The sequence below is a fragment of the Leptidea sinapis genome, chromosome 22, assembly GCF_905404315.1.
Source record: "Leptidea sinapis chromosome 22, ilLepSina1.1, whole genome shotgun sequence".
In the NCBI taxonomy this organism is placed as follows: Eukaryota; Metazoa; Arthropoda; class Insecta; order Lepidoptera; family Pieridae; genus Leptidea; species Leptidea sinapis.
The window spans coordinates 3,234,717-3,497,886 of NC_066286.1; the positions used below are offsets into that span (position 1 = coordinate 3,234,717).

The following is a 263,170-nucleotide window of genomic DNA, read 5'->3' on the forward strand; positions in this document are numbered from 1 at the left end:
TATTTTTTATGTGCTTGTACGCGCGTTCGTTGTGTCGTTCATACCACATTTGTTTGTAAGAAAGTTCCTCAAAAAACCGCAGTTTGAAGCAACATCACACATGCAGATGATGAGGATGATACCTATTTAATAATTTAATATACGTTCACAAAAATCGTCACCTTTTTGCTCTTAATAGTGAATTTCATTATTATCTTTATTACACTAGAAATAAGGGATTGCTTGTAACTAATTCTAGTAGGCTTCATAAGATACATAATGGCTTTAAGGGTAAATGTATACACTTCTATAATAAAGTCCCAGCCACTGTTCAGGCATTATCTATAAATAAATATAAATGTTTTATAAAAAAATGGCTCTGTTCTATTACTCCACTGCTGAATATCTAAATGATCGGACAGCCTGGGACTAGATTGTGATTATTTTATAGCGATAGAAATTACTGCACAATATTGTATATTTTTATTGAAAAGAGCGCAAAAAAAATGCTGGGAGAGTTTCTTGCGCCGCTTCTTCTCTCTCAGAGCGCCATTTGTTTCCGAAGCGGTAGTAGTATCTAGTAGTTATTAGAAATGACAACAAAAAGAATTCTAAAGGAATCAATTTTGAGAAAATAAATGCCTTTTAAGTGTGATTTGGTTTGATAGTGGAATTCGGCGGTTGGGATCAGGTCAAACTATAGACTAACAATATGCTAGCGAACAATACAATAAACGGACAAGACGAGAGAGAAGAACATCTCTAACGGAGATACAGCAGGATGAAAACGGAAAGCTAATTTGTTGTGTCTGTAACCGATTTCGAATGACAAGTCAGCTACGCTTTGAATATTACTTGAAAATTAGTCACGCATTATCTGTGAGGTCGTCTATACTTAGAGCTACTATTCTTAGAGCTCAGTGGTTAGTCAGCCTGGCTACAGAGCTAGAGCTCCCGGGTTCGAATCTCGGTTGGTGCAAACATTTATATGATGACTATGGATGTTTGTTTCTCAGTCATAGATGTTTATATGTATTTATCTATGTTTGAGTAAGTATATTGTATTAAATGCATCGTTGCAAGTTAGTTGGGCAAGATAATTTGTGTAAAAATGTGTCAATATTTTTATTATATTATTCAAGCCTTGCTGTAAATTCTCTAAAATCAAATTATTTTGCAGACATTCATAATACAGACGGCAGGTCTTGTCATATTGTCGTTGTTAATAAATGCGACGACATACACGAAAGTGTTACGGATTCTGGGTCTCTCAGAGATTTCACTTGCTAAGAAGGCGAACATGACGAACTGTGTGAAAAGAATTATGAGCACAAGAGACCGATGTATCTCTATGTTGAAGATGGACAAATTCCTCGCTGATGCTAACTGGGATCTAGTGCAATCAAGTAACTGTTGCATAGTATTAATATTTTAAAAGTAAAGTAAAAGACTACCTTTAGTTGCTGACATCGATTCCGAAGTGTCCTACATTCGGGCGCTGCCAAACAACAAAATCGCCCTTGCCTATAAGGGTGCATTTGTATGAATGATTATTTTTAATGGAAACAAAAACAACGTTTTTCTTCGTGCACTGATTTTGATCAAATTCAGTCTGAATGTTACTCCACTCTACACTGAAGGCAAATATTAATTATCACTTACAATTGGTTTATAGAAAAAAATATCCAATGTACAAACATTTCGACTCAGTTTTATTAAAGTACCTATAGGTAGACTTTTGAAGTGGGAATTATTTTTTACATATTTGCATTATATTTCTATTTAGATATGTAATTTTACTGATATTGAATCAGGTTGAAATTAAAATCATAACTTTAAATACAACTGCGCTCGCTCAAAGCTGTTAAAAATTAAAGTTTTGCATTTAGCCATTTTGATAAACTCCATCAAAGCTGCCATACCTACTGGCGAAGAGAATTCTGAGATTTTAGACATCCTTTTAAATAAAATACTTTAAGATTAAAACGCATGTAACTGTGTTTGTACATTAGATTTTGCGTAAAAGTTACATTTTTATTATTATTTTAGTTAGGTAACCCGACGTTTCGAGACAGTTTTCAGGGGGATTGGATTATGATCTGACCTCCTTTTCTAAAAATACTATTTAACCATTCTTCTTCCTGCTTATGATATTGAAGTGAAGTTGAACTGCAAGAGTATTGGCGACCTTTTAGTGGGTCGAATAAATGTAAAATATGAATTCAACGCTTATCTAGTCCGTGGTATAGTAATTTCTGGGTGCGCTCTTCGTCGGTGCTTTTTATATCATCTTCTATCGATGCTTAAAATTATGTTGTGATTTCAAGATACGTCGATAAAGCATCCGTACCAGATCCAGATGTCAGGTCGGGACCTGGACTCTGATGACGACACCTACATGGGCTATCGGTACACCACCTGCCCCGATTGTGAGCGAGAGATCCCGAACGAACCCACCAAGAAAGAGTTTGCTGAAATGATGAGGTGAGACTTGTTTCGGATTTAAGACGGTTTATTAGGTCTGATTTACCCATTTATTTGTATGCTGCCGAAACGTGGACATTGCGAGAGGCTAAAAAGAAGAAGATAGACTGAAAATATGGTGCTAGAAAAGGATGCTTCCTGTATCGTGAATCATATTTTGTGTGAACGTTTCGATACTCCAGGAACCATAATAAAACAGCGTGTATCTGTCATAGTGGAATTCCGTATACTCAAGACGAGACAGCCAGTCCACAGAAAGGCTTATCGTCCAGGGTAAAGTGGAGAGCATTAGAACACGTGGAAGGTCACCGTTGCGATGGACCGATCAAATCAATTCTGCTGTCGTACTCATGCCTGAGTGCACTCGGATAACCTCTAACAGAGAGAGATGGCGAGAAATTGTGAGATGCATTACATCTGCCCCTATTGTAAGTAGGTAATCACGACTGCTTTGTCAAGAGCGTATCGACCAAGAAGAAGAGGTCTGTATTCCAAGTGCCTCAATGCATAATCTGTGAACAAACCTTTTGCTTTTCAGAGAAGCAAACCAACGCGTACTGAAAGCTTTAAAGATATCATATTGGCGTCAGTACGAACATGGGAAAATAAGTAAAGATGGGGTACGTACTCTAGTACAGGCAGTCGAAGTTGCCGCCGACTTGGATGATGGGAAGATTAATATTGAACAGTTGGGGACTCTGTGGAAACCTAAGGTATTTGTTCTGTTCTGACATACTCAATGTCAAATTCCCCTTTTAGCAATCGAGCTTTTAAAAATATTTTTTATTGACTGCCTAAGACAGGGATCCCGTATTCGAATTCAACATGGTGCAAACATATGTATGTAGTAGTATCAAATAAAAGCAATTAAAAAATTTCTAACAAAAATCAACCGACTTCAAAAACACTTTTCCAAAACAATAGATATATGTATAATATGCATTAAAAAGTATAAAATAATTGCGTTTTTTTTTACAATATAATTAATTAATGTAATTCTAGTTACAATTATTGTTATTTTTGGAATCGGTGTCCTTCCGCCGCGACCCGCTCTCGCGTCACGACTCAGCACATCTCACCTATACCTATCTATGTAGGTACAAACCTATCATGGCTGACACTGACTAAAAACATACCGACGAATTGGGTAATTGCGTAATTTTGAGCTCAAAGGTGATCTAGTCTAGCGTATCGACATTAAGGTCCACAAAGTAACAAGTCAAGGGCACTTGACAGTAATCATCGTAAATATTTATTGGGAAATGAAAGCCTTTGGTATGGCTGGACCTTCTCCAGTCAAAATGAAAATACATATTGCTCGTGGTGGATTACATCACAAAATGGCAGTGGGAGTGTTTGCAATCCCTAATCAGATGGCAATAAAGTGATTTGCAGGTTTGGTGTCCCTTTTGGAAATAGAACATTGTTATTACTTTGATTAAGACCAAAACAATTCCATACCATTCACAGTCAGATGGAATGGTCGGACGTTTTAATTAGACAATTGTAATATCATTTGGCCAATTTAGTGAAGGTTTACCTAAAAGGAAGGTTCATCAAGGAAGGTAAAAGGTGGAAGTATTTTGTGGCTTTACTAAAAATATAATATGAATAGAACGCGAGAGCGGGACAGTTATCAATGGAAGGATTTTTATTATTCGCAGGCCCATGCAATATGGCTGCGTCGTAAACTAGTTGACATGCTGACGACGGATGCAGCAAACGCTCAGGTTCCCAGGGATCCACACCGGCAACTCTGGTACCGTGTCGTCACCAACAGCTGGTTCGACGCGTTTATATACTTCGCTATCCTGTGCAACACACCTGTCATCCTGTGCGAGGTCGTGCTAAGAGGACCGGTCTCTACGACTGTTACGTATTCTATCAAAATGCTGAATTTGTAAGTAAAGTCAAACAAATAGCACAAGTCCAGAGGGTTCAATCCACAAACACTGCAAACACAGTTTATTATTTCAGATTTTTCTACCTGATCTATTTTTTCGAGATGGTAATAAAAATGTACGCGCTAACAGCACGCGGGTACTTCAAGTCTCATTGGAATAGATTGGACTTTGTCATACTTCTTATGGCTACAGTTGGTGCGTATTGACATCATATAAGAGTTATATATTTTAAGTAGCCAGAAGTCTGCACTTTCTCCAAAAATTCGTTGTCCAATAAATATTGAGAAATGCATTTCTTATTAGACATGGCTAGCTGACTGAGATTTTGTTTTTTTACGCGTGCCTTTATAGCTAATATACAATGAAATCTTTTCCGAGGTTGACTTGTATTGAGATTGACTAGCATTCCGCCCAGATGTAGGTATAAATTTCCAGGGAACCGTTGAGTTATGTTATTGTTCTATTTTATTGTGTTGTAGATCTTATTCTGGACGTGATCGACGCGGCGACGACCTGGGACAAATGGAACAACTTGAACACCAGCGTGTTAACAGCAACCAAACTGTTACGAATGTTGCGATTCATTAGACTCTGCAAACTTGCCAGGTTTATATTTTTACTTAGTAAGTTAATGCCGTTTTTATTACATGAACTGTATATTTCAGCATGGAATAAATTGCCCATAATGTAGATAGATGGCTTTTTAGTTTTAGCAATCACATTAACATACGCCAAAATACTGTTTCGGAGAAAATGATCACATTTTTCTCGTTTTTCCAACTCATAAAATTTTCATATACTTTCATGTATTCTTCTTTTAACTTCGCTGGTAGGTTTTCCATTGCCAATTTGGCTTCTGATCTTAAATCTGGTGGAGTATAATCAATCTCCATTTCACTCTCTGAACCGTTGAAACACATTTTAATTATTATTGAATTTATTTTTACTAAGTATGCATGTAAATGACAAATCAAGACGATATTTAGGTTTGCCGCCATTTTTTTTTATCATTTGTTTCGACAGACAAACGCATTTATGGCTATACAGCCACATAAACGCAATTTGTATCTACTAAGCAAGGAGACTATGGTATGCCAAGAATGACAAAAGAGATCTGATCAAAGAGTATTTAATAACCCTAGCGGCTACCGGCGCCGTTTCATACAACATTGCAGGAGCGTTGTAATGTTCCAAATTCAAAAAACGCTCCTGCAATGGATTTTATTTTGATTGTCCGAAAATTCGATACTTCGCGTGATCTTTTTTCGAAAATAATGACAATATTTCCATTCATTTTTAAGAAAAAATCTTTAGAGCGTTTAACGCGAGTGTTTTTTACGCGACACTTTATAGTTTTAAGTACCAACAACCACGACATGGCCCTTATCCATAATTTATAGATTGACTGAAACCGCGCAAGACGTGTCTTAATTATTAGGGTAGTAAGTAGTTAGTGTATGTTTTCATCAGCCGAACATGCATTAACATATCTAGAGATGGATCTTGCGGTATCCAGCGCTGTATCTCAAATCAAACTTATAATACCACCCACGCGTGCTCGTCCACTTCATATTAGATTTTCAACGTGATTGACATAGTATTGTTAATAAGGTTCCATATCTTGCTAAGCAATTTGAGGCAGGGTAAGCTCATGGTGTGCTCTCATCTCCTACACTGTTTCTTCTTCATATCAATAATTTGTTGGATACCTGATGATGACTTGCAACACCACTCATGCAGGTCAAGGAAACATCTGTCAGGAACTTTTTTAAAAATTAATGAATTTTATTCAATGGAACCCCCTCCACAAGTTTTTTGTTATATAAGAGGGCGCAAACGGGCAACAGGTTCACATGTGTGAGTGGTAAGGCGGTCGCCTGGTGTTGTTGATGAGGGTGGTTCACCCATGGACATCAACAACACCAGGTGTCAACTGTCAAGAGATGCGTTGCCGGCCTTCAAGGTGGGGAGTATGCTCTTCTCTTGAAAGTCGGTAAGTCGTATCGGTTGGGGAAAACTGCAGGCGGTAATTGATTCCACAAAGTGGCTGAAATTTCTTGCAAAACGCGCGGTTGTGGAATGCAAGTCGTCAACGTGATGCGGGTAGTAGCCACTCCCCGTGATAAATGCGGTAGAAGATGCAGAGGCAACCTACATCACTACGCACAAACTTATGTCGAAAAGCATAGTCTCGATTTAAAATAGTTTTTAAATTTAAATTGCAGGGTGTCTGTGCCGAAAGTGATGTCATACATTGACAGAATGATTGATGTGCAGCTGGCTTTCGGATATGACGTTGGAAAGGTAGATATTATCATTACTAAAAAATAAATCAGCATGACCATTGATCAACGAAGATTTTTTTTCCGTTTACATGTTTTCTAGATGATATTTAGGTAATTGAAATTATTAAAACTTTTCTAAGACATTATTGACTTTATAATTATTTAAATCTGCTTTTCTCAAGATTAATCGGTATTGGTACCGATTAGTTTCGAACTAGACAGGGCAGGGGTGCTTGTCATGACACCGCACCCCCCGCTCTGTATAGCCGCGCCATACGAGCGTAAATTCGTAGTACTAGACGAGGCGCAACCGGTTACTCACTACACTCACCTAATTAAGGACCTTAGATTTGTCAGAGTCCAGACTAGTCGCTACAAACACCGATGAATTTTTAATAAAGCGCCAAAAATATAAGCTATGGCTCCTTCGATCCGGAATGATTTGTAGAAAAATGTATCGAAAGTATGTTTTAGCGCACAAATAATTGTTATTAACAAATAAAGATGAAAAAATTATAGCATTTAGATTTGCATTAAATCAAAGTAAATGAGCTATGTAAAATAAATTGTTTAATATTGAAACAATATCGCGTTGGTATTCCAGGGTTTTGTAACCGGGGAGACAGAGGTCTGCAACCTTCTTCCTCAGCTGGTCGACAACATTCAGATACAAGAAAAACTGTATACCAAACTGGAAGCTGACAGGTCCATCTTTAAATATGACATTTTGTCCAACAACGACAACTCATTGACGTACAATAAACAACTAGACTCACAATCATGCTGAAAAATCTGAAGCAAAACTCTGCCTACGCGTCTATTAGGCAGAGTTTTACTTCAGTTGTGTTTCAACTGCGATACAGAAAATTTCAGGACAGTTATTTAAATATTAAGATGGAAAGATTGAGACAGGTCGTCATTCCACGACTAACGAACACGACACTTGTATGCGATACAACAAGGAGTGCTATGAGTAGAAGGAGGCAATGTTATTGTCAAGTGCAACGCTATTGGAGGTCCTTTTTGCATGACCCTCTAGAAGACAGCTGTGATTATAATGATAGTCAAATACGCAAGAGTGAGGCACAATTGTGGTTCTTAATGAATATTTTTTTATGGAAGAAGTGGACAAACGAGCGGTTGTGTCACCTCATGTTAAGTGATCACCGCCGTCCACATCTCTTGCAACACCAAAGGAGCATTGCCGGAGTTTTAGAACTGTGTGCGTACGCGCTTTTTTTTTGTAGATTTCGTATCGTCCTGGAAACACCGCACAAGGAAGCTCATTCCGGGCGAGAAGAAAGTTCCTTGAAAACCGCACTGTGGAGGAACGCCACACATCCAGATGGTGGGGATGATATCCTGATTTACGGCGTGTCGTGTTAAGATGGAATTCGGCAACATGAACGAGGTCATACAGGTATATGACCTGTTAATCTTAATATGATTCTTTCAGGTTAGCAGTGACGCGTCAACTTGGGTTGCTCCAACGCGACAGACCCTGGACTGCCATTACAGTGAAGACCAGACAAGCGACGACTTCCACTCTTAATATCATGATGTTAGATGCTGTACAGCTTAAAGAAGAAGGTATGTTTATAAAATGGTACAAGTGATGATAATATTAGTGAACAATAATAAACGTACCTATGTTTTTTGCCTTCTAATAGATGAGCTTACCTGCTTTTTTAGGGTTCCGTATCCAAAGGGTAAAAGGGGTCCCTATGACTAAGATTCCGCTGTCCATCTGTCTGTCACCAGGCTGTATCTTATGAACTGTAATAGTAAGAAATTTTCACAGATGATGTATTTATATTGCCCCTATTACAAAAAAGCAACTAATAACAAACGTGATCTTTATAGATAATGATTTTATATAGATGATATTTTTAAAGGTACGCAACTCTTCGAAACCCATGTCATATTTTCCTGAGTTATTTTTATAAATGGCAATACGAAAATAAATAACACATAAAATAAATACACATGTTCTTGTATACATATAAATGTTCTTATTGTTTCTGCTAATTGTTCTGTATACGATACGCCAGACTCTGAGGTACCAATGCGTAGCCCTATCTTTGATAATAGTCTTGATTTATGTTTCGGATTGGTCTAGCACGAACTGGAATAGAAATTCTATGAACTCATTCGTTTTATTCGAAAAACGGAGAATATAAGAAGAAGAATATAAATGAGAATATGTGCACCATCAGTTTATTAATTTAATATGTTTGCTCCCTTTTTCTTTTGTTCTTCGTGTTTTTCTAGAGACCAAACACGTGGGCTGACTTTAGTGATTCTTAAGTCATTCGACTTGTCTTGTGATTGTTATGTAAAATCAAATATTTTAATAGATACATTTTTGCTTCTAGGATTCTTGGATGAAATGGAATATCGTTTGCTCGTGAACGCTATTCAAGAGAAGATTCAGTTCTGTAGACACAAGGGCAGTCTGGTAGCGCCATGTGCGCCAGAGGTACATGATATTTAAGCTGTGTGCTGTCATAGTAACAGGCAACTATAACCATTATTTAATAACTTTTCTCTATTAGGAATGTTGCGCATAAAGTGACGCTGTGTAATCCATCCATATTAGTTCAAGTTAGTGCAAGGATTAACGCCTAGTGATCTGAATTTGAAATAAATGCTGAACCAATGTTGGAACCCTTTCGTTACTTCGACAATCTTGTTTTCCGTTTCCACCTCAACGGGCATGTAAACAAACAGAACTGCAGATAAGAGAGCAGCAAAAATCCCAATGCGAAACATCCCATGCGAATCATCATCAACTAAGGAATGGGCAACAATTTCAGCAAAAGGAATAAATGAACCCTATTTTTTAAGGATTTGCACGGCCGTATGGTCACTGTCAATTCTACTGTGTATTTAAGATAGTTACGGTAGTTTTGGATATCACAACTACAGGAATTTGCTTTGTAATCGGAACACGTGGTTACAGCAAGGTCAGATTGCCATACTTCTACCAAGGCCCTGCCAGTTGTTAAAGAGGTATTCCCAGAAAAAACCCATTTACCGTAGGGGCAACATTCCGTGGCCACCAAGGAGTCCTGATTTGTCCCGATTTCTTTTTATGAAGTTAGCTTAATTCTCGATAATTGCGAATTAATTGTATCGTTCCAAAAGTTGGTTTGAGAAGACATCGGTTTATTAAGTCTCGGATTTGAGTAGATAAACGGCAGCTCAAAATATTATGCTTGTCAAATATAAGCAGCTTAATTTTAGCAAATATCTTATCATTTTCAGACACAACTCCGTGCCATATCTTGGCTTCAGGGTAACGAGCGAGTCGCCGACTTCCTTATTGAGAATTCTGAAATACAAAACTACAATATCAACGATATTTTAATATCTAGAGGTATGTAACTCTGTACTAAACATTAAGCTTGGACGAATTGAACTTCACTGATTTATATCTGACAAAGACTTAGGTACTTACCATCTAGATGTTCAAATTAAAATATTTTTATTATAAGGATATGAAATAACTTATTGAAATTCAAATACTACCACCTGACCTGACGGAACGGGCGCAACAAACTCAGAGGGCTTCTTTTTTTCATAAAAATATTGTTGCAATATAATATCGTACAATAAAATATATTATTTAATAGCCTGAGGGCAATCGCTCCATTCCCAATCCGTGGTATAATTAAGAAAGTCATTTATGTCATAGTAACTTTACCAAGATGGACCGACGATCTGGTCAAGATCACCGGAAGACGTTGGATGACGGCAGCGCAGGATCGATCTTCGTGGAAATCTTTCGGGGAGGCTTTTGCCAGCAGTGGACGTCTTCCGGCTGATGATGAACTTTACACAAACGTTTTTTTATATCAATTTCTAATTATTTTGAATTTCTTATTAACTTATCGCCCCACAAAAGACTTACTAACTGGATTCAGCCGAGTAGTAGGCATTATTAGTTTATATCTGTTCCTGGTGTTAACATTATGGTTATGGCAGTTTCTAGCAAATTAACTTATGTGCTTATGTTCAAAGATATTATATTGAGAGGCAAGGCAGGAGTTTATCTCAAGTATCGTTGTTACTTCTCAAAGCTTTTCTTCTACGTAAAAGCTATGGAACGAAATAATCTGTGGTGGAGTCAGCTCGACATAATAAAAATAAAAATGTACAAAATCGCTTAAGTGTGTTAACATGGATTATGGCGATTGTAAAAGACACTATTGCGTATTCTATTGCCGATTTAGTAGTTCTTCAGCATGATTATTCGAGAAACAGCTAACAGAAACTATAGCTGTACGCTACAAACAACAAACTATGCAGTGCATAAACAATATACTATGCAGTGTAGCGCAAAACTTCGATTTTTAACAACTTTTATCAACGAATCGATCTATTCGATTAGATTTTGTTTCCGGGACAATACGACATGGGTACCTTCAAAAAAAGCGCGTACACCTTCCTTAAAGGCCGGCAACGCTCTTGTGATTCCTCTGGTGTTGCAAGAGAATGTGGGCGGCGGTGATCACTTAACACCAGGTGACCCGTATGCTCGTTTGTCCTCCTATTCCATAAAATAAATAATAAAATAAACACTCATCGCAATCTTCTATCGATGTGTCTTGCTTAGGTACCTATTTGATCTTGTTATATTATTATGAGGTACATATAAGAGGGGGTCAAAAACCATATGTGACGTAATTTATGGATGGCCCCTTATTGCATAATTATTGGTGTTTAAGTTTATTTTGTTTCTTTTATGCACAGTTAGGTTAGCGAAAAACACTTGATAACAGACTACCTATTGAGACGCCCTCTGGTGTTCTGACCTTGAACTAACCTCAGCTTTGCTCAATTTAAATGTTAATCGCAGGTGATCAACCCAAAGGGTTGTACATACTAGTATCAGGGTTATGCGAGGCGACATATAAGCCCCCTGAAGAAGATATAGACGAAGCTATCCCGAACTATGAATTCCTGACCGACCTAAAGTTTTCCGAGCCCAGTCAGGATTTTATTGTCTCTGGAAATGCCCTCGGAGTACTTGGTGTAAGTTTTAATGATATTGTTCTATTTGTATTAAAATAAGTATCTAAGCTTATTACATATATCGGTGTATATTTTATATAATACTAGTTTTTACTTTATAGTTTCTTTCAGCAGAATAATATATTTTTTAATATACTCACTTTGCAAATAATACACAACAAACTGCTGTGGTTAATACATCTTTGTAAGTTACCAACTATAGAACTTTCATCCCCCTTTTTCACACAGGTTTTAATTTAAAAATGCTAGAACAAATATTTATGAATTTCTTATCAAGTGCCTAAATACAAATTTTCATGGTCATCTTCGATAATGACGAATTTTCATACAAACATACACTCCGTAATTCAACCTCGCCAAAACTTTTATTCGCGATAAAAGATAGCCTATGTCCTTTCCCAAGCTCTTGTCAATCTCTGTAATAAATTTCATCATAATTAGTCTAGTGTTTTAGGCGTGAAAGCGTAACAAAGAAACTTAAATTCACATTTATTGTACTTGTAATTTGTACCTTATGATTTGTTATGTGCAAATGTTACATTAAAAACATTTCAATTTATGAAAAAACAACAGAAAGAATCTTGGATTTGTCAATGCTGTCGAAGTAAACAGCCAAAAAGTAGCAATGTAGATACACCGGTGCGATGTAACATCGACACCTATGGAACTTCATCGTCGTCGTGTAATGTTACAATACGGCCAAAAAATAGAAAAGACAACAATACAACTAGGAAATCTGTCGACAAAGAACACTCACCAGCTAAACAATTAGACCATCCCCAGGAAAATATACGTACTATTATTCGTGAAGAATTAAACATAATTTTTAAAGAATTTCAGACATCTATGTTAAAAACGATAGATAATTATAACAAAGACCTATTGAACGAGATAGATTCCATAAAAACCTCAATACATTTTATGGAACAAAAATACGAGGAAGTCGTAAAGGAAGTTCAGGAAAAGTTTGATATAGTGAAAAAGATTGAACATGTGAATAGAGAGTTGAGTAATACTGTATCTGATCTTAAAACAAGGTTGGCTTCGATGGAACAACACTCACGCGCTAATAATTTAGAGCTTCACTGTATACCGGAACACAAGGCACAAGAAAATCTTTTAAAGATGGTCTTACACCCGGCTAAAACGACGGGGTTTCAGTTAGTAGAGACAGATATACATATATGTACGAGAATATCAAAAAATGACAAAACTAACACACGTCCTCGTACTGTTCTAGTAAAATTTAGCTCCCCTAAAATAAGGGATGGTTTTCTAGCTGCTATTATTAAATTTAACAAAAATAAGGTCAATAAATGTGATAGGCTAAACACTAGTCATTTAGGCATTTCAGGTAATACTCCTGTGTTCGTAAAGGAAAATCTTTCGTCAACTTTAAAAGCCCTTCACGCTGCCACTCGTCAGACAGCGAAACAAAAAAATTATAAATTTGTATGGGTAAAATCTGGAAGAATATATGTGGACGCCTATCATCCGCCTCTTGAAATAATGATCATATTACCACCTTATTTGGTATCTACACAAAATGTAATTAATCGGTTTAATGTTCACAAGACTGATTACTCACTAATCACCAAAGCATTGAATGAAGTACCATGGTTTGACGAACTGCTTATTTATGATGACGTGAATGATATGGTAAGAAAATATTATACAATACTTGACAAAATTTTAAAACAACGTGTTCCGAAATGCAACAAATTTAATAATAAATATCCTAATTGGTACACCACACAAATAAAAAAGTTATTGAAATTAAAATTAAAGAAACTGAAAAAATATAAAAACCCTCTGGACAAGATTGAATTTGAATATTTAAGACGTGATTGCAATGAACGTATTACAAAAACGTATTCAAATTATATAATCAGCATTGAAAATGATATTTCAAAAAACCCTAAATATTTTTGGACTTATATTAAAAATACTCGTAAAAGCTATTCCAATTACCCTAACATTTTAATTTATAAAGAGGTACAAGCAGATTCAAAAAGCAGTATTTGCAATTTGTTCGCTAAGCATTTCTGCAGCGTATTTAATAAACACTTAGCGGCACCTACAGGCTATGATAACAAATACAGTTACTTAAATGATATGCCCAACATTAACATATCTCAAAGAAGTATCATTCAAAAATTAAAAATACTTGATATCAAACAAAGTGCTGGCCCTGATAATATTCCAGCAATATTTCTTAAGCATTGTGCAGACTCACTTACATCACCACTGCTTATCATCTACAATGTTTTTCTGGAAAAGGGCATATTTCCTGATATGTGGAAAGAGGCAAGAATAGTTCCAATATATAAAAACGGCAACAAGAAATTGGCTTATAATTACCGTCCTATTTCTATTCTATCAACATGCTCTAAGGTCTTTGAAAGTCTAGTTCATGAGTCGATATTCCACCATGTTCGTGGCTCTTTATCCTCTTTCCAACATGATTTTATAGATAAAAGATCTGCCAATACTAACCTTCTAAGTTATTTGACTGGTCTAATTGATGCTGTGGACAAAACCCAACAAGTTGATGTTATCTACACGGATTTGTTTTTTGAAGGTGTTTGACAAGGTAGATCACCACATTCTTACTAATAAATTAAAAAAAATTGGAATCTCAAATCCTCTCTTAGCATGGTGTCAGTCCTATTTGTACAACAGACCAGCAAAAGTTGTTTTGGATGGATGGCAGTCTGACCCTTACATTGCAACATCTGGCGTACCTCAAGGCACAAACCTAGGTCCGTTGTTTTTCAATTTATTTATTAATGATATTCCTAAAGTTATCCAGAACTGCAATAATATTTCTATTTGCCGATGATTTAAAAATATGCCGAACGATAGTTAGTGAAAATGATTGTAATTTACTACAAGATGACATTAATAACCTTACGAAATGGTGTAAGTATAATAAAATGTATCTTAATACTGATAAATGCTTCTCAATAACATTTACAAGAAAAAAAATATCAACGGGCTTACCAATATAAGATTGACAATATAACTTTAAAAACTACTGATGAAAAAATGTATTACAATTGACAAAGAGTTACGGTTTGTCAGTCATATAGATAAAATTGCAAATTCTGCACTCAGTACACTAGGGTTTGTGATGCGACAAGGAAAGCGATTCAAGAAGCCAGCTACTCTTATCACACTATTTAATAGCCTTGTACGAAGCTAGCTCGAGTATTGTTGTCAAGTCTGGTCCCCGTGCTATAATATCCACATCAAAAGAAAGTATCAAAAAAAAAATCTTACGATATTTAACTTATAAATTTATAAGTTAAATATCGCCTACACCCAGAATACTGGACAGCTACTGTAGCCGGCTTGAGTTCTTTAAAATACAGAGTTTGGAAGAGAGGCGTAAATTGTTAGACTTAAAGTTCTTACATAAACTGTTTCACAACTTATTTAATAGCCCAGACTTGCTGACGAAATTGTGTATTAATGTACCTCGAAGTGCCCCTCAAAGCCAACGTCCATTTTTTGCACTAATGAAAGTAAATACAAACCTGGGTAAAAATTCTCCAATCGAGCGAATGGCAAGAGAATATAATGAGTACCTAAATAAAATTCCAGACTTGGACATTGGTGCAGATGGGTTTACAATATTTATAAATAAATGTACTAAAATTTATAAAAAGTAAATGCTGTTGTTTTTGTATTGGACTTAATTTTAATATAATATTTAGATAAACTGTAATTTTACTAACATAATATTTATCTAACTAATCCAAGTTGTATAGTATCGTCGGGAAAGTAACAGGAGCTCAATTACCAAAATCGAAATACGAAGTTTCGGTTGACGGATCGTACATTTTCTTAATACGAAAGTGTTTCGGATCCGAAGATCGATACGAAGTTCGCGGTTAGACATTTTGTCTTTCGTTTATCTTATTACCAAATTCACTTGACATTTACTTCTTCGTTGTTTGACATTAAATGTTGATCGTAACTACAACATCACTTTTTATGGTTATTTATGTCTATGTATGGTTCCAAAACGAAATCCGTTCGCACTATTCGGATCCGAAGTACTTTGGTAATAGGATTTAATTCGAAGTTCGTCGTTCTTTCGTTTCGTACCGAAACTTCGGCTTTCGATTTTGGTAATAGACCTCCTGATAATGAAAGATGTGTAACCCTGTAAGTCATCTGTAGATGTAGTCATGTGTTAGATATATAGTTTTTTATTTTTGTATGTAATTTAATAAAAGTCAACCAATTCGTCGACGCCAAGGTTTGCATATAAAATGCCTAAAGCACGAGGTGCTACATGATCCCAGTCCTTATCAGGATGCTCAGGATAGACTAAGCTTTCAATCACCTTATCTCTTGGTTTTAACGGGAATCCACAATTTAAAGTGTGGCCAAGAAAGGTTATGTCTGATAGTCGATTTGAGCTACATGATTTTGCTGCGTTGATGGTCATACCAAGAGGTTCTAATACGGTTGCATATTCATGAGGGTAGACTGCATGTTCAAGTCCTAAAATTGAATCGTCACCAAGCACTTTAATTGATGTGATGCGTACTCCAATCTTTAGTGACGCATATGTGACTAAGATGTAATTCACAATTGATCCAATTAGTTGAGTAAAGTAGCTACCACTTGCAATGCCACAATTCTTCTTGTATCCCTCGCCGTTACACATCCGAATAGGCGTATTAATGAAGCAATCCACAATGTAATCCCACATTCGCATGATATATGGAGCGCGTGGTTGACCATAATCCTTATAGTTCGCAAAATCCAAATTAAGGAATAAAATATCAAATGCGATGCGAATGAGCCACTCTGGTACGATTTTATAAAACTTTGTAAAATCAAGCCCAACAAAGTGCTGACCTTTAAAAGAGTTGATAAGCTTTCTACATCCACCAACACCAGTTTCGTAACCATATGCAATTGGGTATCGTCCTTTGCGGTATTCTTCAATTAACGGAAGTGACTGGACACATTCTGAGGGAAAAGAAAGAGAAATGGACAAAAACCGTTACAGAATGGTATCCAAGAGACGGGAAACGAAGGAAAGGTAGACAGATTAGAAGGTGGGAGGACGATTTTAAAAGGATAGCAGGACCGGACTGGATGAGAGTAGCCAGAGACCGAATAAGGTGGAAGTCTTTAGTCTTTAGAGGCCTTTGTCGAGAGACAAATTACTAGTTAAGATAATTTAAGTTTTATTTATAAGAAAAATTAAGTCACTAGTAATAAGAAAGGCTATTTTATTTTATTTTACTATTTTATTTTTATGTAATTTATGTATTAGTGTGCGATTGTTGGGTTTCCGAATAAATAAATAAATTTATAATATTAGTATATATGAACATGATATTGCAAAAAAGATTATAGATGGTTGCGAAACTGAAGTGGCAGTGGACAGGGACACACCTCGACGGACAGATGGCCGTTGGGGCAGTAGGGTCTTCGAAATGCAACCACCGAAAGACGTAGTGTTGGTAAGCCCGCCACAAGATGGACCTACGATCTGGTCAAGATCGCCGGAATAGGATGGATGAGAGCAGCGCAGGATCACCGATCAACATGGCGATCTTTGGGGGAGGCCTTTCTCCAGTTGTAGACGTCTTTCGGCTAAAATGACATAAACAGCTACATAATATTCAGAATAACTCTGAAAAAGGTATATTAGGTCGAATACTTCCAGATCTAGATTAACGTTAAATCAATTATAATAATAAGTAGAATTTTGTAATGAAACGAAAAATGAATTAATATTTAATAATAATTTTGCATGCCAGAAATGCCGATAACATTGAAACCTTAAAACTATTTACACCCATTGTAACATGTTTTCTAGCAAAATAAAGGATTTATGATAATAACCAGAAGCCAATAACGATTGTTTTTTCGATATGTTGTGATGACCAATTAACATTCAGACCCCGCGCCCGCTTGCCTCAGATGGTCGACTGAATTGTTTTTATTGTTTATTAATAGGTAACGAATTTATTAGTTTATAAGGTCAATTACTCATACAAAGGTGACAGAAATTGTAAAATTAAAATCTCAGTAAAAATTTTGATTTATGAAGGGGAGTGTTTAGAAGACCCCTGATCTATCCATGCTCATCAGTCTTTGTGCATCCGACACAACACACAAAACACAAAATCCGACAATTTAAGTGCAATATATTTACTTTCGTAACTAATTTATACTTCGCTAGGTTCTCACGAATCGTCCATACAGCTACACGGTTCGATGTGATTCTGCAGTACAGGCATATTACATCACAATGCACGTCATGAAGGAGGCTTTTAACTTGACTCCACATCCCATTATGGGGTAAGTTTGCTCTTGGATAAAGTATCTCTTGTACACATTGGCTTACACAGAAAAATAAGAAGCAGAAGACCAAGAACGTAATATTTAAAAAAAAACATTCCTTAGGAGGAAACATTGGATAACATTTTTTTTTCAGATTTAAGTATCCTAACAGTCCTAATGTTAATGTCAGTTTGGGTGAAGGTTAAGGCATCGCTTCTTTAGACCGTCTACAGCTTGAGCTTTTATCCATCGAGTATTGTGAATATTGTTAGTGAGAGAGCGTATCCATAAACGCATTTAGCTGAAGGGCAGTGGCCAGAGTTGCAAAGGGCCCGCCATTTGGGTCACTGAGCCTTTCAAGTTCATTCGCTGCATCGTGTCCCTTGATCTATTGTAGAGTTACTCTGTCGTTAGAAGCAACTCTCTCCAGAGATTGATGACACTCGTATATTAGCGCTGAGTGGCTTCCTTAAGAGCTACATATTCACATTAGAAGATGGAGCTGTGTATGCCCAGGGGTATTCATGTGTGTATGTTTAGTTCCTGTGAGAAGATACCAACGCTAGTTTCAGCTTCCATTTTACATAAGTCTGTGTAATTTCACACTCTATCAACCTAACTATTTGCAGTTAAAAGGTACAGTCCGTCGACAGGCAAACGGACGGGTTGACGGCCCCTTCTGCTTCGAAACCCTAAGAATTAAAAAGAAAAATGTATTTGCAGATTGGAAGCGTCCATGTGGCGTGAGATTGGTATAAAGCTTTCACTGATGGTGTTGCCGACAGTACCTGCGTACCACGCCTGGTCTGCGGAGAAGATTAGCATGCGGTTGGAGCATGCTTTCGTGCCCTGTCTGAAGGCATTTAAGGTTATCTGCGAACAATTTGTGTGATAGTATTTCTTTGAACCAACAAGTGACTGACTCTCTTACTGTGAAGCGGCATCACCTGCCTGTAACAATGTCAATGAGAGTCGTTAATCAACACAATGAACTAATCTACGTTTAGCATTAATTTGCTCAAAATTGATTCGTAATTATTTTTGATGTTAATTAAAGTAAAGCACAGCCACTACTTAGAAAATAAATGGCGCTCTGACAGAGAAAACACAGCAAGAAACTCTCTTATTATTTTTTTATATATAGAGTTCGATAGTCATCTACCGTGATAAGAGAATCTCACACACACTAAGGTTGACTTTGACATACCTTGCCGTTTTGTAAAGAAATTGTTCATTCTTTCTTATTACACTAATTAGGTACACTGTTAGATAACATTCGAGAATAATCCTGAGGCACTTGACTGATTGATTTATTAGTAATTAGTATTATATTATAATTGGTGGAAAAATTTATAAATAATAATCTAAAATGTTTTAGGTATTCGTAGTGAATGAGCTGATGGAAGACATAGTGCTACTGGATGGAGTCTGCCAGGATATGGCGACCAGAGAGGTGTTCCAACCTCCTTGCTACATTCCAAGGTATCTGACGTGATACATTTAATGGCCTACCTTAAAAAAAATCGCTTATTTTTTCTATTTCTCATTACATAATAAATAAGAGCCAATTATAAAAACTTATCAATAGAAAAGTAAAACACCGAAAAAATGGCCAGTGCGCTATGTTTTTTTTACTATTGTAGGTATTAGGTACTAAATATTAATTAATAATAATAGTTACATTAAATAATAATTTTACTTTACTTTACTTAAATTACCTAATACTTAAATTAAAATAATTTTAATTTTGCAAACACAGCTGTTAAAATTTTTAGACATACTGATTATAAAAAGTTTCACATGTAGATTGAATACTGTGAATAATGTGTAATAAAACAATAAACAGATAAAAAACACACAATATGCTTAAGCTATACAAATCGAGGTTTAGCGGCGAATATTTCTGCCGTGAAGCAGTAATGTGTAAGCATTATTGTGTTTCGGTTTGAAGGACGTCGTAGCTAGTGAAACCACTGGGAATATGAGACTTTACATCTTATGTCTCAAGGTGACGAGCGCAATTATAGTGCCGCGCAGAATATTCGGATTTTTCAAGAATCCTCTGCATTGTAATGGGCAGTGCATATCAATTACCATCAGCTGAATATCCTGCTCGTCTCGTGCCCTTATTGTCATAAAAAAAAACACCTGGTAAAAATTGTACTTAATTATTCGACCAGAACTGCACATCGGCTGCTGTTTCCCAAGTCATCACAACTGATAGTATCATCCAAGTGTCCGGAGACCAAACTGTTAATAATACCGGCCAAGGATACCGACGAGTTGGACATCATGGAAGACGAAGTAGACGACCTACAGTGTGAATTGGTATGTTATGTAACGCTCATTTGATTGTATAAATTTTGTTTGTAATTTGAGCAGTGACCTATTCTGGCTTATAAAAAAATATGAAAGGGGAATAAATCGCACCACAGACCGGTTTTCAAGGAATTGTAATTACTGTTTTTTGTTCATTTTGTATACTCGAAAGTAGAATTTCCTTTAGAAAACCATTATTTCTTTTCTCATGGACGCTAGAAGTAGAAAAATCTCAATGCAAGAAAGTCTAAGTAAAAAACCTTGAGTTAGGGTTCTGCCGTATAAGCAAAAACTTTGTGTTAATATGCGTGCATTACTCAAAGTACGGGCTAACTGTCAACCTCAATTTTTTTTCGACGCTTTCACATCTGTAACTGTCTATCTAGACGTACCTATAAATGATCTACGTGTTATGGTTTGAGGGTTTGCATTGATTAAATTATGAAATGGTAGTAGAAATAAACGTTGTGTAGGTGTGCCTTGTAACCTGTAAAGTTAATTAAAAAAAATAGTTGTAATGCAGTTCTTTTTAAAGAAGAGGCCCACTAACTTTGTAGGACTCGTTCTTCTCCTATCTCTCGCATATCTTTAAGGATTTGGATCACCCAATGCTTATCTATGAAGATTTGGACGTGTTTTTAAAATCCTTTATCTAATTAGCATTTATTAACACTAGTTAGTTGATTCATGCAATAGAATAAGATTTAGGCTGAGAATTTAGTTTGTGTCAAAGGTAAAAAGAGTTCAATGGCGATGGCTTTATGCCTGGATGAGGATGTGACGTAATCATGACGTCACAAAGATGTCGGCCATCACCCATCTTATCGCGAGGAGAGTTTATGACATCAGATGGGTCATTTGCTCATTGTGTCACTTATTCTAATATAAAATGACATTCGGATGTGCTTTTTTAAATTTTGGAGTTTTTAGCAATGGTCTTTTCTGTTGATAGACTCTTATGTATTTCAGGTATCAAATGCCTCGTCACTCTGCCTCTACCACAAAGCAGTAAGAAAGTTCTCATTGGAATCGCGAAACAAGAGCGCCATGCGGATACGCAATAAGCGACGCCGGGGAACCAGACGAGTCAACTACCGGGAGTCAGTGTGGGATAGAAAGCAGTGTGAGTGAGAATTGAGACGTCTTCAATATCATTTTAACCCTGTACGTACAGAGTCGCTATAGCGCGGCAAGTGTGAAGGTACAATTGTCCACTAGAAACAAACTATGGAAGGAAATGAAGCGTTTTCAGGACGATATGACATGGGTTCGTCAGGCACCTCAGGGCTATAACATTCTTATTTTCATGATATTATAATAATTGTTGATACTTTGTGAATGGCGAACGACGGTGCCTCTCGGTGACGAAACGTTCTAAAGGGTTAGTCTAATGCTAGTCCAAAAATATGATTTTTCCTGACACGTTTCTAGCACCGACGCTGTGTACTGGACACACCTTGATATAATATTTAACAACTTGCTTGCTTGCACTGTCTGAATGCAAGTATAGACTTATGGGCATTTACCCATTACTAACTTTAATAAAAAAAATATTCTAGGTTAAAAATACCAATACCGCCCTAATCAAAAATTTACTTCAATCACGCGTAAAGTTTATAATAATAACATTAGAGCATAGTCCCAATTTAAAAGGCCATCGGCCAGAGGCAACACATCTCTTGTCCAGGGCCTGTGCACGTGAGCCTCTTGCCCGTTTTGCCATCTCTTGTATAAAAAAAATATTACACGCACAATTTTTATACTTGCTATTTAAGAATAGGTATATGTACTTATATGGCGTATTTAATAAAAAAAATATTAGAGTAATAGTTAGTGAAGCTGGTAGGTACTAAATGGGCGTCAATATAAAAAGATAAGGCGATAGTGAAATGTGGTCTGGTAGTGTTTATGATAATGTATACTGTATAACTAAAGATATACGTCGATTGTTGTTATCTCTATCAACCTTTGCTATCATTCATTCACATGACCATATCGGTCAAGATAAACTAGTTTTTATTCAAAGAGATTAAAATTGTACCTAACTCAATTCTTAGAAATTCCGATACATATTTTTCATATAGAATAAGAAAACAATAATTGGGCCTGTGTATCACTTACTTAAGGCTAGGCACCCATTACATGACATATGGAGACAGTTCGGATCCGGCAAACTACAGGCCTATAGCCATTACCTCCCTGCTCTCCAAAATCATAGAGAGCATAATTAACCGCCAGCTTTTGGTATACCTAGAGGGTCACCAGTTTATCAATAACCGACAGTACGGTTTTCGCCATGGTCGATCGGCAGGTGATCTTCTGGTATACCTAACACATAGGTGGGCGGCGGCTATCGAAAGCAAGGGGGAAGGACTGGCAGTTAGCCTGGATATAGCAAAGGCCTTTGATCGTGTATGGCACAAGGCGCTTCTCTCAAAACTTCCATCATTTGGGCTTCCCGGGAGCTTTTGCAAGTGGACCTCCAGATTCCTCACTGGGCGTAGCATACAGGTCGTTATCGACGGTTATTGCTCGAATCCTAAGCCCGTGAACACTGGAGTGCACCAAGGCTGTGGTGTGCTATCTCCCATGCTGTTTCTTCTATCGCTTCATTGTGTGTCCAAGAGGTAGACCGCATTTGTCACGGGGAGTGTTCCGAAGAGCTGTTTCACGCCGCAAGTTAGAATTTCATCCCCACCATCTGGATGTGTGGCGGTCCTCCACAGTGCAGTCTTCAAGGAGCTTTCTTCCACGTACTACAAAGCTGTGGAATGTACTTCGTTGTGCGGTGTTTCCAGGACGATACGGCATGGGTACGTTCAAAAAAAGCGCGTTCACCTTCCCCATAAAGGCCGGCAACGCTCCTGTGATTCCTCTGGTGTTGCAAGAGATTGTGGGCGGCGGTGATCACTTAACACCAGGTGACCCGTACGCTTGTTTGTCCTCCTTTTTCCATAAAAAGAAATATGGACGAGTTTTTACAAATAAAACAAAATTCCTGTCAAAGAGAGATTTAAATATTTATGTATTCACAAAACTTTTTCGTTCCGGTGCCAAAACTGAAATCACAATTGGAACATATTTGTTCGATGCTTTTTTTAGAATAGAATTAATTAGAATATCGCAAGTTGCTTGAGTACTACAGTATTATTTTTGCGAATCGTCTTAATTGTTATGTGATCACTTGCTTATGAGAACACAGGACCGAAAAGTTACAAGAGCTTTATCTACATTCGAGTTGAGAAACAGTAGTAACAGAGCTGTTATAGAAGATTCCAATGTTGTTTAAACCTATTTCTAAGTCGAAATACTGCAGGGAAGGATTGTTTTCAAGTTTGAATGTCCATGAATGATTATTTTTTATGAGAAAAGTCATTAGACGTTCATCTGACGGTATGCGATACGCCTTGACTATGACAATGCAGTGCCGTTCAGGATTCTTGAAAAGCCCAGCATTGTGATTGCCATCACCTTGGCACACAAGATGTTATGACTCATTATCATGTCCAGTAGTTTTACAAGCTATGTCGCTTTTCAAACCAAACACAATTGTTCCTAGCACACAATTTTTTTTTCTAATTTTAACTAACGACATGTCAAATCCCTTTGAAGTTGATGTCATATACATCGACTACAGTAAAGCGCTTGATCATGTGACACTACTTATCTATGTACATATGCTTTTCTTCATATGTACAGAATAGATGTCAGGTTTACCCATTTAATACTACTGTATTAAATGGGTACACACATCTTCCACGATGTATATTCCCTCTGGAGTGCCTCGGGGACCATTGCTCGGGCACCTACTATTCATTATTTTCGTGAACGACATAACCTCTCCTGCTTTCATCACTCTACAGTTATTTTATACGCGGATGATATGAAAATTCTGTCCCATTTGTAGTTACATATGATGATGGTTCTCGACTTCAAGAAGATCTTGATATATTTCAAAATTATTCTACCTTAAATAAGCTAGACATAAATGTACATAAAAGCTACACGTGTTCTTTCACTCTAAAACCTCGTCCCCTAAAGGCCACATAAATTATCATTAATAGAGCTTCAAAAGCATTAGGTTTAATTATAATCGGAATTCACATTAATTAATACTTTTAGATTCTATAGTGTGCATAACATGTTCGAAATACATAATACTTACGTTTATGCGTCGGCAAAAATTATTAGCGCTGTCTGTTCATGCACAGAAAACCAATGAATTCAGTAAGTGTATCAAAGGCTTTAATGAATTCTTCCCCTTCTTAGTTGTTCCCACACTGAGGATCGTGACTCATATTCAATTAGTCATCGAGCTGTCTCTGTCGGTTTCGCTCCGTCGCGTCGCCTGGTGGAGTGCGGCGCTTATCAGATCTTCAGATTTTCGGCGATTTGATCCGACCACCGTTTAGCACTACAGTCTACGGCCTCTAGGTCTTTTATCGTCTATTTTCTCCGTCACCATCGCACGTTAAAGATTGTCGTCTCCTCCGCGTGCAACATGGCCAAAGTATCGCACTATGCGCTGTAAGCAGACCGTGTACAAACACTGAGCATCGTCTAACTTGATCTGTTTGTGCGTGTATTCGGAGCATACGACGCCGACACCATATTTCAAAGCCGTTGATTCTCTGTCTATCTAATGAATTAACTTATAAATTAACACAACATTTATTGATCCTAAGGAATTGAAAGTGTGCAAAATAAATGTTTGAAATAATTATCAAACAGGGAAGATGTTTTTAACTTTTCTATGTTTTTACAGCAACGGCTGGGCTAGTAATAACCGCATCGCAGAGTGACAAGGAGTTTTCTAAATACTATAAACCAAATTATGATGAAATGGTAAAGTATAACATACATATATCGTTTCCTTCCCTAAAATATGTTCGAGGGAGGCGATGGCGGGCCCATGCGTCATGTTCGTGAACGGGCGCTACTTGTGGTGGCAGGATGATCCGGTTACCAGAAATACTGCTTCATGTTTTTAAAATTAAAGTGCTCGTAAAATACCTTTATTTATTGTACGCATATTGTGCATTTACTGTACTCAATAACTCTTTTTTTTACGTATTAATTTACGTTTACTTTTTTTACTCGTGTAAGGCATTGAGTATTTGATGTTTGAGTAGTTTTTGTAGCATCAGTTTACATAATAATGCTGGGAGTTTCTTGCGCCGCTTTTTCTCTCACGAGGGCCATTTTTTACTGAAGCGGTAGTAGTATTAGAAATGACATCAATAAAATATTTTCTAAATGAATCAAATGACAAAATTTATGCCTTTATTACAATACCTAGATTAGCAATTCTATTACACCATAGTAATATTTTTTTTATGACAATAAGGGACGAGACGATCAGAACGTTAAGATGGTAATTGATACGCCCTAACCATTACAATGCAGTGCATCTCAAGATTATTGAAACACCCAAAAATTTGGAACGGCACTACAATTGCGCTCACCTTGAGGCCAATAATCTATCCGGCATCCTGTGCAAAGAAGGCTCCTATGGTACCTATTACCTACAGTAGCAATTTTATTACACATGTAGTAACCATATTATTACCTATACCTAAAGTAACAATTTTGTTTTCAGCCTGAAAGACTAGAAAAGACAAAGGAGCAAAGTAAGTATAACTGCTTTTATTTAAAGTTTTTTATATCAAGGGTTAAATGGTAGATAACCTCCCTTGTTCCCACATCAAAATCTGTCTCCTATTTTTAGAGAAATTAAGTATTTTCGACTGAAAAGATATCGGGAATAATTCAGTATAGGCGGAATTAAAATAATAGGTAACAATATTTTCAACTTTTGTACAAATGATCTTTACCCTAACTGAGCATGATCTGCACCACGTTGTATACAATTAAACATACATATAACTTGGAAACAGACAACTAAATTCATCATACTATTATCCAATGCTAGCTGCACCCAGCGTAACTCGAACCCGGGACCTCTAGCTCAGTTATTAGGGTCACTAACTGGGCTATATGAGTTGGTCTAACAATGTAAAGTTGGAAATAGTAAATTGTAATAAAAATATAACTCAAATGAGGACTACTTATTTACCTACACGCTGATTGGTTAAAAATTACTTATAATATAGTAACTAATCATTGAAAATGTCAGAAATAAAAAAGTATGTAAGTATAAAAGTACGTATAACCTATTTAATCAAAAACCACCTATCATCATCATCAGCCGGAAGACGTTCACAGCTGGACAAAGGCGTCCCTAAAGATCTCCACGACGATCGATCCTGCGCTGCCCCCATCCAACTAAAACTGAAATCACCTATGTTATGGTCTAATTTTGACCTCTGGGATACCACTTTATATTATGATTGATGATTATATATATAATATATATGTGTGTCAAGAGATTGAACAAAAGTAACCTGAGGTTAGTACTAAATAAAAGAATGGTGAGAGTTTCTTTCCCGCTTCTTTACTCTCTGAGCTCCATTTGTTTCCGAAGCGGTAGTAGTATTAGAAATCACATCCAAATGAATCAATTTAGAGAAAATACATGATGTTAGGTGGAAGGTATGTCATTGTTGATTTACACGAATGGATACAATAACCTTCTATATTTTGTTTAAACAGGTGAAACACAAGATAGTAGATCGCGTGTGGAATCTGAACAAGAGGTATGATATTTTGTTTTTTCAATAATGGAAAGTTAGAGTGGGCTGATTTTTCGCAAGTACCTGTAAAATCTCAAACACCTTTCAATATCACTGACGATCTCAGCCAGAATCAGGAATTCCGCATCCAATGAACAGGAACGTAACAAATACCACAAAAAACAGGCTCCTACAGAAGCTTTTTTTTAGATCATGTTTTATACGTCTAGATAGACTATTGCAGCTGTCAAAACGTAGAAAAATATTGATTTTAGGCTTAACCTCTATAAAACTAAAACTCAGTAAATTCTAAATAACTGACATAGAAACGACGCGACTAGTTTAGTTATTTTCACAGTAGCTACCTACTTACATACGAGGGCTGCACTAAAAGTATCGGGAATAGAATATTTCCACTGTTCCTGTCATATTAAAATCTTTTTAGTTGAAAACTCCTTGGTTTTAAAAATCGAATACCATTTATTTATTTAAAAAAAGATTCTCGGTCTTGTAACAAGGTCTTTTCAAACTTGTTTAGTCGTTGAGAAAATGGAATTGACTCGAGAAAATTCTAGAGCGATGATTTATTATGACTTTCGAAGTGGTTTAACACAAAAACAGTGTGTTGACCGGATGATTTCTGCATTTGGTGATGAAGCCCCATCCAAAACCACACTTTATCGCTGGTTTGCTGAATTTCAACGTGGACGTGTCAAGCTCAGTGATGATCCCCGTCAAGGTCGTCCAAAAACTGCAGTCACCAAAGAAAACGTTGATGATGTGCGTAAGCTGATTGAGCAAGATCGACATGTGACATACCGCGAAATTCAGGCAACTTTAGACATTGGCATGAGTCAAACACAAATAATCTTGTATGAACAATTAGTTAGGTGTAAAAAAGTTGTTTTCCCGATGGATACGGCATTTGCTCTGTGAAGAGCAAAAAGCGGCTCGCGTTACTTGGTGCGTCAGAACTCTCGAAAGATTCCACGCAGGATCCTCAAATGCTGTATACAACATCCGTACGAACCCGAAACAAAAAACCAGTCACGATTTTGGGTGTTCGATAATGAGTTAAAGCCAACAAATTGTTCGTTCACGGAGTGTTGCAAAAAAAATGGTGGCCACGTTTGTCTCCAAAACCGGCCATGTTGCGACTATTCCTCTTGAGGGACAAAGAACGGTTAATGCAGAATGGTATGCTAGCATTTGTTTGCCACAGGTCGATTCTGAACTCCGTAAAGAGAACTGCAACCGCCGCATCATCCTCCATCACGACAATGCGAGTTCTCACACCGCGCACAGAACTAAAGAGTTTTTAGAGCAAGAAAACATATAATTATTAGACCATCCGCCGTACAGCCCCGACATAAGCCCTAATGATTTCTATACTTTCTCTAAAATAAAGAATAAATTGCGTGGTCAGATATTTTCATCACCTGAAGAAGCTGTGGACGCCTACAAAACGGCCATTTGGAGACCCCAACTTCCGAATGGAATGGTTACTTCAATGATTGGTTCCATCGTATGGAAAAATGTGTCAAATTTCGCGGAGAAACTTCGAAAAGCAATAAATACATTTTTAAATAGTGATGTTGTGTCACTTCCTTGATTCCCGAAATTTTCAGTGCCGCCCTCGTAATATTATTATGTCCTATTTATTGTATATTGTTATGGGGCAGTATAGCCGACATTAATAGGCATCTTTATGCAGCAGAAGAGGGCTATTCGCACTATTTATAATCTTGGTCCTAGAGAATTATTAATAGAAAAAATTAAAGAAATAAACATATTGACTGTTGCATCTCAATGTATTCTTGATAATGTGCTTTACATTCACAAGCACATTAACGAATTTGCTATAATCTGCGACATTCTTAATAAAATAATTCTCAAGAAACAAACATAAACTTGTCTTTTATGAGACATGGAGAATGTATATGCTTTTACAATGTGATCCCAGAAATTGTACAATACAAATGATTGTCTTAATGATACGGCAGACTAGGAATGGAACGAACGCTTTCAGGCTATTTAAAAAATTTTAATACCCATATTATACGACATAATAAATTATTGTAACTAAATTTAGGGAAATAATCCCGCTGAGTTTCTTGCGCCCGTTCTTCTCAGGTCTGAGGCATACTATTTTGAATGGGTGGTAGATTTTTGACGTTCTATAAGTGATTTAAACTTTTATAACAACTAATTAAAAATATTTGTTATATAACTTATATCTTAATTATGTTTTAATAAAGCATACTGTAAGGTATAAATCAAAATTTGATGATAATATTCTTCTGCTCCAAGAAACACCACTTTTACTTCAACTACCGGGAATCAAACCTGCAATCCTGTTATCCATAACTAGGTTTATCAATGAAGAGCCTTTGACCTTTATTTATAAAAAAAATATTTTTACAGATTTTTAACACATCATTTTCTAAGAGTAAACGAAAATCATCTGATCATAAGTAAATATAGCTTTAATAAAAATATATATTTTACTGATATCTTTATATAGTATTAAATCATGTTAAATTGTTAAATAAAAACATTGTGGACATATATGAGTTTTATTGGGAAAAAAAATGCTGTTGCTGAAGAACATCAAAATATTTTTCCTTTTTTAACAAGCCTATATATTTTAAAATAAAATATTAAGTTTATTTTAATATTTAAAGATATATTCTTAAGCAAAAAATCAATAACCAATTATTTTACAGCTACACATTTTCCTTAAGTACAATTTTTTTTAAATATTTCTACCATATTTTTTTGAAAATGCTCTAGGAATGTAGAAATATAAAATAATCTTACATAAATATTAATTAAAATAGAATATAAATCATAGAACACATGGCATAATATGTTCTTTGATGGTTGTAGTAACTGCATGATGCTAAGATTAAAGACAAAAAATATAACAAAAATAGGATCATGGACAAAAATGAAAAACATAATACAATAATATTAAAAAATACCAATTGCACACAAAAATACTTCAGTTCCACATAATGGATCTAAAGCAAAATATTTTTTGGTCTATACTATTGTTATACCCAGCTATTATAAAAACTTATTCATATATAATTTAGATGTAAATTATTGCTTTAATCATAAAGATTATGTATAATTTCTTAGTTTCTACACCTCATTTTCTCAGTTTTCTTTTTCAATCCTAAGTTTATTCACTGGTGACAAAAATGATAAAAATTAGAAGGCACAGTTCAATGTTTAATAAAAATGGATATTTCATCATCAATGTAACTACTAGTTAAATATTTCTGATATTTGTTTCAATATTTAAAAAATATATGTGGGATTAAGTCATCGAAAAGAAGTTTGTGTATTTGATGTGGAGTGGCAAATATTGGCCCCAACAGTAACCATATGACCCCATTAATAACCAGTAACTTATGTGTATCACAATGTTATGTGGACAATTGAACTTATTAATTGATTGTCCGTAGTTTTGACACTATCTGTTGTTAAGTACAGTTTTGATATGTAAAATGATATATCATATCTCATAAGGCACCAAAGTCAAAGCTGTGATATTACAATTTCACTAGTGATATTATATATGCAAATTTTATTATAATGTGTCCAACAACAACAATGTGCATTGGGCTTGGGCTCATCATGAGTCAAGATAAGTTAAGAACTAAAATATTAGTACTAACTTGACTATGAGCCTAGCAGGTTGGTATTTATAGAGAGCATCCTCTTTTATATTGAGGAAGTGGTAACAACAGGGTCATATTCTGGGACTACCAAGAGCCACTCTAAGATGAACACAATGCCCCGGGAGGATTTTCAGCTTCTGTATACAGCCTGTTGTAATTCACCATTCAACACCATACTACAATATACAACTTTATGTATAGTTATCTACTAAGTCCACCACCACTAATCATTACAGCTAACATTGTTTAAATCATGTAACTATACAAACACATTTTTCACAAATACTATATCATGATATAATTCGTATCCACTATTCATATTTGTCATATTTTTTTAGAATAAGTACAGGATATATTTCAAGGGAAAAATTAACAGCAAAGCTTAAGATGCTTCTTGTGTATAAAATTTGAATAATTATATAATGTAAACAGGTTAAGTATTTAGCCATAACATTATCCAACATTATGTGTTATTTTTATATGCTAAGTGTTAAGAACAATGTGAAAATTATAAGTATGAAAATATTATTTTGATAAAAAAAATCTTGCCAAACGCTTATCAAGTCCACTGTAATCTGGTTTTAATTTTTTGTTTTTTTTTTGTTCAAATACTATAATAATTGTTCTTACAGTTATACAGTTGATCAAACATGAATTAACCATTGAAACATTTATAACTCTATTTCCTGGTTGTTATGGATAAAATTCACTTGCCTTTTTTTAACACCTAACATAAACCAATATTATTGTTGTTCTCATCTACTTTCTGGGCTGTTGAATGTTAGGACTTGGTTTAATATTGATAATGGATGGAGGCTTAGGGCTGTGAGCTACTTGGGCAGCTTGTGGTGTAAAGTCTGCATTTCCTCTGTTTGGAGCACCAGCTATTGATACAGGGTTCGTTGGAACTGGTGAAGGCCCTGCTAGACCGGTCAAGTCTTCATATGCCACCTCCTTGCCATCTTTAGTGTGAGGAACTTTGTGTTGAGTTATTCTCATCCCTCCAGCCTTAACTGTTGGCAAAGTATTTCCAATAAAAAAAAAGGATGACTATACCAGCTTTCTGTCATTTTTTATCAGCTAAGTATTATTATTTAACTTAAGTTTCCAATATCATAACACAGAATCTAAAAATAATGCATATTGTAAAGAACTAAAACCTCTTTTATGTTCATTACTGCATACATCTTCATGTACATGATACAGGTAGGGAGACTATGTAGTTTTTACCTTAATTAGCTTACTTAATCAAGTAAATAAGTTATTATTATCATACAGTATATAATTGCATCATAAGTTGATAATATTGATTTAAAAAAATCTACGTAATAATTGAATTTTTATTTGATGCGGTTCGATTATTATCGTAAGCAATCTTTGACCTTGAATTCGTTCTTTGTTATCAATTGCTTTATAATATATATTTACTCCAATGTGCAACAAAGAAAGGTCGCTCTATAGGCAAGAATAATATTACTACACATAAATACTAAAATAAATTATAAATACTTGGTTTCTACGTTCTGACCAGTTATGATACATGTTTCTAAGGAAATATAAACTTATTGGAAAATGTAAACAAAGAACACTTGGCGGCATCTCATAGTAATTATTACCTGCAGGAGGATGACCAGCCTTGAGTTGAGAGTTATCTTCGGTAGACGACATTATTAATTTACACAAATTCAGTTAGTTATATGTTAAGAATAACTGGTAATCTCTAAACAGGTAAATAAACTATTAACTTTTAATATACAACGTGTATGTTAAAAATGACACGGATGCAATTATTGACAAATGACAAGTGAGTAGGTAGTGACTTCGACTTGTGGAATTGTTACCTTATGATGGCCATTTGCCAAATGCCAACTGACATCATTGTATATTATGTTACTATTAGTAATCTGTGATGGAAGTCCGCAAAGAGAATTTAAGCACTACGTGCAAGTCCTTTCATAATTATTCATATCCTTCCTGCACCGTTGCCTAGCCAAAGCGCTGTATACTATATCATAGTTCCAAATATATACAATATATAGTGTTCAAAATATATCTATGCATATACATAAAATTGGAGTGTCTGTTTATAATATTGAATAACCGTTTTTTACTACATGTATATTACTATATATAAACAAAAATATTTTTTTTTTAAATTTTTGTCTGATCTGAAAATTTTGATCCGGCTAATCTCTGAAATGGCTGGACTGATTTTGGCAGGTAGCAATAATATAATATTACGTAGGTTATAGCGCAACATTTTTTATTACTAAAGGAGTTATATTTTTTATGTTGTTACAAAGACGGATAAATGGAAACATCTTCTCGACTTTTCTGAAACTATGGAACGTTTTCAGCAAGCTTTAACATGATTTCAGGCCTTTCCAACAGAGGGTCCTACCTCTAACACAACTAAACAAATAAAATTTGAAAAACAACAAATTTTTATGAACGATGCGGGACTCGAACCCACGACCTCAGGCGTTCCGTGCCGGTGCTCTAACCAACTGAGCTAACCGTTCGAGTGACGTATCATTATAAAATCTTGTATGCTTTGTTCAACTCTCAGGTTGTGGCTTCATCCACAGGATCTACTTTACAGTTGATAACCTGCTCAACCCCAATATTTATATTATGAAATTGACTTGAGATGTCGCTCTTGTAAATCAAAACAATTTGTTATATTTTTAAAGTGATAACCGTCACTTCTAGGATTAATACACAAATAAAATTTGAATAACAACAAAATTTTATGAACGATGCGGGGCCTCGAAACAGCGACCTCCGGCGTTCCGTGCCGCTGCTCTAACCAACTAAGCTAACCGTTCGAGTGACGTATCATTATAAAATCTTGTATGCTTTGTTCAACTCTCAGGTTGTGGCTTCATCCACAGGATCTACTTTACAGTTGATAACCTGCTCAACCCCAATATTTATATTATGAAATTGACTTGAGATGTCGCTCTTGTAAATCAAAACAATTTGTTATATTTTTAAAGTGATAACCGTCACTTCTAGGATTAATACACAAATAAAATTTGAATAACAACAAAATTTTATGAACGATGTGGGCCTCGAAACAGCGACCTCCGGCGTTCCGTGCCGCTGCTCTAACCAACTAAGCTAACCGTTCGAGTGAAGTATCGTTATAAAATCTTGTAGGTATGCTTTGTTCAATACTTACTAAAATTGGAAATTTTACATCGTTGTTCTTAAAACGCCAAATGTGCCCATCTCTTCATCATCTTGCACATAAGGCAAGACATGTTGATACTGAAAAACAGTCATCGCCAAGGGTATAAAGAGTTTACAGAAAATGCTTTCTTCACCATTAATGGAACAGGCACACCTTGGGCAGGAGCATGGTCGGATATGATCATCGAGCAAACCCATGCGGTCCATGAAAAGTTCAGGTGCCTTGACGCGAGGGATGGCCAAATGGGTCTGCGGATCACCGGGATGCACCGCCATTTGCACTTCATTGGAGGAGTTCAGCGAAGTGGTTATTGCTAGTTGAGAACACCACGTTGCTTTCCAGCTCCCACGGCAACAGAGAGATTCACGAGATCGAGCTAAGATTAAAAAATGGTTCAGTGTACATCCCCCATTTCCAAATTGAATGAATGAATTCGCTAATATCCCTGTCAACGGGTATCCTACGAACAGTAAACTGTCACCAAGCCCTATATGCAATATTTAATTAGAAGCATATTCAGAGACAAAGAGCAATCTAAGAAGAATGTAGTTTTGTCATTGAGCAGTAGCATTGAAATCAATGGTTTCAAGATTTAAAGTATCCTTACACAGTTGGCTTCTTCAAAGCACATTTTATTCTATAGAAGAGTTTTTTGCCCACGAAGAGTAAAGCATTTTAACATTGCATTCTAAGTGGATTATTCTTATCTTGACTTTAATATTTTTTTTGTATTGTATAAAATTATAATTTTGTAGTAGTTATATAAAATAAATTAATTTATATTGTAATAAAAATTTTACCCAAGACCAAGTTAGCATGCTATTGGTAATGGCTAAATAGGACATAGTTTAAGCTATTGTAAGACCAAATTTGTTTCACCCTATTTAATAGAAAATAAATGAATATGGATATGAATGGTCAAACAGCTACTTATAGGATTAACCCTTTGAGAATTTTCCAAAGAACTCTCATAGTAAAAAATTACGAAGATATTGCAAACCTTTGAATTATGAACTAAACCCTATTCTCTATGTTTACGAGGATGTAATGCGAAAAGGGAAGAAGTCATCCCTCTACGATGTTTGGCCAGCAGAGAACAACGCAGCTCTGAGCTCTCAATTTCAACCAAAGCACCAATGTGGTTTCCTTCTACACTGTATGACATGGAAACCGCCCTCCAACGTTTCTTCGATTTGCCATCAGTGCAGTATAGTACAAATTGTATGTTTTATGTCTACAGTGACGTCAACAACCCAAAAAAGCAGAGACAGAGTCTAAACCGTCAGTTCCCATAAAACTTGATCATCATTGTTCAATAGGAACATTAGCTCGCCAATGAAAAGAATAAAACGAGGCTAATTCAGTTCCACACCAAAAATTGATTGACCTTTATTGTAATAGTTGGAGAGCATATCGAGTTCATAGTCCTCCTGATGGGATTGGCTTCACCAAATGCCTTCATGAAATCAGGGCGTGGAAAGATGGGACACTAAATTGTTGTCAGTGCGACAACTTCAACAACTTCTATTTGTGAAGACAATTCTCTTTCTCCGGATGCGATATCTCTGCCGCGATCCATGAAGCGAACAAAATGGGAATTGCATTCAGGGTGGTCATGGAGCTGCCCTGATTGCGAGCGCATCAGGGATGCGTCGACTATTTTTATGCGACTATGTGCACAAGATCTGGATGCCTGGTAAGCAGACTGTGGTGCAGACTAACAGAACCCTGAAGATGATTGCCAGTAGGTTTGACATCCAGCATATTTGTGAGTGACTGCTGCACTATTTCTTACGGATGCATCTTTCACTTAATTAATAGCTTAGGTTAAGCACATAGAAAATAATTTTGCTGTACTACTACTAAAAAAATTAGTATTACTTATATTATAAGCTGTTCGTGGCTGAATCACACCTGACCCGCAAGATCTCAGAAATTTTCAGTGAGCTTTCAACATCACATGACAGTATTGGATAGGTCAGGGAGAAACTGTTTCTGGCAATTTAGCAAGCGCCTACTCAGGAACAAATGATAACTCTAATAATGAGTCAACATGATCAACAAAATTGGGGCGCTGCGCTGATTTGAAGTTTCAGTGTTCGGGCGTGGTATGGTACCATTAATTAATATCTTCTTTATCTGTTTTGTTTCTCACCATAAAATAATAAATTTATTTAGGATTAGAAATAAAACTACTTTTTATCACACGATTTTATATTTCATCATTCAAAAATAGCACCAATAGATTAATAATAATGGCACGATAAATAATAATCGCATATAAACATGTTATAGACTACGGTACAGATATTGAGCAGTAAGCGATGCAGTTGCAATAAAAGTAGACCGTTAATTGTACGAGTGTGATCTCATCCTTCTCCTCCCCTTCCCCGTCTCTCCGCCATTGAGACCCTATTTTTTACAACTACGCGTTAACACACTACTACCGCGGAGGTAGTGGACGTAAAACACATGAGTTGTTATTTAATGATGAATCTGTTAAGCGATACTGCCCAATGTCCATGTGAGCCTAAGAGCACGAATAACAAATAATTCGGAAAATATGAACTACTAAAATATCAATTTAGGTTACGGAATCATGGTGGAATGTCAAGTAAAATTTCTCTCCTACACGTCCAAAAAGTAATGGTATTAATAACACAATTTATATGCATAATATATATTATTTAATAGGTATTTTGATATGCTTATTACAAAAATAAATAGTAAAAATATTTATTTTAAATAAGTTCACCATATCTAGTAAACACACCATAACATTTATAAATAAAATTATCTAATGTCGAAACGAATTTTATATTTAACAAATTAATTGAAATATCTGTTTAAAAATATAATATTATTTTGATTATGAATAAAGATAGAAGTTCAAGATTAACAAAAAAAATGTGTTTTCAAAAAGATCAAGTACTGCCGGTATCGTGCTCTCGTTCTACCAACTGTAGTATACGTTAATACGTATACTAAAAATTCACTACCGTGTGCCACGAACTTTGGCAATCGGTAGTAGATCATGATATTATATTTTCAGATTTGTTTTACAAATATAATTATATTATACAGCTTTGGTACATAATTATATTACAATTAATTTAAAAAAAAAACAAATTTGATTAGGTACATTTTGTAATATTTTCATATGAATCTCACTATTGTTTCTATATTAGGAGGCAGTATTATACAAAATATTAAATCACATATAGTCGAGATAGACTTGAAACCTGCAAATTTTCCCTTTCCCTATTAATAGATGGACCAGGACGCCATCTTTCGTATTGTGTACCATTATTACTGTGTCTCTTTATTCTATGAAAGCTATTGTTATTTCTTCTGTCATATATGTCCGCCATTTTGTTTCCACTAATGAAATCATACTCGAATTTTGCAGGTTTTTGAGATATGTTTTAAATTAAGTACAGTTGAAATATTGCACTAAAACAAAAAAAAAATGTTCAAAAATGCAAAATTAGACACAGTAGGTCACACTGCAGTTAGTAATGGCAGATTCGAATTGCAGTGGCTGTGGGCGCGATTGTGTTTTTTGTGACATTTTGTTCCAATGAGATGATATTTGAGAATCTAGCGCTCGAATCATAGACGACGGTAACTTTTCACAATGTTTTTTGCTTGAACCGTACTTTAAGAATTCATTTTTGGGATTATATTATTTATTGTGTAACAATTTTGATTGCATGTCTCTGACTTCGAGCTCTCGAGTCTCAAAAATCGCCCCCTGGACTATTTGAACGTAATTATTTATAAGTCCAATAGAAACGGAGAGTCGAGAGCGCCGAGTCCGGCTGCAACCCCGCCCTCGTTGGCCTCTGCGAGCTTCGTCCGTAACATGTGGCCCACCTGCTTGTTGCACAGGATCTTGTCTTTGGAGCTAGAGTAAATAAGTTTAATGAGATCTCAAATGAGTCTTCTTACATATAGACATCTGGTGATTGCTTCTTTTGATTCTTGCAACACTAGAATCACAGGAGTGTTGCCACATCACCATTGAAGTAGAAAGCGATTAGAACACTTTAAAGAAACTGAGCATTTACAGGCGTAAACGAGTTTACAGATTGCCGTTAGTTATAGCCTAAACTCGTTTATTCTTATTGGTTCAAGAACTGTCACTGTAGTTAACGTAGTAGAAACATTGACATTTAAACAAAAAAAATTTTTTTTTTAAATTATCGATGTCAATTTTGACAGGTGTTTGATACATTCTATTGTCTATGATATGTAAACTCAGTTTACACAAATGAATTAAGTGTTAATTCGGCCAATATTTTGTTTTTAAAACAATTCGACACGTGTTTCGACGAGACTTTAGAGTCTCGTGCCAGATTTTGGCGAGACAACACGTCCTGAGGATGCCTCGTGTAGAGGCGAAACACGTGTCGAATTGTTTTAAAAACAAAATATTGGCGGAATTAACACTAAAGAAAACTAAAATCATTTGTATAATTATGGATTTCCGCAAAGTAACGCCTAATTCAATAAATTAACTTAGTTTACGTCAATACATATTGGTGAAATCGCTTTGTGTTTCATCGAGATCAAGACTGGAATTTTAACCCGTTCACGTAAAACTAAGTTTTATTAAACTCAGATTGAAATGTCATCGGTGAAATCGGGGCTAAGAAAGTGAGATCTCGTATCTCTGAAAACACTTCGCAAGGAATGTCATTCGACAGCCAGTTACAAAAATTGCAGAAAGAAGCATCCTAATGGTAATCTTTGGCTAGACTTAGTATGTAAGCATGAGTGAGTACGTGAGTCTTGAAGTAGGGTCTCACTATAATGATGAGCACCAGTTTTGCTCATACTAACAACTAGTGGGCGTCTGAGAACATGGTAACTTAAGATTCATTTTGTGAACAGATCAAAATGAAACAAAACACTAAATGTTACGAAGAACTAGCTCTAATGCATCAGTGAAACCTGCGTTCAAATTAATTTAGCTGTTTCTGAGGGTAAAGCACAAACATTAAATGAAAATTCTAAAAACTACTTTATTGGCTTCTGTTGTCTTAAGAAAAATTAGTATATTATTTAGTTATTTCAAAAAATATGTAATGTACACACACGGCATGTCTATGATTTTATAATAAAAACTATCTGACCCGACAGAAGTTGTTCTGTAAATAATAAAGAAAAACTCTGTTTATATGAATGCTCCCTGTTAAATTGTTTCACAGTAGAACTGTCAAACCGTGCGTCAATTAATTCTCTCATAGAAAATATGTCCATACAAAACAAATATTGAAAAAAAAAAAAAAATTATGGGTCCCAAATCGAAATAAAAAGTTGGACTAAACTGCACTCCATGAAGTAATCCCCATTAAAATCCGTTCAATAGTTTAGGAGTTCACTGGAAACAAACATCAGGACATTGGATTTATATGTATTAAGATATATGACAGGTTTACTTCTACCCGCATTCGCTAGTAAATCTTGAAGTAAGGATTACACATTTCAGTCCTACTTTGTCCCTTTGTTCCCCAAAAAAGTATACCCTAATAATCTAAATTATTGAATATTGAGACATCATATATATAACAAATCAAAATGCATACCCGATAATAACACCAAATATACCGAGCTCGGACACGACATCTGTCAAAGGCGGGGGAACCTGAGCGCCCGGACGAACCACGTAGGCGGACACCTGCCAGTAAGTTAATAACGATTAATTATGTTATAGGGGTCCAATCACGTTTTACACATATAAGTATAAGGACATATCATTCGCAGTCTGATAGCGGAGAGGCAACATTGTGCTTAAAGATAATGTAAGCTCACTTTTCTCCTTAGTCATGTGTCAACTGTCACTGTAAAAATCACACCTGAACTGAATGAGTTATTTATGCAACTGTTGTGTACTAAGGTGTATTGAAACACGAATGTGGGTTAATAATAGTACATATGACTGTTTTAATAACTAATTATCAACAGTTGCACACAAGACTTTATCTACACCTACACATAATATTATGAATCCTTTATACAATATTCTGAAACAGTTAGCTTATTGCTAACTTTAAAAAGCCAGTCCTAGTAACCATAATATCATCCAAAGGAGTGTTATAATGAAAGCGGATGATATAATGTTGTACTGAATTTCATTACAACACTCGTTTGGATGATGTAATAGTTATAAGGACATTGGCTGTTTTAATGTTGGCAATAAGCTAACTGTTTTAGAATCGCATGGGTGTAGATAAAAATGTTTTATCTACCCCCATGCTTTAAATCGTCAATTAAAGATTCTGAAACAGTTGGCTTATTACCAACTTTAAAACACCTAATGCCGTAATAACCATTACATCATCCAAACGAGTGTTGTAATGTTGTACTGAATTTTATAACAACACTCCTTGGTTTTTTTTCGATCCCTTCATGCCCAAAGAGTTTGAACAAACAGCCACATTCTTATTGCTCGATGCGTGGTATCTCTATGAATTTCAAAAAAAGAACATTTACGTTTAGGCGCGTTCCACACTACCAGAACGTGGCGCGCCGTAAAAAAAAAATTTGGTTATTCGAAACCCCGCCATTTTTCTTGAAAGAATGAGCGATTCAAGTTTTGACAGCACACCGCCGGATATTTTAAAAGCTGCAATAGAACATAATATTCAAGTAAATTTTAATAATTGCACTATACAAAATGTAAATTACTACTAAAATAAATAATTTAACTAATACTTAGTTTATATGTATATAATCAGTAATTGATGATATTAGGTTACGAGTACTACTAGGACTGGCTGTTTTAATGTTAGCAATAAGCTGTTTCAGAATCTTTTAGACGATTCATATTCTGGGTGTAGATAAAGTCTTGTATGCAACTGTTGATAATTAGGTATTAAAACACTCATGTGATACTATTATCATACTCGGCTTCGCCTCGTGAGATAAACCCACATTCGTGTTTTAATACCCCTTATTACACAACAGTTGCATAAATAACTATTACATTACTTATTGATTAAGAATATTTTAAACAACTGGAGTAAATGCGGCAATGTATAGATATAGTAGTCGAGGCTTATTATGGTGTCATTTGTGTCATGTTCCACTCCATATTTTGGCTTTGTTTCACACGACGTGCATTATGTATATATAGTATAGAACGTCTTAGGCGACCCTTACAATTAAGGGTCGCCTAATAATAAGCCACTCGTGTACCGTTCTGTGCCGGGTCTGCACGGCCGGATAGAAGGCAGCGTCGAAAATAAATACTTAAAATATTAAATAAAATACTTTTTAAACTATTTACAGCCGATTCCAATACTGTTTGTACAATTTATAGTACATTACTGCAGCTGCCAGAAAAAGAGGCACTGATGTCGTCAGTCAAACTATGTGCCAATAATTTATCTATACAAATAAAATGATAAAAGCTTTTATTTATACGTGCATCATCATGGAAAACCACTGGATAGATTTCATTTAAGTAATTTAAGCTTCATTCCTAAGGCCCTTTTATAGAAAAAAATATATTTTCAATTATTAAAATTTTAAGAAACACCAATTTTTATGGACACTACGCCTGAGATCTATAGAGATATACTCACGTCAAACTTGCCGAGTGTTTTGTTTTGTGTTGATCAAACGAAAACTCGACTTTTGCTTAAACTAAGACAACCTAGTCTTAGCTTATCCTCAGCTTAGCTCACACTCAGCTAAGTTTTACGTGAGTAAAGTCAAAGCACAGTCTAAGGACACTCTATGGATCTCACCCTTACTGTTTCGGTTCTCAGTGAGATGGTTCCCGTCGGTTTATTAATATATAAATCCATCACCCACCAGCGGCGGCAGGATCCTCTCCATCAGGATGTAGGCAGCCCGCTCCCGACTGTGTCTCATGCGGAGCAGCGCGTCGCGAACATCTCCGCCGTACAGATTGTTCCCGCCACCTTCTCGCTGCGGCTTCAGAACAAATCTACAACCAAATAAACCTATATGTCACGATTTATTTATTAACTACCAACAGAATTACATGTGATACATTAAAATTAAACAAGTCTTAGGTGCATCATTATATTTATAGGCAGTTACAGCAAGTACACAAATACAAGTCGTACAGAAAGTTAAAATTTATATATTACTAGCTGACCCAGCAAACGTTGTATTGCCGATATTAAAATCGCGATACAAAAGTAACTGTTGATCGTAGATGGGTGAAAATTTGAAGTTGTATGTATTTTTTAAGGCTGACTCATAATCAAACAAATTTAAAAAAAAATCTCAAAAAAAATTAAAAAAAATTCGTGTACCACCCTTAACATTTAGGGGGATGAAAAATAGATGTTGTCCGATTCTCAGACCTACCCAATATGCACTCAAAATTTCATGAGAATCGGTCAAGCCGTTTCGGAGGAGTTCGGTCCCGCACACCGTGACACGAGAATTTTATATATTAGAAGTAAAGGCTAAATAAAGTTATGTAGATGTTAAATTTATATAATGAGAGGTATAAAAAATAAAAATACAAGAATAATAATAAAGAAAAAAATATTCACAATTTTAATATCTATGTGATATCTACCGCTGCAGAATCGAGTGTCTTAATTAATAATTTATCTTTAAATTTTGTTATATTATCGCTGAACAGATCAATTGACTTATCTTTACTAATAAATTCATTATACTATAGTCTACTAAACGAACTGAACTAACGATTACCTGATTTCATTTCAAATATCTTTTTAAGAGCTTAACAAAACAAAATATTTTGTTTAGAGTCAACAAACAGTGATAGTTTATATCTTACTAGCTAACACAACACACTACAAGCGATACTAAACATACCGGCACCGTCAACCACAGATTAAACAGTAGCACACCGTAAAAAACCGTAAAAAAATAATTCTAAAACTTAAAGTAAATAATAGAAATTTTTATATTTTCAAACAAACAAATTAGATGTATATTTGGGAAAGATAATTTTAATCACCCTTAAGTGGTCACATAAGACGTCACGCTCTAGGTGTCAGTAAATGCGGCTAATAGATTTCTTACAAATGATCTTATGGAAAATTGACTTATTAAGGTGAATTATGTATTCTATTTTTCAACATTTTTAAACTTCTGTTGAAATTATTGCATGAGAATGCGACAATGTCATTACGTCATCTGTGTTCTATTTTGTATATATTAATCTGTGTACTGTTCTGTAGACTGTAACTTTTTTTGCTGTTCGAAATATAAGATTTTTACTCAGTTTGCGCATTTTAATTTAATAAATGGTTCTGGAATTACTTAAATACTTTCATAAATTATCAACTTCCCGCTAGAAAATTTAAAAATCGGGAAGTTATTGACTTCACTCCGTTTTTCGAAAAATCGAGTTTTCATCAGATTTCGACGTTTTAAGGTCCTAGGAAGGTTCCCTGACTATTCCCTGTATTGTGTGTGTATGGATGTATGTAAATTACTTATAACTTTTGAATGGTTCGAACGATTTCATCACGGTTGGCGCAATTCGAAAAGGCTTGACCAAACTTAGATTTTGAAAATTCAAAAAACAGTGTTTTATTAAACTTTTATCAGATATGATTTTTTCAAATTACTCCGAAAACTTTCAAAAATCGAGAATTTATTGGTTTTACCTCGTCTCTCGACATTGGAGTTTTTATCAGATCTCGACATTTTAAGGTACTAAGAAGCTTGTCTGACTATCCCGCGATGTATTCCCGTACCTGTGTATATATGTGTGTGTCTGTGTGTGGATATATGTAAACCTCTTATAACTTTTCAACGGCTCGACCGATCGACTAAAAACTGCGTGAAAATCGGTTTATTCATTCAAAAGTAATTGCGGTTTAAACATTTATATTTAACTTTTATCAGACTTACAAGGAACAACAACATAGAGCTCTAAGAGCTCAAAATAACACAAATTATATTTTGATCTCGAAGAGCGTTCACGTTTATTATTAGCTTTGAACTGAATCTAGTTCTATGCAATCATATTTGTGTATAAAAGCTAGAACAAGATTAATATACGCTACAAAAAGGTATTTATCAATAGGTACTTTTTATGGAAGAGGAAGAAAAACGAGAGTACGGGTCACCCTCTGTTGAGTGATCACCACCGCTCACATTCTCTTGCAAGACCAGAGGTATCACAGGATCCCAGGCTTTTAAGGAAGGTGTAAGCGCTTTATTAATATTAATTTACAATTATAAATAAATTGTTCATTACCTATCGGCATCAGCGAGTGCCATTTCAACAGCCCTCTCGCCGTTGTCGTCGAAGTCCAACGAGTACAGGCCGGTGAATATATCCCGGACCCTGCCCGTGCTGTTTCCGCCACCCATGAACTTCTCCAGGACTCCGGGCGCTGCGAGAGCCTGCTGCACCTTCTTAGTGCCCGCCAGTTGGTACTGAATCGACGGGCACTTAATAGCTCTGGAATTATTCAAATGATTTAATTTCGACAAATGATTTGATTTACAATTCGACACGTGTTTCGCCTGAGACTGAATCCAGTCTCGTGCCAGATTTTGGCGAGACAACACGTCCTGAGGATGCCTCGTGTAGAGGCGAAACACGTGTCGAATTGTTTAAAAACAAATATTGGCGGAATTAACACTAAAGAAAACTTAAATCATTTGTATAATTATGGATTTCCGCAAAGTAACACCTACTTCAATAATTAAAAAAAAAATAAGCTCTGGAAATTATTTTTGAAGAGAAAACTTCTTTACCCGCGTTGGCCACTGTTTGGTAGGGGAAAATCTTATTGGTTCACGTCACCGACATGCTCATGGCTCGCGCACCCGATAAATAATAAGAAAAATAAATATAATATTATACAGTTAGACACTTTTTTTGATGAGTAAAATCTCGTGAAATGCTTATAGCAGTGTATCTGTAGCTATACAGCTGACGTATTGTGCAACATTAGTGATGTGTATGTCTTATAAGTGAAATTGAATGGATTTAGTGAGAAGTTCTATGTATAGAGTGCATTGTTGAAATAATGACATTTATAAATATATTATCGAAAATCACCTTAAAAACAAAAATTGAAATTAATAATCTAATTGTTTTAAACGTTATGAAATTTTAAATTTTAATACTATAAGTTTTAACTTTTATCGGCAGTCACTACAACTGCCATTTTTTTTTATTAAGTATCGAACGAACAGTTATTGAACAAATCTTAAGGATGATTATAATATAGATATATATTTATTATAATATAGATATATATTATTAATTATACTACAGCTTTGGGTGTGAATTTAGTAAAGTTTAGCAGGATTTGTTCCGCTCGGTTAAATTACATTTACACCAGTCGTGTAATGAACTCTGTACCACATACCACTAGTATGTGTAGTGACTAAGTTAACTATCTGTGACTAAAATGATATTGTAAACCTGTCCTCACATCACGATCACCCTTATTCAAGTGAACAGTTAAACTATAGTTACTGTAACCGATTTTGATTGACAAGTCGTAACCGGTCAGCCACATTGGCATTAGCAGTATTTTGAATATCTAACGGACACAGGTACCAATCACAATTGGTGATGCAATGCCGGGTTGTCAGGTCGTGTAAACGCTAGTATATTCTAACCCCCTTATTCATAATGGTCCGCTTACTTTAAACAGCCGCTAAGGAGTGTTTTTTCTCATTCTGATTTGGATCAATAGAAGAAGACAGAGTGAGAATTAGCAATGCTTTAAGTTAGCAGACTATTAGGAATAAGGGGGTAAGTCCATTGTTAATATACTCACGTGGAGCGTTCGACTCTCAACCTGGCGTCCCACTCCTTGGTGGAGGGGTACTGCGCCGGCTCGTACCCTGACCGGTAGTACACCACAGCGACTGGCTGCCCTTCCCTGGGTGAGAATAAGTATAACAATAAGTTAAATTTATAAGTTAAAAATAAATTCAAATTCAAAGTGTTTTACAAATCATTGCAATTACAATATATGCAAAGTGACGCAACAAAAATACTCAAATGTCAAAAACTTAAAGGCTTACACCAGTAAGTCCAAAAAAGAAAAAAAAGTAAATTAATACTTGTAAACACAAGAGTTATTGAGTATAGTAGATGCATGAATCCACACATACCGTAAACAAATAGAGGCATTATGTGAGCATTTCATAAAATAAAATATATAATAACTTTAACTTTAAAGGAAATAATAATAATAAAAAACACATCAAGCAGACCTCCCGGTAACAAGATCATCCAGCCACCACGAGTAGCACCCGTTCACGAGCATGACGCATGGACCAGCCACCGCCTTCTCGACCATATTTTAGGAAAGGGAACGACCCGCCCCACGACTTATTAAGAATAATATTTAATGTAATTAGTTAGTGATACTTGTGTTGGCGATGCTAATAAATAAATAAATAAAATAACAATTGTCCTCAAGTCCTGAATACGGCGGTCCCTATACTACCGATATATAAGTATTAGTTCTCAATGCAGTGCGCCTCAGAATTTTTGATTGAAGTCACTTTGAGATATAACATCTTAAGTATCACTAGCCCATTATTGTTAAGCCTTCATCATCATCATCATTATCATCAGCCGGAAGACGTCCACTGCTGGACAAAGGCCTCCACGACGATCGGTCGTGCGCTACACTCGTCCAACCTATTCCGGCAATCTTGACTAGATTAGCCAATGGCATTGGTTGTGGTAGCGTTCCCGCACCCGGATATTCTTAGCGCCCCCTTCCTCGTCACTTATTTGTCTGCTACCGTGGCTACCACGAGCTGGGCCTCCGGGGACTGTAACTATATTGTCTGTAACTTTCGTTTTACAATAATCGCCACGTATGGCAGACGGTTGTTGGCGATCGCAGTTGATAGTGATGCTCTCAAAAGGTCTTAGTCGCCTCTTACGACAGCCGCGGAAGTAAGTGCGACACCACACGCACTTATTGCAGCTGTTCACAATAAATTATATATCTATATTTTAATTTCACAGCCTGTCCTGTTAGTTAGTGACACATAAGCCTCTTCCAGTTTCTTCAGTGTTTCCTCTCGTTTGCTGTTCTAATTAGCACTAATTTTATTTATATCATCTTCCCGCCTCACGCCTTCTCTGCAATTTTTCCTTTTTTCATCTCGTGGTTGCCGTTCTGTTACAATTTTTGTAATTTTTTTCAGCTATCTCTGGCCATATGTTTTTCAGTGTGACTTCTATCATGCTTCGTTGCATCGCCCTTTAGCATGTTCTTAGTTTTAAACAATGTTTTTGTCAGAGCCTTGTTTTGGCAGCCATATGTTTCCACAAATTCTGAGCGGCTCTACAATTGCGCTTGTCACCTTAAGTATCATTTGCCCAGTAATTTCACTAGCTGCGGCGCCCTTCAGACCAAAACACAAAATGCTTCCACATTACTGATTCACGTCAGAAGAGGCGCCGTTGTGGTACCCATAATCTAACCAGCATCCTGTGCAATGGAGCCTTGCACTGGTAAAAGCCCTGAGTAGCCTCTTTTGGCACCCTTGGGCCTGGGACTTCCCTATTCTTTTTATGCCCCGGGGAAGTACGAGGCAATTACATTAGTTACTATAACAATACGAACTATAAAAACGTTACGAACCTTTTTTTAGGGGGAGAAATTTCCAAGGAATATTTTTTTAATAAAGATGTCCGTAGCAGAATTAAAAGAAATAATTAATAACAGAACTCACAGTATAAGCTGTTTCTTATCGTTCAGTTGAGTCTCATCATAAATTTCGTTCAGCGTTTTCCTGTAGATCTGAAAGACAAAATATAATTATCTATATATATTATAAATAAAATTTATTTTACTGTCACTTCATATTGTATATAAGTGCTTATATTTTCGCGTATAATAAATATTGTGATACAAATGAATTAAAATTTAAAGCTTCAAATAGCAGCCATTTATATTTTTACTAACGCATGCATATGTTATAATTCATTTTTTAGCAAAATAATGAACAAAACGAGCAGATGGGCGTGCTTTTGTGCAGCTGTATTAGTAGCCCAATACCGCTTTTGATATTTGTCCCGATGCAAGCTAGCCGCTCGTTACACATTAGTTCAGGAACACATATAACGAACCACGAAAGAAGGCCACCAAACGAAAGAATAGATATGTGTAGGAAGTTGAGAGAAGTGGAATGGAGACCTTTTATTCAACGACATCCCGTAAGTACAATTGCTACATAGCATCGTAACCATCTGAATATTTGGCGTAGATCACAGTGCGGTTTTTAAGGAATTTTCGTAGACCCAGTGCTCTGTTAACAGCTGGATCACTTGGCGTTGCGTAGAGACGTCGCTTCATTGTGTGTCCTCTACCGCTTTTATCACGGAGAGTGTTCCAAAAAGCTGTTTAACCTGATTTCTGCCGCCGAATGCCACCTTCGCACGACACGCTACAAGTTAGATCATCCCCACCATCTGGATGTGTGGTAGTCCTCCACAGTGCGCTTTTAAAGGAGATTTCTTCCACGTACTACAAAGCTGTGGAGTGATCTTTCTTGTGCGGTGTTTCCGGGACGATACGACATGGGTACCTTCAAAAAAGTGTGTACACCTTCCTTCGTTTGTCCTCCTATTCCATAAAAAAAAACGCCCCTACGATCATCGCGTGCGGTGTGTGAATGATGACGAGACCTGATTCTGAGTGGTACACCCTGCCCACTATTATAGTGGCAGCGCCGCTAAGATTACTAAAAAACTCAAAATTCTGAACGTTAACCCAACTTCACTCGTAACATTTACATATAAGATATTAAGTCTTATATAGTAGTTGCACTATAGTCCTACAACTTCGTGCGCGACGTCTTATTACGCCGTCCCCTCCACCGTCTTTCACCCCGTGCGACGGTCGCGCACGAAGTTGTCGGTCTACAGCTACGGCGCCCTTCAAACCGAAACACAATATCGATTCCTCATAACTGCACCACTGCAGAATTAATTAAAATTTAATATATTAATCTATTCATATTAATCTATTTAATATATAAACAGATTATTTTTGAGGTGGGTAATTCAAAACTTGTTTATGTACACACACCAAAAGGCCTGCAACGCTCTTGTGTCCTATGATGTTGCAAAAGAGTTTGGGCCGTGGTGATCACTTAGGCGAACACCGCATAGCGACTTTGTGGACGTTGTTTACCCGAACTGATATGACTCAGGGACCTTCAAGATAAGAGCATACTCCCACCTTAAAGGCCGGCAATACATCTCTTGACACCTGTTGTTGCGAATGTCCATGAGCGGTTAACTCATCACTCCCCCTCCCGTGAGCCCCTTGCCCGCTCACCCCCTCTTATATACTCACGATGATGTCGGGCCGTTTCTCCGATATCTCGAACTCGTGGAAGCGCTGGTCACATATGTTGTAGGACACCTCCTCCACTACAAACAGCACCACCGCCGACGGCACGCCGAACAAGTCGTAGGCCTCGATGATGCCGGAACACAGGCCAGACAACGCGCGGTTCTCTGGCATCTGTAATTATGCGGTCAACTCAGATCTATACTTTTGTTTTATGACAGTAAGGGACGAGACGAGCAGGACGTTCAGCTGATAGTAATTTATATGCGATGCCGCTCAGGATTCTTGAAAAACCCCAAAAATTCTGAGCGGCACTACAATTGCGCTCGACACCTTGAGACATAAGATGTTAAGTCCATTTGCCCAATTATTTCACTAGCTACGGCGGCCTGGAGACCAAAACACAAACATTACTGCTTCACGGTAGAAAAAGGCGCCGTTGTGGTACCCGTTATTTAGCCCGCATCCTGAGCAAAGAAGCCTCCCACTGGTAAATACCCTTAGCCCTCCGACTTTCCTATTCTTTTAATGCCCTGGGGAAGCACAAGGCATTCAATACTCTAAATAATTTTTATTATTTTAATACTAGTAATAAGGAATTGCTTGTAACTAATCCTAGTTGGCTTCATAAAATGCATAATAGCTTTAAGGGTAAATGTATACACTTTTATAATTAAGTCCCAGCCACTGTTCAAGCATTATCTGTAAATAAATTAAAATGTTTACACACAATGACTTTAAACAGTAACCATAGTCCCTCGTGTTTTCTTGCAACACCACAATAATCACAAGACCACAAGAAATCAATAAGATTTATTTAAATAATTGAGAACTTTAGTTTTTTTTTTGGGTGATCTCATTTTATGGATGCCAAACAGAGGGAGACATTTTTATACAAATTTTTAAACTCAAATGATCAAATATTTTTTTTACAATCTAAAACCGCTCCATAATAGTTGTATAGTATATATTTTTTTAAATATATTATATTTTTCTGTACAGCAGTCAGTTATAGGATTTTTAATCATGGAATATTAATTTTGCAGGGTCTAATCTATATATGATAAAAGTATATCACTTACGTGTTTTATAAGTTCACCGTGCCCCAGCTGCCGTAAAACATAACTGTAATAATAAAACATGTGATATAATACCAAACTAAAAGATGCAAGTGATGGGTTGATGATGAGAATGATACAGGTCTCAGTCGAAAATCTTTGCCATCGCTTTGGTTTACGATAAAGTCCAACAACTGCGTGTGCGACCGTTCCACGGGGTGACAGATGGTAGCGGGCGGTGTTTCGGGGAAGGGCAACTCGTGAGGTACTACCGTAACAAGCTTCCCTTGTCTGACTATAGGAGAAACTACAATAGAGCTGATATTTATACAATTATTACTATTCAGGATAATTACTGCATCGGTAGTAAGTTCTAGTCGAAATGAGATGTATAGCTTTATGTCGTATGCATGCATATAAAAACAACAATGCTCTATTATGTTCGATATGTCAGCAGTACGTATACAGGATAAACAGCAAGTGTTGAACTGAAAATTGAACCCTGCGGAATTCCTCTACATTTATATGTACTGGCTATGGGTGTCCTTTTTCATCTCTTAAGTTGGACACCCTGAGTAGGGCCACTGAAATAGATTCCTTTCTCATTCACACATATTTTTCTATCTTTTCATCGGTTCGCCGCCGTTCGGTACATGTGGACCCGGCCTAAAACGTTAGGTACGTTTCGAATTTGGATTTTATATTATATACCGTTGCTGCAATCAAGAGGGATTTAACAAAAACCGCTCTCTATTGGTTTACCAGAAAAATATTAACCGATTTGTGTTTTTTTATTGGAAGATGAGGATAAACAAGCGTACGGGGCACCTGGTGTTAAGTGATCACCGCCGCCCACATACTCTTGTAACACCGGATGAATTACTGGGACGTTGACACGGCCTTTTAGAAAGATGTACGTCTTGTAAACACCGCACAAGGACGCGCAATCCACAGCTTGGATGTACATGGAAGAAAGTTCCTTGAAAACCGCACTGTGGATGAACGCGACACATCCAGATGGTGTCACCTATATTTAGTATAATAATAATATCTGTTATTTAGTCAACATGCATAAATTACATTTTAGGCGATGCCTTCAATTATTTTATAGAAACTTTGAATTTTTAAGAGAACATACCAGCTCTATATAATTATCAAACAATCCTTCAATAACATATTATAAAAAAATAATGCTTTTCAAACCGGAAACAAATAAATAATTAAAAATTTCGATGGTAAAGATTTTAGTATTAAAGTTAAGTTATCTAACAAGACAAATGTATGTTAATAGGTATAGATATTAACTACTTAATAATAATTACTTCACAAGTCACTAATATTAATAACCTCACCTATAAAATATTCAAAGAGATGATTAAATATGACTTTATGTTACATCAGACATATGTACTCGTGCGTTTCGAGAGTGACATTAATATACTGTTTTAAGTTTAATTAAAATTTTAATTCCCATGTAAAAGAATTCAATTAAAAACGCTTACATAAAACAGGATAGCAAATATAATGCGCATATAATTTTAAAAGATTTTAGTTATTGAATGTTGGAAATTGTAAAATAAATCTCGTCTTAAAGAAATTTCACGGCAAACCCGAACTGTGAGAAGTTACAATAAGCCACTCTCGCAACAAACGTGTTAACTACACTAAATCTCTAACCGAACAATATAAGTGAGGGTAGTTCTAAATATTAACAAATCTAAACAATACAAGCGTTTGAAACAAACTACATGCACTACATTAACTAACTACTGTTACAAAGACCATTATTCAATATGAAAATGAAAAATATAGTTACAGCCAAAGAAAATTTATGGCACGCGAGTAAGTATTTGCCTTCACATAGTCTTAATAATCGAAAACTGAAAAACTAGGTTAATCTTAAATAAAAAAAAAAATAAAGGAACTTCGAATAATTTTACTCTTGACTATTTAGGTTATAATCAGGTATAGAGAATACCACGTAAAAATACCGTTTTCGGTGTAGCTGCGCGGTAGGGATTTATAGGGTAACAAGGGGTGCGGAAGGGGGAGACGCACCGGACATCAGTGGCGCCACGCTATTGGTCGAGACGTTGTGGGCGGTTTAAAAATACTGTCACTTATAAAATAATTATTGGTATCGTGTCAGTTAAAAAGCTTGACACAAAATTAACACACTTTCAATAATAATTGAACTTAAAATTTATTAATTTAAGTAGGCACTCACAAATCGAATATTTTATACTTTATAATAATAGATATAAATTATCTTAATTATGTCATAGATCATATTTTGTTGGATAGTAAAAAAATGTCAATTTAAAACAAAATTATATAGAAAACGAAATCTATTGTTACTGTAACAAGTCGTAAACAGTCAGCCACGCTTTAAATTAGCTCCGTAGTATTAAGAATATTAAACTAGCTAGCACATATATTGACAAATCCGAATTGGTCCCGCAAACATACCCGCTAGTGATATTTTGACGTATCGCGAACTATAATACTTTTATTAGAAGAAAGAAGTTTAAATGAGTCTTCACATACTTCCTACGTCATAAGCCCCTAATGTGGAAAGGAGCGCATGATATTATTCACCCTTAACGAACTATCCTGCTAGGGTTACCATCATTTTTATTATTGTGGATTTATAAAAATGATAAAAAGTAAAAAGAGTTTCATACTTCATAATTTTTTTTTATATGAGAGGGGGCAAACGGGCAACAGGTTCACGGGATGGGGAGAGGTGAGGCAACCGCCCATGGACATCCGCAACAACAGATGTGTCAAGAAATGCGTTGCCGGCCTTTAAGGTGGGAGTATGCTTTTTTCTTGAAGGCTAGGGTAAGGACGACTTAGGGAGTCGTTCTGTTCGGGAAGACCGCTGCCGGTAGTTGATTCCACACGTATTATATTTAAATTCCTTTTAACATCAATTTATGAATTTTATGAACCCTGATCGTGTAGGCATCGCCAGCGACCAACCTAACCGTTTTGTTGGTTCAATAACGTGTTTAGTAGGCCTCATCAAACCAATAATAGCTCGCGTTAATTTTATTAATTATTTACTCAATGACGTTCTTTACATATAGACAAATCACAACGTACAAAACAAAGCCGATATATGGAACATGCCACAAATTTATGATAAATTTAACACAATGCCGTTTAAAATATTCTTTGTATATAAACAGCCATGTAAAACATTTATTTATTCAGTTAAGGTTACGTTTGTTGAATTTAGAACCCGACTCGGACAGTGTGAGTTGACACACGACTAATGAAAAAATGCGCATACATTGTCTTTAAGCACACTTTTGCCGTTCCGCTATCAGACTGCGAATGATATGTCCTTATATGTGTATAAATTGTATATACTACTGAAGTCGTTGTAAAAAGAATGCATAATTCGGGCTAAGAAACGAGAGACATTGTGGCATAAAAGAAAAACTTTTAAAACCATACCTTCATAATATATAATATATAAATAATCTTCAAAATGTTGGTTCAATATCTGCGCGATAATGCAAGTATATTTGCGTGTTACACGAGTATTTCCAAGCAATATACTGCAACGAGTAACATACTCAAGAAGCGGCAACGATGCGGTGGTTCTGGTGCGACCCCTAACGTTATATACCCGTATAGATTACTGAAGATTATTATACGAAAGTATAAATTTTATTTCACATTATTTTGTGGTACAACTCCTATATTTCAATATGCAATAAAACAACGGCTACTTTCGTTATACATGTTAAAAGATTATTCTATGTATCTCTTTATTTAAATATAAGCACATTAAAAGCTTTTGAAAGATGTTGTACCCTATACCATCTAGCGATGATTGGACAAAACTTAATTTAAAAAAAAAACAATATATGTCACAGACGCCAGCCTGGTCGGGGAACATCTCTCAAGTGCTTATAAAACTACATGCACGCTATATAAATAACTAAAAATACAATAGTACGCTAAGTTTAAATGACGTAAACACCATAGACAAAAAATGCAAATAAAGATTAGTGTAAAGCAAGCATAGTGCATAATCAAACCATAGAGTGAGTGAGTGATAGCGTGCATAGACAATAACGAGCACATGAGAGATGTCTGAACGTGTGGTTACTATAATGGGCAGTTGGTTTCGGAAAATGGAAGCAGTTTCAATAAGATTATTTGTAGGGCATAGTTAATTTTAAAACCCATAGGAAAAAGAGCAAGAAACAAAAATGACATACAATAAAAGCATAGACAAACATATTTATGATGATCCGTTTGTTTCTTTATAATTATTTTATTTTTAATCTAAAATGTTTACAGTATCCAAATAGAGTTCCATTTTCAAATAAGCATACATATTTAAAAAAAAAACAATTTTTATATCAACCAATTACATACAATCCAGATTAAAACATTATTAATTTACAATATTATTCAATTTTAATACGATACTCACAAACATTTGAAGCTATGTCTTGTTTTGTCAAGTAGAATATATTATGCAAAAAATAATACGGGTTAAAATTTTAAAAGTCAAATGTCGATTTTTTTTTTGAAACTAAATGAGTAAGCATTACATCTGATTCTGTTTTAAATTTCATTTCATTCATGTTGTTTAAAAATTAAGGTAAATCCGACACCAGTGGAAAGACGGAAGCTTTACTAAGATTTGATAATGTTGCCACTATCTTAGTGATGTCGTTGTGAGGCCCGATCCTTCAAAAACCACCAATCAAAACCTTTTGCGAACTGACTGCCTGCCTACGTCACGAAGACGTTAATAATGAGCCCATACTTCAGACATTAGCGCTTTCAAGGAAACGAAATTAGAAAAGTAGTGTTAGTGTGTACATTACAGTTATGCATTCCTGGTACTTTGATTCTACTGCCAGTATACAGTTATATATTAGTAATTTTGCCCACCAGTAGATTTTGGCAATTTTTAAGAACGTGGTTTTACATAAAAATTATGATATTAGAAAGTACCGGTAGTAATTACCCTCCGGCCTCAAAACCTCTTATAAATAGTACCTACTCGGTACGCAAGACTTCATCGTTCTTACATATATTATATCATACCAACACTACCTCAGATAGTTTGCGTCTGAAAAAATAATTTACGTAGGCTGTTTGATTAGCTTGGATAAGCCAGTGAATTTTGTAGTAAAAGCTACATTCTAATAGCATGTCATCAGGTTGAAATATTATCCGACCACCACTTGTCTTAAAACAACAAAACAAAATACGTGCAGATATAAATTTAATATTTAAAAAAAAAATCATTCAATCCCAGAAGTGATGGAGATTAATATAAAACAATGTTTGTGAGTATGCGCCTTCGCGACACATGAGTTAAACAAATTAAATCATCGTCGAATAAGAGGTGTTTCAATTTGGATTGTACCCATTTCCTTCCAAAACCAACGCCCATTATAATAAACTTGGGTAGATACCGAAACATGGCTGGCAGGTTCGATGTGATGGCTCCGAAACTCGATGCAATCGTGTTAAACTCCACTTGTTTTATCCGGTTTCTATCTGGCTGCTGCATCAAGTAATCAGACCGGAAGAGGCCCAGGCAGAGTGACTGGAACATTCGTGGTCCTATCAATGTTTGTCCAATCATTTCTTATATTTGTTCTCGCGAAATATAACGTTATTTAACATTGTAGTTGCTAAACTCTAACTATAAAAACACATGAGAAAGACAGTATTCGCGAAACATAACTTAATATTGTTGTTGCTAAACTCTTACAATAAAAACGTATGATAAAGACAGTATTCGCGGGATATAACGTGACTTAATATTGTTGTTGCTAAACTCTCACAATAAAAACGTATGATAAAGACAGTATTCGCGGGATATAACGTGACTTAATATTGTTGTTGCTAAACTCTCACAATAAAAACGTATGATAAAGACAGTATTCGCGGGATATAACGTGACTTAATATTGTTGTTGCTAAACTCTCACAATAAAAACGTATGATAAAGACAGTATTCGCGGGATATAACGTGACTTAATATTGTTGTTGCTAAACTCTCACAATAAAAACGTATGATAAAGACAGTATTCGCGGGATATAACGTGACTTAATATTGTTGTTGCTAAACTCTCACAATAAAAACGTATGATAAAGACAGTATTCGCGGGATATAACGTGACTTAATATTGTTGTTGCTAAACTCTCACAATAAAAACGTATGATAAAGACAGTATTCGCGGGATATAACGTGACTTAATATTGTTGTTGCTAAACTCTCACAATAAAAACCGATGATAAAGAGAGTATTCGCGGGATATAACGTGACTTAATATTGTTGTTGCTAAACTCTTACAATAAAAACGTATGATAAAGACAGTATTCGCGGGATATAACGTGACTTAATATTGTTGTTGCTAAACTCTCACAATAAAAACGTATGATAAAGACAGTATTCGCGGGATATAACGTGACTTTATATTGTTGTTGCTAAACTCTCACAATAAAAACCGATGATAAAGAGAGTATTCGCGGGATAAAACGTGACTTAATATTGTTGTTGCTAAACTCTTACAATAAAAACGTATGATAAAGACAGTATTCGCGGGATATAACGTGACTTAATATTGTTGTTGCTAAACTCTCACAATAAAAACCGATGATAAAGAGAGTATTCGCGGGATATAACGTGACTTAATATTGTTGTTGCTAAACTCTCACAATAAAAACGTATGATAATGACAGTATTCGTGTAATATTACGTAACTTGCATAATTTTCATTGAAAAAAAAAAATGCTTGGCCCGGAAATACGTAGCTAATTCAATTTTCTTTTATATATTGGGTATGCAAGAAATTTGTGCACTACCATTTTCTAAAGCGAGAACGAGTAATTATTATAGGTTTATGACACAAATTATTAACGCAACAAGATGATTTTAATGTGGTTAATTCGAATCTGAAGTTTTTTCAGTATCGAAACGTTAATCCGTTCGGTGTGGTTAGGTTAACATTTGATATTTACATAACTAACGAAACTCACATTTTATTCCAAACATAGATTATAATATACAAAAACAATGCGGGAGAATGTATTCTAACTAATTAATTAGAAATGTTGTCTAATACCAAACAAACACGCACCAAACATAATACCACTATGCCAAAATAATTGTTACTTAATAACATACCTACTGATAATCTGAAATCCCGAAAGTAGAGCGTATAACAGCCGCAGGTTTGCTTATTGATATTTTTTTCAATTGTTGCTATAGGTCTCACAAGAACGTTTCCGGCCTTTAAGGTGGCCGTAAGGGCCTTTATATGAAGATCACTCAGCATCTTTTACCGTTTATAGAAAGGGGAGTGGGAGGGTTAATATTAGCATCCAAGTTCTTCGGCGAGACAAAATTTTGGCGGCATTTCGCAACATAAATGAAAAATTACAATATTGGATATATCCTAGATTAGTTTCACTGATAACACAAAAGAATATAAAACATACAGACATGACAACAGAACGTTAAGATAAGTAAACAATAGAATGTTAAGGCGATTACACAATAGTATATAAATCAATACAACGACAGACATACTAGGGGATATAATAATGAATAAAGATACAATGCTTAAGGTAAGACCAGTAAGAATTATGATTTCAACTTATTATTAAAGCAAAGGAATGCGAAAACAGATCAACGTTAGTGTGAGAATCCAATGAAGAACACATTCTGTGAAGAGGAACCTAATATTGATTCTGGGATCGTATCGGTAGGTTGAAAGTTCTGTGCGTGCGTACCATACCTGCAAGGCTGGCAACGTCTCTATTGAACTGGAGTGGTATTGTGGATTGGTGTCTGGTTTTTCTTTACTAACAAGTGAGCAACTTATCCGTTTGCCCCCTCTAATAAAAACGGACCCATGTGAAGTCGCCCTGAAAACACCGTAGCAGAATGTTCCAGAGTTGTTAGGACATGGAGAAAAATTGTTTAAAAGCCTGAGCCGCACAGTGGATATAGGTAAGCAATACATTCAGATCTTGATGATAGTAGTTACCTTGTTTATGACAATAAGCAGGACGTTCAGGTGATGGTAATTGATACGCCCTGCCCATTGCAATGCATTGCCGCTCAGGATTCTTGAAAAACCCAAAAAAGCGGCACAACAATTGCGCCCGTCACTTTTGCGCTCATTTGCCCAGTAATTTCACTAGCCGCGGCGCTGTTCTGACCGAAACACTAATGCTTACACATTATTGCTTCACGGCAGAAAATGGCGCCGTTGTGGTACTCATAATCTAGCCGGTATACTATGCAAAGGAGCCTCCCATTGGTAAAATTTACCTTTAGTAGTAGGTGTATACGCCAGCCACAAAATGATAGGATGTTTGTAATTACAAGATATTTAATAGTGATGCACATGGAACGGAATTTTGAGGCGGTTGTCATTCACAACAAGACACCAAAGTAGAAGTTTCATCGATATTTACAACACAAAAGATATTTGAGATGACACGAGCAAAACTTTCAACACCGTGCAGCATAAGCGACAGCGGTTAGCGACATAAGATGCTCAGTTATTTCAGTAGCGACGTCGCTCGTCGTAAATAGAAACAAAGATTGTTCTTGCGAACAGCAGCTTCACCTAACTAACCTGGTAGATTCGCCACAGTCAATATTTTGGCACAGTAGTATTATGTTTTCCGTATGGCTAGCGTAGCCAACATGCGCGCTGCGATATGCTATATTTCTGGCAAAGTTCACGACATTTGAGGTTTACGAAATTAAACCAATTCAAGGTCCGGCAACAATACTTAGTTATGAGTTTTCTATTAACTAATTCCCACTGTTCCTGCTGTTACACTCCACAACCGGAGAATTGAACATGACATAGTAAGATTTACGGTCGATGCGTCACTCAGACGTTTGGGTCAGTTGGTAAGAGTGCTGGGACAGAATCCAAGAGGCACGGGTCCCGCATGGTCCTTTAATCTTGGCACTGATTACTTTATCATCATCATCAGCCGGAAGACGTCCACTGCTGGACAAAGGCCTCCCCCAAAGATCTCCACGACAATCGGTCCTGCGCTGCCCTCATCCAACGTATTCAATCTTGACCAGATCGTCGTTCCATCTTCTGGGGGGCCTATCAACACTGCGTCTTCCGTCTATATATCTATCCGTCGAGCTATGTGCCCTGCCCAGTGCCACTTCAGTTTAATTATGTATGTGTAACTAAATCGGTAAGTATTATTTACGCATTTTTAAAGTAAAAATGTACTAACAAAATCGTTGTGGTTTGGAAAAAACAAAATTGTCCTTCTTGATTTCGTATAATTTGATATGCCTAAATGTACCGCTTTGCGATGGAACAAATCGGTACGACTGCAAATGACGCGGAAAGAAGGGGGGAGTGCGCTCACCTACATTACCGCACCCCATCTCTGTCTAGGGGCGGAATTGAGTCACTATCACATCCTATTGTTATCACTTATTTTAATCTACTATGAGTAGTGTATACAATGTCTGTTCTTTTAACATAACTATGCATGTTTTCCCCATAAAATTCTCCAACCGATTTGCCGGACCTTTAAATTGGAATTTTTAAAATTATTACTTCAAGCTGATGCTAAAATAATATTCTCCGGGTGATTCTACAATAGCTATAGATCTCTGTTCCTTGCAATAGTGATTACTGGATGGTAAAAAAAATCTGTCTCCGGTAGGTATATCGCAGCGCGCATTTCTCCGTGCGCTACCTTTGTATCTCCCTTGACACGGGCCCGAGGTGGCCGAAGCCAGACGCAATGCTGTTGATTTCCACTTGCTTCCACGAACAATAGGGCGTGTGCTTCGCGCACTGATTCTCCAAGTGAGGACATCGCGACTCCAGCATGATGTCTGAGCGCAGCATACCTAATGATACCGGCTACGGCACATTGTTTGTACCATATTTTAATACCCACCTCGCAAAAACGACTAGCCTAAATAAACGTATACAGAGCATAGCGTAAAAGAGCATACAAGAAAACAAACATCAATGGAAAAACTGTTGTTCCAATAAAATTTACATTACAGATTTTACAGAAAATCAGTTTCTCACATGATAGTGGTTACAAATAGTCTATAATTTAATCATTGACGTACAATTAACAACGAGACTCGCAATCGAGCTTAAAAATTGTCTGAAGCAAAACTCTGCCTATGCGTCTATACGGCAGAGTTTCCGTTCTGTTGTGTTTTGACTGCGCTTTTAATTCAACTCCACGTAATGACAAAGTGTTCAATGTTATATGACCTTTATTTAAGTATGCGATTAGGAGTCTAGTAATTTATAGTGCGTCAATAAATTTAATATAATATTATGGTGGACAGGTTTGAGTTTAACTCGCCTCATAATATTATGTTCAACTATTTTATCTCAACTTATTTAGAATTAGTTTCGCTATTACTAATGAATCTTATCTCTATCATAAAAATTTAAATTGTTCAAAAATAATAATTTCATAATCACCTTATTTAGTCATTGAAAAATCTTTACTTACTTAATTTAAATAGCTTAGTTTGCAGTTTAGTTTAATTATAGTCACAACTGCTATGCTATAAAAATTTGAATAATTAAAAATAAAAGTGCAGGTTCATTGTCTAAGGCTAATACGAATGAATAGCGGAATAATAAATGTGTAACTAATACGAAAGAAGAGCGGCAATGTGTATCTAGCCGTATGTTAGATCGAATGTTTGTATGGACTTTGTTCAAGCTATCTAAAACAATCCTAGCCCATATATATATATTATTATCAGCATGTTTATTTACCCTTCACATAATAATCTGGAAAATATAACGGTTAAAATTATCAATAGATTACTAGTATTTACCTGAGTGATTCCTTCAGAACGTACTTTTACCCAAACGTCATATAATTTTGCCGTAAACTCGTCAACTTGGAGTGCATTCTGTAATGTGCTTTCCAGAAATTCTTCATCGTGTGCGACCTTCAAGCAAACAATCGCTTTTCATTAAACGACAAAGGATACAGAAATGGAGGAGAAGTAGAGCTCGAAACTCGATACGCGTTACATGATCGGATTTGGTTCGGCCGAATCATCGGACGCGGTCTGGTGGCGGATCATATAGTGTATTGCATTACTAACTTGTTGTTATGCTAAGAGTGGACTTGAATTACATTGAACATTAATAAAACATCCTGAGAATGTTTTGAATTATTAACGGAAATGTTTGTTTAGGTTTGAAACCTTCATACACAACAGTCTGTAGATTACTACGTGCCTGGGTGCGGGTTATCAACTGAGCTGCCAGACCATAAGTCTATCACGCTCGCACTCATAGGGCTTATAAAGAAACATAATGATGTGTAGCAGGTAGTCGATATCGATTAGATTAAGTTAGATGATTTATAAGATTTGAATTTAAGAAATAGAAAATGAATGAATGAAATAAGATACTATGATAAATAAAATATGAGCTATTTCTTTATATTTAATTGTATTACAAATAATTCTTTATCCGACTCATCTGTGTCAAAGTGACACTATGACGTCACTCTGGTAACGTTTTCTATTGCTTTAAGCAGAAGAATTCACACAGAAAACCGGCGTGAAGAATTGGGCTAGCGCCGTTAATGTCGATATGTCATACTATGATTGGTCCTCAAAGGTATTTTACCCCAGGAGAGTACCTACCAGCTATACTATAATCGGGGTATCCCTTCTGGAGTATTTTCTCTCGGGCAGCCCGTCGTAATCTGGTGAGGTCACAGATCCTCGCATATTTAATGAGGACTTTTGAAATATTATGGTGCTCTAGAGTACTGTTCTTTTACTTTATTGTGACACAGCATTGCTTCACGGTATGTATGTGTAGGTGTGCGTTAGGGAGGATATAATATGCTGTCACATTCTCGTCAATTTTGAGGTTTGTTAAGAAATTGACTTTTATTGAAATCATATTGCATATAGATTAGTGTGTAAGTATATTAATTTGTTCCTACATAAGTATACAAATGCACGACATGCACGAGACAAAATTTTGTCGAGGCGAAACACGTGTCGAATTGTTTTAAAGACAAATATTGGCGGAATTAACACTAAAGAAAACTTAAATCATTTGTATAATTATGGATTTCCGCAAAGTAACGCATAATTCAATAAATTTTCCTACATAATTATAATTATATTTACAGCCAGTTAAAATGCATTGGCCATTAGCATAACAAGGCCATTATCCTACAAATGACTATTGTAATTATATTTTCTAATTGTGGTCTATTACCTGATAACAATGTTAATTTATAAAAACATTAACATCAACGTAAACAACTAAGCATTAACATAATAAAATAAATTGAGAACATTCTATAATTATTACTTTCTGCTTTTGTTCACAAATATTGTATTGTAATAAAACTGGAGTACTTATGTTGTAAGTCGGTTAAAAATAATAATACCTACCATATATTTTATGATATTATTTTCAACCGACTTCAAAAAATGGAGCTAGTTCTCAATTTGACTCTAATTGTTTTGTATTTCTGTAGATTTCTGTCAGATGTCTCCATCAGATTTTGGGTATTATCAACAACAAATCAAGCATTTGATACAGAAAGGATCATTGGGTAACACTTTACCTGAACTGATGATGAGAACCACAAATGGCCATGAAAAACTGTTTAAGGTAAGTATTTCACATGTGGTGCCAAGATAGCTAAACAACTATAACCAACTAAATTTAAAGGTAATAGCAACAGTATCATCTTAATGATAAGATAAGATGAGAAGGTCGGTATTGGAAGTCCTTAATAGAGCCTTATTTGCCTTATAACCTGGTTAGCAACAGCAAATAATTGTAATAAGAATTGTCATTAGACATGTAAATACTATATCTTCAGATTGTTATGACAGTCAAATTCCGTATATTAGTAATAAAATAAAAATACACCACCAGTAATGCAACACCAGTTGGAGGCAACAACATTAAAAAAAAAGAAGAAGAGAAGAAACTCTTCTTGCGCCCATTCTGCTCAGGTCTGACTGAGGCATACTTTTCGAATATTTGGTAGTTTTTTTTAATAACTGATTTGATATCATATTTTGAAATTTTAATTTGAAGCAAATAAGGCAGAGCATAGAAAACTCATAGATAAGTACACAAAAGAAGCATAAAAATTACACTTTGAGACCTAATTAGGCAGTGTTGGCCTTGTCAGATAATACACACACACACATACTCACACCCTGTTCCCGTCGGGGTAGGCAGAGACAATAGATTGCCATTTGCTTCTATCCTTACAAACCTCACGCGCTTCCTCTACATTCATTACTCTTTTCGTACATGCTCGCCGGTTGCGAGTGCTTCAGACCTCTCCTTTTCTCAAAACTTTTTCTTGTCAGATAAATAGCGTGGAAATGGCACCTACTTCTTCATTTAAGAATGAGTACATCAAGTGTGTGTAAACTAATTTATCAATGTTTTACTAGCCTACTGAGTTACAGTTACTACAGGAGTTAATCTGTGATCTCAAGCATCACAAACCTGCTGAAATCATTGAGGATACAGTATTTACTCTTTGAATGGATGTATCACTTGGTATTTCTTACAGACACTTCTTACTTCACTGTGTGTCTTCTACAGCATTTATCACAAAGAGTGTAAGAAAGAGTAATTGTTTTTTTTTGACCTGATTCCTGCAACTATATTCCATGCCACAACTTAGATACTTGGATTGTGGCAAATGTTTTCAATATGGTTTTCAAGGAACTTTCTTCCATATAGAAACAAACTATAGATCGAACAGTCCATCAAAGGAGTCTATACCTACCTAATAGGCTGGTAACAGTCCTGAGCCTCCTCTGGAGTTACAACAATGTGGAAGTCGGTGATCTTACCAATGAGAGTTAAGATCTATTCCATGAAAAAAATGGCAGTGAGATGTGACAAGTCCCTGATTACAACAAACTGCACCTTTCACCCATTAACATAATAGAGATTTTCTTATATGCTAATAATTACACCGTCAATCAACTATAATTATTAAGTTAAGACTTGAAAACATTATTTACCTTATGCATCAGTTCATTGAGTATAGGTTGTAACTCTATTGCTTTTGCGAATTCCGTTCTAGGAAATGGAGATGGCAGTAAAACAAATGGTGCTATCTGAAAATTAACTGAAGATGTAATAATGTAGAGTTTTAAAAATGCACAACCAAAAAAAGTGCTGACTTTTAATATTGGAAATCTGTAACAAGTTTATATGATATCCTATAAGGAGGAAAAATGGAGAAATAAAAACAATAATTGTTATTGAAAGGCAGATCATCAACATATTTCAGCCATTATATATGTACACCCCAATCCATCTTTTACTAGTTTTAAACCAGTTTATCAACTGAACAAATGAGCATTTGAAAGCTGACTGTCAATATACTGCTATTAATAAAAAAATCAGCAAGCAAGAATTTGAGGGAAATTATGTAAGCATTTAAATTTTAACTTTATAGTATCAACTGACATACAGCCAGCTGACAATAAGATATAGTTCGATATAAATTATCATCATGTCAATTTTAGTTATATTTGTTTTAATTTTTTGTCATTTTCAAGATATCATATAAACATACATGCTTACATACATGCATGCTTACATATAATATATATATCACATTATAGTCTGATTTTTTTTGGTTTGCTGTTTGTTTTTTAATGAGATTATTGGGTTGACTACAATGTAACAATATTCTAAGTAGGATGAAGCAATTGAATATATTTATTTTCATTGTGAGTGTTCCTTCACCAAGCCATATTTCTATTACTATTTCCTGATGTGTCACATGAATTATTGTATTGTTTGTAGTTTGGAAAGAAATAATTGACCAAATTGTTAGCTTACTCTCAGACTATATAATATTGAACTATGGAAAAAAACTTGCAGACACAACTATAGATATGTTTCGACAAAAACCACTCAGAAAGTTGACTGTCCCTTGGTTATGAACTTTAATTTATATTTTTAACCTAAACAGGAAACTAATTCTTTTGGTACTAACATCAGGATAGTAAAGATTCAAGAGAAAAAAGTCTTGTAATTTTAAAGAAGATTAATGTTTCCATTTTGATTTTAATAGAAGAATTATCACAATAGTCATTATGAACAATTTGTTACATTATTTACCTACTTTATTTTTATTTTATTTATTTACCTTTAATCATGAATTCGTCATTTTGTGTATGATAATTAATATGGCTTAAATTGACCTGCAAATTGTAAATTAAGCTGTAGGTATTTATATAGACTGAAATGGTGAAGTTATTTGTGTATGATTAATAATAAAATTTTATATCCTGCTGTATTTACTTTTGCCTAAGCGTAACAGCCTAATGTATATAATCTAATTTATAACTATTTAATCTATATTAATTTTTGTTAAACATAAAACAATCTTACCTGAATAGCATCCTTAGTGAAATGTTTCTTGTCTCTCATACCCACACCATGCATAAGCGCCCAATCTTTAGCTTTTTCGATAACATTCACAAGAACTTTGTTATCCAAAGGTAAAGGTAAACAAGACGTGAGACGCGCTTGGCTCATTTTGTTAGAATGATGTTAATAATATGGATGGCCGGGCGATGATATCTGGTCTACACACATCAAACTGTTTACGTTAGGTATATAACAATAAAAACGGTTCCATGGAGTGAAAATTTGTAATTAGAAAAATATTTAAGAGTACCGTGTAACAAAATATAAAATATTTAATTTTTGAAATAAAAACTAATTTTACTAAATTTTTGAATTTATTTACAAAAAATTATTCTACAAGTGACATTTTTATACATAATACCAAAGAGGATATAAATAATAGACCAAGTATACTAATTAGTAACTAGACAATGGTTTGCCGTGGCCAACATGAGACAGATAATATCCTATATTATATCGATGTTATAATAAGTACATAATAGAGGTACAATTGGTGCATAATATAACACAAGTTTTTTTTTTTTAGATGCTAATTTGACCTAGTTTTATATCGGTATATGTAATATGATAAATAAAAAAAAAAAAAAAGTGTTCTTTCACTATCACTTTGACATCGTAAAACACAACATCGCACCATATTCTGCTTAAAATTGTCACTGATGTTGAATAAATAGTGGATTTTTTACACGATTCACAACAATAATAGCTATTGTTATAGACGCAAATAAAAGTAAACAAAATATGCATGCAGCTCTGTGAAGTTTGTTTAGCACACCGGGTGTGCTGACCTTGAAAAAACCGGCACGCATGGCGAAACAAAAAATCTAATCACTCTATCTCATTTCTTTACATAAGACTCACATAAGTTTTTCTTTTTCTCGTGTGAGTGAGACGGAAGTTATCAATTAGTCTAGTTACTATACTTAGTCTATGATGTAAGTACTACGTTACATGTCATCTTACTTCATCATACAATAAAGAATTATTATATAATTCATTTAAAAATTTGGGTTGTAAACTAATATTCGTCACAATTAGGATTAGTATCATCTATATCATCTTTTCCATTATAATGATGAGTTTATGTGTATAATATCTGCATCTCTAGTAAGATAAAATATGCTTAGAGCAACCAACCTATGTGCAAAACCCGAAGTACGGCTTCGGATTTAAGATACGAATTATATTGTCTTAAGGAGAGGGATTATTCACATACAAATATTTTTAGTCAAAATAGGATATGAAATCACTTATTTTAAGTCAAAACTACCTCCCATTCGAAACAGCATGCCTCAGGCCTACGCTCTGAACGCAGCGGAATCTCAACATTTTATGAATCAAAAAAAAATCTATCCTATCTCTCAAGTTGAACCAAACTACACTCAGTGTAGAAATTGCCATTAAAATCGGTTCAGTAGTTTTCCAGTTCATCGCGGACAAACAACGTCTGTTGAAATTTTTATGTTTAAAGATTATAACGGTCGAGTCAAATAGCTCTGATTAGCTCAACTGTGCTAAAACGTCCATGTAGTAGATTAGAATTCCTTTTTTACTTAATCATGCAAGATGTTGTAGAGACGGTCCAATAATGGATCAAGTCTGTAGCTTCCTTGTTTGGACGAATCTAGGCCACTACACTGTTGCGCAGGACTTTTTCCTGGAAACCATGGTGGAGTGTACTATTGGTGTGACCGTAGCTGCATAGCCCTATTATGTTATATGGGTGATCGATGCGAAAAATTTTCGGAATAATTAAAATTAACGATTATTCAAATTATATTAAGAGTGACACTGAAGATATTTGTGTTACACTCAGAAAAAATGAATTATAGACGCAATTGCAAGCAAGAAATTATTACAACAGAAGATATACATTGGTACAGCAGATTAGATTCATTGAAGCAAGGAAAAATCCCGTGACCCACTACTTATAAATAACACTTAAATTAATGAAAGCCTCAATAAAATAACTAATGTATGATAAAAAATTATTTTATTTATAAAAATCTTAAATAAAAGACAGTTAAATGTACATCCTTAGTCTAAGTACTACATAATGGCAAAATTGTATCTCTCCACTTTAACATTAACGTCCATTACTCACTCTCGTATCTAAATATAAATAAATTGTCATCTAGGCAAGTCGAAACTCTTGGTAACATCACTAAAATCTATTTAAAACCAAATTGCTTTAATAAAATCTCGCCAATGAGCAATAGTAAAGTTGAAGGAACAGTTAAAACACAACATATATAAGTTATTGTAGGAAAACATCACTTGAACAATGAAGTAAGTAGGTATATTTATGTTAAAACGGAATCTATTATATACAAATTTGAAGATATTCTGATCAATGATACATAAGATCGAATATCTCATGTGCCGTTAATTTCACCGGAGCACACATACGTTTGTTACTAGCGCACCGATAATTTATGGCACCGTGGACAACAAGTAGTAATGTAGCAAACAAATAAGTATTTTAATGGGTCTCTGTTAAATCTGTGGAAGCAAAACTGATGTCTGTATCAAAAATACAGACAAGCCGTCTCTACGTACTTAAATAATAAGTGTGGTGTTGTCTTTTATGCACAGAATGACAGCCAGTAACAACAATATACTAGACCATAAATTTACAATATACTACGGATATCGATTTTTACAATACAATTATGGAGACACAGCAATATAGAAAAGGAAAGCAACATTACTGTTATTGTAACCAATGTTTGATTGACAAGTCATAAACAGTCAGCTACGATTGGCAGTAGCTCCTTAGTACTTTGAATATTAAACCTAGTGGTTAGCTAATGCACACATTGACAAAACAAAATGGTCTCGCATTATCAGGAGTCTATGCGTTAGTATATTCAAAGTTTATGGTGCAAACACATCCACCTGCCTTCAGTGCTCTTTTTACTTGGCGCAAACTATGATATATTAGAAGGAAGAAGTTTAAATGTCTACATTCTCCCTACGTCATAATACCTTATGTGGGACGGAACGCGGGATACACTAGTATATTCTAAGTCTATGTACTTGATCGTGGATTGCGAACGTGCCGGAAAAGTCACAGTTTGTCTAAAGACCTAACCCACATACAAGGAACATCGGCGAATAGGAAGGTCACCCTTCTCCTTCCTTCGCTCACACGCTCTTTCTCTTTTGCTCGCTAGTTTCATAGAAGTTTAAATAAATAGATAATAGAAATAATTCCATGCGAGATATACATTGTTGTTTTTCTACCACTAAGTTACAATTATATTTGAACAGTTTTCAATTGCAGAGCAAGAGAAACTTCTTGTGTGCGTGACACAAGAAGTATTTTCTTGGCCCTTTCACATTCACGAATGCTCACCCTTGAACTTCTACAACTGAATTATACTCTACAGTCTACCTTACAAAACACCATTTTTCCGAGCGTTACCGAAACACTAGAAACACACATAATATGGTCTATAGGTCACCTGCGAGGATGTATCTATTTCTAGTACCTATTAATTTAGATTTCTATGGTTAGCTTTCATTCGCCGTCGTTCGTGGCATGTGGACCCAGCCTAACAAAAAATAGTGCGTTCGCTTATTTTGCATTTAAAGGTAACTGGGTACTGCGTTTTACACTTGCTTCGTGTTATTCTGAGATCATTCTATTTACTTCTTAAGTCTGAACACGTCGTTGAGAGGCGAGTATGGCGTCCTCGTTGGTATAGCGTTGTACGCAAAAGATGGCTGTGCGTCGGCTCTCAATATTACGACACCTGTTAACAGAAGAAATTACAATAATTAGTTAAAATCTTTGGTCGCTTTGGTCTTTTTATATAATATAATAGAGGGGTTATTGGCTCATTTAATAAAAAGTGAAAACCAGGCGCCTATTGGATCCACAATAATTGAAGTCAGCAGTTGTGTCGGCCTTTAAGATAGGAGTATCGGTTTGGGAAAACACCAGCCTGTGCGACACAAGAAGTTTCATGAGAAAATGGCACATTAATTTTGCTTCAGCTATGTGGTACGAAATCCAACACTAGCAACACTCAAATGGTGGCGATGTGTGTATGTGCTAGATTTAGTAACGACCTGTATAGGTATATTATAAAATTTTAATGCAACGGTCGACGTCAAAATTCGTTGTAAATTACAATAATTTGTTTACTGAATAAGTATCGTTACGTCGTGTGTGCAGTAATTTAAAAATATTTCTTTGCAGGCTTTTGGTCTTTGCGTCACAGTGTAATATTTTTGTTTAGACATCATGCCTAGACATCACAAATTATTATTCTGACCAAAACTTTGCAAAAGGTGACTTGTGACAGACTGCTACAACTGAACTCATCTGCAGACACCATTTACTTCATCCGCGTTTACATAATAAATCAATTTAAGTGTCACTCTCTCTGTCACACCAAAAGGCGCGCAACTGTCAAGTTAACGTATTGACGGAACAAATAAAAGAATACTCAGCGCTATTGCGCAAGTATACGTCAAACTGTCTATTTTACTTGCGTGCATTACGCAATGATTCAATTAATTCGTTTTCGGTCAGAGAGTAACTAAGCGAGATTAAGATATCTATAGACTAACGTGGTGAAACGAAATTGAAGTTAACCATCGGATAAATTGACAGAGTAAGGTTATAGTACTACTAACTACTACTCTAGTGTAAATTCAGTGTTGGTTAAATCGGGCATAATTAATTTGGCTCACATGTTAGGCGGTAATGTAGGTTGTAATTGAATGCGCAAAAAGAATGATCTTTTTAGAGTCGCACGGGGGCGCGCGTCTGAAACCTGCGCATAGTTTGGCTCAAGACCACGGCGGCGGTGCCTATATGTTCCCGAGTTCTTTTTTTTATGACAGCTATTTCTACGATTTATACAATAATGGAATCGAACAGTAACAGTTCGACACTTTCTACCTGAGGGGTTTACTTTCACTTTGATCTTGGTCTGCGGCGAGAGAACACCGTAGTCGACGTCCTCGTACAAGTCCTGAATAAAACATACAAATAAATCAATAAATATTTATTAAAGTTATTTTATTATTATTGCCCAAATTTTGTGAGTTTTCTTTCGTGTTAGTTTCGCCTCCACGTGGGGCATCCTGCACGACACTGTCTGTCGAATTGATTAAAGACAAATCTTAGCGGAGGATATCCACAAAATAAGGCCTTTTACTTATTATTATATTATATATCTTATTGGGGAGAGAATATGATGATGAAGAGACTAATTAGTGACTGTTCTGCCACTACCTGCATCTTTTCTTTACGTATGTAGCCAATAGTGCAGTGATATGGGGAGAACCAAATTGATAAGTTTTTTATAGGAGGCCAAACGAGTATACATAGTACGTTGTGATCACCTCGTACAAAATGTACTGTAAAAACGGCTCTCTGTTTCTCATTACGTAGAAATATTGAGCTCATGACTTTAATATTCATGATAGCAAAGTGTTTTCTATCTTCGATACTACTGTTCAAACTTACCTCAACTCTGTACCCTGAGGGGTTGTTCAAGCCCAGCTCTCGTAAGGTGACGGCCACATCAGACGGCGTCCCGTCTGTTCTGCGATTAACAAACGCTACAGCGTACGAGTAATACTGTCCCTGGATCGGCAGGACGGGTCGTGACCATATCTCGATACCCCGGTGCTGCAAATTATAATTGGTAACATTTATGAGCGGAGAAGAAGAATATAGTTCATAATATATTGTTATTATCATGTAGACACTGATAATTTTTCCTAAGGGTTAGTGATCACTGCCGCTCGGACACTCGTGTAACACCTGAGGAATCACATTAGCGCGCTGCCGACCTTTTTTGTGCCGAGCTTTTCTTCAAGATAACTTTATCATACTGAGCTGACAAACACCATGCAAGGAAGTTCAAGCTCGGTAACTGCGTTTTGGACGAACGCCACACATACAGGTAGTTAGGAGGATATTTGAGTGACTTGCGATGGTTATGTTTGGTAAAGTCGCTTTAATACAGTTCAGTGCAGCCCTATTTCAATGCAACCAAAGTGATGTTTTGTGTTAGCCTCTGTTAATAATTATAGCTCACTGCTATTCTTTTCGTGAACGTGTTGTTGTGTTTCAAGTGGTTGTAGGATTGGCCGTCCCAAAGAGATGCTACGTTTACGCATTAAATAACCACATTCAGAGAGGATGTGTCCTGGGATTTTACTGCACCATTACAAAATCTACACGCTCTGCAATCCTAGGATTGAGAGGTATTTTTTGGTTAGTCTGCATTGCTCAGTTAGGGTCCTGATAGGATGCCTAAGCTTTCACTACATAGCTCTACTGCCTCAGGTGCAGCCTGTTTGGTAAATGCTTGGATTAGAGTTTTGGAATGGTGGGTTAACCCCAGAATTTTGCTCTTGGATTTATGACACTCTTGTAAACGCGTTGAATTTTGTGACTTGTGAAGCGATGGCAGAATTCAGGAATTAGTTTGAACAGTTCCTTGGATCACCAAATCTTTTTTCCAGTAGAAATACAACCTAGTAAGGTCATAAGTATGTCATTACTGTAAGATACCTTACTGTAAGACCTGACAGTAAACCATTCCTGTATGAACCTTTCAGAGGATTTACAAATTGGCAGCCTGTAAGAGAGTTTGGGATATCGCAATCGCAAAGTACGATTTCCAGTTTCTATGAAAAAACTCTTAACTTAAACGTTGAAAATAGTTCCTCGAGAATCGTAGATAGCTACTGTGTTAGCAACATAATATTTAGATGAGAATGTATAGTTTATTTAATTCAATGATTAGAATTTCCAAAGACCAGCAAGTATAGGCAAATTCTATTTATAAAAAGCTAAGCTTAAAGTCGTCAGTAAAAATACCTTATATATCCTTCTCCCCTGTATCCCCAGAGGATCCTGGTCAACCTCGATGATCTTCCTGTTCTGTAGGATAGCCTTGTACTCGGGACGAATGGTGCGCAAGTCTACGCTCATCAACAAAGGCGCCGCCAATATCGCCCATATCGCGAACTGCGTCTTACTCTGTTCGTATGATAGACCAAAGTTTCCGATGATTAGCTGAAACAAACGTTATAAACCATTATATACGAATACTAATTAGTTATGTGAAGAGATTAGCGATGTAAAATGCATGGTTATGGTTTGTAAAGCGGCTTTAGTATCTACAGTTCAGTGCAGCCCTGTTTCATTGCGACCAATTTGATCTATTGTGATAGCCACTGTTAACTATAGCTCACCGCTAAGATTGATTCTTTTTATGAATCTAATAATATATTTTATGCAGTAGGGGGTAATTCCGTATCCTGACTTATATTCTTCTATATCATAGGAAGAAAATTCCTTTACGTGCCTATGTAAATACATAAAATTCAACAGATATAGCAGTTTCTGCCGGTCTTATCACCGTTTAACAAAACACTTCCATCTACATTTTTGACATTTAATAAGGTAAATTTTATATATTTCATTTTCTTGCTATTTAACATTGGGTTATTAGCGCTAAACCAGTATACGATATCAAATAGAATATCGTTAACTTCGTCATACATAACTTGGGGTTTTTTTTCACTTTGAATATCAGTGAAGTGTCATCCGCAAACAAGTGTGTTATGGTTTTTTTCTATAAGGTTAGGAAGATCATTTATATAGATAAGGAAGAGGAACGGTAGAAGAATAGACCCTTGTGGTACCCTCATACTCAGAGGAGTCTCAAGACATCTCCTGCTATTCACGTTGACCTATTGTTTAGATATTAAATCAGAGGATCAAGCGATTAATGAACTAATAATGATAAAGAGCTAAGCGAAAATAATACTTACCATGTCTGGGTCATTCCAGTGTCCAGGGCCAGCGTTGGGCACGATAGTATCCTGATGGTTTCCGTAGTAGTCTATGATAGACTCGACTGACGCCCAAGAGTCTTGAATGTCATCGAAGTTTCTCCACAGATTGCAGTGCTCAATGATAGACGAGAAGTTTGGCTGGAATGAGATGGAATAAGTTTCTAATTATTCAAGTAATGCGAATATCTATATATATAATCTATATAAATGATAATCTATATATCGGATACGCAAATTTTTACCCCATCCAGATTTGTTTTTTAGGGATTTAGGGACGAGACGAGCAAGACGTACAGCTGATGGTAATTGATACGCCCTGCCTATCACAATGCAAAGCCGCCAGTCTTGAAAAGTTTGAAGTTGAGACATTCAAATCAAATCAAAAATATTTTTATTTCATAGTTCAATCATATGTTACTTGAAATATGTAATTTTTTTTTCATACAGCTCATTCGGAAGGCAGATTTCCTTAGAGAAGAATGAGCAAGAAACTCTAAGGTTGCTCTTTACAAAACATCTTAGGTATACAAGTTCTTATTTTTCATGAAATTCAGGCTCGGGAAGATGTACAGCGCTTTCTCGTGGCCAGCTGTTTTTTGTATTTTGGGTTGATTGTGTCTCTCTATTGAATCAATTACGAAATTACAGTAGAAAGATAATAGTTTATTTCCAGTGATATCCTTCAGTTGTGGAATTAAGAATACAAATTAAATTTGTATTAACATTAGGGACAGAATTCAAATCCACGCCTCTTTGAAAGCGTCGATTAGATTTGAAAGAGCGACATCTCAAGTCATTTCCAAATATGCAATTATTGGGGTTTAGTAGGTTATTAACTGTAAAGTAGATACTGTAGATGGAGCCTCATGTAGACGGTTGGCTTAGTTAGTAAGAGTGCTGGGACGGTTCGAACCTACATCGTCCATAAATTTTGGTATAAATTAAATTTGTATAAAGGGAATATAGTTAACCTGTAATCCAGCATATATCTGGTACACTGGCCAACTGCAGGAATATACCATCTGTCTCCCAGTCAAGTTCAGCTGTCTGCCAAAGTCCGGGTACCCATGATCCATATCACCTGGTAGTGCGTAGCAGCCATCCAGCTTCACATAATCGACGCCCCATGCCGCGAACGTGGTGGCATCTGTTGATGTTGTGATTAAAAATTTTAGGTACCGGTAGTAGAAATACACACATACACACACACATTATTTCATTCAATGTACATACAGACAATAGATATCTGTCTCTAGACCTAATGAAAAAACTAAAATTTCTTTATTTTTTTTTATAACACAAAACTGACTACTATTTATCATACTTTTTTTTCTAAGGAAAACAAACGAGCGTATGGATCACCTGGTGTTAAGTCAATACCAGAGGAATCACATGACTGTACCCATGTCGTATCGTCCTGGAAACACTGCTCATTCTACACCTTTTAGTAGGTACGTGGAAGAAAGTTTCTTGAAAACCGCATTGTGGAGGAACAACACACACCCAGATGGTGGGGATGATATCCTAAATTGTGGCGTGTCGTGCGAAGGTGGGAATCGGCGGTAGGAATCAGGTGAAACAGCTCTTCGGAACACTCCCTGCGATAAATGCGGTAGAAGACACACAATGAAGCGACCTCTCCACGCAACGCCAAGTGATCCAGCCGTTCACAGAGCACGCGGTCCCGGACAATTCGAACTGCTGACAGCAATACTCCATATGTGGCCGGACCTGCGCTTTACACTTTTTACCCCTCACCAAATCTAATCTCATTCAAGATATTTCAAAGCGCGTTTGCATGATATATGTTTATACATTCCGCCCCAGGGGGCCTACTCCTAAAATCGATATTCGATATATCGTGGCATTAGTCCTACTCTCTACTCTTAAATCCATCATATTCAATGACGAAACGATGATTGAACGAACGAAACATTTTTCGATATCGGTCCTAATCCTACTCTTAGTTGAAAATGTCAGAGACGAATATTCGAATTTCACAAATAATCAAACGTCACTTTTACGATAATCTCAACGACAACTTCTAGGCTGTCGATGCTACTATCGTTTCAAGTTGTATATTTGCCAAATAATATAAATACCTGATAAATATTATTAAAATAATTATATGTGATTAACTACTCAACAGGATTTTTTTACTACCAAGTCATTTTGTGATCGTTTATGCGTAGAAATAATGCAAATTGCCGCCTGAGAATACGAAGTCGACGAGAAGGGTTGAGTTACTCTTTTTTACATTTTATTATCCGCATGTTTTGTATTATTTATTCAATTTTAAATGGTCATAATATATTCATTACATAATTTTTTAATATGCGATGTTACTGCGAAACTATTGCTAATATTTTACATTGCACAACTGGTAAGACTGACCCCCTATGTCACGGGCTGTCCTAGTTTGGGGGTCGAGGGTAATTTTAAGCAAAATTGTATTTTTTTTGGCAACAAATATTGATTTATTAATATTTTTATTATTGATCGCAACGTATGCGTCGCAGGGAACTTAAAGATTGGTGAGGATGATTGTCTTCACGTAGGAAGTCGCTAGCAGAAAATCAAATCAGACGCTAACAGTTGATGAAATCAATGAATATGTAATAAATATTCCTAAAAAGGATAGTTGTAAAAATAGTATGAGAGTTAAGTTTAAAATTTTCATGTTTCATAATTTTTTATTTTCTTTTATTTTTGTGGGGGTAAACCGGCAAGAGGCTCAACTGATGGGGAATGGTGAGGCAACCATCCATGGACATCCGCAGCAGCAGGGGTCTAGAAATGCGTTGCCGGCCTTTAAGGTAGGTATATTCCTCTTGATAACTTCAACCAGCCGTCCATGCCGCCGTTGCACATGAGGAATGACACCCTGGCCCATACGGCAAAAAAGAAAGCCGATCTCCTGTGCACTCTTTTTGCCTTCAACTCGACTCTTGACGACAACGGAAAAACACCGCCGACCATCCCGCGGTGTCAGAGCTCCATGCCTGACGTACTTTTCAGACAGAAAACTGTTCGGCGAGCTCTGTTATCGTCAGGAAGTCGAGCGGGCCGGATGGCATTTCTCCAATCGTGCTTGGAACGTGTGCCCCTGAGTTGACGCTGGTGCTAACGCGTTTATTCCGGCACTCTTATTCAAAAGGCGTAGTCCTGACCCATGGAAGTCAGCCCTTGTCCATCCGATCCAAAAAAAAAGGAGACAGTTCGGATCCGGCAAACTACAGGCCTACTGCTACTACCTCCATGCTCTCCAAGATAATGGAGAGCATAATTAACTGCATAATTAACCGCAGAGCATAATTAAGTATACCTTGAGGGTCACCAGTTGATCAGCGACCGGCAGTACGGTTTTCGACGTGCTCGGTCGACTGGTGATCTTGTGGTATACCTAACACATAGATGGGCGGCGGCTATTGAAAGCAAGGAGGAAGGCCTGGCAGTTGGCCTGGATATAGCGAAGGCCTTTGATCGTGTATGGTACAAGGCGCTCCTCTCAAAAATTCGATCATTCTGGCTTTCCGAGCGCTTATGCAAGTGGACCTCCAGCTTCCTCACTGGGCGCAGCATACAGGTCGTTATTGTCGGTTATTGCTCGAATCCCAAGCCCGTTTACGCTGGAGTGCACCAATGCTGTGAGCTATCTCCCACGCTGTTTCTTCTGCATATCAATGATATGTTGGACACTTCCAACATACATTGCTATGCAGACGACAGCACTGGTGATGCCGTATACACGGGCCATGCCGTTCTCTCTCGCGAAATCGTCGACCAGTGCCGGGAGAAACTTTTGTCTTCTATCGAGTCCTCTCTCGAGTAGGTCGCGGAATGGGGTAAACTGAACCTTGTCCAATTTAACCCCCAGAAGACTTAAGTTTGCACGTTTTCCACTAAAAAAATCCCATTTGTTGTATCACCGCTCTTCGATAACACTTCCCTTAAAGCCTCGCCTAGTATCGGAATTCTGGGTCTCGAAATCTCGAGCGATTGGCAATCCCGTGGCCATCTGTAGGGCAAAGCCAAATTGGTTTCGAAGAAGCTGGGCGTAATCAATAGAGCACGGCAATACTTCAAGCCGGCCCACATTCTAGCGCTCTACAAAGTGCAGGTTCGGCCACACATATCTCACGGGGAGTGTTCCGAAGAGCTGTTTAACCTGATTCCTGCCACCGAATTCCACCTTCGCACGACACGCCACAAGTTAGGACATCAACCCCACCATCTAGATGTGTGGCGGTCTTCCACAGCGTGGTTTTCAAGGAGCTTTCTTCCTCGTACTTCAAAGATGTGGAATGAGCTTCCTTGTGCGGTGTTTCCAGGACGATACGACATGGGTACCTTCACAAAAAGCGCGTACACCTTCCTTAAAGGCCGGCAACGCTCTTGTGATTCCTCTGGTGTTGCAAGAGTATGTGGGCGGCGGTGATCACTTAACACCAGGTGACCCGTACGCTCGTTTGTCCTCCTATTCCATAAAAAAAAACAATAGCTACTGAAATTATTGGGCAAATGACTTAACATCTGATGGTGACGAGCGCAATTGTAGTGCCGCTCAGAATTTTTGGGTTATTCAAGAATCCTGAGCGGCACTGCATTGTTATGGGTACGGCGTATCAATTAATTAAATTATCTAATAATTTTCATAAAAAAAACCGTCACCATTCCATCAGTACATGTTCGTCAATGGTCGAGAACCAACGCAATGTACCCGTTCACTTGCATCGTTGCAACTGCAATTCATGTCAAGGTATTAACAAACTCTGGAATGAATAATTACACAGCGGCGGTCACTCAACCAGTGAAAAGTGAGAGATTACCCATTAATTACGCCAGACTTGTAATAAGTACACAATTTTTTCTCCCAGTTTTAGCAAACAGAAAAGAAATAAGCATATTTTTGTCTTAAAATATTAACGCATAGTGAACTATAAAACCTAGAAAGCTGAACGAAGTATCGCAGATTCGCAAATATAGTTTATTTAACAGCTCTTATTTGCGTCGAAAGAATATACAAAAGAATTGAGTTTTATTGAATTTTTTCGTATTATTTCTTATGTGGTCAGACTGATCAATGAAGACTGGTAGAATGTTAAAAGGAAATTCACTGAAACATAAAAATTCAGTTTTATATTGCAAAGTATTTTATTTAAACATACATTAACGGTTCGCATTCTAGATGCAAATTGACAACTTATTGTAACATAACGTTTTCGAATAGGTGAAAGAATTTGACGGCCAGTTATTTCAAAATTCTATTTTGAAAAAAAAAATTCAATGAGATTCACTTACATCATTTGAAGTTATACTATGAATATTAAAGAGCATAATGTAACATTTATAAATATATATTCATTTAATAGTCCCTTAAATATGTAAAACACCTTAACTTATTAATGAATTGATCAGATTCAAATACCAGGAGCCAATAGGTTACGAGGAAGTTGCTTGGACCTCTTACGTAGATTATGGAGAACAGCCGATTTACTTAATTACGGAGGAAGCCAATATCGATCAATATTCAACAGATAGACACGCTACATTTACATAATGCTCGTTAACTAATCACTTATATATATATTAACAGAGATGATTTAACGAAATTTTGATAAATCATGTCAAATAATGCCGTGACAGAGTACATTGAGACAAGGCGAGAAAGTTTGCGATTCCTAATGAGGGTGAGAGTTTTAATACCCGTATAATGAAAATTTGAATCTACAGCAACGAGGAAGAAAAAATAAACTCTAAAAATTGTAAAATTCTGACTAACTCAAAATATTTCCTTCCCATTCGGTTTGCAAAACGTCTTTATAAAATAAAAAAGCATTTTATTCCCATACTAAATTACATAATTACATTAAACTAAATTTAAAAACTTATTAATATGGTTAGTAACCTAAACTAAGCCTAATATTATAAGAATTAAAAAAGAGAAAAGTTTTATTTTATTTAGTAGTTTGGACCTCTCTATGAGCGAAGGCCAAACATCGTTACGAATGGTTATCTTTTGGAGGAGGAATTTGGCGAGAACGAAGAAATCTGAACTGCAGTCGTCGCACTAATTATTGTCTGATGTCTTACCCGAATTAAAGTGACAGAAATATTGTTGTAGAATTCATAAAACTGAAAAAGGTCTCTACCCCTTCAGTCCGTTGGTTTAAACGTTGGTTGGATGATAAATAAAGAAATATTTTTTTAGTTCGTTTTGCTATCAAATTGAGTTTTTTGGTTTTTAAGCGCTACCTCCTATTATATGACGTGTCAGTGGCAATATGTCATGGTTTAATATATATATGAGTATTATTAACGGCCGTCCCCAATATAATATCTACAAATAGAGATTAATTACTACCTTCTACTGTCACTAATTAGCTGTCAATAATCTGAAGATGTCCCAATATACCCGATAAGACATTCATATCGCCTTATATTTGGACGGGTGACTTGAAATTCCCATACAAACTCCTATCGCTGGTAAGCTATACGTCGTCCCATTGATAGACAGTGTGTACGGATAAGGTGAGTTACCGTCGATAAGTTTATTGGGACAGAAAAGTCAACAATAGTTACGTTTTTTATCTCAAGTAAGAGATGGACTGAATATTGGAAACGGCCGTAAGTCATTGGTCCTTAATACGTGTTCAGATTATCAAGTAGAACGACCATCTTGAAAGTCCATTCTATTTCATAGATATCCACATACAGGTCACAGTAGTATAAGCGAAAAAGCAATGTTTGTATCGAGAATCGAACTGGCAACCTGTACCCCAGACACATAAAATGACGCAATAAAGTTCCACACGTCATCAACGTTATAACTACATACCACACATGGACTGAATTATACAAAAGGACATTTGCAGTCCAACGTGTGCTGACTTTGTAGATGAACGATATTACGACCGAGTGTACCAGGAATATATCAAAATGAGCACAATGGGTACTTAGACTGAGTAAACAGGCTTGAATACTAAGCAGTTTATAATATTCACGCTATTTTCTTTTCAGAATAGGCAATAATACAAGGTGGGCCAAGAGAAATCACCCTATTGGAAGATGCTTTCAATTTTGCAAATGGCCGCCAATGTCAAATCTGTTTTGATATTTATGGACTAGACAGATGCAGAATATAAGTGAATAATCCATGGAGCGATACACTCCCGAAGAACGCGGAATAATTGTGTCTATTTATTGCGTAACAATTCGTCTGTGTTGTTGGCGCAGCGCGAATTCCGTCGCTGATTCCTCGGCCATCTGACACCGACTGCGCAAATACTGCGCCTTTTGGACCACCAACCTTGAAGAGTATGGAACCACACAAGACGATGACAAGAGTGGCCGGCCCCGGAGGGCCCGTTCTGCTGAGAATATCGCCGCTGTTGCCGAGGATGTCAAGCTGTCACAGGAAACATCGACCAGACGACGTGCCAGGCAATTAGCCATCAGCCGGGCGTCCCTAAGGCAAATTTTGGTCAAAGACCTGCGCATGTTCCCGTCCAAAGTCCAGTCCGTGCATCACCTGCTGCCTGACGACCGCCAAACGCGCGTAACCTGCGCCCAACCCACCCTCAATCTCGAGGAAGGAGTGGACGATTTTTCGACCAAAATCATAATGAGCGATGAGGCTCATTTCCACCACTCAGCGGCTACGTGAACAAACAAAACTATCGCTTCTGGGGCACCGAAAATCCACGAGTGATGCACGAGGAGTTATTACACCCGCTCAAACTGACTGCATGGTGTGCTGTTGACTTTTGAGGAGTCAACGGGCCATTTTTTTCGAGAACGCCGCTGGCCAAACGACAACAGTGGACGATGCGCGTTATAGGGCCATGTTGTCCGAGATTCTTCCGAGGACATGTGGTTGTGACAGGACGGAGCAAAGGCACACACTGCGCGAGCCACAACCGATATTCCGTTCCCGGTTCGCCTCATCTCCCGTTTTGGCGATTTGAACTTTCCCGCAAGATCGCATGATTTAACCGTTTCAGACTTTTTTTGTGGGGTTTTTTGAAGTCCCGTGTTGACGTGAACAAGCCCGAGACTCTGGAAGCCCTCAAGGACAACATTCGACACGAGTACGAGAATCTTTCGCCCAAAGTTATGGCTGAAGTGATGAAAAATGCCATAAAACGAGCCCGTAGGGCAAACAATTGTGACGGCGCCCAATTGGCCGATATCATCTTCTCGACTTGACCAATACAGGTTCAAATAAACACAATCAGAAAACAGAATCGAAGTTTTTCATTTAGACAAAAGAGAGCCAAACAACATCGGATGACTTCTTTTGGGCCACCCTGTATTATCTCTTTCGCTTTCTCTCGTTTCTTCCCAAGTTAGTTCTAACATGTTTAATTATATTGTTTGAAACTTCATCAAAACTGTTCCAAGTGCGCGTATAATAAGCAATATCCGGACGACCGAGCCTTGCTCGGATTTTTAAGAATGTACAAAACTTGAACAAAAATACTAATAGGACATCTGGATTCGAACCGGGGTCTTCTGCTTTCCGGATCACCCAATGTCCTATCTGAGCTAGTCTGAGTCTTGTATATAGAGGTGATATTTACCTTTGTATTCTAATTTTACTGTAGCTGTTTCTCATTAAAACACCGATAAAACTTCATTTTTTAAATTGAAACCTAGCTAGATCGATTTATCATCCACGAAATCCCCTGTGTACTAAATAAGTGATTTGATCAAATCACGGAGTATGTTTAAAGAACAACACGTTTTTATCATTTCTCTAAATAAATCTAGTGATTTGATCAAATGCCAGGGTTGGTTCCGTGAAATGACAATGAGTGACGCGACTAGAAGAAATTAAGATGTAAAAGCGAGCAAAGGAAGCATCACTTGAACATCACACATCATACCCCGACCCGGACAGGTTAGGTGGAAGAGGTAGGCTAGGAGAAAGGCAGGGGACAGAGGACATCTCCCTCCCTCCCTCCCTATTCCCCTCTCACCCCCCTCCACCTGTGACACGATACTAAATTATAACCAAATTATGTCTAAATCTTACCAAATAAACCTTTTAAATACCAAAGAAAAGACTTTTAGTCATTTCACGGAACCAACTCTGGCATTTGGTCAAATCACCGGATTAGTTTCGAGAAATGATAAAACAGTGCTCTTATTTTAATATCCTCCGAGATTTGACCATATCACTGTTTTTATCATATCCCTGCGACATAATACAAGAGTAGTTCGTTTAAAGATACAAGGTATACTTACAAAAAACCAGCGTATAGACAGACAAAAGGTAAAAGTAACTGATTTTGATTGACAGGTCGTAAACAGTCAGCTACGGCTTGGCATTAGCTTCTCAGGCTGGGTTAAATCATATTAGCGGTTATACTTAAGGTTTATGTAAAAGTTAACGTTCACAGTAAAGCTGACCTTAATATAGACTGTGGAATGTGTTGCACCATCATATTTCTTGACATAGTTAAAGTTAAAAAAGTGAAATATCAGGTCAACATCGAATATTAATTTGAATCTTTTGACAAGTCGCTATTTAGCTATTTTACATTAAAAATAGCTATAACGGACGAAGTTTGAACGCTTACGGATAACAGTTAAAGTTATGACGTAATTTAAAAATTGTCAAACGGTGAAACTGGTTTTTAGCTCAACCGGTACTTTAACAAATTTGTTTTGGTAAAGTTAGTTGGTGCAACCCAGCCTAAGTATTTTGAATAGCTAACAAACCAGTAGTTAACGCTTAAACATTGACAATTCAAAATTTGGTGGTTCGTCTTTATGTACTTTAGTTTGATCTGAGTGTGTGATAATCACGTACCTCCTTCGAGATGCCCAACTACTCCAGGGTATCCGGCGCACGTAAAGTTGCCGTAGTCCTCGTAAATACCGAACTTCAACCCTTTGCTGTGTACCTGAGAACAATTATGTAATATTACAGCAAACGTTGTATTCCCATATAATGTAATTAAAAAAAAATTTGGGGTATAAAAAATAGATGTAACCGATTTTCAGACCTAACAAATATATCGTACTACAATTATTGTATTCGATTGCTATGTGGCAACCCTATAGCAGATTTGTCGATGGAACAGAATAATATAAAAATCGCGATACATAAATAGTTGTAGATCGTAGAAGGGTGAAAATTTAAAGTTGTCTGTATTTTTCAATGCTGAATCATAATAAAATAAAAATAAAAAAAATTGTCAAAAAATATATTCAGGAGTTAGGGGTATCAAAACTAGATGTTGGCTCCTTCTCAGACCTACCGGATATGCACACAAAATTTCATACAAATCAGTTCAGCCGTTTCGGAGGAGTATGGTAACAAACAGCGGGACACGAGAATTTTATATATATTAGAAGAAGACTACAGCTGGTGACTGGTGTGCTTCGCTTCACCTAAACAAATACTTATATACAAAACTTCAAATCAAATTTGAATATCACTTTAGTTAATTACAAAATTGTCTCCATACTAGTGTGCGATAACAAAACTCGGCAAACGTGTAGATAAACATTTTGTTATCTTGTGGCTTAGAATATTAAAATCAGTATGTTAATATAGTGGTATTTATTAATACGACATCGTCACAAGCAGGTAATGTTCCACGATCTTATGATGACAGGAAGAGATAAATTAATGTTTAAAACCCAATCCATTGCAGATTATACGATGGACGAGAAATTAATATATTTATGTCTAATGCGCTATGTACCTATATTAATAATAATCCTTAAGATTACTTAACACCAGGTGACCCGTAAGCTCGTTTGTCCTTCTTTTCCATAAAAAAAATTATTTTTAATTGTACACTTTTTGATTTACCACATCTTTAGCCAAAGTAACCATTTTAGGTGTATAGTATGGGTTCAATGAGAGTTGAACAAGGCATACCAAGATTTAGTAACTTTTATAACAATAGCAACGGCAATACAATATTGTTTATTTTATTGAAAAGAGCGCAAAAAAAATGAAGTTTCTTGCGTCGCTTCTTCTCTCTCAGAGTGCAAGTTGTTTCTGAAGCGGTATTAGTATCTAGTATATAAGAAATGACATCAAAAAGAATTCTAAAGGAATCAATTTTGAGAAAATAAATGCCTTTATTCGCCTTTATTTAATTTAATCGCCTTGTACGTTCGATGCGTCACTCGGACGGTTGGCACAGTTGGTAAGAGCGGACGGAACCCGAGAGGCGCGAGTTCGAGTACATTTATTTTCGTTACAAATTTAATTTGTATAATTATTAGGGCCAGAGGTGAGGGATATCGCTTAAAAATAACAAGTTGTTCCATTATACTTTCTTTATTTTATATGTATTCTTTAATTGTGTTACTTTAGTTCTTTTTAATGGAAGAGGAGGCCAAACGAACCTACGGACATGATGAAATATCAGCTTGAGCGGGCCTTCTTATAGGTGGATGCGGATTATACTCCACGAGGAAGATCATTCCAGATTTGCTGTGCTTGGCAGACACTAGGTTTGAAACCGCATTGTGAAAACGCGACCCAATCTGACGGTGAGAATGACATCTAAGCAGCAAGTCTAGCATCTAGTCAAACAGCTCTCTTCAGATCACTCCCTATGACAAAATAATACGATAAAAACACAGAAGGAAGCTCTACACCTCGCCAAGTGGTCAAGGCGCTCACATGGCATCACATGCTCAAATGGGTCGGGCTGCATCAGCACTATGATGCACCAGACAAGAGATGAGAGCAATACTCTATATCTGACCGAACTGACCAGCTGAACAGTCTACTCGTCTCGTCCCTTATTATCATAAAAAAGTCACTCGAGACTCACTTAATAGGCCTGATATTAAGGGTATTGTTGTTAATGAGCAGTGATTAATGAACAATCCGTGTCTTCTGAGTGTTAAATATCTCAGTTTTCTCTATTCCACGACTTTTCAACGCGAAAGAAGATTCCAGTTTCTTACGGCACTTAAAGTCAACTCAAATAAAACCCACGATTGAATTAAAGAGCTTTATAGTTGTAACATTGCAAAAACAAATCCAGAAAATTCAAACTTATCATTTTATTACAGCACAGAATTAGATAAATTATTATAACTTATATATACAACTAGTTATAAAAGATTATCTGTGGAGCCTCCACATAGGTTGTTATTTATAGTCATGATTGGTAGTAAGATATAATACAGAATGAATTATTGATAATATAAACTGTTGGAGGTCAAAACAATTATATCATAAAGCCTTAGGAAACTGGAGCGACCTTTTGTGAATCATGAGTAATGACGGATGTATTACATAATAACTGTACGATTGCCAAAATATATACAAATTATGTGAGTACAGGCAACACTTTAAGATTAGCACAATTTTGTACATACATAATATTTATATTCACCATTTGTAAGAGAAGCTATTCTTAATATTCGATATTATCTGACCATTTCCACAAAACCGCTTTCTAAGCCATTTCAACTAGCTTATTAAAGAGTAAATTATATTTAATTATTACCTTTACTATTAAGCGTCTCTGAAAGCGTCTTTTTATCTTTAACTATACAAAGGAATACCATGGTGCAACAAATTCCGCAGTCTTAGTTAAAAATCAAAGTAACTGTTAACGTTTTTGACTTGAATCTTAACTATAACAGCAAACATGATGACCTCTAGTCTATGTAAATATCATCATCTGTCAAAATCACACGTCACAATATCTTAGAGTGATTTGATTATCCAACATCGTTATAAATCTTGTCATTGCAGTAAGCGATGTGCGTGGGAACTGGCTGGCTTACGACGACTTGCGAAATATGCCACTGCTAGTAACCCGTAATCACTTCCTTCAGACGCTTGTTGGTAAACAGATGTTTAGTAACTCTGTTTAAGGATAGTGTTATATCGCAATCTTACCAACCATTACTTACTCGAGTGAATCTAGAATCGTTGCGGAAAAAATCGATTCCTGAACTCCATTTTAACATTTTTATAATTAGCTAAATATAATAACATCACTCTTGAATGTCATTGTTTTTTTATGCCAGTGAAAAGTCCTTCATAGTAGATACAGCCGTTTGGATATTCGAAGTTACAAACAGAAAAAGGCATAATACTTTTTTTATAAATTGGTGTCGGTACTTGTTCCGTGTGTTAATTATTGGTATGTTAATTCACGGCACGTTTTTCTGCGTGGAGCAGTAGTGTACAAGCATTGTTTCGGTGCGTGGTCGCCGTATCTAGTGAAATTACTGGGCATTAGCCCATAACATGTTAAGCTTCATTAGAGACTTAACATCTCATGTCTCAAAGTAACGAACGTAATTGTAATGGGGCACGAAGTTTTAGGTTCATACAAGAATCCTGAGCGGAGCTGAATTGTGATGGGCAGGACGTATCTATTACAAATTACAATCAAAGCTCGTTATACATATTATATAATACTTGACAAGTTACTTGGTCTGTAATCTATGTCTATTTATTATTTTGTGTTTTTTGGATGGAGTTGATTGTTGAAAGGTTTTAGTTTAAAGGAGTTGTTCCAAAATGGGAAAATCGCGAAAAAACTTATGATTACTAAGTATTTGTTTGATATATTGACCTATTTGTCATGTTCAAATTCAAGCATTGAATTGCTCACAGTGACAACAAAGATACGCATTAACGTCATTTTTTGAATCCTTGATTTATTTCTATATTAAAAAAAATGGCCCAGGGGCCATAGCTCAATACAAGTATTAGAACAGTAGCGTAACTCAACGGCCTCCTTCAAATTTATACCTACATCTAGGCGGAATGCTAGGGTTGGTACATACAAAATGATTGACGACGCGAACCGCGGCGCCCCGCAGCTAAATAAACTCCGACAGCGACCAGTCTCGTCAGCGTACGGTGTGGCACTCAGATGTTTTGTCTCCCCAAGAGTGCTTAGCGGCCGTGTAAATCGTGTGTATGTGTGCGATTAGAGGCTAGTATAAACTTAAAGTACTGTTCTATAACTGTATTGTGTCTGTTACTGTATTATGGAACAACTTTTTTGAAATCCATTTGAATCTTACGTATCTAAAGCTTAAAAATGAAAAAGCAGACACACAGACAAACCTTATTTGTATCGCATTCAGTTTAATTAGTGTACTTTTAAAGATATCACTCAAAACACTATAAGCTCCTTTGTTTAACATGACACGAGTTCCCACACGATATTCGAAGGCCGCGACAGATCTCAAGATATGTATTATTGTTACACTGTTCACATCGCAAGGGCTGTTTCGAAACCGATCGAGGCACAATGATACAGCCTATGTCATTAAAAAAGGCTTTGGAGGCGACAAGAAACAGGGAATTGTATATGAATAATGTGAAGGTATTGTACAGCTTATGTAGTTGTGTTTAATATTATCTCATTTGAACTGTAGTGGTTGTGTTGTGAAATATACCTAATCTTTTTACAAAATAAAGTTGCTATGGAGTCGTTGACAGAATATAAATGTACTTAATTAAAATTTTGCCGTTGTTGAGCATTTGATATAACATTACTTGTAATTGGCTTTTGATTTGTATGTACTTAGTGTAGAATATTAGTATCTGTAGTCTGTTTGATGTTAGTCTTATTAGCAGGGTAAAATTCAAAGATTTATTCAATAAAACACTACCTAACCCGGCAAACGTTGTTTGGCCATATTAATTAAGTACCCCGCGCCCGCTCATTGTATGAATTGCAAATATATAGGTATTTCTAATTCAGAAAATGTAGGATTTGGATAAATAGTCAACAACATATCATAATACTAAAACATTGACCGAAACACGCTGCATCTGGTATCAAATGTATTATTCAGTAGTTTTCGCAGTATAACCGAAGGAAAAACCGCTTGAATGAAAGGTATCAAAAGAAGAAAAACTTGTATAAGAGAGGCATTATAAAGCTATATTTGAAATGACAATTTAAAATTTATTCAATTAAATGATCGCTAATCCGCTAACGGTTCCTATCCAAAATGCTTCGAATGATTACTAATGCTCCATGGTACATTAAAAACAAACGTCTACACCGAGAATTAAATATAAAAACTATAAAGAGAGAAGTAGCAGACGTTACAAGCTCAACAGAAGCGTATACAAAACCTCCCAAACCAACCTGCAAGGAACTCTCCCCTCCTTCTCCTCATAGTTTTTGGTCATTATCCATTTTGTTACAACTTTTTTACAGTCATAATAATTTTTCGGATATATATTATTCGGATAGATATATAGTCGTGTAGATTTATTTAAGAATTGATTTTGCGCAAAAGCACATTTAGTTAATGAACCTATAAATATCCTGTATTTTTGTGTCTTAACATTACTATTATGATAGTATGTAGCTAAATTTTGATGCACTTTTAGAATTGTGAGTACTATGTATAATTTCCTTACAGTTAATAATTGACTTTCTTCATATAGCTTTTCTGTAGAAAATCTATATGGCTTAAAATATCTAACTTTAATCAAAATCTCGTTGTGATCTTTCGATTTCAATAAATTTAAGTACTTAACGAAAAAGAAACCCGGCACAACTTTGAAAGACGAGCGACACAAGATCTGATGGACAAGTATATTATAAATTATGTTTGGGAAAAATCTCTAGATCCTGCTCCAAACACGACCTAATATAAATATTTAAAGCCCAGTTAAATATATTTAAGACAGGTTGCTGGAAAAATAAGAGACAAAAATGCCTGCAGCCGAGACAATTTAGCTAATTAAAAAATAAAAAGTGACATTGACGTGAAAGCGAAACATGTGATCGGGTGAACGAGATAAACTTGACCCGGTTAATTCGTTTGGCTTTATTTAGCCTAACAACCTTCATTGCTCCGGTTCTAATGAATGGCGTCGGTTTTTTCTCACGGCGGTCAACGCGACATTGAAACGTCCAAATATTTTAATCCGGCATTATCGCGTTGTGAATAGAATTACAATGATTTGAGATATTATGTTACCTCTTGTTATTTTATAATTTGATTTTAATCTGACAAGTAAAAGTTTGTTGATGGTAATGTACACTTAATCCTGCTGCAAAATACTTGATGCAATCGTATTTTTTTTGTAAGAGGGATCGCAGCCCACATTTTGTTGCATCACCATAGGAATCATAGGAGCGTTGCCGTTAAAAAGGTGTACGCGCTCTATTTCTAGAAAATATCTGACTATTTATTGAAAAGAAAATACTGTTAACGATTCATTGCATAATGACATTCAATCGACTTTATTACATTTCAACAATTAAACAGAGACGTATGTGATGAATATTTAAATGTACCAATTCATTAACGGCCGTTTTCAATAACGTATCTCTAGTTACAAATAAATTGCTGTCACTGTTTAATGACAAGATCTTATCTATCCATTATTATGTCCAATATAGGTTAGATGTGATTAAGGTAGTGTGTAAAAGGATAGATTTGTCTACATCTAGTAGGTTAAAATGAGGATAGATAGCATATTGGAAACGGCCGAAAGTCTACAGCACATTACATCACTATCTAGCAAGGTTTATATATAATAACAAATCATCGTCAAACAGTTATTTTATATTATTAGGCAAAGCATGATAATTCTTAAATTTTATAACCTACTTGATTTTAAAACAGATAGGTATAGGTACCGAGCAAAGAGAGACAAAATAGCACATTATGTTTATATCTCTTAATCTGTGTCAGTACGTGCGGCCATTTTGTATGTTGGGGCAGTGTCTGTGTGTGTGTGTGAGTGAGCACTTTTTGTCGTCAAATCTACTTTTTGTGATAGCTCATTCTAAGGCTAAAATCTAAAGACTGATTTTACTTACGTCTATCTTAGCTCAGTGTAATAAAATATGAACTTGAATTTGCATTCGGCTGTCAAAGCTTAAGCACAGCATAATGTCAGATGTCAAATGATTATTAAAACGATATCAAACATTATAAAGCTAAGCTTTTACTCAGCTAATAAGTTTTACGTAAAGTAAAGTCTGAGCAAAGTGTAAGTACGCTTCACAGATATCAGCCTGAGTGTGACCATTTTCCACATTGGAACGGAGATACCTAATATTTAAGCGTCTTCTAAATTGTTTAAGTTCCTATAAATGTCCGAATTCTAAAACATTAAAATACGACATAATATATATTTACCAATTATTATAGGATAATCTTTCCACATTAATAATTTGTGAATGCTGACATCGTTTCGTGGGTGTAACCACCCACCCACATGTAATTATTATAATTTTGAAACAACCTTTTAGAAGCTTGTCCAATTTAATTAAGTTTAGTATATCGCTATTTATCGATCGTTTTTGGATGGTTATGAATGTTTTTATAGACATCATTTAGTTATCTATTTTATTATAAACGATTTAGCGTTAGTATGTATTAGTCATAACGGGCTAACAATATACAACATATATTACTACACGACCAAATTATATCTGGACTTTGCTAGAACGAAATGCCCCCTCCCGTTACCCTTTCACCCCTTCGCGTTCGTCCTGTTACTTCTATACGGTTTGCAGTTTCATTTCCGTTGGGTACATGTCGTGATATTTTCGTGCTATCACTGTTTTTTTGTTGAAGTTTTCATTGTTACGTTTTGACTATTAACAAAATATTTCTTTTTGTTTAATATTACCTCTATGTAGCGCAAATCTAGTTCATTATGTTTAAAAATAGAGGTAACTATAGGTTTTTAAGTATTGTTATATAAATTGTTAAAAGTTTTGAATAACCGTTTGTTTCTGATTAAATAAATAAATAATTAAATTCTATAGTTTCTGTTGTTCTTTGTTTATAGTCTATACACATATATACGAAAGAATCTATATTCTTTAATTGATTTTTCATAATAATAATAATAATGAGCATCACAACACAACATCTTTACATCATTCAATAATACAGAAAAAATAAATAATAGTTTATCTTTTATCAATAAATATTAGGATATTATTAAGTAACGCTTGTTTTGCACACCGTAACAAAGCGACGATAAGACGTCATCGACGTCAGGTCCCAGGTGTTTTGTGTAGCAACACACGGTTAGTATTTTAACCAATGGCAGGCTTCATCGTAACATACCAGCTTGGTGGGCACTAGGTGACAACTAAGGTTACCATATAGTACCTAATTTGAAAAATTCTGACAAAAAGCCTGACTATCTATCTTCTAATTATTAAAAATCACAATTAGTGAAAGCCTTCAGCCCAGAGACCATAAATCAGGTCACTAGACCCAGTGATCCACTTTTGCAGCGACTTTAAGTTCAATTTAGATGAAATCGGCCACGACGTCGAACCGATTTCAAGATAATTCAGTCAAATGATGTGCCATCGTTATGCTTATGAGACGGAAAATTACAGTAACTTTCTTTTGTAGATGCACTCGTCCATATTTTCAATACGCATTTTATTTATGTTGAGATCCGTAGATAATCTATAATATTTAATAAATAGAGCCTCTTTATGTTAGGCAGCGCAGGACAACAGGCCAGGTTTATTACTTACTGTCGTCTATGTATTGGTACGTCTTACACTTGCGAAACGTCAGTCACTTTTTTTAGTGTGCGTGCGTTGCTGGAAATAGTGGATAGCAGTTAGCGGCCACAGTCTATGTAGGCGTATAAATTATCTATAAAGTTATTTATAATTTTTTTAGTTTATGGAGTTGAGTTTTGTTTTGAGTAGATAGACTCGATGCCAGTGCTCAAATTAAAATAATATTAAAATTTGACAGTTGACAAGTTGTCATATTATTTTCTACAATATAATCTTCGTAAAAGTGTGTGTCGTGTTATAAATTAACACAAATGTAATCTAATTCAAATTCAAAATCAAATTCAAATTTAAATATTTTTATTCAAAATAAGATGTGACATCACTCATTGAAAGTCAAAAACTACCACCCATTCCAAAATGAATGCCTCAGACCTGAGAAGAATGGGCGCCACAAACTCAGCGGGCTTTTTTTTTTCATCGAATAAATATGTTTACAAAGTAATATTGTACAATTAAACTTATTATTTAATAGCCTGAGGGCGGTCACTCCATTCCCAATCTGTGGTATCATTAAGAAAGTCATTTATGTTATAGTAACCTTTACCACACAAACAAACGTTTTTTAACAATTCTTTTGAATAACGTTATACTTTTGTTTTGAACATTTTCTGGGATCTTGTTGTAAAAGCATATACATCGCCCCACAAAAGACTTACTAACTCGACTTAGCCGAGTTAGTTAGGAAATAAGGTTATTGTTGTTATTCTCGTGTTTTACTTCAATACTGGGATTTTTGAATCGAATCCAACGTTTGTGCTGACCAAATAATGATCAAACAAATATTACTCATTCAAGTCATTGTCCGCCGCGACCCGCTATATTTTGTTGTTGACATTTCGTCGCGGAAAGATGTTAACATGGTAATTGATGATATTACAACATATTTTATTAGCTGGCTTCGTTATAATTTGACCTCTTCGATTGACCCCTTCTTACCATAAAGATTTAAAAAAATACGACCTAAAATTTCTTTTTTATTGCGAAACGCGGGATTAAGTGAACGTCATAGACTTAGACTTGGAACAATAGCTTAGTTAGGGGCAAAGGAATGTCCTAGTGTTCTAGAATTTTGAAGACGATTCCCCATTATTTATTAGTCGATTTGAATTACGTCGAATCAAATCAAAATCACTTTGTTCATGTAGGTCAAGGAAATGACAATAATGAATGCCATGTTTTCTTTTTAAATTTATCACCACTTCGGAAAAGGTTGAGCTTTAATGAGAAGAAGTGGCAAGAGACTGGTTGCCACTCTTTTAAATCACCATTAACAGCTTCATCTTTTTACAAATCATTTCAGTTACAATATATGTCAAGTGATCCAACAAAAATTAATGTATTTTATATCCCCAGTTTTTTGAAAATATAATAAAGCCTATATCACTCGCGGATAGTGTCCAACAGTGAAAGAAAATTTTAAATCGGTTCAGTAATGTCGGAGCCTATTTAATGTAAATAAACAAACAAACTATCAAATCTTTCCTCTATAAAATAGTTTTATAATAGTTACATGAATAGTTTCCTCTTTATATTAGTTATATATAAAGCGTGTAAAAAGCATGGGGTGCTTGTCTCATTTTGCTATAAATATTTAATTAATCTATAAATATAAAAGAGATTTCCACGTATATAGTCACTCATCACGATATCTCTGGAACCATTAGAGATAAAGACTTGAAATTTGGTAGGAATATTCTTTTCACCGAGTAGAGGTCAGCTAAGAACGGATTTTACGAAATTCCAAGTTTTTTTTTTATTATGAACAGAATAACGTTTGTTGGGTCAGCTAGTACATTATATTGGTATAAATGTAGAGCCATTTTGTAAAGTATAAGCCACGCTTTTTACAATACAAAAAGTTTTGTGTTACATAATAACATTATTAGTATTTAATGTTTACTGCAAATTATTTTCTACTTGTTAGTTAGGTTTTCTATAAAAGCGTTTTTTTTACTTATATATATTTTTGTTTAAAGCGATGATAGTAATGAATAATCTATGTATTAGCATGCGTCAGTGTTTGGCCCAAAGATTATTTATTATATTATTTATTATAATATATATTAGTTACTAGCTGACCCGACAGACGTTGTTCTGTATATAATAAATAAAATAATGTTTTTATATGAATTTGTCAATAATATATTATCATAACATCAAAAATTACTTCGTAAAATATGTACCCTGCTGTCGTAATGAAATTGTTTCACAGCAGAACTGTCAAACCGTGCGTCAATAAATTCTCTCATAGAAATTATGTATGGACACATCAAAGGAAAAACAAATTTGTTGTTTTTATTTAATCTAGCAGCATTTTCCTATTTATTCACTTTTTAAACCTTCTCTGGACTTCCACAAATAATTCAAGACCAAAATTAGCCAAATCGGTTCAGCCGTTCTCGAGTTTTAGCGAGACTAACGAACAGCAATTCATTTTTATATATATTAGTTTTATACAATCAGACATATTACATTCCGAGCTAATAAAAGTGGGACAGACTGTTTAAGTTGAATTGTCATCGATCGTTGATAAATTTGATTTCATTTCAATCAATTTCAAAAGCCAATCAAAAATAACACTCCTAGAATTAAGAGTTCATCGTATAACCTTATACATTCACAATATTTCCGTTTAAAATATCATTGGCACATCTCTCGGTTTTAACATGAATTCGGAATGTCAAAATGTTCAAGGCCCCACGTGAATAACAACGGTAACTGCGGAAATACGTTTTGTATGTCACTTGTCACTTGTCGACCTCATCAATGTCAACGTCTCGACTTAAATCACATTGGCAATAACCCCGCGGCTTGAACTGACGTGAACCTTGTATAGATCAACATAAACACATGTTATATGAGTGTGTATATAGTGCTGTGTGATTATCGGAAGCCCTGACTAGGAGTTCACACTTCCGTTTATATAAAAACAACACAAATTTTACTAACGTAATCAAGGCCAAATCTATACATAAACAAACCTGCCGTCGTATTTTTTTTAAATCGATCTCTATTTTAAGAAATATTTTATTTAAACTTTGATCAAAGGCAGTTGGAGGGAAAAGTGGGAGGCTCCTTTGCACAGGAAGCCGGCTTGATTATGGGTACCACAACGTCGCCTACTTCTGCCGTGAAGCAGTAACGTGTAAACATTACTGTTTCGGTCTGAAGGGCGCCGTAATTACTGGGCAAATGAGACTTGACGTCTTATGTCTCAAGGTGACGAGCGCAATTGTAGTGCCGCTCAGAATTTTTGAGTTTTTCAAGAATCCTGAACGGCACTGCTATGTAATGGGTATGGCGTATCAATTACCATCAGCTGAACGTCCTGCTCGTCTCGTCCCTTATTTTCATAAAAAAAAAGACTCAAAGGCAAGATTTCACTAACTTTTTAACGTCTTAATTATGACTACTTAGTTAATATTTAAAAAAACTCACTTGTTTTTAATGATAAATATAATAAATAGTGTTTTACATTTCTTAAACATATTAAAAATGATATATGGAAAACAATATAACTAAAACTGAAAGTGGCTTAAAATTCATAGTTTTGTATTTGCCAGTAAACCGACATAAATTACAAGGATCGGGCTTATCGTTTAGAAGTTATCACTAAAAACTAAAAAACTAACTTATGTCAAATAATAGTTTTTAAATTCTAAACTTAAAATTTTAGTATATTTTTTTATATTAAAAACTATTATTGCTGATTTTATATCATCCAGAAGACAGCTACATTAGTAATTTATGAACCTATAGCTATATTATGACGTCACTAACTATGCTATGTAATAATAGTTTATAATATTAGAAATTTACGTAGAGCCACATAACGTTACTCATTATACTTGGTTGCAAACTATACGTTCGCAAGAGTGAAAACATTTCTTTATCGATTACAAATCTCTTCGCTTTCGATTGTCATGTAATACACTGACAAACAAAGAAATGCGTGCTTTTTATATAAAATATCTCAATGACCGCGATCCGTAACGGTCTCTCGCTGATAGAAATACGAGTGAATTTACATCAATTTAGGCTGGGTTGAAGCAAATTAGCTGTTATAGTTAAGGCTTAAGTCAAATTTAACGTTAACTGTAACGCTTACTTTAACATGGACTGCGGAATTTTTAGCATCATCTTAATCCTTGGCATAGTTAAAGTTAAAAAGTAACTTATCAAGTCAATATCGAATATTGATTTGAAACTTTTGACAGGTTGCTATTTAACATTAACAATAGCTTTTACCGGCGAAGATTGGACTGTATCAGTTAATAGTCAAAGTTATGACGTCATGTAAAAATTGTCAAATGGTACAACTCATTTTTTGCCTAATCGGTGCTTTAACATGTTTGTTATTGCTAAAGTTAGTTGGTGAAACCTTAATGTATCTTCTAACTTATTTTAAATTCAAATTTGGAATGGTTTATTATCAAAAATAGTATATAATATAACTTATTGAAAGTTTAAGACTTCCCATACGAAAAAGAATGCTTCAGACCTGAGAAGAACGCGCGCAACAAACTCAGAGGGTTTTGTTTTTCAATAAAAAATATGGTTACAAAGTAATATAGTCTAATTCAACTTATTATTAAATAGCCTAAGGGTGGTAGCTTTATTCCCAATTTTTGGTCTCATCAAGAAATTCATTTATATTATACGTTTGGGTGGTACAAACGTTTTTTAACAATTCTTTTCAAGTTCGTCATACTTATATTTGTTTTGTTAAAGCATATACATCGCCCCACAAAAGACTTACTAACTCGACTTAGCAAAATAGTAGGCATTATAAGTTTATGTTTGTTCCTGGTGTTATGACAGTTTCTAACAAATTCACTTATGTGCCTATGAACATACATTACATTATCAAGAATATATTGAGAAGCAACAGTCAAGATGTTAATTTCTTTAAATTTATATCTCAATCGTTCCATAGGACCTACGTTATAAATAGCGCGCCCTCTTTTTGATTTGTCACCGTATGCTTTTATATTCAAAATACTTATTAGCTATTGCCAAGCGTGGCTGACTATTTACGACCTGTCAATCAAAATCGGCTACACTAACAATATATTCGCTTAACTATTCTTTACTCTATCTTGCTTGATCCCCGTTAGAGTTGTTCTTCCTTCTCGTCTTGTTTGTCTATACGTTAGTGTACTGTAAGCCTGTGTTAGTCGAATCACTCAGCTAATATTACATAAGTAAAGTCTGAGAAAAGTCTAAGTACGTTCTATAGATCTCAGCCTACATCCAAACACTTTTGATTTGTATGAACAAGGAACCTTATTTATTGTATCGAGAAAGATATTAAATAAAATCTGAAATAGTTACTAGATGGCGCTGAAAGTAAAATTATTTAACAGAGCGACCTAAAATATAAACGAAAGGAAAATCAATAATTATTTTAAGCTTATTTAGCAAATCAGGAATACTTGTCATTCATGTCTACAAATATCTAAAGATTAGAGAATACCAGTTTCAAAATTATTTTTATAAATTGCAAAATTAAGTTAAATTGTCATTAGCAGAACCAACAGAAAACCCACTTAAAATAAAATATATTATAATTTAATATGACTATTATCAGTTTAAATGAAATAATATGCTAATAACAAAATGTTTAACTTAAAAACAGATAAGTGTTGGCTTATTTAAATATTATACATATACACATTTTATTTAATACTAGCTGACCCGACAGACGTTGTTCTGTACATAATAAATAAAATAATGGTTTTTATTAATTTTAATTTGTGACAAAACTTAAGATTTATCAATCTACATAAAAATAATGTGATAGATAATTAACAACTGTAGTAAATCTACCAACTATAGTTAGCTAAAATTAAGTTTATATTTTACCCCCTGAGAAGGTTGGAAAGATATAAAAATTCTAATTAATTATTCATTTATAACTACAAACTATTCTTTCAAATGATTTCTCAACGACGGGGGACCCATCAAAGGAAAAACGAAATTGTTGTTTTTTATTTCATTCCAAGCATTTTTATATTATTTATTCACCTTTTTAAACCTTCTCTGGACTTCCACAAATAATTCAAGACCAAAAGTAGCCAAATTGGTCCAGCCGTTCTCGAGTTTTAGCGAGACTAACGAACAGCACTTCATTTTTATATATATAAATTTTAGTGATTTTAAATAAACTATTTTATTATTGAATACTAATAGGAATAACGTATTTTCGAGTTCTAATACGTTGTTATATTTTATACTTTTTTTTTAATTAAGCGCCTGCTAGTAATGTCATCAATGTACTAAATTTCAATTATAATTTAAATAAATCAATTAGTTTTTCTGACTTTCTTTAAATCTGGCTGGCTGACTTAACAAAAATCAAAAGAGTATTTATTAAGGTAATCAAAAAATTACACTTCAATTACTTATAAATGTTACACCAAAAAAATACACACCGCTTGAATATAAACTTCTTCTCTTCTTACAGTTGGTTAGAAAAACCTATTTGCTATTTAATAAGTAGGAAATTTCTCACTGGCCTAAGCACTGGAACAAGAAGATCAATGACCCACCGTTATGTCATTGAAATTGATCTAAAAAGTGATTTATACAATGTATAATGACGTACACAAGTGAGTACAATGCGCGCGCGCACGCAACAAAACATCTCACATGCTTAGCGATAATTGGCTCAATATAATCTGATTTAAAACATAAGAATTGTAGATATCAAGAGAATATGAATGTGGCATTTCATTCTCTGATTAATATCGCATGAAAAATGTAAATAAATTAATTTATTATATAGCTTTCATCGTAATATTTTTTTTTTAATAAATATAGATAACAAGTATAGACCTTAGAGGTGATAAAATAAACCTCCTTCGGCCAGAGTTTCTTCCCCTTTCTACAAAAATCAAAACCAACATTAATAAAAAAGCTAAGTCTTAATAAATTGAAAAAACAAGGGATGTTATATAATGTATTAGGTACATAAGGATTCATTGAGCACAGATTTAAGAAATAATTATGGTTTCTTTGACAAAGAAGGCTTACTATAGTAAAACAAAACAAACACCAGGTTGGGCATTATATATGAACATGACAAAGCCATTTGATTTTGTCGATTATACAATATTGTTAAAAAATATGGAACAATATGACTACGTGGGAACGTCCACAGCCTAATACAGAAATACCTTGCCCACAGGAAACAGGTTCATACGGTGTACCCCAAGGTAGCGTCCTAGGCTCCTTATTATTTTTGTTATATATAAACGTACATCTTCAAATATACCATATCCTACGATCTTGTTTGCAGATGACAGTACGATAGTAATAAAAGGTGACATCCTGCAACAACTACAACTAAATATAAATGATGCTCTAGCAAGGACACTACACTGGCTTTACTGTAATAATTTGCAAGCAAACCTACAGAAAACTAAAGTTATGATCCTCGTTTGCGAGAGCCAAAAATCACACCTTAAAAAATATCGTCGCATACTGTGTTATAGAAAGTGTCGAGACAACAAAATTTTTAGATTTAAAAGACGGGCTGGGAGTTTCTTATCAGTTCTTCTCAAAGCCCCTTTACGAACTGATGTAGCTTCATGAAGTTTACCAAGTGTTGTTGCAATATGTTGTTATTGTCACTCCCAATGGTAACTAAAATATCCATTCCTAAAAAGCCATCTATAGTAATAGCAATAATATTATAAAGAGGAAATATTTGATTGTTTGTTTATTTATTTGCATTGAATAGCTCCGACACCACTGAACTGATTTGAAAAATTATTACACTATTGAGACGCTACACTATCACCGGGTTTCATAGGCAATAATATATTTTGAAAATAATTACTAATCCTCACTAAAGCTACGATAATGTAACCCAAGGTGTAAAAAAGTACCTAAAATATTATTAACATCGCGTGCGCAGCGGAAAGTATTGACGATAGAATAAAATAGTGTACTACGACTTTGCAGAACATACCATTACTTGCAAAAAGCGTCGAGGCTCCTAATCCGACATTAGAATTGAATAATTTTATTTGTAGTAAAGTATACATTACACTTTACCAGTGGAAGGCTCCTTGGACAGGATGTCGGCTAGATTATGGGTACGTCAACGGCGCCTTATTCTGCCGTGAAGCAGTAATGTGTACGAATTATTGTGTTTCGGTCTGAAGGGCGCCGTAGCTAGTGAAATTACTGGGCAAATGAGAGTTAATATTTTATGTATCAAGGTGGCGAGCGCAACTGTAGTGCCACTCACAATTTTTGTTTTTTTTTAAGAAGCCTGGGCGGCACTGCATTTTAATAGGCAAGTCCTGTTCGTCTCATCCCTTATTGTCATAAAAAAAATACTCACATAGTCAGACAAACTTTTCATGCCGTACGGGAACCGTTCTCTATCCGGCACCAGTCTTCCACGAGGATCTCTCTCTCTCTCTGGCCAGCAGTCATCCACGTTGATGTATTCATAGCCAGCTGCTGCATACCCCTCAGCGACCAGGATATCAGTCATGGTCCGGAATAATCGGTCACTAAAAACGTATCATGTTATAATAATTTCGTTGCAGAGTTTTGATTATGGACAGAGATTATTCTTGAGATATATAGATAGATTTATGTTTTACTTTTAAATTAAAGATATTATATTTTTTATAATCGTATATAAAGTGCTCGAATAATGTCCTTAATTATATCCGGTGTATGTGGATTGATGCCTCTACAGTAAAATAACTCTTATGTTTTATTTATTAGAAGTTTGAGTATTTTTGTTGCATCACTTTGCTTATATTGTAATTGAAATGATTTGTAAAACGATGAAGCTTTAAATGTTCATTGAAAACAGTGTCAATGAGTTTCTTGCCACTTCTTATCATAAAAGCTTTTTCGAAGTGGTGGTAAAGGTAAAAAAGAAAACTTTTGCTATTCGTAAGTATCATTTCTATAACCTACATGATTAAAGTGATTTTGATTTGTTTTGATATCAGATCGGAAAAATTGTAGCTGATTCTAAAGGAATATAGCTGTAAACGTAAGGCTGTCATTAAAATCACGCGCTTGTGCAAGGCCATGGTCTCTTGCTGCACCAGTTGAAGTATAAGACTTGACTGGTCATTAATAATGTTTTACTCGCTTGCTTATATATTTAAAGGTGTATTCTTGTATCACTTATTGAAAGTCAAAAATTAATTCGAAGTCCATGGAATGAAAGGAAACAGTGGAAGAAGACCAACTGAATTTCGCTCCATGATTCAGGAAAGCGTAGGAAATGGTCACTGAAAACCACTCTGTTGATAAAGGTAACTACTATCTAATAGGAAGATGATCAAGTGTACGGAATACCTGCGGACCACTAGACACTTTTTGAAGGTACCCACGTAGTATCGTACTGAAAAGAGGAAAAAAAAAGGAAGTTCATCCCATAGTTTGATAGTATCGGGAAGAAAGTTCCTTGAAAGCCGCACTGTGGGGGATCTCCTGCCATTCAGAAGGTAAGGATAATTAAGTTTGTTGTGGTGCGAAGGAGGAATCAGCAGGGATCAGTTAATTACTCTTCGGAGCACTGCCCGTGATAAATACGGTAAAAGACACAACGTAGCGACCTACGCAACGACCTACGCAACGCCAAGTGATCGAGCTGTTTGCACAGTGCAGTATCCCTAATGATACAAGTAGCTCTGCGTTGCACGCAGTCAAATTGTTCTAGCTGAGAGTACCTACATGTTCTAGTGATCAGAGATGAGAACAATACTCCATAGGTGGTAGGACTTGCCAGTTATGTAGCCCATAATGTGAACCAGCTTGTTATCTATTGATGACCAGACCTCTTCAAGGCCAATTGTGTTGAGGCGTGTAACGGAATGCTCAAAATCGATGACAAGCTATTCAGCCTCTAGGCAGGGAGGAAGATATTGGCAGAAGGCAAGTTCGACTCCTCATAGGGTTTTCTTTCTGACCTATGCAAGCTGATTGGACGTCTAGCTAATATAGCTTGACCTCAGTCAATCCAGCCTGCGCAAATTCTACCTGTAAACCGCCAAAGATCTTAAGCACATCTTTTTCGTGTTTGAGTCATTATTTCCTCCCGTAAGAATTAAACTTGAAAGCCCTTATACACTTGGAAGAGACCACTTGAATCTTAATACTTGATACTAATGGATATCGAAAGTTATAGGTACTTTTAACTATTTACCACCACTTTGGATAAGGTGGAGCTTTAATGAGAAGAAGTAGTTAGAAACACTTAACTTCTCCTCTTGAATAAAAAACACAATTTTTTTAGTAGCAGAGGACGAGAAACGAGCATACGGGTCACCTGATGTTTAGTAATCAGCGCCGCCCACACTCTACTACAATACGACCCACAGGAGCGTTGCCGGCCTTTAAGGTGTAAGCACTTTTGTTTAAGATACCCATGTTGTATCATCCAGGAAACACCGCACATTCCACAGCTTTATGTACGTGGAAGAAAGTTCCTTGAAAATCGCACTGTGAAGGAACACCCCACATCCAGATGGTGGGGATATATTCTAATTTGTGGCGTGTCTTACAAAGGTCAAATTCGGCAGCAAGATCAGGTCAAACAGCTCTACGGAACACTCCCCGTGATAAATGCAAAAGAAGACACACAATCAAGCGACGTCTCCATGCAACACCAGGATATAGCAATAGGCAAAATTCCTTACAGACACCCCTGTTTATTTTCTAATTACAAACTATATTTATCTTATTACCCAGTGACCCTTAAATTTATATAAAAAATAGAAGAACACTTTTTACCTTATACAATTGTCCGGGTCATTCTTGCAATCCGTATTGCACCTAAACCTTTCCCAAGCCAGCCATCCCATGGGAGGGGTCAATGCCAGGCCATTATCCAAACCCAATATTTGTCCCAAAACACACAACACGCCAAAAACTGTCCATATACATTTCACTGAAGACATAATCACAGATATTTATTTCACAATTGTTATATCATTAGCTGCGACTTGTAAGCTGTGTGGTCACCAACCAAATGGCATTATTATACCTGCAACAAAACGGAAGAGTTTATTTAATGATATCGGAGTTCATTTCCTAATCAACATCATGCAATTTATATTGATAACAGCATAAACTTTGAAATCCATCAAACGTGTTGTTTGTTGTTTTGAAGTTTTGATAATAATGTCAAAACAGCCTATAGATAACAAATAGAAACAATCGATTCTAATTTTGATACGAGCGAATTTCCAGCGCTTACGTGTGTGTCCGGTTAAAACAATTCCAACAGCAGTCAACAAAAGCACATTGCCCGACAAAACATTAAGACCTGTTTTGACTTTGTATACCGAATTTCACTATATTTATAATATTAGAAGTTTTAAAACAATTAAATATAATATAATATGATAATTATAACACGTAGGATGCTTGTTGTACTTTTTAATTTTTTATATCACATGTTGTAACTAATAATCATACATCGATCTCGGAATTTTCAGTAACCAAAGCGATTGGATAAAATTACATCAAATAACGTAATTTTTGTTTACAAAAACGCAGAAAAGAAAATTACATCGGGTGGTTGCTTAGGTTTTCTTTCTTTTTCCTATAAAATCATTTATTTATTTTAAATTATTGTTTGTTAAATTTATTATATTGTATCTCTTATATTGTAAAAACGTTTGTGACTATGGCTATATAGCTAACGAAATGGCCCTAAAGATTTGATGAAATTTCCAACATCGAGATTGTTGAAGGAGAAATATATCCAGAGTTTTATCAAATTTTCTTCCCATGAAGCTAAATCGCTTTCTATGTTTTGGTCAATACTTTTTTAATATTTCCTATAGTAGCAAACCCCTTATTTACTCTTAAAACACCGAGCAGAGCATGATCATTCTGAAATTATTATCGAAAATCTTCAAAGAACTAAATAGTTTGGATTACAGAGGTTTCTTATAAAATACAGCTCGCGATTCCATTGTCTAAACAAGTCATGAATAATTGATACCAATTAAAAATTTTCATTGTCAATGTTGATGACGCTGTTCTTAGTATTTTTGCCGTGGGAAATGAGGAAATGTTATGTAAAAGTGCAGTAATTGTCTGTATTTAGGCTTTTTGTGTCGGCCATTGAATGACAGTTATGGGGCCCACTTGTTAGTTGTTACTCTTTCAACAGTCGCTTTTGTAATAGAGCTTACTATTAATTCTTGCATTAACTAGAGAATAAGCGTTTGCAACAATCTAAACTATAAAGAGAAGATCTTTGATTCTTTTTATGTTTGTTTACAATAGATCAATCTACTTTTACCGTTTTTAAAAATTATTTCCTCTACAATAAGCTACACTTGCCCTGTGCTTCCCCGGGGCGTAAAAAGAATAGGGTAGACCCAGGCCCAAGGGTGTCGTAAGAGGCGACTAAGGGCTTTTTAAAAGTGGGAGAGTCACGCTGCCATCTTATGACGTCAGCACAATCTGGCCAGACTCGTCCGGGCTAATTACTAGTCTAGATAGAGTCTTGCTGTTCGACAACCGATTAAAACAGGCAAGGTTTGATACTTTAGTGTGCGTGACAAACAACGTCTTACACTCGCGATTTGTATGTCACCGTGTGTTAGTGTGTGTCCATTGCTAAAAGAAGAGGTTAGCTGTCAACTTAGTTTTTTTTTCGACGTTTATACAGCTGTCAAATGATCTGAGTAGAGATCCATACAAATATTGAAAAAACGAATTAAAATCGAGACACTATTGGGAGTGCAATGATATTTTTTTTTGTATAATATTGACAAAATTATTTACAATTCGTGGGAGATAAAAATGGGCTTAAACCAAAGCCAAGCGAGTATAAGTCATACGAGTATCTTAATTAAAAATACCGTTGTAACAGCGAAATCAAGTATATTGCCGAATCATGTGAAGTCAATGTAAATTCCATGTAAAATTGTTGTTTTGTTAATATTGTCGAATTCATCACTTCACTGTTCGATAAAATATGTTATGTCTGTTGTATTAGAAGTCATTATAAATACACAGATTAACTATCTAAAAATGAAACAACTTAACGAGTTGGTTTAATAAGATCATAATTACATCTATATAATTATTATCTTATAAAATAAACATGTTAAATTAGCAGTTTAATTACTGTAACACTGTTTTATCTGAACATCGTATATACTATCCTACATACTATCTCAGATGTAAATTGGTTAAGAGTTATTTGTGGTGGTATTTATTATAAGGCTATTTATATAAAGAGTATATGTAGCGTCTAAATAATCTATTTGAATATTTAACAATGTAAAAGTATGGGAAAATACAGTATAAGTACTTAAGATAAGTCCTTACCCCAGAAAAGGTTTACTAACTCGACTAACGGCCGTTTTCAATAACCTATCTATCCTTAGTTTAACTTACTAGACGTCGACAAATCTATCCTTTTACGCTTACTGACATTTCACTAACTTATTGACAGATAGCATTGGACTATAACTATATTGGACATAACTATGGATAGATAAGATCTTGTCATTAAACAGTGACAGCAATGTATCCGTAAGTTAAACTTAAGATAGATAGGTTATTGTAAACGGCCGTTAGCCGAGTAGTAGGCATAATAAGTATATTGGTGTGCCTGTATACTTACATAATATTATCAAGAATATAATGAAAGGCAACAGTCAAATGTTTAATTCCTTAAATTTCACTCTCAATGATTTTGTTAGGACTTTAGTTATAAATAGAGCGAATAGCCCTCTTCTGCAGCACTAATATGGTATATATATCGGCAGCATAGCCTATAGCAAAATACCGTAGGTCCATATAAACCACAAACTAGGCGCGCCGTAGTAATAGTAGGGCTCTTGGATAAATTATAACATCAATAAAATTCTCTATTAAAATAGTCGTTGCCATAATTATGCCTCAGATAAACATCTCGCTGTCTACGTCTCAAGTTGCTACATACTTGATCTATGACATGAAACAGCTGATTGTCACAGTAATTGTTTTTGTCTTGTATCTTGTATCTTTTATTAAGATGTTGCCGGAAGGGATTATCACGTAACAATATAATTCATTCATTATCTCAGTGTTATCTAGAGTACAATATAACTAGTTATAGCAGACGGCTGTTTGATCGGATATTCAGAGGTAAATTTATGTGATCACTTATAATACAAAAACGTGGAAAACAATTGTGGTTGACTGTTAACCTCTATTTTGAGCAACGCACGCACACTAACAAAAATTAACAAACGTAGCTTGTCACGTACATTTAAATAATATAGCTGGCTTGTTTTCATCGGTTGTCTAGTAGCAAGAGGCTCTATTTAGATGTAAAACGATCTAAGACCAGAGCAATCACGCGTTTTTGTCCCTGTCTTGTCGTTTTGAGTCAGACATACAGCTCACTGAAGTAAATTCCAGAGCTATGTTGTACGTGGAAGAAAGTTCCTTGAAAAATTACGCTGTTGTAATGTCAGACATGTAGATGGTGAGTGATTGTGGAATTCGGCGGCAGGAAACAGGTTAAACATCTCTTTAGCATACTCTCCGTAATAAAAGCGGTAGATGAGACAATGAAGCGACGCATACGAGGCCAAGCGATCGAGCCGATGTTTGTTGCCGATGTTTTTGATATATAAAAAAATCATAAAAAAATTAAATTCCTACAAAGTATTTACAGGAAGATAAAAGACGGATAAATCGTGTTTTCGGTAGTTTTTTAAATCAGGAACGGATAGTCAGAAGGCTACTTCCTGAATATAAGTTCCGGATAAGTAATCACCAACATATCATATAACTAAAACCTTTCCGAAACACGCTGCATCTTATGGTAAAAGTATTATTCCGATCGGTTCAGTAGTTTTCACAGAAAAATCTAAGAAAAAAAGAAAGAAAGATTTTTTTATATTTTGAAACGTATTAGTAGCTTGTACTACTAGTAATATAAAAGATATAAGATAAATATAAATATAAACTTCAGATTGATAAACAAGCAAAAAACAAAAAAGATATACGATTAAAAAAAACAACTCTACATTTTTAAGTATAATATTGATAGACTATGACGTCACAGAACCCCGCCCAAAATGGTGCGTTTAAATAGCCGAAATATATTGCCCGATGAGAGTATTTATTTTTTAGCAGTGGGAGGAGAAGATACCTGCTAGATTATGGGTACCACAACGGCGCCTTGTTCTGCCGTGAAGCATTATTGTGTTTCGGTCTGAAGGGCGCCGTAACTAGTGAAATTACTGTGCAAATGAGACTTAACATTTTATGTCTCAAGGTGATGAGCTCGATTGTAGTGCCGCTCAGAATTTTTGGGGTTTTTCAAGAATCCTGAGCGGCACTGCATTGTAATGGGTAAAGCATATCAATTACTATCAGCTGAACGTCTTGCTCGTCTAACCCTTATTTTAATAAAAAAAAAACAATAAGAATATTCATATTCAAATATTTTTATTCAAAATAGAATTCAAAATCACTTATTGAACGTCAAAAACTACCACCCATTCAAAGAGACTGCCTCAGACCTGAAAAGAATGGGCGCAGGAAACGCAGTGGGCTTTTTTTTATATAAATATATGGATTACAATGTGATATCGTACAATAAACATTTATAATTAAAGTTATCAACAATTAAAGTATTATTAAATTCATGCATATAACTTATTGCGGCTTATGGGACAACCATGTCTCCAGATTATGTATAAAGATTGAGTTGTTTTGGTCAGATATGCAGAGAGGACTAGTAACAGTTTCTTCTTTTTTATACTCGCTCTATTTTAATTGGGATCGACTCTCCTAATCAATCATTGCCAGGACTTTCTGTCCATGGCCGTCTACGGAACTATTTAAGCTGTTTGAAGTCCTTTGTATATTACTTATTGCCATGTTAATCGGGGTCTTCCTCGTCCTCTTGGTGTGGTCGTGAATTGATAATGGGTACGTGGTCCTGGTAGGAAGCGAAAACCAGCCGTCTAGGAACATCTGCAGTTCCAGAGGTCGGAAGTTACGTTATTAGCTTTAAGCTTGGACGTATTTCACAAACCACTGACCACGTGAGGCCAGAAGTTTGTTACGAAATACGCGATTGTGAAATTCCAGTCATCAACGTGATGTGAGTGAAATATGCATTTGGACGATGTCCGGATGTGATGAAAGTCGGCTGCAGAAAATTATTTGAGTAATCTTACCACAATCAGTACATACGGGGTTAAGAACGCTTGAATGAAAAAGCCAATGCACTAAGACCGAAGCAATGGCAAGTATGTCATTCTCTATATACCTTTCTACTGTTATTGTTATTTCTGGAATCGGTGTATGGCCGCCGCGGCCCCACCCTCGCCTCTCGCCTTGTCACGTTGCGCGTGCGACACAAGCACATCTCACCTACAACTATGTATATAGTAACAAACTTACCTTAGGTGACACCGACTCCAAAACTAACAATAATCGTAACTGGAATTGGATTAGTTAGTTTAAGTGTATATTATATAAATTATATATATATTGTTTTGGAGTAGTTTTATTTGAAGTCAGTTGTTCTTTAGTTATTTCTTTTTATTTTTAGTACGATCTGCTAACTAATAATTTGTCCAAATATGTGTTGATCTACAAAATTTTGTAATGCAGCAATGGACGTAAGCACATTGCAATTTGACTACAGACGGTTAGAAATTCTACCACAGATTACCACGCACCCTTACTGTATGTCGTTAAATCGGTTGGCGCGATATTGAGTTTAATCGTCCATTTATCACCTACCTAATAGTCATCTTTAATACAAATGTTCTTTATTCCATTATATAAAGATAATATTTGGTATAAAATGTACTTAGCTTAGGACTATATTAAGGTAAAGAGTTTACCACAGATATAATATAAATAAGAGTTTTGACAAACAAATCGCGCGAGATAGAAGAAAATCTCAGACGGAGATACAGCTAGATAGAAAAGGTTAGCGAATCTGTTGTTGCTGTAATTGTGTTTGAAAGGTCGTCAACAGTCAGCCACGCTTGGCATTAGCTCCTTAGTATTATGAATATCAAATCAAATTGAACATGCATTATCGGGCAGGTCGTCTATACGTTTTTTTGTGATAATAAGGGACCAGACGAGCAGTACGTTCAGTTGGTTGTAATTAATACGCCCTGCCAATTACAACACAGTGCCGCTCAGGATTTTTGAAAAACTCTAAAACTGTGAGCGCCACTACAATTGAGCTCGTCACCTTGAGACACAAGATGTTAAGTCTCATTTGCCAAGTAATTTTCTAGCTACGGCGCCCTTCAGACCGAAACACAGTTATCTTTACACATTACAGCCTCCCATTGGTAACGCTAGTATATTCAAAGTCTTAAGCTGTCACACTTTTCTTGTAAAATGAGATTCTCTTTGACAACAACCTACAAAGGTTACTCTCAGAATATTCGTCAAATTGATTAACACATGTTCGTTGCTCCATAATGTTAGTAATATCCTATGTCGTAAGTTAGCAATTTGATTATGAATTATGATTATCTTCTTGAGAAACTCGTTAATGTAATGAGCTCCGTAAATGTGTATATTTTAACCAAATAGTTTGAGTGCTACCGCCATTCCAATTTAGCTGCAATATTGTATTTTATTCATTGACGTACAATTAACAACTAGACTCACAATCATGGTCAAAAATTGTCTGAAGCAAAAGTCTGCCTATGCGTCTATTAGACAGTAGTTTTCGTTTAAGTAGCTGTGTTCCGACCGCACTTTGAATACAACGCCACGCAATGACCAACCCCCCTTATTCATAATAGTCTGCTAACTTAAAGCATTGCTAACTCTCACTCTGTCTTCTTCTATTGACCTAAGTCAGAATGAGATAAAAACACTCCTTAGCGGCTGTTTAAAGTTAGCGGACCATTATGAATAAGGGGGAAAGTGTTTAGTGTAAAACAGACCAATCAGCATATCCAAACTTAAAATATTGGGGTGTCGTATTTCAGGTTACTTGATGTTTTTTATCATTTTGCTAATTTAAAAAAAATACATTTCGATTGCAAAAATAAAAATGTTCTTGCCTCGTGTTCGCGTCCGTGTAGCGCGTGACCTAGTGTCACTCATTCTGATGGGCGCATAGTAGAATTTGAACATTAATGCCACGAAATAAAGTGCTAATTTGAATGAACTTTTTAATGCTATCTGTACTTACTTATACATTAATGTATACGTCTATTTACAACGCTGCTCGGACATTTTTTGGCGACTTTTCGCAAGAATCCTTAAGGAATTAGATAGTGGTGAATTCTTTGGTGTCAAACTTAGATCTGATAAATACGACTAGCCTCTCAGTAAGCAAGGCATGACAATAGGCCAAGTTTATTACTACGTCTTCGTATTCGCGATACGTCAGTCACTTTGTCTCAGTGTGGCGCGTTGCTGAAAACAGAGGCTAAGAGTTCACCGCACAAACAGTCTCCTCTTTTGAAGTCGGTTAATAGTAGATTTATTAGCTGTGGTACTTTATGATTATAACACGATGAAGGTCTCATATATGCGACCACTTACAGGCTTATTACAGTTAATAAGTAAATTACAGCAGTAATTCGAACCTTTCAACTCAATAACTAGAACGAACGCTAATTGTTTCTGATTGCGTTGTTTTTTGTTGTAATATAGCCTGGTTTTCCCGCAGACTACACGGTTTTTGTTGATGAATATAATTTGAAGGACATGGAGGCGTTTCGCGTTTTTTTTTCCTGTTCCTATTTTTGTAGATTTGTAGATGATAGGAAAAAACACGAGGCGTTAGTAACTAAAAATTATGAATATGTATAAAATTTGACTGTGATTTGACTATGCAGGCTGTAAAGGAATTAGACGTAGAGCTCTCAGGTCATTTATAGATAGACTGTGACAGCTGTAAAAAACATCGTGAGGTTGACAGTTAACCTTTATTTTGAGTAATGCACGCACACATACACCAAGTGACATACAAATCGCGAGTGTAAGACGAAGCTTGTCACGCACACTAAAGTAAATAAGTCTGGCCTAATTTATCGGTTGACTAGCAGCAGGATGCTCTATCTAAGGTAGAGCTCATTAAAAATATTATAGGCAATGGTTAATGTTTAAATTTCGTCTTATTATGCGCGTTTTAAGTAGGTAAATATTTAATTTAAATAAAAAAGTACTTAAATTTACTTTTGTTTATGTTTGAAGATACATTTATTTTTATTAAGTTCCTGTTGTAATAAATTCTTGTGGTCCAAATATACTAAGACGATGCTATCATTGCTTACATGATGATGCGACGCCTTAAGACACTGTTATAAACAAATATAAAAATCAACTTTAAAAATTCCATTGTTTATTTTTATTAGCTGAATATTCGAAAATGTGACAGTTCCAATTTATTCATTGTATATTATAGTCTAGTCAACAAGTTCAAAAACTTGTTAACTCTTGATAAAGCTCGTAAAAAATGATTGTGTTAATGTTTTCGTTAATAACTACAACTCTTTGATGTATAAGCAATTTTGAAAGTACCGCCCGTAGCTAGAGGAATTACTGGGTTAGTAAGACTTATCTTATGTCTCAATCTGATGAGCACAATTGTGATGCCGCTAAAATTATTTTTTTAGAAGCGTGATTAACACTGTAACGGGCAGGGCCTATCACTTACTGACACGTGAGCCTCTAGCCTGCATGCTGCCTTATATAAAAAAAATGGTTGTCTGTAAAGTAGGTTTACAGACTATAATTATACCTGATAATGTCATAAGAAAACATCTTTTGATTGGATCGCTTATATGAGACGCACTATGCTACTTTTTTTTTAATAATCAAAGAACAAGATCCGTCACAAGCCGAACCCTCGGGTCGATCTGCTCTATCACGTGTTCCGCTGTCTCGCTCGCACGCTCGGCTCAGACGTAACGTGACAGTTTTTCGTGCATGCAGCTGGCGTTCATCGATGTATAAGACATTATCACGTCAAAAAATAAAGACGTGTGGCACTCGGGGACTGCCGCGGTAAAGCTATTGCATAGCATTTTTATCAACTTATGCATTATATAATTATTTATTTATGCAGTATTTTTTTTGATAAAATTAATTTTAAAAAAAGCAAACGGGAAGTGAGTAAAATTTAACTTGCATGATTTGATTACAGACAGACAACGGGACAGGTGAAACTAAATAAAAATGCTTGTCATACATAATAATAAATATTAAAAAACGTGATAAAAAAAGAAATTAAAAAAAATCAAGAAGTACCCCAGGATCGAACCTGGGACCTTGTGCACAAAAAGCATACGTGATAACCGCTGTTCCACGGCAACTGTAATGACCGTGCCGAAATATCTATATACATCTAGTAAGTAAGTGTTAAGTTATTTTCAAGCTATGCAATAGCTTAATAATCAAATTACAGATTAAATGTAAACGTTAATAGAGGTCAGACTAAGTCGAAATCCTTTCGGACCCACTGTACATTGACTTGATACTTTTCACACATTTAACGAGACAAGATTAATCTAATTATAAAGCCAATTAGAAGCAATCAATAAAGTCGGGCAACGTTTGATAATTATAATATAAACTAGATCTAATATGATTTATTTTATACTAATAATATTGACACACTTTTACACAAATTATCTTGCCCCGAACTCGGCATGGTCTGTACTAGGAGTTTAAGAGAGGAGTTTCACTCACACACACACACACACACATCCTCAAAACATGGCACACGCATTCACACACCTTTATTATTTATGATAAAAATAAAGTACCTACATAGTTATTTTGATTTTTAGAGCTTTTTAGTCACTGTGTGGTGGAATCCTGGTAATACAGGTATTATATTACCTACCACATGCACCAGCGATCCGTGACCAAAACTTACATATCCCCTGTATTTGTAATTTTGTAGGCTTTCGTTGTATTGTAATTTTGGTTGTCAGTGAGAAATAAAGATATATTAATAACATTATCAATATAAATATATAAAATAGAGTCCAACAGATCGCGGAACTTCCACACGATACGTGCCGTTCACAAAATAGCTACTTTCTGTATCTAACCCTTAATCCAGTTATTTAGCGAGAGCCTCTTGATGTGGTCATGGTATGAGCCTTGTGATGTTCGATGCTCTTTGCTATAAGACCATTTACGGAAGCGACTATTCAACTATTGGGACAATTATTGTTGAATCAACATCCCACATGTCAGTAACCTCGTATGCTGGTCTAGGTACTTCGACAATTTGTCTATGTCACCCTTCACAAGGTTATCATTATTAACGTACGTAAACATACATAAGATATAAACATCCATATTCATTATATACCTACACTTGCACCTACCGGAATTCGAACCCTGGACCTCTAGCCTAGGAGATAAACCATATTAGCCATATTATGGCTATAATTTTACTATATACTGACAATATACATAAATTCATTAATATAAGCAATCCGATTTGAAAAGTTACATTCATATATTCATTATTCAAACTATATACCATTGGATAGAGTAGTCAAAAATTGAATTTTTGAAGTAAAACTTCTTAAACAAAAAACTTAGGCGTGACTGGGGGTAACTCAGAATATTTTTCTGACGGAAGTAACGTTAGTACTTCCGACAGAAAAAAGTCAATTGAAACGATTCATAACCATTATAATTTAATTAAGTAATATTTTCTGAAAATCTCCAATCGAATTTATTCATTTAAGACTACTTTGTAATAAATAATAAATAAAAGTTCGCAGTCTGACGTTTGCGCCATTCGTTAATTTTTCTTCGTCCATCGGACAGGCAAAAGGTCCGAGCCCATAGAGCCATATTCATTAATATTCAATAACAACATTATATTGATATGTGTGATATTAATAATTTAATTATTTTTATTCAATTATCTATTAATGTAAGTATAACACGGCTAATTAATGTAAGTATATATTTAATGGTATAAATTAAATCTTCTTGTCTTTCAACTTTTTAAGAATATTTGTTATATATACTGGTTGTCCTAGAATAGGTGTGACAAACAAGGGCAAACGAAAATAACATATTTTGTCTATGAACTTTCAGATAAGCAAAAAAAGTATATATTATATGTATCTGTTAATTATTCCTATAGTTAATTATAATTAAGTTTTACTTCAACCGCGCGTTAAGATTACACGCACACTTTTTTTTATAAAGAAATCCATGAAATTTTCAACTCTTGCAAATATTTATCAAAACCGGCACATTAATGTAAGATGCGCGCTGTGATGAAGAAACCTACAGAAGGATTATAAATAAATTTTATGTAGGCTTCAAAACCTGCGAAAGGATAAATATGCCCCACTGGCTACCCCTACTTATGTTAACAATATGTTAAAATGAAAACGCGTTCTTTAACGACAGCTAGAACATTATTTACAACACGTGACTCTAAAGTTACGTAAGTTTATGTAAGTTGCCAGTCCACGTAACTTACGAGTAGTTTGTACGCAAAAAAACTAGTAATTTCCGTCAATCAATTGAGTTAATTAGCTTTTTAGCTGTTTCTGTAATTTCACTTTTGTTGGCCGTATCACGGCATTGAGCAGTGAATTATTTATATAAAACATTGATAATTTGGGCTACGGCAATGTGGTATGAGGGTGTGCTTTGCAAGTAACGCTTCGTTGAATCAATTCTTGACGACCCATAGACGAGTAGCCCAGTGGTTAGTAAACATTTATATGGTTAATATGGATGTTTGTTTCTGAGTCATGGATGTTTATTTGTATTTATGTATGTTAAAGAAAGTATATTGTATTAAATATAGTGTTGCACCCATATTTGGATCTAGATGTGTTTTTTATCAGGACCGCAGCCCATAGACATCCGTACTTTGTCTGTGGATGGACCGCACAACACAAATAGATCCACACGGTTATTTACGTCCATATTGTATATCCGATCGCAGCAAAATTAGCACGAATTGCCACCGAATATAGGTTACGGAAGATTCTCTTCCTCAAACCTTGTAAAGAAATATGCACTTTATCCACCCGCTTATAAGGTGCTTTTTTAATTACACTCAGTGCGCAGCTCCGTAATGGATGCGTAACACATTGATAAATGAAATAACGCACACTACGATCTACTCGTACGTATCTACTTCTAGGTTTCTGGCACTTCTGATCACCTACTACCGAGTGAGTCCTGTGCACGACAATCGATTATTAACATAGTATATGTTTCGGTTACGTCGCGCTCTGACTGCCTGTTACACTTTCACTCACTTTCGCTATACTTGTTACGTTTTTAATAATATTACGATAATACTACCAATAAAACGCACTCAAGTTCGACTGTAATTGATATTGGTTCAACAGAATCTATAAAACTGATTTAAAATTTAATCAGACTAGATTTAGATAGTGACCCTGCCAAATTCTAGAATTCGTGTTTAAAGTTTAATAAATGTTAGTGTATTCCTATACACGTGGGTTGGGCTACCAAGTCATGATATAATTTAAAGAGTTACAGTAGGGCTGCCATTTTTAATCAGTTCGTTAATATGAATCACGTGACCAGTTTTGTGTTCTTAACTCAATTTCGACATGATTGTGGTTTGGAACGTTTTTCTGGAATTACGTTAATATGCATGTTTATTCCCGAGTCATGGATGCTTATATGTATTAATGTATGTTTAATTAAATATATTGTATTAGGTAAATATATCGATGTCTTTTGCCCATAGCACATATAGGCTTTGCCTAGTAGTTGCCTAGCGCCAACATAATAACACACACACATACTCACGCCTTGTTCAAGTCGGGGTAGGCAGAGACAATAGAATGCCATTTGCTTCTATACTTACAAACCTCACGCGCTTCCTCTACATTCATTACTCTTTTCATACATGCTCGCCGGTTGCGGGTGCTCGGACCTCTCCTTTTCTCAAAACGTCCCCAATTTGATCGACGAATATTCTACGAGGTTTCCCGCGACCGACTTGCCCACACACACTTGCCTTATATATTTGATGCGTCATGCTTTCTTCACTCATTCGCTCCACGTGTCCAAACCATTTCAGCATTCTTTTTTCAGTCCTTGTCACAACATCCTCTTTCAAACCACAGCGCGCTCGTATCACCGCATTCGGAATTCTATCAGTCAGTCTTACCCCACACATATTACGCAGTGATCCCATCTCAACTGCGTTAATTCTGCTTTTATGCTTCTTCTGCCATACCCAACTCTCACTTCCATAAGATAATAAGTGTATTTCAATATTATTATTTATTTATTATTTAAATGTTGCACCTCTTTTAATTATTAATCTGTACAATATAATAAATAAACTCGGTGAAAAAAACAGTGCAGTTTAATTTATACAGTTCACTCTCTCAATGACAATAGTTATTATGTAAATTACAAACACTGACATATTCGTATCCAGCGGTATTAAATAGTTTGGTTACATTTTAAAAGTGTTTCCAAAAATGAAGGAGGTTTTATACTTATGTCTCAGTCACAGTCAAATATAGATATGTTGCCTCTGTTATGTGCTAAAAGCACTCAATTTGGCCCTTCTGTGGTCCCAAAGAGACTTGTTAAACCAACTCATGATCTCAGGAGTGTAATAAACCCTGGAGCAACAAGAAGGTTGCGTATGAACTAACGGGGCACTGCAGATTAACGGCCGTTTACAATGACGTATGTCTGGTAGGACACATTGCTATCACCGTTTAATGACAAGATCTTATCTATCCATAGTTATCTTCGCGGATTGACTGTCTTATGCTAGGTTGATGAACGACTTACGGGAAACCCAAAGATATTTTATTTATTGTCACTCGTGTATGCATATTATACTAAGTTTAAGTTTGCTGGTCATATATTGATTTGATCGTTTCAAGTTTCAGGGTCCGACGGTCATAATTGTACTCTCTCAGGATTAGACAAACAAATTCGTTAGTCAAAGACCAAAGCTCGCTATTAACTTGGACTTTGACTTAGACATATCCTAAATTAAAACTAACAATATTAAAGTAACTCTATCTGTCGTTCGTATTTCAAACTCTGAAGTTTGTAGAGAGTTAATTACTTATAGGATAAAATGTCGTAGTATAAAGTGTACCTATATAATACATTCAAATTTCAAAATCTGAATAGTATAGATTTTTTTTTAATGTTAGCTAAGTATTAATTAATTATCTCTAAAAAAAATTATCAGTACGGTTAGAACAACGAACACGTGACTCAGAGTCATAACGTAGCCCGTTGAACGTTGTTACATTTGCAATACCTATAAAGATGCATTCAATAACACACTTTATCCGTACAGCATTAAGATCTCAATTCGTAGTCAATGATTGTCATTTTGATCTGGTTTCTCGGTAAGTATGTCAGGAGAACCAGTTCGCTTGCACTTTCAGCCCTACCCTTTATAGTGCAATGTCATTTAGCAATATTACCTCATCGTAGGCTGTGTTTTGTTTATTTATACAATATATACTTACTTTGATGAAAGAGCTGACGAAGTTGCAAGAATTGGTGCTAAAAGTATTCAATTTGGACCTGAACCCTTCTGTGGTGTCCCAAGGAGACTTATATCAGCTTGATGTGTTAACAAGCGCTACCAACGTCATGAACTGTCATAAGATATCCCAATTAATAATAAGAAATAACTATAATAGCATATTATATTCAGATCTTTAGTTAACTCGATTCGTGTGAGTTAGTTGGCACTACAGTAGTACCAACTAACACTTGGTAGCATCATTACGGTAGACGCTCGTGCCCTATATAAGCCAGAGCGCTGAGTTCACTCCATAGGGAGTGCCGCTTGCCTCTCTCTCTCTCCCCAAGAGAAGATCGCCTTCGCTAAAAGCTTAGAGGGCACTTGCCCAAAGCCAACCACAGGTGGTGTTTAGTGGGCAGGCACTTAGGTTTTACGTGAGTCTCACATAACCAACGCAGACTTAGGCTGCGTTGGTATGCTGTCCTAATTGTCTTTTTATTTTTAGTATATTGAAATTATAAGTGTGGAAACTTTAACAGATGTAACAGTTTTATTATGTGCGTTTAAATTATAATCCCCTTCTATACTTGTTAAATCAACCTTGACACATCATGTTCAGAAGAGTGTAATAAACTCTGGAGCAACAAGAAGGCTGACACGAGGCACTAGAGCTAAGTAGGGAAAAGGCATTCTAACCAGGAAACTAACGGGCCACTGCAGATTAAACAAACACCTCTCAATCTTAGGTCTCACAGATCGCAGAACGTTTAGATTCTGCTATAGTGCAGAAGAGAGTTAACGCGTGTGCGTAATAATACACAAAACAAAATTTGTCGCGCTTTACCGGGCTCAGGTTGTATATCCGCTAGTGTATTGTAAGTGTATGATTGTAAATCACGAACTGATTTTAATAACGCGCATTATCAACGCTAATGTCTTCTGATCATTCAATGAATGTGACTTAGTAACCGATCATTTTTTTGTTAGTAAAAACTTCATTTAAATACAACTAGATGGTACATCGTGATGTGATCGCGAATTATTTTATGGAAATCCTGAAGAGACATTCTTTGTTCATTATTCTACTGTCCCGGAATGTATATTGAATTTTCAACTAGCGCTCTTTCTAACTTAGTGACGCATCGACTGTAAATCTTGGTATGTCTTGTTCTACTCTTAAATATTACTATTATAACTTACTACTACTGTTACTATAATGACAAATGACAGCCCCCAACACGATCGCATTACTTCCTATTTGTGATGACTGGTATACGCTGTTTGAGGTATATTTCAGAATATTTCTTTTTTTTTGGGAGAAGAGGACAAACGAGCGAACGATAAAACGACAACAGAGTGACCGTTGTTTTTCATGTATGTACGAGCTCAACTTTTTCCGAACATATGGTAAATCCAATAATTTTAATTAACTATTTATAATTACGATTCCAAATTGCTTAGTTCAAGAATACGTAACTATCCATTCCTATTCTGTGATTTAAGCGTATTTCAATCAAGTTTATTTGACTTTAAACGGGTCCCCTGATGTAAAGTGATCTCTGCCAGAAGAATCACAGGAGCATTGCCGGTCTTTGAGGAAGGTGTACGTGCTTTTATTTTTTAGCTTTAATTTACAAAAAAAAACCCATTTGTCATATCACCGCTCTTCGACAACACTTCCCTTTAAGCCGCGCCTAGTATCGGAATACTGGGTCTCGAAATCTCGATTCCTGCCACCGAATTCCACCTTCGCACGACACGCTACAAGTTAGGATATCATCGCCACCATCTGGATGTGTGGCAGTCCTCCACAGTGCGGTTTTCAAGGAGCTTTCTTCCACGTACTACAAAGTTGTGGAATGAGCTTCCTTGTGCGGTGTTTCCGGGACGATACGACATGGGTACCTTCAAAAAAAGCGCGTAAAAGGCCGGCAACGCTCTTGTGATTCCTCTGGTGTTGCAAGAGAATGTGGGCGGACGGCGGTGATCACTTAACACCACCGTGACCCGTACGCTCGTTTGTCCTCCTATTCCATAAAAAAAAAGTTTACAACTTCATACAAAGCTTTGCTCAAGCCGTCTTTGTCAAGTCGATTTCGCACAATGCCAATTTTTTTACAGCGAACTGGTACTATACTTATTTATTGATCGTGTTTGCTGTACATGACTTTTGCTATTGTATTTATTGATCTGTCCGTACGTAATTCTTCTTATCTTAAAAGCTTGGGGGCACTGACATGAGTATATAAAGTTCGTGAGGTAAGATCGTGATGGTTTACACATTTCATTTATGACGACATATTTAATTTATTATATGGCTCTATGCCTATTATGGCTGCCTTGTCTTTATTTAGGGCGAATACACATTAGGCGTTTTCATGAAGGGTGGAAGAATATTTATGGAGATGAAGGTCAAGTAGTTCGATTTTCTTATTGCTGAAATTCAATAGCGCTCAGCCATATTGGAAGAAAGTGAAAGCGATAATAAAAAAAAAGTTTAAAAAATCACATCGACGTCCATTTCATAAGTGAGTCAGTACACACGCTGAGTCAGTGTAATGCTCGTAAAACGCCTTTATTTTTTATGGAGAGGAACAGGAAGAAAGAGGGAGACAAGCAATAGCTTAATATATAATATATCCAATGCAAAAATAATAACTCCAAACACATACTAAATAATGAATATTAACCAAAAGCGATATTTCTACTTTTACTGCAGTGATTTAAGAAGTCAAAGATTGAAGAAGATATGATTTTTATGAACAAGTACATTTAAGTCGGTATATTTATTACTCGTAGGGAAACAATGTAGTTAATTAACCATGAAGTTATGTCCGAACGTGTAGGATAATATCATCCCGAAAATGTTAGATACTCCTCTTTTTGCAGTAATTTAAATAAGTCAAAGTATGATTTATATCAAGGAGTACCTACATTTAAGTTGGTATCCATATTATCCGCAGGAAAACAATTTACTGTAATAATAATAATACACAATAAATGAACATGCAAACAAGCAAAAACAAAACAAAGGAACTGTTTCGCAAAAAGTGTTAATATTAGAATGGGCGTAAATTGATTATTGATGGTGTTTCTCACAGTCATTACCAAAGCTTCTGGTATTTATATTGATTGTTTACGCAGATGCATTAATATATTTATTTCCTCTATCTTAATAATCTTTATAGTCCATAGCAAATAGCAGTTTATAGTCAAGATCAGAAGGTGACCTTTAAAACCATTTTACAAGTTTTTCTTGTGATATTTTAGTTTTTACGTTTATTTGAAGAATAGCAACGATCTCTTATGTATTATAGTTCAACAACAACCCATTCAGTCCCGTTAATGCCTCGCCTAGAATCGGAATACTCAGTCTCAAAGTCACCTGGACGACAAAACAAAAATTGGCTTCTAAGGAACTGCAGGTCATAAACAGAGCAAGACAATACGAAAAGTATTAAAGCCCGCCCACATTCTAGCGCTGTACAAAGCGCAGGTCCGGTCACATAATATGAAGTTTTTGCTCTCATCTTTCGTCTGGTTGTACCCAAGTACATGTATCACCTAGGACCATTTGACCGTTACATCACAGAGCTGCTAAAATTCCGGGATTCAGTGCTCTGTTAATGGATCAATCACTTGGTGTTGCGTAGGGACATCGTTTTATTGTGTTACTGAATTTATCACAGAGAGTGTTCAAAGAGCTGTTAAACCTATTCCTTGTCATCATCCCGTCTCCCCATCTGAATTGGTGTTCTTCCACAGGAACAATAACTTTCTGCCGCGTTAACACAATCTATGGAATCAAGTTCTTTGTGCGGTGTTTCCGGGACGATACGACATGGACATCTTCACAATAAGCGCGTACTCCTTCTTTAAAGACTGGCAACGCTCCTGTGATTTCTTTGGTGATGCAGGAGAGTGTGAGCAGTGCTGACTTAGCATAAGGTGTCCCGTACGCTATTTTGTCTTGGTCTCCAATGACGTTTATGGATAGGACGTCTTTGTTGGTTCCCATCAACGGAGATGTTATAATGCAAAACTAACCCAGATTAAACCATTTCATTTCATTTAATTTAACATCCCAATTCACTCAACAACCGTAAATAATAATTAATTAGCCGTCTATTTCCATTTATATCATATTTATTAAAGCGCAACCTTGCGAATTTACATATTATATGAATTCAGTTATAACCAAACTATAATAAACACAGAATTCAAAACTAAACTCCCACCTTATATGAAACAAAATATCTAAAGCTGACTCAACGGTAACATTTTGCAAGTTCAATCAAGGTGTGCTTTAATTTAATGGATTCTTTTGTTTGTTCCGTTGTTAATGGTGTTGTTTGTACGTTGGTTTATTAATTGTTTTCATGATATATTACGACCGCCTATTTATAATCCTACAATAGTTACATGCCTTTGTTTGAGCCCACGAGATAATTTGCTGAGACGGATCTTAAATTATGATTGTGACCTTGAAAGCTGATAGACATATTGAGTTAGTAGAGCGATGCAATAAGCAGTTGTGTCTTTTGTTTGTGCTATGATTAACTTTTGTTTAAATGTTTTTTTTTATTACATTGAACGAAGGCAAGGAACCCTTTCTGTGAGATACGACTTGCAATAATTGACCGGTTTTTTGGAGTTACAACGAACGAAGGTGTTAATTCTATACAAAGGTGCTACTGTAAACGTAGTCTTCAAGAGAAGTAGGCAGAGATTGCAAACCTTTTTGCATCACGGTACATTTATTATTTTATTTATTTATTTATACTATTAATTATTTACAGAAAGAATCTTAAAAGCTAACATAGTCCCGCAAAACCGTTTGGACAGTTTGTCTGCAGGATCAAGTCTCTTGTTATACATTAATGCTTATTAGAACATTGAGTTTATACAAGTGTAATTAACAAATATTGATAAAAAATCTAATTTTAATTTTAAGGCAGTGTTGACAATAAATATTTCTTAAGTTTAGTTTTAAATTTTAATACAAGCTCTCTTATTTTTTTATATTATTATTATTATTACTCTCAGTTGCTGGATATTTTTATGGGAATGATTTGGTGAAAAGCTACGGAATGTGTTACAGGAAAGCGATGAAGCGCGTGCTATTTGATTTGACCAATAAGCGCGCCCGGGGGCGGAGAGATGGATGTGAAATGGTGCCAACAAAATATAGCAAGTTGGTTGTCTGAAAAAAATTCTGTTAAGATATTTATAAAAACAATATTTTCTTATGAGAAGACGCAAACGAAAAGTGACTGTCTTGATGGACATTAAAAAAACAGAGGTCTAAAGCTGTGTTGCTGGTTCGGAAGTAAAACAACCGGCAGACAACGAGGTGTCGAAATTTCACAATGTTGTCATGCGAGGCAAATATTTTCTTGTGTAACGCGCAGAACATGAGCGTGATGCGGGTATCAATTGAATTTTGACGTCATGTCCGGTTGTTGACGCTGGAATTTTTAATAAAATGAACAAAATTTAGTCAGAATTCAAAACAGATTCGTTGCAGACAAATGCTAAGACTAGAGCTTGATCAGGGTGATAATCTTATCTAAACAGGACGAGACGAGCAAAACGTGCATCTGATGGTAAATGACCCGTCCTGACTATTAAATTGTAGTGCTCATCAAGATTCTTAATTGAACCCCAATTTACTGAGTGGAATCGCAATTTGCTCTCGTCATCTTTTTTTTATGAGAATAAGGGACGATACGAGCAGGACGTTCAGCTGTCCATTACAATACTCAGGATTCTTGAAAAACTCAAAAATTCTGAGCGCCACTACAATAATTGCGCTCGTCACCCTAAGACATCAGTTCTTAAGTCTCATTTTTCCAGTAATTTCACTAGCAACGGCGCCCTTCAGACCGAAACACAATAATGCTTACACATTACTGCTTCACGGCAGAAATCGGCGCCGTTGCATTACCCATCATCTAACCGGCATCCTGTGCAAAGGAGCCATAAGCTATATATATACCCGAAAAATGAAATGACTTTTTCGTTGTAGTCGGATTTGCAAAGTCTGCCTTAACAATGGTAGATATAATATGATTTTTTTGTATATATGCATGTAACATAAACTAATATTCGACGACCTGTATATCTGAGTGATTAGCGATCCTACCTACTAAGCTAGAGTTCCCGGGTTCGAATCCAGGTAGGTGCAAGAATTTATATGATGAATATGGATGTTTGTTTCCGAGTCATGGATGTTTAAATGTATTTATGTATGTTTATATGAATTTATGTATGTTTAAGTAAGTATATTAACTATATATAACACAGGCTATATATGCTTAACTTGGGGCAAGATAATTTGTGTGAAAAGTGTGTCAATATATATCAATAATATGGTTACTATATAATAAGAAGTCGCGATTTATTTAAGATATTTATAAACGTACGGCATAAAGACACGGGGATATTAGTATGTTGACGTAAGATATTACGTCGTCTTAGAATGCTGGTCGCTAACAGTAATCAAGAAAAACAAGTCTGTGAACAGATTACGTGCTCTAATTACAATCTCTCGTGCATCGAAGCTTAACAGAAAACAATAATGAATTTTTATTGTATTAACATCTTAACCTTAGATCATTTATACGTTATAGAGCCTTTTGCTGCTCGACAACCGATGAAAACAGGCCAGGTTTATCACTTTAGTGTGGGTGACAAGCTACGTCTTACACTCGCGATTATTTTTCGACGATTTCACAGCTGTCACATTCTATCTAGACGTATAAATTAACTACGATCTTAACAATGTATGTTTAAATGTTATCTATATGTATATGTAATAATTTTAATGTCAGCTGTAGTAGTTTGTAGGGGTGCCATACTCAAAAGGTAAAAACGGAACCCTATTGCTAAAGCTGACATCTATAGAGCGTACTTAGATTTTACTCAGACTTTACTTACATTAAACTTAGCTGAGTGTAAGCCAAGCATAATCTTTGATTTTGTTTTCATGCTCATTTGTTAGTTGAAATTACAGTGAGCCCAATAAAAAGTCAAGTTCGTGTTTTATTACACTCAGCTAAGTTAAGTATGAGCAAAGTCAAATCAAATCAAATCAAATCAAATCAAATCAAATCAAATCAAATCAAATCAAATCAAATCAAATCAAATCAAATCAAAATATTTTATTGCAAGTCACATTTTACAGTAGGGTGGTATATTAATGGGTAGACAATATGTGACGCCCTGCAAGGGCACAGCAATGTTATACATAAAATAAATAAGTCTTATACATTTTATACATTCTTATGCTATTAAAAATACACTTGTACTATATTGTAACTAATTTTCACACTTAGTGTAATTAAAAAATTCGGGTAAATCGTAGAAGCAATTTGAAAGTAAAAAATTTTTAAGATGTCTTTTAAATAGAGAATTCTTTATTTTTAATTTCGTTTGGGATGTGATTATAAATTTTTATTGCCATGTGGTGAGGGCTCGATGACACTAATGATATACTTGTTTCGGGAATTTTTAATTTCTTTAAATTTCTATTATTTCGCTTCTAAGTAACTAGCTATGACTAAGTACGCTCGATAGATTTTAGCCAGAGACTCCGCTGTCCTGCAGCCTGTCTGAACTGTCTCTCATGAACCGTGACAGACAGTTGAAATTCTCACAGATAATATATTTCTGTTGCTGCTATAACAATAAATACAAAAAAAAAAACACAATAAAATAATATTTATTTAAGGGGCTGCCCCTGGCATATATACTCTCTCTTCACAGTCGTTCCCTCATTGCTGAGGATCGTGACTCCGCTTAAGTTCGTCTACAGCTTTCCTCCATCTGTTTCGGTCTGTCGCATGGTGGAGTGCGATGCTGATGGGTTGGTTAGTCTGCTCGGATATTTGATCAGACCAGCGTCGTGGGCTCTGGCCTCTTGGTCTCTTTCCCTCAATTTTCCCGGTGACCATCAAACGTTCTAGGCTATCAGCACCGCGTCGTGCAATGTGGCCAAAGTATCTATCTCATCATCCGCTGCAGACATGTAGTGGATAGACGTGGACTGCTCCCTATTTTTAGCTGTTTAAGGATCGAGGCGTTAGTGCGGTAAGCCGTCCATGGTATCCTTAGCATGCGGCGCCAGCACCACATCTCAAACGCGTTAATCCGTTGTCTGTCAATCGATTTCAGGGTCAAAGTTTCAGTTCCATAGAGCGCGATGGGAAAGACAAGAGACGGGGGATACAATAACTGTGATTTTTTTTGCCATTTTTATATACGGCTTAAAGATGGTAGGGAGCCCTTCGTGCGCGAATCCGGCTTTCACTTGGCAATTGTTTTCTGCCGTGAAGCAGGAATGTACGAGCATTATTATATTTAGTTCGAAAGGGTCTCGTAGTTAGTGACATTACTGGGCTAATGAGACTTATCATCTATGTCCCAAATGACGAGCATAATTTTATAATCTACATGACAGCTGTTATAATAAAAGATACAATAAATAACTAAACAATAATTTTAGAATATTTATTCTGTAAAACTGTACATTGTAAGTATTTTAAATTTGTGGATGAGTGCCGGTCCACCACATTTTTCAAGGAGCTTTCTTCCACTTTCAACCAAGTTGTGGAATGAGCTTCTTTGTGTGGACTTCCGGGACGATACGACCTTCGAAAAAGCACGCACTTTTGTAAAACGCCGGCAATGCTCCTGTGATTCCTCCGGTGTTGCAAGAGAATGAGGGCGGCGGTGATCATTTAACAACAGGTGACGCTTGATTATCCTCTCCTTCCATAAATAAAAATGTAAAAATAATTTGCGATCTTTTATCTATTGACTAAAACAACCTAAACGTGACGACCATGTTGCCTGTTGTGTGTGACGTCACATTATATCAAACATCTGTTGCTTATATTTTTTTAGTTAGTACCGTATAAAAGAGTATTTTGTTGTTTATTTTGACTGACTGTTTGAGCGCAACATTTTAAATTTATTTTATTTAAAAAGGCATAAAAGGCATTTATTTTCTCACAATTGATTCCTTTAGAATTATTTTTGATGTCTTTTCAAATAACTACTAGATACTACTACCGCTTCGGAAACAAATGGCGCTCTGAGAGAAAAGAAGCGGCGCAAGAAACTCTACCAGCATTCTTTTTTTGCGCTCTTTTCAATAAAAATATACAATATTGTACAGTCATTTCTATCGCTATAAAATAATCACAATCTATTCTAGTCTATAATTCAGCAGTGGAGTAATAGGATTTACGACAGAGCCATTTTTTTATAAAACATTTAAATTTATTTACTTATAGATAATACCTGAACAGTGGCTGGGACTTTATTATAGAAGTGTATACATTTACCCTTAAAGCTATTATGTATCTTACGAAGCCTACTAGAATTAGTTACAAGCAATCCCTTATTTCTATTGTTATAATAATGATAATCACTATTAAGAGCAAAAAAGGTGACCATTTTTCGTGATTTTTGTTTATTAAAAGAACACCAATTCACTGAAAAAATTTATGTGAGAGGATAAAATAAATAATTGTAAGACACTTTTTGAATAGGAATCAAGTAGCCAATTGCGATTCGATCAAGGTAAGCCTTATAACACGATCCTTTGATTCCCCGAGTATCAATGAACTGCGTTAACAAACGATTTATTCATTTCTGTGAATAAACAGTGGTTATAATGTTTTCTCTTCTATTATAACTAATCTTTTTTCATCGTTACAATCACGAACACTCGACGCTTACAATTTAATTACTCTAGTATTTCATTAACGGGGAACGACTCGTTGTTACTTACGTCACATTGTTAATTGTCTATTAGTATATAGTGTCTGGAAAACCGAGCCTCGGATTTTTAAGAAGGTACAAAGCTTGAACAAAATAAAACTAATAGGACATCTGGTTTCGAACCGGGGTCTTCTGCTTTCCGGATCACTCAATGTCCCATCTGAGCTATTATAGTCTTCTATATAGTGACAAAATTTACCTTTGTATTGTAATGTTATTATAGCTTTGTTCTCATTAAACACGGGTAAAACATTTTTTTTTTAAATTGAAACCTAGCTAGATTTAGCCCCCGAAACTACCCGTTTACAAAATTTTATTAAAATCGTTGGAGCCGTTTCCGAGATTCAGATTATCTTATATATAAAATGCTCGTGTCACAATGTTCGTTCCCGGACTCCTCCGAAACGGCTTAACCGATTCTCATGAAATTTTGTGAGCATATTGAGTAGGTCTGAGAATCGGCCAACATCTATTTTTCATACCCCTACAGTAACATACCCCTACAAAAGTAACTGTTGATGTATTTTACATACATCAACAGTTACTTTTGTATCGCGATTTTAATATCGGCAATACAACGTTTGCTGGGTCAGCTAGTATATTTATAGACAAGAATTGCTCTTTTGAATTTGAATCGAATTGAAAGATATAGTGCTACTAAAAATCTAAGCGCTGACAGCTATTTTCTTCCACTGTTTTAAATTATCAATGTGTACGTTAGCTAGTGCTAAGCTAGTTTATTAATATTCAAAATACAAATAACGCACTAGTTGAATGTAGAGTTCAGGAATGCGATAGTGATGTGATCTAATTATAATTGATCGTCATGAATGTATCGATAAAATTAAACAAATATTAATTTTTGCATAATTTTAATCTAATAATTAAATCTCAAAATTATGTTCCGCCTTTCTTTAAGACAATATGTCTAAAACATTTTTCGCCATTTCTCGTGCTTGGTGATGAATGAAAACTCGTTTTTTTTTTGGAACGGAACCTAATGGAGTCCGATCAGTCATTTTTAAAATAAAATTAAAATACACATGATCTCAACTTTAGTATTAACGCTATAACATGGGAAGCGTACGATAACTGTCGCTCTTTACCTCAGGAGCCCTATTACGAAAATCGAAATACGAAGTTTCGGTTGACGGATCGTACATTTTTCTATTACGAAAGTGTTTCGAATCCGAAGATCGAAACGAAGTTCGAGATTAGACATTTTGTCTTTCGTTTACCTTATTCCCAAATTCACTCGACACTTACGTTTTCGTTGTTTGACATTTTTATGGTCGTAACAACAACGTCACTTTTAACGACAGACTTATATGTTTCGTTTTAGATAAAACATATTTATTTTATTATAAAATGGCACGTTTTCAATGTACGAAGAGGTCTTCTTGTACGGAGATAACCTTGAAAGAGCAAGAGAGCGACGTCGACTCCGGCAATATTTATTAAATAAACAAATTCCCGATGGTTGATTCCCTAATTTGTTATGAATTATCGCCATAATCATACTTTATTTGAAAAACTTTGTGAAGAGATTATAGTAATAAAGCCACTATAAAAATACGAGAGGGATTGATCCCTCTATCAAATAATAAATAAGTTTTATTAGTTATAAAGGAGCTCCATTACAAGCCAGGAATGGTCGCAAAGATCACAAATCACAGTCGCATGTTGTGTTTTACATAACATGTGTGTTCAGTCGGGGAAGATGAAATGCAAAGCAGGATGAACCAATAGCATGACCACCACGCACACGAAATGAGGTAATACAATAATTACTCAACAGAAATTTAAGAATAATAATCTACTAGATATAACTATTATTGCAATCTGCCTGTAAGTGATAAAATAAAAAGATAAGATGAAGACTAGTCTGTTCAATATTCAACAAATTATATTCTAATAAATCATAAAAATTTGTGTATAGTCGTGTAAACACAAAAAAATATTATTTCTTTTGTTGCAGATAAAGAGAGAGATTTTTGTACATATAAATAAAAAAAGGGATTAAATTTATCATATATTATATTTTTAAAATTATTATTTAGTTCTTTTACTTTCGCCCAGGATGCCTTCTAAATTTTTCTGAAATCTATAAGTAAGTATTTCTTGTTATATATTAATAATTAAATACTACTATACTAATTAATATTATAAATTGTTTTTTTTTGTGTGAGTGTTTTTTTATTGCTAATAAAGTGTTTCTATTCTATTCTAAATAATACTTACTCGCATATAACTTTCACATTACTTCTGAAAAAATTTAAACTAAAAAACCGCGAAAGTATGTTAAACTACCAGAGACTAAATAAAAATATAATGCAGTAGATGACATGATACGGCAAATTTAATTTAACTAATAAAGCATATTTTCTTGCAGTAAAATAGGATTATTTTTTAAATAGATAACTTAAACGGAATATAAAGCAATTCCATTATTTAAATACATGTTAACACAACGAAAAACTTATTTTTAAATTTCTAATTTGCTATCGGTTTTGGCACGATTTACCGGTAATATAAGTATGTACATTCATATCATCTTTGTACAATTTTTTTATGTCTACGGTTCCGAAACGAATTACGTCCGCACTATTCGGATCCGAAGTACTTTGGTAATAGGATTTAAATCGAAGTTCGTCGTTCTTTCGTTTCGGACCGAAACTACGTATTTCGGTTTTCGTAATAGGTGCCCAGGCCCCGACTGCATTCAACTCGCGCGATATCTGTATTTATAGGAGCTAATGCCAAACGTGGTTGACGACAACTTACGACGATTGTAACCCAGTTTGACTGACAAGCTTACAACTTGTCATTCGCTCACTTCTATCTTGCTGTATCTCTGTTAGACATGCTCTTCTGTCTCGCACGCTTTGGTTGTTTATATCCTAGTGTATAGAAAGTCTATGACATGTTTTTTTTATGAAAATAAAGGACGTGACGAGCAGGACATTAAGCTGATGGTAATTGATACACCCTGCCTATTACAATGCAGTTCCACTCAGGATTCTTGAAAAACCCAAAAATTCTGAGCGGCACTACAATTGCGCTAGTCACCTTGAGACATAAGATGTTAAGTCTCATTTGCCCAGTAATTTCACTAGCTACGGCGCCCTTCAGACCGAAACACAGTAATGTTTACACATTACTGCTTCACGGCAGAAATAGGCGCCGTTGTGGTACCCATAATCTAGCCGGCTTCCTGTGGAAAGGAGCATGTACCACCAGTAGATACAATATCAACAAAAAGAAAGTTAGAGCTATGTAGAATAGTTAAAAGATCGTAATATTATTTAGTAACAAACCCTATAAGATGTTTGGATATTTTGTATTCTTTTAAAAGAACGTGAAAAAAAGAATATACCTACTCACTCAGAGCTCAATTTGTTTTCGAAACAGAAGTCCATAGGAATCAATTTCAAGGAAAGGAATGCATTTTATATTAATGCGAAAGAATTAAGAAAGTACAACACGTGCATTAGGAGTAAATTAATAATACACATGTACCGTTGCGTGCTCGTTGAACTAAAACTGTATGTAGTGTTAGAACAAAAGCAGCAATGTAGATGTTGCAACTGTTGTTTGTTTTCGTAATAATTTAACTTTCACGCGTGTTGCGGAACTGGTTAGTGTTACTGGGGAGCCGGAAATTTGAGCTTAATGTTTGCATTTGTATATGTTTCCAATCGGAATATTCATTAGTGATCTTATGTATCGTAATAATTTTGCTAACTTTATGACATTGTTTATTTGTGTCAGCTCCGAGAAGTTTGCGAACATCAAAGAAGAATTTTATACAAATGGAAAAATCTGTTGAAAATTAGTAGTAGCACTGCGTCACGCGCTAGACGGACGCGAACACGAGTAATTTTGTTTTAGCGATTGAATTGTAAATATTTTGCAAAGAAAACTTTAAGTTAGTTACACATTTTTATAATTTAAAGGGACACTTACTTGAAATACGACTCTCCATCCTTTTTAAGTTTGGATATGCTATTTGAACAGTTTTTCACTAAACACTTTGTCATTGCGTGGCGTTGTATTCAAAGCGCGGTCGAAACGAAAACTCTTCCTAATAGAAGCGTAGGCATAGTTTTACCCCAGACAATTTTTGAGCGTTCTTGTGAGTCTAGTCGTAAATTGTAGGAACGTCAATGGTTTCTTTTTATAAACTTCAAAAAAAAAGCTCAGCGGGTTCTAACATTTTAAAACACACCTAAGCTATAGATTCCTTGAGTCAATAGTTAATTTGGCTGTTGTGTTGAAAAGTATATACCTACGTAAATATAACTATATTATGTGTACGAATTATTAATATTTATCTAAGTTTTTTGATGTTTGATAGTTAATTCACCAACTTTGATATGATACACGAGTATCAGTAGTATAGTAAAAAAATATCTAATCGCATTGGTGGTGTTATTCAGTAAACAGTTTTAAAATATAGTAATAATGTAATAAAAATATTGTTCGTTAAAATTATCTTATGTAAATTACAAGGTTTGTTCTGTATTATTATACCTTCACGCTAATGCTCAACCCAAAACTGACACACAGCATACAAAAGTACTTTCTTTAAAGACCTTCGAAACAAGGTGAAGGTTATAAAGGTTGAAAACCAGTAATTGTCCTCAAAAAACGCCCTGAATTTTAAGCAAGCGTGTTATATACATCTTGTTACAAATATATGTTACATTCCAAACCAGATCTGTGCTTTTAACTGTTAGACGCGGTTTTTTATGAGACTATAATATTTAAATATGTGGCTTATACGCTGAAACCAAAGATGAATGCTGAAACAAAACAATTTTACTTACTTTGTTATTGTTTAGTCAACGATTTCCACCGTCTCTTACTTGCCACAAGTTCAAATAACTAAGTAACACTAACTAAAGAAAACCCGGAAAACTTGTATAGGTAACTGTATCGCTTCTAATTATTAAAGTATGCAGTTAGTCTTATAATAATATAATATTGACACACTTTTTACACAAATTATCTTGGCCCAAATTAGGCATATATAGCCTGTGTTATGGGTTGTACTTACTTAAACATACATAAATACATATGACATGACGCGGAAACAAACATCAATATTCATCATATAAATGCTTGCACCTACCGGGATTCGAACCCGGGACCTCTAGCTTAGTAGGTAGGATCACTAACAACTCTGCTCATAGCTTTTTAAACTTATTTCTTATGCAAGTAATTTCGATTATACGCCGCAAGTTCATTATAACTAGAACCATAAATAAATCGCTTAGTTTGTTTAACTCGATGGTGTCTCCAGGTTCAAAAACAAAACTATTATTTCATCATCTTACTATACGCCACAAGTTCAAGTATCATTACTCGTTACCAATATTAAAAAACGTTAGTATAGTAAAGGTTACTATAACTTATTGTGATTTTTATACTGGAATCGTATGAAAACGAAACCTTTATTGATTATATAAGCAAATTAGCACTCAGTCTCACTAATTTTGAATTTTATTATAATTAAGAATTAAACAAAAGTATTTTATTTTGATTAACCAAAACAGTCTTGGTACATTTAAAATTCTTGCGAAATTTTATTTCATTCATTTTAAATTTTGCAAGTTACAAAATCGTTCTCTTTCAACATACTCATTGCAAGGTTGTCTTATAATAATTGTAATAAATACCTATTCTGTATAATTATATGCAAATGAAGTTTAGCATCCGCGTATTAAAATGATTTCAATAATCTCAGTGACTGAATTATATTAATTTAATCATTGCACACGACTGTGTTCACAGACTGTGTCTTTTTTTGTAAATTATTTGCGAAATACGTAGGGTATTAATAATATGTATTTAAAAATAACATATTTACATTCTAGATTTAAATATTTTACGACGAGGCTACGTACTATACTTTTAAAAATATAGTATAACGATTAAAATAAATATTTAGATAATCTGTATTATATTTTGCAGTGGGTGTCAATTTAAATTTAAAAATACTCATAAGCAAACTTTCCAACATTAGAATATACATATCTTTTTTGATTTTAATGAAAGAAATGCATGGGTATAACATCTAGAATTTTTATATTTTTTTATTTTATAACATTTATATAATATTTTTTTTTAATTTAATTACATTTTATCTCGGTCAACGGATCAGCCTAGCTATCCAACGCGGAAATCTTGGTACGCTTCCACGTAATGATAGTTTTAATTTTTTGTAGTCATAGTATTATACAAATGATTTAAGTTTTCTTTAGTGTTAATTCCGCCAATATTTGTTTTTTTTTTAAAACAATTCTCGTCTCGACGAAATTTTGGCGAGATAACACGTCCTGAGAATGCCTCGTGTAGAGGCGAAACACGTGTCGAATTGTTTTTAAAAACAAATATTGGCGGAATTTACAATAAAGAAAACTTAAATCATTTGTATAATTATGGATTTCCGCAAAGTAACGCCTAATTCAATAAATTTTCCAGTCATAGTATTGTAAATATAGTTATAAATCAAAATGATAACTGAATTAAATATTCTTACTAGACGACATATGTAATAATAATAGAAGTACACTTAAGATTTTAGCAATTCGCTTGAAGTTTTGTTCTTATACGCAATGTATCCTTTATAGGATAAAGATACATTTACTTACTTAAATGTCATTTTGAGGACAGCTGCTACGCGTAGGATTTCAAATACATTTAGCCACAGAATGAACCATTGATTACACGTTTTATAGTTACCTTAAATCGCCGCAAATCAGATTCATTTTCAAACGTACTCAGATCGTCAGAGCGGTGGACTAATAATACATCGATGAATTAGTAGTAGAACTCAGGTCTGAGGTGAGCGACCATAATACGATAGCATAATATGCGCCATTTTATAGGTACTTAGCTATTTATTTGATGCTTTAAGGTGCTGTAAGGTCGATCACCGCTCGCACATGACAGATGACAGACTTACCAACTTATTTTGCCTATTTAGGTACCTAATTGTAATGTGTACATTTGATTTTTTTATCTAAAAATGATGCTTATCCGTGTTGTAAAGCGACTCTTACTCCGATCAAACAATGATCGAAAGTAATATATGTAGGTACATATGACATAGGATAGGCGAAGAAAAGGAAAATAAATTTACCTACTTAGATTCCGAAACGTGGCACATATGTCGGGCTCGGGTATAAACACCCCCAACTGACTAAAAACCTCTTCTGTGCTGTCAGCCCTAAAGGCTTATACAGCAACATAGGACGTGGGCCGTGGAGGTCGCAAATGCTACGCAAGACAGTTGCGGTGCGTCTCTTAAGGAGACTCAAACCTCGGACTGGCTGTGTGCTTGTAGGAAGGAGAGAAGATCGCTTACGATATAATATGATCTGATAGTCCGATGGACTTTTCACAAAAGAGATAAAATTGACAATCGACAGCTTATCTACTTCGAGGTTTCCTCACGCCCGTATGGAAAGGTTTCGTACGTAAAGTGCAAATTGACACACGCCTGCATAAATCTTAATGTAACTAATGCAAACGAGATACCGCTCATTATTTTCGGTGTTCCAATATCCTGAACGTACTGTGTAGTGTTGACAGCAGTGGACATGGAGTTAGACTTATGAATCGGCCTTTATGAGAAGTAAAGGCTCGGTCAAACCCTATTGTAGATACAATATACAGACCTTTCATTCTTTTTATGTTACAGGGCTTTCAAAATACTTCCGTGTGCGAGAAACGGGAAAATCAAAATTTATCTTTCTTTTTAAATTTATTTTTCTTATTAGAGATAAAATACAGAAATATAGGTATAATTAAATATAATTATAATTTATAAAAGAATTTCAAAGTTAATCTTTATTCACGTTGCAATTCATAGTTTCAAATGAATAAATCTATTCTAGCTTTAAAACAATTTTATGAATATAAACACGGACCATTGTCTTCAACTTCGTAAGAAAACATCCGGAAATATTTGTGAAAAATTTACTTAAAAGATGTTTTATATAAATCCTCCTTAAAAACAGATATTCGAATGTTACCTACGACTGTATATGAGGTATCAAATATGAACCAAAATGGCGCTTTCCACTAAAAAATCATAACAAAACGTCTCCCGGTATTCGTTTTTCATTCATAAGATTTAGTTCCTAATTCCGGATGAACAGGGTTTTAAAATAAGATTAAATAAATAGGAAACAGGCGCCCCGTTCTATATATATATATTATACAGATGACATTATTCTTTTTTAAAATAGTTCAAAAGAGGTATCGTGTTAATTATTCTGAATAAAACATTGTACATAGATATAACACAGAGTAAATCAATTAATATAAACACTTCTTGTAGCTTTCTGTATTCGATTAAGTAATGAATCTCGTTTAAATCTTTTCTAGCGCAGAAATGTGGAACGGATGAGCACACCATAACTGGCAATTTAAAATAATTTATAATGTATCAAACGATTTTACTATCTGTGTCAGGCAATGATATAATCATTTTAATAATATTATATTATTATATGTATACTATTTTGTAGGTTTTTAGGTGAAACAACTTAATTTGCCGCTCTGTTCGAAACCTTATCTACTTTCTAATAAATTTTCAATACATATTTATTGACAATATAAGCATAACTTAAAGTTATGCTTTAATTATTAATAAACAGTGTTTTGACTAATATTATTTTTAAATAATTCATTTGATAAATAATTCCTATCTATTATTTTTCGAAGTCCGTAAAATATATTTTAAGGAACGCCTACCAATCCTCAAAATACTAACATTATAATATGTCTATTTAAAAAGTTAAATATTATTATAGAAAATATGACATAATAAAGTTGATAATAATTTAATTTCTCTGTGATTATCATTAAGTAGATATAAATAAATTAACTTACGTTCAAGTGTAGTGTAATATGTAGTATCGAAAATCCTCCGATGTTATAAGACCACGTTCACACACTCGTCCAAATGAACGATTTCAAATTCACTTGCTGTTCGTGAATGTCTCACAGGCAGCCGCGTTCACCGACGAACACCGACTGACATTCACAGATCCCTTCCCTACTAGTTCATTCCCCTAACGTCGGTCAATACCGTACCGTAACCCCCTCTTTTTTAATTCAGGTTTGGCACTTCCAAATATCGATGATAAGTTCGAGTCCATTTCCAACTGAGAATTCCGTACCAAAATCAATATAAACCTTCTGTCGAAATACAGTCAAGTTTTAAGATTTCGCTATAATATAAGTCGCATGTTCTGTATTATTTTTTTTAATTATCAAGTAACTAACTTAGTATATAATATATACTAGCTGACCCAGCAAACGTTGTATTGCCGATTTTAAAATCGCGATACAAAAGTAACTGTTGATCGTAGATGGGAGAAAATTTGAAGTTGTATGTATTTTTAATGCTCACTCATAATCAAACAAATTTAAAAAAAAATGTCAAAATTTAAAAAAAAAATTCGTGTGGACCACCCTTAACATTTAGGGGGATGAAAAATAGATGTTGTCCGATTCTCAGACCTACCCAATATGCACTCAAAATTTCATGAGAATCGGTCAAGCCGTTTCGGAGGAGTTCAATGTTTAACACCATGACGCGAGAATTTTATATATTAGATTTAGATCTTTGTGCATGGAACATCATTCATTTTTGTATCTGCAGATTATACTTTTGTAGCTAGTATCGTTTTACTTGTTACTTAGAATTAGTTTAGTCAAATTGTTCCAAATAATTTATTTATTTAGTTAGTTATTATTTTAAATAGTCAAAGGATTTACGTTAAAGTAATGTTTGCTTTCGGTATGCAATTAAAGGGAGCCTCAGAGTGACGGATGCAGTGTGAGGTAATAGGGTTCCTATGGCGGAACACTTTGTGATTACATAAGCTTTAGGTTGTTTTGTAACAACGCAACTCATGTTCCCGTTATAAAGTCTAATTGAGTCTACAAAGGAGCACTATCAGCTAGAGTAGAATTCACCAGAGTAATTTGTTACAAAACTATAATTACTATATATTATATGATGTTGTAAATGTTATTTATTTTATTTTATTTTTATTTTATTTATTTATTAAAAGTAATCAACAGCGTACACAACAATAATTGTTGTGTTTACAAAATTAACCTAGGTTTTACATAAAGCCACTAAGGATTACATAAATTTTAAATTATAAAAAGAAATCATATATTTACAGAATAGACTTAAAAATGTACTATATATACTAACAAATAAAAGATTACAATAGCGCGCGCGTGTCTGTGTGTGTGTGTGCGTGTGTGGTGTGTGTATGCGTGTGTGGTGTGTGTGTGTGCGTGTGTGTTTGTGTGTGTTGCGTTACCTATTATTATTATTTTTTACGATGATGTTTTATTATTTCTGTTTTTAACTTAATTTTTGATAAGTGAAATACGTCAAACTCAGCGTACTGTTTATTATAAATTCGTGACAGACGCGGAATTATGGAATTTTGGGCATAATTTGTATTAGGTTTGGGAACATGTAAAAGGCGCGTGTGACGCGATCTTAAAGATTGAGCGTTTAATGAAAAGGCTGAAAGTAGACTAGGACAGTCGATGGAGCCACTCAAAATTGCTTGCAGAAGGTTTTAAGACGATTTATTTTTTATTTATTAAGACGATACATTAGGCAGTGGTCATAATTCCCATACAAACGTTCTTCGCTCTTATCTCCTTGGGTTTTAACTCTAAATTATTTTCAAATTAAATTAATATCAAAATTGCCTGTCGCTTTGTTTTGTTAATTTTGATATTTTTGCTACCAGAGAACTTATAAGTGTAAACAATTTGTTATTTTGAAAGTGATAATATCATTCCCTCACTTCTGCGATTAATTATACAAATTAACTCTCAGGTTGCGAATATTGGGGTTGAGCAGGTAATCAACTGTAAAGTAGATCTTGTATATGAAGCCACAACCTGAGTGTTGAACAAGACATATCAAGATTAACGAACCATGCGTCACTTGAACGGTTGGCTCAGTTGGTAAGAGCGCTCGGACGGAATCCGAGATGTCGCATAATTCCAAAATTTTGGTTACAAATTTTATTTGTATAACATATAAGTGCTTGAAACAGCTTAATTATAGAGGCCGCTAACAGAAGCCAAACTTACAAGTCCAGTAACCATAATCTAAGATATAGAAACAGTCCGACACATCCTTCACATTCATTTCCGAAAATTTTCCATTTTTCTATTTCATACAGCGTGCTTATAATAAATGCAGTCATGTTTGTAATAATATATAATCTGGGACTGGGCTATACTTAGAACTCATTACTTAATAGAGCATTCTATTTATAAAAACTGCTTAAAGATAGTTAGCCCTCTGTGACTTGTAGGTTATGGGGTCTTATTTCAGTATTTTGAATACGGAATCCCAAACAACTTTAAGATCCATCATGTAACCATCATTTTTATTACCACGCTTAGCATAATAAATTTAGGCACGCACAATAAATATTCAGCGAACAGTTCGGATGCTTTTAAGAATTAATATTTACTACTTAATGTTGTTACTACCTGTTCTTGTGTTCTTGCTTATTTGCATTGATTTAATCGAGTTTTTATTGCAAATTTAAAATCCGCTGGGATGTTATTCCAATTGGAATTGTAATTATTTGGTGGTATTTGAGCATTATTCGATTGGTGGGACTATTTGATAGATAGATTTCGACACGCCAACAAGCCACCCGATCAAAAAAGTTAACACTTGTTCCGAGTTTAACAGAAACTATTAACAAGTTATCGAGTTTTGGGTCGATATTCTTTTTGCTATAGCACGAGGAAGTGTACCTAGAATTTTGGCAGCATTTTCGCGTTGGATAGCTAGGCTGATCCGTTGACTGAAATAGCTGCCAACGCTTGGGTGGCCAGTAGCCCTATTGTGGCTCGTAGATAGTTCTTTGTATATTATGTTATTATGATGACAAATCATGCTATTTTTATATTCGACTAGCTGTTACCCGACCATCCGCATTTACCAGGTTAACCAAACAGTTTAATATCAATTCGATGTATGGTTTGATAAATTATTTATTAATACGGCTTTACTCACGTTGTTGTCGGTGTCGGTACCGACTAGTGTCGGACCATTCGGAAGTCCTTCATCAGGGTGAGTGTGGTGGGTTCGCGATAACGTCCCACCTCTTACTGCGGACTTGGGCTCGTAGTGCGCGGCTGGACAGGGCAGGAGGTGCTATGGGCGCGGGGTGCGCCGGTGATGACGAGCACGGTTTCATTGAGTCACTATTGGTATCCACGGGTGCACAGAATGTACTCACAATGTCCACTACGTGATCATCGGCACTATGGGTCTTATTGCGAGACGCGTTTTGTAGCACTGGTTTCCAAGTAGTTGGCAGAGCCTAACCCTTGCTCTATTAAAATTAGATCGACGGTCAAATTCTATGGCTTCCAGCAGCTTGCGAGACACAAAGTTTTTATTGCGAGCCAATACTTTCACCCTATCGAACCTAATATAATGAGAAGTGTCGGAGCTTAGGGCGTGCTCTGCCACTGCCGAGGTGTTGCTGTCTAACTTACGTACACTGCGGATGTGCTCGGTGAGTCTGGTTTTTATGTTGCGTCCCGTTTCACCAATGTAGCTTTTGCCGCACCCGCATGGAATTTCGTAGACGCCAGGGCTCTCTAGAGGGTCCCGATCCTTAGGAGATCGTAGAAGACTACCAATCAGGGGGCGGAAAATTGTCCTAATACTATATCTACGGCGTAATAGGTGTCCAATTTGATCCGTTACCCCTCTCATCTAGTACGGTACGGTAGATATGCCGGGACCCGCTCCACATGTTGAGGCCGCTGTATGATGGTCGGGTTTGCCAGTCGATAACACTGTCGCCAGTTGTAACCATTGCTCTCCAACACTTGCCGCACGTGTCTCAATTCTGATTCAATAAATTGCGAATCGCACAAACGAAGGGCGCGATTAATGAGAGTGCGTTGTACAGACGACAAGTTCGACAGATGGTGATGGGAATCTGCTTTTACTGATCGGTATGTGTGGGTTTTCTAAATACCATATGCACCAGGCTATCACTGGATTCGCGTTTCACCAGTACATCTAAAAATGGGAAGGTTACATCTTTTTCTTCCTTTATAGTAAAACCTATCTTCAGATGCATTTAGTTCAGGTGGTCAAGTAGTGTCCTTACTCCTTTCCTGGGAACAGAGGCAAACACATCGTCTACATATCTCTACCAGTATCTTGGTTTTATTGGCGCATTCTTAAACGCTTCCTCCTCGAAATGTTCCATAAATATGTTGGCCACGACTGGTGCTATAGGTGAGCCCATTGTCACTCCATCTATCTGATAGAATCATTCTATAAGATAGAAATCCCCTCGCCAGACGAAATAGCTACTAGTAAGGCAGAACTCTATTAAACCCATGTACTCAGTAGGTATGTTATTGGCAATTAAAGATGGTACTACTTGTACATTACTGAAAAGAGACGCCACGTTGAAGCTAACCATTATCTCCTCGTTACAGATTTTAATATCCTCTAATAGATGAATGAAATATGTGGAGTCTTTTACAAAGCTCAGTGTTTTTCCGGTCACCGTCTGCAAAATATTTGCCATGTGACGTGAACTTTTATACGTAGGCGCGGCAATTTGACTCACAATGGGACGTAAAGGCCCCAGTTCGTTTTATGGATTTTCGGCAGAAGATATATTTTTGTGGGTGTTGGGTTCTTGGGACGCAATCGCTTTCTTTCTTCATCTGATAAAAAGGATAGGAATTTGTTCAATTTGGAAGTTACACGAGCTGTGGGGATGTAGTTTACCTTTTTATAAGTGCTGGTATCACTGACTAGCTGTGTAATTTTCTGTTCGTAGCCGTGATTGCAATAGCGTTGCCCTTATCTGCTCGTAATATGAGGATATCAGGATTTTTGCGTAAGGAAAATTTTGCCTGGAACTCTTGTCTAGGGATATTCGGTTTCGGACTTTTTTGTTTATGAATAATGGCTGATATATCCTGCCTCAGGCATTCAGCTTCCGTTCCAGGAACTTTGTTGCGCATCAGGCAGTACTCGACGCTTGATATTATTGACTCGGGTGGACCGAATCCAAATCCCCACCATCTGGATGTGTGGCGTTTCTCCACAGTGCGTTTTTCAAGGAACTCTCTTACACGCACTACAAATCTGTGGAATGAGCTTCCTTGTGCGGTGCTTCCGGGACGATACGACATGGGTATCTTCAAAATAAGCGCGTACACCTTCCTTAAAGGCTGGTAACGCTCCTGTGATTCCTCTGGACACCAAGTGACCCGTATGCTCTTTTGTCCTCCTTTTCCATAGAAAAGAGAGATAAACAGAAATATGGATAAACAGACAATAATAATATAAAGTACTCTTTTGGATTCAGTATTGTTTTTAGAATTGTAAAAGTATTTTTTTAAAGGAATATTCAATGTACAGTTTTTACCTTGTTTCGTTATTATTATAATATATGTACCTATATAAACCATCCGCAGTATACCTGACTAACAATAACACATATACAGCCAAAATTGGAATCAATAAGGTGACCGAGAATTCAAGATCTTCGAACAAACTTATTAACACATTTCGGGCAGTTCCAAATATGGCACTCATAATTTTTACTCATTAACTTCCGGAATAAGCGACTTTGAGAATGTGGAATCACATGCAGGGTTCAAATAAATGTCACGAACATAATTTTACAAGTGGGAGATTCCTTTGGACAGGATGTCGGCTAGATTATACCACAATGGTGCCTATTTCTGCCGTGAAGCAGTAATGTTTAAGCATTACTGGGTTTCGGTTTGAAGGGCGCCGTAACTAGTGAAATTACTGGGCAAATGAAACTTAACATCTTATATGTCACGGGGACCTGCGCAAGTGACTAAACTTGCGCAAAAATTACGGCTTTTTGCTGCATTGTAATGGGCAGGGCATATCAATTACCATCAGCTGAACTTCCTGCTCGTTTTGTACCTTATTAACATAAAAAAATAACTGATGGTACCAACCGTCACCGGCATAGCTCAGATTATTACGAAACTGAAGTGGCAGTGGGCAGGTCACATAGTTCGACCGACAGATGGCCGTTGGGGTAGTAAGGTCCTTGAATGACGACCACGTACCGGAAGACGTAGTGTTGGCAAGCCCTCTACAAGATGAACTGACGATCTGGTCAAAATCGCCGGTTTTCCGGCGATTGGATGAGGAAAGCGCAGACGGATCGTCGTGAGACCTTTGACCAACTGTGGACGTCTTCCGGCTGAAATGAATTACTTAAAAGAGGGCAACTAAGAAGTTAAAAATAATAAATTACATCAACATTATCAAGTTGGTAAGTAGTAGTAGCCGGCTGCAGTACAGTTTTGCAGGTGATTGATAATCGTCATATTAGCACAGTCGAAACACCGGAAAGGGTTCAAGCTCTAAAAGAAAGGAGGAAAGACTCCAAGACAAATGAAGCGCTTTGAGATGACTATTGTCAGCCATTTTATTCAGTATAAAGTATTTTAATTCTTTTTATAATTGTTGATACCTATATAATTGTTATAATGAAGACACGGAGTGATGAGAGATTTTCCCGGTTATAAGTTCAACGAGTATTTAAATACCAGATTACTTTGTACTTAGCTTTTTCGGTAATGTCATGGTGATTGTTTTTTTTTGCAAATAAGAGCGTTGATCACGGTCGTGATATGACATGAACATGTGGCGATATAGTAAGTTTATCACACTCATTTGAACTCAATTTATCAAATACTATTAATTACTTTTCAAAATCAATGGCGAACTACGAAATACAGCATTTTTCCCCGTTTTGTGTTCATCAGTTCGAAATTTAAATGAATATATAATATAATAATATTATCAGATGAGGCTTCAGTAATCTGGTAGCTTAAATATTCCAGGAACAGCCTGGTAGAGAAAGGCAACGAGAAACCACTGCAACTATTTTTCCCAATTGCGTGGTCATTTTCTCAATTCTGTATCGGAATTGAGTTATCACTGAGTCATAATTTTTATGAGCCTCTCGGATCCCACTGCTGGGCAAAGGCCTTCGTTGCTTTACTCCATTCATCGCGGTCCTATGCCAGTTCCGACCAGGTCCTACTATCGGCATCCAGCTCGTAACGCCTTTTCGGGGTCTGCTGCTCTTGTGTCAGGCAAAAAATATTTTATGTATTTAAAAATATTACATATATGCTAAGGGTGCTTCCTCGCTTGGGTTGTTTGGTTCTAGACGAATCTATCCCACTCAAAATCACGCGTGGCGAGTGTAGGTACGAGTACTTACTATTACATTTGGCTTGGCGCCGACTTCAAACCTATCAATAGGTAGTACATACAAATAATAGTATTTTATTTGTATTATAGGTATAAGATTTGCATAAGAGTTGTATTAAATTAAATCTCTATTCAAATATTTTATAGTATTAATTTTTGTCGGTTTTTTTAAAAGTAGTTTTTTACATTTTACTTTTTAGTGTTAGTAATCAGGTAAACTATATGATTTCGTTGCTTTTTACTGTCGTATATTAAATAGTATTTTTAAGTAGCTATTGGGTAGGTCTACGGAAGGTTCCGTGTGCCTTAAATAATATAGATCCTCTATTTCACGTTCTTGTGAGACACTAAAATATCGTAAATAACGTTTGCTAGCTATGAATGACAGGTAGCCTTCGTGCCTTCGACCCACTTATCGGCAAACGGGTTAGTAATGATAATATATAATCAACCTAAATAAAACTCCTAAAAAAGCAGCACACGAACTATAGTAACATCATCCATGTTAACAAAAATATTCATTAAAATGTTGATAAAATGAAAACTACAGGGCCAAGTGCCAAATGGCAAACATTCCACATCAAACTAAAGAAGAATCACGAAAATCGGATCGTAAATCTCAGCGTAATCGGTGTACATACAAAAGAAAATACCAGAATTAACAACCTCCTCCTTTTCGAAGTCGGTTAACAACAAACCTTGATACATTGCCGCGATGTGTACAGCGAATTCTTTCATTGTATGATACATTTCATGTTACGTTTTACCAATCTGTACGCACCTTAAATAGCTTACGTAGTTTCTGGGTGTATCCATTTGTTTGTATATACAAACCAACGCATATATTATATACAAAAAATCTGACCTTTTATAATATTACTTTATATTTATTTTTATTAATCAAATTCCCGTTACATTATTGAGACAAATCTCGGATTTGAATTCTTTTAACGGTTCTACGAAAATTATTAGCAAACGATAATATATCAAACCATTAATCTTGTGAAAACCTGTTAGCAGGTTTATAATGCGAATGTAAAGTACATTGAACCCGTGATTTATTACACTCACAAATTCATAATTATACATGAGATTTAAATATCATAAATAAAAAAAAAAACAAATAAGTAAGTCATACTGTGTTTATTGTTTATGATTTGTTTATAATTTTTTATATTTAGATACTTAAATCTTTGCTACCATCGTAATAGGTCGGGGAAGTAATTTTTTCCAAGATAGTAATCATTAACATTAAACAAATATGTAAATAAAATAAAAATAAACACTTTTATTGTTTTTTTATTATTATTTCTTATTTTCATAAATATTACAGATTATTAACGTTAGCGTTAATTTATTGTAGATTTCCTGTCATTGGGTCTCTATACTAAGCCCCCGGTTCAAGGGCCACCAATGTGTGTTCGGTATACGAATTCATATGTAGATTTATTGGACACATTATAAGGTCAGCAACGCTCCTGTATCTCCTCTGGTGTTACAAGAGAGAATGGGCCGCGGTGATCACTTACCGTTAGGTGACTATGCTGGTGTGTATATCGCGAGCCATTTTTTCTTCGGTTATACTGTATAAAACTAGATGCAACGTGTTTCGCAGGTTTTAGTATTTAATTTATAGTGATTAAGTACTTTTCCGGAAGCTATATTTTTTTAACTTATGATTAACCTATGTATTCGTTATACAAATAATTCAGTCAATGACATTTCATGACATAATATGACAATTAATACAATGAGCGGGCGCGGGGTACTTCATTTATATACATTACTAGTTGACCCGACAGACGTTGTTCTGTATATAATAAATAAATTAATGTTTTGTATTAATTTGTCAATAATATATCATAACATCAAGAATTATTTCGTAAAATATGCTCCCCGTTGTTGTAATGAAATTGTTTCACAGCAGAACTGTTAAACGTGCGTCAATATATTCTCTCATAGAAAATATGTCCATACAAAACAAATATCGGACGACGGGGGACACATCAAAGGAAAAACAAAATTGTTGTTTTTATTTAATTCCGAATATTTTCATGTTTATTCACCTTTTAAGCCTTCCCTGGGCTTCCACAAATAATTCAAGACCAAAATTAGCCAAATCGGTCCAGTGGTTCTCGAGTTTTAGCGAGACTAACGAACATCAATTCATTTATATATATATATAATATTTGCCGGGTCAGCACTTGATTTTAATAAATTATATTGAAACGAGTTCAGAGAATAAGATATATCAAAACATAGATAAGAAACCCAATGTCAATCCTGTGGGATGATTCTATTGACAGTATTTTTTTTTTGCTATTTTTACACGCTTTTTAACTGACTCATTTGGGCTCGATTTTGCCAACTTTAAACGGCCAGATTTCGTTCAAACTTCGTAAATTTATCGAGGACCGATGACAATACATTAATATGATAGAATCATTCCAATTTTCAATATAAGATTTGCAAAATAAGATTTTATATAATTCTAAATCAATCGATAAGGCAGGAAATGATGTTAATTTTATATTTCAACCAATATCTTCAACCAATTTATCTAATATTAGGAAATTATCGAAAAATAAAGCGAATTTTGAGCGTGTTTTTCGATTTTTTTAAACTATTATATAAAAATATTATGTTTGCTACTAACTACCAAATGGTTTCTTATCAGTTCTTCTCCCCGTGTCAAAGCCCCTTTATAGACTGATGTTATGTTACTAACTTTTCCTATGGTAAATAATTTGCGATTGTATTTGAAAAAAAATCCAAAGTCTTTTCTTATTTAAGTCGCGTCATATGTTTCAAAATTACTAACAAAAAATGTTTAATATCCTAGAGGTCTCCTCATAATTGCAATGATTTTTCTTAGATTCATAATTATTGATACCTACTGATATAATAATTATTGTAATATTTTTTATTATAATTTTATTAAAATAAATAACTCTATTTTTTATTGTTATTAATCGAAATTATCAGCTATGAAACTTAAGTTTGTGTATTATTAGATGCTTAGATCATTTTTTATACCTGTGAAAACGTCGAAAAAATTAAGTTTGGAGTTAACCTCTATTTTCAGCAATACACGAAAAAAAAAGTAACATATCGCGAGTATAAGACGTAGCTTGTCACGTTTACAGTATGGCCTGTTTTCATCAGTTATCTAACAGCAAGAGACTCAGATATCTAGTTCTCTAGACTCGTATAAGTTGTGTAAGGTTTGATGCTGTTAATTTTTAAATTCCAATTATTATTTAATAATTTTCTTAAACGAAAAAAATGACATTAATGAAAATAAAAAAAAAAGAACCGCCCCCGGGTGGGCTCGAACCACCAACCTTTCGGTTAACAGCCGAACGCGCTAGCCAATTGCGCCACGGAGGCTTATGAGCGGTGAGTTGAAATACGTGATTAGTTAGTTGAGTTCTTTATTATGCCTCAATAATTATATAAATTTATACATGTTCATATAGCGGCTGTAATGCGATTTTCTACAGAACGTTAGAATATCCAATGTTAAATCTATACATACATAAATCATAATCTATACTACTTTTATTACTATAAATCTGTATCTTCTGTCTCCTATTACATTGTGAAAATTTAAAATAAATAAACTTTTTATGATCTACTTAAACCAATTCTACGATTTTTGAAATTTTGGCGACGAGTGAATATTAAAAAGAAAGAATTGTAGCGATAGTATTAGTTCTATTTTTCAGAGGTAATTAGGCGGTTTTTTTTGTAATTTTTATGTATAATACACCATAATTGTCCTATACTTTAGAACTACTAATTGTAACATAAGACTAAGAAAATTGTATTGTATATGAAACTACCTAATTAATAAATATAATATTCTCTTAATACTTTAAAAGTTAGCGAATAAGTAGACTTATACTACACCGCTACTTTTTTATAACTATAAAAAGGGCAGCCATTGTAGAATAGTAAAGAGATTGTAGATATGCAGTCAGATTTTTATACTGGAGAGTAGTAGACTAGTACTAGTAAGAAAATATTATAAAAAAAAAAAAAAAAAATGGTCTCCACGGCGGGGAATCGAACCCCGGTCTCCCGCGTGACAGGCGGGGATACTTACCACTATACTACCGAGGATTGTGATGGTGTATCGAAATTTATGATTGTAATGTTTCGAACTCTTCATAGTCACTAAAATAAAGCACATTCACGTCCATTAAACAACAATAGTATAAATTCAAGATAGAAAATATAAAGTTTTTATCCCTACTCTGTATATATGTATAATATCAAAACCGCCTAAAAGTAATATTATATGTATGAAACGAGAATGTACGTAAGTGCAATGAAAGAAGATTCTGTAGATAACAAATCAACAATATTTTATTAAATTATGTTTGCAACCGTTTTAAGATATTATTATACTTAAAAAAAATTATATCAGTTTAAAAAATCATATTGTCCTAATAATATATATAAAAAAATATCGTATCCCGGTGTTTGTTACCAAACTCCTCCGAAACGGCTGAACCGATTTGTATGAGATTTTGTGTGCATATCGGGTAGGTCAGAGAATCGGCCAAAATATATTTTTCATACCCCTAAATGATATCTAAGGGTGATCCAGCCCTAAATATATTTTATTTTTTGACAATTTTTTTCTTCAAATTTTCGCCCTTCTACGATGTACTATTTTTGTATCGCGATTCTTATATTATTCTTTTCCATCCACAAAACCACTATACGGTCGCAAAATGGCAATTGAATATAATTATTATTGTAGTACGATATATTTTGTACCTACCTAAGACCTCTTAGAATCGGTTGCATTCATTTTTTGTGCTCCAAAAATTTTAATTGTTGATTTTTTTAAATTAGTTTGCTGGGTCAGCTATTAATAAATAAATAAAAAATCCTTTATTGATGTGGTCGGTTCAAAACTAAATATTTCAGTTAAATATGTATTTAACTTATTAAATATTTGTATGTTAGGAATAGTATAAAATCCTGTTAGTCTATCATTCCCATGATGAATTTATAAACATAAATAATGTACCATTTGGGAGACTTACACATACACGATGCCCGCCAGGGGTACCTTTCTTCTGTTGTATCAAAATGACTTCAGATAACGTGCGATATGAATGTACAGTTCAGTAATGCGATAGTGATGTGATCTAATAATAATTGATGACGATAACACACACTCATGTGTCGATAAAATTAAATAATGCTGTAAGTTAACTATTTCAACCTAATAATTAAATCTTGAATTATTGTTCTGCCTTTCTTCAACACACAATATGTCCAAAAATGTGTTTTTTTTTTTTTTTTTGAGAGGAGGAAATACGGTTACGTATTTACGCCTAGGAACGGGGCGTAATATGTCGGACTCGAGTGTCCGCGTAAGCCGACACCCCATACCGACTAAAACCTCCTCTGTGCTGTTAGCAGCCCTGGCTTTCACAGCGAAGTAGGACGTGGGCCGTGGAGGCCGCAAAGAGTACGCAACAACAGTCGCGGGGCGTCTCCTAAGGAGACTCGAACCTCAGACCGGCTGTGTGCTTGTGGGAACCAAATTACACGGAATCTCAACTTCAGTATTAACTCGATAACATGGCTAGCGTACGATAACTATAACTACTACGGTACATTTATTTATTTATTTTCAAGATTACTAATAACAGATAACAAGATAAAACTATCATCTAATAACAAGTACAGCATATTTTTATGATCCTGAGATCCAATTAAAATTGTACACATCAATAACCAAATACAGTAAAAAAAAAAATAAGTGGACACAAAAGTAATTACATTATAACGAAATTTAAGTTAAACATTAAATTATTTTACGTAAACTAGAAAGTTTTATAAAGAGTATTTTTAGAAAAGTCTATATTTGTAAAGAATATATCGAAATCAGCACACACTTCGTTAAATTCTCTACAAATTCTCATAATCGGATTACATCAACAACAATACATCACTACACTACAGGCGAGCGAGGTGAGGAGTGCGGACAGCGGGGGGAGAGGTTACTTCAAGCCCCGACTGTATTCAACTCGCGCGATATCTGTAGTGAATTGAGATGGCGCTCAGAATTCTGGGATCAATCAAAGAAGAATCTCCTAAGACACTTCATTGTAAAGGGCGGGGCGTTACATTTATCAAATTCCGATTATTCGCAAAATTAAGCTCTCAACGATTTTATAATGATTACTTTTAGTTATACCTTGGTCGTTACAACAAGGATAGTTATAACCACGCCCAAACACAGTTCCCATAACCTTAGCTCTACCCTTCACCTTTACCTAACTACGTGTGCCCTCTTACTTCCTCATAGTCTATACCTAAAGTACTTCTATTCGTAACTAGGGTTACCCTTTAGTAATTTGTTAAAGTCGTGAAAAAAAGGTGACATTTCGATAAAAGTGCGAACTTTTTAGTTGATCTCGTTTAAATTTCGTTTCTCGTAAAGATTAAAGACTTATTTGATAGTAGTTATTATTATGTAGTTTTATAACTATATTCCATCAAAATAAACATAATATCCGGACAAGTTACATAGACGGACTGAATTCGGACTAGACTCACAGGTTGACAAAACATAAATCGTCATCATCAGGCCGCCAGGTTGTCTATACGATAGTATAATTTAAGTGTAATATGTGATCGTTACCTGACCAATGGGCATTTAGTACGGCGCGCCCGCTGACGGCAGTTGGTTGATTTAATTATTTGCATTGCGAATATAATATAGGTGTTAAGAATCCATGGAGCTATAAAGTGGAGTTGAAACAATTATTATTATGACAGATGAGAAGTATACCCACGACCCACGACCAACTATTTTATATAATACCAAACTAATATATAATATAAACCAAATAATATCAAACAAACAATAAGCCACATCAAAATTGGCCCATAATTTTGGGAGCTAGAATCATACACAGGGACACATAGACACATTAGCTATAGCTGGGTGAGATTGTTAGCTATTCCTGGATGAAATTGTTAGCTATAGCTGGGTGAGATTGTTAGCTATTCCTGGATGAAATTGTTAGCTATTCCTGGATGAAATTGTTAGCTATAGCTGGGTGAGATTGTTAGCTATTCCTGGATGAAATTGTTAGCTATAGCTGGGTGAGATTGTTAGCTATTCCTGGATGAAATTGTTAGCTATTGCTGGGTGAGATTGTTAGCTATTCCTGGATGAAATTGTTAGCTATAGCTGGGTGAGATTGTTAGCTATTCCTGGATGAAATTGTTAGCTATTGCTGGGTGAGATTGTTAGCTATTTCTGGTTGACATTGTTAGCTATTGCTGGGTGAGATTGTTAGCTATTTCTGGTTGACATTGTTAGCTATTGCTGGATGAGCTTGTTAGCTATTGCTGGTTGAAATAATTAGCTATTGCTGGTTGAGATTGTTAGCTACTGCTGGGTTAGATTGTTAGCTATTGCTGGATGACTTTATTAGCTATTGCTGGTTGAGATTTTAACCTATAGCTGGTTGAGATGTATCAAATCAAATCATTGTGTTGTTGTATTAATACTCTTTGTAACTATATTCTTAATTATGTGATGTATGTAATTTGTCGGCTCTGCTTTGTTATGTGCAGTGCATATTAATTACCATCAGCTGAACTTCCTGCTCGTCTCGTCGCTTACTTTCATAAAAAAAGACATGTAAGTGAATTTACTAGAAACTGCCATATTGTTTACACCAGCTGCTGTGTACTCGGCTAAGTCAGGTTAGTAAGTAATTGTGAGGCGATTGATGCTTTTACAACAATATCCCAAAAAATGTTCAAAACAAATACATTATGAAATTCAAACGAATTGTGAAAAAAACGTTTGTGTAATAAAAGTTACTTACTGTAACATAAATGACTTACCTTATGATACCACAGATTGGGAATGGAGCGACCACCCCCAGGCTATTTCGTCATAAATTTTAATTGTGCATATTGTTGTTTTTACAAAAAAAAAGCCCAATGAGTTTTTTGCGCCCGTTCTTCTCAGGTCTGAGCTATACTTTTTCGAATGGGTGTTAGTTTTTGACGTCCAGTGATAGAATATCCTATTTTTGATTAGATTTATTGAAACGAAAACTCATTAATACGTTTTTGTCCTTGGGATCTTAAATGATAGACGAACATGATATAAGTACTTAATACATTGTAATTAAATAACACCATATCATTTCACGAAGTATATTAGAATAAAACAGTTACAATAGATTGCAAAATGAATTCTATTATAGCATGGGAAATTATCTGTTCATTACATCCATTGTTGTGGACAATATTAAGTATGTATTGCTGTAATAACAGCTGCTAGATACGTACTTTGTTGTGGGTATTATGTTGTAATATTCAATTGAGATGGTTGTTACACGAAGTGACTGAATGTCTGTTACTTTGATAACTATCTAGAGTCTAGGTGGCAGACAACCGATGAAAACAGGCCAGGTTTAATACTTTAGTGTTCGTGACAAGGTATATCTTACACTCGCGATTTGTATGACACTTTTTGTTAGTGTTTATTTTTTATGGAATAGGAGGACAACCGAGCGTACGGGTCACCTGGTGTTAAGTGATCACCGCCGCCCACATTCTCTTGCAACACCAGACGGATCACAAGAGCGTTGCCGGCCTTTAAAGGCTCTTCTGATCCTTCCTTAAGGAAGGTGTACACGCTTTTGTGTGCGTGCATAGCTCAAAAATCTCAATTTTATTCGTTGTTTTCACAGCTCTTATAGTGTATCTAGATGTATATATTATGATCTGAGATTTTTACAATAATATTAGGTTAGCAGTTTTTTTATTTTATTTAACCCGACCCTTTGCAGAGCACGTTTGAAAAGGGGTTGAGGTGGACAGGAGTCGAGACGATTGTAAAAAAAAAATAGTAACAGTTAGACGCGTTTTAATACTCTAAAGTACCTTTATTAATTATACGTGTAACACTCCCGTTAATCAAATAACATACTATAGAACACTTAATAAGTAATATGTACATATTACTTACATAGTCAAGCAATTATTGAGATCCCATATTTCAACTCTCTAAATACAGACCAGGAAAATTTACAGAAAGGAAATATTCCTTTATTTTTACAAGGACATAAAACTGCTTTCAAAAATTATTGAAATTACCCATCACAAGTGGAAATCGAACCTGCTAAAATACACAAAATAACACTCTATTAATCAAAGTACCCCCCTATTTAATGGCAAATAAATAAATATGAATATGAATGGCATTGATTGATAGGGTCAATCAAATATCTCCGACAAACATTTAGAGTATTTTTCTTCCTGGTGGCGTAAAAGAATTTAGAAATACGAATTTTAGATTATTGTATTTGATTTTAAGAAGTTAATAAGTTTCTTAAAGTAGTCCTTAATAAATAAATACATAATTCAACCACGCTCGATCTGGATCACTTGGCGTTGCGTAGAGACGTCGCTTCATTGTGTGTCTTCTACCGCATCTATCGCGGGGACCGTTCCGAAGAGCTATTTCACCTGATTCTTCCCTCCGATGTCCACCATCGCACGACACAGCACAAACTAGGATTTAGGCGTTCCTCCACAGTGCTGTTATCAAGGAACTTTCTTCATCAAAAAACAAAATTGTGGAATGAGTTTCTTTGTGCGGTGTTTCCGGGACGATACGACATGAGAAACTTAAAAAAAAGCGTGTACACCTTACTCAAAGACCGGCCACGCTCCTTTGATTCCTCTGGTGTTGCAAGATAATGTGGGCAGTGGTGATCACCTAACACCAGGTGACCCGTACGCTCGTTTGTCCTCCTTCTCAGCATTACGAAACAGAAATCTGTGATGCAAACACTAAGTGAGAAAGGGTAAAATTAACTAAAGCTAATTGTGTATTATAATTGGTAGATAATAACTATACTATGATGTATGAATATTAATACACATTCACACAATAAATGATACAATTATTGTGGATAATGTAATGTTTGACTTGAAGTTGAAAAGTAGTTGGGTCTTTTGAATTGAATACATATTTGGGCACAGCTCGTCGATGTCAACGGCTGACGGCTGTAATATTCAATAGGGGGTATAGATGTGGTTACTGATCAGGTTTAAGACAAATAATATAATACCGTGAAAATGTGGAAAATAAAGAATTTGGCAACTAATTATGGAATCTACATAACCAGCTGATCTAAGCCAGTTGATCTTCAACAGTTGACCAGAGTTCCAGTTCTCTGTTCCGAGTATTTAGTTAAGTCATTATAATATATTCTAATAAAGCGCTAATTGCGAAGAAAGCGTTTTAATAGACGACCTTAAAATTGGTATTTTATTTTTTAAGTATGTACACTGATTACTCTGAGATTTATGATGCTATTTATGTGATGCTTCTTTAGTTTGAGGCGGAATGTTTGTCATATGGTCACATAAAAATTTGATTTAATTTGGCCCCGTACTTTTTATTCTATGAATATTTTTGTTTACGTGGATATAATTTTAGCTTGTATAAGGGTTTTTTAAGAGTTTTCATTAAGGTTGATTACATATATTATTTACCTGTGCCCCGAAAAGTGGGTCTTAGGCCACCTATCATTCAAAGCTAACTAACAATTAACGTTCTTCACGAAATTTCAGTTTTCACAAGACCGTTTAATATATCTTCGAACAGCATTTATTCAGAGGCGATTCCTTTTTTCCTTTCCCGATTCTTGTGATCTATATTCCTCGTCACTAGTATCTAAATATATATATATAAGCATATCATAAATTTAATTTTTTAATCTCTTATACATATATATGTAGGTTTAAGGAATTATACAAATAAAATTTGTAACCAAAATTTTTTTAATGTATAATTAATACCAAAATTGAGGGAATTTACTAAAATGCAATTATTGGGGTCGAGCAGGTTATTAACTGTAAAGTAGAACCTGTAGAATGCCGATGACCAGAAGCAAATTGTGTCTTCTATTGAAGCTAAAATAAACCTTCATCAATTGGTTCAACAAGGTCACTCCTAAACGATAGAGCATGGATATTAAACTTTACTAAATGATTCACAATTTAAATAAATTGATTTGTTTATCATAGCCGTATAACGCTTTCAATATCCGAATGCAACAAATTAATATTAAAGCAATTTAAATATTTTATCTTTATGATAACAAATGTCAAACAATGTGTACATTTCAACACATTTTGCAACAAAACACTCGAGTGTTAACCTGTTTTGAATTTAAATGAATGAACCATAATGGATAACAAATTATTGTAGTTGTGGATTACTTTTTAACAAAACACTGTTTCAGATTTTGTTACGTTTCTTGTAATATAATGAATTAACATTATATAAATAAGATTTTGATCCTCATTAATATACTCACGTGTTGTATTATAATAACTCCCGTGCAAATGTTATTTATTGATTTATTTAGGAAAATATTTGTTCCTTTTTAGGGTACGTATTCGAAGGCGAATTTAAAAGAAACAGATTAGTGGGCAGGAAGGTTTGGAACCGCTTTTTAATTATTAACTGTTACTGGTTGAAATCGGTTTGCGCATGCATTTACTGTGTTTTATAACTCTTTCTAGAGTCACATCAAACTTAAGACCCTTGCGTTAGTTTCTTGCGATAAAATCAGGTCAATATATCACAAAATTTTAAACTGAGCCTGCCAAAACCGGTCAATTCAACAAAACCTTTAAAATGAACATTAATAGTAAAACGTTAATTTAAAGATAGAATGTAATTGAAAAAAGTTCTCTAAGTAATTAAACGTTAACCTGTTTGATTTTTTTTCAGTTTCCATGCCTAAGCATAAAATGATTTTTCCAGCGAAGGCTATTAATTGCCACGCATCCAAGGCACTTCTCTTGCGTGACTCGGCATAAATATCTTTACCCCAACAGCATAAATATAGAAATATTAGAATTCTTTTTCTCGGTCATCAAAAACGTGCCAATTTCCTATTATTAATCTTACACCACAAAATCTTAAGCCACATTATCTCTGGACCTCTCTGCAACGTGAAGCTCTTCCCGTTTACCTTTCACCGCATCGCGCTCATCCTGTTGCGTCAGTACGGTTTGCAGTTTTACTAATACTAACAACTTAACTTCTTCGCTCCAACTTGATACCGCACTTTCTCAATCTTCTCAATCGTTCACTCTTGTCAGAGTGGTCGTGGTTGCCAAGATGACGCAACATTAGTCGCCGTTGGTCTCCACAGTTATGGGTCGCACTGCCTCCTTCGCGATGCTTCTCCACTTTTTACGGTTTGCAGCATTGCGGGAGCACTCCACAACAGGTGTCTGGGTCACTGTTTTAATATGGTCCGTCCATCGTGTGGGTGAGCGTCCTCTCGCTCTTTTCCCCTCCACCTTCCCCTGCACTATCAACCGCTCAATCGATCCTTCATTTCTGGAGATGTGACCAAAGAACTTCAGAATTCGTAGTTGCACAGTCGACGATAGCCTTTCTTTTATCTTCAGTTCTTTTAAGATGGAATTGTTGGTTCGGAAAGCCGTCCAAGGGATCTTCAGGAGTCGTCTCCAACACCACATCTCTAAGGCATCAATTTTGCGGCCGTCTTGAAGTCTAGGGGACCAGGTTTCAGCCCCGTAGAGGAAGATTGGAAACACAAGACACCTCATAAGTCGAACCTTGGTGGTTTTGGTGATCCTTCTGTCCTTCCAGATCTTATTGAGCTTCTCTACCGCAGATCTGGTCATAGCACATCGCCTTCGGATTTCCAGCTCGCAACCTCCGGTATTGGAGATAGTAGAACCAAGATAGGTGTAGGTTGGCACCACCACACAGTTGGCAATGTGTTGAAATTCTACCCTGTTGTTATTTACGCGGTCTACTATCATCATCTTGGTTTTAACTCTGTTGATGGCCAGTCCGAATTCAAAGCTGGTAATTTCCAAACGTGTTAGTAGTTCTTCAATATCCTCCTTTGATTGGGCAAGTAGTGTAGTGTCGTCCGCATATTTGAGATTACAAATTTTGCGCCCTCCGACAGATATGTCTTTATACCAGTCCTCGAGAACAATCCGCATTATGTGCTCGGTGTAAAATAGTAAAGGTGGAAGGATACACCCCTGTCGAACGCCACCCTCTTTTTTGAAATTTGTCGAGTCTATTTCGTCCACGCGAACAGCTGCTGTACCATCTATGTATAATCTTTTGACGAGTTGTATCAAATGCAGAGGTACTCCCATTTGTGATAGTACGTGCCAAAGTTTTGTCCATTTAACAGTATCAAATGCTTTCCGAAAATCAACAAAGCAGATGTATAGAGGGGTATTAAACTCCCTAGCTATCTCTATGATTTGACGGATCACAAGTATTTGCTCTCGTGTTCCTCTACCTTTAACGAAACCAGCTTGTTCGGGTGCGATTTGATGTGACAAATAGACCTGAAGTCTTGTATTCAAGATGTGGAGTAGTACCTTGCTGGCATGGGATATAAGAGAAATCAGTCTATAGTTATTGCATTTTTTCGTAGAGCCTTTCTTATGCAGCGGAATGAATAGGGAATGTGACCATTTAATTGGCCAACACCCTGTTTCCCAAATTTTGCAGTAGATGGTGTGTAAGACCTCAACCCCCGTTTCTCCCATGGCCTTAAAAACTTCTATGGGCAAGTCATCAACTCCCACGGCCTTATTGCTCTTAAGAGGCAGGACTGCAGCACGTACTTCATCTTTCAATATTGAAGGTTCTTGTTCATCAACACAAAATACCGCGCCGATGTCGTGTCGTAGTGTTGCCATCGGTAAACAGTGATTTACAGTAATTCCTCCACATAGTAACAATTTCCTTTATATCTGTTATTGTTACACCAACGGAGTTCTCTATGGCCAACGTTTTCGGCTTAAATGTGCGAGTTAGAAAGCGTATCTTATTATGGAGATCCCTTGTTTCATACTTAATGGAGTGCTGTTCAAGTTCTTCACATATCTTTGCTAAAGCATTGTTTCGGTCGCGTCTACATTCGGCCTGTAGCAAAGCACTTATTTTATTATGTTCAGATACTGTTGCTCCACTGGCTTTCAAACTTCTACGATCTTCTATGTACAGATATTTTTGGGGTAATTTATACTCCAAGGTCACTGTAACCTCTACCAGCCAGTTTCCTGGCCAGGTGTATGGATATACCGCCATTGGTCGGTCGCCATAGCCTCGTCTGTTGTCTAGCAGGGGTTACCACGAGCAGGTGAGGTTGGCAGTTGGGGCCGATTACATACTATCATCGATTTCCCCCTTACCCCCCGCACTACCTGAGAACAATAGCTTTTTTATTACGGCACTATTAGATGCTTGTTTTTTTTTATGAAAATAAGGGACAAGACGAGCAGGACGTTCCATCAGCTGGTAATTGATACGTCCTGCCCATTACAATGCAGTGCCGCTCAGGATTCTTGAAACCCCCAAAAATTGAGACAAGATGTTAAGTCTCATTTGCCCAGTAATTTCACTAGCTACGGCGCCCTTCAGACCGATCACAGTAATGCTTACACATTACTGCTTCACGGCAGAAATAGGCGCCGTTGTGGTACCCATAATCTAGCTGGCATCCTGTGCAAAGGAGCCTCCCACTGGTGTGTGCGTGCCATCTCGACACTCAATGCCATTTTTCTAATTTTGTAACATACGCTTAGTGTTATTTTACATTGAAATTATTAAAATAGAAAAATACTTATTGGTGATATATTATGATCCCAGTGTCTTTCTTATTTCTTGTAGTATTATTTTTACAAAGTTTTACTACGTAACCTTTAGCATTTTAGTTCAATTATTAGTTTAATAGAACATGTGGCATGGCAACGTCACTGACTGGCTCGAGTACGCCCTATTGGGCGTAGTATTAGTTGGCGCACTTTGCGATTACGCCTGCTGTATCTAGTTCGAGCGCAGCGGAGGCCAATCCTTAATCCAGGACTGACAATATAAATATTTTTTTTTATTTATTCGTAATAATAATATCCTGATGCTTGTTTTACACACCGTAACAAAGCGATCATTTGACGTCATCGACCGTGACGTCAGGTGATAATGTACCCGGGTATTTCGTTATAATAATGCCAAAATGTGCGACTTGTCACCACTTAATAAACATATATTATAGATATTGTTTTATTTTATTATTTATATATAAATTCACGGGTGAAGAACCGAGGCAGTTTTTATTCAAGATGTCCATCAATTTGCGAGCCTGTTTTTTAAATGTTATTGACCTCGTGGATCACGTCCAAAGGTCAGTTTAAGGAAAAATATATATTAATTTGGATCCGCATCATTTAGGAGTTGTAAAGCTATAATATATAAATAAACATTTATGTTTCTAAGTGAATTATATTGGTGTGCCATTAATTATTTATTTATTAAAGGCTACCATATTAAGGATTTTATTATGGATGTTTGTCGTTTGGTTTGAAACGGCTTTTCAAGATGGCTGAAATTATTGTAGCGTACTTAAGGTATAAACACATGATCTGATTTGGTACGGCCAAACCATCGGGTGCGGTCTCATAGAGTACCATATTATTGTATAGTATGCCTCATTGTCCGTCGCACAAGCTTATTATTAATACCGTCCGGACCGTACCAAGGCCGGACCAATTGGTGCGAGGAGTCCACCCATTCCCACCAGACCGTCCCATGGTCCGGCCGTACCAAAAGTTGTTGAAGCTATAACTAAGTATAGACTTACAATCAGGGGCGTGGTTTTCTAGGTGGACACTGTAGATCTAACTAGTCTTGGTAAAGCTATGGAATAAGCAAAGATTACTTACCGTAGGTAACTTACCTTAGTATCTAGCCTTAAGAAAAATTTTATGAAAGGGTGTTCAATAGAAGTTTGCTAATAATATAACGGAACCAAATTAAAGTAAATTAACTTTATCTACACCCATGCTTTAAATCCTCTATTAAAGATTCTGAAACAGTAAGCTTATTGCCAACATTACAACACCCAATATTCTAATAACCATTACATCATCCAAACAAGTGTTGTAATGTTGTACTGAACTTCATAACAACACTCCTATTTTTTTTTCAATCCCTTCATGCTCAAAGAGGTTTAACAGACAGCCACATTCTTCTTGCTCGATGCGTGGTATCTGTGTGAATTTCAAAAAAAGAACATTTTCGTTTACGCGCGTTCCACACTACCAGAACGTCGCGCGCCGTAAAAAAAGTTGGTTATTCGAATGCCCGCCATTTTTCTTCGATATTTTTATTGTTTTGTTTACAAAAAATGAGCGATTCAATTTAAACGCTGCAAAAGACCATAATATTATAATATAATATGCACGCCTCTGCTTCCAATATACTAGCGCATAGGCAAATAAATTGTGAGAGAGACAAAAATATCTCTACATCTCAAGCGGATATACAGCAAGATAAAGGCATTAGCAATAAGCATAAGGCATTTATTTTCTCAAAATTGATTCCTTTAGAATTCTTTTTGATGTCATGATTAACACTAAGAGAGAAGAATCGGCGCAAGAAATTTTCCCAGCATTATTTTTTGTGCTCATTTTAATAAAAGAGATAGAAGAGGTAAGCGAATCTGTTGTAACTGTAACCGATTTTGATTGACAAGTCGTTAACAGTCAGCCATGCTTGGCATAAGCTCCTTAGTATTTTGAATAGGTACCACACCACAAGATAACATACACTAATCAAAATTGATCAACTGCGAGTGTGTGACCCGATAGCAGTATCGGGCTGACAGGTCGTCCGTGTGTTTCGAGGTCTATGGCACAATAGACAATACATATGTCTACTGTGTCTATGGTTACCATGTACCAGTACAAGTATTAGTGGATACTCCCTTTAAAGGCTGACAACCTCCTGGCAACGATTCTTATCTTTTTATATATAAAAATGAATTGCTGTTCGTTAGTCTCGCTAAAACTCGAGAACGTCTGGACCACCGATTTGGCTAATTTTGGTCTTGAATTATTTGTAGAAGTCCAGAGAAGGTTTAAAATGTTGAATAAATATGAAAACACTCGGAATTAAATAAAAAATAATAATTTTGATTTTCCTTTGATGTGTCCCCCGTCGTTCAGATATCAAATAAAAATAATAGTTTTAAATGAATAACTAATCAGAATTTTTATATCTTTCTAACTTTTTCAGGAGGTAAAAAATAAACTTCCTTAAAACACGGGTACTAACACTTAAAAAGGATTCATTTTGATTGTTTTAAGTTTATTTTATACAAAAATTTAGGTCTTTTATTTATCGATTTAGGGAGTACGAAGTCTGCCGGGTCAGCTAGTACATGATAAATTTGATCTGATGTTCATGAAATGAAATGAAATTATTTATTTTGCTATGGAATAGGGAATGTCCAGATCTTAAATATTACAATGTGTCCTCTATCCAGCTTAAATTAAAACCATGCAAAAACGTATTTATTACACTTATTTAAATATTCATTAATACTATAAAAAATATTTTCAAGCAGCCATTTAAGGCGACACTAAATGCCAGCGACCTTGAGCGATATGAGTTCACGGCTGCCGGCCCTATCTATATAACAAAGCCAATATTTTCAAAATTCTTCCGTGGAAAACAGTTTATATGCTTACAATCCTCCTTATTCACTACTTATCTGAATAAATGAACCTACACAAAAAAGTACAAGCTATAAGAATAACTTTTCTGAGAGAAGTACCAAAAAAATGCGGCACACCATGCCAAAAAATTGTTTTTTTTTTTTTTATGGAATAGGAGGACAAACGAGCGTACGGGTCACCTGGTGTTAAGTGATCACCGCCGCCCACATTCTCTTGCAACACCAGAGGAATCACAAGAGCGTTGCCGGCCTTTAAGGAAGGTGTACGCGCTTTTTTTTGAAGGTACCCATGTCGTATCGTCCCGGAAACACCGCACCGCAGGAAGCCCATTCCACAGCTTTGTAGTACGAGGGAGAAAGCTTCTTGAAAACGCACTGTAGAGGACCGCCACACATCCAGATGGTGGGGATGGTGTTTAACTTTAAAGAAATGTGGTAGTTCAAAAAGGCTCGGCAGTGTTAACTATAACCAACAGCAAGCATTAGCAACCTACAAATAAGACTTAAGGATATTTGTAACAGGATTAAGTAGTGTTCATAGCTCCAAATGCTATACTTTCACCACAAAACTTGTCTAAAATCACCATGTTTGCGTGTTTTCTGCTTACTCTTCGCCTTAAAGAGTCTTGGTACCAATAAACATTTTATTTGACAGTATTTTCAAGTCCTCGGGCAGTTTGTTATATAATTTTATACACATGTTATGGCTGTTTTTAAGAAAAAGTGTTGTTTTAGGACAATGTTTCAAAATCAGTCTATGCGGCTGTCTTTTACGTTTCTAGCATTCACCTGACGTGAAAAGATATCTGTGGTTATGCACAAATTTGCAAGCCATGATCTGGTCAAGATCGCCGAAATACGTTGCATGAGGGCAGCGCAGGACCGATGATCGTGGAGATCTTTGGGGAAGGACTTTGTCCAGTTGTGGATGATGATGATTTGACCCTTGGAAGCAGAAACATGGGACAGTGATCTAGAGCTCTAACCAAACCACTCTTTTAGGCTTTTCATGAATGATAACCGTTCTTTACCAGGTCTCTATTTTACACAGAAATTAGTTTCAAAGTTAGTTAAAATATAGACAATAATGTATTCCAATATCCTGTTAGTGTCGTGTTTATGAGACTTTTGAAACAGGTCATTACTCTCATGATAATAAAATCGAATTATAACGAGAGCTATTTTACCTTATATTTATCTATACGTTGCTATGATGTTGTTTAATTATATCATAAATTTTACAACCAGTTCTATGGTTCTGTCAATGACCACAAAACAAATATTTATATATTAGACTTTAGCATATAAATCTAATTAATTATTTATCACATTTTAATTGTCTTCTAAATGAGCTATTCATGCATTTAATTTTATTAATACATCTTTTTTCCAAGTTTCAACAGTACAGTTCTTATAGTTGCGAAAAAAAGTGGCTGTGATATACGGACGAACAGACATACATGACGAATCTATAAGGGTTCCGTTTTTGCCATTGGCTACGGAACCCTAAATATAAAAGGAAAAATAAATTACGGACGATCTGAGGTCGGGAAGTGTAAAAGTGGGGGATGCATAGGGATAAAAAACTGTCTGTCTCGATTCCCTGCGTAAAATTAAAGTTAAATAGCAAAGTTGCAGGTAATAAAAAGATCTAAAACTTTTGTTTTCACACTTTTTTCACATAACCTCAAAATTTATGTGAAAAATTGAAATAACCAAGTTTTTGCATATTTATTATCTTTTAATTTTTGAAATATATAATTTCAAAATAAGATATACATAGGTACTTAAGCAAGAAGAGACGGGCCTAACAATATACCTACGATCGTAAAAGATATATTATGCATGCACCAAAATATATACTATTCAAATCAAATCAAATCAAAATCACTTTATTCATGTAGGGCACGGAAATGATACTTTTGAATGTCAAAAAACAGATTTTTCTTATTGATCTTGATCAACTGCTACTTCGTAAAGGGTTGAGCTAGTGAGAATAAGAAGCAAGAAACTCATTGTCACTCGTTTAAATCAAGATTTACATTTTCATCGTTTTACAAATCATTTTAATTACAATATAATATTTAAAATGATGCAACAAACATACTCAAACGTCAAATAATTATAATTTAATATACATTATTTTAATTTTAATTCGCAATATTGCTTTTTATGATATTATTTTATTTATAATTATACACACAAAATGTCTTATTATTTTAGTTTATGAGATGCGGCTGCTGACAGAGTAATTATTACGAATTATTAACATTAACTCAAAATATACGTCATAATATTGCTTATTTACCTAACTTAATAACTCTCAAAGAATAAATGCGATTACTATCTGAAAAAGCGATGTCATAATTCGCAAACATCGATATAATAATGTAACGCTAGATGGCGCTGGCGACACATTAAAACGTGCTGAAGCTATTTCTTTAGTAACATAGTGTACTTTTAGAACTCCTACGCAATTCATAACGTAATATTATTCGTAGAAATAAAGATTTCTCTTGTAAAGGCTACGGTCGGCTAAATGTCCGGCTGAAGTCTAGTAAATAATAAAAATAAATTTGAAAGATCGATTATGACATGAGTCATTAATTATTGTAGGTATTGGCCATTTGGTAATTAATAAATATTGATGTTACTTGATGGATTTGGAATAGTGTCACGTGTCTCAAGATTGTTTATATACTATTCAAAACAAAATAAGGGCCACTTGATTTTTTGGCCTCGCTAGCGATAATTTATTTTTTATGCATTCTCAAGTAGCTGATACTTTATTTTGGTGTTACCTTATTTGTTTACACACTTTTTTTGAGCATTCCACCCGCATAATTGTTTGAAGTGGGTAGTTTTAGATAATTTATTGCAACCACTTGATTCTACCCGATTTTAAGACGGATTTTAACTCAGTCAAATTGACGATTCTCTCAGGAACACTGTAAGTTTCGTTTGACTAGTGGCTGAATTAACATTTTAAAAAAGTTATGCCGAGAATTCGAAGTCATATGGACTTGCCAACCGTAACTAGGGCCGTAACATTGCTTCAAGAAGGTCATTCGCAGCGTTCTGTGGCGTTGCAGCTGGGTTTTTCCCGGCAAGCGATCCAGAATGCTTGGAATCGTTTTCAAGAGACTGGGAGACTAACCAGGAGACGGGGATCTGGCAGAGTTCGAGCAACTACAGCACAGGAGGACCGCTACGTGCGCTTGACAGCGCGTAGAGAACGCTGTATAACAGCCCGTTCGTTACAAAACCGTTTGCAGCAGGCGACCGGTACACGTGTTAGTGATCAAACTATTAGAAATCGTTTACACGAAGACCAGCAGTTCTCCAGGAGACGTGTAGTGCGGATACCATTAACAAGTGCACATCGTGCAAACCGATTATCATTCGCAAGGCAGCATCTGGCGTGGGATATGAATGATTGGAGGACTATATTGTTTACGGATGAGTGCAAAGTTAAATTTTTTAGTGATGACCGTCGCATTAGGGTCTGGAGGCGTGAAGGTGAGCGATTTTCGGATGCTTGCATCCATGAAAGTGACAGATTTGGGGGCCCCAATGTTATGGTATGGGGAGGAATCTCTATGTCAGGCAGAACCGAGCTGGTAATTCTAAACGAAGGCACAATAACAGCTCAACGTTACATCGAGGAGGTCATAAGACCCCATGTGGTCTCATATGCACATAGAATCGGCGCAAGATTCCATCTGATGCACGATAATGCTCGCGCTCATACAGCTAGGGCCACCAGAGAAGCCCTAGAGGATGCTGGTATACTGGTGTTGGCCTGACCTGCAAACAGTCCGGATCTAAATCCCATTAAACACATGTGGGATTTACTGAAATGCAGTGTTCAAAGCACAAACCAATGCACAATGAAAGACAGCTAATAAACGTTCTGAAATCAAGCTTGGAACAAATTCCTCAAGAAACAGTGGTTCACCTGGTGGAGAATGTACCTTCTAGGCTTCAAGAGTGCATTAGTAATCGAGGACGGCATACTAGATATTGAGGAAAGTCATAAATCAAGAAACATTTTATGTTTTTGTTTTTTTCAGAATTTTTTTCCTCACTAATTATTTTTGCAAAAATGTCAATTTTTAGAAAAAGTGGAGCAAATTTCTTTTTTAATGGAATGCATCATTATTTTATGCTGTCTACAATAAAAAATCAATCAATTTATCCAATTGAAACATTGATCAACCTTTAAACCTCAAGAATTCATGAGAATACTGTAAAAACGTGGTGGCCCTTATTTTGTTTTGACCAGTATATTATAGTTTTAATTATAAATTATAATAATTAGTCATGGGTGATGGGTTGTCACTCATCGACGTATTTAGCGTGTACGAAACTAGACCGTTCGTTTAATTTCGTCAAATTCGTCGTGGATTGTATTTCACCTTCGACGGTATTGTTGACGCTAGACAATACAGTGTATTAAAAGTTTACGTTGAGAGACGGAAAGACCGAATCTGTATGGGCTCGTCGCAACCACCGTGGCTTAAAAAAGACTTTGTTAATTCGTAATAATGACAATAATTTATACTAATAAAATTAATAATATTAAAATTAAATTGTAATAATTATGTAAAATTAATGAGGATTCTACTAGGTAAATTAAATTTAAAGAAAACTGGAGTGACCAGCCATCTTTGATAACAAAATATAGTTTAATTACGGAAAGTGGAAGTATAAAACTACAATTTAAAGGGCTTTCAAACTAAAATAGAAATTGGAAGTATATATTTTGAAAAAAATTATCAAATTAAAATCCAGATTAGTCTACTTGCCAAATTGCCAAATATTTATTTGATTCTTCATGCAATTTGTTTTCTGACAAATATTACAATACGTAATATTATATCTCAATACTAATTAAAATTAATTGCAGAATTTCTTACCTCCTAAAAATAATAATTGGTACTACAGGAAAGTGAAAAAAAAACTTATAAGACTAGGCTTAGGTAAATAATAAAGATAGCATTTAGTTTGTCGTTTAGACAATTAATATTATATTTTAAGGAATTTCGAAATTGACTTAATTTTTTTTCCTTAGTGATATCTTTTGAGTGTTTCGTAGCCAAATGGCATAAACGGAACCCTTGTAGATTCGTCATGTCTGTCTGTCTGTCTGTCCATCCGTATGTCACAGCCTCTTTTTTCCGAAACTATAAGAACTATAGTATTGAAACTTGGTAACTAGATGTATTATGTGAACCGCATTAAGATTTTCACACAAAAATAGAAAAAAAAAACATTAAATTTTGGGGATTGCCCATACTTAGAACTGAAACTCATTTTTTTTATCGAAACTCTATTTATAGAATAGGTCTTTAAAAATGATATTGAGGTTTCTAATATAATTTTTTTCTAAACTGAATAGTTTACACGTGAGACACTTCCAAAGTGTTAAAATATGTCCCCACTGTAACTTCTAAAAGGAGAGAATGATAACTAATAATTACTAAAAATATATGACGTACATTTCCATGCAAACTTCCACCTAAAATTCGTTTAAACTAATTCTAGTAAGTAGTCCTTTTTAATACGTCATATCTATTGTTTTGGAATACTCTTTTTGAAGTCGGTTGTTTTTTTGTTAAAAAATTTTCAATTTAAAACTTACTTAGAGCCATAATAATAAATAGGAGATTTGAACAAAAAACATCAATATCCAGGCAAAGTTGCAGCATTCTAGGGTACAATATAAAATGATTCAATCATAGCTTTCATGAATGAAATTTGGAGAGTCTTACTAAGTATATGTATGTATATACTTACGGCCATTCCCAATATATTATCTACAGATAGAGATAAATTACTACCTTCTACTGTCAGTAATTAGCTGTCAATAATCTGAAGCTGTAATCTGAAGCTGTAGATACCCGATAAGTCATTCTTATCGCCTTATATTGGGACGCGTGAATTGCAATTTGCACACAAACTTCTATCGCTGGTAAGCTATACGTCATCCCATTGACAGACAGCGTGTATGGATAAGGTGAGTTATCGTCGATAAGTTTATTGGGACAGAAAAGTCAACGATAGTTACGATTTTTATCTCAAGTAACAGATAGACTGAATATTGGGAACGGAAGTTAGTTAGAACTAGGGACATGTCTTATCCAATGAGTTTAAAATTACATGAAAAGCTCACCAATTAAGTTCAGAAAATAACATTGCTAGGTTGTTTTTCGTGAGTATTAATCACCTATGTCGTTAAGTAATAAAACTTTGAAATGTACCTTTATAGGGCGAATCTAGTAACCAGGTTACTACTAGCTTCGGCGAGAGGTGGCGGTGCTACCAGATGCTGCGGTAGATTAGAACTCGCTCTATATATTTATCGAAATTACATTGATATGATTCATTACTTGTACGATTGATCGATCCCAGCGGAAACTCCATAGGGAGTGCCGCTTGCGCCTCTCTCTCCCCAAGAGAAGGTCGCCTTCGATGTAGGCTTAGAGGGCACCTGCCTAAAGCCAACTGCAGGTGGTGTTTATAGGGTAGGTACCTAGGTTTTCACGTGAGTCCCATATAACCAACGCAGACTTAGGCTGCGTTGGTATGCATGAGCATTCACCACCTCCCTCCCGTCGTTATCCCGGAGGGTAGCCCATTCCCTTGCTTGGGCGCAAAAAAAAAAAAAAAACGATTTATCGAATTAAAATCTCCAATATTTTTACAAAATTATTTTTGAAGAGTTTTTAATAATTTCTCCAAGCTCTGGAATGTTCAGCTACAATATAGATATTGATACTTGATAGTGGGTGAAAGTAATACTGACCCGGAACTCTGAAGTCTGAACTCAGAAATATCTGAAAATCACAATAATTATTACAAACACAAGGCACTAAAGATGGGCGTTTCAATTTATGCTACGCATTGTCGTAACCGGTTACATTTTTTCTACGAAACCTGTGACGATAACAGGTTTTTGATGTATATATAGATAGAGATATTGATGTAGATATATATATATATACTGGATGTCCTAGAATAGGGCAAACGAAAATAACATATTTTGTCTATGAGCTTTCAGATAATCAAAAAAAAGTATATATATGTTAATATTTATTAATTATTCCTAAAGTTAATTATAATTAAGTTTTACTTCAATCGCTCGTAAATATTACACGCACACAATTTTTTTTTGAAACAGGTTTCTTCTTGTACGGCTACACACTAATCGTTTTGTACGTGGACTGCGCTTCCTGGAGTCGTTTTTGGAAATAACCTATTTTTATGAATATAGAGTTTTTATTACGTCTTTCATTGGATTTTGGGTATTTTATAAATAGATATATTATATTTTGTAACTGTTTATGGTTTGAAACGCTCACTTCAATTAGAGCTATTGTTTTTTATACCTTTTATAATATAATTTCAACCTTCAAATTTCAAAACTTTTACGTTTTAACTCTAATCCTACTAATTCCTTACTAATTACTAATTCCTTGATGACCAATTATTTCTGTGACTGCCAAAATTATGCGAATTTAAAACCAAATAGACCAGCTCTCCGCTTAAGCGCTGAAATTAACATCGGATCCAACACTACAACTATGCATAAAAAAACAATTATAGAACTAAACAATATGTTATGTTTTTAAAGTTATTACCCTCACTTCTAGGATTAATTCACAAATAAAATTGCAGCTGAAAAACTAGCTGACCCTGCAAACGTTGTATTGCCATATAAAATAATAAAAATAATTCAATAATTAAAATTTTTGGGGTATAAAAAATACATAGATGATGACCGATTTTCAGACCTACCAAATATATCGTACATAAAATTTATCGTACTACAATACTAATAAAATTCGATTGCCATCGAAATGGAATAGAATAATATTAAAATCGCGATACAAAAATAGGGGTTGATCGTAGACTGGTGAAAATTTGAAGTTGTATGTATTTTTTAATCCTAAATTATAATAAAATAAAAATAAAATAAATTATTTCACAAATTTTCAAAGAAATTGGTTCAGCCATTTTGGAGGAGTTTGGTAACAAACACCGGGATACGAGAATATTATATTTAAGATAGAGAGATATAGCTATGACAAATATCTATTTAAGAAGATATGTATGACTACATTGTTCTGTTCATTTTTAGCTGAAACTTTATATACAGGTCATTTCATACCACTGTGCCGGTGATTCGGTCAGCTGAATACGACAATGTGATGGCAAAAGCCTACGTACCAGTTAAATTAATCTGTTTCTAATTCAAAAACATTCAAGCAATTATGCAGATTTCCGTTTATTACGTGAAGATCTCAACAGATCTGCTATGTACTGGTGTCTCTATAAGTTGGCTTTGGCGTCTGATAAGTATTGAGTGATAACTTTCTCTAAAAACGAGAAATTATTTCCTTAAATTATAAGCGAATGAACCGATCACTTGAAAGAGTAACTATTATTCGTGAGATTATTGTTCGACTTCAAATTGATGTACCTATTTAATCAAAAAATTACTCCTAAAACCCATCAGGTTCTCTGAAACATCTGAGTTCTAAAAAAACCTTTGTTTTCTATTCAGAACTACAAAAAAATTCATAGATATCAATAGCTACATAACAATAATTAATATAAAATCGGTTCGCTCCCTTCAGGGCATCCGGGCCGAAGCTCCTCGCAACCGCGGGTGGCCCGGTCAGTGTCACAGATGCCAGCTATACGGGCACTCGGCACGTAACTGCGAACACACCCCGAGGTGTGTGAAGTGCCTCGGTAGACACGGCACGCCGGAGTGCCCTTGACCAGCGCAATGCGCGGAGCCCCCGGCCTGCTGGGAGAAGGGGCACCCCGCGAGCTATCGCGGGTGTCCCAAGGCACCCAAACACAGGCGTCACCCAAGGCGCCGCCAGCCGCAAGGCAGAGCAGAGAAGGTGGAGTTCACTCCGACCTTCAAACCTGCGCCGCCTCCTAAGGCAAACGCTTGGGCGAGGTCTCCTCCGGCTGCCAACGCTGCCACAGAGGCCACTCCCCGCGCCCCTCCGGCTACCTCTAGCGTCCCGCCCGGCGGCGTCGGTCCCGCGACCGATGCCACCGGCGCCCGCGTCCGCGCCATCAGGCAACCAAGGCGGCACCGCCATTGCCTTCATGTTCGAGCTGTCGGAGCAGTTCGACATCGATGAGATTACGGCCCTGGCCAACAGGCTCGTGACTGTCTGGGACAACCCGCAGTCTCTACTTCAAATTATGGCAGATAATGCTAGAATATTCCGGGCAATCTCCGATATAAGGAGAAAATTTAACAATAACATTCGCGATGCCTAACAACATAAGTGGACGGGTCAAACCACATACGCTCCGTATAGCGTATTTTAACGCCCAAGGCCTTAAGCCTCAACTAGACTTGGTGAAGGAGTTCGCTCACGAACATCAATTAGACCTATTCTTAGTGCAAGAGACATTTCTATCATCAACGTATTAATTGGCCACGGGGACGCAGTCAAAGTGTGCGGCGATCTTAACGCCAAACACTCCAGCTGGAACAGTACAGCCACAAATAGAAACGGAATTTTATTAGATTCTCTCACAGACACGCTGAACTTTTCAGTAATAGCACCCGACGAACCAACACGATATCCGGATATCGTCGCGCATCCACCCGACATACTCGACGTTGCGTTACTTAAAAACGTAAGGCTCAATGTAAATTCAATCGAAGTTTTTCACGTATCAGAATTAGATCACCGGCCCGTCGTCCTAAATCTAGGCCCACCGGTTAATTTTCAACCTCCGACGAAAACAGTCATCGACTGGCAACGGCTGGAAAAGGATCTCGAGACTATAAAATCCGACGACCTTGACCTTATACCGGACGTCATCGACTCGGTTGACGCGGCTCACACTGCTATCTCTCATGTGACGTCACATATCCAGAACAGGATCAAGGCCTGCTCTAGGCAGGTCCCGACGATGCAAGCGCATCGCCTAAACCTGCCACCAGAGGTCAGGGACTTACTCACAGAGAAACACAGAGCCACTAGAGTTTACGATAGGTATCCGTCGGTCGAGAACAGGCGCCACCTTCGCTACCTACAGCGGGTGGTTTGGGAACGTATCCCAGAACTCCGCGGCGAACGTTGGGACCGCTTGCTCGGCAACCTTAAGCCATCATATGTTGCCTTCTGGAAGCTGCCTCGCGCGTTCAAACAGGAGCCGCCCACTGTCATGCCTCCTTTGGATAGACCGGGACTGCAGCCGGCCCTCGATGACGATGAGAAGGCTGAATGCCTCGCCGACAGTCTCGAGAGTCAGTGCTCTCCAAATGCAGCAGCCGACCCGACACACGTTGACGAAGTTGATCGTGAAGCTGAACGTCGCTCCGCTCTGAGCCCCTCAGGCGATGTAATTAAACACACCTCTTACGAAGAGGTTAGTTTAATTATTAAGGAGCCTCACTCCAAGAAGGCCCCGGGGCCCGATACTATAAACAATAGGGTTCTTAAAATCCTGCCTTCGACTCTTATTACTTTATTGGTTACCATTTTTATTTATCCTTTTGTCTAATAGAGCGTTCCCCGAACAATGGAAGGAGTCCATTGTTATCGGTATCCCAAAACCCAATAAACCAAAAGCTAATCCGAGTAGCTATAGGCCTATTAGCTTAATTAATTCAATCGGGAAACTGTACGAACCTTTAATTCTCGCGCGTCTTATTCACTACATCGCGGAGCTTAACCTGATACCCGACATACAGTTCGGATTCAGAACCGCTCACTCGTGTCCCCTCGGCTCTCCGACTCACCAAGTACATTCTCATACGGCGCCAATTCCACGCTACCACGGCAGCCGTGTTTTTCGATGTCGCGAAGGCCTTCGACAAGGTATGGCACAACGGCTTAGTATTCAAGCTGTATCAACTGGGAGTGCCAGACAGGCTCGTGCGCATCATACGAGCCTACCTTTACTGATCGCTTCTTCCGATATCGAGTAGAGGGCACCCTATCCTCACCCAGACCCATCAGGTCTGGCGTGCCACAGGGATCAGTCCTCTCTCCCACTCTTTTCTCGCTCGTCACGAGCGACATTCCCAAGTTTTCCGAGTGTCCAGCTCGCTCAGTACACTGACAATACGGCACTCTACTTTTACTCCAACCGCTCAACCCTGAGCAAGAACATTAAAGTGCTTCAAGCCGCCGTCGATGAACTAGGCAACTGGTTCAGAAAATGGCGCATTGAAGTGAACACCACCAAGAGTGCAGCGGTACTCTTCGGTAACTCGAAAAAGCATCCGCGCTAAAAAACAACCGACCGACGTTATTAAATTGTATGAAACACCCATACCGTGGCTGAAGGATTACAAATACTTAGGAGTCAAGTACAACAGCAATATGAAATTCAAGAAACATATCGATACGGTATGCAAAAGAGCCCGATCTGTCCTCAGTCGCCTTTATCCACTTGTGTGTGGGCGAAGCAAACTTCCGCTCAAACACAAAGTCACGCTGAACAAAACCATCGTACGGCCCATACTGTCATATGCAAGCGTCGTATTCGCGCACACCCGACAGAGCTACTTACGTCATTTGCAAGTAGTTCAAAATAAATTCACGCGCATGGCAACCGGAGCCCCGTCTTTCATCCGAAACGTAGACCTTCACCGCGATCTAGAGCTTCCGACGATAGCTCAACACTTTAAAGAGATCTCGCTTCGCTTCTTTGACAAGGTGCCTAACCATCCCAAAATCTTGGTTAGGAAGGCGTGTGGATACACCCCGCTTCACCATAGTCTCAACCCAATAAGACGTCCCAGTCACGTCACGGTCGACCCTGATGACGACACCACCATCGCGAACGTGACACCCACACAAACACCGACACAGGCACGCACACACCGCCTTCGCAGGCGTAGGCGCGGTCAACCGCCGCAATCCACTGGCACTCGTCACTCTGACGATGGCCAGCGGCCCGCAACCTAGATACACCACACATTCTTTTGATACCCGACGAGACGTTAGTCCTCGTCCTGTAATCGTTTCACTCCACTCACACTCACACACGGACTGACTGACGGACTGACATACACCACTTACACAAACACAAACATACATGCACACAAACATTTACACTACACTTCATAATGTGATCATGTGATCACCTCCGCCCACATTCTCCTGCAACAGTTAAAACAAATTAAACAATTTTCATATTTAGAAATATTTGAGAAAAGCTACTTTTGAAGGAATTTACAATAAAAAAATTTAACAAAAAAACAACCGCCTTCAAAAACACTATTCCAAAACAATAGATATAATGTGTCGGTATCATCCAAGATAGGTTTGTTACTACTTACTACATACATAGTTATAGGTGAGATGTGCTTGAGTCGTGAGGAGGCGAGGGGCGAGAGCGGGTCGCGGCGGTAGGACACCGATTCTAAAAATAACAGTAATCGTAACTAGAATTAGATTAATTAATTAGATTGTATAAAAATACGCAATTATTTTTATACTTTCTAGTGCACAGTACCTATATCTATTGTTTTGGAATAGTGTTTTTGAAGGCGGTTGTTTTTTTGTTAAATTTTTTTATTTTATAATTTTTAGTGAATTTGAAGTACACTAACTAACAATTTATCTAAATAAGTGTAGATATACTATTTTTCAATGCAATGAACGTAAGTGCTTTGCAATTTGATTATAAAGTTACCGTCATGAGAAGCTACAAATTTTGTAAACAAGTGTTCAGGAGTTCACAACATTTGGACCAACAAAAAAAAATGAATTTGTTTAAGATTTAATAAATTATTAAGAAACAAATATTAATTAACATATATTATTTAAGAATAAGTATTCGTCAGATTCAGATGTTTCCATTCCTGTGTCAGAATCAGTGACATGTATCACGAAGCTGTCTACAGTTTTATCAATCAACTCATCGATTCTGGAATAAAAATTATCTTCTTCCTTGATAACATGCTCCACACAACGCTTCCAATTTTCCGAAGTAATCTGCTGCAGTCCCTCTTGTAATAATTGTTTTACCTCGTCAAATTTAAAATTTGTATTTTTGCGAGCAACATATCCTTTTACGTTGGCCCAAATTAGCTCAATTGGATTAAGCTCACAATGATATGGCGGGAGTCTCAATACTTCCACCTTATATTTTTTTGCGAGCTCGTCCACTACATATGTTTTAAAATTGTCTTTAACATTTTTTACTTTTAGCAGTAATTCAGTCTTAATTTCGTTGTCGTCGTAAGAAATATTCTTACTTACAAGCCAATTTTGTATATCATTTTTTTTCCAGGCAGTAGTAGGAATTCCTTCAAGACGCCTTGAGTGGTATGGTGCATTGTCCATTACCACTACTGCATTTTCTCCAAGTTTTGGTAGAACGTTTTCAAATCATTGTTCAAAATGTGTTGCATCCATTGTTTCATGGTAATCTCCCGTCTTCTTGCATTCAAATATATTTGCACCACCCTCTACAAAACCGTTCTCATTGCCGATATGGGTAATTATTAATCGTTTACCTTTTGACGTTGGGTTACGTGCACCAATGCTAAGTCCTTCTAGGAAAGCCTGCTTCTTACTTTTAACTTGTTTGTCTACCCAAGTTTTATTTACGGTATGTCCTGTAAAAACAATTAAACATTTGTTTATTAGCGTCTTGCGCAGTAAAAGAGTTGAAGTATATTATTATTAATACACACTTGTGATAGCCCTTAAGAACTAATGTCTCAAGGTCGGCGGCGCGTGGGTTATATTTTGCAAATAGATTTGCAGTATCATACACATCACTTCACGGTAAAGGCGACGGTATTTGCTTACAATCAGGCGAGCCGTATGGTAGTCTGCCGTTTCACTCCAATAAAAAAACATACTAACCTGCATTCACCCATGTCTTATCCATGTAAAATATCTGGCGATTTTGTTGTCTATAGTCTTTAATAGATTTCAAATATTTTCGCCGCCATATTGTTATGTCATCTCTATCAATAAGTGCGTTATTTCGCTGTCGTTTTATATATTTAAAGTTTAAATGCTTTATTAGCCGCCTGAGAGTTGTTTCGCTAAAATTTGGCAAATCTTCATCGTCATTGACTGCCTGAAGAATCTTGGGAATTGTTGGTAATTGGCCATTTAAAAATAAACTGTGAATTTTTTTCCTAATTACGAATTTATCAAAATCGTCTACTTTCTGATAAAATTTAGGTCTGTCTTTAGACTTGATAGATGATTTTATTCCCTCTTCTGGTTTATATTCTTTTAATATATTATACACAGATGCTATGCCAATTCCCAAAATCGATGCTGTTTTTTATTTATTTCGGTTTTGTAGGGATATTCATTCGATGGCCAATTTTCTTTCACGTACTTATATACGTTGATCACCATATTTTTCTCATTAGCCGTAAAGCTCGTCTGTGTAACCTGTAAAAATCACCTGTAGTCACTTGTCACACGAAGCTCAAGCTATATCTCCAGGTATACCAATTAACCTAACCAATTACTTCACAATTTAAAACCTACTTCTAATATTAACCTTAAGTTTCCAAAGATTAGCGCGTTTGAACAAACAACTCTTTCTTTTTACTTATTATATATTTTAGATAAATTGTATTACGTACCTTTTGACGTTTTTTTCGTGGCGAATTTATTTCCTTAGATGTACTGGCTACTGGCTCCATTATACGTAATAACAAATAAAATTAACGCAACAATTAAAGTAACAACAATAAAAAAGTGATAACGAAACAATAACAAAATTAACAATAAGAACCAGATCCGCGATATATGCAAAGCAATGAAACAAACTCGTACGCATTCGAAACTCGAATGACGCGTTTATTTCAAAATGGCGTCCCGATAGTTTACAATCCCTGCGACGGACGCGTTCCGGTACCAAGAAACACAAACGATAGCGCTTTACGTCGTTAAAATATGATCCGACTAAATTAAATAGGTTGTTACTTTCATATAACCCGTCTATATTTCATGTCGATTGAATATGGTCAATTTATTATTATCTCGCAGTATAAAATGTTTACTTAGTAGAAGATGTTTGTTTACATAATTTATAGCTTCTCGTGACGGGTACTTTAGACAGTGTTCCGTTACTTTGTCATGGATTCTGTAATCATAACCTAACCAAACTCTCACCAAACTATCTTTGAAGTATATCCTTAAGAATCATCGAAATCGGTTGGCGCGATATTGAGTTATTCGTAAATTTATCATCCACTTTGCTATAGGTATGTATAGCAAATTTAAGACTTTTATGGTTTTCTCATGGATGCCATTGATTGATCATTGACATCAGGTCTGGACCAATTACAATGGGACCACACGCGAAGTACCAGCTTTCAAATAAAAAAAGAATTGTCAAAATCGGTTCACCCAGTGAAAAGTTTTGAGCTATCAAACATAAAACAAAACACACCGACGAATTGAGAACCTCCTCCTTTTTTGAAGTCGGTTAAAAAATATCAAAGTGCGACGCGATGCCCGAACTGGACCTCATATTAATATTTATATTTTGTTTTATTCAACACCCAAAAAAGAACGTCTCCACGCGGCCGTTGTCGTATGCTGCTTAAAGACATTGGTGTACCAGATTAAATAAAAAAATAAATAAAATATTTTTTTAATATGACTTAAAAGAATAAATCCCCGTCCAAAAAATTTTTATTAAAACTTATAAAAAGTTATAGTACAGTTAATTAACTGTTTTTCAATATTCCTTGGTTGGCAACGGTCCTGTGATTCCTCCGGTGTTGTTACAAGAGAGGATGGGGCGCGGTGATCACATTGTATCGAGTGAAAAAAGATATAATAATATTTTATCGTGTTAGTCCGAAACATTAGGTTTTTGCGACATTCACGAAATGATCACGACACTAAAACCATGTCCCTTATAATATAATAATCTTACTAAATCGGTATTTAGATATGTAGACTGTAGAGTTTGTAGAGTGATAGCTTGTATGTATTTGTTGTTATCAAAACAAATAAATGGAAAACCAGTTTTTTAAAACTACTGAACCGATCGAATTAATACTGACACGGGAGTGGGTCAGGGATTGGAAATAATACTCCGCTTATAGGAACGAGTCTTTATTTGCGTTCACTTTTTCTGAACTTGCACTTCGCCGGTCTGCCGCTGTTCCTCTTGTGGGCGGCGGTACCTTCAACGCGGCACACTGCACCGAACACTACTTCTCTTCTGTCTTCTTCTTCTTAGAACACTTCCACTTTTCACTACTTCTTCTTTTCTTCTTCTTCTTCTTCTTTTCACTGTCGAGTCAGAACTAGAACTGCCGTAGGCAACGCTTAGTACGGCTTATATACCCCCGGATCCATTCTATTTTCAAAATGATTCTCCCATTCCATCTTTAAATTTAAATTGTACTAGAAAATTCTTTTAACTATTTTTATCCTGCTTACACATTTTCCATCCCTTTTTTTCTGTTCGATTTGATCCTGAACTTACTAGAAATTTCCTTTAACTTTACAAAACCTAAAAAAATCCATACACTGGTAGGAGTATCGAACCCGGATCTACAGCGTCTAAAGTAAACACTTTTTGTGTTACTGTTACTGTTGAAATTTACAATGTGTTGAAGTTTGACAACTCTCGTCATATACTTCGAAGGGTTGCTACGCAACAATACTTAAACCATAAGAAGCAGCGTGTTTTGGAGATAGTTTTAGTAAACGAAATATTGGTGATTAGTGATTACTTATCCGCAATCACGGACTAGTAAAAAAAGAAGGACTCCGCGCCGTTATATTAGCCAAGGTAAGCACCTTTATGCTATTGTGAGCGCGGTTACGGGGTATACCATTTACACAATTTTTTCTCCCTTAAATAACCATAATATATCCACAAATACTTTTTCACAACCCACGACGGCATTTTTAAAATATTTTATTGCGACGCAAACTAATCTGTCACAGATGATGGTAAATCTCATAATGGCGGCCGATCGGCTTGTATTAGTGTAAGTGTGTGCGTCGGGCTATGTATTTACACGTTTACCGGCTTGTTTTGGTGCCTCACTGTTATGTAAGGTGACAAGGAGTCCTTATTTTATTACTCGTCCGTATCCGGAACCTATAATTAAAACACTTCTCTTTTCCCATCCAGGGACCCTACCAACTACAAGTACCTTGGTGTAGAACTACATTATTTCAGAGAAACTGTTTTTCTATGTGCATAAAAATCTATAATCACATCCCAAAAATAATAAGAGAGGTATCGTCAAATAGGAATTTCTCATCTAAATTGAAAATATACCTTAATAAGAACTGCTTATATTCATTAGACGAATATTTTCAACTATATTATTGTAACTAATGATTTAGAAATGTATTTTATAAAATTTGCACGTCATAAATGTGGCAAACATGTACTTTATAATATTTATGTAACATCAATCTAACATGTTTATGCAAATAAAAACTTTTACTTTGACTTCTATATGGAATTTTATATACCTATATCATTTACATATATACATTAATTGTTTAGTTGAACCGAAACGCACCGGTCGTCATTACCAATTATTATGATAGCGCCATCTAGGTGTTATTACTTGCACTAACGGGAAGTAACTAAGCCTCGCATTCGAGGAGTTCCAAACTAATTTGGCAGGTGTCACTGTCGAGGATAATGAACGAAACCGGTGTAAAAATGTTGAAAAGGAAGAGAATAAAATAATAAAGTAATAAATCAGTGCTGAAGCCTTTGAAAATGATAAAAAGTGAAAAAAATAATAGTAGTGTGAAACCTATTGGAAAAGGAAGAGAATATAACAAAAATGAAAGGAAAAATAAATTACGGGCAAATAAAAATAAACGCGTTTATCTTGAGTAGGACTCCAAGTCCTACTTCGCTTCGCCGAATGTATTTAATGATTACTATGTAATCTAATAAGTATTAGATTTTTTTAGTAAGTTATATAAAATTAAGAAAACATTTTCATTCAAAATTCCACTTAAAATAACCTATCCAATGAATGGACCGCAAAATATGAACTGACATGTTTTAGCTGTAATGTCGCGCCATTTCTCTGCCCACTGATTGGCGGAAACACTGTGACGTCATCACACCCACGCGGTGTGCGTGACGCAATCCAATCGATGGTATATCTTTCCCTGTCCAATGTACGAAGTGCGCTAGTGCCGTTTCCTCATTCTAGGAAACTTAGTAGGTAATCGTAGGCGGTAATGCGTATCAATTTGCGTTCAATGTGTTTGTCAATATTATCAAGTAGGTACTATTACTTTAAAATAATGCCCAGTACACTTTGAAAGCATTTACTGTCGAAGATTTATGTCACCATAAATACTTGTATTATGGTGACATAAATCATTTTTATCACGATTGTCAAAGTTAATTTATATTGAATTAATTCAATATTCTTTGTAAACGTACACTATTAATTGACTTATGTGTTACCAAATATTCATATATATTACTAGCTGACCCAGCAAATGTTGTATTGCCGATATTAAAATCGCGATACAAAAGTAACTGTTGATCGTAGATGGGTGAAAACTTGAAGTTGTATGTATTTTTTAATGCTGACTCATAATCGAAGAAATTTAAAAAAAAATCTCAAAAAAATAAACAAATAAATTTGACGTGGACCACTCTGAACATTTAGGGGGATGAAAAATAGATGTTGTCCGATTCTCAGACCTACCCACTACGCACTCAAAATTTTCATGAGAATCGGTCAAGCCGTTTCGAAGGAGTTTAACTACAAACACCGCGACATTAGAATTTTATATATAAGTTATACCTGCGATGTCCCGAAATTATTTAGATGAATTTTCAATGATATTGTAGCATTTTTATTTAAAATTATTATTAATTACTTAAATTATTCTTCTAAAACATATTTGTGATGTATTCTGAGCGTATCTCCAAATATTATTATCATTATTACTATACAGCCACTTTGTCCAATCAAGTATCGGTCAAAGGTTTCCCGAGCTTAACTTTTTTGTTAATAAATTTTTTGGAATAAAACCAAAACTTATGAAGTTTATGGATACTTGACTGAATCATGGAGACACCTAGATTGAGAGCATCTTACTTGAATTTAAGGCGAAGAGTAAGCAGAAAGCACTCAAACATGGTGTTTTTAGACAAGTTTTGCGGTGAAAGTATAGCATTTCGAGCTATGTACACTACTTAATCCTGTTACACATATCCTTAAGTCTTATTTGTAGGTTGCTAATGCTTGCTGTTGGTTATAGTTAACACTGCCGAGCCTTTTTGAACTTCCACTTTTCTTTGAAGTTAAACAAGTTTTTTGGCATGGCGTGACGCATTTTTTTGGTACTTCTCTCATAAAAGTTATCCTTAGAGCTTGTAGTTTTTTGTGTAGGTTCATTTATTCAGATTAGTAGTGAATAACGTGGATTGTAAGCATATAAACTGTTTTCCACGCAAGAATTTTGAAAATATTGACTTTGTTACATAGATGGCGGGCCGGCAGCGGTGAACTCATATCGCTCAAGGTCGCTGGCATTTAGTGTCGCCTTAAGGTCTTTCCATAAACACAGAACAACTACGAACGAATTGTCACCGGCGTCGCCGCCACACATACTCTTTCTCTTTCGTTCTGTAGCTTTCTTTCGCGGAATTCGTTATAATTTATAGACCCAGCTTGAGGCAATTGGTAATATAAATAAAAATGGCATCCAAATGTGATATGATATGATCAATTAAAAATATAAAGGATATTCGATTTTTTTTAATTTGTTCCTAAATAAGCAACGGCTATCGCATAAACAAATGTTTAAATAATTATATCGTAGGTTAGTATTTATACAATAAAAGCCGTAACTAATCACATATATTGAAATTAACAAGTTCAGACGCATTGAACAGTGGACATGCAACAAGTGATTTGAAATGGTTAGTAAGTTTAAAGGTTTTAAGCTTGAAACAAAACGATAACAATAAAATCGTCGGTGACGCAATAGTTTGAACCGTTGACTCTTACCACGGAGCCGCCCGTTCGAACCTCGCCCGCAGAATACCAATGTGTTTTCAGTTTACGAATTAGTATTTATCTTTTTGACTTATATTAGAACAGCAACTAAATTCAGATTAGGATAACACCAATTCCAACACTGATTTTCAGTGGGTACCTCTCGAATTGACCTGATGACAGCAACAGTAGATTGAGATCGACCGTATTAAATTCAGTAGAAAAAAAAACATTGTTTAAAAACCGACTTGAAAAACTGAAAAGTATCAAATAAGTAAATATTTAATTTAATTTACCTTTAATATTAATAAAATACTATTATTTGTATGTGCTACCTATTGATAGGTTTAAAAGTCGGTGCCAAGCCCTAAACAAAATAAAAATGAATATATTAAACAGCTTACTTACTGTAATTATTAAGGTTGTTTGGCTACGCGTGTCTGTCCGCTTGGGTTGTTTTGTTCTAAACGAAGCTTGGCACCGACTAATCAATTCACGAGCTAATCAATTCAGCCTTAAAAATACAGAAACGAAAACTATCATTACATCAAAACTGCTCCCTTAATTTTATTGCACCAAAAACTAGTGTATTTTTAAACATATAAGCTATACGCTCCTAAAGTATTACTAAGTATATAACTAGACTTGAATAAATTATTAATATTATTAAAGTTTCAGGTGATATGACGGTTTTAATGATTTTTACTATTCAGCTGGCTTCCAAAACATTCAAACCAAAACATAACATTACAAGGCACTTCTGTTTGAGTTAGAAATAGGTTCAGAGCGCAAAAGAAAAAACGGTAGAAGAAAACGTTAGGTAGATGACGTCATCTCAATTAATGGCAACCATAGATATATATAGTAACGCTTGATATACAATTCCATTATATAAAAAAAGCGCTCGTAAGGTTCTATTGACAATCACTACATCAGAAGTCCTTCGCTGCGTCTATCTGTTCGAGATAAATTCAAAAACTACAGAGCCTGTTTAAACCAATGGATAGCGTGGTTCTCCAGGAAGGTTTTAGTATATAATTTGTTAAGTTTTTTTTATACATTTTGGTATATTTTAACGACATTTGTTGGAGGTGTCGGAAAAAGAAATAAGCCGTCTGGGATCTGTCTGAAACTAATTTATAACAAAACAATTTATGGTGGTATTGTGTATCTTATAAAGGTTTACAGGAAAGTTCCCGATGGCATATGTTATATATTATCTTAAGGATAACATTATCCTATATCCATTATATTATTTTATAAACTTGGCAATTATAAAAGCTGTAGACACAAGTACGATATTAATCCTCATCATTTTATTACTATATATCATAAAATCATTCCGAAATACGTTTTTGTTTCATTTTTAATTCATTAGCTTTGATTACACATTTCCGATAGCTTTAGACTACATTTTTTTATGACAGTAAGAGACGAGACGAGCAGGACGTTCAGCTGATGGTAATTGTTACGCCCTGCCCATTACAATGCAGTGCCGCTCAGGATTCTAGAAAAACCCAATCATTTTGAGCGCCACCATAATTGCGCTCGTCACCTTGAGACATACGATGTTAAGTCTTATTTGACCAGTAATTTCACTAGCTACAGCGCCCTTCAGACCGAAACACAAGAATGTTTACACATTACTGCTTCACGGCAGAAATAGGCAGCGTTGTGGTACCCATAATCTAGCCGGCTTGCAGTGCAAATGAGTCACTGGTAAATAAAACAGGTTACTCCCGAATACCTACATATTTTTTTTCATTCACAGAACAGCGTCTGTCGGGTTCGTCAGCTAGTATTATATAAAGAGCAACGAGTATTTTTTACCAACGTTTCATTCAAATTTCGCTCTTGATAACGAAGTAATACAAAAAATATACAATACCTAGTTGTTTCTTGACAAAATATTCACAATAATTAGCCCAACCATTTCAATGTTTCCTCAATTTAATTAGAATTGATGTAATAAAAGATCTTTGTTTAGGATGATCAGATAGATATATATTAATAATAAGAAGAACTCTAACATGACGAGAATAGACTCTTCGGCGCCATATTGACTAGACTGGGGTCAGACAAGTTGCGACGCCAGAAAAGAACGCAGTAGGGCTGTCAATTGTAGCGTTTCAAGTTATATTTAGATGCCAGTTATATATTTTTTTTTGTAAATCTATAGGTAAGTTCACTAATATTTATCAACGGATTTCAAAACAATTAGGAGGCGATGGCTGTTCCATGCGTCGGGCTCTTGAATGGGCGCTACTTGTGGTGGTTGGAGGGTCCTGTTACCTGAAACTCTGCTTCATGGTTTTAAATTTAAAGTTCATTTTTACTTACTTATCCACACAGGATAGATGCATTTACTGTAATCAATATCTCTTGCTTTTACTCATTAATTAATGTACAACATTTACTTTCTTGACTTACTCGTGTAAGGCGTTGAGTATTTGACGTTCGAATGTGTCTGTTGCATCACATTGTATATATTGTAGTTGAAATAACTTGTAAAATGACGAAGCTGTAAATATTCTTAATTAATTCTAAATCTATTAATTCTTTAGCCAAAAATAATAGTATTTAAATGTTACTTTTTGAGAGGTACATACAAACTACTGTTTATTTTAAAGTGAAACTTTTATTACATCGTCTCAAACTTTTTCGTCTGTGTGTTGCATGTCGCGTGACGGTCGGGCGGCGCCTATAGTTCGCAACAGCTGACCGTGTAGTGTATAGACTATTACTCATTTGTGCCAGTGCTCCACGCTACTTTGTTTGTTTTTGTCAGTTTTTAAGGTAAATTTTGTTATGTTTTAGTTAAAAAAATTCACTTTCACCATGGTTTCATAAAACCACACAACCTTTTTTATATTATATTATTGAATTAAAGCTATTTTATGTGTATTAATGACGTATAAATAGAAAAATTCCAATATTGACAATCAAATATTTGTATGCCGATATATTGGCGAATTGTGCTGTACACCTATTAATTGTTAACAACTATGTTACCACGATTCATACAAATAAATCATTTCATTTCGTTTCATTGATTTAAATGAGTGGCAATGAGTTTCTTGTCACTTTTTCGCATTAAAACTCAACCTTTTCAGTGGTGGTGTAAATGTTGTAAATGTTAAAATATATCATATAATATCTTTCTTTAAGTGCAAACTTCTATAACGGCGTTGGTCATTATTGGTTAGTGACGACATCTGGGCGATAATTGGTATTAGTCCCACGTTGGTTTTACGTCACGACTGTGCGTGTTGGAGAGAATAAACATCTCGTAAACATGTTTGTGTAACGTCACTGAAGATCTGGCAAATCTATTTAAATCTTAATGATAAAGTTAGTGTCTTTATTTTTATTTCATGGTTTATATCTATCTAACCGATTTCAAAACGGTCTGTACTTTTTTGAAGATATACATTCTTTAAGGACAATATTAATAGAGGGAAAAATATCTGAACTCAAAGTAAAGTAAGTTAAGTTAGATGCAATGAGTGTAACAAAAGAAATAAAACAAAGTATTGTATCTTAGAAGCTGCTCTTGGAAGCAAGAAGCACCAGGACCCAGGTAAATCTGTGATATCAAATTAATGTCTTAATTTTTATCGTTATTTTATGTGAGTCTGTTATATGTTTGAGTAAAAGAAAACTACATTAGTCTTATAAGTTTCAAATTTATTATAAAAATTTGTAATGAAAAATAGAGATCATTTTTATTATGATTACTTAAGATAATTATTTAATCAAAATAACTACTATCTATACAGTACTGCCATCTAATAGGAAGGTTATTAATGCATTTGCGATAGAACTGTGGTGATCTAGATTCGACAAACAGTGTGAAAGCATTTTGTACTGCCTCCTGAGAAAAACTTTGTATCACGTAGAAAATTGTCCAAATCACGAAAAAAATGGTAGACCGTTGGAGCAAGGTCTGGGGAATACGGTGACGAATAGTTTCTAATTGCCGTTCCTGTAGAGTTAAAACGGTTTCTCGTGCTGTATGAAGTTTCGCGTTATCATGGAGCAATAATGGTGAAGATCGATTCATGAGTCGGGGCTGTTTCACTGCTAGTTTGGTATCATTGTTCGGAGTTCGGTACAGTAGACATTTGCGCTATTTTGCTTGACCAGATCAGAGAAAGCTATAATATAGCTAACATAGTGCATAACACCAAGCTGAGACCAACTAACAGTTGCCATAACCTTTTTCTTGGTAAGCCTTGCTCTCAGTGTCCTAAAGGACACTGTTGCGGCGTTCGACCTGTGTCAGCCATTGCATTTTTCGCTCACGGTTATCGTAAGGAATCCACTTTTCATCGCATGTCACAATTCGATCCAATATTCCTTCATTTCTGTATCGATTCAACAAGGTAACACAAGTTTCAACACGCGCTTCTTCCTGCAAATCAGTCAAGTCATGAGGCACCCATCTTTCCTAATTTTTTTTTTATTGATTTGACGAAAATGAGTTAATATTGTTGGTAAGGTAACGTTAAACCATGCCGCTAATTCCGGCGTAGTTTGGCTCGGATCGGCTTTCACCATCTCTTTTAATTCATTGTTATTCACTTATATGGGCGGTCTTCCACGTGGTTCGTTCTTCAAATCAAAGTTTCCATCACGAAAGCGTCGCACGGTGCGTTCATTTGCAGTCCTCTCTCCAAACGCATCATTGATATTGCGAGCTGTTTCTGCCGCGTTAATTCCGCGTCGGAACTCGAATTCAAAAATTACTCGAATTTTCTAATTATCTATTACCCTTGTCTAAGCTGAATAAAAAAAACAGCTGAAAATCGATAATCGAATGTTGCACATTTTATAAAAGAAGAACTACATGGGTACACGTGAAAAAAGTTTCACCCAAAAATCTTAAATTATGAAGGTTCTATGTCAATTCAAAGTACCTATTACAATAAAACGGGAATTTCATACGGCAACCTCTATTAAAATTATTTAAGTGACCAACTGTGAATAGCCCATTGATAAATTATCAAATGCTTCCATACTTAGCATTGCTTATTTAAATGTTTGGGAAGCCCTGGATTTAGGCAATTTATCTTTCTTTGTATCCAAATATGAGTGTTTGCCAAGATGCAAGGTTATATTGGACCGGATTCAGAGAAATTAATTGTCTTTTTATAACTTATAAGGTTGATGTTGACTTTCACCATTAAAGCATTTTTATTCAATTCATCAATTTTAATAAACTGTTTCAATACAACTAAACCAATTTTGATGAAATTTTGTGTGTGTGAATGGCTGGATGATTGGATCTACTGTTGGAGCCAGGGTTTGACGCTGAGAATAAGTTGTAGAAGTTTGTCTTATTTTATTTTATAAAATAATTATTTTTTATTAAGTTTTTTTCTAAAATTAACCTTAAGGCATGAATCTTATTTATATATTGATTAAAAGTAATTATTTCAACTCAATATATTATTATTATTGATCGCTCTATAATTCTTCATCAAAATAAAAGAGCTTAACATCATTAAAAACCTTATTTTTGTTATTATCGACGTAAAGATAAGACAAATAAATGTTTCATAAATATTAATTTGATAAATTATGAGTGCGATCTGGTGACATCACAGCATCGCACGCTGCGATGTGCGAGTGTAGTGTAGTGACGTCACAAAGGTCAGCGAACCAATTTCACAGCGCTTAGCGAAACAAATAAATGTGTCGGAAATTTATGGTGGCACTGCCCATTGCTATTCCTAATTACTCGCCCAAATACAACTATGAGAAGTGAGCCTATTCCTCTATATTTGCCTACTTTCACGAAGAAGACACACGAGTACATGAACACCCGTATCTGATCGCTTGTCGGTTGTTTACAACATATCAAATGATTCTGAATATGTTCGTTAGTCGTCCACACATTGCTCTGATCTAAAGAGCGTATCACCAATGCATGTTTTATCATTTATCACCCACCCATAATCTAGCCGGCATCCTGTGTAAAGGAGTCCCACCGGTAAAGGTATGTGCGCAAAACATGTACTGGTGATTAGCACAATGGAAATATTAAGTAACTGCCGAAGTCAACACGTGCATCTTTTCGTTCGATACGTTCTACTATAACATTATTTCGTAAACGTTCGTCATATTTGCTGTTCATGAACGACGGTGTATTCCTGTTAATAGGACTTTAACACGAATGTAGCGAACAAAAAACACGAACACCAAAAAGCGATGCGTACTGTATTGTAACGTGTGAGCTGTTCGTCACACGTGGGACTATAATACGACGATACAGTTGTCTGATCCATCTATATTCTTTTGATTATTATATTATTACTAGCTGACCCTGCAAACGTTGTATTGCCATATAAGTGAAAAAAAAAATAGATGTTGGCTGATTCTCAGACTACCCGATGTACACACAAAATATCATACACTTCATCAGTTCAGCCGTTTCGGAGGTGTTTGGTAACAATCACCGCTACACGAGAATATTATTTATTACATATTCTTTTATAATTATATTTATCTTAATAAACTTTATATATTAAGTATTAGGCCAAAGGCTAACCGTTCTCACTTCAACTCATTATCTGCCTCCTTTTCGATTATTTCATTGTTTCTTAATTATACGTCTAGAAAAGTCACTTGTTAGGCAACGCATGACAACTGGCCAGGTTACCTTAGTGTGAATCACAGCTACACTTTACACTCGTGATACATCAGTCATTTTGTGTTAATGTGTGTGTGCGTTGCTGAAAATAGAGGCTAACACTTTGCCGATATTTTTTCCACGTGTTCACAACTGTCACAGTCTTCTTACACTCTCTTCTTATTGATCTCCTTGCTACAATATCCAAATTGTTTTACCTTTTATTTTTTTTTATAAAAGCACCCTGTGCGTCACGTGTGCGTTTGTAAATGACTCATGTTGTACTCAGATAAGGTGATAGTAACATAGTACAACAATAAAGATTCAAATGATTTAAAAGTTTGTACGTCAACTGTACAGACTCAAATATGCTAGAAAACAAGAAAACTAAAATATAAGGAGCAACTGTTTTGAGTTTTTGCCAACTTAAACTTAAGACAACTTTTATTTCTTATAAAATGAACCTAAAAATAATATATTGGCCTCATGTAGTTATTACCACCAACTTCAAAACAATGGAGCAAAATTATTTTTGGGATGGGAAAAATGTAGGCACTTTGAGCTGTCACGCTTGGCTATGTAACGCTCAGTCGGGTAAATTCGGCTCAAGTCCATAAGCCACAGTAAAATTGGCCAGAGTAATTAATACCTAACCTGTCAAATAGTACGCATATCTCCAAATCCACATATTGAATAAAAATAAAAATGATTAAAAATCCTCTAAAGATTATTATGTTGTAATCAAAGTCATCTATGTAGCACTTACAATAAAAATAGAATATTAATGTATCTGATGTTGTGCTACGCCGTAGCACCACGTAGCAGTGTAAAACGTCATTTGTATCAGCTATAATACTGAAGCCAACTCTACTATTAGGATAAGAGTAGTTTTGGACTATGCAGTTATTGGGGTTTAACAGGTTTTCAACTGCAAAGTAGACCATGTTGGTGGAGACACAAAGAGAATAAAATTACCAAGATTTATGGATCAAGCATCATTCGGACGATTGACTTGGTGGTTAGAGCGCTGAATCCACCATCCACCCTTTTTTTGTATATAAATAAAATGTTTATATTTAATCCCAGAAGTGAGAGGTAAATCACATAAAAATCAAAAAAAAAAACAGAATATCAAAGTATATGCCAATATATAAATATAACAATAAAATGTATATTGAAGAGCATAAGAATATTAAAAAAATAAATGTGAAAACGTAATACTGCAGACTTGGTCGCATATTTTTATTCGTACCTTTTAAAGTAGAGCAAAATAGGTCACTTTCAGTATGTTGGTAATCTTCAATCTAGATTTCTAATCGGCTGATACACCGGGTCACGGCTATTAACAGATAATGGTGAAATTATGAAAGTTCCAAAGGCAAAGCTTCCGAAGTCCCACATACATGCGCGTAGGTGTTTTGGCGGGTAGTTAGAACGCATGCGCGGCCGTCAACCGTCCGCAGTCCTGCCACCATTCTTCAGTTGAACACCGACCATCGAAGCGAAGAGACGTGCCGCGTGTAGCGTCTTTTGTACAAACGGTTTATCCAATAATAGTGTTCTCAGTGCGCTAATTAACGTTGTTATTGTAAATAGCGAACTATACATCGATACAGTTGGAGATATCGTTAAAATATTCTAGCGGGAGATAAAGTATGGTAAGTAAATAGGTTTTGTTCCGAAGCGATTTTAGTGAATGAATTTAAGATGGTGGACGGCGTTGCGCGAGTGGAGAGGCGGCGTCGTTGTTTAGTTCTTTGAACGTTAGTGAGGTCGATTCGTGTTATTTTTGGGTATGGGACTTGGCCACGGACTCAGTGGCAATAGGGTAGGTACGCGTGGTGATATACTTAGCGTGAGTTTGTGTGCGTGCAATCATTTCAATGAATGAGCATGACGTCGCGCCAGGTGACTAATGTGTTTGACTTGCTCGACCAATCACTCAGCTTTGGATTGGTACTCTATGACGCATGTACCTAACTATAAATACATCGGGGATGTTTTCGATACGAGGAATAGATAAATATTGTGTAATAATATGTCTTTGACTGTCTAAATGAGAGCTTTAAGGTGTTTTGCAGATATTTTACACATTAAGTGTTATTGACTATTTCGTTTTTGAATTCGATCGGGTAATATACACAAATACGAAATAGAAGATTCGTATTTCTATTTATTGTTTGTAAATACATAATGTAAACTAACACATTTTTCAATAAGTATTAATTTTTGCGTCTAGGTTGTTACCATAATGTACAATAAAATAAAGTTGTTCTTATGTTATTTTTATAATTCCTAGTAACTGCGAGTATGACTTAATAATTCTCAGTTGTTATGTAAATAAAAAGCCGATTGATTTCAGTTTATTATTATTGTTTGTTTTTTACTTTTCTTGTGCTTATTAGACGAGAGATTGTTGCATACTAAATGTGATCTTCTAGAAATGGGGAATTTCGAAATGGAAAAGACTTTTTGTTCGGAAATACTAAATGGTGGTGAACAGGAAGATCTAATATTGTAAATGCGAGCTAGTTTATTTCGATAAGCCGATACAAATTATATAAAAGCAAAGCCCGTTAAGTGTATAATTTTTTTCTTATATGTACGTTGCGTGTGGGTGGTATAAATCTAGGGATAGAAGCATGAAGAACGGCTAGATAAACTTTCATAGAATTGTGGCAGTCGAAGTGACTATGTGCATGTCCATAGTAACACTATTGTTAGTACGGGGAAGTAATTTTTTTTATTATATAAGTGGTGTACATCTGATGAGATACAATCAGGTCAGCTTAGCATTCTTGATAGAACCCAATGTTCTGAGTGGTTTCGCAATTGCAATAAAACCTGTACAAACTTTCATTGTTTGTATAGTATATCTTTGAAGGACCATTCAAATAGTTTGTTGATAAAAACAATTAACTTTTAATCTATATTTTAATGTGCATACTTCTTTAGGCGCGCAGGGAATAATTTTGAGATGAGAAAAAGCCATTTATCCGACACATCTGTACAGAAGTATGCACATATATTGTGTATGTTCGTACATGATATGTACATGAGCGTACCAATACAACAGATTGAACATTACTGCCACGAAATAAGGTGCTAATTTTAATGAATGTGTTAATGTAATTTTCTATAAAAGGTCGTCAAACCTTTTAATGTTCGATTGGGAGTGCTAGTTGTTCCAAAGGGGAGATACCTATTTAAAAACATTTATCCTCAAAGTATTCACTACACTCCTCTCTGATAATATATGTACGTGCTGGTCCACGTGGTATAACTCCTATGATTTAATCGTGTTCTTCGCTGAAATTAGACCCCCTCCCACAACCCCGTCCGGCACCCTTAGTTCTTCTAGGGAGTACAGTACCCAGTCGTATTAAATTAAAAAGCATAAACGGCATTTTTCTTTCACAATTGATTTCTTTAGATTTTTTTTTGATATATATAGAAACAAACGGCTGAGAGAGAAGAAGCGGCGCAAGGAACTCACTTTTTTGCGCTCTTTAAAAAAAATACACTGGATCGTGAAATGGATGATATTTGTGTTTTATTATATTGTTCTTGTTTACCAAGGTGGGAAAATATAACTTTTCTTAAGTAACCTGTTTGTTTTGAGAATATTATTTTTTTATGGAAGAGGAGGACAAGCGGGCGTATGGGTCACCTGGTGTTAAGTGATCACCGCCACCCACACTATCTTGTAACACCAGAGGAATCACAGGAGCGTTGCCGGCCTTTACTATGGGAAACACTATTAGCACTGAAACTATTCTAATGTGTCAGCTTTCTTTTTAATTACTGTTTAGCAAACTCTCACAGTGATTAGCTTTTTCAAAGTAGCTTTTTAAAGAGCTTATGAATTTATTAAAATTGGTTTCAGCTTTTAAGTATTTTGTTAATTTACTATAATATTTAATTGACATTGGTTAAAGACCTCAATGTGCTATGTTTATTAAGATTTAATTGGAAAAATTGTCATGGTGTCGGAAAATTCTGTCAAAAAAATTATTAATTTTTATTTGTAACGCGCCATATAAATTATAATTCTATAAACCCATGCATCCCGTTATGACTCATAGCATCCTGTTTATGACTCATCCTTGCGATAAGTACCGTCAGCTCCTGACGAAGGTGTGAATATCTGAAGGACTTATCTCGATCAGTGTTTGTTTTGTCATTGCCTTATTAAAACGAGCATCGAAAGGCATCATTATCTGTCCAAAGAAGTGACAATATGATCATAAAAACTCCAATGTCTAAACGTCATTCGATACCAACCCTATCAGAGTGCCTAGTGCGAAAAAGGTGTGACGGCATTACTGCCCCTGAAGAACAGTCACAGTAATTACGACCAACATGGTCACACAGGCAATGAACTCAAGCTCTAAAGGTTGATGCATCTAATATACGATAATTTATATTTATACAGATAATTCTTTATTATTTTTATGAAATAATTTACATAACTTAAACACGGCTCATATATTATAGATGCAGCACATTAAAAACTAATTTGTTATGTATATTGCAGCTATTGGTGGACAGTAACGCTCACAGGCATCTATGTGGCTAAAAGTGATACGGCAGTACGCCTGTCGACGTCTGAGTTTTTACTTGCATAAAATCAGTACGCCAAACGACGACTGATTTTCCATACTATCATAAAGAACGCCTTGTTGTAATGTCACCACAGGTATAATTAAGACTTTAGTACTGTCACAACGCAACTTCCAAAAAATCGCCAAATAAAGCACCTCCACGCTCACATTCACGTTTTTTATGGGCCTCTTCCTACGCACACTACGCTCATTCGCGTCATAGTTTCATACGATGACTAGAGTAGTGCGCCGCTGTAGTGTTCCGACATGTCGCTATACGATTTCGCGCGCAATCTTTATATATATAATTCTTGTGTGCGTGTGTATGTCACTGAACTCCTCCTAGACGGCTGGACCGATTTTATTGAAACTTTCTGTGTGTCTTCAGGTGGATTCGAGAATGGTTTAGATTTACAATTGAACTACCTCCTGAACGGCTGGACCGATTTTGATGAGATTTTTGTGTGTTCCAGTGAATTTGAAATTGATGTGTGTCTTCGGGTGGATTCAAGAATGGTTTAGATTCCCTATTAAACTACCTCCTAAACGGCTGGACCTATTTTGATGACTTTTTGTTTGTTTCAGTGAATTTGAGATTGGTTTAGATTCTCAATTACGTCCATATAATATAATTCTCCTGCTCATGTGTATGTTAGTGAACTCCTCCTAACGGCTGGACAGATTTTTCAAATTTAACACGTGTGTACAGGACAACGTCTGTTGGGTCCACTAGTTTTTATCTAAAAAGTTACTACTGTTTATTTTCAATGAAGTTTTATTGTTTTATGTACACCATATACTAATTAAAGTCTAGTTGCAAATCTAAACAACGTATATTTTACGTTGATAATGTTTGTTGTGAACTCGATTTTGTTGTACTAAATTTGTAACTAAATTTATTGCAAATATCTCGAGACTCGCATGAAAAATAACATAAACGACTTCAAGTCCTATTTGAATCGAGTGAAGACAAATGGGTCTTCATGGTGATGGAGAGTACGTATCTGACGATCAGTATCAGTATCAAACATCCCGTGCCGGATGCACAAGTTCAGACAATGAATCTCTTGCCTCATATACAAGATGTATACGCTAGACTAGAGCTAGACTAGACTATCTGGCGTGTCAACATGCTCTTCGTCTAGTAATGCAGAAGTCGCTGGTGACATATCTTCATATTCTGACTAGACTCAACTCAATGAACATCATGAAATTATATAACACTACGGATAAAAGCGTGTACGTCTATGGCCGTTGTGTCATATCATTTTATATTTTTTAAATATGTGTTATAACACTACGCCCGTGGGCAATGTATGAAAATAAGTAGTGTCTCAGTAGGAGCAACCACTGACACAGTACTGTCCACCAACGTGTTAAATACTCTATTTGATTGGAAAGAGTGACCATTGAGTTTCTTGTATGTTGTTCTCACGAGCTCAACTTTTTACGAACATATGGTAAATTTAGTAATTTAAAAGTAATATTTGTAGTGACGATTCAAACGCTTAGTTTCTAATTGGATAAAGTTTAAGTCAAAGTCAAAGTTAAAAAATTTTTATTCACTGTAAAACTTTATAAGTTATTTAGTGCAAGTCAGGATGAAGTACAAAAGTTACAATATCATTCAAATGAGTATAACAATATTCATTAACCAAATTCAGAACATTAATTCCAACTAAAATATAGATAGGTAAGGTCCTAAACCTATTCCGGCGATCTTGACCAGATTGTTGGTCCATCTTGTGGGGGTCTACCAACACTACGTATTCCGGTGAGGATAGGTAAGGTATCGTAGATACATACAAAACTATGTTTAAAACTTACTAATGAACGCCCCCCGTCCCAAGAGCCCGCGTTATCGGGTTTTTTCCATACAGTAAGGGCGCGTTCCCACTCTTGTAACGATTAATTTATTGTTGGACGACTGTCGTCTCTAGCTGTTCCCATTAATACGATTGTTTGTTGTCAATTTTTTTAGCGACTATCGTATCTAGCTGTTCCAATTGGATCACGATGACATTTTATCGTTTCACGGCAGTCGCTTTGTCGTTTACACATCATTAGCAAGCTACAAATCAAAAAACACGTGTAAACGATGAGACGATATTTTTATCGTGGCTACGATAAATTTGCGGTCACGATTTAGTCGTTATGATTTTTTATCGTTTTACGACTGTCGTGCTAGCCGTTCCTACCGTCATGACACTCTGTTGTTACTGCAAAAAATGTTGTAGACGACAGTAAATCGTGTCGTTCAATATGTGAACACCTCCATTTAAACATATAAGCCACGACACTTAAAACTACACGATTATCTGTCGTCACGACAAAGTGGGAACGCGCACTTAGGGTAGGATATATCCATTAAATGGCTTTCTCAGAACTTAGTAACTGCTTGATTGTTTTAGGCGTATGAGGACGAATTATTGTTCTGATGGTAGGTCACCTATACCCAAACAAAAATACTTATTCAACGTCAAAATGTACCACCACCACTTATTCTAGAACATACAGACAGACAGAACCCAAGAAATCAATTTTGTGTCCATTCAGTGGTTGTAATGAGTATGTTCTTATCAATTTATCAAAAATCAGAAGTTTTAATCTTAGAAAATTTATACATCTTGTCCTAAAGAATCATTGAGAGCAAATTTAAAGAACTAAAAATCTTGGCTCTCAATATATTCTTGATAATGTTATGTATGTAAATAACATTATGAAGAATACACACATGAATAATGTTAACACCAGAAACAAACAAACTTATAATGCCTACTACTCGGCTAAGTCGAGTTAGTAAAACTTTTGTGTGGTGTTATAAAAGCATCCACACCGCGTTTATGCATTTACAACAAGATCCCAGAAAATGTTAAAAAATATTTTTTACGAAATTCAAAAGGATTGTTTAAAAACGTTTGTGTGGTTAACATAACCTTTGAGTTCAAAATTGGTAACCTTTAAGTTACTATAACATAAATGACTTTCTTAATGATACCACAAATTGGGAATGGTGTGACCGCCCTTAGGCTATGAAATAATAAATTTTATTGTATAATATTATATTGTAACCATAATTTTATGAAAAAAAAAAGCTTCTTCGCAGGTCTGAGGCATAGTTTTTCGAATGGGTTGTAGTTTTTGACTTTCAATAAGTGATATTATATTTTATTTTGAATAAAAATATTTCAATTTGAATTAGACAGTGAGAGCTGTGAACACGTCTAAAAAATAGCGGCAAACGTTTAACCTCTATTTTCGCAACGGATGCACACTTAAACAAAGTGACTGACGTATCGCGAGTGTATGACATAGCTATTCTGCGATGCCGCTTAGCAAGAGGCTCACCTAGACGTATTAATTATGTAATATTTTAATTAATTAATATTGTTTCACGGAAAATACCTTAAATTATATTTTTATCTTGAATCGCCTCACAAAAGCTATCTAACGATCTTGACGCGGCACCCACGCTACGCTACAAGACCCTAACTTGCAAGTGACAGATTATTCAATTCTCTTTGTTTTTGGAGCATAATTTAAACCCACTATTTAACAAAGAAAAACCAACATCAAAGGGGAGGTATTCCTATATAAACCAAAACGAAAATGACGACCAATATACTGTATTTCATTCAAATAAAATGTATTCTAATCACTTTATTTATTAATATTATCACAAATGTAAAAAAAAATTGTATGACACTTACGTTCATTGATTTAATTGAACGGTTTCGCGCACATTCTGTCTCTATTACTCTGTATTGTAGTGAAAGGGATTACCACATGGTTAAGCCACTCCCACATCGTTTCAATATAATACTACTAGGTTAAAACGGCCACGCTTCTCTATGACTTGTCTGTTTATAGATTTATAAAATCATGCTTCTTCAGAGATTCCTTAGGGATACAATGATGTGTTAAAATCAATCGACAAAGAACTTTGGGAGTTTTGCGATTATGAACAAACGAACATTATAATTTTTTAAATAATTAAACTGATTAATAGCCGACAACGCTGTTATGATTCCTCTTGTATTGCACGCTTTGTTTTCTTTAAAAAATATGTGTTAATATATTATACATGAAAGAGTTATTTCCAGTGTCTTTATATTGTAGGAAATCTCTCACAAAATTCAGCGTTAAAACGAAATAGCATTCTATCTTAAGAATTCTGAAAGTTTTAAACTAATTTAAGTAGTAGTTTTTGATCAAAGTCGTGAACGAAACTTGGTAAAGATTTAGAATGGAAAATTGAGAGAATTAATTACAAATGTGTCGTAAATAAAGTCCTGTTTACTTTTATAAGTTGCAATAACAATGGGCTTTGGTGGTAATCGTTCCTGGTTCCTTCTTTGTACTATTTTATAACAAAAGTGTTATGCATTTCAAATAGTTCTTATATTAATAAAAATTAATATTTCATGATAGTCATTATAATATATATATTTTTATAGATAAAAAATAAGAGTATCTCATTTGACTTGCATGAGCAACGAATGAAAGAAAAGATTTGATAAAAGGCATAAAAAGGTATTTATTTTCTCAAAATTAATTCCTTTAGAATTATTTTTGATGTAATTTCTAAAATACTAGATACTACTACCGCTTCGGAAACAAATAGCTTGGTCTGAGAGAGACGAAGCGGCGCAAGAAACTCTCCCAGCATTCTTGTTTTGCGCTCTTTTTAATAAAATATATACAATATTGTACTGTCATTGCTATTGCTATAAAATAATCATAATCTAGTCCCAGGCTGTCCGTTTAGATATTCAGCTGTGGAGTAATAGGATTTACGATTATTATTTAAATGTATTTATAGATAATGCCTAAACAGTGGCAGGGACTTCATTATAAAAGTGTATAAATTTACCCTTAAAGCTACTAGGCATATGGCCTAGGTATAAGACATAAGTGTCTTCGGTAATTTCCGGCCATATACGTTTGCGTGTCGACGTTAGACGTACAGCTGCAGTTTTTAGACAGTTCTTATCAAGCACTCGAACTGAAAGGTTCTCTTAAATACAAGTGTATTTAAACAGTATGTTAACAACAAAGTTAAAATATGTATTTTATGAAGTAAGGATTGGTTTTATAAAGAATAGATTTAATGCAATTACTGTTAAGTGCAATTAAAGTAATTTCAGTGGGTATTGTATTTCCTGACAAAAGATATAAAAGATATTGCAATATGTACATTTGAGTCGGATTAAAGAGTCCACAACACTGGATGTTATCTCGGTAAGCTGGAGCTGAAGCCTGTTAAATGTATTCGATTATCGGCTATTACTTATATGTTACAATATAATATATACACATGCCTGGCTAAGCAAATATGGCTGTACACTATTTCTGATTATACATACTTATATATAAGTATTGGGGACGAATGCTACGAGTATCTTGGACACAACGCCGCACAAACGTCTCGATACTTGAAGAGCTCAAGGTGAAAGAAAGGCTTTCATCTATAGTCAGAGCCCGTATCCTCAGATACTTCGGACATATCACGCGACGTGGAGAGCATGCCATAGAGAGACTTGTTGTTCAGGGAAGGGTCAACGGCAGTAGGTCAAGAGGACGCTCCCCTATGCGCTGGACAGACCAGATCAAAGCCCTAACCAATACTCCCCTCAACACATGTGCCAGAGAACCAACAACCAGGGATAACTGGCGTAGAATCGTTCGTCGTTCGACGTGACCACGACTGCTCTGTCAAGAGTAATCCGACGAAGAAGAATATAAGTATTGATAATTGTTAGAAAATTTATTGAATTAGGCGTTACTTTGCGAAAATCCATAATTATACAAATGATTTAAGTTTTCTTTAGTTTTAATTCCGCCAATATTTGTTTTTAAAACAATTCGACACGTGTTTCGCCTCTACACGAGGCATCCTCAAGACGTGTTGTCTCGCCAAAATCTGGCACGAGACATGTCTCGTACACGTGTCGACTTGTTTAAAAAACAAATATTGGCGGAATTAACACTAAAGAAAACTTAAATCATTTGTATTGATAATTGTTATTAAATTATGAAAGTCTGTCTGTATGTACCGGAATCTATGAACATTATTTTTGACTCCTTCAAAACCTCGGATTAATTTAAAACTTTGCACACTGATCAAGGATTGTATCAATAATAATTGATAATTTTCTCAAATTAGTAATTTATATAATAAAAATATCTATAATATAACACAAATAAATAATTTCTGTAACATAAATGATCTTCTTAATATTACCACAGACTAGGAACAGAGTGAACGCCCTCAGGCTATTTTAATTATATATTTTATTGTACGATACTAAATAATGTATTGTAATTAAATAAATTTAAAAAAATTACGGGCTGCACTCCGGGTGTTCCGAAAGGAGTGAGATGGGTGCTGGGGTTATTGGGTTATGAATTGCATTTTATGTATGAATTCTATCTTATTAATTATTAGAAACTTTTATAATACATTTAATTTTCTTTTATGAATCATCGTTAACAATTTTGAAAACTCTTGTATCATTATCATCTAAATTATTACAATCTAAAATAGAAACTATAGGTTCATGGTTACTAAAATAAGAATTTTTTTTTTAAGGAAACATTGATGCCAAAGTTTTCCCTTAAGGCCGTTTAGCCATTGATTGAACTGAATATTGATGAAATCGCAATATTTGGTCCGTTAACCTGAGTTTATGTATATGTATATTTCTTAATTCAGTCAACCCAAAAGGACATAAAATATAAATTGAATTCCAGAATTTAATTAAATGGCTATCTAGCCATTAAATTGAACGGCTGATTCAAGCAGATGGCTGCGAAATAAGTACAACCGTTTAGCAATGGGCAAGGCTTTTAATTGAACGACTAAATAAGTTAGTTGCGGTGTTCACTTTATTTAATGAGTTGTGAGTCAGGCTGAGCTTAACGCTTGGCTCTGTAAAGAGCGTTCAGGTAAATTCGGCTCGAGTCAACTAAGGGATAACTATCAAATATCAACTCTTAGTCAGAGCTCAACTTTTTAACAAGTCAAAAACGTAACAAGTTAAAAACTGCTATAATGACTTATCACACACATGTACAATCGCTACTGTGCTACTGGGGACACAGAACAGATATAAACAGAGCATTTATTGCTCAAAAAGTGTATTAGGGCAATGTACGGTATGCATCCTGAGCAATCGTGTCAACACATATCAAAAACACTAGGATTGTTACTTTTGCCGTCGCTTTATATTTTTATTTTATTTCTTAGGGACAACAAACAGTTCACACAATATATTTTACAATTTCAAAGTAAAGTAGATATTAAATTAATGTTAGTGAGAACCCACACCGTTATCCACAGGTTAATTTTATAGTTACTAGTATCTTACATGATGAATAACAAAGTTTAACATTAATTAAAGTAATATGTACAAACATAAAGAAGAAAGAAATATAAAATTAGATGTCTTAAAACTAAGTTATTTACAAAATTAACTTTATATTTAAACAAAAGTTACAAATATTTGTAATAGACATGCATGTTTGTAAAAAAAATAAAGAATTGTTTAAATCAGCTAATGATCTAAATCCGCCGAACCGACGTGATCCACAAGGACTCGTTCTACATAATGTTCCAAAAATTACTAAATATAACAAAAGTTGTGTATGTAATTATGTTCGTGTTTATAATAAAGTACCGAGTAGCATTAAAATTTTTAAATCTAGTTTATTTAAGAATAAGCTTTATAGTTGGCTAAATGCTTATAATTTTCATAGTGTAAAGGAATTCATGGATAAGAAATTCTTATATTAATAATTGTATTAAGTTAAATATTTGCATGCTAGGAATAGTGCTAGCAAAACATATAAGCTCATTATTATAATATTTTAACACCATTGTATACTATCCTTTTTGCAATTAATTTTATTATTATTATATAATTTATACATAAAGCATTTTTATTTTCCTAGGACATGTGTCAGGATAGATGGTAAAATATTGGCCGAAATACGAATATACGACAAACTCAAAGATAAATAAACTTTATTTAATTAAACTAAGCGCTTTTAAATCTTATCTCTGAAATGAAATGAAATATATTTATTTATATGTATTGTGGTTACATATATACACAATTCGCGAATAAATATTACAAATTCATATTTGATTATCAATATTTAATTAAATATATTTTGTCATTTGTTTAATGTCATTAACATGACATAATATAAAGCGTATAAATCCATTATATACCACTCACAAGAAATCACATTTAAATATTAGTATTTACGTCATTGACGTACTACAAAGAATTACACTCCCAGTTGCCACATAAGGGCATTTTTTGACGAACTATATGTATATACAGGCAATATATAGAGCGGTGCTATATATACAGGCACCATTAAAACTATAATTCAAATTACCACTAAAACATCTTATTACGTGGCAGTAATGTTCAAAGTCTTGTATGCACTCATTAAAACTGGTAACACTACGTCACACGACGGACGCGAACACAACGCAAGAACATTTTGTTTTCGCAATTGTAATGTAATTAATTTGCAAAATGATTAAAAACATCAAGTTAGTTACACAGTTTTGTTAATTTATGGGGACACTTACTTGAAATACGACACTTCATCCATTTTAAATTAGGATATGCTGGTATTTGGATAGTTTTTTATTGAAAACTTGGTCATTGCGTGGCTTTGTATTCAAAGCGCGGTCGAAACCCCCATATTGAAGGATTGGCGAATAGGCTTAGTACTGTAGCTACATATATATTAGGTTAAAAAAAATATACACTTAACTGACATAGATACGGTGTGACTAGTTTACTTAAGTTATTTTCGTAGTATTATATCTGGTATATTGTTAAGAGGCAGTGCAGCCGATATTAATACCATCTTTGTGCGACATAAGAGGGCTATTTGCGCTATTTATAACCTAGGTCCTAAAGAATCATTAAAAGAAAAATTTAATGATGTAAACACTTCAACTGTTGCATCTCAATATATTATTGATGATGTTCTGTATCTTCATAAGCACATTAAGGAATTTTCTTCATTAAGGAAAATTCCTTGAAACTGTGACAATCGTAATGTTAACACGAGGAACAAACATAAACTGTAAATCTTTCATTGGGCGATGTATATACTTTAACTTTAACTTTAATAGCTTTAAGGGTAAATGTATACACTTCTACAATAAAGTCCCAGCCACTGTTCAGGCATTATCTATAAATAAATTTAAATGATTTATAAAAAAATGGCTCTGTCGTAAATCCTATTACTCCACTGCTGAATATCTAAATGATCGGACAGCCTGGGACTAGATTGTGATTATTTTATAGCGACTGTACAATATTGTATATTTTTATTGAAAAGAGCGCAAAAAAAAGAATGCTGGGAGAGTTTCTTGCGCCGCTTCTTCTCTCTCAGAGCGCCATTTGTTTCCGAAGCGGTAGTAGTATCTAGTAGTATAAGAAATGACATCAAAAAGAATTCTAAAGGAATCAATTTTGAGAAGATAAATGCCTTTTATGCCTTTTAACAATATAATCGCAGAAAATGTGTTACAAAATTTAATAGAATTGTTAAAAATCTATTGTGTGGGAAAGGTTATTATAACATAAATGATTCTCTTAATGATACCACAGATGTCTTGACGTCTGCTGAAGCTGCTTAGAATGACTCAGGCTCTTTAATCATAAATGTTTATTGTACAATATTACATTGTAATCCTTATTTTTATAAAAAAAAGCCCACTGAGTTTCTTGCGCCCGTTCTTCTCAGGTCTGAGGCAGTCTATTTTGAATGGGTAGTAGTTTTTGACGGTCAATAAGTGATTTTGAATCCTAGTTTGAATAAAAATATTTGAATATGGAACACGACTGAACGAAAACTCTGCAGTACGCGTAGGCAAAGTTTTGCTTCAGACCATTTTTAAGCATTATAGTTTACAGTTTGTCAATAATTGATGGCTATAGAATTCCTTTAATGTATTGAAGTATTTGTTTATTAGCTTTAATTTTATTTTTTTATACAGTGACGTCTCAAATTTCCGAGGCTATTGAGACACCGCTCAGAATATTGAGGCACTACATTGTAATTGGCAGGGCATATCACTTGCCCTAACGTGAACTCTTTGCAATTCGCTTATTAATATTTTTTTCAATTAAAATTGAAACATACACATATATTTTATACACAAATATATTTACAGGTACGCGGTGATTGGTTCTGCAAATTTCCTACCAATTCTACGAAGTGAAAGTGTAATGTAAGCGAGTGCTACAAGTGATCTGTGTTCCGAGAACATGTGACAGGGACGAGATCAACTTTCATCAATGCTATGATCAGTTTGACATAGCATCACCACGTCGTCAGGATATGATAAAGGTAACCCACAGAAATATTTTTATCTATATTTTTTTTTTGATCGTGCCTCTCTATCGCTTTTTGCGCGCTCTCTCTTGCCCGCTCGGTGCAGTCGTCGTTTATCGATATATAAGACATCATGTCAAAAGTTTCGCTAACTTTTTGGTTGCCATTCCAGAACATTTTTTTTCAGAAGATGGTCGTGTGTATGTGACTCGCTTCAAATATTTTGTAGTAAAACAATTTAACTACTAAAAGTCATCTAACGTCCCTGTAGCCTGCTTCCACGAACAGACATTACTTTATTAGTATTATTTATGTCTCAGTTGCGGTCATATTGTATGTACTAAAGAAATTAAATTATATCAGTTAACATATCATCAATAATCCTGAGCGTCACTGCATTGTAATGGGCAAGGCGTATCAATTACTATCAGCTGAACGTCCTGCTCGTTTCGTCAGTAAACAATGATCTGTACTTACTACACGTTCCGAATAAACATGTTTCTTTCTTTATTTTCTTACTTTGTACAGACGAAGTTACAGGCAGAGCTTGTACTACGAATGTTATAACTTGTACCAATTGGGTCACAGATATTTGGGCCTGAAGCCAAACCCGCCAGCGGCCGACGTCATTACCAAACCGCCGAAATTTGTTTCTTACAATATTTTAAACTTTATTCCCAAATGTCCAAGCAGCGATCCAAGCATTTGCAACAATTTCTTTTCAGCATATTAAGTATTGTTACAAATTTCGTGAGTTTGGCAAGCTTGCCAATACAGTTTCGCTGGTCGAAAGCAGACTAATAAATATCAGCTTTTTGTAGAGTTGTACTTTTTTTTTGAACAACAAGGGACAAGTCGAGCAGGACGCTCAGCTATCTGTCCAAAACTTTACAGATGATTCTTGAAAAACCCAATAATCGACATGCAATAAATTAGGATATCGTCCCCACCATCTAGATGTGTAGCGGTCCTTCAAAGTGGGGTCTTCAAGGAGCTTTCTTCCACTTACAACAAAGCTGTGGAATGAGCTTCCTTGTGCGGTGTTTCTGGGACGATACGACATGGGTACCTTCAAAAAAAGCGCGTAAACCTTAAGGGCCGGCAACGCTCCTGTGATTCCTTTTGTGTTGCAAGGGAATGTGGGCGGAGGTGATCACTAAACACCAGGTGACCTGTACGATCGTTTGTCCTCCTCTATCATAAAAAAAAATGAGAATATACATTTTATTCGATAGATTTCAATAAATACCAACTGACGCGGACATATTTTAAACACCTTCCATGTTTCAATTTCATTTTATTTCTATTTTGTATCTTCATAAAAAATCCTGCATAAAAAATTAATTATGATAATTTTACATCTCGGTAGAGCCTCATGCTGCTAGACAACCGATGAAAACAGGCCCGGTTTATTACTTTCAGAGGTTGACTGTCGATGTTTTCATCTATCACATCCTATCTAGATGAATATATGATCCAAGATGATACGAATTGAAATAAAAAATTATATGCTTCCAACACTCATGTTCTGTTGCCCATATTATACCTGTTGTACTCGCTAGCCATATAGAAAAATAAATAGCTAAAGATACTAACGTTAATATTCTAGAAACATCTAAGAAAAATCTAGTGAGAAACGAACGTAAAGAGATTGTGGTAGCGTAAATAACAGGCTATTAATGTTCAGGGTGGCTCTTATGTTTGAGGCCGCACTGCCCTTAAGTGTAAAGATAACGCATCGGTAGACAAGGTTGTTTAGTTTACAGTAACGTGGAAATTTCTTGAACGTATAAGATTGCACAAAATATATGTGCAGTTATTATCAACATCACACATAAAACTTATGGTTTTGCCACTGAAATATGAGTTAATAGTTATGGTATTATCTAACAGACATCGGTCTATATTTCTTTTTTGATTTTTCATTTATGACAACAATAACGTACATACAATATAATATAGTATATATAATTATACAATATAATATAGACAAATCACTTATATAAGAACAAAGCAGAAATATGGAACATGCCACAAATTACACCATAATAAGATACAACTACTATTTCTATACATTGCCGTGTTTATTCCAGTTGTTTAAAATATTCTTGGTTAATAAGCAGCTATGTAAAACATTGAGTTTAGGTTTGATTCGGACAATGACAAGTGACACACGACTAAGTAGAAACGTGTGCTTACTTATTTAAGCACACTTTTTCCGTTCCGCTGTCAGACTTTGAATGATATGTCCATATAATATATGTGTATATAAAACGTCATTGTAAGACAAACTCAATCTGGAAATCTTTACCACAACATAGTGTCATTTAAAATGTCTGTCTGTCCTTTTGCTCTACTGTCTTTCAGTGTGAAAATGTTCAGCAAACCACTTATAAAATTAATTTGAGGACTGTACTCTCCAATTTTCAAATGGAACATTTGAGTATTCTCTAACATGCTTGTTAGAGAATACTCAAATGTTCCATTCAAGGATACTCTTGGCTCAAGAATTAAAAATAAAATACTTACATACTTTTAAGTCAAACTACAAACTAAAAAACCAAGTAACAATAGTATTCACTGTACCTAACTTTAATTTGTACACAATTATAAAACACTAACTTCACTAACTTCAATTTATAATGGTTAATGCTGTTCATATCTGATATTAATTTAAATATTAGAACTGTACCTACATAATATTAACTTTATGTTTGTAAAATTGAAGTAATGAACCAAATTTACATAAAGCTACAATTTGTTTACAGTTTTTGTAGCACAATTCAGTGATTTCTTCCAGCGACCAGTCTCAGTGGCGTACGGCGTGACCCTCAATAGTTTTGTCTTCCCAAGATTGCTTAGCGGCCTTGTAAATCGTGTGTGTGTGTGTGTGCGTGCGTCGATTCGGTCGCTGCAATGTGAAGTTAAAGTACTGTTCTATTACTGTAATGTGGTAAAAGGGTGCCGTTGCTTTTTGTACAGGAACGGAACCCTAAGGGAAACCTATTGACAGATGGACGGACGAACAAATCCAAAAAAGCAAAAAAAATATAAATTGAAACTTTTAGTCGTTGATGTCTTTAAATTTTTTCAAGAGTCCAGAATGTAAAGTTATATTTATGAGACGACCTTGTTATGAATACAAATGAAGACATTTTATATTCTAACATTTTGACGCAAAGGCTTTAAAATGTTGTCAACGCTATGACGTGTTGCATAATTTTGTGTTTATTTTCCAGAAATATTTCAGCTGTAAAAATATTTAGCATACTTTTTCGCAATATTATGCAGGGGTAAAGTTTGTGAGGTTGTAGAGAATAATCTCTGGATCTACTGAACCAATTATGAAAATTCTCTCTTGAATTATCAATGGAAAGCCACATTACTTATAAATATAATAGGCTATATATAAACCTGAAAAATGAAAAGACTTTTTCGTGATAGTCGGATTTGCAAAGTAGGTCAGAAAAAAAACGGTTGATCGAAAACGTTTCTTACGAACGATGCCTCAACGATGAGAGATATATTATGTTTGTTTTGTATACCTATATATATTTGACAGTATTGGAATATTGGATATGCAGACGAAGTCACAGGTAACAGCTAGCTATGTATAAAATGAAAATTACTTTTCGTTGAGTCGCAATCACGCAGAAAATACTAAATGTACCGCGATGGACTGCCACCGTTTCTTTGGTGTCTGGTAGCGCAGGTGGCCCAAATAAGACACGACCTTTACCCCTAACACCTTTATCCTAGCAACTTAGCCGATAAAACTTAAGAATAAGCCGCGAAGACATCTTTGGTCCAATGTCGCACAACACATTTTCTGTCAAGTTAGTGAAGGGTGAGTACCGCAACATTTAATTATAAATCCTTATATTCCTGTTGATTTGCCGCCGTGAGATTGTAGTGATTTCGTCGTTAATCGTCCCGCGAATATATAATGTGGCTTGCCAGCACACTCAGATGATAATAGAAGAACCTGGATCTTGCATAAGACGTGAGTTCCGGCTTTTCCCTTTAAGTCAAAGTCAAAGTCAAAAAAATCTTTATTCACTGTAAAACTTTATAAGTTATTTAGTACAAGTCAGGATGAAGTACAAAAGTTACAATAGCATTCAAATGAGTATAACAATATTCATTAACAAAATTTAGAACATTAATTCCAACTATCTTTATCATTCAAATAATCTTTCACGCTATACTAGGCCTTAGATGTTAATTTATTTTTTACGATACATTTAAATTTTTTAATAGGTAGGTGTTTTTATAATTAAAATACAACACAATCCACTTTAAAAGATTTCGCAATTTTACGGAGCCTAGTAGATGGAATTGCGAGTTTATGTTTGTTTCGAGTATTGTCACTGTGTACATCACGATTCTTTTTAAATTGGCTAATATTTTTATGGGCGTATGGAGGTTCTCGTATATGTACTGGCAGTGTACTGTCATAATATTTATTTCACTAAACTTTTCTCTAAATGAATCCCTTGAACGCATTGTATAGACTGCTCGAATTGCTCTCTTCTGCAGTACAAATATGTTTTCAATATCTGCAGCCCTACCCCACAATATAATTCAAGTAAGTAATTAAAGTAAGTTATTAACATTAAACCAATTTACTACTTCAGCAATGTCGTCGTCAACCTGACAGAAAGTTTTTTGCTGGCGTTTTATTTTAAATAACAAAGATGTATTGTCAGCAAGGAGTAAAATGTTTATTTTGAATAAGGTATGGTAAATCATTGACGTAAACCAGGAACAAAAAAGGACCCAAGATTGAGCCCTGCGGTACACCCATCGATATGATAGAGCCAGTTGATCTTTTTCCATTAACGTCTACTCTTTGAATCCTATTACACAAGTATGATTTTATTAAATTCAGTGAAACATCCCTAACACCATACTGGTGAAATTTTTGAAGTAAGGTTTCATGATGAACGCAGTGGAATGCCTTGGATAAATCACAAAACACTCCTAACGCATCACATGAATACTCCCAAGCATCCAAAATATTTCTTATTAACTCGATACTAGCATCTGTGGTTGAAAGACCTTGAGTAAAACCATATTGTTTATTATGCATGAATTTATTATTGTAAAAATGGTTAATTAATTGCGTTAACATAATTTTTTCGAAAATCTTGCTAAAGGTTGGTAGTACTGATATGGGTCTAAAATTGGTGGGGTCAGCTTTATCTCCCGACTTAAATAGAGGAGTGATCTTGCTCTGTTTCATTTGGTTTGGAAATATACCGCAATCTACACACTTATTGAAAATAAAATCTAAGTCTTTGGCTACAATTTCTATTACAGATTTCACTACGTTAACAGAGATTCCCCAGAGATCTTTAGTTTTCTTAACGCTAAGTAGTCTAAACGTTTTAATAATGCTCTATGCGATCAACATGCTTAAATTTAAAGTTTGTATCACATAAAGATACGTTTTTCTGTAGCAGTTTCATTGCAGATATAGGTGAGGAATTTAGATATTTTGTCGTAGAGACCGGTATATCAGTAAAAAACTTTTCAAATGTATCTGCAATTTCAGAATCTGTTTTTATGTTTCTCTTACCAATCTTTAATTTGAATTCATTATTTCTTTTATTAGTTTTACCGATCTCCTCATTTATAATTTTCCAAGTTGTTTTTATTTTGTCATTGCTATTTTTAATCTTTAAACTTATGTTGTGAGACTTAGCTAATTTACAATCGTTCTTGAATTCTTTACAATATAACGTTACATAATTTTTTAAATTTTGCACTTGTATTAAATCGCCTCTCTTCATATAAGTTATACAATGTTTGTCTACGTTTGTGTAAATCGACGGAAGCCCTGACTGGGCTTAAAAAATAAAGTATTTTTTGGATTAAATGATTTTGAAATGAAAATAGAGTTAAACAGTTTAGTAAATGATTCAAATAAATATGTTGTACATTGCATTGGCATCTAAGTTAAGTTGAGGTAGGAATAGAGAATTGGAACTGAGGCAATTTTTCAATTGATTTAAACGATAATTTGTTACAGGAGTACATTTAACTAGTTTTTTCAGAATAGATCTGATGTCTTTAATTTTTATTAGTTGACCAAAATGGTCTGAGTCTAATTTACTAATAATACATTTGTTTATTGGAATAATGTCAGTGAATATATTGTCAATACACGTGGCGCTAGTCGCAGATATTCTAGTAGGCTCCGAAAACAAATGAGAGAGATTAAATGATTTGAACAGATTCAGCAATCGCACACTTAAGCAGCAGTTATTTATAATATTAACATTAAAGTCGCCACATACAAGTAATTTCTTTTTCGATTGAGATAGTTTCGATAACACATCTTCCATAGTTTTTTCAAATATTTCAAAATTTGCCAGCGGCGGTCTATATACACATACAATTTTTATTTTTTTTATCTCTATTGCAGATATTTCCACTACACGCTCAACTGATAATGCTTCGATATCTTTACGATTTTTGCACTGAAATTGTTTGTTGACTATAATCAAGGAACCACCATGAATAAAGTTGGTTCTACTAAACGAGCTTCCAACTATGTGATTGCTAAAATTAAACATTTGCTCATAATCTCTTAGCCAATGTTCAGTAATACCCAAAAATATCAATATCATTGCTGTTCAAAAATAATTCTACTTCTAAATCTTTGCCTCTTAAACACTGGATGTTTTGATGTACTAAAGTTATTATTCCTCTTTCTTTGCTACTTCTAATATTACATAAATTGTTATTTGTTTTGATGTTGCTAGAGGATAATTCCGTTGTCTTAGATAATTTATTTTGTAGCTTATTAATGCTAGAGACATCCTCTGTTGTCTTATAAACTAATTTAAATTACTTGGGATAGCTTCCAATGTGAGATTGTTACGAATCTCTTCAGAACAAATAGTGTGCATTTTCTGGTTAGCCAAATTCCTGGCTGTTATACTAATGTAGTAAGACAGTGACACAGCTACTTGACGTTTATAAAAGTCTGAGAGGTCGTAACTACCTTTTCTCAAATATAAATTATTTTTAACATAATTGTTGGTGTCGAACATGTGAATTAGTTTATTATTACTAAGAATAGTATGTAATGTTAAATTTAAATTATATCTAAGTTCGTTTTCAGCTTGTGGTAGGCTTTTGCTGTACGGGAATGTAAATATGTATTACAATTTTATTAATATTTAGTGAACATAGTGTCTCAACATATTTGATAAGGTCACGTTTGTTCATGTCTCCTCTATTTCCAAACCATATTATAAAGTTTGTTACATGTGTTAATTTTGAACTTAATATTTTTGGAAAAATATCGTGAAAACTAGTGTTTGGGAAGCAGTTATTTATTACTGTGTGTTCTATTTTACTGTGCATTCCTAAATTTTTCCCTATTTCATCACAAAATATTACAGTTTTATAATTGTTTTTTTTTACGCACAGTTCTAGTGTTGTATCCGATATTAATTTCAGCGGTTAAGGGGAGAGCTGCTCTGTCTGGTTTTAAATTCGCAGAATTTTGGCAGTCACACAAATAATTGGTCATCAAGGAATCGAATCGTTCCTGGTTACTTTGAGATAATTTAAGTAGCTCATCCATATTCGCAGAGTACTCCCGAATCGTCTCTTGAGATTTGTCATAAAGACTAGTTATTGACCTCAAACTACCTTCAACACGGGCTAGTTCAGACTCGAGATGTTGTATGTCATTTTCATATTTTATTCTGTTATTTTTAATTCTTCTGTGCAAATTTTTAGTTTGTCTAAGTAATCTAATTTATTCTTATTATTATTACTATTGTTGAGACTTTTTTTATTTTTTAATATCTTTGATGTTGTGGAGTTTCTGTGTTTTTTTATTTTACCATATACTTTTGATGTCTTTTTGTTGCATACAGAATTAATTCCCACCACTGTGTTATCATGAGTCAAGTCAATCACGGAGCCGGCTACATTATTGCTTGCAACGGAAACTTGCTTAACTACGCTATTCGCTGATAGTAATTCGTAAAATAAGCTTTGGGTTTCTTGTGCGGCTGAAAAACGAGACTCCTCTTCCATTTGTGCTATTTGTTTGTGAGCATCACACAGTTCTCGTTCCAGTATATTCCTATGATTCCTGTTCCGTTCACCAGAGTACCCCTTTTTTAAATACAGTCCACTTAAATCCTTTCCCTGGTGCAACCAGTGTCTATGTACGGTTTGGTGTGTGTGAACGGGCGCTGCTTGTGATGCCTGGTCGGTGGTCGGTCCTGTATTCGAGGATTTTAATTTTTATATTGATTAACTCCAGTAGCCCTATTGAGGTGCGAGATATTACATTAAAATAACACACAAGCTAAACTAAAAGTCGTCTACTCTGCTTATGTTGTGAAACTTGTCCACAAAGCTGGTATTCTGCAGACGACTATGAAACCCCATGAACTGAGGCAATTTCAAGTAAGCATTTGTGACAACTGACAACAGTGTATCACTACGTATTATAAAATAAAGTCCACAGCCATGTCTGTCTGTCTGTCTCTCCGTGATAATCACAAAAACTACTGCACCAATTTTCATGTTGTTTTTACCAATGGATAGAGTGATTCTCGAGTAAGGTTTTAGTACTTAAATAATTTGTTAAGTTTTTGCATACATTAACGTATATTTGCTTGAGGTGTCGGAAAAAGTAAGCCACCTGGGAGCTTTCAACAGAAACCTTGTCCTTTGAGATATAACAAAATAATGTATCGTGAAATATTGTGTATCTTGAATAGGTCTACAGAAAAGTCCGCGATGGCATAATATGTCAATCTTTTAAGGATAAAATAATATATACATTTTAATACTTTAAGAATTTACAATAATAAAGCGGTAATGTAAAAACTGTTTTCATAAATACTATATTAATCCCTTTTTACTCAGAATACTAAGGTACATCATTTTTTTTGCTATTGACAGAACAGCGTCTGTCGGGTCAGCTTGTTAGTAATAATTTTACACACAACAGAGGAAGCTTCTAGCAATCAATAACGCAAGAAGTGAATTTAGATCAGTAGTATCGTTCAATAAGGTCGGCGCAGTGCGCGCTCAGAGTTCGTTTAACCTGAGCCGCAGTCTACGGCACTGCATCTAAACATATTTCTGATTAATCGTACCACCTGTGGTATAATGCCACCTGAAGCTATAAACCTCAGGTGACTCTTTCATTCATATATTGTTGGTAATATTCATATAAGTTTCCATATTCTACTTTGGTTTTAATTTTAATTCTAAGTCGTAATTCTATTATAGTAAATGTAAGTAGTAAACGTTTTTTAACTTTTTTTTTAAATTTTATTTGCGTATATCACCCAATAAAACACTGAGTTGTAGGCATAACTAGTTTGTGTTAGTTCCTGGTGTTATAATTGTACAACATCTGTTAATTTGGTTGTTAATGTGGAATCATATTATCAAAACTAAATCTGAACACCTTAAGTCAGGACCGGCGGACAACCGACAAACAAACATACAAACCGCAAATACACAAAAATGATAAAACCTATTTAAATTAAAATTCAAATATTTTATTCAAAATAGGATTTAAAATCATCTAGCAAATTCGTTAATGTGCATTACATTATCATGAATATATTGAGATTGCATCTCAATGTGTTTATTTTTTTAATTTATTGTTATCTAGGACCTAGATCATACATAGCGCGAATAGCTCTCTTCTACAAATATATATATAAGTGAAAAGCTCTTTATGTGGAGTGTCAGTTCTTTGCTCTAAAAAAATACCTCCGTAGGCATGAACTGTTTGTGGCTCCGCAGAGGCCCACAGTAGCGCATGCACAGTTACAACCCTCTTACCGCGCTCAACGTTCTTCTAAACTTCTGACGACCTGTATAGCCGAGTGGTTAGCGATCCTACCTACTAAGCTAGAGGTCCCGGGTTCGAATCCCGGTAGGTGCAAGCATTTATATGATGTATATGGATGTTTGTTTCCGAGTCATGGATGTTTAAATGTATTTATGTATGTTTATATGAATTTATGTATGTTTAAGTAAGTATATTGTATTAAATATATCATTGTCTTGTAACCCATAACACAGGCTATATATGCTTAACTTGGGGCAAGATAATTTGTGTAAAAAGTGTGTCAATAAAAAAAAAACGCAATTCCTGATTATGACTGAGCGAGATAAATGTAGGAATTAATAATGAATTACTGTTAACCGTTTTAATTACAGTAAAACTATACATAAATAAATTATTATTAATATTTTTAGGCACCGGATCTGAAATTTAAATAGAAAATTAAAATGGGCTAACATATTATTACTTTAAAGCTATACTAATTCAAATTACAATAATAGGTTGGCTTTCCAAAAGGACAGGGGTTCCCCTTATGCAAGTTCACAGTACACAAAATTCTTTTCGTTTTTTTTTTCTTTGAGAGAAGGAAAATACATAAATTACGTATTGAAGCGCGCACAGGCTCATGTAGACTCGCCGACGCCACCAAAGAGAGATAAAACCACCAGGTTCCTTCACGGACGCCACAACTGCTTGTCATCGCTTCCACGACCTCCCAATCCATGATGACACCTCCTGTCATCCTTTCCAAAATGACGTCTCCTTCGTTTGCGTCTAACAATATATATTATTATTTTATTTAATGTAGAGATGCGGCACGTTTATGACATTCTCCGTTTCTGTAATTCTTTCTTTCTTACATATATCGTGTCTAAGGACACTTATTGGTTTGATTCATATTAAAAAAGTTCTTGACTTCTTCAGAACTATAGTAATATTTCTTTTGTTATTTATTTCGCCGACTTTCACCATTTATTCTGAATGTTTGTAATGTGCTGCCATCAGATAGGCATTAGGTTTCACTTAATGGTAAGTGATCTATATCTAAGTAAAAATCTAAGTAATATGATAAAGTGGTATGATTATTGTATGTATGTGTATTGGAATGAAAAAACTGAAAAATTACATGGAGTGTTTCAGTTTATTCATTAGTACCTACTTGGTTTTGCCAAACGGTATATTACCACACAAGTACCAAAATGGCCGCACCTTTTTTTACGTTAACTTAAAAGTTTGGTTTTGTCACAGCTGCAAAAGCCTGAGTATACAGTTTGAAATTCAACTCGATACCTTCACGAGTTCCCTATATATTATGGCCTTGACAGACAGGCGGGCGGACAAAATAGTGATGCCATAAGTGATTCTTTTCTTTTGAGGTACGGAACCCTAAAAACTAACACATCCCTACGGAATTTGCTAAAGTGTAAAAGTAGGTAAGCGTATTAGCCAATGTAGCCAATTTGGCAGCATTTTGCTGTCATAAAGAGCAAGGAATTATAACCACAGAACAGGTAAAATACATAAACTTAATTCTTACTTCAATATTAATATATTTTGGTGATTATCGTAAATATACTATACTGTATACAATATACTAGACAGTTACTCGATCGTAATATTTGATAAGTTGCTAAAGAGATGGAACAAATGTTACACTCACTGAGAACTACGAGCTACAAAGTGGGTCTGGAAATGAATTTAAATTAAAACTTAAATTATGTCCAACAGTATAAAACACCCCATATATACCAGAAACATAATTAGTTTAGAATTAGATGTTGAAAGAAGAATTGAGAATCTGGAGTCTAGAAGAAGTACTAAAACGAACCATGGCTATAAATTTAAGGAAAAACCTAATGGATACACGCTGGCTCCACCTGTGTCAATACGTGCTACGCGTAGAGAATACAATCAGATCTTGTTAAGGAAAATAGAAAAAATCCCACGCAATATCAAAAACCACAAAGAAAGAAAGCCACAGATGCACTTAATTTTCTTACAAATGTTAAAGTGGCGGTGGGCCATGTAGCCATGATGAGTGATTGACTTTAAGACTGACGTTATGGCGGGGCCCGGATGGCGTTAGAAAGAAAGTTCGGTTGACAATATAATAAAAATAGCGATAAATGGTCTGGAGGATGGATTCAAAAATATGGAGGAAGCCTTCAACCTCACATAAGAGGGGTTCTTGCATGCCTGCACGTTAAATTAGAGGTATGTATTTTAAAGTTTGTATTTTTACTTTTTATATTACGAGGAATAAAAGGCTTTTTTTATTATTATTTACTAGCTGACCCGGCAAACGCTGTTTTGCCATATAAAGTATAATTCACGCGATAGTTTTATAAGTAATAAAATATTGCCTATATTATAGCCTGTACATCATTTTGTTCTATTGTCAATAGTTTTTGCAGCGCACGCAAAAATAGGTTTTCGATTTTACACCTTGTGTTACAAAATAGCAATTTTATTACGGATCCCTAATTTTGAAAAAAAAAACATAGCCTATAGCCTTCCTCGATAGATGGACTACCCAACACTGAAAGAATCATTCAAATCGGACCAGTAGTACCAGAGATTAGCGCGTTCAAACAAACAAACAAACAAACAAACAAACACTGCAGCTTTATAATATTAGTATAGATTATTTTTTAATTTGGGGATATATGTAACTTCATTATATAAGTTATAATGGCTTAAGAGCCTAACAAACTCACATCCGCATCACAACATATTAGTTCGAATGTATACAGGTGTCCCAAAGTTATGGGACATGAAGGGAAAGTACCTTAAATATCGTAGATAGGGTATTTTACTGAAAGAAGACTTTATGTTATTTTTAAAAGTTAGTAATAAGGATTTGCTAAAAATTAATTGCCTCGTTTCGGAATGGAACCGACTTAATTGTAAAAAAACACCCCTATTTTTATGATGCCTATCGAAATGGTCAAAAACATGGTATAGCGTAAAATATCCTGACAGACAAACATTTATAACAAACATTCTTTTAAAATACTATTTTACTTAAGAAGAGTTATTAGTTTTTGACTATTCTTTCCATTGGCATCATAAAAGTAGGGGTTTTTTTTACATTTAAGTCGGTTCGATTCCCAGACGAGGCAAGTAGTTTTTATAAAATAGCCTATCTACGATATTTAAGGTACTTTCCCTTCATGTCCCATAACTTTGGGAGGCCCTGTATATTATAACATTTTCAGTAATCTGTCAAAGACACACAATACAAAATAATATTAGGTATCTGTCGTTCTTATTATTGTAACATCTGAGCGATTGTCAAACGCTCACCAGATTTTTGGTTCTGCAATTAAAATCTACAATTCATCGTGTCTATTAAACTCCACTGAAGGCCCTCAATGTGATGCGTTCAGTTTAAAGGTGTCAGTAGCTGCGAGGAGGTGCGAGGAGGTGCGAGGGGCGGGAGGGGGCGAGGGCAGGGCCGCGTCGTCCCGGCAACGCATCTAGGACGAGCCCGGGTCGGAACCTTCACCTCTTTATGCGTTACTATGGCCCGTTCTATGCAGCGCAGCGATAAGCTGGAAATTTTGCATTGGGCTATTTATGTCGTGGTTATTTTAGATATTAATCGGCTTAAAGATGGACAATGGATTATTTTATCGTTTGTTTCTAGACATAACAGCCGATATATTTATTTCCAATTAAACATATTGTTAATTAGTTAGCTAGCTGTCAATAATATTTAATGTAATGCTGTGTCTATGGCTCACATAGACTAAACCTTGCTGAATCAATAATTCCTACTTCACTTTTATTATATATATCAACGTTTGTGTACTCTATACTGAATCTATTATGTCTTACATGCCTATCTTATTTTAAAAGGCCTGAGTAGTATCTGTTGTACTTAGGACAGTTTTTTAGATATCTATTTTTTATTTTTATTTGACGAACTGTACTCAAACCAATTTTGCATATTTTGAAAGGTCAATTATTTGTGTATTCACCGCCAAAAATGTTTCATATATATTTCATACTTACATGTGTTTTAATAATTAAAACGAAAAAAGGGATTTTATGGCCAATGTATAACATAACATACCCAGGACACATTGAGGTATTGGAGATATAACTTTTCTTTAACCGTTTTACTCGTTTAAATAACATATTTAAGAAAAAATATCTCACAAATTCTAAACAAAACCAAAATGATATTCATAGTTTCTTCTTTTAATGAGACAAAGCTTTTATATTTTGCTAGCTGACCCAGCAAACGTTGTATTGCCGATATTAATATCGCAATACAAAAGTAACTGTTAATCGTAGATGGGTGAAAATTTTAAGTTGTATGTATTTTTTAAATTTAAAAAAAAAAGTCAAAAAATTAAAAAAAATATCGTGTGGACCACCCTTAACATTTTGGGGGATGAAAAATAGATGTTGTCTGATTCTCAGACCTACCCAATATGCACTCAAAATTTCATGAGAATCGGTCAAGCCGTTTCGGAGAAGTTCAAAGTTTAACACCATGACACGAGAATTTTATATATTAGATTAGGAATATTATATTGCATAAATGTGAAATAATTTAAAAAAATATTCTCCTAGCCAAAGTACATCTTAACGTACCTTGGCCACTGACCAATGTACAATTGATTGATAGTGACCGAGGTACAACACTACTCCAACTTCAACAAAACGGTGGATTTCAAATAATTTGGGGTTACTTATCTTGGAACTTTATAATTGTTTTAATAGGAAGAACCAATAGCATATAAGTTCAGAGACTATAATAAGACGTTTAAAACTATCACACTTCAAAGCATACTAAAAATACTTACTTTTTTTCCCAAAAAACTGTTAAACGTCGATAACAGCAAACACCAGCTTAATGGCAGTAAGTGACTACTTTCAAATTGTATAGTCGATAGTGACGTACAGAATACACTAGAGAATATAATTTAACATCGCGGGAATTTTTGAAAGCAGCCTTATGGCTTAGGAACATATAGAACCAAGGTTCAACAAGTTCCCCTACTCACAAAACAATTCCTAAAATCATGATAATGTACTAGGATCTACCTACACTGGTTTTGTACATAGATAAATTTTTTTGGTTAACCATAATATATTGAAATTGAAATTAAATTAACCGTCTATATGTGAAGTTAAAAAATCTTCGCATCTTCGACAGCGTAATTGTCTATTAGACTCTGACTCATGACTCAAATAGTTATAGCGTTTTTAAATTCGTGACGGTTTACTTGGTGCTAAGCCGCCCACATTCTCTTGCAAACTTTAAGAAAAGTGTACGCGTTTCTTTACCCATGTCTTATCGTCCCGGAAAGACCGAACAAGGAAGCTCATTCCACAGCTTTGTAGTACGTGGAAGAAAGCTCCTTGAAAACCGCAAAGTATGTTCAACAATATTGATATTATGATTCGCAAACTTCAATGGTTACATTTTATATTTTGTGAGCCATTGACGACCTTTGACCTTATTTGATTCTAAGCAGGGGCGGATCTATTTGAGCGAGCATTTTGTATATACAAGGCCTACTGCGCCCACTGAAGATGGACTAAATTAGAAAGATATAACATCTGACAGTTGCTGTTTTGTATAAATAAAATATTTTTTATTGATCTCAAGAAAAAGTTGCTTAATTAGGCAGGTTTATACAGGATGTCTCACGGATGTGCCACATGGAGGGAGGGTACCTTAAATATTGTAGATGTAACATTTTACTGAAAGAACACTTTAAGTTAAAAAAAAAAAACAATTTGAACTACATTATTGCCTGATTCATCCGGGAATCGACCATAATAATATCAGTTGTATATCCTTAAGGCAAAGTCAGCTTTTTGTGAACAAAATTTTACTCCCGGTTCAATACATAACACCATGTCTACCGCAGGCATCGTTTGAACACTGACATTATCTATTAAGGCGGCCATTTTGTGCTGTTGAAAACATGTTAAAAATTATCATGTAACAAATTATTAATGGTTATTGCCACCCATTCATTTGAATTAACATGTTCCCTGTTTTATGTTTAATGGTATGTGAACGAAAAGGATGTATTTTTTCATCAATATGATGCGAAGGTTAGATGACTAACAACCGGCTCTAACTTACAAAGTATTCTATTAGTTAATTCTCTATTTCTCATCATGTTTATCATCCATGGGAGGCTTTTTACGCAGGATACTGGCTAGTAAGGTACTATAAGTATCAGAACGTCGCCTTTTTGACTTCGTCGCCTTGACTACTCCAAGGTAACGGGCAAATGTTATTCTGTTTCGATTTGAAGAGGTTCGCAGCTGGTGAAATTACTAAGCTATAGATCAGGGTTGATAATTTTATAACAAAAAAAAAATCAGAATGAAACCCACTGGAAAAGGAAAAGAATATAACAAAAATAAATGGAAAAATAAATTACGGTGTATACTGTATAAGTTTTCCACAAAATTTTGTGAAAAGTTACCTTTTATATCCCAGATACAATGTATTTTTTGATGAGAAATATTAATTTGTTCACCTTATTTTGACTTAATATCTAATTATCTTAAAAAAACACAAATTTTAATCGAAAATTCTCAAGTCTAAATATCAGCTTTTTCAATAAAGTCGGTGGGCTTTTTGTTCATTGAAATAAATAAATAAATCTCTACTTTCTGATGGTGTAAATAAATATACATATCTATGGTAAATGTTGTCAGAAAATAAAAAAAACAACCGAATTAAAAAAAAATTCCAAAACAATAGATATAATATGCACTTAAAAGTATAAAAATTATTGCATTTTTTTACAATTTAATTAATTTATCTCTCGAGATACCACCACATGGCAGATAAAGTTCTGGTAAACGAGTTAGCAAAATAAACATTGCGGGTCATAATCAATATCAACTTAACAAGAAATATTTTTGGTGGAACTTGATTACTCTTGCGAGTGCCGTATTTCAATATCAAAACCAGAAAATTTTAGCTTTCTAGATCATCATAGAGTAGTCGTGATCGTCTGTTTCCTGACTGTGGCTCGATTCATAATTTTTCGCCACTCGTCACATGCCACTGCTCTCCTACAACACAAGTACAATGGTTCGTCCAGTGCTCTTTGATTGGTCAGTCCATCTCCACTTGTTGAAAACTTGAATAAAGGAATGTTGGGACTGCAATGACGGTGTATGTACACACATGAGATGAAAAAAAATGAAAAAGATTTATTTCAGTAACAAAAATTATCTTAATCTCTTCACCTAGATATTATTTAAAAACAAATTTGCCACCGTTATATAAGTGTAAACACAGTAAAAATCCTGCTTGCTTACTAGAAGACATGAGGAGACCGCCCTTCGTGTCACAAGTGAAATATCATTTGTTTCCTACGCTTTCATGAAACCTTTCATGCATGATCCTCGACAGTTCTTTGACCTTACCCTTCTTTCGTCATCCTACATTATGCATTATGCTCAGGTCATTACCCGATTTTTAAATAGACATTAAGGAAGTAGAAATGTTTTCCTTTACTTTATGAAAGATTGAATACTCCCACGAGAAGTTTGCTTGGAATTCGTTTTAATTTTGATCCGTGTCTTCTATTCGGGTATCATGTTGAAGATTATCATTACCAATCATTCATCATCATAGATGAATCACTAAAACTGAAGCAAGTGGCTCTCTGAAACTTTTAATACTTGTATAACATCATCGAGTCGAATGCGTTGATTGTTTTTCTTCTGTTGATGTCGACTTCCTACTCCCAACCCCAAGAAACCGCTAGCTGATGAAATATAATTTATGAGCAAAACATCCAAAATGCTTCCATTGTTTATTTGAAATGGAGGACACACAGTATCTCGTTGCAGGCCTTTAAGGAAGGTGTTCGCGCAAATTTTGATGGTACCCTTGTCGTATCGTCCCGAAAACTCATTTGCAACCGCACAAGGAAGCTCATTCCACAGCTTTGTAGTACGTGGAAGAAAGCTTCAAGAAAACCTCACTGTGGAGGACCGCCACACATCCATCCATAAGGTGGATGACACCGACTCCAAAAATTACAATAATCGTAACTAGAATTAGATTCATTAATTATATTTTATATAAATACGCAATTATTTTTATACTTTTTATATCTATTGTTTTGGAATAGTGTTTTGAAGTCGGTTGTTTTTTTTAAATATTTTTTTATTTTTTGATTTTTAGTGAATTTGAAGTACACTAACTAACAATTTATCTAAATATGTGTAGATTGAGAGTTGACTAAGAATTGAAGAGTTCCGTTACTTTGTCATGCATTCCGTGATCAGAACCTAACCAAACTCTCTCACCAAAATATCTATGAAGTATATCATTTCCAATAAAAAAAGAATCATCGAAATCGGTTGGCGCGATATTGAGTTATTCGTAAATTTATCATCCACTTTGCTATACGTATGTATAGTAAATTTAAGACTTATGGTTTTCTCATGGATGCCATTGTCAGATCTGGACCAATTACAATTCATTCAAATAAAAAAAGAATTATCAAAATCGGTTCACCCAGTCGAAAGTTTTGAGGTAACATACATAAAAAAAACCGACGAATTGAGAACCTCCTCCTTTTTTGAAGTCGGTTAATAAACATGGCACGTGTGAATTTGTTGAATTGTCAGAAAATATTTTATTAATACTTTTAAGTGAAGTGTTTTTGGTAACGGTTACGGTAAAAGTGCCACCTATAATTTTTTTTTAAGTTAATTATTTATTATTTTATCGTCTTCATGACCACACCATTTGATTGATATTCTAATATAACCTAAAAAATAAAACTTATACAAACAATGAACGTTTAAATACATATATGATGAAACGTTCGAGCAAAACCATACAGATATTGAAATATAACTTTGACCCATGATTCATCATGTAAAAATATTCAGGCCAATTCAATTTTGATTGTAACGGTATATTTATATTGCACGCGGAACATTTTTGTGATGCTTATTTTGTAGTTTGGAAACATGAAATTGTCGTTTGTTGAAAAGCCTCTGCACTGCAATGTTTTATTGAACATTTATATGAGTTAATCTACCAGTTTTTGTTATTTTCGAACAGCTTGTAGTGAATAGATATAAGTAACCTTGTAGTAAGCAGGTAAGTGGGAAACTATCCACTTTTTGTTATTTATAATCTACTCTGTTTACTTTAGGAATAAAAAAATTGCGATAAAAGAAAGTTTTGTTTATAGTTGGGGAGGGAGCGCTTTGCATCACTGCTTGCTCGTGAGTCCCTACTGGATAGCCACGTTGGTGTGGCCGCCGCGCGTACTTGGGGGTACAAGACAGGACTATAATAGTAACATAACGGTTACGGTGCTCACGGCCATATAATATGTGTTTAGTATGTAGGGTAGGTAGGTAATCTGTATAGCAGCAGCAAGCAGCGTGGGCGGGACTTAAGAAACGAGGAGCGAGTCAACTAGCTCAGGCCCGTTGCTCATTGGCAAAGAGATACTGGAATGCGTCTACAAATTACTTATCTCGGGAGCTGCGTGTCAGAGACTGGAGGCACTAAAGAGGATATCACTTCACGAATCGCCAAAGCACGAGCAACCTTTGCACGGTTTCGATCCGTATGGCGATCACAGGCGCTGACACGGAGAGTTAAGCTCAAGATATTCCGGTCCAACGTGAAGACCGTATTGCTGTATGGGTATGAGACGTGGAATGTCACCAAGCCGATGGGCTTGAGATAAGAGAGTTTGAAGTTGATGAGAGATGTCTCATCAACTTCAGGTTTACGATACCCGATACCTTTGCAATTTCCTCGGTATTCACTGGCCCGACAATATTTCCAACAGTCATCTATGGCAACTCGGTCATGAAGTCGCAATCGAACAAAGATTAAACGCCGCAAACGGATAGACCACACACTCGGAAGCGATTCCAAACATATATACATATAACGAGGGAAGCCCGAGACTGGAACCCTCAAGGAAAACGCAAAACGCGGCCGTCCAAAGCATGCTTGACAGCGGATTGTCATTGACGAAGCGAAAGACATCGGGAAGACCTGGAGTGAAATAAAGAGAGCTCAAAACCGATAGCGATGGAGATGTAAAGTGCGAAATAAATGATTTTGTTGTATTTTTTTATGCACTGTGGATGCTCTCTGCCCCCGCTGGGGGGTATAGGAACTTAAATGATGATAAATGATGGTCTGTATACAATACCTACCCTACCCTACTTACTAAGAAAGGATTTGTTCGACCGTTTTTTTATTATAGTTGTTTATATAGCATATGACACAAATAAGGTGGCTTTCTATTAATTATTCGGTAAACAGAATTTTCAAAAACGGTCCAGTAGATCTAGAGATTACTCCCTACAACCTCACAAACTTTACACATTTATAATATTAATTATACATACGTATAGAAACCTCTAGGTTTGGGCAAAGTTAGAGGCATAGTCATAATCAAAGTCAAGTATGCTTGTATATTAACGTACCTACATTAGAAACCTATAATTATATCTAAAGTTATACTTAAACAGCACTTCAACAATCCCTGTTTATTCGCAATAAAAGATAAGGCTATATTTAATCCAAATAATCCGGCTATCGATTAGCTGAAGGGTAAAAATAACCTCAATCTTACGTACACTCTATTATTATCGTCACGCTCAACCACAGTATAAAAACATCAGTCTGTTTTGATGATGATTATTAAATGCTTTATATTAGCTACAGGCAACATATAAATACATCACGTATAAATACATCAGTCTGCAAATTAATAGTTTAACTGTCATATCATTTTGAAGGTGATTGTTTTATACGCTTTATATTATATTAGCTACAGGCCACAGTATAAATACATCAGTCTGCAAATTAATAGTTTAACTATGTTATCATTATGTTTTGAAGGTGATTGTTTTATACGCTTTATATTATATTAGCTACAGGCCACAGTATAAATACATCAGTCTGCAAAATAATAGTGCAACTATGTTATCATTATGTTTTGAAGGTGATTGTTTTATACGCTTTATATTTTCTACAGGATGTTCTATTTACTTAAAAATTATATTGCAGAATTGTTATTCCTCTCATCATAATACTGATCATAGAATCCCAGCAGATTCTTTGCCATTCGCCGCGATTCATGAAGTTCGTGTGCGTTTGTTAACACTTATCATTGTACACGGAACGGTTTTCTTTATCGTTACTCATCGTTGAACTTTATCATTTAGCCTCTACATTTTTTGGTCCTTCGAAAAATATCAGATTTTTTATCATAATTTAACCAGTTGTTTCGATCATTCGTACCTTGTGTCTTTTCGCGACACGCGACTGTAGCCACGGCAGGACTTTGTATAGTATCAAGTAATATCATAGTATATTATAAAGTTCAATAAATTAAAATTTTATTACGCTTGATGCAGATATATGTCATCATCTTATTTTGTTATGTGTTTAATAACTTATACCATTTACTGTTTTAAATTAATTTGCATGCCTAGTTAAACCTGGTGAAACACGTGAAACTTTAAGATTGTGCCCTCGTAACATACCAGGATTTTTACGCAAATAAATAATTTTATTGAGTGATTGATTGATTCAAACGTTAATATTACTAACTTAAACTATGTGATCTGTATTCCTGTTACAAGCTTGCTAGCTCAACGAAGTTTTTTATCATAACTATAGTTTTATTGACATATCGGTGCATATGTTCTGATGGGCCAGGAGTCTTGCTAATGGCCAGGTTATTGGTATTGCAACGCTACTATAGCTAACTAAAGTAAGATAGTTCCTAAACTGCCATTGACGTACTATAAATAACTAGACACTCAATCGCCTATTAAAGGTCGTCAAAAATGTCCGAGCGGCGTTGTATATACGTATACATTAACTTATACATATAACATTAAAACATTCATTCAAATTAACACCTTATTTCGTGGGACTAATGTTCAAAATCTGTTGTATACGCTCATTGTAGTCGAAAGAGACGAACGCAAACACGGGGCAAGAATTTTTAAAAATTGAAATAATTAATTTAGAAAAAAGATTAAAAACGTCATATTAGTGATATAATTTTGTTAATTTAAATGGGCACTTACCTCAAATTACGACGCTGCATTCTTTTTAAGTTTAGATATGATGGTATTTGGACAGTTTTTTACTAACACTTGTCAATGCGTGGCGTTGTATTCTAAGTGCGGTCGAAACACAACTGAACGAAAACTCTTCCTAATAGACGCGTAGGCAGACTTTTGCTTCAGACAGTTCCCGAGCGTTATTTTGAGTCTAGTTGTAACTGCTAATGTTGCATGAAACTTTACTCCTCGTAGTCATTTTGTGGAATTTCATTCATTTTGTTCTCTTCACATCTAGTATTGCGGATGCCCAAGCAACTTGCTTATGCAACCCTCATAAATAATATAAGCAACGTTTTTGATGATACAGAAAAAGAGCATATTTTTCCAACGTTATGACAGTAACTGTATCATTTTATTGTCAACAGCACAGCTGTGTACAACTGGTAGCCAAGAATCCTTACGATTTTAAAAAGATCAGCATTTTCCGCTCGCCATAAACCAGCTTGATATTGTTGTAATATAAAAGATGAATGCGGTGAACGAATTCGGAAATTATTTCCGTTTCCAATGTTTTAAATGGAGCCGTACTCGGATTCTTTTATTGTGATAGATTTCTGCAGTTGTTCGGTATTATTATGTAAGTTTTTGAATGATATTTTATGTTTATTCAAAGTGTATAAGAATGTACGAATCAACTTGATTGACAATGAAGGCTTATTATCATTTTATAATTTTTCTCAAAATACGTGATTTTAAATCTTAGAAATTTGGAATGCAACGAGTAGTCAAATATTATTTCTACATGTGCAGATTGTATTCACAATGTATCTAAGCTAAACCTAACTTTTTATAATCTAAACGTAAAACTGAGTTGTGGTTTTGTTATTAATCATTAGAGTAAAAGGGTAAAAAAGCTAATAACACAGGATATTTTTAAAATAAGAAAATGCGAAAATGTATGCTTAAAAATGTATACATACTAAAATAAATCGACCTTAAGTAGGATGGACTATTAGTATATTAATATGGCCACAAGTATGTCGACTTTATTTTTATTCAGCGTATATTAGAAAATCAATGAAACTTTAATGGATGTAGCATCTGAAAATAGACCGGCGACAGTTATTGAAATAACTACAGCCTACATTTGAGACTGGGACGTGCTCCGAATAGCGATGCTCGATAAATTGCAATATCGAAATAACATCTATAAAGAGGTTTCTCAAGCACGTTTGAAATAAATAACAATTAGGTTTTTGTGTTACTTATTTGAAACAAGGGACACTACGTTAATTGAATTGCGTATGAGTTTTAGAGGAGCAATTATTATCTGCTGATATTCACAACATATAAGCAAAATACAAATAAATAAAGATAAAAAAGTGCGTTTCGGGAGGCTCGACAGAAGTGATAACTTAAAAAAATCCAATTTAAGTTATTTAATTTGTGAAAAGCTTAGATTATTACTTAAATTTTATGTATATTAATAGTGATAATGTAAGGAAAGGTTGTATAAAATTTATTATACATATTGTTAATAAAAGATTATGAAATATATTTTATTCTTAGTTACAATTCTTGAATACGTACAAAAGAATTTTGTGTGACCGGCGATTACGTCACTCTGCCGATCCTAACATCATGAAAATGGCATATTTAGCGGTATGCCAAACTATTTTGAATTATTGCATTACGACATGGGGTGGTGCTGCAAAATCTCTCCTTCTCTTGGTCTTGAAGGTATGTTGTTTTAAGCTTTGCCTGTATCCCACAACAAAACTTTATGAATGAAGTTCTGACAGTCAGGCAACTCTTCATATTGGCTATTATTGTTGTCAAACAGCACCCTTTAACAGAGTTTAGGCCAGAGTCTACTCGCCGCAGTCAGCTTGTGGCAGTATCTACGAAGGTAAGGACATCATTTAGCCGCAGATTCTTTCTGTTTCTGGGACCGTACCTTTATAATAAGCTCCATAAGGTATTATGTCTGTATGGTCTAAACATGTACAAATGTCGATCAAGTGCACACGAATCGGTTGTGGCGCCTTTTGCAAGACTACTGTCACACAGGTCTTCACACACTTCTGGAGGTCTTGGATAGTTAGCACACCTATAAACCGAGAACACCCTATCGCACGCATGTTTGCACATACATCCTCTCTCTCTCTCTCTCACACATACACACTCTCCCTCTCATGCACACACACACACATTTACCTCTATCCTTTGGAATTTAGAGCCTTTTAGTCACTGTGTAAAAGTGGAATCCTGGTGACCAGTAATATAGGTATTTTATTACCTACCACAGGCACCAGCGATCCACGACCAAAACTTTTGTATCTCCTATATTTTTGAGTTTTCGCTGAATTGTTATTTTGGTTGTTGGTGAGAAAATTAAATTATTGTTATAATTATTATTGTGTATATACATTATTAGTATCATTATTACATCATCCTAATAAACCTCATAACTTTTAAATCTGACAGCAGAGAAGAGCATAGAAATTTATGTTCTTCAAGAACCCCGAGCGGATTTGTATCCCCCGAGAGCATTGTAATGGTCAGGCAAATATTGCTCGTCTCGTCAAAAAGTGACTAAACAAATTGAGTATTTAAAAGTATTTCCTAAAAAAATTATTTGGAACGACTTAGTTCATTTTTTATTGGGTTTTATAAAGCAGGAAATTGATTGATGTCATACATGAAAAGTTGAGGGGACGACACCACTAGACCAAGGAGGACGTTACGGAATAATATCTTGGAATGGATCGACGTCGACTTCGAGATTGGAGTTCAAAACCTGAGCTCGTCCGAAATATGCTCCAACATGGACTTCAGAATGTATTAACCCTGTAACCTCACGTTCAGATGCTGAGAAAGGCATTATTTTCGAGCTGATACTGGGGTGCATCAGAAGAGAGAAGAGTACAATACTCCATATAAGGACGCAACCGACATATCATTGATATGCAAAAGAAACAGTGAAGGGGATATCACACAGCCTTGCGGAACTCCAGCGTTGCTGCGCCTATTGATCCACTTGCATGCCATGATAATGGAAGTTACGAAATCAACTTATGCCATGCACGATTGAAGGCCAATCCATGATATATCCGGAGTAGCTGCCCGGCTTTTTCTCCCTTGCTTTCGATATTGGTGTTAGACATACCAGAAGATCGTCTTTGACGAACTGGTGATCCTTTAGATATAAAAAATTAAAGAAGTGGCGGATAATTACGGGCGGCGTCATCTGTACTTAAGGTATAGCTTTGACACCACAGGATGGTCGATGGCGGCAAAGAGTGCCCAGAAGATTGGCTTTACCTTTTGTTTTATGATTGTCAAAATTAGAGGACTACTGGAAAAGTTAAAAGACCTTTCAAAAAATGTTCAATTTTTTATAATCTTTGTGATCAACTGGTCCATACCCTGGAGCAAACTTATTTTGGGGACACTTTGTCTACGTGTGCATATTTGCTGATATAAGTACTGAATATTCAGATAAACTTTGGCACGCCGTCTCAACTTATGAATGTGAAAAGTTGACAAAAGAGTGAACGAGTATCTAGTAGTGGATAACTAGGGCAGGCTTAACGGTTCCAAATCACGTAATGTGGAGCGTTGAAGAACACTCCACTGTCACCAATTACTGGCTACATATTTAGACGACTAGCTGTTTCGTATCGCTTTGCCTGTGTACTTTTTTGGGCGAAAATAAAATGATCTAAATAGTAGTCGATCGTCGATATGGTTTAGTTTTCATTATTATAATCTGTTACCTTGTGGTGTCAATTTTTATAACCATCAAATAATTTAATGTCAAAAATAAAGTTATCGCTTTTAAGCCATCATATTATTTCGGTTGTTTCTCTTCAAATACGTTAAGGATTACTATAGGCAATACTTTGTGGGGATTAGTTATAATTATTATTCCACACATAATAATCGCCTTTCTTTGTAAAAGCATAAGTCTGTTTTATTTTTATCGTTTCCCAGAATTTCGTTTATAGGGAACAAGTTTATTTCGGCAAATTTAAAGATTTAACAAGAGGAAATTTATTTTGGCTCATATAAACACAACTTTGCGAAAAAGGGTTCAAAATATTCAATTCCACCTTCGCACGACACGCCACAAGTTAGGATATCATCCTCACCATCTGGATGTGTGGCGGTCCTCCACAGTGCGGTTTTCAAGGAGCTTTCTTCCACGTACTACAAAGCTGTGGAATGAGCTTCCTTGTGCGGTGTTTCCGGGACGATACGACATGGGTACCTTCAAAAAAAGCGCGTACACCTTCATTAAAGGCCGGCAACGCTCCTGTGATTCCTCTGGTGTTGCAAGAGATTGTGGGCGGCGGTGATCACTTAACAACAGGACCCGTACGCTCGTTTGTCCTCCTATTCCATAAAAAAAAAAAAAATTGAAAGGTTAAAAATATTTCAAATTATAGCTATTTGTGTTCAAATTATAAAATTACTAATTGCATTAATAAAAATCTCGGGTCTACAAAATTACACCTCTAGCTTATAGTTATAATATAATAGATTCATGGTTTTTGTCTGGTTCTGCGCAGGCCACCTACAATAATATAATTATTATACTAAATATGCTAAGTTGTTATGATTTTGAGATGGGCCGGGAGTTTCTTCTCCCCATGTCATAACCTCTTTATGAACTTGTAGCATCATGACGTTTACCAAGTAGTGTTTCAATAGATCTGTTTTGTTATTGTCATTCCCTATGGTAAATAACTATATTTCTATTTCTACACCCTCGTTAAGTATAGCTTACATTGCCCCTTATACAATAGTGTACTATTACAGGAATGCTCTATGTAATATCTGTTGATTTTATGTCAATAAAATATTTTGTGATTTTTGACTTTTACTTCACGAACTTGTGTTTATTTAGAGAATATTTTGATTTCATTTTCTAACTTTTTAAGTTCTTTCTTTTATTCTGGATAAGCGTTACTAGCGATTCCTATAAAAATATATTTTTGCAATGTTAGTTCCGTTGTTCAAAAATTACCTTGCACTTTAAAAAAATTTCTTTGAATGTATTTAAATTATTATCGAATTGGAATTAGTATTACGGGATACTAATTAGGAGATAAAAAATCTTGGAGTTGATAGAGCTTTAGTCCACGATTATAATGATACCACTCTTATTACAAGGTAATGCACCGTTTTCAAGAAAATAACGAATACGAATAAGATTAGTAGCGTTTGTACGGTGTCGGTACCGATTAGTTTCGGACCATTCGGAGGTCGTTCATCAGGTTGAGTGTGGTGGGTTCGCGATAGGATTAGTAGCATTTTAATCATAGACCAAAGTTCTATCAACTACAATTTATAAAAATTAGGTTAGGTTATGTTAGAACAGTTAAAACAAGGCAGGAACCGAGCGTAGCGGGCCGCGGCAGCGGCCGGCGAGTGCCAGAAAATAATTCTAGGCGTTTCCCTTTCTTTCCTCCCCATATAAATGCCCGACCCTTAAAAATGTCATAATTTGAGGCTTTTTTCTCTGGAGGGGTGTATTACCTTGTAATTAGAGTGATATCATTATAAACGTGGAGTAAAGCTCTATCAATTACAATGTTTTACCTCATAACTCGTGCTACGGGATAGGTACTAAGTTTTAACGTTATGTATATGATTTTCTTATATTAGAAGAGACATAATAATGATTAATTGTAAATTCCAGCGCAGTGCAATGGCGGTACGGTGATGGCGGATGGCGCGGGCACGGAAGCGGGCGCGGGCGCGGAGGCGGTAGCGGGAGCTGGAACTGTAGCGGATGCGGACGCGTTAAAAGTGGTGGAAGCTGATGGGTTGGGCGAGTTTGCAGCTCGTGGGGCAGAGCTCGAGCGCACCTACGTGCATGAGGTGTACGAGCAAGCTGGAGGGGATGCTGCCCCGCCCTGCGCGCCAGCGGCTTCCGTCAGAACCTTCCTCGGAGAACTTGAGCCAGGGAGCCTAGTTTGTGATGTCGGTAAGTTCTTTGCTGAAATAACATTCGAACGAGAAAAAAAAATCATTTTGTGTTAATTAACATCAAAACCTAAACCTAAATAATAATAATAATAAAAACAATTTTACACTTCCGTGAGAGTATCTTGCCACCACATCTTAGCAGTTTGCACGTCATTGTCAAGTGTCAATATCACACCCGGCAACTGTCAGTTGGCCGACTTGGTGTTGGCTATGGTTGTGACTATCATAGAGAAGAGAAGAGAGCTAAGAACCAAACAGCAGGAATAAATCAAGAAACGGAAGCAAGCCTTCTTACGATATAACAAGCTAATAATAAAAGTCAAGTCAACAGAGAAGAGAAAACGGCCTTCATAAATTTCACCCAAGGGTACTTTCCATAAAGCTGAAAACGAACTAGTCGCTCCTGCAAAAACGAACAAAATATACGAGGTCAAAAACATAAGCCGTGCGAGATCATGCTCCCTCTCAAAAATAACTTCGCAATAGCATCCAAAAGATGCACTCACATAGAAGTCTCAACTCACCATGCTACAAGAAACCAACACAAACATTGAAACAGATATCTCTTCTGCAAGCCAGCTGGTCACCTGTGGAAAAGTACCTCCAAACCAAAAGATCTCCAGATGGCCAATACAAGAATAAAATTGATTATGTAATAACAAATAAAAACAAAATTCCTTATAGACAGCAGCGTGAACCAAAGCTTCAACTTCAATACCAATCACCACATGGTACGCAGCTGCCTACTCGAAAATATGACCAAATCGAAGAGAAACTCAAACAATTCACAAAAGTCAAACAAAGCAATAATTTTTAAATTAAATAAAAACAAAGCAATTATTAGCATTTTTTTTATGGAATAGGAGGACAAACGAGCGTACGGGCCACCTGTTGATAAGTGATCACCGCCGCCCACAATCTCTTGCAACACCAGAGGAATCACAGGAGCGTTGCGGGCCTTTAAGGTGTACGCGCTTTTTTTGAAGGTACCCATGTCGTATCGTCCCTGAAACACCGCACAAGGAAGCTCATTCCATAGCTTCGTAGTACGTGGAAGAAAGCTCCTTGAAAACCGCCACACATCCAGATGGTGAGGATGATATCCTAACTTGTGGCGTGTCGTGCGAAAGTGGAATTCGGCGGCAGGAAACAGGTTAAATAGCTCTTCGGAACACTTCTCGTGATAAATGCGGTAGAAGACACACAATGAAGCGACTTCTCTACGCAACGCCAAGTGATCCAGCCGTTCACAGAGCACTGGGTCCTCCACAATTCGAGATGCTCTACGTTGCACGCGGTCAAATGGATCGAGCTGATACTGGGGTGCGCCAGACTAGAGATGACAGCAATACTCCATGTGTGGCCGGACCTGCGCTTTGTAGAGCGCTAGTATGTGGGCCGGCTTGAAGTATTGCCGAGCTCTATTAATGACGCCCAGTTTCTTTGAAGCCAATTTGGCTTTGCCCTCCAGATGACCACGAAATTGGCAATCGCTCGAGATTTCGAGACCCAGTATTCCGATACTAGGCGAGGCTTTAAGGGAAATGTTGCCGAAGAGCGGTGATACGACAAATGGGGTTTTTTTAGTGGTAAACGCGCAAACTTTAGTCTTCTAGGGGTTAAATTGGACAAGGTTCAATTTACCCCATTTCGCAACCTTCTCAAGAGAGGACTCGATAGAAGACACAAGTTTCTCCCGGCACTGGTCGACGATTTCCCGAGAGAGACCTGCATGGCCCATGTATACGGCATCACCAGTGCTGTCGTCTGCATAGCAATGAATGTTAGAGGTGTCCAACATATCGTTGATATGCAGAAGAAACAGCGTGGGAGATAGCACACAGCCTTGGGGCACTCAAGCATTCACGGGCTTCGGGTTCGAGCAATATCCGTCGACAACGACCTGTATGCTGCGCCCAGTGAGGAAGTTGGAGGTCCACTTGCACAAACTCTCGGGAAGCCCAAATGATGAAAGCTTTGAGAGGAGCGCCTTGTGCCATACACGATCAAAGGCCTTCGCTATATCCAGGCTAACTGACAGGCCTTCCCCCTTGCTTTCAATAGCCGCAGCCCGTCTATGTGTTAGGTATACTAGAAGATCACCAGCCGACCGACCATGGCGAAAGCCGTATTGTCGGTCGTTGATCAACTGGTGACTCTCCATGATTTTGGAGAGCAGGGAGGTAATAGCAATAGGCCTGTAGTTTGCCGGATCCGAACTGTCTCCTTCTTTTTGGATCGGATGGACAAGGGCTGACTTCCAAGAGTCAGGGACTTCGCCTTTATAATAAGAGTGCCGGAATAAACGCGTTAGCACCGGCGTCAACTCAGGGGCACACGTTCTAAGCACGATTGGAGAAATGCCATCCGGCCCGCTCGACTTCCTGATGTCCAACGAAAACAGAGCTCGCCTAACAGTTTTCTGTCTGAACTGTACTTCAGGCATAGAGCTCTGACACCGCGGGATGGTCGGCGGTGTTTTTCCGTTGTCGTCAAGAGTCGAGTTGGAGGCGAAAAGAACGCACAAGAGATCGGCTTTCACTTTTGCCGTATGGGCCAGAGTGTCATTCCTCATGTGCAACGGCGGCATGGACGGCTGGCTGAAGTTACCAAGAGCAGCTTTCGACAACGACTAGAACTTGCGTGTTCCGGTCGGGTATCTGGAAAGCTGCTCGCCGATTTTTACGACGTGTTTTGATTTTGATTTGCCGCTTAAAAAATATTTAAAGAAAATATGAAAAGAGATATTTTAGAAAGATATATTCAAAATACAGGAGGTGTCAAAAAATCTTTAAAGAATAACGTGAATAAGGCTAAAAGTGGATTGCCAAACTAAAGAGTAAGCACACTAACATAAAAGGCGGAGAGAAATCCAAAACCTAGGTACAGATTTCTACTAAACCCTTTACTCTAATAGTGATACTACTAAACTGGAAGTTAGGTAAAATATCAGAAAAAGAAAAGAAAAACAGCACAGAATGTGAACTCGATAACTTCAGAAGTTATTAAAGCCATAAATTCACAAAAAAATGGAGAAAGCCCCGGGATCAGACAACATGACAAATGAACTGATGAGAGGCACCATCAATGAAATAAGCTCAGTGTGAACAAAAATATTCAATGAAATCCTCCATTCAGGGTTTATGCCAAGTCAATGGGGAAGTTTATATTATCTTATTCATATTCACAAGAAACGAGCCAAAGGAGCCAAGGAGGCAACTATAGGCTAATCAGTCTGATGTCAAGTTTTTGAAAGTTTTAGCTTAAGCTATATTGGAGTGAATTTCTTAAAAATTTGGTCAATACCAACCAATTGAGCAATCTGTATTTAGGAAAAACTCTAACACTATTGATCATAATATCCATACAGTGATAAAATTACTACAGAAATATAATGAATACCAAAACCGTATTTATCTTACATTCATTGATTACTGCAAAGCTTTTGACAGCCTCATTCATAACTTTTATTTGGTCAAGTCTGGGGGAACAGGGTATCAGCAAATTGTACATCAACATAAGAAAAAACATCTATAATAAAATCACAAGCTGCATTAAGTTAGAATCTGTAGGAAGTTGTTTCTCGATAAATAGAGGAGTCAGACAGGGACATCCTTTGTCCCCAAAGCTTTTTCAGCGGTACTGGAAAGCATCTTTTGAAAATTGGATTGGGATAAGTTTGGCTTAAATAATAAGGGCCGACGAGTATGTAACCTCAGGTTTGACGATATTTTTCAGTTAGAAGATGATCTCCGAAAACTCCAAATTATGATACAACAGCTTGCGCATGAGAGCCAAAATGTCGGACTAAAGAAGAACCTAGAAAAGACAAAATTGATGACCAACTCAGAACAGATAACAGCCAAATGTAAACAAAGTTTAAATTACAGTGACACAACATTTTCAGGGACCCCAAAGCTCTATGATCATTCTCCTTTTACACACCACACGAAATTACTGCATTTTGACACGTCAAAAACTAGCCAAAGGCTGAAAACAATTATCAATTATAATAAAAATAATAACGCGTTCTGGCTCCGCTGAGTTTCTTGTGCACGTTCCTCTCATATCAGGAGTATATGTTTTCGATTGGGAGATAAATTTTGACATTAATAAAGTTATTTTAAAATTATATTTTATATTCGTATATTTGGTGACTTTTCGGCCATTGCATCTTTTTGAAAATTGAACACTCTCATTAAACAGTGTGATCTATTTAGTTACTAGTTTTTGTTCTTAAATACAAAAGTACTAGTGAAAATAGTTTTGCAGTATCTTCTGTAGTAGCTGTATATAAAACTTGTCAAAATAAACAGAGCAGTTCAGAAAGGATTTGTTTGTGCACGAGGGCGTAAGAATATCTTTACTACCCACGTTTTGGCGAAAATGTAAAACATACAGAATGGTTAATTTATTGAATAGTAGCAGAGAAAGGAAAATGTCAAATCGTGGGAGTTGATTCAGATGTTTTGTTGAAAGTTAATCTGACATTACGAATAAATTATAATAATAATAATATTGTACGATATTTTAACATAAGATATTAGACGGTTATTAGAGAGCCTAAAATTAGATGAAAAATGTAAGAATATAGAATAAGAATGAATGTTGTTCCCGGCTTCTATACATAAAGTGTAAATTATAGAATAAGAATATCACTGTCTCAGTGCACTTGATCCCTAAAAATGTTGTACGGACAGCACGTGTTTCGCCTCTACTCGTCTCCTCTAATCCTCAAGAGCTGTTGACTTGCCGAATCTGTATGCAACAACTAGCTCGGTCGTTCAGTCAGAGCTCAGCGATAACCGATTTCCCAGTGGAGGACGCGTTTAACTCTTAAGTAGGCCCTGCGGGAGGTCTACTAATAATATGTTTTAACAACCCCCACTACGTATGTATTAGTTCTCCTATCTTTGTGATGTCCAGAACACACTGTTTTAGGTACTTGTATTGCAGAATATTACTTTTTTTATGAAGAATGTACGTTGAGTTTGTTGTCAGACTAAAGGTCAGATCAAAGGATGATAATGTATGTACAGATATTTTTGTACGCTGAAAATTTCATAAGCATGTTTGTACAAGAACAACAGCGCTAATAAAATATAGAAACAAACATTAACCTTTAACAGTAATTAATGCGTGGTCGTAGAACTTATATTAAGTTGAGAATTTGCTGTCGAAAAATTTTACCGACAATTTCCAGTTATATGAAAGTGGGTAGTGTTTTTAGTGACCTTTGTTTTACAATTAAGGTTTGAAATATATAACCTTTGATTTATATATCTAAAAAGACTGAGACAGCTGTGAAAACGTTGAAAAAAATTGAGGTTGACTGTTAACCTCTATTTTAAGCAATGCACCCTAACACAACATTCACAAAGTGACATACAAATCGCAAGTATAAGATGTAGCTTATCACGCACACTAAAGTAATAAACCTGTTTTTTTTTTCATCGGTGTTATAGATATAACCTTTAATTATTCAAGTACAGTTGTCACTGACGTACAATAAACAATTCTACTCCCAATCGCCTATTTAAGGTCGTCAAAAACTGTCCGTACAACGTGGTATATATTACCTATGTAAACATTAAGACATTAATTTATACAGAGAACATTGAAGCATTCATTCACAATAATACCTTATTTCGTGGGAGTAATGTTCTAAATCTATGCTATAAAAGTCTGCGTAATAAACGCGTAGGCAGAGTTTTGCTTCAGACACTTTTTGACTTAGTCTAGTTGTTTATTGTAAGTCAATTACAGTTGTTAATAGCAATCAATTTTACAACAAGATAAAAGTACCTCCGATACTTTAAATGGGTTCGGACATTTTTCTAGATGACTGCACTCCACTGCTCCACTGGCTGCAAATTGCAATACAGTCCTTTAAATGTGGAGGCTAATTATCAATAGAAGCACGCACTCTTGCCAGGGGAAAACTCATCACCGCCAATCGTACGGATTGTTTAAGGGACTCCAAATTATCATGGCGTGTAGAGCAAGCCGTACTCTCTAAAACTGACCATAAATCATAAACCAGCGGATTAAGATCGGGACTAGGCGACGGCCAGTCTTCAGCTCTGATGAAGTCCGAAACATTCGTTTCCAACTAAGACTGCGTAGACTGAGCTTTATGACCCGGCGCCGAGTCTTGGTGGAAGGACCATTCTTGGTTATTGAACATGGTGTTGTTAAGGGGCTTCACTACCTTCTCAAGAATGGTATCTTGACATGTTTGAAACCTTTTTCACAAAAGTATGGCTCAGTCACTAGCTTAGTCAGCTAATACCCCACCAAATAATCACTTAAGTCGGATAGCGCCCACGTGCTCTCTGTCAGCTAATTGGGAAGCTTCTTTAGAGCTTTGACTTACTAACTCGACTTAGCCGAGTAGAAAGCATATGTGGGATATATATATATACACAATATGTTAAATATTTATTTAAACATTACTAAATCGAAGATATAATATAATTGTGGCTGTAAAGTACTGGAATGGTCAGAATAAAGAATCCACTGTAATTTATATAATTACTGGTGTAAAAAATGGTTTAAAATATATGTGATCCTCGATCCTTATAAAATATAATAATTCTTAAAATATGTTACTCATAATTATTTGGCATTTTACCAGAAACAATCCAAAACTTAAATGTACACACACTTCTCTCTCACTGTCTCTCTCTTCGCACGTTCGCTCATAACTGACGATCGTTCGTGGTCATTGTCAGATGAGGATACTGTATCGTGAAACTTATTATGATCTGCTAAATAATCTTTGGACTGGTGTGTTTGACTGTCCAGGGTATCAAGGGTACCTTGCGCCTCCAGCACCACATCTCGTATTCTTCTATCCCCTGTCTTAGTCGAGCTCGTCTCCCTGTTTACGTTTCCATATAATAAATAATTAACCCGGTCTTTTTTGCATTGCAATTGCAAATGTTACTGACATGACATCCTTAGCCATACCTATACACTTATCATTTTTGTTTCCACAAAATTATAACGAGAATCGAAATAAATTCCAAATAAGGAGACTTAATTATTTGCTGCGCGGCGCGTCGTTACCTTCTCTAATTTTCGACCCGATACGAATTAGGGACCTTTAATAAGAGCATACTCCCACCTTAAAGGCGGGCAACACATCTCTTCACACATGAAGACCCGTGAGCTTCTTGCCCGTTTGCCCCCTCTTATATAAAAAGTCTATATTAACCTATTGGAATAAATGATTTTTCTTTCTATCTTTCTATCGTTAGTGTCTTTACCAGCCAAACTTAAATCGATGGTTATCAAACTCAAAAAAAAAGTAAAGTATATGGAATTTGTACTATGTAGACCTTTAATTTTTTTTAGGGTGCGGCAATGGGAGGTACCTGAGTGTCAACCCGGCCGTGTTCACGGTGGGAGGTGACAGGTGCACCAGACTGACGTCACAGGCACGTCACCACAACAATGAGGTATATATAGTTATAACAATATAATAGTATGTATACTAAATGGGTATATAAGTGTGTGTGTACTGTAATGTACGAACGCACTTAACAAAAATCCTTAAAAAATTGTATTCCTCATGCTATTTTATTAGTGTGCAAAAAGAAAAACAATATTGAAGTGAGGAAAGTATTACATACAACCAATGAAAATATTACTATACCGAATAATATAGTTAAATATAACGTTCATTTGAATATTATTAAATTATTTTTATACAATTAGAAAGAAATGTTTTTTTTTCATTCTACCACTCAAATACAATATATTGAAGTTGTGGTTGCGTAGACATAAGGCTTCCTAAAAACTCACTCTGGTATTTTGTCCTTACGCGCCAAAAGAAGTATAACTTTAAAAATATCTATAGGTTTGTGTGTTCTACTAATAAAGTCTCCTTTTGTATTGTTGAAAATTGTATACCTCATCTCCAATCTCCAAATCCAAACAATCTCCTTACTGCAACAGCTTGTATCGAGATACTCCAACATCATCTAGAATAAAAGACCAAATTGAACTCTAAAAAGCTTGGTGTCCTTAGTTAGGCGATACAATATTTTACTTTAAACCAGTATTACGTTCTGAAAGCACGTTTAAAGAATATAAGAATAAGAGTTTTTAATCGATTCGTCATCAGTTATTCTTATAAACGAAGATCTTTAGCCTATTTTACAACTTCGAAAGTAATTTGATGTAGATATTTCGATTGTTTATAAGTACATATTTATCCATTTCTGTGACTTAGAAAAAGAATTATGTTCCCCGTTTTATGCATCGGTGCAAAGCTGTACAAACCTTATTGTGTTTCAGTCTGAAAGGCGCCGTACCTAGTGAAATTACTGGGCAAATGAGACTGAACATCTATGTCTCAAGGTAACGAGCGTAATTGTAGTGCCGCTCAGAAATTTTGGGTTTTTCAAGAATCCTGATTCTCAACAAAAATGAGATATTGTTAGATTTTGTTAATATAGTCTAGGTTGTTAGTACAATTGATATTTTTTACGATGTTTGAGATTTGGATCCCGGATTTGATAAAGGCCTCCTCCAACTTCATCCACAACTGCTTTCAAGTGCTTTCTTCTTCCATTATTTTCCTGCTGATTGTGCTATGTATCAGTCCACCGTTTTATTGGTCTCCTACATTTCGTTTTCCTGATGTTGGCCCCTTCCAACGTGTAATTTTCAGTCCTTTGTCCAGCAGTGGGCGTGTTCCGACTGAAATGATAATGTTGAAGAAGTTTCTGATCTTATAGATCCTTGTAATGATATTTCCACCAGGTTGTGGTCTGCGACAACATGTGCCTTCCATTCCGTGATGAGTCGTTCGACGCGGTCCTCTCCATCGCCGTGGTGCATCACTTCGCAACAGTGGAGCGCCGGGCCATGGCGCTTCGAGAGCTGGCCAGAATCACCCGGATTGGCGGGCGACTCATGCTCACAGTGTGGGCCATGGAACATGAGGGGAGGAATTTTGATTCGCAAGTAAGTAATATTACTATTTTATTTAATTAGGCGTTTTAATTTCATCGATTTGCAGCCGGAAGACGTCCACTGTTGGACAAAGCCAACCCATGACGATCAGCCCTGTGCTGCCCTCATCCAACTTACTCCGGCGATCTTAACCAGATCGTCGGCCCATCTTGTGGTGGGTCTACCAACACTACGTCTTCCGGTAAGTAGTCGCCATTCGATGACTTTACTGCCCCAACGGCCATGTGTCTGTCGAGCTATGTGCCCTGCCCACTGCCACTTTAGTTTCGCAACGATCTGGGTTATAAGGCGTTATATTGCGGACCATAATTAGCCAAACTTCCCTCAAAAGTTCGGGTTTAGACGAAACGACCCTGCCGTCACCGGTCTTCAGTTTCGTCAGTTGGCTCTGCCCAATATACAAAACTCGTGCGGACGTTTTGCATATTCGTGGTTTATTCTCAGTTACAAATTTACCACGTGTAAGGCCGTTATTTTTTTTAAGGGGAGGATATTTACTATCAGTGGAACAGTATAGAGACTTAGAGACAAACTTAGTTTTAATTATATGCGTATGTTAAAATTATATTGTCAATATTAGATACACAACTAGCTTCTAGTCCGTTTTTTTCAGGTCTGTAAGTAGTGTGGTATTTTTAAATCAAATAAGAGATTTGTTATTTTTAGAGTGATATCCACAGATAATAGACGGAGCCACAACGTGAGAGTTGAACGACACATACCAAGAATTACGAACTCAGCGTTACTCGAAAGGTTGGCTCAGTTGGTAAGAGCGCTCGGACGAAACCAGAGAGGTCGCGGGTTCGAGTCCCGCATCGTTCATAAGTTTTGGTTACAAATTTAATTTGTACAAATGAGAGATTTCAAACTCCTAATTCGAATAGAAATGTTTGAATTATAAGTATTGAATATTAATAATTCGTTCCTCATTTTAATTGCAGGACGTTCTGATACCATTTCACAGACCAGCGACGTTATGTCCACCGCTGACAGCACCTAGATTTTTATCAGTTGAACAAGACCAGTAAGTATAACAATTCAATTATATTATCAATAATATCTTTATACTACGTTAGAAAAAAATATGAAAAAAATGCGCTTGTGAAGGATCCAGTACACTAAGGCTAGGTTGCATCATATTAACTGTTATAGTTAAGGTTTAATTCACATTTAACGTTAACAGTAACGCTGGCTTTCACATAGACTGCGGAATGTGATGCACCATCGTATTACCTTGGCATAATTAAAGATAAAGTTAAAAAATGAAATATGAAGTCAGTATCAAATATATATTTAAAATTATTGACATGTCGCTTTGTAGCTATTTAACATTACATTAAAATAGCTTTAACCGTCGAAGATTGGACTGTTACGGTTAACAGTTAAAGTGGAGTCGTCATCTAAATATTGTCAAACGGTGCAACTCATTTTTTGCTTAACCGGTACTTTAACATGTTTGTGAATGCTAAAGTTGATGTTAGTCAGTTAGTGTAACCCAGCCTAAAAGATAAAAAAAATATCAATAAATAAAGAACTTATCGAAAGTCGGAAATCTAAAAAATGTATTGGATACGTATGTTCAATAACCGGACTAGGCTAGGCTATTTAACCATTAAAAAAATCATAGATATTATAATAATTGTAACTCATTTATATTATAACTTTGACTTTCTTTAAGGTCATGGCCAAAAAAGTACATTTCATTTACATATACATAGTAAATACATGCTACAAAAAATATAAGGATCACCAATAAACTATACAATTGTTATTTTAACATCATATGAATATAATAGGTACAAGTATTTATGCAAAAAGTATTTTCTGAGTTGTATACAGTAAAAGTAAAAACAATCAGAATTAAAAATAATTAAAGCATACTTAAATATAAGTTATATATAGCTAATGAATCTGTATTTGCAGGAATTCAGAAATTTGGAACAATAGGTCAAGTTCACCCGGATCTTCGTCGCTATCGTCCCCAAATGAAACCTGTTACTCCTTCGTACGACGAGCTTTACAGAAGCTGGCTGGCAGACGCTCTTTCCTACCATCATGGAACATCGGCAACAGAGTTAGCACCAGGCCCTGCCCTCGACCTGAACCTCTCGCAGTTGATCTTCCAATAGAATTACGTAGATTAGAGGAAGGATCACCACCGAAATTATTTGCGCAATTCTCTGAGTCATCAACGTCACGGAGTCTCACAGATATTGCAGATGTTGAACGACATGCGATGAAACGATCTAGATCCAGCCTGCCTATTCTTGCAGGAGATGAAAACGAACCACCAGCCACAAATATATCAAAACAAGAAACGATTGAGCCTCGAAAGAAACCAAAACTTGTTAAACAAAAAAAATCAATCAATGAGGACGACGCAGATGAAGATCTTGATAAGCCTACAGACATGAAAATCTTAGTAGATGAAATGCCAAACTTTAAAGTTCATACATATAGACAAAAACCAAAGAAACCGGGTGTTTTCAAACAAACTTCACTCAATGAGGAGCTAATGTCTGTGGAGCGCTTAAGAGAAAAGGAACGTTTACGTAAAAATATTCAGAAACAAGCATCTCTTAATGAAGAATATTTATATAGACGGCCTGGAACTTTAGACTCAATACGTGACTCGATATTTTCGACGTCTGCAAACACTGCCAAAAAGTTTCAATCTCTTAAAAATGGCCTGACAAATAAATTTAAGACTTCTACAACGAATATAGATAAGGTAACAGTGTTTGTAAGGATGCTTCAAGGCTGGAAAAGTCACGGACCAGTGCCAGAAGTTCCTACACCGAGCGAAAATAATGTAAATAATGAAAAAGCCTATCCTGAACGACGACATTCTAGGGAAGATGGTTCTGATTCCTCAAAAGATAGTAGTTTGCAGAGTGATACTAGTGTGGATTCAGAAGATAGTTTTGCTTCTGTGATATATGTGCCTAAAGCAGACGGAACAAGTGATCCCTTATCGCCAACTCCACTTTCCCCAGGACCCACCTCCCCTAGATTAAAGGTATCTTCAGTACCTACTTCACCAAGAATGAAAAATTCACCTGGTTTACCTTCTCCAAGAATAAAACAATCATTTCCATTAATACGACCACCATCATCACCAAACGCCGTTCAAGCGGCTGCTAATTTCAATAAAATTCTAGTAGCTCAATATAGCCTTAAGAACTATTCAAGCACTAACAACGTACCATTTGTGCCATTAAAACCTCAGTCAAAAAGCCAACCAAACTCACCACCTAAACCTGAAGAAGAAAAAAAGATTGACACACCACCTACACAAACAATACCAGAAATATCTAACATTATTCCTGTGGATATATTTGAGGAAATCGATCCCATTCCGCCAATACAAGAAGAAGAAGAAATAACTGCTGAAGTAACAAAAGAACTCATAGCAGAAATCAACAAAGACATCGAAGAAATACACAAACTTACCTTAGAAACAGATAATTTGAAACCTCGTATTTTACAAGATACAAAACCATATCCAAAAATAACCCTTCAAACAGTAGCAGAGCTACCGGAAATACCCAGATTCAAACCTAAAGAATCTAACAAATCAACAACAACGGACATTTCAGACTCTAAAATCGCAGATAAAAAAAGGAGAGAGAGAATTAAACAAATAAAAGAAATGCTTAATAGAGGTATGCCATCAATTAACAGTAGCAGAAGACCACCATTCCCAATAGTTCGCACAACTGGCAAATCGGAACCAATTGCAAAGAGCCATCCTCGGTTAATGTCTTTGGAATTATTTAATCCAGCCGTAGATGATATGGATAGCGATTCAAGTGGAGTATCTTCACCTGATTCAGTTGACAGCGTAATCAGCGTTGTGCCAGATGAACTTCGGAAAATTGCGATGGAAAAAGGTGAGTTTCTGATTCAACACAATGTTACCGTAACTATTTACAATTACCTGAGACATTAAATTTTAAGTCTCAATATGACGGGCACAGAGCGATGATATCGGGTTCGTATCCCATCAATAAAAAATAACAATTCTTCAACCAACTACTTAACATACACATGTACAGGGGCTGTGGGGGACCACTAATTTTACTTTTAACCTCTTTTAATTACAACTAATATTAGTTATAATTAAACCATCACAGAAGTTAAAGAAAAAAATATTTTTACAAAAAGGGATTTCAAATTATTAACTTCAGTGTTTATTATATCCAATCCATTTTTACATTACGGAACAATACGTAGGGGTATCTCTACATGAACAAATGAATGTTTGCAGTGTATATATATCACTATATAAATATTTAAGTTATATAACATTTATAACTTTCACCGTGAAAAAGCTATACACAACCGTAATCTGTATGTATTTATTAATTTTTCTATTTTAATTAAATCCTGTGATAGACTTTAATACTTACGAAAACAGCTTCATAGTTGTATGACGTAGTTATATAAGTGTATTAATGTTCATTACGTTAAACTTAAATATTTTCAGATTTGCCTCCTGAAATACCATCAAAAAACGAAGAACTGAATACACCACAAAAGTCTCCCGTGGTTTCTGCTCCAGAAAATGTTGTTGAGCCAGTAGTTACACCATCGCAATCAGTAGAGGAAACAAGTGAAAAAACAATTCAAGCAAGTCCTCGAGCCAAACGAAAAAATAGAGAAAAGGTTGAAAACTCAGATGGTACGTCGATCATTCAAGGTGCTTCAAGTAGTAGTAGCAGTAGCAATTGGAGTCTAAATAAATTATCACCAGGTGATCTAAGAATATTAGAAGATCATTCAAGATCTCAGTCTCATACTAGTTCTAGTGGTAGTTCCTCAAGCTTAGAGAGACTATCGCCTGGTCGCAGATCTAAAGATCGATCACCAAAGCAAGGGAGTACAAGTAATTCAACGTGGAGCTTGAACAGATTATCGCCAAATCGGCCCGAAGGACGATCGCTTGATGAAACGTATGTAAAAACTCATCGAAGTCCCACTCGTTTGCCTTTCGATTCAATTTCAATATCGAGTACGGATTCCGAGAAATCCATTTCAAAGTCAGAAAGTTTCAATAAGCTTCAAGCTAATGAGCCTCTGGTTACATGTAAGTCAGATATGGTAGTTAAAGATGAAGAATGGCTTGAAGAAGATCATAATGAACATTTGACAGAGTTTGCAGAGAAATTAAGTGAAAAATTATTGCAGGAAATAGATCAGTACTCAAAAAGGATTAATGAAGAAGATTTTGACCTTCCTAGCAGTAGCAGCAGCGAAAGAAGTATATCTCTCAGACTCAAACGGGAAGAAGAAGATAGAAACACTCAGAAAATATTGGACGAGCTCTCCGATAGTTTACAAAATCTTGGAGATGCAAAAGAATGTATTGATGGTATGCACATAGGGAAATTTGGAGATAAACATAAAATTTTCACTTCATTACAGGATTCTCAAGAAACAGATATAAATAAACTATTCCCGAAATGTTGTTCTAAATCAAAAAGTAAGAAAAGGTCTAAGGATGTGGATCCAATCATTAATAAATACAGGGAATTAAAGAAAACCATGAAAGTAACAAGCGAAGAAGATATATTTTTGAATAACTGTGCCAATATACAGTATAACGTGAAACCTATTATAGATGATAAGCTGCCAGATATTACTGATTACAAGAATCCTGATGATGACAGTGCAATATCGTCCAGTAACGGAAACCCTGAAATCACAATAGATTCTGGTGCTTACGATACTAGCCAATCACTTGAGACAGCTTGTTCGCTAGAGTCAGAAATAAGCGTAGATTCGCTTTGTACAAGCACAGACAAAAGGTCGTCATTAAAAGTCGGGCAATCAACAGACTCTAGTGAATTGGATAAAATGGAAATTAGTCCTGAGTCAATAACTTCAAGATCGAGTGCGAGTACTGCGCCATTGAAATCTGGGTTTTCAATAGAATCTAGTGATACTTATGCTGGAAGCGACTGGAGTCGCAGGGATAAGACAGGAAGTACTGCTTCCTTGGGATGTGCCAGTCTAGCTTCATTGCCTTCTTGTAGCGAATCTTCGAAGGACCGCAAGTTCTTGGAAACTAGATCATCATCAGAGGAGACGACGACGATGCCCATTGTCCATCCCAGGTTACATCACGCTCCACTTCTACCTTCCTTAAGTGATGGTTCAGATAGTTTACCTTCCGAAGGAGGAGCAGTGACTTTCCACCGATATTACCACGTTTTTGAAAAAGGAGAACTGGATCAACTGATTGATAAGTACGTAGAGAGTCTTCATGTGGTGTCTTCGTATTACGATCAAGCCAGTTGGTGTGTTATAGCTGAAAAAGTTCAAGTGTGGACTATTTAGGAACACTGTCTGATTTTGTGTTGATTTACTGCTAGTTATTAATGTAGATGAAAGATATAATAGTTGTAATAGAACACTTAGTGCAATCACATCAAAGTGACCTTTCTGACGAACTCTGAGCGAGTGTTGAAGAGTGTTCGGATGTTATTTGAATTGTAAATGAAATGATGCGAATGCCAAAAGCGAAGCTTTTGTATTATAACGTTTATTGTAATCAATTTATGCTAGTCTTATAACGGTTATACTAATTAATCCAAATGGACCCTAAACTACCCAAATATTTCTATTAATTACTCATCTTAAAATACTAAATTTTCACATCTTCCAATAGTTAATTTTATAGTTACTTTATTAAACACAGAAATTACGACTACATTAGCATAAATATATAAACGATGCAACTTGAAATTAGCAAAACTATTATATTATTATCTCCATATTAGAATAAAGAGTTATTCGGGCCTTCGGCATTCTATGCGATCATAGAAACTCGCATAAAATGAAAACTAAGAGCTTTAAATAGTAAAAATTAATTATAATATAATATATACTTCTGTGGCTCAAGTAATATAAGCTAACTTAGCTTATAAAATATCCTACACCTCGTGTTATACTTGCAACATTAGTCGTAAAGCGATGACTTTATACCGTTTTTCCACACGATCTATAAAGATATAACTTTTCACTTGTATGTGCTAAATTATTCTATGACAATAACATGCATATTATTTAAGATGTAACAAAGTGTAACATATCCAAACGAATTAAACAAATTAGTTACTTATTTATGTTCTGAACAATGGTATAAACGTGTACATTGTACATTCTTTTCAGTATTATCGAGAGCTGGCCTCGTTTTAATTAATTGTACAAGTCTTCGTTTGGTCGTATTTTAACTCATTTATTGTAATTATTTTGTATTAACATATTATGTCTTTGTAGTGGCGACATTATAGAACTTTTTTAATCAAAACACTGTTTATAACACAGACTCATTTTTTTATAAAAAGTAGCATATTAAAGAGAATTTGGTAACATATTACATTTAGCTCACGGTTGTTTCTGTCAACAATGCTTATATATACGTTATTAAAACCTATGAAACTTCAAATAAATTAAATAAATAGTCAATCTACGAATTAAACCAACTTAATACTACGTATTTTTTTCAGTTGTTTATAATGTCGCCAATAAACAAGTTAAACTTAAACCTAGAAATGTAATACTTGAAAGTACAAATACTCATATTTATGAATATTTATTATCTTTGAACTATGCTACTGGGAAATTATTATTGATGTCTTTTTAGAATGAATTCTCTCGGTAACATAGGTATTCAAATACATTATAATTGCGTAAAGCGTTGTTGTCCGTGCTTTGATTTTTATATAAATTTTTACTTAGTGTCTATAAATATTTATTTCAGTGGCGTAAGAATGAACTAATTACGTATTTCATTATTTCAATAAGATAAGAGATCCTAATACAGCTAAATGCTTTCACAGTCAAATTGTCGTATTCTTTGGATATGTGTAAATATTTCTTAAGGTAGTGTAATTATATTGTCAGACTCAAGTGAGATTAAACTAAATTTAATCTAGATGATAATATCAGTTATAAACCTTTTAATGTTAACCGTGTTTTTAAACGAAGAAACACATTTATGAAATCCGGTCCATCGTAAACTTTAACGTGATTCTTTAATGGGAAATAAGTGATGGATCAGCTTATACTAAACAGCATCATCTACCTTTTACTAAACACTTAAGATATGTACAAAGATTGATTTTTAGTCTGTGCTATTTATTATAGCAACTTATTAAAATCAAAGTCCTAACAAAACTTACGATCTAAAGCACATAGCGATATGTGCCCTGTGACGAGATAAAATAATAGATATGGAATTACGACCTAAGTATAACGAAAAAGTAGTTTTCTAAGAAAATACAAGATTTATATAAAAAAGCAGAGATTTTAAAATAAAATACAATTATCTTCCAATCATGTTTTTTATCACAAACTTTACGATGTTTTTTTCCTAGGCTGAAGTATTGTACTGGATTTCTCATGCGCAGACACCTGAAAGGGACAAGCGATCCCAAGCGACAAATTAAAAAGCAGTGGACATAAAAAACATGGTGGACAAACTACGCCTCTGTTCCGAGATTCATAATTTGAACTAACTACTGATTTGGTTCCATTATATTCTGATTATGGTGATGATAATTAACTAATTTTTTTTTAATCTCTTCTTTATCACATTAATATCCTACTAATCTTATTGCAAGGCAAGCAATATTTTAACTGGAAAACATTTGTTTGAAAGGTTATGTTTGATGATTTGCTTTTGAAGCCAATATAACATACCACCATAAGTCTTAAGACTAGTTATTATTACTCACGTTTAACTTATGCAACACTTCATTAGCATTTAATTTCAACACATAAGTTACTTTCAAACATGCAAATTTACAAATACATTATGGGCATTACCGACACGATGGTTGGAACCTTCACTGCAAAGCAAAACTGAAATTCTGACAAATTTACACAATATTGGTTTTATACTTTTTATTCGTAACAGTTTTACTGTCTGTTGTATCTTCTTCAAGCACGGTATTATTATTTGCTTGTCACATCCAGGTATATACTTCATCCTTTGTCATCCCAGTCTGTCACGAGTTATGAAATCGAATCTCAAAGGTAAACATTGAAAGGTTTATATTATCAATAGGATACTATATATAGAATATAAATAACATAATTTATTGTAGTTATAACATGTTAAAGCACAATATTTAACGTTACCAATCCAGTTTGTACAAATATAACCTATGGTAGTTATGTCAAAAGCACTTATCTTGATTTCCTGATCATTCAAAGCATATCATATCCATACTTTATAATGAAAGAATTTATTTTAGAGTACAGAAGTAATAATTATATTTAATACGAAATATAAAAATTATATATATATATCTCTATGTGACCAAATTGCTTGTAGCGTTAATATTTCAACCGGCATGATTTTTATGCTTAAAAGGCAGCAGTTACTTACACTTTAGTCGCGTACTACAAAAATTCGAACATAGGTATTCGCTCTTGTATAAGTGAACCGTAAATGTCGCTCCACCTGAAACCTACGTCCCAGTTTATCTGTGTCTGATGTGCGTGTTCAAAGCGTCAAATGTGGCGTCCAGAAATACGACTCTGGCACCGATTGAACAAATCGTTGGATACGCGGACCGCACCTACAGTCATAGGCAGACAACAATAGAGCGTACTTAGATATTGCTCGGACTTTATTTACGTACAACTAAGGTGAGTGTGATGCAACGCCAACTTGACTTAAGATTTGGCATTGGCCTGTCTTAGCTTAACCTCAGCATAATTTGAGTTGTCATATAAAAACGAAATCAAAGGTTATGCTAAGCTTACAACCAATATTGGAACTATACGTGCAGTGTTCCTCCGGGGCAACAACAGAAAACTTGTTGTGTGGTGTTGCGGTTGTAAACGTGTGAATATCGGTGTAATTTCAAGCACATGAGACATGTGTCAGTGTGACAGGGGTTGTTTAGCTCTACGCATCGCCTTGAGTCGTTCTGTGCTGCGTTACGACTTAGCACATAATATGCTAGATCATCTGTACGTTCTGTCACTCCTATAAAAATTACATATTAGAAATTTCGGTTCGAAAGTGATAATTTGTGACCATGCGCTTGACCACAGCCGTGTGCCCCGTACCACAATCTCAAGGGGCGCGACAATAAGCGATGTATGTCACATAAATGTGGATTAAAAACATTTTATAATATTTGTCAGCGTTCAGAACTCATTCAAATTAAAAGATACATAATCAAATTTTGTTGAATCATTTCAATGTATTTATAGAGACAAAATTCACAAAGTATCTATTAATAACGAGGTAATGAATTCTAATATTGAAATATTCAGTACATTTGTAAATAAAATAGTCTAAAATACAGTTATAGGTAATAGATTCATTTATTGCGTATTGTTTCCACATCGGCTTGTCTGTGATAATATATACAGTATCATAATATTGGACACAATTGCTTACTCATGATACTTCAATTTTTACATAACCTATAGTTAATTTAATTAACAATGGAACTTCGAAGACTTTCAGTTTATTGGAATATATTATGAATAAGAAATAGAGCGCCGCCTTCGGATACGCTTAATACAATACATGTCAACGAAAAGTAGTCATAAATATTTTGAATCAACAATTAAATCGGTGTTTTTTTAAACTATTTAAATATTAAAACTTATTACGAAGGTTTATAGTAAATTTTATCAATTAATTAATATCGATATTGTAAATTCCACTAAGTTTTGTTAGTCCATAAGCAGGATGTACCTAACTAGAATTTATATCACAGCAGAATTAGGCACGCGCTCTATTTCTAAATATTTCTATACTCTTAGGTGTTCTGTTCGGATATTTTAATAAATGCCTATGTATCTACACATTTCGTGAGACTCTGTGAATAAAAGAATAAAATGCGTGTAATTGAGTTTTAACTTTAATAATAACGAACTTTAACAGTATTTATTTAATGGTACATTTCACTTACGGTTTGTCCAAATCGTTGCTGTTGTTACATATATAAATATATACCTGGTATTTGCTACAGTTGGATATACCTGGGCTGTTCCAAAAAATAGTCACTAAAATGAAAAATAGTAAGAATATGAGTAAAGTGTATGTGCACCATGGTTTATTCATTCGGATAAACCAGAAGAATGGTTGCATTTGTAGTCCCGAAATTGTTGGTAGTTGAATTTTCTATCAGCTATTCGAGCGGGGGATATCTTGGTGAAAAATTATTTCAAGAAGCCGCGCTTTGGGCGCTTCCAATAGAGACAATGTAATAGTGGGAAAGCTTGAGGTATGCTAACTTCGTAATACCATTCACTGGTAACTGTTCTACAATCTGCAATATAAACTAATGCCACTGGTCCACAGCTACGACATCAACTGCAAGACATCCATGAATGAGCGTGGCTTGCCTTTTCGTGCGAGGATAACTTTAGCATCCCGTTGTGGTGAGATTTCTTGTGTGTAAATACCGCTAAAATTAGTCTTTAATCGATAGATGTTGACTTGCCAAATTCTGGCACGAGACTCTTGAGATTCAGACTTCGAGAAACAAATGTCGAATCGATTAGAGACAAATCTTAGCGGTATTTACACTAAAGAAATGTCACAAAATAAGGATAATATTGGATTTACGCAATCACCTGCTGGACAAAGCCTCCCTCCCCCGAAGATCTCCATGACGGTCGGTGCTGCCCTCATCTAACGTATTCCGGCGACATTGACCAGATCGTCGGTCCATCTTGTGGGGGCATACCGACACTGTATCCGTCGAGCTATGTGCTCTGCCCACTGCCACTTCAGTTTCGCTATCATTTGCGCTATTTCGGCGACTTTGTTTCTCCTACGGACCTCCTCATTTCTAATTCGATCTCGCAAGTAAACTCCGATGACGCGACCATGAGCTTTCTCATCAGGATTTCCGCAGATCAACGCCCAATTCGATAAAAGTGCTCGTCATCCAACCTTCAGTTCAGTCTGTATCTTCTGATGAGTAGAGTCTAGTATCCCGCAATAGACACACTAACCTGCCGACGTTTCCATGTGTCACTGCAGATTTTTATTGGCCGGGTCTGAAGTCAACCTTTAGGCCATTTCAACCATTTTTAAATTCACTAATAACTGTTGTTACTGCGAGAGCAGACATCCCCTTGAAAACTACGTGAGATACCTTGAAAATTTTTGTCCCTCATTTGTAATCACAGCAAATTAAAGCACGAAAAGATTCAGTTTAAATTGGTTGGTTCCATGGTTGCAATCAATAGTATAACAGATGATCTTTAAAAATATAAAAAATAATAACTACGTATAGGTGGCCAAGTAAAATAAAGAACTAGTTGTCATTTAATGTTCCATCTCAAAAAAGTATATTGAAATTGTAAACACAGGCATTTTAAATAACCGCAGAATCAAATTATAGAAATTTCTTCTTTAAATTATAATCCATATTATATTATACAACATTCCTTACACATTTTAACCCGTATAGCCTCAAAACAGTCTGCCTTTTCCGACCCTTAGATGTAAGCCGACCACATTTAATTGTTATTAAATTTTGTCTTATTTTTCTTAGGTGCCTTTACTGTTACTTCAGTGTACCACTTGTAGGGATGCATCATATTAGCTATTGCAGTTACAGTGTTCAATCATCGTATTCCTTGGCATGGTTAAAGTTAAAAATATCAAGACAATATCATATTTATAAACGATAACAATGACACAATGCATATTTTGCCGGTATTTTAACATTTTTGTTATTGCTTAAGTTAGTTGGTGCACCCTAGCCTTATTTGTTGTCATTTCTCCGTGACTCCCCGAATATTTTGTCTCTGGCTCAATAATTTTAGACGCTTTTCTAATATATTATATTACAAACGAACTAAACATCATTGATTTTTACTGTAAGTTGAGTTCAAATAGGTACGAATAGATTCTTCTTTAAAGTTTTCCATCGTTAATAGAATTTTATTCATTGAGGCAGAAATTTTTGTAATAAAAATATTGAAATAAACGAGTTAAAGACGCAATATTCTGGGAGAATCGTCTTCATTGCAATGTCTCTAGTATATTTTATAAGAGGTTGCATTTCTAACTATTAGTCAAAACATTTGTGGTCGGTAATAGTGAAGTTTATCTTTAAGGAACTATACAGTAATGCGATGTAAGCTTATTACATTATATTGTATCTATATTATTAGGTGAAAACTTCACAATAAATGAAGACTTAATAATATCGATTTGTTTTATTTTTCAATAATACCACCATCGTACCACAGGCCACAAACTTCTCAACATCTCGACGCGTGGTATTCTTGTAGGTACAATGTGATTTTCAAAGAACTTTCTCCCATCTACAAACAAACAATAGAATGAACTTCATTGAGCGGTGATTACAGGACGATACGTCATGGTTATCTTAAAAACTTTGTGCCTAAAGGCCCTCTAAGGTTGAGATTGTCCTGGAAGAAGAAGAGTTAGTTTATTTGACAGAAGATATATGAAGAGTATAGATTAATAAAAAAGGATTGTCATTTGCTTCAATTTTAAACTCCTTCCAATAACTTGTAACAATTATTTTGATGATTGCACAGTCACAGTGCATTTAGAGACGCCCTTAAATGAAAGCTTTATGGGTACTACCAGGGACCAATCGATTAAAACAAAGTCTTTATGGGGGCACTTCACACTTAGAGCATATCCTACTTAAAAGGCACGCAAAGATCTGGACTTCTAGCATTGCGGATGTTCATGGGCAGCTGGTTTTTTAAGAATAAGGGAGTCGCAAGCTCAAGGGTGTCGTAAGAGGCGACTAAGAGTTTTTAAGAAGTGGGAGAGTCACCCTGCCGTTATCCATCCGTATGACGTCAGCACAATAGGGCCAGACTCGTCCGGGTTAATTATCACACTCGCACAGAAAGAATACCGGCGTGAAGTAGCGGCCTAGTGCATGTTTCGCATAGGTCAGGTTAGGTAAGTGTCGAGAACGAGGGTGATTTCAACGGGCAATGTCGAATGGCTTGGCTCACGCACCACAGTCTACGCAGAGCGATGTGTGCATAATTTTGCATTGGCGTATGGTCTGTCCCAATTGGTTGAGTCGCCAACGCGGCTCCCGGATGTGGATAGCCACATACCGTTCTTACTAGATCTTCTGCTGACTACACATCCTGATAGTTATCACGTCTCTGTCTACGACCCTCTAGGAACGCTTTTCCGTGGTTGTGAAGAGTCGAGTTCTTTTTTGGATGGGCGAGTGTGTAATTCCTCATTAGCAGAGGCGGCAGGGACGGCTGGTTGAAGTTACCAAGAGCAGCTTTCGACAACGACCAGAACGTGCGTGTTCCAGTCGGGTAACTGGAAAGCTGCTCGCCGATTTTGACGACATGCTTCGATTTCGCACGGGCGATTTCCCGCTTAAAGAATCTGGAGGCACGGTTATATTTCCTCTTGAGGACTTTACAGTTAGGATCCTTTTAGCGCAGCGCCACAACCCAATTTCAATACGCCTGTTTTTTGCAGTCCGATGCTGCTTTAACGGAAGTATCGAACTAGAGCTGTGATCTGCCACTGATCAGTAGTACAGAGCTTTGTATAAAAATATCCATGCCCTGTAGCATCACATAGGCTAATGCAACCGCGCCGCAAGCACTGGGCTCATCCGAAGGGAAACAAATCTTGCCCTTAGGGAAAGCAAAGCCAAATTGACTTCGAAGAAACTGGGCTTCATAAAAATTGCGTACACCTTCCCCCGACAAAATGTTGTTCGAAACTCTATTTCACGTTCTTGAGAGATAATGAAATATCGTGAAGAATATTTGTTAGCCTTGAAAGACAGGTTGCCTAAGACCCACTTATGGGGACAAAGGCTAATAATAAGATTATATAATCAACCTTAATGAAAACTTGTAAAAAAGCTGTAAACAAAATAAAGTTACATCGTCCACGTAAACAATATCATCATCCACGTAAATATGAATGTTCATAAAATGAAACATCTGGGCCAAACGATGTGAAATATTTATGGAACCAAATGGCAACTACGGTCTTCTTGGGTATCACGTTAGATAAAAAGCTTCATTCATTGATGGGGTCCACATATTGCCCATCTAGCAGATAGACTCAGCTCTGCGGCATATGCCGTTAGAAAGATTACAGAGTACGATTAGTGTACTTCAATTATTTTCACAGCATCAGGACATACGGTATTTGACTATGGGGTCATGCTGCTGACATTGATAGTGTTTGCTCTGCAAAAGAGAGCTGTTCGTTCTATGTATCAGCTTGGTTAAAGACAGTCTCTCGAAGAAAAATTTGAAGAAATAAATATTATGACTGTTCATTGTCAGTACATTTATGAAAATTTAATATACGTTCACAAAAATCGTCACCTTTTTGCTCTTAATAGTGATTTGATTGATTGATTGTAACTAATTCTAGTAGGCTTCATAAAATACATAATAGCTATAAGGGTAAATGTATACACTTCTATAATAAAGTCCCAGCCACTGTCCAGGCATTATCTATAAATAAATTTAAATTTTTTATAAAAAATGGCTCTGTCGTAAATCCTATTACTCCACAGCTGAATATCTAAATGATCGGACAGCCTGGGACTAGATTGTGATAATTTTATAGCGATAGAAATGACTGTACAATATTGTATATTTTTATTGAAAAGAGCGCAAAAAAAGAATGCTGGGAGAGTTTCTTGCGCCGCCGCTTCTCTCTCAGAGCGCCATTTGTTTCCGAAGCGGTAGTAGTATCTAGTATATTAGAAATGACATCAAAGACAATTCTAAAGGAATCAATTTTGAGAAAATAAATGCCTTTTATGCCTTTTAACTATTTCGCATGAAACTAAAGAAGATTCACGTAAATCGGTTCAAAAATCAAAGATTTTCTAGAACACGACGATTTGAGAGTGTGCGTAAAACCGAGATTATACATAGCTGGAGTTTATGTACACGATTTTAAGGTACGGAATAAAAATCAAAATAACAACTACATCTGTTTATTTAACAATAAATTATAAGAATACAAAGATGTACCCAGTAATAAATACAGACTGTTGAAGCAAACCGACAAAGTATATTAATGTTAGCAAGCAAAAGAATACTGGTTAGATCTCCGATCCCCAACCGAGACAAAAGCATTGTACAATTTTACCTGCGTAGGGATCCACACTCACTCATTAAAACACTGACACTCACATTAAAACACTATATTCACTCTGATAAAGAACAACAACAAAAATTCAAACCAACTAATTAATAGGGCAAAACGTTACATATCTTGTTAGCGCGAAGTAAACAACTACTAGCGCCATCTATCAATTTTTATACAAACTTTATATGAGTAACATCAAAAATCAGTTAACGCAGTTAGACATTCCGCCCACCAAGGATTTATCCTTTAAAAACTAAGAGCCTTCTAAACATTTTAACAACATATAATTTTACAGAAAACATAGAACAGCTGGTTCATAATAAATTACTGAACCGCCCACCGTGAACATCTCACAGAATTAAATACAAAATCCAAAAAAAACTAAACAGTTTGTGATGAATTGAACTACTCAGACAATCTAATATACTTAAACTATAAAATTAAACCTAACTAAATACCACAATCATTTTCAAGTACACTTATTTTGCTTAAGGGTCTTTTTATAAAACCATTTTTACACTTAAGAGTAACAACCCTAGTTACATTGTCAGGTCCAACATGTTTCTGTGTAATTTTGCCTAAAATCCATTTAGATGGTGGAATGTTATCATCTCTTACAATGCAAACATCATTAAGTTTTGGTTCATACAATTTTGACTGCCACTTATATCTTTGATTTAAATTACATAAATATTCTTTAGACCACCTTTGCCAAAAGTCTCTAACTATTTTTTGAATTAACTTCCATCTATCTAATCTACTAGTATTACAGTCAATATAACTCTCATCACTAACATTTAATAAAGACTCACCTACCAAAAAATGACCAGGAGTCAATGGGAGAAGGTCATCTGCTTCATTACTAATTACGGAAATAGGACGCGAGTTTAAGCATGCTTCTATTTGTGATAGTACAGTAGCTAGCTCTTCGTATGTAAGAGTACTATCCCCGATAACTTTCTTCAAATGATTTTTAGCGCACCGTACTCCAGCTTCCCATAAGCCTCCAAAATTTGGTGACTGTGGTGGTATAAAATGCCACGTTGTAGATTCCAATGTTAATAGCTCGGCTATTTCATCTGGGAGGTTCGATTTAGCTCGATCGAACATGTCGCGTAATTGATTATCAGCACCAACAAAATTTGTGCCATTGTCGCTATATAGATCTTGACAATGGCCACGTCTAGATGTGAATCTTCTAAATGCTGCAATGAATCCCTTAGATGTTAAATCCGTCACAGCCTCAATGTGTATAGCACGTGTCACCATACAGACAAATACACAAATATATCCTTTGTAGGATTTCGCACCACGTCCTGGCGAAAACTTGATATTAACTGGTCCTGCATAATCTACCCCTGTTGCTTTGAATGGCTTGCATGGCTTTAACCTTGCTTCAGGAAGTTGTCCCATTAGCTGCACTCTATTCGCTTTTGAATGTCTTAAACAAGCAATACATCTCCTGAAATGCTTTTTGACCTGATCTCTAGCCCGTATTATCCAATATTTGGAACGAATGAAATTTAACATAACTTGTGGTCCCCCGTGAAGCGTTTTGCTATGCGCATCCGATACTAATAACTGTGTAAGATGAGACTTAGTCGGTATAATAATCGGATGCCGCGCGTCATAGCTTACGTTGGCCAAATCAATACGTCCACCTACCCTTAATAACCCCTTTTGATCCAAAATTGGGCAAAGAGTATGAAGAATGCTTCGTTTCGGTATTTCCTTTCCGTTCGCTAGTAACGTAATCTCTTCATTAAAAGCAACTTTCTGAGCTTGTTTAATGCACTTGTCTAATGTCTGATTCATTTCCTTTACAGTAATAAATCTAGGTAAAGCTTCTCTCTCAGTCTTTGGTAGTATTATTCTCCAACAGTACGAAATCACTCTTAACAATTTCGTTAAACTTGAAAATCTCATCCATTCAAAATCTTCTTTACTCTCTGTAACTTTCATTGAAATTATTCTTTCTTCTTCATGTGTCTCGTCTAGTTGTAGGTTAGGTACATTAATATCAATTTCTCTCAGCCACTGAGGTCCATGCCACCATAAATCATGTGATACCATTTCTGATGGATTTAATCCTCTTGAAGCGCAGTCTGAAGGGTTGGTCTCGGTCGAGACATGTCTCCATTGATCGTAGTCCATTATAGATAGAATTTCTGACACACGATTACTAACAAACGTTGACCATTTACTTGATCCCCCCTTCAGCCAAGCTAATACTATTGTCGAATCAGTCCAACCATATAGATTTTCCTTTGATGTAGGGATCACTTGAGATATTTCATTTAATAATTTCGCTGCAAGAACTGCGCCACACAATTCCAAACGCGGAATTGAAACTTCCTTCTCTATCGGCGCAACCTTAGTCTTAGCCGACACTAAATTCACATGCACAGATTTATCCTGATCAATGACCCGAATAAATACTGCTGCTGCATAAGCTGCCCTCGATGCGTCTGAAAACGCATGAAGTTCAACTCTGCTATCGCGTGAGCAACACATCCATCGAGGTATTCTAATTCTTTGAATTTCTACCAACTCCTTCCGAAATTGGAGCCACATTTCACTCAAGTCCTCAGTTAATGGATTGTCCCAATCTAACTGTGATTTCCATATTTTTTGGATTAATATCTTTGCTATGATGACTACAGGTGCGATCCAACCCATAGGATCATATAGTCGTGCAATGTTTGATAAAACTTGTCTTTTTGTGATTGGATATTTTACTTCTGGAATGTTGACAACGTACTCAAAATTGTCGGATTCTCGATTCCATTGAATACCCAAAACCTTCACCATATTACCTGTTTTAATAGGTAATGTGCTGCATTTATCGTTCTTATGATTGTCATCTCTGATATACTGCAACAGCTCTTGACTATTACTGCTCCACTTTTGTAATTCAAAACCACCAGACGTCATAAGTGCATTCATCTCTTCATAGATAATTTTACCTTCTTGAATCGTTTCACATCCAGTCATAAGATCGTCGATGTAGTAGTCATTTTTTGCAATTTCTGAAGCTACAGGAAACTTACTTTTCTCGTCTTCAGCCAAACGTTGTAAGCTTTTAACCGCAAGGTACGGTGCACATGCTGTTCCAAATGTCAATGTAAGTAGCTTGTAATGTTGGACGGGCATGTCTCGGCTTGGCCTCCATAAAATTCTCTGAAAATTGACATGTTTCGGATGAACAAGCACTTGCCTGTACATTTTTACCAGATCGGCAACGATGCAAATGGGATGTGTGCGCCACCTCATCAATATGTGTCTTAAGTCCTGCTGTATCTTGGGTCCAACCATAAGATTGTCATTTAGCGACACATCATTAACACCTTTGCTCGACGCGTTAAAAACAACACGAACTTTTGTTGTTTCCTTGTCATCTCTAACTACAGCGTGATGTGGCAAATAGACAGCTTTAGGATTGTCCACATCATCTGCTTCGACTAGAGCCATGTGATTAAGAGTAACATACTCACGTAATACTTTTCTGTATTCTTCATACAGCCTCGGATTTTTGTTTAGTCTTCTTTCTAAAGCCAGTAGTTTTCTCATTGCTATATCCTTTGATTGTCCGTACTGACATTCAGGATCCTCATTAGTAAACGGTAGTGTAACAATGAACCTTCCATCCTTGTCCCTTATAGTTGTAGCTTCATAGAGCGTTTCGCACATTTGCTCCTCCTTAGACAATCTTTTCTGAATTTTATCTGGTTCAGCTTCTAACTCCCAAAAACGCTTGAGATAATCGTCGTTGTCCTTGATTTGCAAATGCAAGCTTGTTATTTTAGTCTTAGCCGAAGATGAATTGGACACTTGTCCCGATAAAACCCAACCAAACGCCGTATTTTGCGCGATGAGATTTCCTTTAGGGTGTTTTATCATGCCCTCTAACAAAATATTTGCGTAAACTTCAGCTCCTAGTAAGATATCAATCTTACCCGGGGTTGCGTAATTCGGATCAGCTAACTCCAAGTCCTCAATCTCTAACCAATCAGGTGAATCTAGCTTTTCACATGGAAGCATTGATGTAAACGAACCTAAAACATATGCGTTTACTTGAATATAAAATTCTGGATTGTGGCGCGACTCTAAATATAACATAACTAAATGTTTAATATGCATTTGACCATCTCCCAGACCTGATACGAACCCATTAACAGAAGTACGTTTTAAGCCAAGTAATTGAACCGCAGATTCTGTAACGAATGAGGCTTGCGAGCCTTGATCTAACAAACCACGCACTAAAAGTCTTTCACCATTACTTGATCGAGCCTTAAGAAGTGTTGTCGCCAGTAGAACATTATTACTCTGATTTTCACGCTTCGAGAAATTAGCCACGATTCTTGGTTCTGCTGTTGACGTACGTGCTTGAATAGTATTCTCAATCCCTGTTTTGGTGACTTCTTGTGAATTATGAGTGTTCTCTATGGATCCTTCTTTATCAAAGTGCAGCATCGTGTGGTGTCTTCTCCCACATTTCTTGCAGCATGTGGATTGTCGACATTTATTAACCACATGAGTGGGCTGCATGCAGTTGAAGCACAGACCCTTAGCTTGTACTAATTCTCTTCTCTGTTGTGTTGTCTGTTTTCCAAACTGCTTACATAGATTTAAGTAGTGATTATCTCCGCATAAAGCACACAAAGTATCTGGCTTCTTGCTCTCTTGTTGAACTGCTGTGTGAAATGATTTAGTTTTAGTGATTTGCTTTTTAGGTTGAAAACTTGTTTTAACTGTTTGCTTTCCGGAATCAATCATCTCCAAACTACGAAATCTAGCTTCAAGAAAGTCCACTAACTGCGACCAGGTAGGCAATTCCTCTGTTAGCATGCTTACTTGATTTTCCCACTGTTTGTGAGACTCTACGTCCAATCTAGAAACCACTATGTAAATCACTATTGTATCCCACGACCTTGTGTCGATACCCATATTGTTCAACGCCTTTAAGCAAGCGGTAGTTGTGTCCAGTAGTTGCTTGATAGAATGCGAAGACTCTGAAGTCGTTTGTTTTTGTGCGAATAATACTTTCATTATGGCATTTGTATTGTAACGTTTGTTGTTGTAACGTTTAGTCAGTTGCTTCCAAGCCTCTTCATAATTTCTTTCAGTGGTCGGAAAATTACGCAGCAAGTTTTCCGGTTCTCCAGATATACTACTCTTAAGATAGTGTAGTTTTTGCACTGCAGATAATTTCTCGTTTCTGTGTATTAGCGACACAAACATATCGTGAAATGTTTGCCACTCCTCATATTTGCCAGAGAAAGACGGTAATTGTATTCTTGGAAGTTTGACTTCATCATATATCGGATTATTAGTTACTGAACTAGGTTTCTCTTGAAATATGTCTAATTTTTCTTTAAGTTCTGACACATATTCGGTATATAATTCCTCAAAAGTATCAAAGTCATCATTCTTGAAATACGATAAGCCATCTACTTGTTCAGTTGTAGCAATCTGAATAAGCTCTCTATGATTATTCTTAAATTCCGTATATAAATCTTCTAAAATTGTAATTCTTGTCTCTACATATGATTTGGTAACTCTTGATTTTGGGCTCTTCTTAAAGTTCGTCAATGATTTTTCTAATCTCGCAATTAATTCTGCTTGACTTTTAATTAATTTAGCAGCCATGTCTGCGTTCAAAATCACCAATAATCAAAGAATTAAATCAATCACTTATTAAATTTATAAATGATTACAAGTCCAAAATCGATCGAAACTTTTCTAAGTTGATGATATTGTAAATTCAGTAAAATATTACAAGTCCTAAATTGATAGAAATTTTCTAAGTTGATGATCTACTTGTATATTCTGTAAAATATTACAAGTCCCAAATTGATCAAAACTTTTCTAAGTCTTTGAAATACACAAGAGTCCAAAGTCCACTTTACAATTATCCCTGGTTTCGGCACCATGTACAATTTTACCTGCGTAGGGATCCACACTCACTCATTAAAACACTGACACTCACATTAAAACACTATATTCACTCTGATAAAGAACAACAACAAAAATTCAAACCAACTAATTAATAGGGCAAAACGTTACATATCTTGTTAGCGCGAAGTAAACAACTACTAGCGCCATCTATCAATTTTTATACAAACTTTATATGAGTAACATCAAAAATCAGTTAACGCAGTTAGACAGCATGTTATATTTATTTGCTACTTATTTACTTAATTTTGCCCCCTTCAAATTTAAGAGACCAAACCTAAACTAAAATTTTAAAAATATACCTAAAAAAAATTTTATTCACAGATAACATGTTCTTATATAGGTAGTCTTCTTTAACTTCACAAACGAATCAAAAATATAACAATATTTTCGTGTGTGCGTGTATGTTATTCCTAATTCGTGTATTATCCCAGTGGTAGTTATGTTGAATAAAAAAATCCGATAGGCTAAAGAATTACAATCCACAAATATAAGGGTTTTTAGTATTCATATAATGTTGTTGAGTTTTGTTCCAATATCTCTGTATCTCAATACAGAAAGTTGTTAAAACGGTCTTGAGAGACAACTTTCAAAACACTAAATTTTTCTTTCAAGTTTTCTTGTTATTAAATTCGATGACATCGTTCCTAAGAATATATATTTGTATGTTTTATAGTTTTAGACTTGCCCATACTGAACGATTTATACTAAGGCCAGCCAGACGAGATAAATAATGTACACAAACGGACCGTTAGTGAGTTACATCGCGATAGCGAGCGATTATTATGACTCGTACACAGTAATAGCGTCAGTTGGTCGACAGCAGTCGTTGTGTGTTTCGTGGTCAACATTTGGTCGGCCATTTTGATCATTCCTGTTTTGATTACGTTCGACGTATTTTTTTGTTTCCGTAAATACTTAGTTTTTGTTATTATTAATCCGTAACTGTTAAGTTTTCTTGTTGATTTTTGCTTTTATTGTGAGTAGTTGATGATTTTATTTTATGGAATCGCAGCCTGACAGCTTTAGACAACCTTTGAAATATATCAATAAATTATTTTCAATTTTGATGAAAATGTTTTGTACCCCTGTAACTTTGTGTACATTATTTATCCCGTCTGGTTGGCCTAACTACACATGGGTATATAAATTTTGAATCAGTTTATTCACATTTAATTTGTTAATGTACTTTCTCGCTGTCATCATGTTTCACCCTACAATTTATTCGGAATAGCTTCTCTTCTTCACAAGTAAGCGCTAAAACTATTGGCTGTGTCATGGTGTTTGCTCGATATCACTTCTACAATTGTAATCTA

General features: G+C 35.5%; 6 protein-coding genes and 2 non-coding genes across 12 annotated transcripts; 3 read left to right on the plus strand and 5 right to left on the minus strand.

Annotated features, from left to right (window-relative positions):
- Nucleotides 1-1,165: 1,165 nt before the first annotated feature.
- Nucleotides 1,166-9,131, plus strand: LOC126971004 (sodium/hydrogen exchanger 10-like). The gene is made up of 9 exons (XM_050817174.1): nt 1,166-1,385; nt 2,307-2,463; nt 3,002-3,176; nt 4,128-4,363; nt 4,441-4,562; nt 4,847-4,973; nt 6,593-6,671; nt 8,109-8,242; nt 9,028-9,131. The coding sequence occupies exons 1-8, from the start codon at nt 1,280-1,282 to the stop codon at nt 8,202-8,204; spliced, it is 1,098 nt and encodes a 365-aa protein (XP_050673131.1). The 5' UTR covers nt 1,166-1,279; the 3' UTR covers nt 8,205-8,242; nt 9,028-9,131.
- A 10,806-nt stretch (nt 9,132-19,937) lies between these two features.
- LOC126971021 (uncharacterized) lies at nt 19,938-29,514 on the plus strand. Its single transcript, XM_050817191.1, has 6 exons — nt 19,938-20,332; nt 21,293-21,446; nt 25,089-25,168; nt 25,923-25,953; nt 26,936-26,979; nt 29,380-29,514. The coding sequence occupies exons 1-6, from the start codon at nt 20,297-20,299 to the stop codon at nt 29,431-29,433; spliced, it is 399 nt and encodes a 132-aa protein (XP_050673148.1). The 5' UTR covers nt 19,938-20,296; the 3' UTR covers nt 29,434-29,514.
- On the minus strand, nt 29,187-32,440 carry LOC126971025 (death-associated protein 1). The gene is made up of 2 exons (XM_050817194.1): nt 32,261-32,440; nt 29,187-31,657 (listed from the first exon to the last, which is right to left on the minus strand). Exons 1-2 carry the CDS (start codon nt 32,310-32,312, stop codon nt 31,404-31,406), a joined length of 306 nt encoding a protein of 101 aa, XP_050673151.1. The 5' UTR covers nt 32,313-32,440; the 3' UTR covers nt 29,187-31,403.
- A 3,596-nt stretch (nt 32,441-36,036) lies between these two features.
- LOC126970992 (glutathione synthetase-like) lies at nt 36,037-66,074 on the minus strand. 4 transcript variants are annotated; one of them, XM_050817158.1, is made up of 12 exons: nt 65,661-66,069; nt 64,277-64,372; nt 61,076-61,192; nt 59,956-60,125; nt 50,240-50,282; nt 49,161-49,331; nt 47,533-47,600; nt 45,609-45,713; nt 44,066-44,272; nt 41,665-41,800; nt 39,432-39,523; nt 36,037-37,747 (listed from the first exon to the last, which is right to left on the minus strand). In XM_050817158.1, the coding sequence occupies exons 1-12, from the start codon at nt 65,805-65,807 to the stop codon at nt 37,618-37,620; spliced, it is 1,482 nt and encodes a 493-aa protein (XP_050673115.1). In that variant the 5' UTR covers nt 65,808-66,069; the 3' UTR covers nt 36,037-37,617. The 4 variants fall into 4 exon arrangements, with proteins under 4 accessions (XP_050673115.1, XP_050673116.1, XP_050673117.1 ...); XM_050817159.1 differs by lacking the exon at nt 59,956-60,125 and adding an exon at nt 55,669-55,802 and having other exon boundaries at nt 65,661-66,061; XM_050817160.1 differs by lacking the exons at nt 59,956-60,125; nt 64,277-64,372; nt 65,661-66,069 and having other exon boundaries at nt 61,076-61,165.
- Nucleotides 66,075-67,675: 1,601 nt separating this feature from the next.
- LOC126970994 (alpha-N-acetylgalactosaminidase) lies at nt 67,676-136,419 on the minus strand. 2 transcript variants are annotated; one of them, XM_050817163.1, is made up of 10 exons: nt 136,251-136,419; nt 102,848-103,100; nt 100,428-100,602; nt 83,350-83,443; nt 74,504-74,679; nt 73,509-73,670; nt 72,550-72,747; nt 71,185-71,349; nt 70,611-70,687; nt 67,676-69,456 (listed from the first exon to the last, which is right to left on the minus strand). In XM_050817163.1, exons 2-10 carry the CDS (start codon nt 103,012-103,014, stop codon nt 69,351-69,353), a joined length of 1,320 nt encoding a protein of 439 aa, XP_050673120.1. In that variant the 5' UTR covers nt 103,015-103,100; nt 136,251-136,419; the 3' UTR covers nt 67,676-69,350. The 2 variants fall into 2 exon arrangements, with proteins under 2 accessions (XP_050673120.1, XP_050673121.1); XM_050817164.1 differs by having other exon boundaries at nt 67,676-69,457; nt 70,615-70,687; nt 136,251-136,418.
- A 10,570-nt stretch (nt 136,420-146,989) lies between these two features.
- Trnan-guu (transfer RNA asparagine (anticodon GUU)) lies at nt 146,990-147,063 on the minus strand. The gene has a single exon. It is a non-coding gene; the product is annotated as a tRNA-Asn (tRNA).
- A 663-nt stretch (nt 147,064-147,726) lies between these two features.
- Nucleotides 147,727-147,798, minus strand: Trnad-guc (transfer RNA aspartic acid (anticodon GUC)). Its single transcript has one exon. It is a non-coding gene; the product is annotated as a tRNA-Asp (tRNA).
- A 41,605-nt stretch (nt 147,799-189,403) lies between these two features.
- Nucleotides 189,404-250,641, plus strand: LOC126970960 (uncharacterized). Its single transcript, XM_050817104.1, has 8 exons — nt 189,404-189,558; nt 202,715-202,890; nt 230,490-230,777; nt 238,139-238,242; nt 239,552-239,755; nt 240,706-240,788; nt 241,688-243,657; nt 244,254-250,641. Exons 3-8 carry the CDS (start codon nt 230,513-230,515, stop codon nt 246,104-246,106), a joined length of 4,479 nt encoding a protein of 1,492 aa, XP_050673061.1. The 5' UTR covers nt 189,404-189,558; nt 202,715-202,890; nt 230,490-230,512; the 3' UTR covers nt 246,107-250,641.
- The last annotated feature ends 12,529 nt before the right edge of the window (nt 250,642-263,170 follow it).

What these genes read in the sequence shown, in the direction of transcription:
- LOC126971004 (XM_050817174.1), top strand. Translation starts at nt 1,280, where the DNA reads ATGACGAACTGTGTGAAAAGAATTATGAGCACAAGAGACCGATGTATC. An exon ending in GGACTCTGTGGAAACCTAAG is followed by an intron (nt 3,177 to 4,127) that starts GTATTTGTTCTG and finishes TATTATTCGCAG; the next exon opens with GCCCATGCAATATGGCTGCG. An exon ending in AGACTCTGCAAACTTGCCAG is followed by an intron (nt 4,974 to 6,592) that starts GTTTATATTTTT and finishes TTTAAATTGCAG; the next exon opens with GGTGTCTGTGCCGAAAGTGA.
- LOC126971021 (XM_050817191.1), top strand. Translation starts at nt 20,297, where the DNA reads ATGGAAGACGAAGTAGACGACCTACAGTGTGAATTG. An exon ending in AACCAAATTATGATGAAATG is followed by an intron (nt 25,169 to 25,922) that starts GTAAAGTATAAC and finishes TTTTGTTTTCAG; the next exon opens with CCTGAAAGACTAGAAAAGAC. An exon ending in AGAAAAGACAAAGGAGCAAA is followed by an intron (nt 25,954 to 26,935) that starts GTAAGTATAACT and finishes TTGTTTAAACAG; the next exon opens with GTGAAACACAAGATAGTAGA.
- LOC126971025 (XM_050817194.1), bottom strand. Translation starts at nt 32,312, where the DNA reads ATGTCGTCTACCGAAGATAACTCTCAACTCAAGGCTGGTCATCCTCCT. An exon ending in GGCTGGTCATCCTCCTGCAG is followed by an intron (nt 31,658 to 32,260) that starts GTAATAATTACT and finishes CTTTGCCAACAG; the next exon opens with TTAAGGCTGGAGGGATGAGA.
- LOC126970992 (XM_050817158.1), bottom strand. Translation starts at nt 65,807, where the DNA reads ATGAGCCAAGCGCGTCTCACGTCTTGTTTACCTTTACCTTTGGATAAC. An exon ending in TCAATGAACTGATGCATAAG is followed by an intron (nt 61,193 to 64,276) that starts GTAAATAATGTT and finishes GTTTGCTTGAAG; the next exon opens with GTCGCACACGATGAAGAATT. An exon ending in GCACTCGCTGATGCCGATAG is followed by an intron (nt 41,801 to 44,065) that starts GTAATGAACAAT and finishes ATTTGGTTGTAG; the next exon opens with ATTTGTTCTGAAGCCGCAGC.
- LOC126970994 (XM_050817163.1), bottom strand. Translation starts at nt 103,014, where the DNA reads ATGTCTTCAGTGAAATGTATATGGACAGTTTTTGGCGTGTTGTGTGTT. An exon ending in GACCCGGACAATTGTATAAG is followed by an intron (nt 100,603 to 102,847) that starts GTAAAAAGTGTT and finishes ATACGTTTTTAG; the next exon opens with TGACCGATTATTCCGGACCA. An exon ending in TGAAAAGTTTGTCTGACTAT is followed by an intron (nt 83,444 to 100,427) that starts GTGAGTATTTTT and finishes AATTGTTCTCAG; the next exon opens with GTACACAGCAAAGGGTTGAA.
- LOC126970960 (XM_050817104.1), top strand. Translation starts at nt 230,513, where the DNA reads ATGGCGGATGGCGCGGGCACGGAAGCGGGCGCGGGCGCGGAGGCGGTA. An exon ending in GAGCCTAGTTTGTGATGTCG is followed by an intron (nt 230,778 to 238,138) that starts GTAAGTTCTTTG and finishes AATTTTTTTTAG; the next exon opens with GGTGCGGCAATGGGAGGTAC. An exon ending in GAAAATTGCGATGGAAAAAG is followed by an intron (nt 243,658 to 244,253) that starts GTGAGTTTCTGA and finishes AAATATTTTCAG; the next exon opens with ATTTGCCTCCTGAAATACCA.